This window comes from Cryptomeria japonica, chromosome 5 (assembly GCF_030272615.1).
Source record: "Cryptomeria japonica chromosome 5, Sugi_1.0, whole genome shotgun sequence".
In the NCBI taxonomy this organism is placed as follows: domain Eukaryota; kingdom Viridiplantae; phylum Streptophyta; class Pinopsida; order Cupressales; family Cupressaceae; genus Cryptomeria; species Cryptomeria japonica.
In genome coordinates, this window is record NC_081409.1 from 450,311,529 (window position 1) to 450,599,886 (window position 288,358).

Here is a 288,358-nt window from a genome sequence, read left to right on the forward strand (position 1 = left end):
TACCTCTCCCTCATCACCGGGTGGAGGAGGTGGTGCCTATTGATCGATGTCCTATCTGGGTGTCCTAGCTCCCTCAGATTGAGCCATATACTGAGAATACGACACAACCTGTTGCGCTACTAGGACCGCTACACTATAAGATGCAACGCAATAAGCTGCAAAGCTCATATGATGTAAAACTTCTTGATAAAGGGCATCTCGCTTTGCTTTCATCTCTGCGAGTTGTCGATCTCGCTCTGCCAGTTGCGTTTGCGCCACTATCAATTGTGACTGCAAACCTGTCACCCTCGCCCTCAAAGACCGTACTACGTCTGGCACTGCCTTCTCTCCCAATCTCCCCCTTTCCACCTCCTTGCTCATCCCTCTGTTGCCTAACCTGCCTAGGAGCCGCTCTCTCCTCCTCACCTCCAACCTCTATTGCCCTAGAACCGCCACCCTCAACCCCAACTACTCCTAAGGATCCACCGTCCCCTCTTTGTCGTTGTCAACCTCCTGTTGGTGCCCTGCTTCTACTAGCACCAGGATCACCTCCTATCTGTCTAGGTACATCTGCTCTCCATCCCTGTACCTGCACTCATCCATGTACCTAACCTGGTACCTGTGCCCATGCTAGTGCATCCTCCTCAACCTCATATATAAGAGGTGCATGCTCTCCAGGATCAGTAAATCAAGGAAAAGGGTGTCTCTGAAACCAATCTCTATACTGGGGCAATACCCCCACATCTACCACATCCTCTAGGTACTCCCATCTCTGCGGTTGTAAACCCAACAACTCATGCATGCTCAACGCATATGATAGTCTCGGTGCCCATCCTCATCTCTCCTCCTCCCCATATCTAGCATACGCTGTGAACTCTTGGGATATACTCTAAGGTCTCTCATATTGTCTCTAAACCCTAGTCACTACAAACCGCTCAATAATAGAAGTCAATCTGCTAATGAGAGGTCTAGTCATGAACATATCTCTCCAATGTGCCCTCCAATTGTCCCACAATTCTAGACCCCTACATGGTCTCCATACTACAACTATCAAGTCATCCAACTGCCTCCTCCAAAAATCAGTCTTGCCCAGGTGGGGCTGTGTGACATAACCTGAGTTACAACATACAATAAACTAATGTGCCTCTCTAGAATCATCCACTATAGGTCTGCAAACCAGGATATGCTCCCATGCCCATATCTGCAAAACTAGGACATCTGCTGCCATGCTTTTCCCCTCACGATAGACAATCTCATGTATCTCATGGTACATATGAGAGAGTAAGCATGAACCCCACCCTAATCTAACTGGACGAGTCAACAATCTCTCTAACATTCTGCCCCATCCACATAAAAAATCCTGTTGTCCTTTGTCAGGCATAACGAAACAACCAATCATGGCAACCAAAACACAAGCCAGAGGGTACACTGCACCATACCTGCTCATTAAATTGTGCCAAGTGATAACATGATCAAGGATAGTCTCATCATGGAATATACATCTAAGAGCTAAAATACCCAGTCGTGAAGTAGAATCATAATCTAATGTATCTCCAGCCAAAGGAATTCTCAATATCCTATAAATATCCTCCGAAGTGATCGTCATCTCTCCCACCGACAAATGAAATGTGTTATGCTCATAATGAAAATGATCAACTAATGCGATCAACATACCGTGATTCACACAAATATCGAGCATTTGTAACAAATATCCAAATCCACACAACCCTATGTGACCTCTCTGTCCATCTGATAAATCATGCATTAATCTCATCGTCGACGAAAATGTACACCAAAACTGAATATCAGGCATCTGAATCTGCAAAATCGAACACATAAATCGTCAGTATGTGATCAAATTTTCCCTAAAAATGTGATAAACATGCTAAAGAATCCAAATTTACAACATTCAAAATAAAAAATTTCTCTTTAGACCTTCAAACATACTTGTTTTTTATACGAGTTACCATAGACAAGCAGCAACTCGTATTAGAAAACATGACGATCTGCATGAATAAACAGACCCAAACGACAAATTATAACATGACACACGATTAAATGGTCTCTTGAGAATATTTTTGTATGATACACAGGTAAACACCACACGAGAAACCCTACATTACCATACGATAAAACAAAAAACGCCAGATACTCGTACGAGAAAGAGTATGACACCGAATGATAAAACAACACAACATGACTTCAAACAAATTTCAAAATGAAAAATTCAACAAAAATTCTAAAAATTAGAAATTGAAAAGGCTTAAGATTGATCGCTTACTGTTGGGGCATATTTTCATTTTCAATTATGTCGTCTCTGGTGCTCGAATCGATGCTCTCGAATCAGAATTGCCATTTTTTCTTCACAGGAGGTTTTTCAAATTTTTAAATTTGAGAGGTAAAAATGAATTGACGATGATACATTGAACCCCTTATATAGTCCAAACCCTAATTTTCAAACTTGCTCCGATGGACATAAAATTTGTATGCTTGACTAAATCGACTGTTCTGAGTCCATTTTCGAGATCAAAATCGAAATCTAACGTCAAATCTCACAACGTTGACCTACTTAGAACTTTTATCCTCGAGTCAATTTTTGAATAATTTTGCACTCAATTCAACTCATGTCTCAAATTAATTCTTACATCAATCTTCGTGCTCAAATTATCATCGCTAAATCTTTTTATCTTTTTAAAATTGCCTAAAATCATTATACCCTCGCTATCTTTCGATTTCACTCCTGAGGGGGCATACTCATTACATCTTTTCAATGATTTTTATTATTTTAAAGTCGAGAATTTTTTAAAATCTTCATGTAAAGTCGAGTAGAAATCTTTTCAGTCAAAGAAAATTAATCCTTGTTACTAGGGGCATCTTAACTAAATCACATCATATTAAGTTGAGATTCTTCGATGTCAAATAAACCAATCTCTAGGGGCATAACAATTTTTGTCCTTATCTGAATCAATCTTCAAATCGGTGTTTAATTTCATCACATCAAATCAAGTTGGAAATTCTCTCTTGCTAATCGGTTCTTGTTCAATCAAGTTTAGAATCGGTTTTATCGCTATGCTCAGTCGATTCTTGTTCAATCAAGTTTGGAATCGGTTTTATCTCTCACTCAGTCGATTCTTGTTTAATCAAGTTCGGAATCAGTTTTATCTCTCGCTCAGTCAATTCTTGTTCAATCAAGTTTGGAACCGGTTTTATCATTCGCTCAATCGGTTCTTGTTCAATCAAGTTCGGAATCGGTTTTGTTTCTTCGTTCAATCTAGTTCAATCAAGTTCTAGATCGATGCTCTTTCTCGATCAATCAAGTTCAAGAATGGTATCTCGCTCTGCATTGGTCCTAGTTCAATCAAGTTCAGGATCGGTATCGCTTTAATCAAATTTGTTCAATTTCATCGCTTCAAATCAAGATGAACATCTCATTCTTAATCGGTTTGTGATCCATCAAGTTCAGAACTAATATCTATTTGACATCAACTATTCTTTAAACCAACGCGTTGCTCACACATTAATTCAAACAGGGGCAAATGTAATACCCTAAAAATGGTCACCTAAACCATGGGCCCCTAATCTCGACAACATCACCAAGGTCCTAACCAAAGGCAATTAAATCAAACTTGAGCACCTAATTAATTAATTCTTTAATCATTAATGTTACATGGCAAATAAATCATTCTATATTAATTAAATATTTATTGAATTAATTAAATCATTCCAAGTAAATCATTTTGATCAATTATCCTATTTATTTAATTAAATATCCTAGCATATTTAATTAATAAATAAATTTGCCATTTAATTTACAAAAAGAGGAATTAATTTACAAAAAAATATTAATCACAAAAAGAGGAATTAATTTACAAAAAGAGATTAATCGCAAAAAAAGGAATTAATCTGCAAAAGAAAGAGTTAAATTGAAAACAAAAGAAAAGAATTAAATTGAGAGAAGAAATCAAACTTAAGATATTTCTTTTTCTAAAATTGAGATAACTTGAGAAATTTTAGAAAAGAATTAAATTGAATTAATCATTTTCTCTAAAATTAAAACTCAAAGCTTTTCTTGAGGAAAGAGGTTCAGTTGCATTGAAAAGGCTTTTTCTAAATAAAAATCTTGAGCAAATTAAAGAAAAGTGCATGAAATCACCTATTTTTATCTCAAGTGCATGGAATCAACTAATTTTATCTCCAGTGAAAACTCTCAATCAAGCTATAATTGGAATCTATCTCAAGATTAAATTAATCTGATCTCTCAATTTATTTCAATTAACCTGGATTGTGCTTTTTCTTGAGGAATCTCAACCGCTCATTGTTAATCGATCTTGACTGTTGGTCTCTCTTTTGAGTCTCTATAAATTCAACCTTCATCTCTCATTCAAGACACCTTGGAGATTTATTGTTATTGTGCAGTTTTTTCTCTGGAGTCATTGAAAATACTGTGCTTTGAGATTATTGCATCTTAGTTTAGCTTTTGCATACTTAGTTTAATCGTTATTGCTTGCATTCATCTAGCTTAATCTTTGTTCATCTAGCTTAATATTCATTAATCTATCTTAATCTTGCATACATTTAGCTTATTCTTGTGCTCATATAGATTAAATCCTTCGTCTTGGTGCAGTCTAATTACTGGTATTGCTTAGACAAATCTGAGAGCAAGTCTATACTCGCATCTTTTAAAAGGCAATAGGTTGATTTGTTATGGTTTTTATATTCATGATTATATCTATCTAACCATGCATGCAATGACTTAATTGAAGTGTTGTGTCTTACAGCTTGCAGACTTTACCCACTTTTCACACACACAAGCCTACTGCTATATACTATGATAATTCAAGTGCTATCAACATTTCTAAGAATTTGGTGTTGCATTCAAAGGCTAAGCATATATCAATCAAGTTTCATTTCTTGAGAGAGAAGGTGAATGAGAAGCAAGGCGGATTGGAGTATGTATCTACAAAGGAACAAATTACAGATATCTTCACGAAGCTTTTGCCTAAGGATACTTTTGAGTATCTCAGAGAGAAGCTAGGGGTGATTGCCGCTCCTAATGAGAACTAAGATGCATGAAGTTGCATGAGTTTGGTGGACTTCACAAAGATATCTTGTGATCCAGATTGATGAGTGAGGTTGCTACTCAGGGGGAGTAGTCAGTATGTGATTTAGATGTTCAAATTTGTGATTTTGTTAAAGAGGGAGAGAATCATGATTTGCATATGTGCCTTTTGCATTGATGTTAAAGGGGGAGAAGATCATGTGAAAAACTGCCATATCATGTGCATGATCTTAGGGGGAGATTGTTGAGAGTTATGTGGAGATTGTTGGTTGTTGATTTCTTTCTTTGCATTGATTGTTTTTCACATTCATATGTTGCCATCAATGCCAAAAGGGAAGATTGCTGGATATTGCTAAGAAGTTTATCAGAATGATGTGTTGTCATTGATGTCAACATATTCATGTGTTCCAGTGTTATAGTCAGGTTGGATGAGTTGGGTTGTCCAGTGTGTTGCAGATTAAAGGGTTTTGAGATAAGTATCTCTAGTTGATTTAGCAGAAGTTTCAGTGGTCCGCATGGTGATTTGATCGAGTTATGCCACCCGATATTATGGTTGATATTCAGTTGTTTGTGTTGTTTAGTATTCTGGATTTTGCTCTGTATTGCTCCATAATTGAAATATCTTAGTTTGTGGATTTGGCAGAGTGTTTGGGACGTTCATATGTGTCCTCAATTAAGATGGTTCATGATTTGGAGGTCTGCAAGTGAATCTTTCAGTTTGATAGTCAATTTAGTCGGTGTTCTTGAGGTTCAGTATAATGATAATGAAGATTCTAATAAGTGGTGATGTTGCGGTTGTTGTTGGTGTAATTCATGATGATTTTGGATGTTTCTAGATCATGTTCTATCTGTGTTGATGGTTCACATTGATCGTTGTGCGCATTATTGATGATTTCTCTGATATGTTCGTGTTATGCAGTGTTTTTGGCCGACCAGATGATTGTAGCGTGTTACAGATGTTTGTGGTGTAATTCTTGGAGGTGTTTCATGTTCGAGGTGGTGATTTAGGTCCATACTATGTCTTAGCCAACATTGTTTTGGTCTGCATGTATTATTATAGCGTGTGTGGTTATATTCTTTGTAATGTGTGATGAGTGTTGAATCAACCTTAAAATATAGGTTGATGATTTGTATAAATATATGTAATAGTCATGTGAGAGAGGTATCTATGTGTGAATAATGTTTTGATCTTTCGATCGCAGAGGAGAAGTGTGAAATAGCAGATTTTGTGTTATGTGCTTAACCATAACTGTCACCAGGCATGTGGAGATGTTATTTTATCAGTTCAAGATCCTTCAGATATAATCCAAATGTTTTGTAAGGCAGTGAGCCTTCCTAGGGTTGTAGCCCTTTGTTGTTTTTGAGTAGTGAGCTCTAGGTAGTGTGCCTGAATGCACGTGCATTCCCCATTGTAATATTTCATCCGCTCCTAATAGGGTAATATCTCATTGTGGGTAGGTTTCCACTATGGTTTTTCCCTTAACCAGGTTTTCCATGTCAAAAATATTGGTGTTATGTGTGTTATTGATGTGGAATTGATTTATGCTTTCATTGTTAATTATCAGATCCAAATTTAAGTCTGAGTTAAGTAAAGTTTGTGAGCAAACTGATTCACCCCCTTCCTCTCAGTTTGCTGCGTTATTGCCAACAATGAAATCATCAAGAGCTTCATCCAACATATCAAAGTCATCACTATGAAATGACATACATATCATGTTGATGAGTTTTTGGCAAAAGGATGGTTTATAAGTCGTAGAGGAAGAGATGAAGTCATCAAGATAATCACTACTATACAATTTATCTAAGGCAAGGTCATCATCATCAAATGGGTTATCAAAGCCATGGAAGGTTTGTAAAAAGAGATCTAACATAGTGACTATTGCAATGAAAAGAAATTCTATAAAAATGAAATGAAACAACCTTGTGTAACAAAGCATATAATGTGAACACAATGCATAAAAACAAGATTTTTATTTTTTTATACTTTTTATTATTTTTGAAATGGAATAAAAGTAAACATGTAGGGAGATTGTTTATTTCCAGTATTCATAGGAAGATTGTTTATTTCCAGTATTCATAGGGAGATTTTATTCAAGTAAAATTAGAAAATGCAATATATTAATGTTTGGTGAACTAGCTACCAAAATGAATGTGTTTACAAGTTCATAAACTATATGTTTCAAAAATGATTGCACATATGAATCAATGCAATGCATACAAATCAAATCTAAAAATGAAAATCATAAATTTGCATAAGATATGTCGTGTTCACCAAAATGCAATGGATGGAAATAGGAGCTCACAAGTTTAGCTATGTAAACTAGGAATTAAACCTATTTCACACACATTACATCAAAAGGAGAATGAACTCAATAGGTTCAACCTCAATTCTATTAGGAAGAGGGTTGAATATTAATTGGATTTTATTCCTTTTGATTGAGTTGGAAATGCAATTGAAAGGATGGAAATTGAATGATAGATCTAGGGAAAATGATGGAAAATTGGCATAAAATAACATAAATAATAAGTTATAGATGCAGTATGCAGACACAAAGATAGATCTGACAAGAAAGAATCGATGGGAACTTGTGTCAAAAAATCTGGCCTGAAAGTACAGACCAGGATGCTTATGGTGACCTAGTTCTATGGCTATCATTTGCAAACAAGTAGGAAACTTTCATAATCAGAATGTTGCTCAGAATCTTCTAAAGTTCATTAAAAATTAGTGAAACTGAGATGCTCGAGGTGACTTGGTCCTTCACTTTTTGCTCCTACAATAGTAAGATTTGACGTCATCATCTCCATTTCTAGAATCTTCTTTTGTAGCTTCTAGATCTATCTCTTGCACACGGAAAAAGGGGAAGATGTGTTGTTGATAGGGTTTTGCCTAAGTCAAACCTCATGTTTGGAATTAACCCTTGAATTGAATTGAAAATGATTGAATTGAAATGATTAATTGAATTGATTATACTTTCAGTAGGTGTTGCAATGCTCTTAGGATAAGTCCTCCATGTGTTGATGCAATAACATGATATTGTTGGAGGTTGTTGAGAAATTTGCTGGATTGATGCATTGTCATTGATGTCAACATATTATTCTATGTGTTCCAGTGTTGCATTCAGATTAAATGAATTGGTTTGGCCAATGCATTGCAGATGAGTTATTGTCGATTAAAGGGTTGTGAGATAAGTATCTCTAGTTGATTCAGCTAAAGTTTCAAAGGTTCGCATGGAGATTTGATCGAGTTATGAGATCCGCTATTAAGGTTGGTTTTCCTAATGCTCAGTGTTGATCAGTTTTTTGGATTTTGCTCCACATTCCTCCGCATTGCAATATCTTGGTTTGTGAATTCGATAGTGTGTCTAAGACATTCATATGTGTCCTCAATTCAGATGGTTCGTGATTTGGAGGTCCACAAGTGAATCTTTCAGTTTGACAATTAGTTCAATGAGTGTTCTTGAAGTTCAATATAATGACGATGGAGATTCTAGTAAGTGGTGATGTTGCAATTGTTGATGTGGTAATTCACGTTGCTTGTGGATGTTTCTAAAACGTGTCCTATTTGTTTTGATGGTCCACATTGATCGCTGTGCTCGTTATTGATGATTTCCTCGGTATGTTCGTGTTATGCAATGTTCTTGGTTGACCAGATGATTATAGCATGTTGTGGATGTTCATGGCATGATTGTTGAAGGTGCTACGTGTTCAAGATGTTGATTTAGGTCCATACTATGTCTTAGCCGACATTGTTTTGGTCTGCATGTTATATTATTGCGCGTGTGGTTATATTCTTGTAATTTGTGATGTGTGTTGAGCCAACCTTAAAATATAGGTTGATGATATGTATAAATAAATGTAATAATCATGTGAGAGATGTATCTGCGAGTGTATCTGAATGTGTGTGATCGGATAAGTGTGCGAACAAATGTTTTGATCTTTCAGAAGTGTGAAGAAGTGTGGCAGAGTAGATCAAATTGTGTGCTTAATCGAAACTGTAACCAGACATAAGGAGATGCTATTCTATTAGTTCATGATCTTCAGGATGTAATCAAAATGTTTTGTAAGACAGTGAGTCTTCCCAAGGGTTGTATCCCTTCTTGTTATGTGTTTTGAGCAGTGAGCTCTAGGTAGCATTCCGGAATGCATGTGCATTCCCCATTGTAATTTTTTATATACTTCTAACAGGGTATCATCTCATTGTGGATAGGTTCCCATTATGGTTTTTCCCTTAACCGCATGTCAAAAATCTTGGTGTTATATGTGTTATTGATGTGGTGCTGATTTATGCTTTCACTATTAATTATCAGATCTGAATTTGCGTTTGAGTTGACTAAAGTTTGTGAGCAAATTGATTCACCCCTACCTCTCAGTTTGCTGCATTATTTTGATTAATATGAAAAATAGATTTTAAGGACCCAAAACCTTTAACATAGGAGCATAAGATAATTCATCAAAAAGCATCCAGACCAGCTTTGAAACAACTTACAAAAAGACTGGCAAAAAGGCCAGTAAACTGAACGGACAGCTAAAGAAAGGAACATCAAAGCGGAAAAACCAGAGAAAAGACAAAAATACAAACAACAACTATAAAGACTTAAGAAGATTAGCCGCCTTATTGACCAGCTGGTCATAGTTTGCCAAAGCAACTTTGAGTTCTTCCATATCCTTGTTTGGCTTCTTCTCCTTCTTTTTGCCTCCGGTCCTCATTCTAGGTCCTTGCACTTCTCCCATATCTTCAATGTCAGGTTCCAGCTCTAGGGAATCCTTCTCGTTCTCTAGTTTGCTTATGAGAATTTTGGTATTGTCGGTCGAGGCCTTTAGAATGCTATAGCTTTGTTCAACAATACTTTTGAGGCATTTTTCAATTTTGTTGAATTTGTTGTCAGTTTCCGCCATTCTCTGGTCCGTAGCAATGTCATTGGTTTTTATCTCTATTAGGGCCTTCTCAATTTGCTCAAACCTAGGGTTGAAGGAATCTCTGATCTCTTCGGATCTGGCAACAGTTTACTCAAATCCTCAACATATTCCGCCATTGATCTGCCTTCACCAATACTGATTGTCTCCAAAATTTGGACCCTGTGGCTCAACTTCTTATTATCCTCCACAACTTTCTTGTAACTGTTAATTAACCAATCGATGGTGTCCACAAAACCTTTCAAACCCTCAGTGGGAGGATTTGAAGGGGGGGTTTTCTCACCAGGATTGTCCTGTTCATTTTTGGGGATGTCGCCACTAGTGATCTTATTGACATTTCCACCAACCCTCTGATCAAAACCTTCCCCTGTGATCTCCTCCTCCAATTTCTGGTCGACGTCAGGATCCTTTCTCTGCACTTTATCCTCCAGTTCCATATCATTATCTTCCCGCCTCTTCTGTTTGTTCCTTATCTGAATGGAAGTTTTAGTTTTCTTTTTTCGAGGAGACTGGGGTTCATCCTTCTTAGAATCCTCAGAGACCTCCTCCTCCTCCTCCTCCGAGCGGATCTGGAAAACCTTTTCTTTAGTTTTTTTCTTACCCTTCGAAGAGGAGGGCTTGGTACTTACCTGTTTTCTTTTCTTACCAATTTTAGCTTCAGAGTCTTCCAGAATCTCCTTTGACTCACTCATTGAATCACTTTCAAACTCCTCACCCATAGAAAAACCAAAATCCGACCCTTCCTCCTCAGACTCAAAGATAGAAGGCTGGGGATGAACAATTTGGTTAGCTTTTAGATGGTCATAAATTAACTCCATAAGACCTTGATGCATGGTTGTATCACCCTTAGGGTTCTCTCTATGGGCTTTAATGGTTGCATTCATTGAACACAACATGAAATATGAAATATTAACTTTTTCATCATACCTGAAATGATTAAGCAATACAAAATGATAGCCATACACTTTTGTGAACAGGCATGTCACATCAAATCCATCATGAAATCTTTATATAACATAAATGAAGATGCCTTGATGTAGCTTGTTGCTCCTTGAATCAGATCTGTTCTTGAAGTGTTGCCCTTGAATGAAACTTGCAGATGCAAGAATGTGATAATGATGTGATAATAGTAGATGATGAAATGAATTAAGAGTGATGCCTTATATAGGAATTTCATATAAAATCATCCTTTAGGCTGGCTTAGAATTATTATATTTTCACACAAAGCTATATTCAAATATGATTGGACTGCCTTATTATCCTCCTAGAATTTAGGAGAAAAAGCATTGGATCAGGACGCCCGGGGTGACCTAGTCTCGACAATTTGAACTCGACTTTTTAGGGATGTGAGATAATAGGGTTTTGATTCCAAAAATAGCTTTGCATGAATATATCGAATGTTTAGATGGGGGAAACATGTCTTGAGATTTAAAATGGGGTAGGATCTATGATAAATCAAGATGGTAAAATATAAAGGGCCCAAATGAGAGTGTGATGATGTATTAATTTGAAATGAGACTCGCAATATTGAATTTAATATTAATTTAAATAAAAAAGGTCCTCTAATGCATAGAGAAATGGGGAATACTAAAATATATAGAATTAAGGGCCCAAATGAGAGTGTGATGATGTATTAATTTGAAATGAGACTCACAATATTGAATTTAATATTAATTTAAATAAAAAAGGTCCTCTAATGCATATAGAAATGGGGAATACTAAATTGAGTGCTAGGAGAGTGTGAAATTGTAGACCCTAATTAAAGGTGTACAATTTATGATGCTACAAAAGTAAAAGACAAAGGACCCCTATTCAATGATATTATTAGAAAGGTGTATGACAACTTGATTGTGGCACACAATGGTGTCAATATTGAAATTGCCAATACAAAGCAAGATGAGGTTGCATGGTCGCAAACAAAGCAATAGCTCAAATAAATCATTAAAAGAGGCAAGGACAAAGTTGCAACAGAGAAAATTGTTGTTGATGCTAATGATACTCAATGCATAATATGGAAGGAGAGCATCAAATGGAAAGATACTTTCATCAAACAAAATATCAGGGAACAAGGTAAGATTGTAATTGATTGTTGGTAGACATAACCCAGGAATTCAGAGATGTCAGGTGCCAAATCAAGAAGAAGGATAATGTAGGAGATGTCACCTTGGAGGAGATGAAGAAAACATAATCTACACAATCTTTGATCCAAAGACATTTAATAAAGAAAACTTGAAGAAGCTCACAAGTATAGACTCGACATTGTCATGGTACAAGAGCCACCTAGTAAACTTCTCTGCTAGAGTTGTTGTTGTTTGTGCTAACACATCTTTATGGAGGTTTAGAACTCAAAATGTCCTCATTCCTAAGTAGGAAGGAATCTTGGCAGTTGTACATGCCTTGAAAGACTACAAGACCTATTTAGCAACACAACAATAAGGCCAGGTGGATGAAGCCAACGTGGACTCCCAACAAGTACCACCTCAGCCTTAGCGACCACTTTCTATGTTATAAAATTTTTATGTTTTATAAATTCTCAATATATTTATACTTTATTTAAATGATTCTTTTCAAAGAATCAATTTTAAAAGACTCTGGGCAACTACAAATTAAGACATTATAAATATGTAGTTAAGGGACTATTGAAGGGTCAATTTTTTGATCCTCATTGCATTGTAGTGCAAGAGTGAGACTATGTTTTGCTGTGCTTCTAAGAGATTCTTTGTTTGTGTGCATATAAATTGAATGTTTGCTTAGGCATTTATTTTAAGTCCGCGACCTTAAGCAATTTTTAATATAATTTCTTTTGTGAATATTGATATTCATATAAGTGATGTTCATAAATATCCAAGTTCCAACAAACTTTTAAAATTTGAAGTTTTTCACTTATTCATTAACATTTCAATCTTTTTATTAGGTGTTGGTGGTGATTATTTTCAAAAAGCTTTACGACCTGTGATGTTAAATTTGATATCTTGATATTATTCTATTTGTTTTAATTCCTTTTTGCATTTGTAACATGGCGATGTGCAAGTGTTAATTGTCTTTACTACTTTCTGATTAAAAGTATAGCCCTTTTAAATATTCAAAAAATTAAAATACTTGATCATATGAAGGGAGTTGTACCTTTTCAAAATTTAGAGGGAAACTAATTAATAGTTTACCCAACTGTTAGTTAATAATTTGTCTTCAATTTGGACGAAACAGAGTCATTTTTTTATTATTTCAAGAAAGATAAATCTTTTAACCAACAAAACCCACATTGAATTCTACTTTACACATACTTCCAATTGTCTTAAAAACAACATGTCTCTTTTTGGATTTGAACAATTATCTAAGAATTCAACCACTAAATATATATAACTACTTCCTCAATTTAAAAGTCCCATACATACTAATATTATTAGAAAAGTATAATGAACATACTAATATTATTATTGACAATTTAAATTATGACCTGTGATGTCAAAGTTGATATCTCAAGATTATTCTATTTGTTTCAATTCTTTTTAGCATTTGTAACATGGTGATGTGCAAGTGTTAATTGTCTTTACTACTTTTTGGTTAAAAGTATACCTCTTTTAAATATTGAGAAAATTAAAATACTTGATCATATGAAAGGAGATGTACTTTTTCAAAATTGAGAAAAACTAATTAATGGTTTACTTAAAGGTGAGTTAATAATTTGTCTCCAATATAGACGAAATAGAGTCATTTATTTATTATTTCAAGAAAGACAAATCTATTAACCAACAAAAAACACTTTGATATATAACTACTACCCGCCAATTATATTAAAAACAACACATCTCTTTTTAGATTTGAATGAGTTGTAAAATTTCAATTACCAAACTATATTAAAAAAACATATATAACTACTTCAATATACTAATATTATTATAAAAGTATAATGGACATGCTAATATTATTATTGCCCATATAAAAACATTTCGAGTACATCCACTATAAGGAAAGCGACACACAACAAAAGCGTAGGTATATGCAATTTTGACCATCACAATCAGATTCGAAATTCGTTAAAAGAAAACGATTAAATGAATTGGCTGACAATTAGGCCGCGGGAATCTATGTTTATGATTATGATTATGATTATTATAGTATTCACCTTAAAACAGCTAAATTATGAGTGAATGAAAAGGAGCCAGTCTCCCACCCATAAGGAAGCGAAACAAAGCACGTCTTCCATCCTCTTCCTCTCTTCTGGTAAAATATCTCACCTTGTTGCAATCTCCAATAACAACCAAAATCTCTTGTATTTTTTTCTTTGTCAATACTGAATTATGCTTCATATCTCTAGCATTTCTATCTTTTAAATCAGAAAGGAATAATTTCTAGAGAAAAAAGTTGTATAAAATTGTATGTAGTTTATTTAGTTTATAAATTCTTTTTCCTTATCTGTGGTTTCTGCGTCTCCTCTGATATGTCTTTCTTGTGCTTTATATTTAAGCAAATCCAACTTGACAATAGAAAACGGAGTATGATCCGAAATGAAACAAAATGCATACAGTTTTTCCAGATACTCTTCCTTTCAATCCAATAGATTGTAAAAATCTGTTCTACTTTCTTTTAAATCATCTGTGAGCCCTCAACCAATACCCAAAGGACCCACTTTAGGCAATTTATTTTGGAAGTGGTTCTCAAGAAAAGTTGTGTTATTTAAATGTTAATGTTTTTCCTGTATGCTTAGCACTTATTAGTGTGTATGTTTGTTTTTTTAGCAGCAACAGATCTAAATTTGTACCATAAAAGTGAATTCCAGATTAAGCTGTCTGAATAAGAAACCTCTTTGAAGGCACAATCTCTATTCATTTTTGAGAGTATATCTGGGGTCTGTTATATCCTGGTGTTGACATGGGATGGAGCTGCAGTTGGATCTCATTACCAAAGGAAGTCTCAAATTCCTGTTTCAGGACATTGCCATTGGTATCCTCTCAATCATCTGTGTTGGACTTGCCCCGGGCCACAGTATCCCTTAACAGGTTAAATGGTCTCACATTTGGCAGATTGTTAAGCTTCCATAGTCAAAATGTTGTTGCTAGCACGGCAAAGGTGTCTGCATCTTTGACCCTTGGTGAGAATCTGGGTTCAGAATTAAGAAAAAGTCATACAAGAAATAAAAATAAATTGAATTTTAAGCAAGTTCGGACATTGCTGATTGACAATTATGATAGCTACACTTACAACATTTTTCAGCTATTAGCCGTGGTAAATGGAGGTAAGATGTCTTCCATACTTTAGATTGCACTATTTGATTCATAGCGAAATGGACTATGAGTGAAATTCTGTCATATTTTTGACTTATAGTGTCATTCCCTTGTTGCTATAGGTATATTTATTTATTGCAGAAGATATAAGTATATTCAATTTTTTAGTTTCCAAAATAGAATCTGTATTCGCTAATGATGAGGATATCCGATATGGAAAAACCAGGGGAACATCATTTATGTTGAAAGAAACGTCAGTACATCCACTCTCCCCCACATCGGCTTGGAAATGTCTCCAAGACTGATCCAGGTCTGTGGCCTCTTCGAATCCGTCTCAGATTTACTGGAAGCCTTGGGCTCTTCTAGTTCTTGGAAATGCCAACGGCATCACGAGCACTCTTCGCACTAGGGAGTGAAAAAAACACAAAACTAATAAAATAAAAAGGTGTAATCCATCGAGCCCAATCAACTTCTAACTCCCCAGAACCCCCTCAATTCCTCACTTCCAAACACCCTACACCCTTCTAAATCATAAAACAAACAAATAAAAAACAAAACTTATCCATCGAGCCCAACCAACTTCTAACTCCCTAGAACCCCCTCAATTCCCCACTTCCAAACACCCTACGCCCCCTTCTAAATCCTAAAACAAACAAAAATAAAAAACAAAACTTGTCCTATAATCTATAGGCTTTCCCACTCTTCCTACTACCAAAATTGTCTTTAACTACCTCAAAGAGATCAGTGCTGCTGGCATTACCAAGAGACTTCCAATACTCTTATTTTGTAACCGTGTCTATCTTTTGAACATAAAGTATAAGGCATAACTTGTAAACCTCTGATTTATCAATTATGATTTTTTTTTTTGGTTCTTATGCTCATTATGCACAAAACATCGAGATTATGTTTTGTTCTTATTTATATTTTTATTTGTTTAATATTTGATATATGGATGTTTCTGTCCTCCACAGTATTCAGGCTTCCCCAAAACCTGAGCACATACTGTACCTGTACTTGTAACACATTTGAATTACAGAATTTGAAAATAAAATATCACAATAAAGTCCTTAAACTTTTTTTCTATGTGCAATACGTTTTCAAGATAGGAGATTAGTCATCCAATCTAAATTTCACTTTACAGTATTATATCTTATCTTTTTCACTTGCTAATGTTGGTGGTCAAGATTAGTTGATCTTTAAAAGCGATGGATGTTATGCAGTGTCAGATTGTTTTCTACAGCAAAACACTTATAAAGGTTCATCATAGAGTTTCTTTTACCCCGTACAGTAGTTTGCATGCAAGAATGTTTATCACACATGTATAGATCTAGTGTCTTACTAAATTAAGCATTACTATTGTTCTCTTATTTGTAATGTCCCCTTTTGGGATTGCCCTGAATCTTGCCCTTGTAAATATCAAAGTCTGCTAATTTTCACCCTTATTAATTCTGATATTAGATATTGACCCATTGACTTTCTTGTCTTCGTTGATCTTATGGATGGTTCCTCCAATTCCCCCTTCTCAATTGAATAAATCTCTTCCCCCTTGTCAATTGAATAAATCTCTTCTTTATATCTTCATTTGTGGGAAGTCACACCTTTTCATAAGAAATGACTCCTCAATCTTCATTGCTGCCCTTTGAGAATAATAAATTATTCTTCAAATTGATCTCCCTTGGATGTCCTCCTCAAATGGGACTTTCTCCTTTTTATATCCTCCAATGTGAGGGAGAGGTCACACCTCTTCATCATGTATGTCCCTTTGGCAAGAGACACACCCTTTCCACCATTAGCACCCTTTGAAAGAGTGCAACTCTTCATTATTTCCGCCTTTTGAAAGGAACACAACCTTTCATATTCAGATCTGCACTTCTTATTTATATCAGATCTGCACTTCTGTTTCCCTAAATTATCCCCTGAAATGAGGTTCTCTTCTCCCTTTTATATCTCATGTTTGAGGGAGTTACAACTTTTCATTTCATGTCTTTGACCCTTCATTAACTTAATTAAAATTTAATTATAGTTAATTGTATTCTTTTTTTATTTTAATTTTAATTTTATTATTATCATCTATCATTAAATTGTATTTTAAAGTGGGGACATTACATTATCCTCTGTAGAAGAGCTTATACAATATTGCAAGGCACATTTCTCATGCTGTGGACCAGTTTCCATTAAACACCAATGTGGCATGAACATTATCTGAAACTAGCAAATGGATTATTCAATACGACAATAGTGATCTAATTATGTACCGGTAATCCCATAATCATATCAAGACCATGTAAGCTTTGTTACTAGGTTTTGTAAGAACCTTGGGTGAACCTTGAGCACACTACATCGATTATAGACTTGGCTTGGGTTCGGCCATGGCTCTACCTTGGGCTTGTTGATACCAAAGGCTTGGGGTGGGGCCTTGGGAAACTTGTGGAGAACTTGCTTGGGGCCAAAAAAGAGTTATATTTTTAATGAAAAAAGTCCTCACTCACTCTAAAAGGTGACTTAAGTCATTTACAACACAGTCATATAAAACAAAAGTAAACAAATCATTCGTATTTCTCATTCCTCATCTAAAACTCCATTTCGACTCATTATTCAATTTTCTTTCTGTTCAAGCATTGTGTTATTGCTATTCCTATGCTTTAAGTGGTATTAGATAGGCACTAGGAAGATAGGGAGCTTGCGTCAAGGAGAATCTTCATCCATGGTAAGTTTTTAATTATTTTTCCAAGCTCCATAAAAGCTTAAAAGCTCATCATTGTTTTTAATATTTTGTTCATTTTTTCAACAAGTAATTATAGCTTGGGTTATATTTATTTTTCTCCTTGATATTTGTTTATTTTAGGATGTGTAGGAGATATGTAGAGTCTATAATAGCAGGGAATTTTAGTTTTGTAGACAAAGGGTTGGTTAGGGCTATCAAATTCAAGTACTTTTCACCATTTTAGTGGATAATGATTGAGCAGGTTGTTGGAGATGGGGTTAGCTTTGGTGTTGTAATGAGTTTCAAAATGAGTATAGTAGCTCTTATAGTTGACTAAAAGCCCACTTGTGTGCAACATATGGCAAAGGAATTGGCACTTGTCTTGGATTGACAAAAAATGGGTTGCTAAATGGATCAATTCTTTTTAATATGAAAGGTAAGCGGAAACATAATGCACTTGAGAAATCTAGATGAAAGTCCCATCCTTTTGCCAATTATAAGACCGTCCTTGAGCACTCTGATAGTGGCTACCACACATGGATTTCATGCAATGGTGTCTTTAGAAAAGGACAATAGTCCCTTGCCCCTCTTTCTTGCAAACTATGATGGTCAAAATCAACTCAAGCAACATGTGAATTAGTTGGGACTTTGGACAACACATGCACCGGATCCTTGCTAAGAGCCACTTGCTGAGTCACTCCTATTCTAGTGGAAAAGGCCAATTGAGTGGGGATTGAATTGAGGGCTTGTTCACTTCATGTGGAAATAGAACATCATGGATGGTAGCGGGATTGTTGTTGTGGTCTATTTGGTTTGTTTGATGGGTTTGAATAGGATGGTTGTGGATGGTTTGGCTATTGTTTTCAATGTTAATTTGATGCAATTTAATGGTCAAGTCTTGTGACAAGTGAAGATTGGCATCTTTGATGATGTTCATTTCTTTCCTAGCTTCTATGTAGAAACAATTTATGAGTTGGTTTTGGACTTGAAAGATCCTAGTTATGTCTGTTGGGTTCCTATTTTGCTTGTTTCTTGTTGAATTAGGCCTAGAACTTTTGTTTGCTCCAGGGCTTGTTCTTTGGTTGGAGTCACATGAATAGGAAAAGTCTCCTTGATCTTGTTTAGGCTTGCTTCTATCCAATCTTATTTTACTCTAGGACACATTGAGTGCAAGAGTCAAGTGAGGAGGAAGAGAGATTCAAGAGAGGCAAGTGTATTTTTTGCTTGCAAATTTCTTCATTACCTAGTGGAAGAATCAGGGGCTTATGCTTCTTTTTGTTTTCTAAAGTTTTAATGAGGCTAAATGTATGCATAAATAAACCATTTTATCTTTCTTGAAAATGAACTATTCTATTTGCAATTTTCAAAATAAACAAAATAATCTAATGCAATTTTGTTTTCAATTTTGGTGAGAGTGTTGGGATCTCTTGTTTTCAAGTTTTGAATTTGAAAGCAAAGAATCATTCAAAGGGTATGTTGTGTTGGGATCCAGGGTTTAATGTTACAGGTCTTGTGTTGTGATGAAGGGCTTTTGCAAGAAACTTAACAAAGCAAACCTACTCTATTTAAAATAAATAAATTTAATTCTTTCTAAATAAAATAAAGGTTCCTACTCTAACCAATAAATGGCATCATACAGTTATTGTTCTCAAGTAAGTTTAAATTTTCTAGTTTCTAAATGATTTTTTTTAAAAAATAGATAAAAAACTTGTAATATCAAGACGCTTAACATAAGCTTTTGGTCTTGTTGATACTAGCTTGTGCCTTAGAGAGCCCAACTTCTTTTGGATCCTCCCCTACAACGTTTGGAACTTGTGACGTTTTCACACATCGCCCCATTGCAAATAGGGACCCCCACTTTTTTGCTTAGATTAGGTGCCTTAGTTAGGTGTTTTAGTTTGGTTTTATCTTGGCAGTAGTTTTTAGTTGTTAACCTTGTTTGTGAGAAGAGGTTGGTTTTGTCGGATTGAGTTTGAGGACAAATTGCTAGAGGTTGTAGAAAAATTGTCAAATGTTATGTTGCAAAGTTGTCAGGAAAGATGTCAAGGTGAGAGAAACTTTCAAATTTCCTTCTAGGGGTTGTTTTCCACTCTTGGAGAAAAAATTCCTTCTAGGGGTTATTTTTCCACCCTTTGGAGAGTAGATGAAACCTAGTGTTAGGCGATGGAGTTTGTTTCAAGACAATAAAAAATTGGAAATTTCCTTCTACCTATCGAATTTCCACTCCTGCAAATTGAGAGCTAAGTGAAAGAGAAGTTGGAAATCTTCCTTGTGAAGATCGATTTTCCACTATAAGGGAAATTTGCAAGGCAAAATTTTGATGAAAGGGATAATCTTCCTTGTACCCATCGAATTTCTACTCCTTGTGCTAGCCGTTTTTCTACCCCTTGCAAATAGAGCAAATTATCATGAAGGAAAGGGAAGTGAAGGTGAAAATCTTCCTTCTAGGGGTCAATTTTTCACCCTAGGTGAAAATTTGCTAGTGAATTGGAACAAATAAGGTTGAAAAACAAGGAAAACAAAATCTTCCTTCTACATGTCAAATTTCCACCCTTCCTTCTAAGGGTTGATTTTCCACTTTTAAGCAAATGATGAACAATGCAAGTCAAGAATTGGGACAAAGAAGGTTAAAAAACAAGGAAATCAAATCTTCCTTCTACATTTCAAATTTCCACTCCGTCCTTCTACATGTTGATTTTTTCACTCTTCCTTCTACATGGCGAATTTCCATCCTTGCTATAAGTTGAACGATGAAAAGAAGAATGTGAAATTTTTTAAGGCAACAAAAAACCAATCTTCCTAGCGGAGATCGAACTTCCACTCTTCCTTCTAAATTATGCATTGAGTGAATTTTTGAGGAAGGAAATCTTCCCTCTTCCTTGTGTTTTTCCACCCTCCCTTCTAGGGTGCGAATTTCCACTCCATTTTTTGATGAACTTTTTAAGAGAAAACCTTCCTTCTTCCTTGTGTTTTTCCACTCTTCCTTCTAGGTTGCGTTTTTCCACTCCTCATTTTGGAGATTGAAGGATAATCATAAGATTGAATTTGAAAAGACAAATCTTCCTTTTAAGGTTCGAATTTCCACCTTTCATTTGCAATTCAAAGTTGAACGCTTAATGATTATTTGATTGCAAAATTGCATGGAGATGAAGGATGCTAACTTGATAGGGAAGAATGCAAATTCTATTTGCAAAATAAAAACGTTTTTAAGGCAAAAAGTTGGCTGGATTAAGATTGGAAGAGGTGCGATTCCTTGTTGCAAGGCATATTAAACAAAGGAAGTGTACTATTCATTTTAAAACAAATTCAAATTCTAAAACAGATTCACACCAAGGAAGCAATTCGCAATCAGCCAGCAAAAGGGAATTTGAAATTCAGTCAAGTTTTTTCAAACATTTTAAGGGTGAATTTCAAAGAAAAATCAAATTTTTGGAAAGAAGGGAAGAAGGCTGATAAAAGATCAAAGCCTAAATCGTTTCTTGTCAAGAAAGAAGAGATTTTCCAGTAGATCAGTGAGGGGGATTGATGTTATTTTTATTTATGACTTAAGAATGTGTAGGATGGAATTTTTTTTATCACATGTTTCTTGATTCCTAATGTGTTCTTTTCAGGTTTGATACAAGGATGCAAGGTGACATGAGGACTCAATCACATGGAGGAAGCTTGTGGATTGATAAGGAACAAGGCAAACAATTGAATGAAGGAGAAGGATATCCCACTACTGCAAGGGAAGTAAAGAATCAAGGTCAAGAACAGTTCATGGAAGTAGATGAAAGATTCAATAGTGTGCAAGATGAACATCAAGACATTAGGACAAGGACTCAGGCACTACAACTTCAAGGATACAACCAACACATGGGAGATTGCTCTACAACATTATGATAACATTGAAATGGGAAAATTTTACAATTATCTTGAATTTCCTTTGGAAATCCAAGAATCATTGCTTGTACAAGAAGGAAGAAATATGAGATTCCAAGCTCAAGATTGAAGATATTCAAGGATGTCATTGATGGTACTACATCAAGGAACCAAGGATCGAATTCAGGAGGATGAAAACACAACAAATGATTTCACAACTATTACAAGGCATTCAATCATACTAAGGACGTGTTCCACATATCAGGATCAAACATCGCCAATGAAAGGAGGAAATTTCCCAAACAAGATGGAAGAGTGTTTTTGATCAAGGAAGTAGATCGTTTCAAGAGTTAATCAAAGAAAGAAGATTGGATCATATTAAGATGATACAATTTGGGAATACGATCTATCCCAATCACCATCACAATCAGTCAAAAAGGCTAAGTAATGTTGAGTATCAAGAGATATGCCTAATTCACAAACACCTTGTGAGGATCAATTTGTTGTGCATGTAGAGGTGGCGTCCTACTCATCATCGGCCAATCACATTCTTCCAAGTCAGCACGTCCAGATGCAATGTACTTGATTCATCCAAGAAAGCAGCAAGTGACACATGGCAATTTGTCAATAATTGTTTCACACACCTAACCTCAATTCTCATTGGTCTATATTCAATGAAGGACATGTGTCCGATTCAATGTAATGATCATATTGGTCAAGGAGTCAGTTGGAACAAACCCTAATTAGGGTTTTATTGTTATAACTTGGCCGTTAATTTGAGAATCAATCCGAGCCATTCATTCAAAAGCGACCTCTATATTACGCTCAATGCTCTCATTTGTAAAGTTTAATAGTTAGTAGTAGAAGCAAATAGCAGTAAGATAGCAAGTAGAGAAGAGTAGGAGAAGGCAAAAATTGTTGCCAAGGCATGTAAATAAACATACTTCTCATTAAATTTATGGTGAATAGTGGTGTTTCTTCTACATATTGCATGGTTTCTTGTTATATCCTCAAATTAGATGAAGTTCATTGATTATGATGGAGAAGTGTGATGGTATTTGATGAACCCTTTGGTTCATAACTTCATACCATTTACACCTTGTTGATTGCAAATTGTAGTGCATGTTGGAGTTTGTTAGTCTGGGTTCTGGATTCCTTTTGGGTTTTCAGAAAGCTTCGCAATGAGGGTACATGCATAGCGAGTAATGGAGTTTGTCTGACTTACCATTTTTAGTAAGTGGAGGTAGAAGCAGCCGAGTTCTCTGGGTTTTTCTGGGTTTTCTGAGAGCTCTGCAATGGTATAACATGCAAACCAATCTGAAGACCTTTCCGAGACTTACTATTTTTATTAAGTTCGATAGCTGCTCAGAATGTGGAGAAAATCACTTTGGAAACACTTACTATTTTAGCAGTATGCTATTTATAGTAAGTACCTTTCCGAGACATGCTATTTTTATTAAGTTCGGCAGCTGCTTAGAATGTGGAGAAAATCACTTTGGAAACACTTACTATTTTTAGCAGTATGCTATTTATAGTAAGTACTATTTTTGGCAGTGCTATTTTTAGTAGGGGTCGACAACTCAGCTCAGTGTCTATTTCCGGCAATGCAGTTCAGTATCAATATTTGGAAGAGGAAGTATTTTTTATCCATGGCCTAGGTGAAATTTGTTTATGACTCCTAGGGGTCGATTTGGTGTAAGGGATTAAATTATATGTCAATGCAAATGGGCGATTTCCTAAGTATATTGCCTTAGTTATATTTTTATTTTTGAAGTCATATTTGAGTGCCTACTTAATACATTATTTTATGTCTTATACTTATAAATAATGGTGATTTATGGTGAAAATGAATTGGGCGAACTTGTGCAAGGAAATGCAACACCAAATGTGGATGAAATGGAATGGCATTTGGTGTGGGCGCATTTGGAGGGAGTTGAATTTGAATTTGGGGCTCCAAAAAGTTGTAAATAAGAGTGCTAGGCTCTTGTTTTGGCATCTATGAAAATTTGTATAACGAAGTGTTGTTGGAATGGTGCCAGATTTGTGCTTCGAAGTTGCGAGCTTCCTAGCCTATGTTAGTTTCGTGCTTGAGATATAGCACCTAGCTGTGGAGAGACTATTTCTCACTCAGAGGAATAGATAGAGCCTATTGCGAATGGTTGCATCAGTTGGTTTTCTGTTTTGGTGTGAGTTTGTGTGTTTCCTGGTTGCTGGTTGGCATCATGGCTGAAGTGTATTTTCACTCCTAGTTTTCTGTGCGGGCTCCTGTTGATTTTGGGTATTGAATCTAAAGATTTCTATGCCTCCAATGATGAGATTTGTAAGTTTTTAGCCCCTAGTGTTGAGTTTTCAAATTTTAAATGCAAATCCTACTTTCCAGCCTAGACGTACTTGTTAGGGAGGTGCATTGAGATGCGTGCTGAGTGTTTGGGGTCATATTGCTGCTGTTTTCTTGTTTGTACTGGGTCGTTCAATGCTTATTGTTGGTATGGGTGTGTTGTTGGGTGATTTGAGTGGTGTTGCTGGTTATGCATTTCCAGCTTGCTGTCATAAATATCAGATTTTCAAAAGTTGGAGTTTGGGTGTGATTTTGAGAGTGTGAGTAGATTGGGTGGTTAGATGATGATTGGAGGTCCCGTTGCAGTTGTCAGCTCTTAATCAGCACTTGGTTATCAAATTCTATATTCATTGTAATGCTGGTCAGTAGCACTAACAACAACATTTTGGCTTTCTGCTTTCCCATTGCATAAGTGGAAGAGCTGGCTTAGCTGCCTACCTTAGATTAGCAATATTTCTTATATTCAGAAATCTTTGTAATGAATTGTAAAGCTAGTTAGTAGTACTAACAGCTATCTTTCAGATTTCTTATTTGGTTCCCACTGCATAAGTGGAAGAGGCTGGCTTGGCCGCCTATCTTTAGTTTGTAATACTGTCCTTCCGCTGCATAAGCGGTTGAGTTGATTGTAATGTTGTCCTCCTGCTGAATAAGCGGTGGAGTTGATATTAATTTCCATTTCTAGTCCTTCTGCTGCACAAGCGGTTGAGTGATTGCATTCTCAGTTCTTTGGCTGGTTTACCGCGAGGTGATTGCATTGTTTTCAATATCCTGCTGTATAAGCGAAAGGGGCTGGCTTGCTGCCCGAGCATTGTAATCTGCATTTTCAGTGTTGCATCTAACGATCCCCTGTCACTGTATGCTCTCACCCTCCCAGTTTGGGCTCTCGGTGATCAAAAGGTGGAAGGGTTCCTTTCAGTTGATTTGGATTACATTATTCTAACCCTAATGGGTGATTGGTGTGTTGTAAATCTGTTAAAAAATCAAATTTTTTTTTGGGGATATTACAAGGCTTCAATGCATAAGGGAAAAGGCTCACATAGTCCTATGATGTGCAGAAGAATGCTTTAGGTGGAGGCTGCAATGCAAAAGGCTTTATTCTTTGAGGTGACTCAATATCCTTGTGCTGCAATCAAGGGAAAAAGGAAAGCAAAGCTTCTACCAAGAATCTTGGCAAGATGGAAAAAATCAACCACTTGGACATCATGGGGAGTATTTATAGGGTTGAAGGTTCTCAATCATGGGGAAGTGATTGCGAGAAGATTGAAGATTTGATAGATAGATGTTTGAAAAATTGATTGAGAGTCAAGGGGAGAAGAAAATCAGTTAGGGTAAGAGATGGCTTAGTCAAGATTGGCAAACAACTAGAACTAAAGCTATTATGCATCTTCTAAACATGATAGGGTTGCTTCTTTTGGGGGTCAAGGTCGCTTCTTTTGAGGGTCAAGGTTGCCCCTTTTGCTAGGGCAAGTCATTGGGGCAATCGTATAGTCTCCTAAGAAACCCTTTAGTCAAAGGTCTACAAAAGGTTTTTGGTGTTGCACAAGTACTCAAAACTTAATACACATGCTAAACAAAATGGATAAGAAGTTAGGAAGGACAAGGACATTGTCATCAAGTTCGAAAATGTTGAGAGGATGTATAATTCATGCCATGTGGGTCAAGAGTTGGGCTGCTAAATCATCATTAGATTGCCATGTTGGCTTGTGAAATTTTTAGGCACTTACATATTTGCCTCCTTGGATGTGATAGACTATATAGCAGGTAGGCATCGTTCTCGAAGACTAGCATTGTGGCCCTTTCACATACTTGTACTTACCTTTTTCATTGTCGTGTTTCCCCTTTGCTTGCTTGTAACCTATGAAATTGAGTTTGACAAACTCATTCTAGTGCATACAAATGTTAAGCTCGAAGGTAAGTGGGAAAGGAGGACAAGAATATGTGCCATCAGTGGCATTTTAAATATGTTGTGTTGTTTGTTTTTGATGAAATGCTAGAATGATGAAACAGATGCAAAATGAGGACAAAACCCTGTGATGGCAAAGTTTACCTTGAGGTTTTTAAGAGACCTTCCTTATTTGCTTTGTGATTTTTCACTTGCCCCCTTCCATGAGGAGATTGACATGCTCGTGTGCACTTTTTCCTCCCTTGGAGTAGTTTGTATTCAAGTATTTTAGACACTTAATTTGGCACTTGCTATATGATGACCATGATTGGTTTTGATCCATACATTGTTGTAGTTGATTTCTTTTACTTTGTTTCACTCTTGTGCAGATGGATGGTTATAGAACTTACATTGAATTTATTTATGAATGTTTATGCTTATACATGTATGATAGTATACTCATGGTCTTTTTTTTCTGTTCTTTTGCTATAAATGAGATGAATGCGGTGTGAACACAGCATATATATATATATATATATATATATATATATATATATTGGTGTGTGCGTACACACACACACACACACACTGATATATATAGATATACATGTGTGTGTGTGTACACATATACATATATATATATATATATGTACACACACATATGTGTGTGTGTACTGTGTACACATATACATATATATATGCACACACACACATTAATATATATATATATGTGTGTGTGTGTGTGTGTGTGTGTGTATACACACACACATATATATATACACACACATGTATATCTATATATATATATGTACACACATATGTATATGTGTATATATATGTGTGTGTATAATGGACACCATTTTGTTATGACATGAATTATTGCTTGTTTCTGCATGATTTGCATGTGGAACAAACACTATAATTGCTCTTTAGTAGGACTTTTTGACCTAGGGGATTGTGGGTTTACTAGCATTGGATGACTTACTAAACTTTTGAGATAGAAGTTATCAGGGAATCAAGTGGGAATGAGGAAGATGATGAAACAAAATTTAGTCTAAGATTACAAAAGGCTAAAGTTTGAACCTTATTTAGATTGAACACTTGAGTAGTTGTTGGCACAAACAAGCTATGGAATTTTAGCCATCTAGAGGTAAAGGAATAGCTCCTTAGTAAAATATGGCCCTAGACTTTTGGCTTTACCTAATTTGTCTGCATGTGTTTTGTTTCTTTCTTTTTTCTTTGATGGGATGTTACCCTCATAGTTTTGAGCTTAGACTATTCGAGTATGGACATTGGCAATTTTCTTTTCTTTTTTTGCTTCATTGTATTGCATATATACATTTTGCTTTGCAAATTTTAACCCCCTTCATGAATTTGTCTAAGGGAGTAAGGGGCTAGGTATAATTGACTCATAAGACTTCCCTCTTGTTGAGGACGATTAGGGGATACTTGCTTGTTAGCTTCAATTATATATTGTAGTTTTCAAAACTTGCTTTGTTTAGACTTGATTGAATGACAACTAAAACCAAGATTAGTATAATGAAAGTTTACTTGATTTAGAATTTTTGGGAATGCAAAGGAGAAATGGTAAAATGATTTTGGGGGAATTTGTGGTTTAGTAAAAGGCTACCTACGCTAGCAACTTTTAGAACTCTTTACTAGGATGAAAGTCAAACAAGAGTGAACCATTAACAAATGGATGATGAAACATAATGCAATGCATGTTTTGCTTTTGGAATATATGATTTTCATGGTTCTTTTTTTTGTGTTTTCTATGATTTTAAAACATACTATTTCTTGAGATGGAATGCATTTACTATTTCACTAAATTCCTACCCTTCCATCGTGCACAAGAGATAGGCATCATTGTCAATGTTTTCCTTAACTATGTAAGGATCTATCTTATTTGATCTAAATTTTTGGCCTTCATTAGCTCTCCTGTCAATAAGGTTATTGATTTTGAACATGACTCCAACCTTAAATAGTACGGGACACTTTCTTGTTGTAATATTAGCTTATTCAAATGTAACAAATGAGGACTAGGGTTAAGCCACCATGGGTCACAAACTTGAGGAGTAACTTCTGAAATTGTGGATCGCATGTCATTTGGATATTTTTCATGTTGATCTAAGGTAACAATAGGATATCATCCCTTTGTTGGAGAGAGCTACCAAATGTTAGTCTCAATTGTGCAACTACCTAGGTATCTTGGATAGGAATAGCCTTGATGCTCGTAGGCACACGAGAGCCTATTGAACGAGGATCAAAAGGAAAGATGATAGATTGATCCTCCTTTATTAGTTTAATAGTTTTGGGAATGGTGATCTTTGAGGAAACTATAGCAATTGCGTCAGGACCTTTTTAATGAGTGTCATTTGTTTGAGTTTTAGATTTAGGCTTAGAAAAAGGTTCATAATTATTGATCTCAAATTGTTTTATGCTAGCTCCATTTTGTTCTTTAGAGGGCCCATGGGTTTGATTTGACTCAGCCTTCTTAGTTTGTTCAACTCTATTAACACTAAAAGGATTAAGATCTCCCTTTACAATGTGGACTTGATCAAAGTGTGGAAAGTGGATTTCTTGAAATAAGATAGAAATAATGGCTTTTATCCTATGAATCTAGGGCTGTCCAAGTATCATGTTATGGCTAGTTTCTATGTCTATGAAAAAGAATTCTGAAGGCAAGATTTTAAGACCTAAGGTGATAGAGAGACAAACTTTTCCAATGACAGGAGTCTTAAGATTATCACAACCTTTGAGGATGTTATGATGTGAGTAATACGGGAATCATCATAACCCATCCTTTTGAGTTGGGGAAAAGGGACTATATTGATTGCATACCCATCTTTGATCATGATACTTTAATACAAAAATTGTAAAGTTGACCATTAGGTATAGAGCAGAATCACCGTATTTATCTATGTTATTGTCTGTGGGTAACTTTTTGAAATTGAACGTGAAAACATTGTGCTTTATGTTTGAAGTATGTAATGTCCCCTTCTCGTTGATGACCTCCCAGTGGTCCATTAGCCTATTCCTGAGACCCGTAGGCTAGGTGGAATGAAGAATGAGGGTCCAACATTGATGAGGCGAGAACTTACTATTTTAGTAAGTCAGGGAATGGCTATTTTGGTGATACTGTTTGTTGGTGTCTGTTTTATCATCTACCAAACATTAGGATAGGATACCCGAAGGTATTCTATCCTCTCTTGAAAAATCAATACTGATTCCAAGGTCTATATGTGCGAACAAGCGACTTTAGTGGAATAGCTTCTTGGGTAGTGTATGCTGAAATTTCAAGGGGGACTTGCGTTTGACAAGTATCTTGAACTGCTGGACTTAGATGGATTTAGCAATTTTAGGCTCTTCTTTTTTTGGGGAATTTTCCGAGATTTAGACTTTCAAAAGAAAGGGAAAAAGAGATAGGGTTTAGGAAGGCTAATCTAATCCTACGAATTTCGGAGACGGTATCAACTGGTTGCTCTCGAGAAACCAAACCTTGCTTCGCCACACTAGGGACAACTACACAAGGCCGGTGCAATCTTCAATGGGTTGTGCTTATGATCGAGATGTTGGGATGCACAGGGGATGGGCTCAGACTAACTTTGCACGGTAGAATGAAAATCATCCATTTACCAAAAGTATGAGCAGAGATACACCATCAATTGACACTTATCAAATCCTTCATTCAAATTAACAACAATGAAAGCAAATCTAAATTAATTCTAACTAAGTGTTGAGGCAATTGAAACCATGCAAATCATTCAAATAATAGAGATTACAAAGCAGCGCACATGCAATATATTGTCTGGAAATGACCTTAAGCAACAATACATCAAAAATCTCACTCTTTTCAAATGAGAGGAGGCAACCTTATATAGTTTCTCAAAAATAAATGAAAGGCCGAGATCAAACAGTGATCAAGGGCGAAGATTGAAAGTCCTAAACCCTAATTAGGGTTTCCCGAAATACTATCAGTTCAAGCAAATGAAAGAGTGACAAGTGGCGCAGCTGCTAATTTTACTGAGGTGAGTGGCCACTTTCCTCTTTTAGAGATTCAACGTATCCGGACACAATGAGCTTGACCTCCTCCATGGTGACACTTGGCAAACCGCCAATCTGGAAGTCGATGAGGTCCACATCGTCGGCGCATGTGGCAAGGATGCCTTCCCACTCCACTGCTTGGGTGAGGAAGTTGTCATTGATGGAGAGGAAGTTTGCAATCTTCGAAAGATCGCCTTTGTTAATCATCCCTGAATCTCGGAAGAAGCTCGCCTGAATCCTGGCTCTCAGGTTCTCTGCTTGTAAATGCTTCTCCCTTAGGCTTTCTTTCTTCCAGATCTTTGACGCCACACGGAATACCTTGCCTAGGATCTCTCTAACACTTGCCTCTGTCTCAAAACACTTGGTCTCGGATTTCTTCAGGACCTCAATCCGAGTGACCAGAGCATAGTACCACGTGCCGAAGTCGTAGCTGTCTCCCATCTGTATGATGCCTGCATCCACTAAGCTCCTCTTTGACATGCCTCGGATAACCTTCAGGTGAGGGAGTATTTCATTCTGAATTTCATCCACTTCTTCCCAATTGGATGCTAGATCCTGGATACGATCAATCAACAAAGAAGTTGCCTCATGTGCCGATACTAAGTTTTCTACCAGGGTGTCAGCACGTATCAAAGCGTCTGAAATCCACTCCTTTTCTTGAGTGTACGATCCCTTCATATCATCATAGTCCTTCATTGATCCTTGCTGAAGAGGCTGTGGTGGAGTAGCCGGGACTTCATGGTTGAGCGGGCTGGTAAGATGGAGAACATACTTCTTCCACTGTTGGTTCTCTTCTTCCACTTTCTTCCTCTTTTCCTTTTCATGAGCCAGCCTCGTCTTTAGAACGTTGCAGGAGTCATCAAAATATTGGATCTCTTGGTCCTGGGTAGGCTTACCCATCTCTATGGTGGTAACCTTGTAATCATCTGCGGTGACATTGTCCCTAGTCTTCCCTTCTTTGGGCACCGCTATCTGGACTGTCCTGAATCCGGCACTGTCTCTCTGAATCAGGGAAAACTTCCTGGCTGGTTTGGGCGGTTTAGCTATAGCAGGTTCATTCACCTTCTCCAGGAATGCTGTGGTGACCTCCTCGGTTGAGTGGGCCTCCTTGGGAACCTTGGCCTTTATCCTTGCTCTCAGCCAATCCGGAATGGTTGATTGTTCTACAGTGTTTCGATCAAACTCATCATCTGCCTCTCCTGGGTTCGCTGGTATGCCATCCAAGAAGATTGTAGGGGCTTCAATCTGCCCCCTGTCTGGAGTTCGAAAGACCTTCTCCACCACTTCCTCAACTGGCTGGGAAAGCACTCTTACTTCATCATCAATCACATAGATGTTCATCTCTTGCTCCCCAATTGTACTCTGATCAGGTGCAATGGAAGCAGCACTTAGGATGGAGTGACTTTCGCTGGATTCTCTTCTCTCACCTATAGCCCTTTTCCCTGTGACCTTTGTGGAGCTTCCACCCAACTCCTTCCTCTTTCGAGACCCAACACTTTCTGGATTCCGAGCATCACCGGCAGAGGTACAAGGATTGACGGACAGAGAATCATCTACTCCCATTAATTCATAAGTTAAAGTCACACCTTTGGCCTTCAACTATTTTGTCTTTTCAGACGCCCACCACCTTGAGTACTCAACCACTGACCTCATGAGGTCTGCTAGATCTGATTTCTCTCCCTCTGTCCAATCTATCAAGACTACGGATTCATTCTTCATCTTTTCAAAACCTGGCTGCTGAAGTTCTAGGCTTTCTTCTACCTGAGCGGCAACTCTGAATACTTCCGTTGCTCTCACCATACTCAAAGTAATTCTTGACCAGAACCTCTTCCGGATCTCGAAACTATTGGCTGCATTAGCCCAGTAGTCTTCTAGATCCAGTCTATGCTCAAACGTTGTCCCTTCGATCTTCTTGATCCTATGGAATGGATCGAAATCTTTTCTTGCCTTGTATTGATAGAAGGGATACCAGGCCAGTTCTTTCTCAGCGGTGGCTGCAGCCTGTGATGATGGACATGTTTCCAGCCCATTACCAATTGTAAGTGAGGACGTCCCTGCCTTCTTCTGCTTATCCCTTTGAATCACTATATACTCCTCCAATTGTCTCACAACCTCGAGCAACACCACTCGGTTGGTAGGGTAAGCTGGAAGCTTGTACGGAGGCCCAGAGAATCCCTGAATTTAGAGGTAAGTGAACTTTGGATATTGGATGTACCAACACCCGAACCGACCGATGAAGTCCATAGACTCTTGAGAGAGCCTCTGGTGCAGGCCACCTTGAAGGGTCCGGGCAATGTGCATTAGGAAGGTATCATTCACCCTTTTGAAATGGAACTTCTCCTCCATGTGGAGTTGGGGATAGCAATCATATATTGGAAATTGGTTCTCCTTGTTCCCAACTTCTCCTCTACAAGTAAGACCTCTGTACCTGTAGGTCTTGGCCAAAGAATAGAACAAGTAAGAACTCATGAAGAAATTCCTATTCGCCTCCAGATTCCTTAGCTGGCTGTCTAGGTTGTCGCTGATCATACGGGCCCAGTCTATCATTTTCACTCCATTGATTATTTCATTAATGAAATAATACATCCAGGGTTCGAATGGAGCTCCCTGAGGATTTCCTATTATTCTATTGAACAAGACAATCATGTCCCCAATGTCCTCCTTGAAGTATGCTTGCACTAGGCTCTTTCTCTGGAGTTTGGAGGCGCCCTTCCTCGGCTTGTCTAGCCAGGAATGGTTAACTATGGCATCATATTCCTCCAGGTGGTCGTGGTACAGACTGTCAGCTTCGTCCTTTGTCATATATACTGCGTTGTGGTACTCAGGGATCTTGAAGGCCTCTCTGATGGCCTCATCGCTGACATTCGCCAACACTCTTCCATCAGGTGCAACAATATCCTTACTGATGGGGTTGTAGTGTTTGGCACATTCGACTACTAGTTCATTGCACTGCATGGTGGGGAGGAAGCCGACAACGTGCACGATACCACTCTTCATCATTTTTCGCGCAATGGTGGTAGGCACAAGGTTGTCCAGACCAAACATTCGCTTCTTAAACTCCCTCAGATTGATGTGTCCGAGGTTGGTGTCGTTGATGTTCTTCCACTTTGAAGTCATCCTCGACTCTGGAGGAGCATCTTTGTCTACTTGGAATTTCATAATGTATAAGGCCTGCAGGTAAACAATGGAAATTTTAAAGTTAGAAAAGGATTTGTAAAGTTTTGAAAATAACGGGGCTGCGAAATGGCCAAGTGCTGGAAAATTTTCCCTATTTTATTCTATACTTAGCCATAAAAATCGAATTTTCACCTTAAAACCCCCAGTCTTAAGGCTGGTTGTGGTTACCACCAAGTGTCAAATTTTTCAAAAAATTTCATACTTAGCCAAAAAAATGATTTTCTTCCTCCAAAATTTTCGAAAAAATCATTTACTAAATTCTAGAAAATATTCAGAAAATTCACAATTTTAATTTCACCTCTGACTTGGATAGAAGTAAGCCTAGAATTTTCTCTGAAATATTCAGAAAATTCAGAAAAGTTTGGATGATTCTTCCTCGTACTAGTTGCCTTTCTCCAGAAATCTGTAAACCTTTCGCCAAAAAATATTATCCAACTTCCAGCAATATCTAGAATTTTCTCCAGATGATCTTCAAACTGACATACCTTACTAAGCTCTCCTTAGTAACTTTGAACTTCTTGGTGTAATAATGAAGTTGATAATGAAGTATTTGTAGACAAGGTTAAATCTTCAAGTAAAACCCCTAAAATCATCCAACTCATACTTCTAATTTTAAAAAAAAACTTTCCATTTTGATTTAAGTTTGAAGATATTCATAAATTCTCCAATATTCCCTTTTCAAAAAAAACTTTCCATTTTGAATTAATATCTCAATAATTTTCCAATATTCCTTCAATATTCTTTTCCTCAAAAAAAACTTTCCACTTTGGATTTATTTTGAAGATATTCCCTAGATATTTTCTTCATTTTGGATTTAATTTTGAAATCTCTGTGGATTTTGTGACATCATGTTGACTTTGCTTGACCTTCCATGTGTAGGTGGATTTTTCGAATTTTATCTCCATCTTCTTCAAATTTTGGCGGACTTTGGATACCTCTCCAAGGTATGGCGGACTTCAGACTTGGCTCTTCTATGCCTTTCTTACTCTGGGCGGACTTTGGTGGCCTCTCCCCTTGTGAAAATCTTGGGCGGACTTTGAACACATCTCCAGTATGGCCTAGGGCGGAGTTTAGACATTTATCCCACATGACTTCTCTAGCCTATGGCGGACTTTAGACTTCTCTCCCACCTTGGGCGGACTTTGGTGACCTCTCTCAGGACCCTCCTAGCCTATGGCGGACTTTAGGCATCTCTTCTAGCCTATGGCGGACTTTGGAGGTCCCAACACTTGGCAAGCTTGGGCGGACTTTGTTGTTAGCTCCCACATGACTATGGCGGACTTTGGTGTCTTCTCCATCTTGGGTGGACTTCTAGCGCTTCTCCTCATTGGGCGGACTTTGGTGAGTGCTCCCACATGGCCTCCAAATGCATGGCGGGCTTTGATGAGAGCTCCTTCATGGCCCCCTGAGGTGTGGCGGACTTTAAGGATAGCTCCTCCATCACTTGGGCGGACTTTAGCCTTCCCTCCTCTTGCTTTGGGGGACTTTGGAAGGCTCTCCACATTGACCTCTTAGACCTTGGCGGACTTTGGAGTGAGGACCTTCATGGCCCTTTTACCCTTGGCGGACTTTAGAGTGTGCTCCCATGTGACCTCCCCAAACATGGCGGACTTCAGGGTGAGCACCCACACAGCCCCCTAAGGCATGGCAGACTTCATGCAAGGCTCCTTCATGGCCTCTCTTGCATCGTGGTGGGGTTTGAACCTGCAAAAATACTTCAAAACCCTTGTTAGCCAGACTTAGAATAATTTTCAGAGAAATTTCAAATTTCACAGTTTAGTCTAATTTAATCAGATTAACTTGAAATTTGAAATCCATGCCTAGGTGGATCATCTGAAGCAGCAAAAAGCCTAAAATCTAGGGATTTAGCTTTTTAGGTCGAAACTTGGAATTTTCGAATTTCGGTTGAAGCAGGTCAGTGGTGCAAGTGTAAACCCCAGGTTTGCATCCCGAAAAAGCAAAAAAGCCTAAAATCTAGGGATTTAGCTTTTTTAGGTCAAAACTTGGAATTTTCGAATTCCAGTTGAAGCAGGTCAGCGGTGCAAGTGTGAACCCTAGGTTTGCATCCCGAAAAAGCAAAAAACAGACATCCCTAAAAAATAAGAAAAACTTTCTAAAAGTAGCCATACCGGGGATCGGGCTGAAAAATGCCAAAAACGAAACTTTTAAAAAAATAGGAAAAAGCAAAAAAGCAAACTTTCTAAAAATAGAAAGTTGTCCAAATTCGTCCAAATCAATTGCGATCTTCGTCCTTTGGCCTCTCTAAACACTCTGGTGGTGTTCACACTTCGGAATCACATAACTTGCAAAAACTAACTTTCACTCGTCAGGGCCTGAAATGCTCTGAACTGGACAAGGCTTGGTGAAACTGCAGCAAAAGGTCACAGGACGCTAACAAAACCCTAGAAAGCAGAAAAAAACAAAGGGTCCCCAGTAGCAATGGGGCGATGTGTGAAAAAGGTCACAACACTGTCCTACTGAGCTCTCTATGCTCTGTCACTGGGCGCGAAGATCATGCTTTTCGGAGCAGTAGTTCATGACTTACTCTTATTAGTAAGTGGCAGTATGGCATAATCCTATTTTTGGCAGTGGATAGGGTTCTGATCCTGCAGCAGTTCAGTGGTCTTCCTGGCTTAGCTTCATCCTGGTTTTGACAATAATCAATGCGGGAGTCGTATGTGACATAATTAAATATTATTTCCTTATCCTAAGGTTTAATATTTAATTAATTTGATTAATTACTACTGATTTATTGACTTTGGGAATAATGCCTAATATCTCCTAAGTGCTAGGCGAAATTTATATCTAAGAAGGGGACGTCAAATTATTAAGGGAGATATTATTTTATTTTCATCCCAAGTGTTTGCCAAGTGAAAATCGTGGTCCTTGCTTTTTGGTGTGAGGTTTGACTTGTGGAATGGCGCCACTCTTGGGGTCCACGTGAGATGTAATGAAATGCAAATGGGGAATGATGAATTTGAAGCAATTTGCATTTGAGTTTGGTGGTGTGAGGTTATAAATAAGAGCCTTGAACTCCCATTCTTGATATCTTGAAAATTTGCAATGTTATGCTGCCGGATTGGCGACAGAACTTTTGAGGCTTCGGAGTGCGTCTCCCTAGTGCTTCCTGGTTTCGTACTTGAAACATAGTACCTAGCTGTGTGCTGTAATCTACTATATTCTCAGAGCATGTCTTAGTCATTTTTGGTGTTGGAACGATTTTGGGAACTTGCTGGTTTGCCTGTGACTGAAGTGCATTTTCGATCACACCTTTCTGCTGAAGCGACTGACCGTTATGGGTATTGGCTCTTTCATCCTTCCCAGTACTGGCGATATACACTGTAAGTTTGTGGCATCTTTAGTTGAGCTGTGAATTTTCTAGACAAAATCGAAATTCCTAAGCTAGGCGTGGGTTTCTGAAGTGCATTGGGATGTGTGCAAAATTAATAAGGGAGTTATGGTAGCATGTCTTTGGTTGATTGTCATCGTAGCTAGTCTAGTGTGGGTTTGGGACTGATTTTGGGTGATTTGGATGTGTATTGAGAGAGTTGTGAGATTTTTAGTGTTTCCTTAGGCTGCTGGTTTTGCAATTCCAACCTGCAGATTTGATATTAACAGAATTTCATGTTCTTATTGGGATATTCAACATTACTCTCTTCTCATATCATCTATTTTTTGTAAGGTTAAGTAGTAGTACTACTAACCAATTTTGTTTTGTAATTCTCATCCCGCTGAAAAGTGGAAGAGGCTGGCTTGCCGCTTATTATCAAGCAAATTGTAATTCCAGTCCTCCCACTGCATAAGTGGTAGAGTGATATCTGAGTGTAATGTGTTGGCATTTTTTGATGTTTATGTTGTGTTTGTCATTGATGATGGACACACACTTGCATTGAGATCCTCTTTATATGTATGAGTTAGAGCACAACCAGTACTTGTTCCAACCGGTATGTTGAATTATAGTCTTTAGACTATTGATGTTTTGCAGAATGTGTTTCCTGGTCTGAAGTGGCATGTTGATCCCAAGCGGTACGAAGGACCAAAGCGGCATAACACATTTTTACCAGTCTTCATTTTTGTCAAACCGGCAACCGGCATTTTGTATGAACCGGTAATACTCTGTGATGAGTTACCAACCGACATTTTGTGATGAGTTACCATCCACTGATTGTTTGACGGTGCCGACACATTAACGGTGCTTTTTGTGTCATGGTACCAAGTATGTCCAGGTTCATTGAACCTAGGAAATTGTAATGTAATCCTATTGGACCGACATGAAATCAGATTCCTTTATAAGGACATCATGTCTAGGGTTTTATGTTGTTGATGAGGTCGCAGCAAAAGTATATATTGTTGCTAGGGTTTAAGGTGGTTGAGGAGTTGGAAAGAATATGAATGTGTAGGAGATTGTAGTAATGCAGGAGTGCATTAAGTATGAGCTATCAAGGATCTAACCGAGCAGTCTGTGCTATTAGATAGATCAAACACTTGTTGATTACTCACATCTTTGACAAGTCTGTAGCCCTTAACCGGGTAGGCCCAAAAGCCTTTTTGTAAATCCTCTAACAAGGTGGTTCACATCTGTGGATCTGAAATCCTCTAGCAAGGTAGTCTTTAATCGGACTTATCTCCTAACAGAGATTGAGATTCCTAACAGGATCTGTTCTGGTAAGGAACATTGTAAGACCTTAACTGGTCTGGTTCCTATTCTGCAGATAGTTACTTGTTAGTTCCATCTCACCGTGGTTTTTCCCATTTGGGTTTCCAAGTCAAAATCTATTGTGTTATGGTGTTTGTGCTTTTGTGGGTGAATGCATTATTAGCTATTTGGTTTGCATGTTTGTTAACCGGTTTGTCTGTTAAACTGTTTTACCGGTTTACTGTTAGTTTTGCAAAGTGTTTAAGTGCAGAGATTTTTGGCATACTAATTCACCCCCCCTCTTACTATTCATCATAATGGTCCTCCCTGCATAAGCGGTCGAGTTGAGATTGTTATGTAATTTTAGTCCTCCCGCTGAAATATTGCGGTTGAGTGATTCATATTTTTGTGTATCTCACTTGGCTGGTTCACCGCCAAGTTTTTTTGCTTGCCCGCTAGAAAAGCGGAAGGGGCTGGCTTGCCACCCAAGCATTGCATTGTTTCAGTTAATTAAGCTAATGATCCCCTCAACACCGTATGCTCTCACCTTCCCACATTGGGCACTTGGTGATCAGAAAGTGGAAGGGTTGCTTTTCCAGCATGTTTCAATTTATGATTTCTAACCTTAACGGGTTATCTTCTTGTTGATGACTATTGTTGGCCTTAAAATAAAAATAAAAATAACTGGGATATTACAGTGGTATCACAGCTGGTTTTCCTGCTATCCTGTGAGTTTCAGTGGGTTTAGAAGTCTCTATGAGTGACAGAGACGTCAGATACTACAACAGAGAGCAGAAGAGACAGCAGTTTCAGATTCCAATAGTGCCGGAAGAGGACACATTTTCAGAAGTATTGAGGAACAAAGGGAAGGATTTAGATTCTTCAGACTCAGTGGATTCAATGGCAGATAAGACTATAAAACCGAATGAGGCACCTGATAAGAAGGCTGAGAGACAATTCAATGCCATGATGGACATGATGTCTCTACTGCTGGCCAAGCTTAACCAGAACGTTGTTGGGACCCCTAACCAACCCAACAATGGACCGGAAGCCAACACTTCTAATGCTCCTGTAGGCAATGGAAATGGGAGTAACAACAAGAGTAACAATGGAGGTTCAGCCCCAAGACCTTTACAACCTGTATTTCTGCCAAGAGAAGTACAGCAAGCTGAAACAAAAATACCCACAACTGATGAAATAAGAAACAACTACATGGAGTATGCTTCTCTTCCTGGTGAGATTCGAGATATCCTAACTTTGGATCAGTTTATGAATTAGAAAATGAAGAGAGGAAGGAGGAATGACTATAAGTCTGCTACCCCAAGAGATTATCAACAAGCTCTTGGAAGAGTGACCTTAGCACACTTTGATGGAAGCGCTAAGAGCACAGCTAGAGCATGGGTGCAGAAGTTGGACAATTACTTGTCCTTGAGGCCTAAGGCGGAGGAGGATGCCATCAAGTTTGCTACCTTGCACTTGGATGGAGTGGCCCACGAATGGTGGTACCATGGGTTGGTCACCCTTGGTGATAACTTAATCACCACCTATGTTGATTTCACCAACAAGCTGATTGAGAGATTTGACACCAAGGATCTAGAGGTGAAGTTTAGAGAACTTGCACAACTCAAGCAGCAAGGTTCGTTGGACACTTACGTAACTGAATTCCAAAACCTGTTAGTTATGGTAAGTAGCATCTCGGAGAAGCGGTTGGTTGTCCTTTTCACTGAAGGACTTGAGGAACCTTTGAAAGGTTGGGTCAAAGCTTTTGATCCGCCCACCCTGGCAGAAGCTATTAAGAAATCTCGAAGCATGGAGTTGGCTGCCCCAAGGAATAAAATTCAGTCCAAGCCTTTTCCTTTCAGAAAGGATAAGAAGAAGTTCACAAACCAGACGAAGAGGTCCCCTCCTCGTATGGATGATGAGCTCCGTCAAGAGCTCCGGAGGAAGAATCTTTGTTACTCTTGCAGAGAACCTTGGGCCCCTGGACATAAGTGTCATGGAAAGGGGAATTTGCATCAGATGGAGTGCTATTCTGCAGATGGATCAGATTCTGAAATTTCAGAACAACAGACTGAAGTTGAGGACGAGTATGAAGAGGCTCCTGAAGGGCCTGAATTTGGGTCAGAAGATAGAGGAGTGGTTGCTCAACTCTCGAGCATTCACAAAAATGAGTCCTTTAGAGTTCGGGGTGTGATTGGAGAGCATCGTGTCATTGCTCTCATTGACAAAGGTGCAACACACAACTTCATTGATGAGAGGATTGTTGCAAAAAGGGGACTAGTGGCAGAGGAAGTTGAAGGCTTCAAAGTCATGGTAGCAGATGGCTCCAATGTATCCTGTAACCGAATGATTTCTAACATGTCTCTGAAGTTGGGAAATCATGAAATCAGAGATGATTTCTTTGTGGTGAGTATTGGTGGGACTGATGATGCAGTCCTCGGGATTCAATGGCTGAGATCTCTTGGTGAGATCACACTAAACTTACAAACCATGGAGTTGAAATTCATATTTGAAGGGAAGAAGGTAGTATTGAGAGGAATGTCGCATGGTGGACTTAAAGTGGTATCCTTGAAAATGATGGAAAGGCTGATCCGCCATAATCAAGTGGAGTGGGCAGCAGAGTGTTTGATAATGCCTTCAAATCCATTGGTAGACAAGGGCAGCACATCAGCTGGAATTAACAAAGAATGATGCCATGACAGTAAGGTTGGCTGAGCTGATGGAGCTGGAGGAGGTTAGAAGTCAGGCTATGCATACACTTGAGACTCATCAAGAGAAGGTCAAGAAAGTTTTTGAAAAAAAGGCGACTAATAGGGTCTTCAAAGAGGGAGATCTAGTTCTCAAGTAGGATGCAGATAGAGCCAAAGGTGGGCGACACTCGAAATTTGATGCTATCTGGAGTGGTCCATATGTCATCACTAGTTGCAAGGAGGCCAATGCATTTCATCTCTCTAGGCTTGATGGCGAAGTTCTTCCAATCCCAGTGAATGGGATTCATCTCAAGCCCTGCTTCTAAAGAGGGTGTTGATGACTATGTAAATATTAGACTAGAAGTTGTTTTGCTTTCATAAGTGCTTGTGCACCTGCCGCATTCTCCTTAAGAGGGTGTGCACTCTAGTTTCTAGTTTTCTTCCAAGTGATGGCACATACATGTTTTGGGTCTTTTCAATGACTCAGTGCCCAATGAATGCTCAAGGCTTCTGGACTTCGTGCTGAGCAGGCAAGCATCCCGCAAAAATCGCCAAAAATGTTGTCATTTTATGACACCCTTGGTCCATCAGTAAGAACCGATCAGAGATACGATCCATGGACCAGCGCTGCCCTAGTTGATCAAGTAGAAAAGCAGAAGAATTATGTGAGGTGTTGCCATGGTCGGAGGAAGTTCCTCCCTTAGCCTTTTCTTCCTTCCCTGGAACTCCGAAACCCCGAAGTTTTGAAGTTCCTTCTCTTTGCCTTCTCTTGTTTTTCTTCTCTGGAACTTCGTAACCCCGAGGTTTCGAAGTTCCCTCTTCGTTTTCTTCTCAGTTCCTCAGAACTCCGGAACCCCGAGGTTCTGAAGTTCCTTCCCTTTGTTGCCTCTCCTTTCTTTTCCTGGAAATCCGGAACCCTGAGGTTTCGAAGTTCCTCCCTTTCTTTCCCCTCCTCTTCTGTTCCTCGGAACTCCGGAACACTGAGGTTCGAAGTTCCTTTCTTTTCTTCTTCCCTTTCGGAACCCCGAGGTTTCGAAGTTCCTTTGCTAAGTCTCGCCTTTTCCTTGTCTCCTTCTTAGTTCCTCGGAACTCCGGAACCCCGAGGTTACGAAGTTCCTCGAGGTTCTGAAGTTTCCTCCTAGCCTTTCTTCCTTTCTTCCTCCGGAACTCCGAGGTTCCGAAGTTCCTTCTTTAGCCCTTTTTTCAGTTCCTCGGAACTTCGGAACCGCGAGGTTTTGAAGTTCCTTGTTGCTCTCCTTTCTCCTTCCCGAAACCCCGAGGTTCCGAAGTTCTTTCCTTGTCTTCCCCACTTCGGGAACCCGAGTTTCCGAAGTCCTCAAACTTCTTTCCGTCTGGCAACACTTCTGGATGGCGTGGTCAACACTCAAAGCTTTAATTGCTCCGACGACTTTTGTGACTTGTGCACCTTCTTTTGTGGAGCCACAGGGGTGCATTTAATGATTTTCGCAGGATTTCCATCAAGAGAGGTACATGGCCATGCTTGTTTTGGTAACCTATGTCATGCCTGCATGCTCTGACTTTGGAAGGTCAGTCAATCCACCCTTCTCAGGGTTGCATTTTCAAGGTATGGCTAGGTTGCTTGCATGTACAAAAGTCAAGTGCATGCACTTCCCTGCACTCCCAGACTGACATTTCCCTGCACACACAGGGGTCATGATCACTCTTGTAACCAATTTTCTAGATAAAGGTTGTTAAGCCTCATTGTAAAGGGTTCTCTCCTTGTTGGCTTGAGCTATTCCATGCTCTTTCACTTGTGTTGTATTTTTCTGCATTTTGCAACTGTAAGTTTGGCCATTGACCTTCAAATGAATTGAAATTTCTAGTCTTGCCTTTCTTCAACTTATGTATGCTGTGTATGTTTTCTTACCCTCATCATAGGTGTATGTTTTGTGGCTCTTCTCTCATATATGCTGTGTTAATTTATTTCTGAATGTGACTTGTGGGAAACCTTCTCCCCTCTTGACATTTAGCGAATTTTGACCTCCATACATGCATTGGGGTCACTCATACAACTAAAGTTTGTGCATCTCCTGGGTATTTCAGTTGATTCTTTGTGTCATTTCAGGTAGGGAGAGAAACAATCTTTTCTTGGTGCATCACCTCCTTTTATTTTAAGCATTTCTCTCTTCCCTTTTCTTTTGCAAGATGTTAGGATAGGCTTAGGAGTAAGTTTTGAAGTGTTGAGTTGGTTCAACACCTGCACCTGGATTGAGAAGGAAGCTGGCCTTCTCCGGAGATTCAACCCCCTTGCGCAAGGTCCCACACTTCGGGGTTGTTTCCATGTTTCACAAGGTTGTTGAGTTGATAGCTCAGCAAGGGTGCAAGCTTTTGTGATAACAGTTAGCAAATACATCACCCCTCCCTTGGTATGGGTATTGGTGCACTCAATATGAGTACATGATCCACTTGTACCCAACATTAGGGCAAGCTTTCTACTCTACTAGATATGTTTAGATTGAATAATGTTGTTGTTTGTGGCATATTTGGGTGAAAATTTTTGAAAAGAAAAAATCTTGACCCTAACATTTAAAGCAATGCAACTTTGCATGAGAATGAGGGCCAATCCCATGATATGACATATTGTGGTTATAGTCAATATGGAACCAAGCAAGTCTAGGCGAATGTGTTTAGATGAGCTAATAGTATATCTTAACTTAACATTGTTCTTCGATAACATTTTACAAGAGATATTCATAGTCTAATAAAGAGTGGTCAAAGCATCATATATATCTTCTTTGTTGATTTCTTTTCAACAATGTGAGGAATCAAATTCACAAAATCCAAGAGGATATTCTTTGCCTTGGCTATCTTCTTGTTATGTTCAACCAACTAAATAGGATTAGGTGAATGTGTCAACATGGTTTCCACATAGACCCAATGAACAGCTTCTTCCAGTGGTATTTGCAATCTACACTTCCAAGAAGTAAAATTTAAATCACCCTCTAGGTGGTTACTCTCCAAGATTGAGACTAGTGCTGTTGGAACATGTTGAAACTGAACAAATTAGTTAAAAACAAATTAGATCAGCATCCTGTCATAGGTGTAGATCAATACTCCTGAGTGAGCCAGACATTGCAGCAACTAGGGCATCACACTCTACAACCTATAAGTCTAGGATACTTAAGTTACTGAGGGAAGGCACTGAAATTTTCCGGCAAATCCCTTTTAAAGGCAGCAGCATTTTCCATTCATTAACCTCGAAGATCTCAAAGACAATGCTTTGGTGCCATATTAAAATTCAGCTCATGGCATGCGATTCCACATTTTAGGGTTTGAAACAAATTGTCTAACTTGATTTTCAATCAAACTTGCAATTCTAAGTGCAGTTACCTTCACACACAAACATCTGAAAGTACAAAAAATAAAACTGAAATTAGAATTCTGTTGTTGCTGGATTTGAATTTTCTTTTTGTTTCTGGGAAAATTTGGAGTGCAAAAGATGGACGCCTCAAGGTCTTAAATAACCCATAAACTTGGCACTCCAAATCAGAAGAAAGCACCTTATTTCTGGTTTACTTTTAATCTCGATAAACACTTCTAAAATATGTATGCCAGCCATCCTTAAAAAAGACAATAAAAGGAGTGCCTAAATATAATCTAAAAGCAGCACCTAAAAGAAACTAATATCAGTGCCTTAATATAATCTAATTCTGCTCCTAACACCGGCAGCTTTGACTACCAAAAATAGTTCTCAAATCATTGCTTAATCTGAACTCATAAAATTGCCCAGCTGAGGAGAAAAAGATCTCTTAAAATAAAGTTGGATTTTGCTAATTTGCTGCACCCAGCAACACTGAGTGGCAAAAATCTAACAGTGTAGGCAATAGATATAGAAGTAATCTCTACACCAAATCATGTCATAATTTTCATCTTCGTTAACATTTACATAATCAATGTTATTGAGGGAGGTCGCTTTTGATAGGTTAACCCTATGTAATCTGAGCATTGTTTTGAGGGCTTAGTTCCCTTAAATTCAGTCACATGTAAACATTTATGTGCTGTGACACACCAAAACAGAGACTTGCAAAAGTGTCTTTGTGACTGTTTAATTTGTTCTTCTGGCTATCTCTGGGAAATTCAAATTGCATCTATTCTGACATCTGGGATTCACTACATAAACTTGCTACAGAATGCAAGTTAATTACAGATATTTCTGTTAAAAACTGGAAACTGGTAGCTTTGTAATCCTATAGCATGGAATGTAGCTTATCATGTAACAGTTGCAAAATTCTTGTTTCTGAGAAAAGGTCAATAAATTCTGACTATTTGTCCATTGTAATGAAAACTATAAATTTATCATAGGAGGAGTCAGTTCAAGGAAATTGCCCTAATTGAGTCTAACTGAATTCCCCATGGAAAGTAGTTATAAACTTTCATTTGATTGTAGCTCTTAAATCCTATTCCATAGAAGGTAGCTGATCATGTAATTGATGCAAAATTCTTGTCCCTAAAGAAAGATCAATTAATTCTGACCCTATATGCACTTGTATTCATTGTAAAGAAAGCTGTAAGTTAATCCTAGTAGGAGTCAGTTGAAAGAAATTGCCCTAGTCAATTTAATCAAATTGCCATGGAAAGCAGCCATAAACCTTAAGTTCTTTCTGTTTTCTTTGATGAATCATCTGAATGTGCCAATTTATAGAATTGTTGAAATTTCTAAATGCTTCAAGTTATTAAAATCAAATACCTGCCTAATAATGTGATCTTGTTTCTTTAAGCAAGGAATACTGTATGTGCAAATGTGCATATCATACTTGCCTGAAGCTCAAGTTTTTCTTTCAGAATTTTATATAAAATGGATATAATGTTGCTTGATGGTATCTTATGTCATATTTGTTGATGAATGTTTCCAGTGGCACCTACTGTTATCAAGAATGATCAATTAACATGGGAGTATCTTCACTATCTTCTGTATGAAGAACATGCATTTGATAATATTGTCATTTCACCTGGACCTGGATCACCAACATGTGCTGCAGACATAGGTTGTTTTATAATCTTTGTCCTGAATTTGTGAGTAATTTTCAAGTTTTTTAATTCTAATGGTACTATCTGTTTTTATACGTATCAGCATGTCTTAAAGAATGGAAGAATATTGCCTGATGCTTTTCTGTTTCTGAGAAAGTAATAATGTATTGCTGCCAGGGTTCATAAGGCTTATGAAGCTCATGTCATTGAACATTTTTTCGTTATATTTTTTGGGAGCTATGTTTTTATTAAGCACGTTAGTTCTTCCTAGTTTATATATCAGACTTTCATTGCTGAAGGGAAAAAATTGATGTTCTGTGCAGGAATTTGTAATAGAATATTGTGTGATTGCAAGGACATTCCTATTTTGGGAGTTTGTTTGGGTCATCAGGTTCACATTCTACCACCTTACTGTTAGGCAGTCTCTGCATTTGATTTTCATGTTTACATTTATTTGATTATTTCTCATGTACTCATGTTGACTGACAAAAAGATAATCCTACTGAAAGGAAACTGCAATCGTCAGGCCAACATGAACACACAGTTTTGAAATTAATGAGCATTCCAATCATGCCTAATAAAAATTTATCATCTTCACCATAGCAAGATTTTGCCACACTACTATGATGAGATTCCTATATCAAAAATTATTGTCAGCTGATTTTTCCAGATGTTATATCCTTTAAATTTTCAAGATTCAGTCAAGAATAAAGTATCCATATTGTTTTTTTTTTTCAAAATGAAATATTTTACAAACTTTTAGAATTTCTTATTGTTTGTTTTTTATCTATTTCTCAAAAAACAGCTAGTTAAAAAATAAATTTTGCTTTCTACTAAAAGAAACACACACGAAATGGCTTTTCTATCACTTGTGTTGGAGAAATGAGTGATACTGGAACCATAATAAGGAGCCCACCAAAAAGCTCTGGTAACTCAGTTTTAGAGCACCCCAATATACACACGGGAGGTCCTAGGTTCAAGTCCTAGCTGGTCTCTGGAAAGTAATGTAATGTTCCCACTTTGAAATATAATTTAATAATAAATAATAATAATAAAATTTAAATACAAAAGAAAAAAAAAAAAATTCAAAATATAAAAGAATATAATTAAATATAATTAAAATTTGATTAAAGTTAATGAATGGACAAGAGGCATGAAATGATAAGTTGTGACTTCCCCAAATATGATGTACATAAGGGAGAAGAGAACTCATTGGAAGGGGGGATAATTTGGGAATCAGAAGTGCAGATCTGATTGTGAAAGGTTATGTCCCTTTCAAAGGGTAGAAATAATGAAGACTTGCACTCTTTCAAGGGTGCTAATGATGAAACGGTGTGTCTCTTGCCAAAGGGCATACATGATGAAGAGGTGTGACCTCTCCCTCACATTGAGAGATATAAAGGAAAGGAATCAAAGCATTCAGTGAATCACTATCGATCAGATCAGATCAGACCTGTTATTAAGTTACAGACAGTAACATCTTTGTGCTTGGTGGTACGCATGGGGATGTGCTTAATATGTATGCTTAATATATGAAGCCTGATAATGTTCTTATGCAGAATTTAATAGTAATATTAATAAAGACTGAAATATGTATGACAGTCATGCTTAATTTCATATACATTCATAATACTTGAAAGACCAATATATTAAATGGTCTAGTCCTTGATCTTTTGCTAATACCTTCATGAGGATAGGTTGGTTTGTTTAGGGAGAGGTGGAGTAATTCTGTCACCAGACGGTTAAGTCCCAAGATGGGGTAAGGACATATTTTTAAAGCCTTGAGGGAGAGTCCCGAGATGGGCATGAACAGGTGTTCCTGAAACCTTGAGGGAGCCTACTTGTAGACAGTTTCCAAGCATCCTAGCACAGTAATTCCACCATCCTCCGTTAGGGTTTGGGAAGAATTGAGGGAAAACCCTTAAAATAATTAGTATTAATTTTATTACGAGGAATTAGATGTTTTCTAATCTCGATAACTTAATTTAAGACATAATAATGTTTAATAATTATTGGGAAACAGGTAGCCTTTCGGTAGGGGACATTACAAGTAACATGGTATTAGAGCCAGATTAGAAGCCTCAAGCACCAAAGTGTGGCTCAAGGGAGTGTTAGAGAATTGATCCACTTGTGAACCATAATAAGGAGCCTACCAAAAAGTGCTGGTCACAAAGAGGACTGGTAGCTCAGTGGTAGAGTATCCCAGCATGTACATGAGAGGTCCCAGGTTTGTATCCTAGTTGGTCCATGGAAAATAACAACCTCTACCTATGATGATATACAAAAGTATTGCTTTGTTTCTGATTTAGATCATCGTAAACTTCAAATTTTTTAATATTTTAATGCATATTGTTTATTGTCAAGACTAAAAAAACTTCAATCTAGAACAAGAAAATCAATTTACATAGTTTTGTGACAGTCAAATGAGAAGCTCTATAATATGGGGATATAGAGCCTCTTCTGATGGTTGTTCATATTGTCTTCTCTAGATGCATCTTTCAAAATCATCGTACAAATTACAGAATCATGATTTAGTCTATAATGCCCCACCAAGGAAGCTTCGAGGATATGAGCTAAATAGACATAAGAATGCATGTAATAATTTTTTTTTGAAATATTTAAGTTTAACATATGCATCTCATAGAAGATCAATAGCCCAAACCTCAAATTTACGACAACTTGTTGACATGCGACAACGCACAAGTGGAAGACAAACCATGAAACGTCTACCAAGCAAAGGGAAAGGTCTCCAAACACATTCGACAAGATCAACAAGATGCTACTACACATACAAGACCCTCCAAGAAGTTACTAGACTTGGCAAACGAGACCTTCTCCTAGGTCCTAGGTGTCACAAATGGGCTCCAACAAGCATCAAGTCACACACGAATGCCATCGACACTACTCAAACTCACTCGCAACACAAGGACACCTCAGAGGTTCCCCAAACATCCTAAGCTTTGACCGACAACTTTGGTGAGGTCAAACTGACCCTTCGGGACTCCAAAAACCCTGACGGACAACCTAATTGGATTGAAATGGTAATTGCATGATTAATTATGAAGATGAAAGGATACATATAGGCAATTACAAGATGATATTTCTCTAAGTTACCGGTTCGGGTTCGGATTCGCGGATTCGACAATTTTTTTTCTTCTTCTTGGGTACGGGTACGGGTTCATCCGTACACACACACACACACACACACATATAGATTTTTTAATTATATACTAAGTCACCAGGGTCGGCCGAATTTCATCCTTGAAGTTCGAAATTCGCCGAACTTTAAAACATGCAATAAAAATCGCTGAAATTCGTTGAAGTTCGTTTGGCCAAAATTCGTTTAAAATTCGTAGGAAACAGGCAGAGGTGGTGTTTTTTTGCTGTCGGCAGATAACCAGTTCGCTATTGCTGTCGGGAGGTACGAGGGCTACGAGTCAATGGTCGACGCAATGCTTGCTGTCGGTAGGGTTTTTAGATGGCCGCATCGGGAGAAAGAGGATATAGGTAAATGTTAAAATTAAAGAAACTTCATAAAGTTGCCCGATAAATGTGAACCTTTATTAAACATTTTATAATATTAAACATCTAATATAAGTTGTTGCCGGATGTAATGGTGTTGCCTGATAAAATGTTAAATAATATTAAAATTTAATATAAATGTTAACTAATAATGTTGTTAATATATTAACGTTTAGTATAAAAGTTATCAGATTTAACATTTAATATATTAAAAATTAAATATTTAAAATATTTAATTCAAATTTTTAATTATTCATATATAAAATTTGATAAATTTAAATTAAATATTGTTTATTCTGATATTTTTAAAAACTCAAATTTATATAAAGAGAATTTAATGACGATTTTTTTTTCGAATTTTTGCCTCTTTTCGAATTTCATCCGTGGTGAATTTTTGACAAAAGAACATCTTTGCTCATGAAAGTATATGTTTCCTATGGTTTATATTTTATAAATATGTCATCTTTTTGTAATGATTTCAAATCTATTTATCAATGTTAAACTATTTAGGCAATTTTATAGATATATTACATATGGTGAATTTAATTCGAATTTTATACATTCGAATTTCAAAGCTGTCGAACTTCGAATTCGAATTCGAACCTGGTGACTGAGATTATATATATACACACATATTATATATATGTTCAATATATACAATCCATACAAAAATAAAATATACAATGTGACTTTCCATACAAAAATGATAAATGATAAATGATAAATCCATAATTGCCAATGCCAATAAATATTCATATATCGCAAATGTATTTAGTAAACTAATAACTAAAGTCTAATATCATATTCATAATTTGCAAAAAAGATAATATTCAAGTTTCAAGTTTCAACCGATTCAAGCTTCAAAATGTGAATATGTCATGACACAATAAAAATTCAAATTACAAGCCATCTATGGGATTTAAATTCCATATTCATCTTCATTTGAACCATCCAACCCAAGCCCAAGGTCATCAAGTGGTTCAAATCCAGCATCAATTGAACCACTAGCGAATGGAATGCCACTCCCACTAGCCATGTCTCTCTCAAGTTCCATAGCTGCCTCGTCTTTAGAGACTTGGGCAAGTTGTGCAACTGTAGCATCTAAATCAGCACACTCAGAGGCTAGATCCCAATTCCTTGTTGCACCCACATTATATTCAGGGTCCTTATGTGACAACAAACGAAGGTTGGAGTGTACGTAGACCAAATCCTCAGCTCTCTTTGCACCCAAACGATTACGTTTGACTGAGTGGATGAAGGAGTATGTACTCCAATTCCGCTCAGCTGAAGAAGAACTTGCAACCTGTTAAAAGTTAAAACATAATTAGAAATTTATAAATTATAAAATAAAAATATGATAGCATCAAATGGAATTGGACAACTATAAAAATAAAAAATAAAAAAGATACATACTTGGGAGAGAAGTTTAATTGCAAGAGGCTGCAAGTAAATGGAGCCTTGGCCATGTACATACCACCACTCATCAGCATCCATCCCATATCTAGCATTGAGAGCTACAACATCATGATTTTTTGTGGATACAGATTGGCCAAACTCCTTCATAACAACATTTCTTGTCTCCTCATCTTGATATATCTTTTTAAAGGCAGCTCTATAGCCAGATGCAACCTCTGCATCTCTATATTGCGGTACCCTCCTTGGTGTTGCAAGCATCTCTGCACTATAAAATTTTGGTGTCAAAGCAAATTCTAAGAGATGTAAGGGATTGGTCATCTTGTTCCAACGGTCAACAATAATATTCTGCACAACTTTGAAAAATGTTTCCGTTGGGTCATTTACTTTTCTTTTTATTACTTATCTTATTTTCTCCACCATGCAATCCATGCCATCATAAATCTCACCCAAACATGGGCGATCAATATCAGCATACCTAATCATGCTCATGATGGGCTTAGTGAAATTCAAAACATATTCCACATTATCCCACCATTTCTCATCAAGGATCAATGCTCTTACTTTTAGAGCTCTTTCTGTTTGGGCCTGCTTCCATACACTCCACAATCCATTGGTGACCATAGAACTCAAGGCCTATCGCACCTTCACAAGTCGTCTTAAGACGAGCATGTGAGACGCAAATCGTGTTTTAGCTACCTAACATGACATATAAAAATACACAACATATATCAATTATAAAAAATAAAAAATAAAAACTAAAAAATTAAAAAATAAAATTTAAATTAGTAATTACCTTCAACAACTCCAACTTGGAGAAGGTCCTAAAAATGGCTTGTGACATATGATGATTAGTCATAAACATTTGAATCTCCTCACCCTCGTACAGTTTTTTCACCCAATCAATTTGTGTGCCAATCTTTTGCATGATTAAATTGAGTGAGTGGACTGCACATGGTGTCCAAAAGATGTGACCGTATGTAGCCTCCACTATAGTCCTTGCTGCCCTACAATTTTTAGCATTGTCCGTTATGACTTGGACAACATTTTCAGGCCCCACCATGTCAATGCATTCTATGAGGATATTGGCAATGAAACTTGCATCTTTCACTTGCCCCTCACAATCCACTGCTTTCAAAAACATTGCCCCTTTAGGGCACACTGCTATAACATTGATCAATGGCCTATTTTTACAATCCTTCCATCCATCAGAAACGATGGTCAAACTTGTTTCCGGCCATGTATCTTTGATGACTTTCAACTGTGACTACGGATGCTTTCTCCTTTGCCAATAAGGTGGTTCTCACCTTATCATACCTTGGACAAACATAATTAGAAGGTGTGTTGCAAAGGGTATGTACCATGTCCCGAAAGTAAGGTGATCTAACAAGGTTGAAAGGAAGCCCATTGCCATAAAGGCAACACCCAATGCTCTGATCTGCAATCTCTCTCATTTCATTTTTGAAGGCAGTATCCAATGGGCCTCTTTTCCGTGAAGCCACAACATTTTGATTCTCTAGTGGAGCAATTGGTGGTTTTGGCATGAAAGGATGCGAACCGACTGGTCTTGTGGAGTCAATACTACTAGAAGGCCTTGTAGTCTTCGAGCTTGACTGGACAAGAGGATGATCAGTCTTTGCTTTGCCATTTCTCCTATCAGCTTCCTCTTGTTTTCTAATATATTCCAAAACTAGAGCTTTTGACAGCCCCTTGCCATCTGATCCCTTACAAAATTTTATTCCTTGCCCGGGGATGAAACAAAGGTGGCCTTTCACTCGATAGTATGAGCTGGTATACTCAGTACCACAACGGTTACACTTCCAAACAAAACCTCCACCACCAGACACTTGCTTGATCATTGTTGTATAATGCCAAAGTGGTGAATCATGATCAATTTTAAAGGGGTTATGTTTAGTTCGGGCATGGGCAATTGAACTAGAGCTTGCACTTGCACTTCCACTTTCAGCCATTATGTATGATTATATGAATACTGCATCTAAAATACAAAGAGAAAACACAACATTATTGAAAAAAATTGATAAAATTTCGGCATTATAACCCCATACTATGCATACGAAGTGTAAAAAAATATACAAGACTTAAAAAAATTTAGAAAAACGAAAAAAAACTTGAAAAAATTCTTGAAAACTTGTGAAAAAGTCAGATTCACTCACCTTTGATGGCTAAATCTTCCTTCTCCAGTGATTGCTACGCCTTTTATGCATGTCTCACATCTCCATATTCTCCATCTTTGAAGAAAAATGCAAAAACTAAGAAACCTGACTGTAGAGAAAAAATCTTCAAAAATGCAAATAGAATGAGTTGAATGAATGTTTTGATGCATGAAATGCATCATAAAGGGGCGAATTAGGGTTTTATTATTAAAAAACTATTTAAAAAGTCTTTTTTTAATTGTTTTTTATTGTTTTTTCGACCCGTGGGCCTCGTTTTTGGGAACCCACGGGCCTGGGTTCACGTGGGTCCTCCTGGGTTCCACCCGGGTCCTTCCCAGGTGGTCGGGTTCCCTGTTGGTCCTGTGCGTCGTAGGACCCACAGGGAACCCGACCACCTGGGTCGCAGGACCCACAGGGAACCCGACCACCTGGGAAGGACTCGGGTGGAACCCAGGTCGAACCCGGGCCTAACCAAGATCAGGCACGAACCAGGACCCGGTCCTGGTGCATTTTCAGGAGAAACGATAACTTAGATATTTCTAAATGAAACAATTGTGAAATAAAGATTGAAATAGAAACTAACTAAAACAACTAAATATTACATAATGACAATTAAATAAACGTTAATTACTTTAATACCCTTCCTTAATGGTCATCCTATCAACTACACCAAGTTGCCCCCTAAATTTTACAAACTTGTTTGAGATCAGAGACTTGGTGAGAATGTCGCAGTCTGGTCCACTATTGGAACATATTGCAAGATTATAGTTCCATCTTCAACAAGTTGTCGGATGAAGTGGCAATGAACCTCTACATGTTTGGTTCGTGTTGTGACCTTTTTCACACATCGCCCCATTGCAAATGGGGACCCTTTCTTTCTAGGGTTTTTGTTAGTGCCTGTGGCCTTCCTCTTCAATTTTGCTAAGCCTTGCTCAGTTTTGAACGGTTCGAGTCCTAGAGATTGAAAGTTAGGTTTTGCAAGCCGAGTGATAACATAGTCCAAATACCGTCAAAGTGCCCAGAAAAGGCCGAGGGACGAAGAACGCAATTGATTTGGACGAATTTGAACAACTTTCTATTTTTAGAAAGTTTGCTTTTTTTGCTTTTTCCTATTTTTTAGGAAGTTTTGTTTTTGGCATTTTTAGCCCAATACCCGGTATGGCTATTTTTAGAAAGTTTTCCCTATTTTTTAGGGATGCTTGCTTTTTGCGTTTTTGGAGTGGGGACCTAGGGTTTGCATTGATACCACTGACCTACTTCGATCACGATCAAGAATTTCCAAGTTTTGACCTAAAAAGATAGGTTCCTACATTTTAGGGGTCATGATGCTTCAGATGGTTTGCCTGAGTATGGATTTCAAATTTAATCTGGTTAAAATTGATAAAATTGTGAAATTTTGAAATTTTCCAAATATTTTTTTAAGTTTGGCTAATGAATGATGTTGAGTGTTATGGCAGGTGATGAAAAGTCCGCCCAAGGAGCTAATGATGGAGAGATGCTAAATGTCCGCCTTCCTTCTGTTGGTAAACGGATTTGCCCCTTTTTGAAATCTTAACAATTATTTTCCTTAAGCAAAAATATAACTCTGTTTCGCCCTTTATAAAAGGAGACAAACTACCAACAGTTGGATGAATTAATGAAATTCAACCTCTGCATTAGAGGGCAGCTCCTCGTATGATTTGCAACGAATTTACTACACAAATGATATGCTAATACTTTTTACCAGAAAGCATTGAAAGGCTTCAACATTCATTCATCAACACAAATAAATGCCTTCAAAACTGTAAACATAGAAAATTTTCTGAAAGAATATTTAATGAGAGTTCACAGACTCCGATTTACAAACATGTTCACAATATTATTTCAAAGTATAGCAGAGGCTCAACAATACTGAAGGCTGATCAATACTCTCTCATGCCTCACAGGGCAAGGGGGATCAGGCAAACCAATACGTGCGAGTCTTCTAACAACTAATGATAACCATGAATTAAGGAAAATACAGAGATAACTGATCACAGAAATATATCATGCCCATAACACCTTCTCAAGAAAGATTATTAATTTTCAAACACACAGATTTAAAGATTGCATAACATAGCATTTCATTGATAATCAGCCATTGTATTTCCAAACAATTCATATGAGAACCAAAATATTATCTGTTGCTCCTCAAAATCACAGTTTTTCGGAACCCTTTACAAAGACAAGTTTTTCAGCTTAAATAGCCTCTAGGCTCATAGTTTTTACATAACAAAATTACATTTTACTTTAACCGAAGTTAAAGAAACCGTTTACTAAAACAGGAAAGAAAACTAAATCAACAGCCATTGCAAGGTTGACACCCCGTTCTTGGATTAACTATACTTCCACGGTGGCAGAAGAGGTTGTTGATCTGTCCTGCTTTGCCGCAAAGCCACGCCATTCCAGATGCGCCGCCGAGAAGTTCAAGATGACCTGGAAATAAGGAAGGCCAATGTGCTGAATCCTTTGCTTCCACACCTCCTTATCCATATTCACTTGTGTCACTTTTGCCTTGTGTACTTCCAAATGATCAAAACAGACTATGAGCATTGATTGGATCCTTGCCACCTTTGAGAAGTCATCCGTGGTTAAAGATTTTGTCATCTGAATGGATTGGATTCTTTCTTGAAAAATCTTGGTCATATCCTCAGCTGCCTCAATTGTCTTGGCACCGTCTTTCATGAGCTGAATGTCAATGCACTTGAGATCCTTCTGTATTGTATCGATCAAATCTCTCAATCCTCTGAGCAATTTGGTGGATTCTTCATGACCTTGTTTAATGATCGAGTTGCTCCACTCCACGTTCTTCCTTGATACATAAAATACATTATCATCTAGACTTTCTACTGGTTTTTCGGCCAAGAACTTCATCACCCCGTATTTCTGTATATCATTCATTTGCGCAAGGACTGCCACCCATTTGATTCTTTCTTTCTCCCAAGCCACTGTTTCCAGCTCTAATTCCTTGATGACAGTTTCAGCATCTTTATAAACTTTAACCAGATTAACAATATAATCTGATCCTTGTTGCATAATAAGATCCAACCATTTATTGAACATTTCTGTAACTACTCTGTTCCTTTGAACCTGGTCCAACATCCTCTGATTGGTCGGAGATTTGGGATCAAATGATACCGGTATTTGTGAAAAAGGTTGGGGATTTGGACTGTGGATGGCATTGATATACTCGGCCATCAAAGTAACAACTTGTTTCAATTCTCTTTTGTCCTTTTCGTCCTTCCATGTTCTTGAAATTATTCTTTTTGTGGATGATTCCAAATGCTTAACATCCACAACATGCGAAGCAACTCCCAAATCTATCTTTTCAACGGTAAAATCTTCCTCAGTAGCTTTATCTGCATCCTTCCCTGGAATTGGTTTGGCTATCTCAGCCGTCCAGTGACCTGTTGCTTCATCCACTTCAAGCATTGTCTGCGTCTTGAGTTTCTTTGACTTTGATGCCTTTCCTAAACATCGACTGACCATGTCTTCCATAGGGATTGTAATCGGCACTACACTCCGTTTCTTTCCAACAGCAGCTTCCAACCATCATGGTGTGCCCGTAGGTTCCTGTTGTGACGTTTTCACACATCGCCCCATTGCAAATGGGGACCCTTGCTTTTTTGCTTTTTAGGGTTTGTTCTTTAGTTTTTTTTAGGGTTTTGTTAGTTAGCCTTTGCATTTTGAGTGCTGTCGGGGAGATCAATAGGGTAGCAAGTCCGGCTTGAGTGAGGCCCTGATCCTGAAATTTGGCTAAGTCTGGAATGTCCTAATCCTGAAATTTGACTAAGTCTGGAAACTGAAAAACCTCAAAAAGCTAGATTTTGGAATATAACTCCTGGAGGTCTGAAACCACTCTCAAACATCCTGAAAGTATATATGGAATATAACTTAAAGTATAATCCTTCTATGTTTCTTCTTTCTTATACTTAAATGTTATATTCCATAAAATTTATCCTGATAGAGAGTTCGAAAGGTCAAATTTCGCTCATGTCCTTCACTGAGGATCCAGAGCGAATTTCGCTCCTGTCCCTCACCAAGGGACCAGGGCGATAATACTTATTTGAGCTATTCCTGACCGTGTTTGGACGAATTGAGACATCAAAGGCATGGTGAAGGACGAAATGAGCATGATAGAGCATCCAGACTTGATCAAAAACAATGAAATGATGAAGTTTTTGCCTACAGGGTCAAATTCGCTCCTGTCCCTCACTGAAGGACCAGAGCGAAATTCTTCATAAGGTACGTCCTGAACAAAGATCAAGCAAATTTTACGTTTGAAGGCAAGAAACAAGGTGAATTGAACCTGTTGAAGACAAATTGAAGATTACCAAATGTCAACAAAGGACTCAAATGCCCAAGTTCGCTCCTGTCCCTTAGGAAGGGACCAGAGCGATTTTTGTTTTAGACAAATTTCTTGCTAAGTTACAATCGATTCCAAGGCATGGATGAGTGAAAAGGTACATTTCGAGAACATTGAAGATAATTTTAGAGGTTAACAATGTGGCATGGAGCCTACAAGAGCAGGATCGCTCCTGTCCCTCTCCAAGGGACCAGGGCGATATAATGATTATATTGCCTTTTCCTCCAAGTTCAATCACTCCAAAACATCAAAAATTGCCAAAGATGAAGGATTTGCACCAAGACATCTAATTCGCTCCTGTCCCTCAGGCAGGGACCAGAGCGAAATTCCTATAAAGACCAAGATTTTGAAAGTTTATCAAGTGTTAAGTGATTAAGGAGAATCAAGGGACTTCATTTTACGCATCGAAAGCAATGGCAAGTTGAAGAACGCAGGAACAAGCTCAAAACCTTGAAGTTCGCTCCTGTCCCTCTCCAAGGGACCAGAGCGATGTTTATCATATTGGCCAAATCTCTCAAAAATCACGTGAAGTTAAGGTTTTGCAAGGTGGTAAAAGGTCCAAGGTGTCTTTTGAAGATGATATGCAAAGGTTTTTGACGTCAAAATGTTATCAATTGAGCCAAGGAGCCTATATCGCTCCTGTCCTTTGGACAAGGACCAAAGCGATTTTTATTAAAACACTCATGCTCCTTCAAAACCAAGACAAGGCAAGGATAGCCAAGGTCAAGGACGTCCTTTGAAAGGTAATGAACGAAGAACCAAGGTTGAAAGATGGCGCATTTTGGCTAAAGCTTCAAGTTCGCTCCTGTCCCTCTCCAAGGGACCAGGGCGATAACCCTCCTAACATCAAATACGCCTTGTAGAAATCAAGTGGAACAAGCGTGGAGTAAAGGAACAATGTTATTATTCGCCTTATGATTGAAATTGGAGTTCCAAGATGCAAGATCTAGGAGAAAGCATGGAGATCGCTCCTGTCCCTCTCCAAGGGACCAGGGCGATATCACCACAAAAGGACATTCATTTGCAAGAACAAGTCAATCAAGCTTGAAGGACCTAGTGAAAATGGCAATTCCAACGTAAGGATGAAAACTTTGAACGTCAAAAATGCAAGGATCAAGACCAAGATGATGGATCGCTCCTGTCCCTCAGTCAGGGACCAGGGCGATGAGGTTTGCATTTTTTATCTTTAAAATTTTGGCGCTCAAGCAAATATTTTCGAATTTATTTAAATGCTAAAAATCGATAATTTTTGAAAATTCAATTTAAATGGCATTTAAAATTTGCGCTTGGTATTAATTAATTGTTTTGCCTTGTAAAAAAAATCGAAATTGTTAAATTAAAAAACGTTGGCAAAAGATTAATTAATTAATTTAAAAATTAAATATAGCGCTTGGTATTTTATAGAGGTCGGCCTTTATTATTGATTTAAAAATCCTTTTTAATTGCTTAATTTCACCAAAGTCGGCCTAAGGTCAATATGAAGGTGAGCGCCTATAAAGGAAGGTGTTTATTTCATTTTCATATCATCATTTATCATCTCTCATATGCGACTTGGAGAAGGCAAAAGAGGAGCGAATTTCATACAAAGGAAGGGCGAAATTATCATTCAAGAGGAGGTGCGAATTGTGTTCAAGGTGCGAGTCTTATCAATAGGAAGACACAAGCATTATCAAAGGAGTTCGAGTTTCAAGTTAGGCGAACTTGCCAAGGACATTGAAGAACACATCAAAGACTCCAAGGGTGGCGAATTGATAAAGAGGACGTTCCTTATCCTTGAAGATCACGTTGAAGGCTTCTAACATTAATTTTGCCTAGGCAATCCTTGTTTTGCATTCTAGTGTTAGCTCTCAAGAGAGGTATGGCGATATGGATTTATTGTTTTGATTTTGAACGTTGATCGTCATAGCTTAAATTTTGAATTTTGAAATTTTGAATTCCAGTAGCCCAATCGTTTTTTAGGAAATGATAATTCAAGGACTTATCATGAGGTTTCCTAAAATTAATTTAATCTAGTTATTCATTGCAAAATCATGTTACTAATTTTGAAATGTTGTGTAGGCATCAAATGGAGATCTTATCAAGGAAAATCAAGCCGGGTCAAGGACGGTCTTCGCCGGGACGATCAAGCAAGGACAGGGGCGACCTCATCCAATCTAGCATCGGCAAGGACGACCTTCTTTGGACTAACGTCATCAAGGGCGACTTCTTCCAATCCAGCGTTCCAAGGCGAGGTACATCATCATCCTGCACATCAAGGACACATGGAGTTAGAACAAGGGCTCGTTGAAGAAGCAAAATAGTTCCAGATGAATTAATTAAAGCAAGCTTCTCAACAACATCAAGTTGAATATCTACCAAGTTACAAGTGTCAAATGAGGTGGCGTCCTAGTCATCATTTCTCCAATCAGTGAGGTCCACCTCAGCATGTCCAGATTCAATGTACTTAACTCATGGAAGGTGGCACAAACTCCGATGTACCTACCCCGGCTATCCATTGGTCGATTTTTCTAGAGGGGACATGTGTCCAAGCAATACAATTTTATCATTGGTCAAGCATTAAATATTATGTAATGGTTGTAACAAACCCTAATTAGGGTTTTCATTGTAAAATCTTGGCCATTGATCTCGAATTGATCTAAGCCATCAAATTGTATTGTGGGCACTATATAAGCCCTGGCATTTCATTTTGTAAAGAGAGTTAGAGAAATAAGATAGAAATAGTTGGAAGGAGTTAGTAGATAGAGAGTAGTTAGAAATTAATAGAATAGCAATTAGAGTAGAATAGGAGGACAAGGCAAGAAATTGTTGCCATTGATTGTAAACAAATTCCATTTTCATTGAAGTAATGGTGAAATATGTCGTTTTCTTGCAATTTGCATGGTTTCTTGTTGAGTCTTCAATCTTAGATGGTAGATGATTAGATGAATGGAGGAAATGTGATTGATTGATGGTGGAATTCGTATATCCATACTACTAGCAGTTTGTTGATTGCAGACTTGCCTTGTGTAGTCAACTGGAATCTTTCAGCTTAAGCTCAATTTCAATTTGTCACCTCTTCATTGATATGCATCAACTTGGATGGTATCTATGCCTGCGGTGATGATTTGAACATCATAAAGCTTCCCTTAGAAGATCGCACTAGCCTTGTGGAGATGTTCTATTGATGTTAAAACAAGACCTAGTTAGAGTTTCATCAAAAATCAAATCATTGCTCCTACATTCTTAGTATTAGGATTAGATCCTCTCTTCGCCCTTATCCTTTTTCCATTTTTTTAAATTTAAGTTAGTAAGAGCTTGTGTTCTAGCAAAGCAGATCGGAAGTTCAATTATCAGATGTAAGTCCCCTTGTGATTACAGCAAATCACATCATACCGCTGGAAGCTTGTCCACACGTAGAGACCCTACTAACAGAACCTTGGAGTCTTCCTAACTGATCCTTTATGCGAATCTTCAGCAGTTAGAGACTATTTTCTCAAGAGAGGATAAGATGCCTTTTGGTATTTTATTCTGTGTATGATGGTGTACAAAATACACGTCAACAGTTCCTTAGGTGGAGGAGTAGTCTGTATATTGGGTAAAGTCACAATAACCATGGTGTTCATGGGGTCCTGTTGGCTTTCTTCTTCCTTGCTCGTGTCCATTTCCTGCATTTCAGGTTCATCCAGATTCTGTGAATCCATTGTCTCCTCAACCTCTTCACTAGGGTCTAGGTCTGCAACAATCTGTTTCGATATGGGCTCCTTACTCTTCTTTTTGCTCCTGGAGCGAGTTACCCGAGCACTTGTGAGACGGGAGACCTAATGGTGACCTCTTTGATCTCCTTGGTTAGATTTTCTCAACAATAGGTCTTGAAACACCTGCAACATTAACAATTTCGTTAGTGGAAGAAATGGGAGATTGAGTCACAATGTGTGAATCAATTCTTAGTTCATGCGAGGACATGTGAGGTCCCTCCTTGAACTTTTGGTTTCTCAACCATCTTTCTGTTCTTCTCACAACATTGAAGGTTCTAGTTTGAATACTGTCATCCTCCTTTTTTATTCCAATCAATTTCTGGAATTGGTTTTCCCTGAACCTCTGTGTTGAACTCAGGATCTAGGATATCTTCCCCTGTATCTTCTGATACTCTAGATATATTAATTGGAAGCTTCATGGTAACTATTTGCTGCAAAGTGAACCTTGACCACAGTCTTTTCCTTACCTCATATTCATCACTGCAGTTTTCCCAGTAATCCTCCAATTGAGGCTCATGGCAAAAATGACTATCTACATTTAGGTTTTCCATTGCATAACCCCTACTGTCAAACTTTCGCCTTGCCACATATGGCTGTAGGTTCATCCTTTTGAATTCTAGTTCCAGGTTCAGGGCGTCTGATACAGATTTGCAGCTATAGCATCCGAGTTCAACAGGGAATACAACTCCAGACTCGCCCTTTGTTCCTAATCTTTTATCAATGTAAGCTAGCTGCCTGCTTACCTCTATAAGTACATAATTGTCAAAAGCATACCTAGGAAGCTTGAATGGTTGGCCCTCAAAACCACCTACCCATAGATAAGTAAACCTGAGAAATTGAATAAAGAAGCTACCATATATGCTCACGAATTCTATTGCTTCAACAGACATCCTCTTGCTCACATTCCCCTGAAGCTCAGAAACAAGTCTTCCCGCGAAGACTCCATTCCATCTATCAATCTGCTCAACGTGTCTCTGCTGTTGTAATAGGGGATAAAAATTATACACCCTCATCCCATCTACCCAAGGTTCATTAGGCAGACCAGGCCAATCCCTTGTACAAGCTAGTATGTAGAAAAGATAAGAAGACATATAAAAACCTATCATTCCCACAAAATTACTCAACCCTTCATGAAGTCTCTCTGCAATTACCTGAGACCAATCGAGATACCTGTCACCAGATAACACCACTTGGATGAAAAAGTACATCCAATCTTCCCAATAGAAAGAATGTGAGTTTCCCTTCACCCTGTTTAGAAGTATCACAATATCTCGCACTTCTGTGATGAAGTGCTCTCTAGTCAGGGGTTTTGGCAGCCGTGACCCTCCTTTTTGAACTTTTAGGAGCCAATTCCTAGCAACCACACTCCTGTACTTATTCTTCTTTTCCGAGAAGTAGGCATATGAGTTCCCAATAGTCCAGTCCTCATATTCATCCTTGTGTGGAATTCCCATTGTCGCCATTACTGTTTCTCTGTTGATATTGACCAGCAGCTCACCATTACTAGTTCTGATGCATCTGTTCTCTGTGTCATATCGGTTCATGCAAGCCATCACTAAATCCGGACACGGTGAGACAAGTGGGAACGCAACAGCTTCCACAAGACCGCTTTTCACTATTTTCTCCATCAATGAACTGGTTTGAGGGTTCTTGGCTCTTTCTAGGAAATCCCCTAAATCTACATGAACCAAGGAGGTGTCTTCTAGCTCTGGTAAAATACTCACTAGACATGAGGTCCGACCAAGCTTCGGTAGTATTGGCCTCATACTGCCTATCTATACTTCTAACCAAGAAATTTTAAAACAAGGCAGAATCCTACTCCAACAATTTAGAGATTTTTCTTTCTATACTGATAAATCCTCAGAACTTAAAGAAACACAGCTTAGGAAGAATCTTGAACTTACCCGTTACCACCATGAAAACTGGAAATTCCTTAGGAAATCATAGCTGGTTTTACCTTCGGCGCCTCCAATTTGCTCAAGTATGGCAGCTGCAACCTTCTCAACTGTGGAAATAAATTCATACATTTCCTTCAATCAAATGGGAAAATATCTATAAAGCCACACACACTTCATCATGATTTACCCAAGTGTGCGAAGTAATGGTGAAATGACCAAAATCTGACACCTTCTTAATTATCCATCACTTCCGCACAAGTAGTCCGTTGCACTCATGATTACTTTCCATATTTAGAATTTTAAAACGCTGAAAAATGAGTATTCCTTCTTGTCGCGCCGCTTTCATTTTCATCCAAAAAGCCTTAGAGTTAGTTTTGAAATGAACTCATGAACCTTGAACCATTTGTCAAAAATTTTAACGGTTCAAGTTCATTTAAGAAATATAACAGTGAGTGAACGACACACAACAACATCGGGGAGAAGCGACAACAATGACTATTAAACGTGAACCTTGAACCCTTTGAACCGCTTGAGGTTTGGTTCAAGGTTCAAGACTGCAAATCAACTTAAAACATATGGACCCACGCTCGTTATACAACGATACATTGCCGCGACTCGCAAAAGGCATTTTGAACCTTGAACCATTTAACAAAAAGTTCAACGGGTTCAAAACTTCAAGACGAAAAACAAAAGCGCACTTGTTCACACGACGACAAAGACCACAAATGACTTTCTTCTAAACGCGCTTTGAACCTTGAACCTTTTGAACTTTTTAGAAAGAGTTCAACGGTTCAAATATGAAGGAAAACAAATGACCCGACGAAAGTAAAGGCACAAAAAGGCAACCCGTGAGTATGAACACTCAAAAGAGAAAATTGCGGGGGGACTAACACCTTCTTAAGTCTGAAAGTCCGCCCATGATGAGGTGTCTCCAAAAATCCGCCCTCCTTGGTGTCTCATGAAAGTCCGCCCTTGGAGAAGTCATCAAAGTCCGCCATGTTGGTGGTCATGCCTTCCAAAGTCCGCCATGGAGAGAGCAGAAAAGTCCGCTTGCTTGAGAAGCCTTCAAACCCCACCCTCCAAGCAAGGTTAAGTTGAGAAGGCATCAAACTCCGCCATCCTTGGTGGAAGCCTAAAAGTCCGCCTTCCTTCTTAAGTCTGAAAGTTCGCCCATGATGAGGTGTCTCCAAAACTCCGCCCTTGGTGAAGTCATTCAAAAGTCCGCCATGTTGGAGGGAGCACAAAAGTCTGCCATGCTGGTAGAGATGTCATAAAAGTCCGCCTTGGATGTAGACTAGAACTCCGCCATGCTTGAAGAAGTCATCCAAAAGTCCGCCCTCCAAACAAGTGGCCATGCTTCAAAACTTCGCCCAAGCCATAATGATTGGAGAGGCTAAAACTCTGCCTTGGGGATGCTTCAAAAGTCTGCCTTGGTGAGAGCCTACAAGATGAATATGACAAAGTCCGCCATACTCAAACATGAAGTGGCTAAACTTCCAAAACTCCGCCCAAGCTATGATGGAGGTAGAGGAAAAGTCCGCCCTAGTCTTGGAAATTGAGGCAAAGAAAGTTCACCACCCTTGGAGAAGCCTAAAAACTCTACCCAAGCATCAAGTTGGAAGCTCAAAACTCCGCCCTACTCTTGGAAGTCAAACAAAGTCAACATCAAGTTCAAAATTAGTTAAAATGCGAGTGATGTCATCAAATCTTCATAGAGTTCGAACTGCTAACTGATTTAGAAAGTTGAAAAAAGAGATATTCGAAGATCAATGAGCTGGGAAATCAAAATGGAAACTCGAGTTTGAACCATGAATCAAAATTAGAAAGAGGATATTTGCAGATTGAGGCGATTTTTAGACTGAGTTGCAAATTAGAAACCTTTTGGAAGTTGCCAATCTATAGGCCTAGTTCGAATATGAAGGGGGAAAACAATTTAGAAACTTTCACAAGAATAAGATTTTCGAACTCAAAGAGATGACAGCGCGACTCGAAATCGAATTGGAAACTTTCTCAAGGTTGAAGTCGAATTTAGAAACATGAACTGGATGGTATTTGCGTGTTTCTAATTGTGAAAACCAACTTCATTACAAATACATTCTTCATTTCTTCATTCTCACACAAGAAGTTCAAACTTTCTGAGCAAGCTAAGGAAAACATTGAGAAGTATTTCGCAGATTGAAGGTCATTTGGAAGAAAATTTTGGTATTGCAAGGATATCTCTTGCAGTTTGGGCGAGCTTCTTGAGGAATCCTGATTTATTAGCTTCATTCTTGTCAAGTATCCGCAGATTTTTGGAGTGGAACTAGCTGGTGGAAGGCAGATTCGTCAATTTTTCTGAGTTTTCTTGAGATTCCTTCTATCTTCTAGCCTTATTCTCATCCATTCGAAGGTGAAGTTGGTTTTAAAATGCAGATTTATAGCATTTTCTGAGTTTTTCCAGATTCGTCGGAAGTAATTTTGGTGGACTTATTCAAATTTTTAGTGAGAGAAATCATTTTGTTGACTAAATGGAATGAGAGTTTTGAAGTTATAGAACTTGGCCTTTTGGATTGCAATCATAAATGTCCTTAGGTTGGAGAGTTTACATGTGAAAATTCCATTCTCATGGCTAAGTATGAAAATGAAATAAAAGCTCCAAGCACTTAGCCATTCGCAACCTCGATTTTCTTTAATTCAATATCTGATTTCTAACTTAAGCTTCATGTTTATTTGTAGATTTTAGGCACGATGAAGTTCCAAGTAGACAAGGATGCTCGTCCTGAGTCGAGAATGACCTCGAAATGGAAGAATGTTAGCGACACTAACCTCGGGCATATCAATCTGAGGGAGTTCAAGAAGCGGATGTTCGGTTTAGATAACCTCGTGCCTACCATGACTGTGCGAAAGATGATGAAAAGTGGCATCGTGCATGCTGCCGGTTTTCTCCCTACCATGCAGTGCACTGAGTTGGTAGCTGAGTGTGCTAGGCACTACAACCTTGTCAGTAGGGATATTGTCGCACTAGATGAAAGAGTGTTGGCAAACATCAGTGATGAGGCCATCAGGGAAGCCTTTAGAATTCCAGAAAATCATAATGCTGTGTACGTAACCAAGGATGAAGCTGATCGCATGTATCAGGATCATTTGGAGGAGTATGACGCCATCGTCAATCATTCCTGGCTGGACAAGCCAAGGAAAGGTGCCTCCAAACTACAGAGGAAGAGCTTGGTGAGGGCGTACTTCAAGGAAGATATTGGAGATATGATTGTCCTACTGAATAGGATAATGGGTAATCCCCAAGGCGCCCCATTTGAGCCTTGGATGTTTGGGTTTAGGCATGGTTTTAATGGCATCATAAGTTATATTATAGAGAATTAGTTAGTTATGCTCAATTAATAGCGATAGAAGGTAGTAACATAAATATTGCTCTTGGGAATTGACAGTGTCTAAATAGGGGACATTACAAACCCCCTCACAAGTTCTCCCATACCCCTTATGTAGCCCCCAAAACACCCTATATGTAATAGCCACTCAAAATTACTGCAATCATTTTTGCACTTGCAGTGGTGAACTTGAAGAGAAAGGAAGTATGCATAGTTTATGACTAGTAATGCTTGAACATTCACTTTGTTCACACAAATGAAACTCAAGGCTTGAAGACATGAAATGAAAATACCTTGCACAATTGTAAATATGATGATTTTCTATAAAATCTACTATTGGCCACAAAGGCACCTTAGGAGAGTTGGATACAGTAGTTTGATTGGTATCTTTTGATGATCTCCAAACAATGTACCATTGGGATCATATATTGATACACACTTATTTTTCACCGTGTTCTTAACTTTGGAAACACAGTGTTCCTATGCTCATCAAGAGAACAATTAGAATTGTTGGGTAGTATTCTTCAGTTGTTTAGTTGTACAGAGTAACAAATTGGGCACATCATATGTTCAATGCTTGTATTTCTTCCTGTTAAAATCAGGGGCCATTATAGTTACTAAGTATGGATTCTTTTGTCTCCTTATCTATTTGCTATGAACATACTGTAATTTTGCACATAATATTTTAGATCTTTATGAAATGTATTATTTGAAAAATACTGAAGCTTATATATATATATATATATATATATATTCACTATGAACATACTATGTACTATAGCACTTAATATTTTAGATCTTTATGAAATGTATTATTTGAGAAATAGTGAAGCTTATATATATATATGTAAATATGCAATATAATGCCAGGGTAGAGCTCCTATTACATTAAATTATGAAAAAAGGAGTTAACCTTATGAACAAGGATTTCTTCAATATCCAATCCCTAATCCTCTTGAATAATTTTCCTCCGCCTTATCATTGGTCTTAAGTAGTATAATTCTCAGCTGTATAAGCCATTTTATGAAAACATCAATGCATAGAAGTTGACTTTGGTTTTTTGTAATATTTTATTATATGAATACAAAGGTAGTGTGCACATTTCCATCCCCTTTCCCCCACCTCGCCCGCCCAAGCCCCCCACCCCTCCCTCAAGAGAAAAAAGAAGAGAAAAACTTGTGAGGCTGATGTATTTTGTTATTTAATTGTTGGCTGAAGCCTGAAGGAAGTAAGTAATTTGTTATAAATTATTGTTCCAACAGTTACAATCTGACCGACAAGTAGTGGCTCTTTAAAAATACTTCTATAGTAAGGGAAGCACACTGATTTGTACAGGGTCCTCACTGTATTGCTTTCTTTGTAACTGAACACTACCTTGAAATAAAGTATCAATTATGTATTCTTGTACAATCATTCCTAATTTCCTGGTTTGAATTGTTATTATTTTGTATTGTTGTATGCTAGCATAGAGCTTTAGTGTTGGAAAATAGATAGGTTCAACACCAAAGATTGTGAAGACCAATTTGTATCTAATAAACTAATCAAAGGATGAGATACAAGGGTTGGATAGTGTTTTGACGTATTCACACATCGCCCCATTGCAAATGGGGACCCCTACCTTTTTGCTTGATGGGGTTTGTTTCTAGGTCTTTTAGGGTTTTGTCTATTAGCCTTTGCATGCTGAGTGTTGCCAGAGGGATCACTAAGAAAGCAGGCTCTGTTTTAGCTAAAGGTGAGTTAGTGGATGCTCCGGGTTAGGGTCATCTTTGAAAGTCTTCCTTAGGACAAGGTTTTGCTCTTGTTGCTAATTGTGTCTTGTTTGAGTTTGAGGGGGTCAATGAAGCTTGGTGAGTGAATATCATCTTTGAAGATCTGAGTTAGGTCAAATTGGTGAGTGATGAAGTTTGGAATGTCATCCTGATCTTCAAATGTCCTGAAATTTGGCGCTGTCTGGAATGTCATCCTGATCCTGAAATTTGACAAGTCTGGAAAATTGAAGAATCCTCCAAAAACTAGATTTTGCATTATAACTCCTGGAGGTCCGAAACCACTCTCAAACATCCTGACAGTATATATGGAATATAACTTAAAGTATAAGTTTCTTCTTTCTTATACTTAAATGTTATATTCCATATATGAATCCTGACGGAGAGACCAAAATGTCAAATTTCGCTCCTGACCCTTCCAAAGGGTCCAAAGCGAATTTCAATTTCGCTCTTGACCCTTCCAAAGGGTCTAGAGCGAAATTCTCCATAGACATTCTACTTTGACCCAAACTTAGAACTAACTCATTCCCAGGCATTATTGAGGGCAAAACACTTGTTTGGATGAAGAAATGTGAGAAATGAAGTCAGGATTTGAGCATAAGGAGGAATTTTGCTCCTGACCCTTCCAAAGGGTCCAGAGCGAAATTCATATGAGACCCTTTTTTCTTCACAAAACCTTGAAGTGAATGCTAACTTGGATTGGAGGATGATCAGGAGAGGCCTAATAAGTTATATCTAAGCCAAAGAAGGGAGGAAAAAGGTGAAAATGAGCCTAAAATGAGAATTTCGCTCCTGACCCTTCAAAAGGGTCCAGAGCAAAATTCGCTTTTCCTCTATTTTGCTCTTTGATATGGCCAAGTTTTGGATTTTTGAGGCATGGTTGAGGAGGCTTTGATGCATATTTGCCTTTGAGAAGAGGTTTGAGGCGATGAAGTGGTAGAAATCAACCCAAAAGGAGAATTTCGCTCTTGACCCTTCCAAGGGTCCAGAGCGAAATTCCCTATAGGTCCTGTCCTTGGCCTAGGTCCAGAGCGAAATCCTCAGGTTGACCCCCTATCTTGCCTAAAATGATGAAAACGACCTTGTCTTGAGCTAGTTTGATGGTGGATTCACTTAAATGTGGAGAAAGGAGCTTGAATTTGATCAAGTTATGGAGAATTGGATGAAGGAAGTGGAAAACCAACCAAGAATGTGGATTTCGCTCCTGACCCTTCCAAATGGTTCAGAGGGAAAATCCCCATAGACCTCATTTTCTTCCTTATTTTGGCCAAGTTCTTAGTTTCTAAGGCATGTTGGAGGGTGGATTGACATGTTTTTGCCTTAGGGAGTGACTCAAAGTGAAAATGTGAAGGATTTTAGCTTAAAATAGAAATTTCGCTCCTGACCCTTCCAAGGGGTCCACAGCGAAATTCTTGGAAACTCCTATTTTCTTCTTGGATGAGGTCAAGACAGTGGTTCCTATAGCATAGGTGCAAGTAGAGTGGTGTTTTTTTGCCTTGCAAGGAAGATTGGAGTTGAAAAGATGAAGAGTTAAGCCTAGAATGTGGATTTTGCTCCTGACCCTTCTAGAGGGTCCAGAGCGAAATTCTCCAAAACCTCCCTTTTCCCTCAATTTTGTGCCAAGCCAAGTGTGGGTTAGGGTGAATTAGGATTGGAGATGTCCTTAGGAATGACTTTGAGTTGCTAGTGATCAAAAAATTTGAAGGAATTGAGCAAAAACTAGGATTTCGCTCCCGACCCTTCCAAATGGTCTAGATCGAAATTCCTAAGATCACCTATTTCCCTTGCAAATGAAGTCAAAATTTTGGTTTTTATGGCTTAGGGAAGAATGGAGCAACGTTTCCTTGACCTTTGAGGTGAGTTGAAGTGAGAAACATGATAGAATTTGTCCTAAAATGCAAATTTCGCTCTTGACCCTTCCAAAGGGTCTAGAGCGAAATTCCCAAAATCCCTCTTTTCCTTCCATTTTGTGTCAAGCCAAGTGTGGATCAAGGTAGATTGAGCTTGGAAGGACCCCTAGGCATGCCTTTGAATTGATTGTGGCCACCAATGATCAAGATTTTGAGCTTAAACTAGGATTTTGCTCCTGACCCTTCCAAAGGGTCCATGGCGAAATCCTAAATAGGTCCTGTCCTTGGCCAGGATTCTTAGCGAAATTCTCCTTTCTAGCCATTTTGAGGGTCAAGCAAGTTTTGTCATGTTGAGAGAGGGATCCAAAAATGAAAGTCCAGGTGAAAAGTGAAAAGAGTAGACTTAGGTGAAGGAAAACAAGTAAGTCAAGAATTTCGCTCCTGACCCTTCCAAAGGGTCCAGAGCGAAATTCTCAATTTCACCTAGTTTGCTCATGATGAAGGTCAAGAGATGGATTCCTAGGCCTTGGTGGAGAGGAGACTAGTGTATGCTCACCTTGGAAGATATTTTGTAGTAGAGAAGTGATAGAACTTGAGCCTAAACAAAAATTTCGCTCGTGACCCTTCCAAAGGGTCTAGAGCGAAATTCCTAAGTGGTCTACTATTTTGCCTAGGTCCTTGAACAAAACCTTGTCCTTGGCAATTTTGGAGGTGAATGACTTGATCTTGGTGAAATAATGTTGAAAACGAGGTCTGATTGAGCAACTTTATCAAAATTCGCTCTTGACCCTTCCAAAGGGTCCAGAGCGAAAATCTAATAGGGCCTGTCCTTGGAGAGGATATTGAGCGGAACTTCATTTTAATGTCTTCTTGTTGATGATTTAAGGTAGGAAATGCTATGTTAGAATGAATTCATTATGTGTCCTTAATCACCTTTTGGTTAGTTTTGCAGATGGGAGGAGACAAGGACAAGGACGACCTATTCCAGTCCATCCTCATCAAGGACATTCCAAAGGCACAAAGATGGACTCAAGGTGTTTTGAAATGTTGGAAAACTACAGGTGTTCAAGAAGTTGCCAAAACCTTCGCTTTGCCACACTAATGAACCACAAGATAACAAAGAAAGGCTTTGCCAGCACTTCAGGGTGAGATATGCTACTGGAGAAGGAAGACTTGACAATAAGGAAGCCTGGTCAAGCAAAGGAAGTACATCATTCATCATATCAAAGACAGAGGAGGATCAACCAAGTCACAAGCATTAGGCAAGGTGGAATCCCAGTCATCATTCCTCCGGCCGGATTGGTCCACCTCAACATGTCCAGATTCAATGTACTTGACTCATCGGAGGTGGCACAAACTTCGGTGTACCTACCCCCGCTTCCTATTCATCCTCACTCTTGGAATGTAATTTTCTCATTGGCTAGAGGAAGTTTGTTGTAACAAACCCTAATTAGGCTTTCTATCTTGTAATCCTAGCCATTGATTCTAAGACAATCAGAGCCGTCTGTTTGTAAAGGGTTCTCTATATAAAGCCCTGGCTCCTCATTTGTAAAGGTTAATAGTTAATAGTCAGAGATTAGTTAATAGTTAGGAATTAGCAAAAAGAGATAGAGATAGCATTTTAGAGTAGAATAGAAAGAGAAGGCAAAGATTGTTGCCAAGACATTGTTGCAAAAGACTTGTAAACTTCATTGAAGAAATGGTGAGTTCTATGTGTCAATTCAACAATTTGCATGGTCTCTATACTTCTCAAATTTGATTTTATGTTATTAGGTGAATGGAAGAAATTTGTATAACCAATGGTGAAATTCGTATATCCATACTACTAGCGGTTTGTTGATTGCAGACTTGCCTTGCGTAGTCATCTGGAATCATTCAGCTTAAGCTTAACTTCAATTATCGCTTCTTCATTGATATGCATCAACCTGATGGTGTCCATGCTTGTACCGGTGATCTAAACATCATAAAGCTTTCCTCAGAAGATCGCACTAATCTTGTGGAGATGATCCTAGGATGTCAAAGCAAGACTTAGTTAGAATTTCATCAAAGGTCATTCATTGCTCTTACGTTCTTAGCGTTAGAAATATATCTCGTTCCAACCCTTATCCTTTTTTCCTTTTTTCAAAATCAAGGGCCGGTGAAATTCCATGTTCCAGTGATATCCAAAGTAAATCAGACGCTTAGGTCATCGAAAGTAAGTCCCCTTGTGATTCCAGCAAAATCACATCGTACCGCAAAGAGCTTATCCACACGTAGAGAACCTACATATCAGAACCTTGGAGTTACTCTGATTGATCCTTCGACGAGATCTTCAGTAGTCGGGAAACTTTGTTCAAGAGAGGATAAGGTACCTTTAGGTATTTTATTTTGTGTTTGGTCGTGTACAAAAGACACATCAACAGATAGCTACAACATGAAAATTTGAAACTCATATGCAAATCTGAAAATTAAGTTGCTTAAAGTGGAAAACCAAGATTAGATCCTTCTTCTTTATGATGCCAAAAGTTAGTTTGTTTATCATGTATAATCAACCTATCTTATGTGAACTTTTAACAGCAATAATTAATGATTAACGTCAGCATAAGATAGCAGCAATAAGCCCTAAACCAACAACATAAGATCAACACATAACATAGGATTTACATTGATAAACCCTTGCTGGAAAAAACTCCACCAAGAAGAGAGGTCAAGCTTGCATTATCAACAATAAGTGTGCTTACAAATGGAATCACTTTCATTCTCCTCTTCGCCTCCATCATAGCAGCACCTATGTACATGTGAACAACCTCCTTATGCCTCCCCCTCCTGTCTTTGTTCTTGCAGAAGAAATCTACATTCAATTGTTTCACTGATAATTTTGCACCCTAAAGGTTGAATTTTTTGAATAACAAGAGCTCCAAAGTACCAATAAAGATGTACAAAGAAGCCTTTTTATTCCTCACGACCACAACCCGTGGAAGGTCTCCACGAAACCTGAAAAGACACGGTTTTGGCTCCAATACTTTCCCTCCAACTTTGGCACCCATTCTTGCAAGATAAACATTGCATTAAATGCAATAAAAGATGAAATGCCAAGAGACACCTGTTGCCTCTTCCAAGCTCCCACTTGGAGAAGCCCATAGGTCACTCATTTGTCCACTTCTCAAGTCATTAAATACTTTATTTTAAATGTCCATAAATGAGAAAAACAATATTAAATAATTGTGTTCACAACCCACTTTTATTGCTTCTAGTGGAACCCATCACTCCTTATGAATGTATTACAAACAACAGTGGGAATTAAATATTATAAATTATTTTTCCAATACATCCTAAGTGCGTTAGGACACTTCCAAGGATGTTGGAATCATGTCATAGCATTTACTGAAAAATAAATTGAATGAATGATTCAATAATCGGATAATGTATTCAACAATATATGAGCGTATATATAGAGTTTACAAGACGACGTTCTAAATTAAGAACAAGTCATTTAAAGTGAACTACTAAAAAGCTAAACGCTAAATAAAGCTAATTAACTAAAAAGAAAAAGCTAAATGCTAAATAAAGCTTAAAAGCTAATTAACTAAAAAGCTAAATGACCATTAAACAAGGAACTAAATATAGGTGACTAAAATATAATTAAATATTCTAATACCCTCCCTTAATGGTCATTCTATCTACTAACTACCCTACAAAAGACATTGCAGGTATTTTGATCACAAATGAAAAGAACACTTTGCTGCAGTGGAGACCCTCCCTGGATCTGAAAAGTGTTAATGACCAAGAATACCAGAATCCATCCAACCTAACGTTGGGTAACCAAACTGAAAACTGAAACCATGATTTTGAGGAAAATCGGCAAACCCTTTTGTAGAAGAGTACCAACTCCAAAACCGACTGCAAGATACCACGGTTGCAGATGTTCGCCCTGGCAAGTGCGACCTAAACTGACTGCAACAAAGCTCGACTTTTGAGGAGAAAAATCGATCAAAACCAGAGAACTTCGCGAATCACAAATCCCACGCGAACTTCGCGTATTACAGATGATTTTTGAGGAAAAAATCGTAAAAACCAGCAAACAATTTTTGAAGAAAAAAATGTGAAAACCTAGAAATCCCACACAAGCTTTGCGGATGACAGAGAATTTTTTTAAGGAAAAAATTCTAAACCCTGAAATAAGAACCCTCAAAAAGATTTACGATTTTGAGGAGAAAAACGAAAAACCAAGAAATCTGAGGTTACAAATCATCGCTTTTGTGGAAAAAAATGGTAAAACCCAGATAACTAAAATCTTACGCGAATATCGCGGATTATAGATGAGATAATTTTTAAGGGAAAATTATAAACCTTGCGAACAATTTTTGAGGAAAAAATCGTGAAAACCCTCCCATGATTTTTTGTGAAAAAATCAGAGAACCGACAGACAATTTTTCAGGAAAAAATCGTGAAAACCCTGGGACCTGTAAGACGAGGTCTAGCCTAAATCAATTTGATAAAGGCAACGATATTCAGATATCGTGAACATGCACTGTTTCCAGGTGTTGTGACAATTGTTGAACTTTTGTCTGTGTTCCAACATGATGTTAGTCAAAGATGCCATCACAAAAATGGAGGTTGAACAAGGTCAACCTAGTGAAAGCATGAGACAGAAGAATCTGATTCAAAAATCAGAATAGAAGCAGCGACACAAAAAATCTGAAACCCTGGAGGAGAATTCTGGCACAAATTCCAAGGTGCAAATTTCAAGGTTTGGAAGAAACCTAGAAATTAAAATTTTCTGCATACTTCAAACAGCATAAATGGTGCCCAAAAAACAGCAAAAATCCCAACGTCCACAGAAATAGCAGAAATTGTGAACTATTTTTAAATTCGAAGGCAAATTTGCTGGCACAAAATTTGAGGCATGGAAAACGAGGCACCCCAAAAAATCTGAGACCAACCTAGAAAAGCTCTCGAAAAACCCACCAAGAATCTGAAAATAGAATACAGATCCGACAGCTCAAAAATCGAGGCATGGAAAATGATGCACCCAAAAAAATATGACGATGACCCAGTTGAGGTCTTGAAAACCCACCAAGAATCTGCAAGCAAAATAAAATTTCGACTTGAACTGAAGGGTCAAAACCCTAGTCGAAAATTGCAGAAACCCTAGGAAAATTTTCAATCTGCAAAAAAAACTCTAGGTTGTGTTGTGACGTTTTCACACATCGCCCCATTGCAAATGGGGACCCATGTTTTTTTGCTTTTTAGGGTTTTTTTTTTTTGGTCCTTTAGGGTTTTGTTAGTTAGCCTTTGCATTTTGAGTGTCGCCCAGGTGATCACATGGATAAGCAAGTCCGGCTTGAGTGATGTCTTGATCTTGAAATTTGACTAAGTCTGGAAACTGAGAAACCTCCAAAAACTAGATTTTGCAATATAACTCCTGGAGGTCTGAAACCACTCTCAAACATCCTGAAAGTATATATGGAATATAACTTAAAGTAAATGTCACTTATACTTAAATGTTATATTCCTTAAAATTTATCCTGATAGAGAGTTCGAAAAGTCAAATTTCGCTCCTGTCCTTCACTGAGGATCCAAAGCGAATTTCGCTCCTGTCCCTCCCAGGAGGACCAAAGCGAAGCGCTCTTGTCCCTCGCCAAGGGACCAGGGCGATAATGCTTATTTGAGCCATTCCTGACCGTGTTTCGACGAATTGAGACATCAAAGGCATGGTGAAGGACGAAATGAGCATGATAGAGCATCCAGACTTGATCAAAAACGATGAAATGATGAAGTTTTTGCCTAGTAGGTCAAATTCGCTCTTGTCCCTCACTGAAGGACCAGAGCGATTTTCTTTATATGCACAATTTTAGACCTTTTTTGGACATTAACTTTTATTCATAGCATTAAGTAAGATGATATCTTCCTTAGCCAAGACATTTTTTGATGAAAATTGTAACGATTTGGCCTAGAGAGCAAATTTCGCTCCTGTCCCTCAGTGAAGGACCGGAGCTTAAAGTCAAATATTGCTTTGTCCTTGCAGGATTTTGACGACTTGACGATTTGAAGAGGTCCAAGGAGATGCATTTTATCAAATGAATATAACTTGAAGTACCGTCGTGAAGGAGAATGACCCAAGATGTAAAAATCGCTCCTGTCCCTCAGCCAGGGACCAGGGCGAAGTTCTTTGTAGCTCCCGTCCCTCTCCCAGGGACCAGAGCGAAATCCTTCATAGGGCATGTTCTGGACGAAGATCAAGCAAGTTTTTGGTTTGAAGGCAAGAAAAGATGTGACTTGAGCCCGTTGAAGATAAATTGAAGATTATGAAACGTCAACAAGGGACCTAAATGCCCAAGTTCGCTCCTGTCCCTCAGGCAGGGACCAGAGCGATTTTTGTCTTAGACAAATTTTTTGCCAAGTTTGAAAGCTTTCCAAGGCATGGATGAGTGAAAAGGTACATTACGAATCCGTTGAAGATAAGTTTTGAAGGTGATAAATTGAAATGATGCCTACAGGACCAAGATCGCTCCTGTCCCTCTCCAAGGGACCAGGGCGATATAATGATAATATTGCCTCTTCTTCAAATTCAAGATACTCTAAGACGGAGAACAAGGTGGCAAGGACGTTTCAAAGTGTTCCAATCAAGCACAAAGCATCAAAGGTCGCCAACATTGAAAGATTTGCACTAAAATATCCCAGTTCGCTCCTGTCCCTCAGGAAGGGACTAGAGCGAAATTTGCATAAAGGCATAAGTTTTGAAAGTTTATCACGCATCAAGCGACTAAGAAGGATCAAGGGACTTTATTTTGTACGATGAAAGTAATTGCAAGTTGGCCGAAACAAGGACAAGCTCAAAATGTTGAAGTTCGCTCCTGTCCCTCTCCAAGGGACCAGGGCGAATATTTGCTAAGTCACTTGTTATTCTTCAAAGATTATGACAAAACAAAGTTGCAAAGGGTCTAAAACGCCATTTGGAAGGCAATGAACGAGGAGTTAGAATCAAAAACGATGAATTTCAAGCTAGAAGACAAGGATCGCTCCTGTCCCTCTCCAAGGGACCAGGGCGATATTCCTCTTAACATCAAATATGCCTTGTAAAAATCAAGTGGAACAAGCGTGGAGTAAAGAAACAATGTTATTATTCACCTTATGATGGAAATTTGAGATCGAAGATGCAAGATCAAGGAGAAACTATAGAGATCGCTCCTGTCCCTCTCCAAGGGACCAGGGCGATATTTGCTAAAACACTTGTTATCCTTCAAAGATTATGTCAAAACAAAGTTGCAAAGGGTTTGAGACGTCGTTTGAAAGATAATGAACAAGGAACCAAAATCAAGAACGAAGAATTTCACGTAAAAGAATAGGGATCGCTCCTGTTCCTCTCCAAGGGACCAGGGCGATAATGGTCATAAGATGCATTTATTCACACAAGCAAATCAATCAAGCTCGAATGACCTAACAAAATGCCAAATTCAACGTGGAGATGAAGACTTTGGACGTCAAAATGGCAAGAATCAAGACCAAGTTGATGGATCGCTCCTGTCCCTTAGTCAGGGACCAGGGCGATGAGGTTTGTATTTTTTTTTCATTTTCCCATTTTGGCGCCAAAATAAACAATTGAATTTATTTTAAATGCTAAATTGGATAGGGTTTGAAAATTTAATTAAGTGGCATTTAAAAATAACGCATAACATTTATTAATTAATTTTGCCTATTAAAAATCGAAAGAATTAATTATAAAGGCATAAAGTTAATTAATTATAAAATCAAGTTGAGCGCCTGGGTTTATTTTACAAAAGTCGGCCTTGGTTTTTATTAAAAATGGCTTTTAATTATCTTTGTTTTCACCAAGTCGGCCTAAGGTAATGCATGAGGAAAGTGCTTATAAAAGGAGGTGTTTATTTCATTTTTAAATCATTATTCAAGCATCCTCTTTTATATGCGATTTGGAGTATGCAAAGGAAGTGCGAAATTATCATTCAAGAGGAGGAGCGAATTTCAAGGGGAAAGTGCAAGCATTATCAAAGGAGTTCGAGTTTCAAGTTAGGCGAACTTGCCAAGGACATTGAAGAACACATCAAAGATATACCCAAGGGTGGCGAATTGACAAAGAGGACGTTCCTTATCCTTGAAGATTACGTTGAAGGATTCTAACGTTAATTTTGCCTAGGCGATTTTCTTCATTTTGCATTTTAGAGTTAGCTCTCTACTGAGGTATGGCGATATGGATTTATTGTTTTGATTTTGAACGTTGATCGTCATAGCTTAAATTTTGAATTTTGAAATTTTGAATTCTAATAGCTCAATCGTTTTTTAGGAAATAATAACTCAAGAATTTATTATGAAATTTCCTAAAAATTAATCTAATCTATGTTATATATTGCAAAATCATGTTTCTAATTTTGAAATGTTGTGTAGGCATCAAATGGAGATCTCATCAAGGAAAATCAAGCCGGATCAAGGACGGTCTTCGCCGGGACGATCAAGCCAGGATAGGGGTGACCTCTTTCAATCCAGCGTTCCAAGGTGAGGTACATCATCATCCTGCACATCAAGGACACAAGGAGTTAGAACAAGGGCTCGTTGAAGAAGTAAATAGTTCCAGATGAATTAATTAAAGCAAGCTTCTCAACAACATCAAGTTGAATATCTACCAAGTTACAAGTGTCAAATGAGGTGGCGTCCTAGTCATCATTTCTCCAATCAGTGAGGTCCACCTCAGCATGTCTAGATTCAATGTACTTAACTCATGGAAGGTGGCACAAACTCCGATGTACCTACCCCGGCTATCCATTGGTCGATTTTTCTAGAAGGGACATGTGTCCAAGCAATACAATTTTATCATTGGTCAAGCATTAAATGTTATGTAATGGTTGTAACAAACCCTAATTAGGGTTTTCATTGTTGAATCTTGGCCATTGATCTTGAATTGATCTAAGCCATCAAATTGTATTGTTGGCACTATATAAGCCCAGGCATTTCATTTGTAAAGGCTAATTAGAAATTATTAGAGAGAGTTGTAAATAATAGAAAGCAGTTAGTAGATAGAGAGTAGTTAGAAATTGATAGAATAGTAATTAGAGTAGAATAGGAGGACAAGGCAAGAAATTGTTGCCATTGATTGTAAACAAGCTCCATTTTCATTGAAGTAATGATGAAGTGTGTCGTTTCTTGCAATTTGCATGGTTTCTTGTTGAGTCTTCAATCCTAGATGGTAGATGATTAGATGAATGGAGGAAATGCGATTGATTAATGGTGGAATTCGTATATCCATACTACTAGCAGTTTGTTGATTGCAGACTTGCCTTTTGTAGTCAACTGGAATCATTCAGCTTAAGCTCAATTTCAATTTGTCGCTTCTTCATTGATATGCATCAACTTGATGGTGTCTATGCCTGCGGTGATGATTTGAACATCATAAAGCTTCCCTTAGAAGATCGCACTAGCCTTGTGGAGATGGTCCATTGATGTCAAAACAAGACCTAGTTAGAGTTTCATCAAAAATCAAATCATTGCTCCTACATTCTTAGTATTAGGATTAGATCTTCTCTTCGCCCTCATCCTTTTTCCATTTTTTCAAATCTAAGCCAGTAAGAGCCTGTGTTCCAGCAAAGCAGATCGGAAGTTCAATCATCAGATGTAAGTCCCCTTGTGATTCCAGCAAATCACATCATACCACTGGAGCTTATCCACACGTAGAGACCCTACTAACCAGAACATTGGAGTCATCCTAACTGATCCTTCATGCGAATCTTCAGCAGTTAGAGACTTTATTCAAGAGAGGATAAGATACCCTTAGGTATTTTATTCTGTGTTAGGCTGTGTACAAAAAACACGTCAACAGAATTGGCGCTAGAAGGAGGGCCTGAACAGTTGGACTTCAAAATTTTATCAAGGTACCCTCCTCCACGCTCGACAGAATTGAAGCAAAAGAAAGGTGAGCGAACACGAACTCTTGAATCCAAGGAAGATCAGTGGAAAGCTTTTTCTCAAACACTCGACGGAAGGTGATCGTTGGGTCGTCAGTTGGACTTATGCAAGAAGGAATCAAGCTGGAACCAGTTGAACGTTCAAGTTGAATCCGAGATATTCAAGATCTCTCTTATTCCAGAAAATCCAAAAAAGTGAAAAATAGAAAATCCAAAAAAAAGTGAAAAATAGAAAATCAAAAAAATCAAAAAATCAAAAAATCAAAAAAGAAAGATTTCTCAATGGAGCGACAACAGTTTCACGAGGAGCAACAAGTTGATTTTCCTGAACTTTGGTGGAGATTAGATACGCAACTTTATCCATGAAGATTGTCCGAGTTCGCAAGACCAGGACAGTGTCGAGTTCACGAGACAGAGGAACATGATGAGATGCATTGCTTGAAGTACTTATCAAGGATGGAATTGGCAGCGCAGGGAAAAATCTTCTTTTGGGATGTCCCTAGGCCAGAAATAGAAGAAGGCAACTTCAGTGTCCCAGAAACCAAAGATCCTCTTCTAAGCTTCATGTGGATGATCGAGAGTCAACTCATTTTGGATGGTGAAATACGTTTAGAGAACATATTGTTACCATTGTGGTGTAGAATTCACAACTCACCTCACTCTGAATTTACTTGCTCAATATGTGAAATGGCTATCAATCAAGTCAGAAACCAGTTTGGAATGCCAACTTTGTCCGAGGAAGAATGCATCATGAACGGATCTTGGGGTGCACATCTCGCAGCCGAATTCAGGAGAACCTATGAAAAGGACATTGCTCCAGCATCTGAATGTGAGAAGGATCAATTGTACGTTGACAATACCAGTGCACCTGATGATCAATGTATTACAATAGGTAGCCCGCCATACCTTGCATCTGAAAAGGAATACCATGAGACAAAAGTTGAAGAAGTAATTGAGAATACTCAAACAGTGATAAACGAAGATCCAGGAGTTGAACAAGCAAATAAAGGAGAAGATGACTCATTCCTTAAAGAATTCTCGTTTATGCTACAAAAGGAGATCCTTGAGATTGAATTGCAAGAAGTCTCAAATGGCCTCATTGAAGAAGACAATCAAGTTGAGATGTTGAACAAAGAGATGCAAATCGCCATAAGTGAGACCAGATATGAAGAACAATTCAAAGGGGCGCTTGAAAATTTCATCACCATTATAATATTTGAGGAAGCATTGAAAGAACTTGTAGAGGAAACACAAATGGAATCACTGCCAAAATTTTTTCTAGATAAGCAAGTTACTGTGAGTGATATGATCCATCATCAGCTCCGACCTTCCGAGGCTATTCTTGAAGAAGAAAGGCCACCTGAGATTATCTTTGATCGACTAGAGGAGATGTTTGAAGTTCAATCCCTCAAGGAGACTCTCATTTTTGAGGATATGCTTACAAAATTTCATGAAGATGCCTGGTTTATGCAAGATATCCCAATGAAAATAGAGAATCTTGAGCTATTCGAAGGGGCGCTAAGCTTGTTTCAAGAGGAATTTCCTAATCAAGATCAACATGTTGTGGATACTCGTGGAATGATTCATCATCAATGGCGACCTCCTGAAGCGGCTGGTGACCTCGCTTCCGACACTACAGTGCCGTCTGAGCCTGAAATATGCTAGGTTGTCTCTTTCCTTAATCCTAGCTTTGAAAGTTATTATGATTTTGATTATGGGGATTTTGGGAAAACAACTTGCATCTGGATTGATCATGGTCCTAACGAATTACCCCAGTTGATCATTTTGAGTGAAAACTTGCTTGAGTATGAGAAATGCGTGGTGAGAGTTTGCTTTTCTGTATTTAAGGATGAATTTGCTAGGTTGAGAACCATCACGTTTACCATGCTCCTGTTGCACAACCTGAGAAATCATGTAAAGTCATGTATATATTTTGCTTCTTTGAGTCGTGTCGAGTCTAGGAGTCTTGTATATAGGTTTAGAGTAGGTTTTTTTTTTTTTTTTTTTTTTAATTTTTTATTCTTTTGTGTTTTTAGATTAGAGGTCTTTTGAGCCTTGTTCTTAATTTGCCTTGGGTCATTTGACTCATGATCTAGTGTGGCTCAGGTAGTTTAGTTGTTTGCCTCCTTTAGATAGTTTGCTTTTGGTGTGTGTTTTAGTTTAGTTTGCTTTGAGTTGGTTTGTCGGTCGGTTTGCTTTAGTTTAGGTGTCTTGAGTGGGAGCCTCCATTTTGTGAGAAAGGTGTTTGTGTTATTGCTCACACACTGGCAACATCCTGGATTTTATGTTAGACTCATTTCTTAGATATCTATTCATGAAGTGCTTGGAATCCGAGGTTGTTCCTCTTTAGCTTTATCATCTGATCAGGACCTGTATTTGACTTGGAAGGGAATCATTTTCTGTGTCTTGATGCCGACATCTGTTGATTACTATATCTTCACACATTAATAGACTCCGAGTCATTATGGCTTTCAGGCAAAGCTGTGATTGGTGAAAAATCCAAAATCTAACTTCAGCGCCACCGCAATCCTCAAACCCTAGTAAGCTTCACTGCTTACGAGCCAAAGGAATTGACGGAGTGAAAAAGTAATATCAAAAGAAAAAAATGAGGAAAAAAAATAAAAATGAAATGGAATGAAATGAAATATCAAAATTGGCTAAAGGGAATATGCGAGTAACTCCATCGGGGCTATAGACGCCTGGCTGGCAATGGAGCAATGTTCGTGAGCTTGCGGCGATAACCTCGTCGGGACTATGGACGTCTGACTGGCAGCGAGGCTCTATCCAGGATGCTTTTGAAGTTCAGATAAACTACGTAGCTAATCACAGGGGAACCTGAAGGTTATAATTGTCTTGTCGAGAGGAATGAATACACTTGCACACACCTGGGTAATCAAAGACTAAGTGTCTGGATTTGGTTAAGGGTTTTCCTTCCACTTTGAGTACATTTTCTAATCTCCTGATGAGCTAGGTTGAATTTTCCGGAGGTTCTAGGTGTCGATTGAGGCAGCAATAGATGTAAATGTCTCACACCAAAGGTAGATCAAACAAATCAACCATTCCCATAACAAAAGGGAATATGCCCAAAGCCACAAACCATTTCCTATACATATCCAAATAAGTCCTTAGAACTAGATCCGTAGCTCAAGACCAACAACAAGGAGAACAATGGAAATCCATAAAACCATGCATCTTCTTCTCAACAAGTCCTCAAAATTCATATATTCAAGACTAACTCACATGAGAGGACATGATACAAAGTAAAGAATGCATTTGATAAGTAGGCGGGGAATGCCTCTAAGATCATTCACCTGCCAAGTAGACCAAGAGTGAGAAACATGATTGTCATGATGTTGCCCCCATATTTGGCATACCTAATATTTGAACTTCAAATCTGTCTCAGTGTCGAGTAAAGATCCAATAGGTGTTTATGCGTAAGCAGTGAGCACATGGTCCAAGGTCGTTGTCAGTCAAAATATGAAAAATGGATGAATTTTGGAAATTACCAAGAATTGAGGGAAACCATTTGATAGACATGTCCTTAGCATCATTCTGTGTCATGTGGCCAATTTTCGCTTGAACCCAGTTCATATTCTACTATATATTAAACCTTCAAATTTTGGTGTCCATCGCCTAGAAATGATTAAAATCTCTCATTTTATGATTCGTCATTAGGAGTAAATAATGTTGTTGGCTCGTTTCCCTACCATCAACGTGTGTTTCGAATTTTAGGACTTAACTGCCTATCGTTTGGAAGATATGGTCATTTTTCTCAAGCCTGAGCATTAAATTTAAAATATTTAAATTATTTTTCAAATAAATAATTTAATATTTTAGATTATTTTAATATTTTGGTCATTTGAGGGAAAAAGTTGTCTAAAATGTCATTTTCATCTCTCCTTTATTCTCCTCCGTGGTCGATGGTTTTTGGAGGTCAAGGTCATAGTCTTTGAAAGAAATGGTTAAAGATGCTCCATTTTCGAGCATTTTTAATCCATAATCCTAACCTTTGAGAAAAAAATGGTTAGGAATGCTTCGTTTTCGAGCATTCTTAACCCATATTTATAACCTCTCTCAAAAAGGTTAGGAATGCTCCAAAATGGAGCATCTCTAACCTTATTTCCTAACCTTGTGGGCCCGCTTTGTCAAAAGGGGTAGAAATGCTCCGTTTTGGAGCATTCTTAACCTCCTCCATAAGAGTTATAAAAAATGCTTCAAACAGCAGTATGGACATTTATCAAGGCAGCATTGGAAAACATAATTGTAGATGATGGAATCATAGACATGTCGTGAGTTGTGGATATGAATGCAAAAATGTGGAGTCGTGGAAGTCGCAATCGAATTGCTTAACAAAAGACCTTGAAAAGATGTATCTCATGTAATGCAATCAGCAAGTGTAAGGCCGAATTCCACAAACTGTGCAGGAATCCTTTTAGCCTGTACAAAATGGAAGCATCGACATTGCACGTGAATGGTTTGACATAACGTATATGATGAGTATTTGACAGAGTGCAAGTGCAGTTGATAGATGTAAAGCCAAATTCCAAAACCTTTAAATGGAGATTTATTAAAACATTAAGGATAGAGGAATCGCGTCAGATGTTGTTGTCGCAGCTGCTCTGGTAAACATGCATGCATCGTGGAGCATAAACAAAGCAAGTGAAATGCTTGACAAAATGTCTTAAAGAAATGTGGTCTCATTTAATGCAATGATCGCAGGATATGCACAAAACCAGTCACGACATTTATCAAAGCATTAAAGATAGAGGAATTTCATCAGGTGTTATCGTTGCAACTGCATACACGCATGATAAAGCCGTTAATTGCTTTGTAACGGTGCAATTACTGTGGTGACATGACTGTTTGCAGAATGAAGATTGTGGAAGCATCGCTAATACACATGCATGTGAATTGTTTGTAGAAATGCAGAATATGGAATTATAGACAATGCCCATGAAGTGTTTGACAAAATACGGTGCTGTAGAATGCGGAAGCATAGACAAAGCACATTGAGTTGTTTAACAGAACGCCATGGTTGTGGGAGATGTATCAAAAGTGGGAGCGTAGATTAGGTGCGAACCATTTGTCAGAATGCCTCAACGAACTATCATCCCAGAGAATTATATATATGATTGCAATATGTGCATCATGGTAAACATTACTCCAACCGTGGAAGCATGGAGGAATTACAGGCTGCTCTGTTTGGCTAGTTAGAATCACACTCTGCTGCAAGTTCTTTGTCAATTACCAATCATGGCAGGAGAGCAAGGAATCATGCGAATCGTGGTTAAAATGTATGCAATAGTGGAAGCTTAGACACGGCAAGTGAACCGTTTGACAGGATGCCAAAGGCAAAATATGGAAACATAGACAAGCACGTGAAATGTTTGATAGACATGCCACGTGAGATGCAGATCGTGGAAGGCATAGCCAAGGCAAGTGAACTGGTTGACAGACCGCTTCAAGAATGTGATTACATAGATAATGCATGTGAGTTGTTTGAATTAATGCATGCAAGGTTCAGCAGTTGGTTTGTTCATGTACTCAAACAACGTGGTTTCAGCTACCTTCAAGATATACATGCCACTAACTGTTGTGTGGACATACCTTAACCAAAGCCATAAACCGCTTAACAAAAAAACTCGTTTGCAATGTTGCAGAATATGGAAGCATAGACGATGCATGTAAACTGTCTGACAGAATGCTTCAAAGAAACGTCATCTCATGGAATGCTTGATTGCAGATTTTGCACTAACATGGATTAGTCGAAAAGGATTTGAAAACTTTCGAGAGCAAATGCACATAACAGATGTAATTGGCGGGTACATAGCCCAACTCTTTGTTGATATCCTCTTGGCCCGTGAACAGGAGCTTTTGAATAATATATGGACATCCACCAAATCACGGTATACGGAGATTTTTGTCAGTGCTCTCAAAGTCTGTGTAAAAGATGGATACTGGGGAATAGGCAATGAATGCCTCAAAATAATGCCAGCTAATGGAATGCAATGATTATAGCGAGTGCGCAAAATAGATCCCTTGAAAAGGCTTTAGAAACTTCAAGCAAATGCAAATGATAGAATGCGAGGCACCTTAGAAGCTTGATTGATCGCCCCAAGGAATGTCATCACAAAGAAGGAAATGGAATGTTTGTGTCATACATATTATGAAAAGATAGGGAAAGATAGGTCAAAGTCCAGGTTTTGATATTAATTTATCATTTATCATGGATAACATCTATATATATCATTTCTAAAGCTTTTTGTCTTTGAGATGTTGCAAAGGGTCTATATAAAAAGAGGTTTATCCATTATAGATGACGTGAAGTTGGAATGTTTCATCAAAGGAAAGTTGATGGCGAATGGCTACTTCATTATGCAAATGATCAAAGTAGCAACTTGTGGATGGTTGGATAGTGAGATGGTTACAAGCACCATAAATGAATCAGACGAAGATAGAGAGTACCTCGATATAACTCGCAACTTTGTTTTTCATCAAAGTTATAAAGTTTCAAGTTGTTCTTTTTGTAAATGTGGCTTTTGTGACTCATTGTAACTAAAGGTTAGAAAGTGGACCATATTCACGCAAAAGTGAAGTAGTTTCTAACTAAGCTCTTTTTGCATAAAAATGAGTTAGTTATTAACCTATCCAAAGTTAGTTACTAAGGTGGTTAGTCTGGGAAGCCTATAAAGATAAGGCTTTTGCATTGTAGGGGGGGACTTTTTACAGAGGGGAAAACTTTGCTGGAATTCTAGGAGAAACTTGTAATGACATTTGGATTTGCACTATGTATAGAAAGGATTTTGGACTTGTATATTTCCAAAAGGATAATGAAGAATACGTCTTAGTTCGTGTGTTCTAAACGTATTCATGTGTTATCATTGCTGATTTCTCGTATGTCAGATTGGTAGTCTTTTTATGCATATGTGATTTGTACAATTGATGTGATGATGCACAAGCAACCTTTGGTATCTCAGTTTGAATGTGTTGAAGTATCTTATCTCTCCGTATGTTGAGATTTGTCATTCTTCTTTATCGTCATCTCATGGCTAAGCATATTACCTTATAAACTCCCCTTGTAATTTGTTGCTAATGTTGAAAATTCTCAGTTGATGGTCGTATGTCTATTGTTGGGGTTTCTATCTTTATTTCTTTTTAGTTTTGTGTTTTCTCCTTTATGTACTTTCAGGTTAAAAGTACACAAAAATCCTAAATACCCCTATCATACGAGAGAGCTGCCCCTCTCAAACGCAAAGGAAGATTGTGGTTTCACTTCAATCTCTCCAACTGTTGGAATGTTTGTCACTGCTCATCGGGCAAACAGGGTTAGTTTCAGATAAACGACTGCAGTGACAAATCTGTTTACCAACACATGAGCACACAACACCAATCAATCAAAGTTTACAATAAATGTCAATCTTCTATTCAGGTTCATAATTGATTCACATCCATAACCATGTGTAGGCTCCTTGGTCTTTGTGCTGAAATCCTCATCAAAGAGTAACCATATCAACATATGTTTCCAAAAAAATATGATATCCCATAGCCTCACCTAAGTCTCTCTACTCACCATGGGCATCTACTAATCAATCAATGCTAATTTCAAATGCGACCTTGCAAAATCATGAAGCTCCAAGCAAATAGTTAATACTCAAAACCAAAGAGAACTAGCAACACCTCACTATAATGTCCCCTTTTGTAATGCCCCCTTTTGGGAGGACATTAAATTTTGCCCAATATACCTGTAGAATTATTGCAGGTTGTCTATTTGCAGTCTGTTGTGCTAATTTGGACAGATTTGGTTTGATGTTGTTTCCCTCTTTAAATGCATAGGTCTGCTGTTTATATCAATCTGATCTGCTGCCTATACTTAGATATATATATGTGTGTGTGTATGAGAATCCTTTCTATTCCATCAAGTCTGATTCTCTGGTTATTGATTTAATATTTCCTCTTCTTTTCCTTCGATGCCTGCTTTATTACTGTTCGCAGATTTGTATTTGTGTTCTGATCTCTTTGATAAATGTTCATATCATTCTCCCAGATTTTCTTATAATTCTGACTTCGGTCTGCTCCTAAATCTGCTTCTAATGCTTCATACATTTTTTCCTATTCCATGGATCCCTACTTCTCAATGAAAACTTATCCACTTTATATCCTCCAATGTGAGGGAGAGTCACACCTCTTCATCATGTATGCCCTTTGGCAAGAGACACACCCTTCGCCCTTAGCACCCTTTGAAAGAGTGCGACTCTTTATTGTTTCTGTCCTTTGAAAGGGACACAACCTTTCACAATCAGTTCTGCACTTCTTATTTAAACCAGATCTGCACTTCTGATTCCCAAATTATCCCCCTCAAATGAGGTTCTCTTCTCCCTTTTATATCTCATGTTTGAAGGAGTCACAACTTTTCATTTCATGTCCTTTGCCCATTCATTAACTTAATTAAAATTTAATTACATTTAATTATATTTATATTTTATTATTATTATTTACCATTAAATTCTATTTCAAAGTGGGGACATTACAATCACAATCCCAAGTAAAGTAAGGAATGAAATAGAGATATCATCTACCAATTAGACGTAAAATTGATCATTCCTACTAGGGTTTAGGACATTATCTTAATCCTCATTTTAGTTTACATTATGTGCATGTGGATTCCCTTCAGGATTTTCCCAATAAATCCTCCACATTATGAAGCACTATGGGAGATCATACAAGGTGCCTTGAGCCTATCCATCAAGCCCAAGAGCACGAAATGACACCCACCATTTAGCCTCCCAGCCCCATCCGGGGTTAGCCAACTTGAATGGACCATCATCATCATTAATCATGCGTACATTCTTACATATTTAAATTGGAAGACTTGATAACAATTCAGCAAGACAAGTGTTCTATGCATTATGCGTCATACCAAACACCTATCAAGTCTGTTGACTCTCCTTTGATTAAAATCAGATATCCAATTATGGTTGATTGCCTTTGCTTGATCTCTTAATTGGTTCGATGCCTTCTTCAAATGATGTCTCTTTCACTTTATACCCTTCATGGAGAAAACGGGTCACACCCTTTGGTTAGGAAGAGATACATCTGTTTGGCAACAACTTTTGCCCTTTCACTTCTTATTTAATATTCGCTTATCTGTCACTTCTCAAATTTGTCTTTACTGCTTATCAAATCTGTATATATTCCATTTAAGATCTACATATCTTCTTCTAGATCTGCACATGTTATTTTCTTCTTTCTTTCTCAAATCTTATTTCAAGTCCCTCCATATACTTCTGATCTTAATCTGCTCTAAATCTCCTCTAATTCCACTTCCTTCCCCCCATTCCATTTGATCCTTCTTCCCCTTTATATCTTTCAATGTGAGGGAAAGGTCACACCTCTTCATCATGTCTGCCTTTGGCAAGATTCACAACCTTTCACAATTAGCACCCTTTGAAAGAGTACAACCCTTCATAATTTCTGCCCTTTTGAAAGAGTCACTTTCTTATTTACTTCCCATTCTTTTCTTCTTTCCTTAATCCTTCCTTGATTCACATGCTCCATTCTTTCTTCCTTTCTCCATATCCCCCATTCAAATGAAGTTCTCTTCTCCCTTTTATATCTCATGTTTGAGGGAGACACAACTTTTCAATTCATGCCTTCTGATCATTCATTAAACTTAACTAAATTTTGATTATTAAATTTTATTCTTTAATATTTTAATTTTAATTTTACTTTTATTATTAGCATTTATTATTAAATTCTATTTCAAAATGGGGGACATTACATTCACCAAAGACTCAAGAGTCTTCCATGGCACCAAGATGTCACCATCTCCAAACCACATGAAGATAACCATCCATCATCAAATGATGAATCCCCATTACTGCCAAAGCTCCCACTGAACTGTGTAACCAAGCTATCCAGGCATTATGACAACCATCTCCTAACTGAATCAACGAAGAACTCCCAAAGGGTAGAGTCAAACCATGATCTTGAAACCAAGAAAATACAACTACACATGCTTTGTCAATTGAACCAAAGATGTCAAACTCTTATTGCTATTTGAAGGCAGAATGCAAGAGCTCCACATGACACCAATAGCCATTGCAAAAGATCATCCATTTTCTAATCAAAGATTGTCCATGGCTCACAATACACTGCAACAAAGAAGATATAACACATTGTGTAACTGTATAAAGTTCCCACTAAAAGTGATATCGAGTTATATGTGGCATCATGAACAATATCATTACCAAAACTCCACTAACAACGAACAAAGCTTCTCATGCAACATAATCTATTGCTAAGATTCAAATGAACAACTTTATCAGGTACTCCCAAAAAATCCTTTTCTCATTGCAATCAAAATATCAGTGTAATAATGGTGATCAACAACAAGGCCTATCAAACTAAATCCTCATTAGGTAATTTACAAGATCAACATATATGCAACATCTCAAAGAAGAAATAGATAATTAGTGCTCCAATCTCAAATAACTGAAAGATTCAACCCCACATCAATATCATGCATAACAGAGATAATTAGGCATAACATGTGGATTTCCAAGACTCGAACACCAGAATCAACGTTGGATGTGATTTGCCAAGCAAACCCACATAGGAGTAACTGTTATCAACAAAGCTCGCCCCCTTGCTGAGCCATCAACTCAGCAACCTTGTGAAACATGGAAACAACCCCAAAGTGTGGGACCTTGCGCAAGGGGGTTGAATCTCCGGAGAAGGCCGACTTCCTTCTCAATTTAGGTGCAGGTGTTGAACCAACTCAACACTTCAAAACTTACTCCTAAGGCTATCCTAACAAATTGCAAAGGTAAAGGGAAGATAGAAATGCTTAAAACAAAAGGAGGTGATGCACCAAGAAGAGATTCTTTCTATCCCTACCCGAAATGACACAAAGAATCAACTGAAACACCCAGGAGATGCACAAACTTCAGTTGTATGAGTGACCTCAATGCATGCATGGAAATTAACATTCGCTGAATGTCAAAAGGGGAGAAGGTTTCCCACAAGTCACACTCAGAAATAAATTTAACACAACATATATGAGAGAAGAACCACAAAACATACACCTATGATGAAGGTAAGGAAACATACACAACATACATAAGTTGAAAGAAGGCAAGAATGGCGATTTCAATTAATTATAAGGCCAATGGCCGACTTACAATTGCAAAATACAAAATAATACAAGAGAAGTGAGAGAGCATAGAATAGCTCGAGCCAGCAGGGAGAGAACCCTTTACAATGAGGCTTAACAACCTTTATATAGAAAAAATGGTTACAAGAGTGATCATGACCCCTGTGTGTGCAGGGAAATGTTAGTCTGGGAGTGCAGGGAAGTGCATGCACTTGACTTCTGTACATGCAAGCAACCTAGCCATACCCTGAAAAGGCAATCTTGAGAAGGGTGGATTGACTGACCTCCCAAAGTCAGAGTATGCAGACATGACATAAGTCACCACAACAAGCATGGCTTCATACGTCTCTTGATGGACATCCTGCCAAAAACTTGAAATGCACCCTTGTGGCTCCACAAAAGAAGGTGCACAAGTCACAAAAGTTGTCGGAGCATTTAAAGCTTTGAGTGTTGATCACGCCATCCAAAAGTGTTGCCAGCCGAAAGAAGTCCGAGGACTTCGGAAACTCGGGTTCCCGAAGTGGGGAAGACAAGGAAAGAACTTTGGAACCTCAGGGTTTCGGAGTTTCAGAGAACTGAAAAAGGGGTAAGGAAGGAACTTCAAAACCTCGGGGTTCTGGAGTTCCGGGAAAGAAGGGAAGCAAAGGAAGAGAACTTTGGAACCTTAGGGTTCCGAAGTTCCGGAGAAAGAAAGGAAGAAGGGCTAAGAAGAAACGAAGGCAAGCGAAAGGAACTTTGGAACCACGGGGTTCCAGGGAACGGAAGAGAAGGGGAAAGAAAGAGAGGAACTTCGGAACCTTGAGGTTCTGGAGTTCTGAAGGAAGGGAAGAAAACGAAGAGGGAACTTCGGAACCTCGGGGTTTCGGAGTTCTGGAGAAGGAAAACATGAGAAGGCAAAGAGAAAGAACTTCAGAACCTTGGGGTTCCGGAGTTCCGGGGAAGGAAGAAAAGGCCAAGGAAGGAACTTCTTCTGGACAAGGCAACACCTCACACTTCACGATTCTTCTGCTTTCAACTTGATCAACTAGGGCAGCGCTGCTCCATGGATCGTATCTCTGGTCAGTTTTTACTGATAGACCAAGGGTGTCATAAAATGACAACATTTTAGGTGATTTCTGCGGGATGCTTTCCTGCTAAGCATGAAGTTGTGATGTCCCCGATATAATTAAATAATAAATTTAATTACTTTATTGTAAGGCCCCAAATTTAATAACAAATCTTTTGGGCCCTTTATTATAAAGAGATTAGGCAAGTCTTAGTTTGGTTGTGTCGGCCCATTTGTAACCCTTGGGGAAGTTTCCCCGAGTCCATATATATGGCCGAGTTAGTCTTTGTCATAGGTATGTGAATTTGGTATTGTTCTTTATATGTGTGAATTCCAGTTGGAGTTCAGCTTGTCTGTCATTTCAGAGGTGGGAGATCCTCCCTACTTGGCATCCGCAGTTTCAGTGGGAGTTCCTCCTCACCCTATTCTGCTTCTGTCGGAGTCGGTGTAATTTGTTGTGCGTTCATTATCAATATAATTGCTTTTTACAAGTGCGAATCCACAAGTTATTTCTTCGGCAAGTAAAATCTCGTGTCTGGAATATTTATAATTATTTCCCCTTTCTCTGTGCAACACCGAACTGTCACTTGCATTGAGCGTACGAAAGGAGGGCCGTACCGGGTGTACGGTGTATTGGCCGTACGGTGGACGGTTGGTTGTGTTGTCCATATGGGGTGGTCCGTACGCTGAGGAGGGTGTTGTCCGCACGGGGAGGTTGTCGTACGATTGGGGTGTCAGGGGTCAATTTCAGTGCTCTCTGTTATTGCCTGTACGGGTGGGTTACCGTACGACTGGGGTGCCATCAGGTACATTACAGTGGTATTAGAGCTGGAGACCTTGCCATCTTGTCGTGTAGTGGATGCAAGTGTACACTAGGAGGTACCGTTCGGCTGATCGAATGGGGGAACCACAGGACTCTGCAAGAGAAGTCATGGCACTATTAAGGGAGATAACTAGAAGCCAAGCTCATCTCAACGACACCATAACTAGAGGGGAGCAACGACAACAAATCATGGACTAAACCTTACGACAATTGGCCTTGGGAAAAACGAATGGAGAATAAAATGGGCAAGGCGATGATTCGGTCACTGGAAGGTCAAACATCCAACGCTCACATTCACGACCGTTGATGCTGACTTTTCCTTAGAAATCAAAAGCGCCACACGGGGAGCAAGAACCCACCTTTCAGGAGATGCAAGAACAGTTGAACCAAGATCGGAGGGATGCAAATCTCGAGGGGGACATATCCTTCAAGGATTATATTGAGCTTCGGATGAAATACTTGGGCGATAGAAGTCGGGGCTATTATGGACACTATAACAATGACATCAAGCGGAAGGTTGGCAAGATCAACCTGTCATCCTTTGATGGGACCAGAGCAACCTCTACACGAGCTTGGGTTCAAAAAGCAGATACCTACTTCCAACTCAACCTGATGCCTGAAGATGAAGCTATCAGGTTTGCAGCACTTCACCTGGAAGGAGTCACGCACGAATGGTGGCATCATGGAATGGTCACTCTCGGCCATGACCAGATAACTTCCTATGTCGACTTCACGGAGAAGCTCATAGATCGATTTGATGGGAAGGATCCCGAACTCAATTTCAAGGAGATGGCGCAACTAAAACAGTCGGGACCTGTGGACAATTACATCACGGAGTTCCAGAGACTATCCGTGTTGGGAACAAACATCTCAGAGCGGAGATTGGTGGCCTTGTTCATGGACGGATTGATGGAACCTCTGAAAGGTTGGGTGAAAGGGTTCAACCCCAACACGCTCACGGAAGCAATCAAAAAGTTCCGTAACATGGCAACATCTTCCTCTACTAGAAATTTTGCACATACCAAACCACCTTTCGTTCCGAAGGAGAAGGATAATAAACCCTTTCCGAAGAGGTTATTGCTTGATGAAGCCACAAAACAGAAACTCAGAAGGAAGAAGCTTTGTTTCACTTGCAAGGAGCCTTGGGAACCAGGACACCGATGTTTGGGCAAAGGAAAGATTCACTATATTGAAGTGATGTTCGATGGAGAAGAGGAGCTTGAGGGAAGCGAACCACCAAGGGAAGGGTCTGCCAAAGAAACCAGCCTGGCGGAGAGAATCTCTACTTTGGTACGGAGGGGAGGCGTCATTGCCACACTGGCAGGTACCCCAAGGTGCAGTGTATTTAGGGTATGTGGTACACTCCAAGGGCAACGAGTCCTAGTTATGCTCTACAATGGGGCCTCGCGCAACTTCATAAACTCATCACTCGTCAGCCGAAGGGGTTTGTGTACAAAGGAGCATGAAGGGTTCGATGTTAAGGTGGCAGGAGTTAATCTCCTATCATGCACTCACCTGGTTCCGCAACTGAGCATCACCATGGGAAATTACACGGTGACCGATGATTTCTTTGTAGTAGATCTAGATGACACGGATGTCATATTGGGAATTCAATGGATGGAGACCCTCGACCTGTACATGTAGAGATTCAAAAGGATGGAGTTCTCATTTGAGGTAGATGGCAGGAAGGTGGTTCTCAGAGGAATGTTGAATGGCAGCCCGAGGGAGATTTCCGCCAAACGGATGGAAGCTATCTTTAGACATGATGAAGGAGTTTGGGCAGCACATTGCTTGATCTCGACAAAACCTGTGTAAGAGCAACCGATTTACTACCAGGATGAGGAACTTCAGTCGGTTTTGGATAAGCATAGTTTGGTCTTCGCTGATATTCCACCTGGTATACCCCCACATCGAGGGTTTGAGCACACCATCGAGTTGGAGGAGGAAGCAAAACTTGTTATCACCACACCCTATCGCCACCCGAAGAAGTTCAAAGAAGAGATAGAGAAAACGATTCAAGAACTCCTCGATAAAGGATGGATCCGACCCAGCTCTAGCTCCTTTGCGTCCTCGGTGATACTGGTGAAGAAGGACAAAACTCTCAAAATGTGTGTTGACTACCGTGCACTGAACAAAAAGACTATCAAGAATAGATACCCCATTCCCAGGATCGATGAGTTGCTAGATGAACTACATGGCGCAGTCTATTTTTCCAAAATTGATCTCCGCTCCAGCTACCATCAAATACGTATGAGGGAGCAAGATGTGGAAAAGACAGCCTTCCGTTGCCATTACGGACACTATGAATTCTTGGTCATGCCGTTTGGATTAACCAATGCTCCGACCACTTTCCAGTCTTGCATGAACCACATCTTCAACAAACAACTGCGTAAGTTCCTATTGGTATTCTTCAATGACATACTCATCTACAACAAGACCTGGGAGGAACACTTGGGACATTTGAATGAAGTATTGGGAATTATGAAATCGCAATCATTGTATGCCAAAAAGTCCAAATGTGAATTTGGAATGACCGAGGTCCTATACTTGGGTCACGTCATCAGCGCCCAGGGGGTACAAGTTCACTAGGAGAAGATTCAAGCAAGTTTGGATTGGCCTCCACCCAAGACTCTCTTGGAGTTGCGTGGATTTTTTCGGGTTGTGTAGTTATTATAGAAGGTTTGTGAAAGGATTTTCACAGCCTAGTGCACCACTGACAGATCTGACAAAGAAAGGATCCTTCCATTGGATTGCGCTGGCGCAACACACCTTCGATAAATTAAAAGAAGTTATGAGTACGTGTCTATTCCTGGCACTACCAGACTTTGGTCGCCCTTTCATCCTGGAGTGCGATGCCTTGGGTGAAGGTATTGGAGCGGTGTTGATGCAAGACCATCACCCCATTGCGTTCGAGAGTCGGAAGCTTTCGGGAGCTGAGCGGTTGTACTCCATCTACGACAAGGAGATGCTCGCCATCATGCACGCACTGACGAAGGCCTACCATATGTTCTCTATCCTAGATTTCGATGGATTGGAAGGAACACCTGTTGGTTGAATACTCCAAGAATACTTTTGCCTGCGAACTAATGGATGTTCAAGTGCAGGATGACCGATACAATGTGGTTGACGACATCATTTACTACAAGGACATAATTTATCTGGTACCCAAGTCTAAGATGAAGGAAAAGATTTTAAAGGAAATGCACGACTCTCCCTTGGCCGGACACCCGAGATACTTGAAAACCTACAGACAGATCCGAGAAAGGTTTTCCTGGAAGGGACTTAAGAACGACGTCTTGTAGTATGTGCGGGAATGCGTCACCTGCCAGCAGAACAAATCTGAGCACACCTTACCGGTCGGATTGCTACAACCACTGCCAATGCTCGACCAGAAATGGGATAGCATCTCGATGGATTTCATTACTGGGCTCCCCAAAGTGCAAGGAAAGGATTGCATTTTCGTCATAGTTGACCGCTTGACCAAGTATGCCCCTTTTTTTGCAATCCCCATAGGATACCAAGCAGTTCTAGTGGCCGAGTTGTTCTTCTGTGAGGTATCCCCCTCTTCATGCAAAGTGCAGTTCATGTTTATAGGGCTGGGGGTTTAGGGATCAATGTGGTTTTGGGCAATGGGCTCTGCCCTTATGGTAACATTGGCACCATATCTTGTTCGAAATAGCATGTGCGACCAATCAGAAGACAAGTACCCACCTATCTTGGCAGTGAAGTCTCTAGACAGGCAGATGGCAAAGAAGGCAGGGAGGTTGATGATTGATACGTCTTGCAAGACAGTGCAACTAGGGCATGCATGCAAGGTTCAAATTTTTAACAACTCCAACTGTCTTAATAGAAGGGCCATCCAATTGGACCACCCCTTTAGTCACAGGTTCATATTCTATGCCAAGAAAATTAGCTACCTTCTTGGGCATGATTGAGCTACTAGCTCCTGAGTCTATCATGCAGTTTTCAACTAAGTTTTCTCCTATGATTAAGGAGAGATAGAAAGGGGGAGGCTTGCTGATCTTGCTTGAATCTTCTTCTTCAGTGCCTCGTTCAGCAAACCGCTTTGAGATGGGATGAAAAGGGCTTCCCACATAGTGACGTTGATGTTGGCCTTCTTCATCTGATCAAATATTTTGAAAGGAACACCAGCTGATTTTAGAGGCCCTTTTGAGGCTACAAGGTCTACTTTTTCTCTTTGGACGACTTGGGTCTCCTCCTGCCTCTTGCTCCCTTGCAAGGTATTTTGGCTTGTATTATGCACAACTATATTGGGCGTTGGAGCTTGGGCTGATGTTGAAGGTGAGGCAGCCTCCATGGCTCTCTTGTTTGACCTTGTATATTGCAACATAGACTCACCATTTGTTTGGTTCAAACCGCAGATATTTGCCTCCTGCCAATTGACAAAGGTAGAATCCCCTTGTAAGTAAGCCTGAGTGCTAACACTAGGCTGATTTAGGTTGCTTGCATTGAAACCATTGCTTTTGAGTTGCTTGCAGCTGTGGGGTTCACACTATTCAAAGGCCCGACGCTGCTCCATTGGTTTTGCTCTTGAAAGGGTGGCTATTCTGCTGATAGTTCTGATTTTGTGCCTAATAAGGCCTGCTATGCTGGGCTTGTTGCCTCTTTAGTGTCACCAATGCATTGCTAAAGTTTTGCAATAGAGCCTTGACCTCGTGGAGCTCATTGGAGGATGTAGATGGTGTGGATGATTGTCCTGCGGGCACCATGGGGATAGGAGCCAAGTTGGGTTGTTGAGTAGGAGCTTTTGGGAAGAGAGGCATTGGAGGCCTTGGAGCTATCTTCCCCGCCTGAATCAAACAATTTTCTGCCCTTATGGCTATGTCATATGCGCTCGGTAAAGGGGCTCCACCCATCGATTGGATCATAACAGCTATATCGCTGTTGAGAGCTCTAAGATAATACAAGAAGGCATGATTTGGAGATGGCTTCACTAGAGCAGGAATTGTATTCCATGTCTTATGGAATCTGAAATTGAAATCTCCCATGAACTCGTGGGGTGCCCTCTTGATCGTAGTCAACTGCTCCACAGGTGATAGGTGATCACTTTTGTCTTCGAAATGGTTGCACAACCTCTCCCCCAGTTCATCCCAATTGTGAATGGAGCTAGACGACAACCCTCTATACCACTGTAAAGCTTTGCCTTTCAAAGATGTGGCTAAGAGTCTGACAGTAACATCGTCCTGAGTGATATTATGAATGGAGCAGATGTTTGCAATGTCTTGAATGTGCTCAATGGGCGTAGTAGCTTTTTCACTAGTGAAGTATGGTATACTCTTCAACGCAGCCACTGGTATATCATTCCATTGAGTCAAAATAAGGGGACTCCCCCCATTGAAGGTAACAAAAACTTGATTTCTTGCCATGCGAAACAATGGTCTATTGATATGAGTGGTGGGAGCCCTTGACAGTAACGGTCTTTTAAATGGAGGGGTAGAACGAGACCTGGGAGATGGAGTGTTTAAAACCCTGACTTCCCTAACTGGTGACAATGAAGGTCTATCTCTCCGCCTTCTAGAGCCTGAAGATGAGAGTTCTTCGAATTGGAAACTACCTCTAGAAGACGCCCTTGTATGAATTCTGGGCATGAAATCCAGAATTGCAACAAGTCATGAGCAAGTAGTGGACTTGTTGAGCAGAGACTTCGGAACCTTGGGGTTTCGGGGTTCCAGACTTAAGCACTTCGAAACCTGGGGGTTCCGGACCTCCGGAGTGCAAACTTTGGAACTTGGGGTTCCAGACCTTCGGAGTTGTGAGAGTTGCGATGACTTGCGAACCTGGGGGTTCCGGGGTCTCTGAGTTATGAACTTCGTATGAACAAGAACTGGAGTTTGAGCATAGTCGCGGAGTGCTTGAAAGGTGATTGCCTCTAAAGGCTGAAACACTAAGAATTAGCACTGAATCCTTAGCATGTATGTCGAACTAAGTCCCACCAGGCGTGCCAAAAACTGTTATCACAAAAGCTCGCACCCTTGCTGAGCTATCAACTCAGCAACCTTGTGAAACATGGAAACAACCCCGAAGTGTGGAACCTTGCGCAAGGGGGTTGAATCTTCAGAGAAGGCCAGCTTCCTTCTCAATCATGGTGCAGGTGTTAAACCAACTCAACACTTGAAAACTTACTCCTAAGGCTATCCTAACAAATTGCAGAGGTAAAGGGAAGAGAGAAATGCTTAAAACAAAAGGAGGTGATGCACCAAGAAGAGATTGTTTCTCTCCCTACCTGAAATGACACAAAGAATCAATTGAAACACCCAGGAGATGCACAAACTTTAGTTGTATGAGTGACCCCAATGCATGTATGGAGGTTAGCATTCGTTGAATGTCAAGAGGGGAGAAGGTTTCCCACAAGTCACACTCATAAATAAATTTAACACAGCATATATGAGAGAAGAACCACAAAACATACACCTATGATGAAGGTAAGGAAACATACACAGTATACAAAAGTTGAAATAAGGCAAGAATGGTGATTTCAATTAATTATAAGGCCAATGGCCAACTTACAGTTGCAAAATACAAAATAATACTAGAGAAGTGAGAGAGCATAGAATAGCTCGAGTTAGCAGGGAGAGAACCCTTTACAATGAGGCTTAACAACCTTTATATAGAAAAAATGGTTACAAGAGTGATCATGACCCTTGTGTGTGCAGGGAAATGTTAGTCTGGGAGTGCAGGGAAGTGCATGCACTTGACTTCTGTACATGCAAGCAAGCTAGCCATACCTTGAAAAGGCAATCTTGAGAACGGTGGATTGACTGACCTCCCAAAGTAAGAGTATGCATACATTGCATAAGTCACCACAACAAGCATGGCTCTGTACCTCTCTTGATGGAAATCCTGCCAAAAACATTAAATGCACCCCTGTGGTTCCACAAAAGAAGGTGCACAAGTCACAAAAGTCGTCGGAGCATTTAAAGCTTTGAGTGTTGATCACGGCATCCAGAAGTGTTGCCAGCCGGAAAGAAGTCCGAGGACTTCGGAAACTCAGGTTCCTGAAGTGGGGAAGACGAGGAAAGAAATTCAGAACCTTGGGGTTTCGGGAAGGAGAAAGGAGAGCAGCAGGGAACTTCAGAACCTTGGGGTTCTGGAGAACTGCAAAAGGGGCTAAGGAAGGAACTTTGGAACCTCAGGGTTCCGGAGTTCCGGGAAAGAAGGGAAGCAAAGAAAGAAAACTCTGGAACCTCGGGGTTCCGGAGTTCCGGAGAAAGGAAAGAAGAAGGGCTAAGAGGAAACTTTGAAACCTCAGGGTTCCGGAGTTTCAACGAAAGCAAGGGAAAGGAACTTCGGAACCTCGGGGTTCCGAAGTTTCGGGGAATGGAAGAGAAGGGGAAAGAAAGAGAGGAACTTTGGAACCTCGGGGTTTCCGGGGTTCTGGAGGAAGGGAAGAAACCGAAGAGGGAACTTCGGAACCTCGGGGTTCTAGAGTTCGGGAGAAGGAAAACAGGAGAAGGCAAATAGAAAGAACTTCAGAACCTCGGGGAACTGGGGTTCTGGAGTTCTGGGGAAGGAAGAAAAGGGCAATGAAGGAACTTCCTCCGGACAAGGCAACATATCACACTTCATGATTCTTCTGCTTTCTCCTTGATCAACTAGGGCAGCGCTGGTCCAAGGCAACATATCACACTTCATGATTCTTCTGCTTTCTCCTTGATCAACTAGGGCAGCGCTGGTCCATGGATCGTATCTCTGATCGGTTCTTACTGATAGACCAAGGGTGTCATAAAATGACAACAATAACCATAGATCAATAAGAACCTTTCAAGCAACCATGAAAACTTGTAACTATCTCCATATAGAACACTTTGAATATAGCCTTACGAGAGATCTACATACCACATATTTTAGTTAATATGTAAAACTTGCAAAACCATCTCTGTAAATCTGAAATCCACTTAAACAACCAGACATTCACATTATACATGTCATCTAAACAATGGAATATGCACAGATCTACAAAACCCAACAACTTAAAACATGTGAAAATTGCAACCCAATATGAAAGTCAAATTGTCTAGGAGCTTAAACCATATGAAACATATCAGCTCCACAACTCACGTAGAGGTTAGTGGCTTATTTTCTAGTGCTTGCATGTAACCATGGGCTAAAACCCTGCACCCAACTTAAGCATTCCAATCTATAGTCCAGAGAAGATGATGTTTCTCCACATAACTAGGATGTCAATGCTCACCCAATATGAACACCTTCTCATTGCACATGACAGAAGGTAAAGGAACAAAACCACCAAACAAGAGGATGCACACATATAATCTATGATATTGGGTTCTTCCCTCGAGGCCTAGAATCTAGCTGGGTTCGATTTGGGTCCTGGTGCGAGTTGGGTTTGCCCCTAGGTTTGTCCTGGGTGCGTGAAATCTGACACGTTTATTTCGCTCACGATTAAACAAAAAAAAAATCGATAAATCATTGAAACATGATAAAAATGTGACGGTCAATGATTTATTTTTCAAAATCGTATTTTATATGGAGAAAAAATCAGGGATAATCACGATTTTGACAATTTATTTCCCATGTTTGCTTCTATATTATTATTAATTTATATAAACTACTGTAAAGATTTATGTCCAGGATTAAATCTACTATTTTAAAAACATTATTAATATTGATAGTTAAAAATAAAATCTGAAAACTATTTTTTTTTGTAATCTATAATTTTGTATTTAATTATTATTATGTCGAGAGGCATCTACAATGACATCAAAATGTCTGTAAACAAAAATCCATTCTTGAAACAATTTGACATGCAAATGACAATTAAATGCATGGAATTTGTCATGTTTCAGCTTTTGTGGAGGTGTTATTTTATTACTGCAAATAAAATAGAGCCCTCGCCACTTGTCTCCAGCTAGATTCACAACTTTTTGCATGAAGGGCTTTAATGGATTTGTATTCTTGGTGTTTAGTATTTTAGAAGAACATTTATTTTACAGATGATTCTCTTCTATTATAAGATATCTCTCGGCATATTTTAGATATATTTTTTTAATATAAGTATAGTAGTTATTTTTAATTGAATATATCTTGGAATTTAAAAATTAACAATTAGATTCATACCAAAGATTAAATCTTCCACTTCACAAACATTATTAATATTGAAAGTCAAATATAAAATCTGAGAACTAATTATTTTTTCTTTATAACCTTTTATTTTTTATTTATTATGATTTTATATGGCAATTATGGATTTATGTATGGGAAAGTTACATTGTATGGATTGTAATAATCATAATATTGATGTTTGAACATATATATATATATAATGTAGACATATACATGTGTACGAACGTACCTGTACCCTTACCCAAGGAATTTTTTTTGTTGTACCCGTGAACCCGTACCCATACCTGAATCAGTAACTTAGCATATTATCAAACAAGAGCTCCAAGTTACTAAACCATAACCAACTCCATGAAGATCCATAATCATGAGTTTCAAATGCCCAACATAGATCACATTGACAATATCCATGGCTTTCAATCTCACAAATCTACAAAACAAAGTTAACTCATAGAACCTTCACTGCATCCCCATAAAGCCTTTCAACAACCTTTAATTCCTTCTAATAAATTCCCGCAAGCCTACCAAGCTAAGAAACCAAAAAAGAGGAATACCTAGATACAGTAACCTTTAACTTTGATACCAAATGTTGAGAAATAAACAGGTTCAACAACAAAGATTGTAAAGATCAATCTCTATTTAATAAACTAATCAAGGGATGAGATACAAGGCTTGGATAGCTACAACATGAAAATCTGAAAATTAAGTTGCCTTAATGTAGAAAACCAAGATTAGATCCTTCTTTATGATGCCAAAAATTAGCCTGTTTATCATTCTCAATCAACCTATCTTATGTGAACTTACAACTGCAATAAATAATGATTAACATCAGGATAAGGTACCTGGAATAAGGCATAAATTAGCAACATAAGATCAACACATAACATAGGATTTATGTGGAGAAACCCTTGTAGGGAAAAAAACTCCACCAAGAAGAGAGGTCAAGCTTGCATTATCAACAATAAATGTGCTTACAGTACAATCACTTCCATGCTCCTCTTTGCCTCCACCATAGTAGCACCTGTGTACATGTGAAGAACCTTCTTCTGCCTCTCACATGTCTTTGTTCTTGCAGAAGAAATCTACATTCAATTGTTTCACTCATAATTCTACACTTAAAAGGCTGAATTTATAGAATGGTGAGAGCTCCAAAACCACCAATAAAGATATACAAAGAATCCTTTCCATTCCTCACGACCACAACCCTTGGAATGCTTCCATGGAACTCGAAAAGGCACCGGTTTTGACTCCAATACTTTCTCTCCAACTTTGGTCCCCATTTTTGCAAGATAAACATTACATTAAATACAAAAAAAGATGGAATACCACCTGTTGCCCCTTCCAAGCTCCTACTTGGAGAAACCCATAGGTCACTCATTTGTGCACTTCCCAAGTCATTAAATATCTTATTCTAGACATCCATAAGTGGGGAAAACAATATTAAATAATTGTGTTCTCAACTCCTTTGCTGCTGCTAGGACAACCCATCACCCCTTATGAATGTATTACACATAATAGTGAGAATTAAATATTACAAATTATTTTCTCAATACATCCTAAGTGCCTTAGGACACTTTCCAAGGATGCTGGAACCATGCCATAAAATTTACAAGGTAAATGGCACCTTAATCCTAACATTTAGTAGCATTAGTAAAACTCATGTTGAGGAAGTTTTCTGTTCATTGAAATCTTTGAGCATTTTAAAATTTTTTCAAGTGTGGGTTTGGCAAGGGGTTTCACTTGCAACCATGTGTTTCTTTAGCTTTCGGGAATTTGTTGTCAGCTCTATAAATAATTTCATCACATAGGTCTATGGAAAAGTTTTTAAAACTATGGACACTTTGGTTTAATCCTTTCCATATTAGTTGTATTTTTGTGCATGGTTCCTCCACTTAATTCGTAAATTGATTATTTTTCTTTTTTCTATAGGCATTGGGATATGTTCATGGTGCTCAAGTCATACATGCTCCAGAGCCTGTTCATGGGCGACTTAGGTATGTTGTTCTATATGCTTCTTTGCATGTTCAAATTATATTTGCATTTTGAAAGAGAGGAATACTTTTGGAATCTTATATACCGTTTTTTTGAAATTAATAGCATTATGGCATTCAATGCTGTTGTGTTGCTTTCTTGAGTTATCTTCTGTTTTAGCAGTTTGTAATGTGATATAGTGCCACCTCACTACCGATCCTCAAACTAAATCTATCAATAACAAATATAACGCAAAAAGTTGAAGTGATCAACTCAATTGGATAATCATAAATTCAATATATGGGTGACTGAATATTGGAGGGTACTTCTTGTTAGTGCATACGATATGGATATGGATATACATATGGCATTGACATGTATCATGTACACCTACATATATGCCATATTTATATAGTGAAAACCGTAGGCAAGCCATATCTGGAATGTCTTTAGGCTATATACGGGCCATATTCTATGCTCTTTGATTAGTTTCTGCTTTTGGTCTAAGTTTAGTATTTGCTTTCTTATTGGGGACTCTTGGAGTTAATGTAAATTAACATCCAAGAGAAATATATGGGACACAAAATATATTTGGTTTTCAATAAAATAAGCCTCTACCCGTAGTAGCAAAAATGTTTCTTGGGAATAACTTGGCAAACCAAAAGATAGAAAGTTTGTGAATTTATTGGGATTCAATTACCAAAAACTCAGGATATTAAAAATGCAGAAAAATTCAAAGAAATAGAGGAAAAGCTACCGTCTTTTTTTTTCATGTCAAGAAAATTGCATAGGGACAGAAAATGAAACAAAATGATAGCATACACCATAAATTATGGATTTGTTTATTAGTTGAGGTTGCCATGTTGCTGAATACATTTTTATTTTCTAAGTTACTGGTTCCGGTTCGGATTCAGGTTCGGATTTGGGTACGGATTCGCGGATTCGGCAAAATAAAATTTGGGTACGGGTACGGGTTCGTCTGTACATATATATATATTTTAAATTTTTTTTTAATATATATATATATATATGTTCAAACTTCAAACATCAAAATTATATATGTTCACAGTTCAAACATACAAATATGAAACATACAATGTAACTTTCCCATACAATGATACATAAATGATAACAGATAAATCATAAATCATAAATCCATAATTGCCAATGCCAATAAATATTCTGATATTGGTATATCATAAATCATCAAAAATGCAAGTAGAATAGGTTGAATGCATGTTTTGATGCATGAAATGCATCATAGAGGGGCAGATTAGGGTTTAGATGTAAAAAAACAAATAAAAAAATAGTTTTTTAATTGTTTTTAATTGCTTTCTAACACGTGGGCCCCGTTTTTGGGAACCCACGGGCTTGGGTTCACCCGGGTCCTCTTGGGTTTACCCGGGTCCTCCTGGGTTCGCCCTGGGTCCCACCCGGGTCCTGCCCAGGCGGCTGGGTTCCCTGTGGGTCCTGTCACGCAGGACCCACAGGGAACACAGCCGCCTGGGCAGGACCCGGGTGGGACCCAGGGCGAACCAGGCTGGAACCAGGACAGGGCAGGGACCAGGACCAGGACCCAGCCAGTTTAGGCAAGAACTGGTAACTGAGTTTATTTTGGTGAACCCAAAACTTCTTAAACATCTTTTGTATCACTAGTGCTGTGTTTTGTGATGCTTATGGGCTTCACAACCAAGTCCCTTTATTCTAACAATGTTGTTCGTACAAGCTACTGTAATCTAAACATGTCTTATTCTAGAGGAGCAACTACTCCAATCAAAACAACTCTCAATTTTTCAAACTTTTCTTCTGATCTGAATGTTCCTCCAAAATTTCCTAGTTCACCAACAACTGTGTATCATGATACAGAGCTGGGCTTCGACTGTGAAGCTGCCCTTTGTATGGGATAGCAAGCTGAAATAAGACAACTTGATAAACATCTTTGCCAAATTCCAACCACGTTTCACTAAGTAAAAGGATGTATGTAAAACTGATGGCTCTATCATGGACGCCACGAGGAGCACATTGTGTAATCATCTTGAGGGACTTGAATTTCTCTGATGTACATCCCTTATAGTTCACAGAAAGCCCTTATAGTGAACAATGGTATTCCTACTACAATGGCTACATGTGACTAAAATCAAGACTCCCACTCTCACATCACTCAGTTTCAATGTCTGTGCCTGCACTGAGCATTCACATGGCGAATCCCATGCATGTGGTTATTTCCATCATTTCAGATCCCCCTCCTGGGTTTGACCATAACCCCATACTTTTGTATGAGTTTGTTTCTGCAACTCAACCCTAGGCCTTCAATTTTTCTGTTGTTCAGCTCATTACCTCACAGGCCATCACATCACAACCCATGCTACCACAACCATTGCTTTCATAGCCATTTTCAGTAATCGCCACTACTACCACTACTGCCCTTGCCATGCCATTACACACCACAGACCTTGTTATAACCAGTTTATGCAAAACATGGGCAACTTAGAGTAGTGGCTTGCTTCATTCTATGCTAGCTCACAGCCTATCACCACCACCTACTATTACTGCAGCTCATTATTCTTTGATATCCTAGGTACACCCCTTCTTGTTGGCTTTAAAGTGCCCCATTTTGAGAAAGACAATGGCAAGGGACATTGTAGTTACTTGTTTCAACATTCACTGCCTTGTGTAGTGATTTTCTATTTCAAGACAAGGGATTGGATTGGTTTTGCTCCCTTGTCAATCATTCTTTCCTATCATCCAATCAACCTACTAATCAATTATTAAAACATTTTGAAGCAAGCATTGGCCCACAGGTCATGTTTATTGGCATGGTTCACTGCAAACAGGGTGTCAATGAGAAAGTCACCGATTGTTTTTTGCTATCAGTCATTATTTTCACAGATTCTATATGCACTCTTTGACTCAGATGTGCGGAGGGTTTTAATTCAAAACCTTCAATATCTTATTTGTGATAAGATATTATTCATGCAGTATCAATCATTTCTAGGCTAAATGCGTGGTCCTGCAAGATTATCAGTAGACTGTCAGTCAATTTGAGGCATCCCCTTTTACCTTTTACCTTGCTGGCTCCATAGGAAATGAAATGAGTATCTATTTGGTTGATTTGTCTGGATATTTGCTTATTTAGTTGCAAAGCGCAAAGGATAAACCTTAACACGGGATTAAGAGTGAAAAAATTACCCTATTTCCACTTCTTAACTTATAATAACAACAAATTCAATCCCCAAACAAAAAGAACTATCTCATTGTTATAAGTCACATTGTAGTTCAGTGGTTTATACAGGACATTGCAATGGGAAAGAATCAAGTACAGAACTGCACAAGCATAGAACCCTTGTGTGTGGTGGTGTTGATGGCTTTGGAAGTTTGACCCAAATAATCTTTTGGAAAAAACAAAACTCAAATGTCTTTGAGTTTCCATGATGAAATAAATAAAAAAAGAGTGTTTTCCATAACATAAAGAAGAAGTTGCTACATTGTTTCTATATTTCTAAATTATTCATAAACTGCAGCAACTATCCTGAGAACAGGGACAATGAAGCAAAAACTGCAAACAAATTGCAAACATCTTGGGGTACGGCAATTCAAGTGGCTCAGATCATTAACTTTTTTATAACTCTAGGATGAATTTTGAAGCACAATTTAATCACAAATAAATCATACACCCAAAAACCTATAACTTTTTTTTTTTTTTTTGTCATTTTTCAAGAGTAGATTCTGAGGCAGATTGAGAGTTCAATGAAGCAACATCACATTGGTTTGAATCCAATCGATTAGGGTCTTTGGTATCTTTGTAATTTGCATCCAAGAAAGTTCTTCAACTTTTCTAAATATTGTAAATTTTCAAATCCTAAAAGTGAAAGTTTTTTAATGTTAAATTACACCCTAGGGCCTCACTATTAGGGTTATTAAATTATTTTAAAGTTTAAAACCCTAATGGGTATGCCCTAGGAAGTCAAAGTGTTTTGTTTTCAATTTTAAGTTTTTATTATTATATTTAGAGTTTAATTTAGTGTTTAGGGCCTTTGTACTCTAATATTAAGCATAAACAGAAGCTCTAAACCTGAAATTCATTTAAACCCTAGCATTAAACATAAATGAAAGCCTTAAACCTAAAATTCTAACCTTAAATTATAGTTATTTTAGGGATAAGCATAAATTTTTTTAGGGATAAGCATAATTTATTTTTAGGGATATGCTTAAAATTATACCAAATATATTAACACTAAACTAATTTTTTTACAAAGATTGGTTCGGTGGTCCAACAAACTTATTACCTATGTCGTTCACTCTTGTGACTTGGATGATGTTGGAGTCAATAAGACCTTGAAATTAAATTTTTCGAGTGCAAACATTTCTCCATGTCATGACCAAGTACATGGTGGAACTAACAGAAAGCCTTAAAGTCTCAAGTAGATTGGAGTGTTTATTGGTATCAAGGGGGTGCATAGCCAACAACTGCACCATTTTGTTAGAAAGGAGTTGTTATAGAATAAAAGGAATGAATCGGAGAGTTGTGTGAAATGACAATTTTGTTGTGACCGCACAGTTAAGGCCATCACCAAAGTTAAGGCAAGGTAGTCCCTTCGTTAATGATAGCAGATGTTTCTTTTTTGAAGAAGTTTGCGTTCTGTTTATAATCTTTAGTAAATGATGAAAAGAGCTCAAATGATAACTTTTTTATAAAGGATACTGTATGGCAAGGATACATCTGCACGATATATGCCTATAAAGAAAGACAATACCAGCAGCAGGACTAGGTTACTCCACATAGGCTTGCACATAGTGTACACACATAAAAGACTAAGCTTCACATTGAGACTCAATGGCAATTGAGCACAACTGACAACAAATCATCATGACAAAGAGGTTATGCATATTAATGACAAACACAAGGAGCCACAAACAAAATGGGTCAAGGATCAGAACTCTTCCTAGATGGTAAAAGAACATGCAACAGGGGTGAGAAGAGTATAAATTCATTAATCTAACATTCTAACATAGCTATAAAAGTGTAAACCTCCAAGTTTAAAGCAACTCTTCAGATTCCAACCACTTGTTTTTGGTTTCTCATCAATCCTTTCACTTGAGCACTTCAAGCGAAGAGACTTCATACAGAAAATTAAAGCACTGGAAAATCTTATCTATCTCTTTTCTTTCCACAAAGTTAAATGAATAATTAGAAATGTGATTTGTGGAAGGAGTAAACTGTGACCGGACAAAAATCACAAATGGCTTCAAAACAAATGGGTTAAGGATCAGAACCATTCCTAAATAGTAAAAGAGCATGCAACAGGGATGAGAAGGGTATAAATTAATTAATCTAATGTTCTAGTAGAGCAATAAAAGTGTAAACCTCCAAGTTTAAAGCATCACTTAAGATTTCAACCACTTGTTTTTGGTTTCTCTTCAATCCTTTCACTTGAGCACTTCAAGCAAAGAAAACTCATACAGAAAGTTGAACTGCTAGAAAATCTGATCTCTGTCTTTTTTCTTGCTACAAAGCAAAATGAATAATTAGAAATTTTTTGTGTATGAGACGGATGAAGAGTGATCCAATGTGATGCATGGAAGGTTTTTGCTCCAGCTCACCAAGACATATTGGAAATATTCCAGCTAGTCAATCCCAAGGCTACTATTCCTTCCCTTTGGTCCACTATGAAGTTATTCCAACTATAATGAAGAAATTATAGGTTAATGCACTGATGAAGAGGATGAAGCTTATGTGCCAATGATTTCTTCAAAAAATGGCCCTTGGACTGTCATCCCCAAAACGAATCCCCTGCCATCCTGTCATCTCTGTCCTGGAAACGTTGTGGAACATAGGTTTTAAGATCTTTGTAGTTAGGAGTAAATCTTTTGACTGCCAAATTTATTTCCTTGGTCTGGAAACTAACATATCAGAGCAGTAAATCTGAAATCTCCCAAGGTTTTGATGTATGGAAAGGGTTGTTGCTTGTGTGAGGGTGTTGTTGGAGGGTTTCAGCAGGTGTGATGCCTGAGCTTCAGTGATTGAAGCTGATTTGTGCCTATGAGAGGTTACAAGGACTTATAATAGGTTGTTGTGTGTGATGCCCAGGATTTTTTAGTGATTGAAGAGATGTGGACCTATGAGAGGTTGTAGGGTCAGATGCCTTGAGTGTTCCAGTGCTTAGTGCTGATCCACACCTGTGATAGATTGCTGATTTGAGTTGTTTCTGGCTGATTGGTTTGTTTCTAGTGTGTTCTAGTAGTTGCAAGTGTGATAAGTCTCAGTCTTAGATAATGTGACTCTAACATGCAATTTAAAACTGAGCAAAATAAACTACAACTTTTCAACTTGAAATAGAAAGGAAGGAAACACTAGCAGATTTTTTTTATTTATAACATTAATTAACTGAAAGGAAACTTGAACTTAAAACTGAAATCTTGAATTGATCAGAGATCTAAGCTATGAGCAAAATTTAGTAGATACAATTGAAACTTAAACATTTCAAATTAAATGAAAAGAAAGGTTTAGAAGATACATTATTCCAGATTCCAATATCTTGAACTTTCATAACTTTACCATCAGACCAATGAGAAGGGAAAGTATCATCAGGGTGCTTTTCTGCCCAACCACGGATTTACTGGTCCCCTGTGCCATATCTGATTGGATTGGCTAGACCCTTCATAGGGAGGTAATGGGAAGTTGAACTCATGCCATCTGAGACTTGGTGTATAATCCTACATAGCTTCCTAGTTGGTCATACACTATAGGATACCCCTAACTAGTATGACCTCTGACTAGGGTGTATATCTGCATACCCTTTACCAGTGTATTATTCTGCATACCCTTTACCCGATTACAAGTGTGAATTGTAAAAGTTTCCTCACTTGCAGTCAACCGTCTGAGATCCGATTTCTTTCCCATCGCTGTCAAAGCATATCTACAAAGCATCTTTGAGTCAGTCCAAGCTGCTATATGATAAATACCCATGCAATTTTGATGGGAGTATTGGTTTTCAAATGATTGGTATCATGGAATTGCCTATAGCTGCTGAAGATGTTCTTCCTCTTGTAAGCTTTCATCACAGTGTTGCAGATTCTTGTTCGATGTTAGAAGAGCCGACATCACCTCCGAACAAGAAAATGGAGTATAAGTACGACAAATACCAAAATGAGGTTGGTCCCACTCAGGTGGTCTCTCTCATTGATGAGATCCGAGACACAGAGATCGGACATGTTGATATGTCTGAATTTATGGAAAGAACGAAGTGTTCACCAACCCATGGGATGCAGTTGCTCCTGAATAGCAATATTCATTTAGTGTCTTCATTCCTGGTGGCTGCTTTAGAACTTGAGTTCATCCTGGCATGTGCTGCTCATTTTGATCGAGAAACGAGGACAATCAGGGATGAAGATGGGAATGTTATGATAAGATTGGATCCAGAAACAATTGACAAGATCTTCAAAGTCCCCACAGCTCCTTTGTATGCGGACATCACTATGAAGAGTGCCTTGGATCACTACAATCAAAGAAGGTCAGCTTGCATCAGGCACCTTAATGCTAAGTGGCTGAAGAAACCCCAGACTTGTTTTTTAAGATGGCCTAAGTTATATCGCTGCAACTTCATTGAAGAAGTAGGTGATATGGTCACACTTCTTAGCAGAATAATGGGGTTAAGGCACTCCAATGTGTTTGAAATCTGGATGTACAAATATATTGTGATCATGAAGGAAGGGACAATCTCACATTTTCTGGGGAGAAATCATCAGTGTTAACTTGTGTGAGCAGCTATTACAAGTTCCCACTACCTTCACTTTTTATATGAATTCATACTTGGTGCATATTGCAGCGTCACTCAGACAATTTCTTGGTCTATCTACCAAGGGTGACAGGTTGCTAGTACCAGTGTGGAAGTACTATGATCAGTTGACTTTGAGGCCCAGTAGGTTTCATTGCAAAACAATGCAGGATGCATTCTTTGGTCACTTCATGTGTCTCTTTGACAAGACACTCAAGAACAAAAGAGTTTTTGAGGCAGCATGGAGAAAAGTAAACAAGTATGGGTGTTTGTTCGTGCAGTTCCCAACTTTCACTTACATGGGAGTTGGATGTTTTGAGGGGCAGCCATATATGTTATCCCGATACCCCATTGATAAGATTCTTCTGATGGAGTTGGCAAGACATTTGATGGCAGTTCATGCAATAGAGCTTGCCAATCATAAGTTGGGTATCAATATTTCTTCACATAATCCATTGTAGATTGGTCGATATTCCTTGAACACTTCTGCGAGAGCCAAAGCAATGGAAACTGAACTTCAGGAGATTAAGTTGAAGAAGTTCATAGCAAGGAAGGATTTTGATTACTGAGGGATGAAGGACAAAATCAAGAGGGCCTTCACCCATGTCCATCGTTTGGAGGCTATCTGAATTGATATCCACACTGAAGATGAAATCAGGAGAATGGATTACAGTAGGCTCACCTTGGAGCAAATTGTTGATCTTGATTTAACCAGGATTCCAGAAGACATGGTAGATGATGGAAAGATCCTTGATCTAGAGTACGTCGAGCAAAGAGTGGCAAAACTCCTCTTCCTTCTCCACAATGGTCCAAAAAGGAGTGTGACTCAATCATTGATAGATTTCAGCCCATCCTTGCTAACACTAACACTTGGCTCAAGGATAATAACGTCAAGACAATCAAGGTTAATGTTGAGACAAAATGATTTAGCTGGGCTTGTTGGGCGAAGATCTGAGGTCAGGCTCAAGTCTAAAGAAGCTGCTTCTTCTTCTGGCACAAGGATCAAGTTGAGAGTAAGCAGAGATTTGGTTATCCCTCCTCCAGAAGTGTCATTGAAAGGGAAGGAAAAACCAAAGGTGCAAATATAGGTTATTGATGCTGACAATAATACTCACGAGGAGAATACAACGGGATCACCTCCTTCTATAGGTTTGGAGTCTCCTCATACAACCCTTCCCCAATTATCATTGGATGTACCCATGTCCCCAATTGATACGGATGTGGATTCTTTCTCCACCGTTCATGTGGAACTTGTGGAACCAAGTACATTTGCCTGTACTAGTGTGGAAGTACCTATTGAGACTTCTCACGGTGGCTTGGAGAATGTTTTTGATGTGAATCCCTCATATGCCATCTTGTCCGATGTTTCTCTTCTTGAGATCAATACTTCTGCCATGAGTTTCGATAAGTTCATGACTGAAGCAAGTCATCAATTATCACCTGAGCAAAGGATCGTCGCTGTCCAGACAAAAGATTCTCCTCGAGTCACAACTATGGTATAGGTAGAGCCTGTTTCTTCAGAAATCACAGTTGTTGTCTTTGATGTGAACTCATTAGAACTACCCCCATGGCTGAGTTTAATCACACATAAGAGGAAGAAGCAGGATATTTCTCTTGATATATTTGATTTTCGACAGATTGCGAAACTTAATCCCAGAGCTGTTAAGAAGGCAAAGATAGTCTCGTGGGTGGTAGTAGACAAGAATAGAATGAAATATGCAGAAGTAGCAGAGCCATTGGTTGAGAAACTACCAGCAGAGATGCAACTATTAGATTACAGGTTCACCAGGATAGAACTTGGGAAGCAAACTCATACACGTATCATGCATGATGCCACGAATTCAGTAGCCTCTTTGGTCCAGAATTATGATGAATTACTGGAGAAGAAGAATGAGCTCAAAGAGAGGAATTCACAACTGTAATGTCCCCTTCTCAGTTCTAGACTGATGGATGGAGCCTTAGCCTATTTTGGAAACCCGTAGGCTAACCAAAGACTAAATTAGGGTTTGTCTTCATGAAGGTTTTCAGAGAGGTGTTTGCAGGATTTCTACAGTTTGCTCTCTAGATTCTTTCTGGGTTTTTCGTGAGCTTCAAGATGGTATAACATGCATTCCAATCAGAGAAGATTTCCGAATTTACTAGTTTTAGTAAATTGCGATAGGTTGACGACTGTTTTCTTTATGGGTTTTTTTTGGGTTTATTGAGAGCTCCAACTTGGTTTGACGTGCAAATTCTTTGAAGATGATTTACGGAATTACTATTTTTAGTAAGTTATGATTGCTGCTCAAAATGTGATGAAAATGACTTTTGACACACTATTTTTAGCAGTATGCTATTTATAGTAAGTACTATTTTTAGCAGTGCTATTTTTGGCAGGGGTTTTGCAGCTCAGCTCAGTGGCTATGTAATAACCCAGTAAATTTTTTTTTGAATTTTTAACAATAAGAGATACAAGCAATCACCACAACCCGTCAAGGTTAGAGAAATAATCCAAACTGCTGAAAGGGAACCCTTCCACCTTTTGTTCACTGAGAGCCCAGTCTGGGAGGGTGAGAGCATACGGTGTTCTAGGGATCGTTAGCAACAATAATCAAACTGAAATTACAATGCCTGGGTGGCAAGCCAGCCCCTTCTGCTTATCCAGTAGGATAGAAACCAAACTCTTGGCGGTAAACCGGCCTAGGGAAAAGGACAAGAAACTGAAATTCAATCACTCTACCGCATATTTCAGCGGGAGGACATTACATTAAACTATCACTCTACCGCATATTTCAGCGGGAGGACAATTTCATTAAACTTATCACTCGACCACTCATTCAGTGGGAGGACTGAGTACATAAACTAAATTTCAAAGTAAGAAGGCGGCTAAGCCAGCCTCTTCTACTTATGCAGTGGGAATTACAAAATAAGGTCAGCAAGAATGATTGATCAGTACTACTGAAACAACCTTACAAAATTAGAGATGAAAGGAGAGTAATGCAGATTTCTACAACAAGAATATAGTTTTCTGTTACAATCAATCTGCAAGCTGAAAGTACAAAACAACAGCCCATGGAAACACCCAAATGCTCATAACTCCCTCATTTTTCATCCAATTTGACTCAAACCAGCCCACCGTAATTCACTCACAACAACAACCAATCAAAACCACAACCCAAACAACCCAACAATTATCTGGCACGCATCCAAATGCAAGCACAAAACCCAACGCTAGACCTAGGAAGTTCGATTTTGTCTAGAAAAATCATTGCTGAATTAAACTTGCTAAAAACTTACACAATGTATCGCCATGGCTAGGAAGGAAGGATGAGCCGGTACCTAGAATGATGGAGTCACCTGGTTAAGAGGTGTGAGCAAAATATACTTTCAGCAGTCTCGCGACCAGCAACCAAAAAACACTCAAATCCCACATAGAACACTCCACAATCTGCAACTCATTCACCCACAGCGCTGGGAATACAAGGACACAGCTAGGTACTATCTTGCAAGTACGAAACTGAGACTTAGCTAGGAAGCCATACTTCGAAGCTCAGATTTTCAGTAGCCAAACCGGCAGCATAACGATGCAAATTTCAAGATGTCTCAAATGAGAGCCCAAAGGACACAGCTAGGTACTATCTTGCAAGTACGAAACTGAGACTTAGCTAGGAAGCCATACTTCGAAGCTCATATTTTCAGTAGCCAAACCGGCAGCATAACGATGCAAATTTCAAGATGTCTCAAATGAGAGCCCAAGGCTCTTATTTATAACTCTTCAACAACCAAAATCAAATGCAAATTCCTCCAAATGCCACTCCTTCATTTGCATTTCATTTCACCCAAGTGTAGCGCCACTTTTCATAAGTCAAACCTCACGCCAAAAGGGAAGGGACCTAGGTTAATTACTTGGCAAATAATGGAGATGCAATATAACATAATATTCCTCTAAAATATTTCGCCATCCCATAGTACACATGAGTTTTGCCAAACACTTAGGATAAAATAGGCATTAATCCCAATTTTAATAAATCAGTCGCAAATAATCAGATTAATTAAATATTAAACCTTAGGATAAGGAAATAATATTTAATTATGTCGCACATGACTCCCGTACTGATTATTAACACAACTAGGATGAAACTGGGCCAGGACGACCACAAAATTGCAGCAGAATCAGAACCCTGTCTACTGCCAAAAATAGAATTGTGCCACACTGCCACTTACTAAAAAGAGTAAGTCAAGAACTAATGCTCAGAAAAGCATGATCATCGTGTCCAGAGGCAAAACATAGAGAGATCAATAGGACAGTAACACCAGAATGGCCATTCCCTGACTTACTAAAAATAGTAAGTCCTCGTTTCATCAATGCTAGACCCCTCATTCTTCATTCCACCTAGCCGACGGGTCTCAGGAATAGGCTAATGGACCACTGGAAGCTCATCAGTGAGAAGGGGACATTACAAGCTATGTCTGGCATTGTTATTTTTGGCAAGATCCTGTGTTCGAACTCAGATGACTATTTTCTGCAATGTAGCTCAGTACCTTGGCCTCAACTCATTTAGGTAGTATTCAGTTTTTGGAAGAAATTTTTTTTTTTAATACTTTATTATTCCCCATGGCCTAGGCATAATTTGTGTTGTGACTTCAAGGGGTCGCCATGGTGTTTTTAATTAAATTATAACTTAAGGCAAGCTGGACGATTTCTAAGTAAGATTGCCTAAGTTATATATTATTTATAAGTCATTGTTGAGCTCTCACTTTACACATTATTGGCAATTTTAATAAGGTGACTCTGCTATGATCTTGGACGACTTAGAGAAGAGAAATATTATTTTTATCCTAAGTCTATTTGGCGAAATATTACACCTTCATACTGAGAACACCAAAGTGCAATTTCATCAATATTATTTTTTACGCATTATATTTATCAAGTGGCGATTAAGGTGTTAGTTTTAATTAGGGTGAAGAGCGGATTCCAATTGCCTAAAGGCAACATTGGAATCCACCCTTAAGGGCCTGTCCCCTTTATCTATTCTAAGGATAACGTGTATCCTTTAGGGCTGGGCCCTTCTCACACGCCACTCCCTAATAAGGCCGACCCTATACCTCATGCCACCCTAAGGGAAACGTGTGCCCTCTAATAGGGCCGACCCTATATTACAAAAAACACTTCGCTCAAAAGAAAAAGGATTAAAAGAATTGATGTCAAGCCGACCTTAAATAGGTCCCTCGCCTCATATAAATAAAGAACAACTTGACCTCATTTACACACAACATATTTACTCTCTCATATGCAGATCTACTTTGAAGAATAGCGAACTTAGTCAGTCATCTGCTGTGCATAAAGCGATTCACATCTGCTGTCAAGGGGAAAAATGATAGGTGTGATCATCTCCAGTAAAGGGGCGAACTGCTGTCAAGGGTTAGGCATCAAAAGTGCAGATTAGGTTGCTGTCTGATGGAGCCAAGAGTGCAGATCTGAGGTGCAGACCTGATACTGATCTGTCATCTATATCAGCCCTAAAGTGTGGCCATATCAGACCTCCTAAAGAGATAAGTGTTGTAATCAAAATATTGTCTAAATTCATAATCAGATCTGAGGATCTATTCTTGCTGGGTTTTTCCTCATAAGAGGTTTTCCCAGGGTAATATTGTCTTGTCTCATTTTACATCTATTTTGATTGCTCTCTGTCATTCACTAAGTTGAATAACCTAACCGAAATTAATTCAATTCTAGTTATAAATCTACTTTCTGTTTCTTATTATTAATCTGAAAGTAAAAACTAACACAAGGGTGGATGTGACTTGGGCGATTTGGTGGGGTATTGAAATGAAGTGAAATGAAATGTAAATTAAAGGAAATTTGAATGCCATTGTTTAATCCCATATTGGAAGGGGAAGAAGTTCGATTTGGGGAGAAGGTTATAAATAAGTGCCTTGGTCTTCATTTGGGGGCATCCATGAAGAAATTATAACGAAGTGTTGCCGAAATTTGGAATGAAGCTTCGGGGTATGCATACCTGATGTAGAGTGAATTGTCTCTCACCGGTTTGTGCTACCTTGTCTAGGTATCCCCTCCAAGCTACACAAGAACCATCCAATGATTCTACACCTCACAACCTCTTAAAGTCTGCAAGACTTGCCCTCTTTGACCATCCCAAGGTCCTTAGACTAGAATAAGCACTTGTTATTTTGTGAGTTCCATTTTCTTGGTTAGGAGACCTTGTTTTTCCCACTCCCTTTCACACTCAACCTGAGAGTTCAACCCCTCTACCATAGGATCTTCATAGCCCACACTACACACATATGGATGATTTTGGATGGATTCCCAACCCTATCCCTTGCTCAAGAGCTTTGACCTTTACTGGTTCCAAGTTTTTCAAACAAATTGCACTTTTAGGCCTAACCGAAGACCTAATTTCTAGTAACCCTGTCAATGGGGTAATCTGCATTTATCTGCTAAACTTCATTAACAACCCTATGAACTCTTTTACATTCCAGACACCATTTTGGGGTTTACATACAATATCTCAAAACCGGAGGTGGGTTTTGTCATTAACATATCTAACCCTTACCGGTTAATTAGGCCTAATTGCCCCTTCCTAGGCCTAGAAAGTAGGGATTGGTCAAAACTCCTTCACCAGTTCGATTGCCTGAGTGAATTGATGATAGTTTAGGGTCTATGCTTCCATATGGAATTCCATTCCAATCATACATCACCTCCATCCACCAGATTCACCCAATTAGGGCATGTTATCCATGAGTCCCAAGGCTTGTCAACTCAACGTGCCAAGCCTAGGGTATGGTGGCAAATATTTGATTTGACTTCCCCTGACGCAAAACCAAAAAGAAAACGTTGTATACATAACAACCTAACATTCCACAAGGTTTCAGGGAGGATATCCACCATGGAACGTTAGGTTGGAGCCATTTTGCTCTCAAAACCCTGGTTTTTAGGACCTTTGAACCCACCTGCAACAAAATGAAGTTTATTCACAAACTACAACACTTCAAGACTCCAAATCAAAAACAAAATAAAGTAAGACACTAGTCTAACAATCCATGATCTTGTTTTGGGATTCTCAATCCGTACAGGCCGTACAAGCTTGCAAAGAACAACAAAAACTTGGTAGAACATATCAAATGGGAAACCAAAACTTGTCTATTTGCTTCAGTTCTTCAACCACCTTCAACAACCGATTATCATCGGTCTTCCCAAGCTTTATACTGGCCTTGGAGTAGTTACATATGCTCACAACCGAATGTGTCAACTAACTAGCCATTGTTGTCTGAAAATGTTGCAAAGTTGCTATGAGCAACTTTTGCCACTTTTACAATTTGTTGCATAGGTGAGCAACTTTTCTCAAACCCAAACTTGGTCACCTCCAAGTGACTCATATAACCTTAACAACTTCAAAACAACATCAACCAACCTACACTAACCGAAAAACAACTTATCCTATTAAGTGATCTACCTGGCACCCTTAAGAGCTCACATGCCAACATTGGCCAAACAAAGACTCTTAGGGCCCTTACAATCATTTGAGCACATACTCAATGGCCTCTTGGCCTTATTACAAAACTAAAAACATGATTCCAACATCCTGGAAACAAAGTCAACAAAAATTGCTAAGTGCCCTTGCACCAATACCTCCTAGCAACCGCTTGATTTCTTGCTTGCAATACAACAACTAGTCGAGCTTGTGACCTCTCTTCATTCAAAGGAGTGGATTGAAGAATAATGTTGTAGATTTATGTATCAATTTCAAATGTTTGGAGTGTTTTTGAGTGTTCAGGTTGCTGGTCGCGAAGTGTGCTGAAGTAGATTATTGGTCGCTAGTCTTAGTGTGTTATTCTCCTCGTTCTGGGTATTTCATCTATCTCTCTATTTGGTTTAGGCGATTCATTTTGTGATTTTATAGAGCTTAAAATGGTGTGTTGGATTTTATTTTAGCAAATCGCCCCCTTAGCTAGCCGTACCATTTGGTTGAGTGCTTTGGGATGCGTGCATAATGTTTTGGGATCAGTTTGCCGTAGTTTGTTGTTCTAGGCTTGATCGACTCCTCCCTTGGAGTCATATGCTTTCAGTTTCATGTCATTCAGTTAGGATTTGAGGAAGTTGTGAGTATTTTAGTGGGATTTTGTGTTGCTGGTCTGCATTTCCAGCTTGCTGTTCATTTATATCAGATTCAGAAAATCAATAGTGTGGTGTGTATTTTGGTGTGGATTGTCCATGGGTTTTGGTTGTGCTTAGTTTCAGTTTACAAAGTGGGACAGTGTTCTTCTTTATCTCAAGAATCTCATGCTCTTATTTGTAAAAGCTGTTTAGTAGTACTAACAGCTACCTTTGGATTGTAAAAAGGGAAAAAAGAGACCCACTGAATAAGTGGAAGAGGTTGGCTTGCCACCTACATCTGAAATTTGTAATACTGTCCTCCCGCTGCATAAGCGGTAGAGTTGATTGTTAATTTCATTCCTAGTTCTCCTATTGCATAAGCGGTAGAGTGATTGTTGTTTCAGTTGTTTGGTTTGTTCCTGGCTGGTTTATCGCCAGGAAGTTTCAGAATTTCCATCACCCGTTGTATAAGCAGAAGGGGCTGACTTGCCACCCAAGTATTGTAATAATTTTCAGTATTTTGCAACTAACAATCCCCTTAACACTGTATGCTCTCATCTTTCCAGATTGGCACTTGGTGATCAGAAAGTGGAAGGGTTGCAGTTTTCTGAATTATTGTATTTTCATTGCTGACCCTAATGGGGTCTTGTTGTGTTGTAAATTGCTAAATTTCAAAAAAAATTATGGGGATATTATAATAGCTCATCACAGTAATTCAGAAATAACAAATTCTTCAGAGCAGGTTGATCCATTGACTTCTTCCACATTTGAAGAATCTGTTAGGCGATTGGAGAAGGTTGCTCAGAAGGCCAGGGCAGTCGATTCTTGGGTAGATCGGTTGATTGATCAAGGTACCCAAGTGGTGAAGAAGGCATTGCATGTATTGAACAATGTTAGAGTAACAAAAGTTAAGTTGAACGAGACTTTGGAGGCTTTCAATCAAAGTCTGGGTTCAATCAAAGAAGATTTGAAGATTTGGCACGAGATGGATTAGATCAAATTGGAAATTCTGTGCAACAATATGGTGATACCTGGTAGAGAAAAATATATAGAATTTTATGAACTTTTGACAAACAAATCATTGGTGTTCAAAGAGCTCATCAAAGATGTTCAGGTTACACTTAAAATGATTGAAGAAGTTGAACATGACATACTCTCTAATTTTGACAAAATGTCTTGCAAAATTCAAAGTCATGATGGAGAGATGCTTGCAGCAGATTTGGTAGTCACTGAAATGGTATTAAGTCTTCGCCAGATGCAAGAGTCAGAATAGTTTACTGTGGATTCGATCCATAGGTTTGTAAGTTAACAAGTGTTTTTTGATAAGATGCAAACTGTTCTTGAAGATTACAGGGAGGCAACTGTAAGATATTATGATGTTATCTTTAAAATTGTTGCAGTTGCCGGGAACACATGAGGTCTTGATCTTGATGAGTTGAAAAGATCCATCAGCAATTTCCAGTCTTTCAGGGCGAGAAATGGAAAAGAATAAAAAGGGTCTCATGACACTTACTCTTTAGTTTTTGTATTTTGTTTTTGACAAGTTATATGTAAAAACAAATTTTGTAATTGCAAGTCACTTCCACTTGCACTTTTGTAAAATGTAATTACATGTAAAGCAACTACAAGTTGAGTTGGATTAGGACTGTAGTTGGAATAAGTCATGGTGGTTGAGAGAATTTCTCAAGTTAGATAGGATCCTCCCACATTTTTCTCAAAGCTCCTCTCCTATATATACTGGAGAGGGTCTATTGTAATTTTGATATTTTTTGCAACCAAGTAAACACTACAAATTTTATACTCATAAAGACTTTGAGCTTTATCGCTGTAAATTGTTCTTTTTCAAGTAATATCAAGGAGTTAGAATTTCAGACTTCGTGTTGAAGTCTTTGTAACGTCCCCACTTTGAAATAAAATTTAATAATAAATGATAATAATAAAATTAAAATATTTAAAATTAAATTAAAATATAAAATAATATAATTAAATATGATTAATTAAAAATTAATTAAGTTAATGAAAAGTCAAAAGACATGAAAGGAAAAGTTGTGACTCCCTCAACAATGAGATATAAAAGAGAGAAGAGAACCTCACATGAGAGGGGGGATAATTTGGAAATGAGAATTGTAGATCTAATTTAAATAAAAAGTGCAGATCTGATTATGAGAGGTTGTGTCCCTTTCAAAGGGCAGAAATAATGAAGAGTTGCACTCTATCAAAGGGAATGGTGAAAGGGTGTGTCTCTTGCCAAAGGGCATACATGATGAAGAGGTGTGACCTCTCCCTCACATTGAGAGATATAAAGGAAAGGAATCAAAAGCATCTAGTAGGAGCACCATGGATCAGATCAGATCAGAACTGTTATTAAGTTACACGCAGTAACATCCTTGTTTTTGGTGGTATGCATGGGGATGTGTTTAATAAGTATCCTTAATATTAAATATATGAAACCCAATAATGTTCTTATGTAGAATTAATAGTAATACTAATATGGACTGCAATATGTATGATAGTCATACTTAATTTCATATACGTATTCATAATACATAAGAAATATATATACTTATAGTTCAAATCATGTTATTACTTTCCGTATTTAAGAAGATGGGATTGAGATGTTCCAAAGAGGGGTAGTCTAAATCCAAGCAATAGGTTAAGTCCCAAGATAGGGTGGGGATCAGCGACCAATAAGCCTTGAGGGTATAGACCCAAGATAGGTTAGGGCTTGGATCTGTAAACTTTGAGGGAACCTATTGTAGTTGGTCTCTAAGCGCTTTGGTAACATATGTAAACCCTTCTCCTTTAAAACTGAAGTAGTAGCAGGGTTTGATAGTTATATTAAGAACTATGAATAATGAAATTAATCAGCTAATGAGGAAAATAGACAAGCACTTGTTAATAACTTATTGAAGGAAATCTATCAATTTTAGTATATTTAAATAGATCAGGTAGGGGACATTACAGTCTTACATTGTACCCATTGTGTTCTTGTGTCATATTGGGGCATTACTTTGTGCTTACTTGAAGCTGCTTCACTCTAAATACCTGCAAACTTTGTGCTGCGAATATTGAAGGTTGAATTAGTTTAGTTTGTGATTAGAATTTGAGAAGAGTTGTAGGACTTTGTGCTTGTAGTAATTCCCATCTAAGGTGACTTGAAGGTGTCACATACTTGTAGACTGTGTTGCCATATGCTACATGTTGTTCTTATTGCATCATTCTGAAAAGGGTAGATAGGATTTCAGACATTCAAGACTTTGTGCTTGATTCCTGTTTTCCCGTCTCCGCAGGAGGTGACGAAAGTCTTTGTGCTTTCAGGAAACTTCATTTCCTCTTTTGGTTTTATTTAGAAAGTTGTTGTTATCATTATGTTACAACTATTATTACGTTTCTGTGAAGAGAAAAGAGTATAGTCTTTCCTTAAAAAAGAGGAAAGGTTGTTGTCCTACCCATATTAGATTAAGTTAGTTTTAATTAGTTAGTAGAAAAAAGGGAGACTTCCCTAAATTAGGAGAGTTTTATACTCACTCACTGTGGCTGAAACCCCAATTTTGCACGTCCTCCAGGTGTACAAAATTTTCAACCAACATGGTCAAAATATTTAATACCAATATAATACGATAAAAGATGTGAAATAATATTTTTATTTTTATACATATATATATATATTATATTCGTATTTCTCTATACAAGCACTTATATGTACTTATTCAATAATGTCCAGGATACATACATATATGTACTTATATATATGAGAGTATACGTATAAAACATGTATATATATCAAAGAAACGGGACTCGGACTCGGCTCGGACTTGGCAAGGCCAACTCGGACTCGGACTCGGGACTCGGCGTCAGACTCGGCTCCAGACTCGGCTGGACTCGGGATAGTGAAAAACTCAAGAAATTTAGAGATTTTTAAATATTTAAAACTTGTTTCAGACACCCTTTATTGAATACACCTTAAAGACACAATAACATCATCAAACTCGGCTCATTTGATTACATACACAAGTATACATCAATCACATAAGCATAAACGCAAATTGTAGCTGAAGAAAGTAACAAACATAGGTATATAAATATTGTCAAATGTATACAATATTACAAAACTCATGGAATAAAAAATCCATGTCATCATATGATCATCATCAAATGTTTCATACAAATACCAAAGGTAAATACAACTACAAGTCTATGGCTCAGAGGAGCCTGCACCCTCCGGCCCCAGCCCCCGGCGAAGGCGTCTAAGGTAGGTCCTGGATGATTCAACTGCCATAGCCGCTCCCCGTGACACCATGCCATGCTCACCAACATCAGGAACATCCGTGTCACTATCTGCCTTTGAATCTCCTGTCTGTGCTCGTGCTCTCCGCTCCTCCTCTGCCATGGCTACAGTCTCAACCTCTATATCTACCTGGTCAATCCAATCAACGTCAGACTCGGAGGTTAAATTTTCTCTACTTCTATCGATGCAGTTTCCCCCATATTTTTTGACGGCGGTTTGGGGGCAGCGCCCCCAAGGTGGGGTCAAGGGGCAGCGCCCCTTGCGCGCTCCCTGTCACGATACAGGGCGAGGTCGAGGGGCAGCGCCCCGCGAGGCCAAAAAAACTTATTACAAGTCTGAATTAGGGTTTCTTTGAGAGTCTTCCTTAGGGCTTGGTTTTGCTCTTGTTGCTAATTGGGTCTTGCTTGGTGAGTGAGTATCATTCTTGAAGGTCCAAGCTAGGTCAAGTTGGTGAGTGATAAAGTCTGGAATGTCATCCTGATCTTCAAATGCCCTGAAATTTGGCTAAGTCTGGAATGTCCTGATCCTGAAATTTGACTAAGTCTGGAAAACTGAAGAATCCTCCAAAAACTAGATTTTGCAATATAACTCCTGGAGGCCCGAAACCACTCTCAAACATCCTGACAGTATATATGGAATATAACTTAAAGTATAAGAAAGAAGAAAGATATAAGGAAATGTCACTTATACTTAAATGTTATATTCCATAAAATAATCCTGACGGAGAGACCAAAATGTCAAATTTCGGCCTTCCAAAAAAACTTATTACTTTTTAAAAAAACTTTTTAAAATGTTTTTTTTTTGTCATTTTATTAACCCAGCCAGTAGCCGAGTTTGGGGCTCAGGACTCGCCGAGTCTGGCGATTTTGAGCCAAAATCGCCAACTCGGCGAGTCTGGCGAGTTTACTCTCCAGACTCGGCCGAGTCCGAGTCCGAGCCCCTGGGACTCGTTTGGCCTGACTCGGACTCGGACTCGCCGAGTTTGGGCGATTTCGGGCGAGTCTCGTTTCTCTGATATATATTAATATAAACATGTATAAATTATATTAAGGCATGAGCGATAAATAGATTAAATTTCATAATTAAAAAAATAATAAATTAACTTGGAAACCAATCTACGACTTAAGAGTCGTAAAACCCTAAACTCCTATTAAGACCAAATTAGGGTTACCTGACACAACAGGCTGACGAAAGACATGTTCGACAAGAGATGACTTGAATCAACTTACGGTTAGGGTTTCCAGATGGCATGAGTTCTCTTTCCTTACCTCCCGACCTGATGATACTTCCCCTCCCTTCTTGGAGGACGACGAACTCTTGCACACACTTGGCTAGTTTAAACAGTTAGCCTGAAATCTTGTCATAACTCTGACATTTCAAAAATATTATCAACAAAAGTAAACATCTTAAATATCATCATGTGAAATATCAAAACATCAATTTAACAGTTGTAAGTCATCATTTCACTGTACTAAGCACAAATACCATCATCCAATTATAACATGAAACATCTAGGGCATCATCATTCAATTAAAACATGAAATGTCTAGGGCATGATCATAATCTCGTAATTATAGCAGAGAACAACTAGGGCACATATAACATGGCATATTGTAGCATAAAAACAACTAGGGCACAAGTGGGATGTAACAATGACTGCCTAGAGGGCACTTCCATCTTTACACCTTGGAAGTGTGGAGAGGAGGATGATCTAAGGAGTTTTATGGAGACGAATATTGGAGCTCTTATTGATCCAGTTCAGTTGGCTGAACATAAGAAAAAGCTGGTCAATAGGAAGAAGATTCATTGAAGGACCATTTGATCCCTCACTTTGTAGAGAAGAAAACAACAAAGGAGATGTATGATGCCTTGATTGCTTTCTACCAAACCGTGAATATTTCCCACAAGATGCTACTAAAGAACAAATAAGCTCAATACCACACACTTGAGTGATATAGGCATCATGGCTAGTTACCTCATGAAGATTGTTTAGCTTCGAGATCAACTCTTTTCTATTGGAATGAATGCGGAGGATGCTGAGTCATTGCTTATAACTATAAATGGGTTCTCTCCATCTTGGGATCCATTTGTTTGGGTTGTTTGTACATGTGAGAAGCTTCCCACTTTTAAGAAGCTTTGGGATGATTTCATCTAGGAGGAGACCGAAGTGTAGATTGTTTCAGATACAACAAAAGAAAGTTAGAACCTAGCCTTCATTAGGAAGACGAGGAAAGCTGATAAGGAGAACCCAAGAAAGGTTAGAAGGGCAAAGAGGAAGAGTCATATTCTTTGGATGAGGGGAAGAATTTGAGTCACATGAAGTGCTTCAAGTGCCACAAGATGGGCCACTATGCATCTTAGTCCCCCTAGAGGAAGAAAGCTAAGCAGCAACAATAGGGTGGGAAGTGCAAAAAATTAACTTAGAGTGAATGAGTTATCATCTAGACCCAAGACAACTTTCTTCATGGTGTGTGCCTATTCAGTAAAATTGTTTTTGGTGTAGGTTGGTAGGTGGACAGTGGAGCATCTAGACATGTGAAATTCAACAAAAGGTGTTCAACAAATTTCAAGAACAACAGGATGTCATAAAGATGTAGTTGGGTGATGATGCCACTTTTCTATTTATGGGATTGAGCTATTTCTCCTTCTACATGCTTTTAGGTGATGATCTTCTGTTAGATGATGTCTAGTATGTACTTGGTTTAATGAAGTCTTCTTTCAGTTTCTTGCATGACATCTAGAATGTATCACTGAGTTTGATGGTCAGCAAGTGATCATTAGAAAATGCAACCTTGAACTTGGTCAAGTTTTTTCTAGAGGAGTTTGAGATGGTGGCCTTTATTGGTTACTCTCTGATCTAGTTGAGTGGGCATGGTAAAATGCCATGATAGAGGAGTGTCCTTCCAACTTTGTTAAGGAAGTTTCTAAATCTATCAGTTAATCACTGATTAATACCATGCATACAATTGACAAGAGGATTGAAAAGTACCAGGACAAATTTATTGCTAAAGTATTCTCTTAGCAAGAAGAAGTTGACCTTGATGTTGACTATTAGTCTAGCTGCCAAATATTCTCTTATAAAAAGCAACTGTTAAGAGTTTTCACCTTGAGTTGCTCAATCAATGTTCTCACAGTGATAACATAGTAGTGACATCAATAGAACTAGACATGTGTGTAGATGACAGATCAACATGGAGAGGATGTAGTTATTTAAGAGAGTAATGCCCATCTGCAGTGTCTTCTTTGATATTAGGGCCCAATTTAACTGCTTGAGACTTGAATGTTTTGTGGAGGTAACTTAATTTCAACCATAGTTTGCAAACTCAAACTTGACTTAGATTTGGGAGACCAATCGGCAAAACTTGGCAACATAAAAAACACTAAATTTTTTGTAAAAACATATATTTTATGCAAAATACAGTTGCAAAGTTTATGATTTTTTAGTTGATGGAAAGTGTTGTTGCATGTTTGAGGGAGTTTTTGGAGGGTTTTAGTGGGTGTGATGCCCAAATGAAGACCTTCATAATGCATAGTTGTACACCATAATTTTTTAAAAGGCAAAAAACAATGCTTATAAAGCCATAAAAGGAACTTTTTGGGATTGTTTAATCCATCATTTTTTTGTATTTTTGACACGATGCTAGCATGGAGCGAGTCGATCTGTTGGACTTGTTGAGTACTTGCCCAAAAACAGAGTTCTATCGAAAAATTGCCAAAAAAAATCAGGTATTCAAAGTTCAAAAGACTTGTGGGGAAAACATTTTGGTGAGTACTCAGCGACTTGCTTAGTCTGCGAACTATGGTTTCAACTACCTTGATTAGGTGTTATTTGTTGTTAGATTAGGTCGATTGATTAATCATACTAGTTGATTGTTTAGTCAAACTGAGTGTTACTCCAATGAGTTGTAAACTTAACTTGGAGCTATACTTTGCACCTCATCTAGTTTGTCTTCATTAGATTCACAAGATTCGTCCATTTAAAGGGCACATATTCTAATTTTAGTCATGATGCATAGAGTCTTTTTTCTTTTAAGTTTAAAAGAAGATGGATAAATTTGATATTTAGAGTTAAGATCTATGGATTTCACTATTAATATTTTCAGCAGTATTTGACAATTTGTTTGTAGATAAGTGTACTCATAGCTATTATTTGATTGGAGGTTTTCATCTAAAGCTCTTTGCAGTTAGGAATAAATTTTCTAAGTGCAATATTTGCTTACCATGGTCTGAAAATGAATATTGTCACCACACTTGTTAGTAATGTGTGTCCTCGGATGTTGAAATGAGTAGTTAGATAAGGACATATTAGAAAAATAAGTTTTTGTTGTTGGAGTAATTTATTTCTTGTATCCTTGCTTGTTGGGATTCTTAAACTAGATTAAAAGATGTGATTTAATTTGGGCTAGAAATTATCACCAAGCAATTAGAGGCAAGTTCCACTCTAGAATGCTGCAAAAATTCAAATCACAAAAATATAGAGAAAATAGATTTTTGGATATCTGTTTGAAATTTGCACTTCGATGACTCAATTTTTTTTGGCGATCAATCAATTAGTTTTTTTGTTTCACAATATTTCGGGGATGGGGATGGTGGGATGGTGGGATGGTAGGGGACATGTTTTGGGGACAGCAGTCTAGGGGCCATTTTTTGGGGGATGACAAGAGGATGAGAGTATAAAATAAATAAATAAATGTGTGTGTGTGGGTGCATGTTTGTGTGCGTGTGCTTGCATGCACGTGCATGTGTGTGTGTGGGTGTGCATGTGTGTGTAGTTACCTTTACTCTTGAGACTAAATTTAACTCATCTATCTCCAAAGATAGGAATAAAGCTCACAATTCAATGGAGACAACACCTTGAGATTTCATGAAGGAAGCAAACATTTTCTAGTCACATTGAATTTACGATTGTGCTCAAATTTATGTGTGTGTGTGCATGTGTGTTACCTTTATTCTTGAGGCTAAATTTAACTCATCTCTCCAAAGATTAGAATAAAGATCACAATTCAATGAAGTAGACAACACCTTTAGATTTTGTGAAGGAAGAAAACATTTTCGAGTCACATTGAATTTGAGATTGTGCTCAAATTTGTCTATATAGAGGATATACATATGTTGGAGGAGAGAGAAATTCAACAGTTAAATTGTAGACAATTTATTGAATTAACAGAATGTCTCATGTAAGAGGAAAGCACCTGTAGACAGAAAGAAAGGAATTATTAATGTCAACGGACGGCCAAAAGTAGGTCAATAGGACTCAAGAAAACAATAGTATATAATAGAGAGTGCTAGGAAGAGAAACCTAGAAAGCTCTTAGCAAGGGGAAGAACAAAAGTAAAAATATAAAACAATAGGGAACCACCAAAACAAGTGGTCAAGAATGTAAATGATGTTCAATTCACATTCAATATGCAAGTTATATTCTATTAACTTAATCTTGTTGTATATATTATTGACTTAATGTATGAATCTGACTAACTTCTTGTTTGTGGTAGATGAGAGGAGCATTTTATATTTTCTATGTCCTATCTCATGAATGCCACTTAATATAAGTATATAACAAATGGGGCACGGTCAAGCAATGCCTTGATCGGTCATGACCGATCAAGACATTACTTGATCGTGCCTTTTTGTTTATACTAAACAAATGCATGTTCAACGTAAATGCCAATCAGTGTGGGAGGAGTATTACAACCGATGTCTATCGGTGTTCGCTTAATGCTAACAGCCGATAGTTATCGATGTGTTAGCCTTAACAACCGATAACTATCGGTGCAGACTAACACCCGATAACTATCGGCGACCTTTGTTATATTGCCACCTGATATCATATGCATCCCGATATATTATATGCAATCCGATATATTATATGCAACTCGATATATTAGATGCAACCCGATATATATTAATCGGTGTTTTCATTAATCATTTAGTTATCATTATTTATGTTAATCGATATACATCTAAATACAAGATTTATTAGATCGATGAACATAAACAAAATACATAGTATGATTATCAATAGGTTGTTTATATTCAAATGTAGAATGGCTATCAAAGAGGAATTAATTGCTTGAAGGTTTTATCATAGTTATCGATATGATAAATGATTGAATGAGAGACTTCATTTATTTCTCATTCAATCATTTATCTTACCGAAGCTATCATGCATTAACACTCCCTCTTAGCTAGGTAAGATGAATGTAGACAATATATTCAAGCATCACAATTCAGTTGATAGTAATCATTTTAGACATTCATGGGAAATCATACCACCTAATCATTTGGTATGAAGTATCACCTAAACACGTGATACTGAAGTCCATCACATCAATCTTGTGATTGACAGGATATCACTTAAGCATGTGATATCAGTATTGCCTAAACACGCAATACTTAAGGATAATCATATGAGAAAGATTTAAATTCTCATCTTAGAAAATCATATCACCTAATCACATGATATGAAGTATCACCTAAACACGTGATACGAATGTCCATCACGTCAATCTTGTGATGATAGGATATCACCTAAGCATGTGATATCAGTATTGCCTAAACACGCAATACTTAAGGATAATCATATGAGAAAGATTAAATTCTCATCTTATCCAAGTTGTGGTATGTGCACAAAACACTTTATACAAATGTTTTACCACAGCACAATCATGGTACATCCATGACACACCAGAGATCCAACATGATAACTGGTTTGGACATTATAAGATCGTCACCTTACAATGTCTACATACAAGTGTTCATTATCTTGAGAGATCGTCACCTCTTAGATATGAACCTAGGGGATAAAATCCAAAATGTCCTTTCATGACAAAGAAGTTTACACATTAAACATCTTATTGATATGCAAATACAGATTACAAAGAAAATTACCTTTCTATCATACCTGAACCTTTTCTGAAGTGATCAACCTTCACTCTGGAAAGAGGTTGGGTTAGAATATCTGCAGTTTGATCTCCAAGGGAAAACCCTCCTACTCAAGGGAGAAAAACCCAGCATAACGTGTCTTCTTTATATATCAGATATGTCTAGCAATAATGCAAGATACAGGCCCAATATATGTTGCTTCACTCCTTGAAGCAAATTTCACAAGAACAAATCTGATTGGCCTTCTTCACAGGATCGATCTGCTCTAACTAATATATAAACTGCTCTTCATATAAATTGAATGGATCAGAGAATGAGTTTGCATCTTCTATATATATATGAGGGAGGCACCCTTTCACAAGGGGTCAGTCCTCAATGACACCATATGTCTCTTCACAAGGGTGGCCACTACAACATCAACACTCCCTCTTAGCTAGGGAGGAATCTTTGTTAATAATATAGTCATGAAATGACATCCACCATGGCTACTCCTAGAGAGTGGAACACGATTCATCACGGTACACAACATGATGACATCCATCATGGCTACTCCCATGTATGAGAATGCATATGAACATAATAGAATATTAAAATAATGTTAATTTTAGTATTAATGCTCAATAGTGTATATTCTATTTTAGTCAGATCGTCTTCGATCTTCTCAACAGTTTCTTATTAGAAACTTGCTATTCTTGTAAATATCCTTGTATTATTTATGAGCGTCTTGCTCATTGTGATAAATGAATCAATTCTTTGAAATCCATTGCGTGTCTCGCATTGTTTTATGGTATCAGAGCTATAGGAGAAATTTTTTCGAAAATTTTTTAATCCTAATTTCTAATTAGTGGAAATTTTCGAAATTATTTTCTGAAAAAATTCATCGAAATTTTTTTGCCTAGGTTCTGGGGTTGGATCGTTGCGGTTTTTTTCGCGTGACCTGCAGGGTAGTCGCGGTTTTTCCCGCGACCTGTGTTCTCGACCTGCAGGGCCGTCGCGTTTTGTCGCGACTTGTGTTCGCGCGACCTGCAGTGTCGTCGCCTCCCGTCGTTTCGACCTGCACCCTTCCCTCGGCGCCTGCAATCTCCTGCACTGTTCCGCGACCTGCACTCTTCCCTCGGCGTCGCGACCTCTTCCCTCAGCGTCGCGACTTCAACCCTCGGCGTCTCTGTCTCCGGCGGTGACCGTGGCTCGTTTTTTTGTGTTCCGCGTGAGGCCATCTTTACTGGTGGCGCGACTGTGTCTTCCTCCCCGAGCCACGTCTTCTTCGGCCTGCAAACTTTCTGTGACATCCATGGCTCCCACGAACTTCGAAATTTTTTTAGATTAAGGTGTTTACCTTCTGTTTTTCATCGAAAATAATTTTTTCTTGCAGAATCTTGCTGGGTTTTTCGAAACCTAATCTAGGTAGTTGTCCATTTTTTCTGGGTTCCTCGATTTTCGTGCCTCGATTTTCGAGCCCACGGATTCAAATTCTGATAGCAGATTCCTTTTGGGTTTTTCGCACAAATTTGTGGGTTGTCTTTGGATTTTTCTAGGTCAGCCGGAATTTTTTTTGGGAAACGTGCAAATGGCTTCTCTCACCAATCTGATGTTAGAAGGCAATCAACGCTTTAATGGTCACAATTACAACATCTGGAAACAGCGTATGTTGACCATTTTTGAATATAGGCGTCTTGACCAGCTTGTGTTGGGAAAAGAGCTCAGTCCTGGTACACCTGGTGCAGATCAAGATAAGTTTAATGAACGCAATCGAGAGGCAGTTATGCTTCTCAAACTCTCAGTGACTGATGATCAGTTACCGCATATTCCTTCCGGCAAGACAGCTTCCGACATCTGGAAGCATCTGAAGGAGTTGCATGAGACATCCGACAAGAGCCGAGCATTCTTTCTAAAGAATCAGCTGTTCTCCATTATGATGGACGAACGTATGTCCTTACAGGAACACCTCACGAGGATTAAGGACATTCGAGATCAGCTCGAAGCTAGTGGTCGGACTATGGAGGAAGAAGACATGGTAGTAATCACTCTGATCTTCCGAAATCGTATGAACACTTCATTGAGACCCTCAATATTACTTCCACTAATGTTGATCTAAAGTTTTCAGAATTGTGCACCAAACTTCTACAGCAGGATCGCTGGAAACAACAGTTTGGTAGCGGTACTACATCAGCCTCCTCGGAAAATGCCTTCACAGCTCAATCCTTTCAGAAGGATAAAGGCAAATTTCAGTCCTCTCAGTCTTCTCAGCAGAAAGGCTCTTCTCAGACACAGGATGGAGCTAAGAAGAAGAATGTGCAGTGCAATTATTGTCACAAGTACGGCCATATGAAGAAAGATTGCCGTCAGAGGCTCGCTTCTGAACAAAAGAAGCAGGGAGGGTCACACCAGAAGGCGCATGTTGCTGAACATTCCGAGCAGAAGGAGTCTGCCTTTTATGCCTTTATGGCTAAGAGGTCTTCAGATCATGCTAGGTCTTCTGCTTGGTACATCGACTCTGGTGCATCACGTCACTTTTCTCATCGGCGTGACTGGTTTACAGACTTCTCCCCTTTAAGTGATTCCGTTGTATTTGGCGGAGGTGAGGAGTATACAGTTGTTGGCAGAGGCATTGTTCATATACAGTCTGGTGGCAGGACTCTCCTTTTTCTGAATGTATATTATGTTCCTGGAATGGAACTTAATCTGCTCTCTGTCAGCCAGATTATGAGGAATTCTCCTCAACTAGATGTGGTGTTCAGTGCTCACAAGTGCTCCATCATTGATCGGGAGACTCGTCTTACTGTTGCTGTTGGTCTAGAGGATCATGGCCTATATAGGCTTCTTGACACTGGTGATTCTCCTGAAGTGGCTCTGGCAGCTCGTGTTTCTCCTCTTAGCACTTTGTGGCATCAGAGATATGGACATCTCAACATTCAGTATCTCTCTCAGCTATCTCGGGAGGGACTTGTTTCAGGGTTACCTGATATTCAGACTCAGCATCTTGGAGTATGTGGTGCCTGTGAAGCTGGCAAACAGCATCGGACTTCATTCACCCATGGAAAGTCTTGGCGCGCATCTAAGGTACTTCAATTACTTCATGCTGATATTTGTGGTCCTATGAATACATCTTCTGTTACTGCTTGCAAATACTTTTTGCTTATTGTAGATGATTTTAGTAGAAAGATGTGGGTGTACTTTCTTAAACATAAATCAGATGTATTTAGTATCTTTAAGAAGTTTAAGTCCTTTGTTGAAAAAGAATCTGGACATAGTATCATTACTCTTAGGACAGATAACGGGGGGGAATTTTGTTCTTCTGCATTCTCCAACTTCTGTGATACCCATGGCATCAAACGCCAGTTGACTACACCCTACACTCCTCAACAAAACAGTGTTGTCGAGCGTCGCAATCGTACGGTTGTTGAGATGGCTCGCTCTATGTTACAACACAGGAGTGTTCCGAATAAGTATTGGGCTGAAGCAGTATTTACTGCTGTCTACCTTCTTAACCGCTCTCCTACTCAGGCTATTAAGGGGAAGACTCCAGAAGAGGTTTGGTCTGGTCGGAAGCCTCGGATCAGCCACCTGAAGGTTTTTGGCTCTGTTGCCTATGTTTGGATTCCAGATGCTAAGCGCTCCAAGTTGGATTCCAAAAGTCAGAAACTCATGATGACAGGATACAGTGATCACCATAAGGCCTACAGACTGATAGATATAGACACTGAACGTCTTATCTTCAGTCGTGATGTTGTATTTGATGAAGACAGAGGATTCTTTCAGTCCTCTTCTTCTGAGCAGAGTTCTGAGGATCAGCCTCACAGTGTTCTTATTCCATTAGGTTCGCCTGATGGGAGGGATGATGCAGAATCTATTTTCAATGATGCATTACCTGAGTTCCCTCCGGAAAATAATCCTCCCCTTGCTGCTCCTGTTCTTGTTCCTGATCCTCAGCCTCTTCTAGCTCCTCCAGATGTTAGCACTTCTACTCTCCGGCCTAAATGGTGGGCCAAGACCATTGGTGATCTCAGGGATACTGAGCTCATTGAGGGTAGAACCTCCCGTAATAAGAGCAAACAACAGCATACAGTCAATTTTGCTCTCATGGCTAACATACACAGTGTTTTTGAGCCTCAGACATACTCAGAGGCTAAAGGTATACCTGAGTGGGAACAGGCTATGGAAGTTGAGTTCCAGAGTCTTCAGAAGAATCACACTTGGGCCCTTTCTGATCTTCCTTCAGGGAAGAAGCCCATTAGCTGCAAATGGGTGTACAAAGTAAAATACAAAGCTGATGGAACCCTAGACAAGTATAAGGCTCATCTTGTTGCTCGTGGGTTCTCACAGAAAGAAGGCATTGACTACGAGGAGACTTTTGCTCCTACAGCCAAAATGAGTACCATACGGCTCGTTCTTGCCTTGGCAGCCCAGTTCAGTTGGAAATTCCATCAGATGGACGCCAAGAGTGCCTTTTTGAATGGTGACTTACAGGAAGAAGTCTACATGACGCAACCCCCAGGATTCAAGGTTGCTGGTCAAGAACAAAAGGTCTGTAGACTAGTCAAAGCACTCTATGGTCTGAAACAAGCTCCTCGGGCTTGGTACATGAAAATTGATAAGTACCTGACAGATCATAACTTTCAGCGGAGTCCATCTGATGCAAACTTGTATATCAAGCATTGTAGTAATGATATTCTGTTTGTGGTTGTCTATGTGGATGACTTAATCATTACTGGCAGTTCAACACATTTGATCACTGGGATCAAACAGGATTTGTGCTGCACCTTTGATATGACAGATTTGGGACTTCTACATTACTGCTTAGGAGTTGAAGTCTGGCAGACTGAGAACAATATCTTTCTCTCTAAGTCCAAGTATGCCAGAAGTCTTGTGGACAGGTTCAGAATGCAGGATTGCAAACCTGCCTGTACTCCTATGGAACCCGGGCTCAAACTTTCAGCTCAGTCATCTTCACTAGTTGTGGATGAATCTCTGTTCAGGCAACTAGTGGGCAGCCTCATCTATCTTACTGCCACTAGACCTGACATCAGTTTTTCAGTGAGCTACATTTCACGCTTCATGACAGCTCCCAAGGCTGATCATTGGATAGCAGCGAAGCGTGTGCTGCGTTATGTGAGTGGCACTCCTGATTATGGACTTCTGTACACTCGGAGTTCTGATCCTATACTTAGTGGTTACACAGATTCTGACTGGGCAGGTTCGGTTGATGACCGAAAGTCTACAGCAGGGTATGTGTTTAGTTTGGGATCTGGTGCTGTCACATGGACTAGTAAGAAGCAGCAGGCAGTGGCTCTCTCCTCGACAGAAGCAGAGTATCGGGGAGCAGTTAAGGCATCTTGTGAGGCGGTTTGGCTTCGACGAATGCTTGCGGATATGCATGTCTCCCAAGCAGGTCCTACTCCCTTGTTCTGTGATAATCAGGGAGTGCTCAAACTCGCCAAGAATCCAGTCTTCCATGAAAGAACCAAGCATGTGGAAACACATTGTCACTATATTCGACAGCTGGTTGAAGACGGATCCATCCAGTTGCTGTATGTTCCTACCTCAGAGCAGCCAGCAGACATCTTCACCAAGCCCCTTGGTCCTGATAAATTTGTAAAATTCAGGGGGTCTATAGGTGTAGTTAATAGATTGAGCATTAAGGGAGGGTAATAGAATATTAAAATAATGTTAATTTTAGTATTAATGCTCAATAGTGTATATTCTATTTTAGTCAGATCGTCTTTGATCTTCTCAGCAGTTTCTTATTAGAAACTTGCTATTCTTGTAAATATCCTTGTATTATTTATGAGCGTCTTGCTCATTCTGATAATTGAATCAATTCTTTGAAATCCATTGCGTGTCTCGCATTGTTTTAGAACACAAGTGCTCATCACAAAGTTGCTCAATGTGATGTTTTCATCTCATCATGACGTTCACCATGACTACTCCCAGAGGGTGGAACAAGGGCCTTCACCTCAAACTTCTCCCTCACAGAGAAGAGTGTATTAACAAGGGCTTGCTCCTCAAACTTCTCTCTCACAGGGAAGAATGCATTAAGCATAACTTCATGATGGTGTGGCTCCCTCTGAATCTGATATCAACCTTCTGACCTCCTTGTCTAAGGCTGCTTCTGATGAAATGTTAGACTCCCTCTGAATCTGATATCAACCATCTGACCTCCTCTTCGAAGAACCAGATCGCAAGGACAAACTGTATGGGTTCTTCTTCTTCGATAAATTCTTTACCGCCATCAACTCAGTCCTATGACTGCAAGCATCGAGTTCTTTCTCCCTTGAATGAAATCTCTTATGCTTCTTGGTCTATCCTTTCTTTATCTCGAAAGATCACCTGCAAAACATGACTTATAGAACTCTGGCATGTATTTAGCAAATTCACCACTAGTAGCTTAAATAAGAGCCTCTATGGTCAACATTGCTTCCTCATGGACTGTTGCACTTCTGCAGGCAAATACTTGTTTATAGAATGGAAATGCGAAATCTCAGAATCTCCACTAAAGTCCCCTCCATATTCTTCCTGAATTCTTCATCACAAATAGTACTTTAAAACTCTATAGCCTAAAGAGCAATAAGCTCTTCATCACTTTTAACTGCTTTTGTTGTGATTCTAAAGATGTCCTGCATGTAAGGGGCAAGTTTCTCATAGTATGTTGAAAAAATTGAAACAAGATATTCAAATGCAGCTTGTCGTGTGCAGACACCTACTGACAATGTTGATTCACAAATAACACGCATAATGTAATTGCATGAATTAATAACTACATATGAAATTTATGACCATTAATCAAGCATGGATTACTTATCTCTTTGTTTATTAGTTTTCCTCGCAATCCAACAATTGTTCATTCCTGATGCTTTGCACTTGAAGATTTAGATCTCATTTGATGGTTGCTCTTTGATACACATACTTTTAGTTGTTGTGTTCATCTGACATAACTAGGATCTGTGAGATGTTGAGCCCATATGCCATGCACAGGACACTCAGTAGTATCACTGTGGCATCGATCTTCCTTAATAATCTTCCTAGCCATGCATTCAAATGAAGACCCTTCTCTGCAAATCTGTGCATGCTTATGGAAATAGAGCATCGAATTGGTTTTGTCTATAGTAAGACCGTCGCTTCTCATGTCGCTCTCTGACTGGCAAATATATGACTATAGTTTCCAATGTTGTGGCGCTAGCGCCAAACAACATTAAAGATAAACCTTAATGCCCAATTCAATAGATGGAACTACCAATCACAAAAACTTGCTAAGTGATTCGATACACAGACAATCCATCAGATTTATGTTAGATCGAGATCTTGCCGCCTCCCTTGAACTTTCGTTGTTGATCAATTTTTTTTTTAATTTTTTTTTTTAATTTTTTTATTACTTCGGCAATTTGCTCTACTTTCATAAAGACATTTGTGACTGCATCTTGTCTACATGTAATTGCATCGTCCAGAGGTGTCTGTTTTCGGTCATCTTGAACGTCTACTTTAGCTCCCTTCTCAAAAGCAAATGAAATGTTTTTGTGTGACCCTGCCGAGAAAACAAGATGAGGAGAAGTCTCTCCATCTTCATATTTGTTTGGAGTATTTATCAACTGTTTTCCTCAATCGCATTCCTCCAGCAAAAAATCCTACAACTTTTATAATAGCATCATCTTCAATACACCTTACAACATCTAGGGTTGTGTTGACGTGTATTTTGTACACAACCAAACACAGAATAAAATACCCAAATGGTACCTTATCCTCTCTTGAATAAAGCCTCTGAATGCTGAAGATATTGCAAAAAAGGATCATTCAGGATGACTTCAAGGTTCTTCGTTGTAGGATCTCTACGTGTGGATAAGCACCAGTGGTCGTTGTATATGCTGTTTCTTCAAGGGGCCTTACATACTTTCTGAGAAAGCTTGTCCGTGTTACTCTCTTTCGATTGCAGGAACAGGATTTTCCTAATACTAACAGATTTTCAAAAAATAGCAAAAGATAAGGGTTTCAAGAGATGAATGCTAATCTAATCCTAAGAATGACTCAATGTAGGCTAGACTTGGTAAGATTCTACCAATTTCAGTATCGCCAAGGAATTACAACTCTACTGGAATTGATGCGATCTTCTAAGGTGATTCAGTAGTTTTCAAATCATCAAGGATATAGATACTATCATAGAGATACATATCAATATTTCAACAATGATTGAATTTTCAAGCAATCTCAATATCTCCAGTTGACCACACAAGGCGTCCTTACAATCAGTAAGAAGCTAGTGGTTTGGAACATGAATCTCACCAAAGATCAAGCACAACACTTAGTCCTTCAAACTTAAACTTAAATACTACTTCGACTGAGAATGATTCAAGAAGATAAACAATCATGAAGATAGCCACAAGTATTGCAATAAAACACCATAACTTCAATATTTTATTGATCTCAAAGCCAAATAGACAACAATTGTTCAAAATTCTTTCTTCACTACTCAATCTTGCTACACAATAACTTTCTTCTCTCTAAGCTCTCTCTCTTCTCTAACTTCTAACTATTATCAAAATGAAAATGAGTGAGGGTATATATAGCATCCTCAAATACAATGAACGGTCCAGTTCGAAAGAAGATCAATGGCCAAGATTTTGACACCTAAACCCTAATTAGGGTTTGTTACAAAAAAGGTCCCCATTTAGATAAACATCATTAAATGCATAGCCAATATTTAATTGGCACAAATATCGAGGAAACATAGACCAAAAGGAATTAAGCTGCCACATCATCCTATAACAACTTTTCATCTAGAATTTTGTTCCCTTTCCTATGCTCTTTTTTAGCATATCCAACGAATCTAGACACAATTCCCTCGATCTCAGCAATGGAAATCCTAGGAAGATTCTTCATTCGTTCTTCCAAGTGAAGGACTTGATCAAAAGCAGTGAGAAGAGCTGTCTCCCATCCAGGTTCAAGTTCTTTGATCTTCTCAATCAGGAACATGGTAGTGAACATCAGATCTCGTTGCTCATCTGTGATGACGTTCTCTTCTTTGCAAAAGATGACCTTGACTCTCTCCTCCAACTCTTGGATGTCCACATCTGTCTCAATCTCGATCCGCCTGCCAAGAATGGTACACAACACTTCAAACACCTTATCTTGAATAGGATGGATGACACCTTCAACTTGACTGCATTTGGTGTTGATGTCTTCAAAAAGGACCTCTTTCATCTGGAGCAGAGCTGACCACTGTAGGAGGTTATGAGTTCCTCCATCCATTATCTTTTCTTGTGCCAGGATCCGTCTTGGTGTTTGCCTTGTCACTTGTAGGATAGGAATGATAACATCTCTAGTGTGAGTGAAAGCGGCTACAGTTATCATTAGACTATGGATAACCTCAAGGACCTGGATAGCTCGATGAATTGTCTTCATCATTCTAGTTGCAAATTCAACGGCTACCGTGTGGGATTTATCAATCCAAGAGCTCATAAGCTGAACCAAGCTCTTGACCCTTTCTGCTTCGCCAACTGATTCAAGAGGAAGTGCTTGTAAAGGAGATAATGCTGGATGCTGACGTCTTAAGGGCTGATTGAGATGACTAAAATAGCCTCTCCAAGCACCGACCTCTCTCTCAAGATTCTTATTCCTTTCCATTTCTTCCTTAAGTTTGTCTTTAAGTGCTTCAAATGAATCGGTTGCCTCTTCCATCGCTTGTTCGGTAGTAAGTGGACCAAGCTCAAATGTTTCTATGTCATACTCATCTGCAAGAATCTCACCCTCATACTTGTCCACTACTGGTGTAGCTATTTGCAATTTCCTGGATCTTGTCTCATCCCTTATTACCTTGGACATCTTTGTGGCCTTCTTCTTTTCCATTACCTCTTGAGAATTTCCTATAAGGCTTTCTAAATCAAATACATCTTCTTCCTCTTCAACCACAACTACCCTTGTCAGTCTCTCTTTTAAACAATCCGGAATGGCGGATCTTGTTTCCTTTACTTGTATTTCTTTAAGCAGTGGTCCATCCTCTTGGAAAGGAGATGTTGCTTCATCATCATTCTTCTCTTCATGTAGCTCATTAGCATCAACTTGGGGAGATTGACTCGATGAATGTTGAGGTGTCTGTCCCTTTTCTGGCTTGTCATTTTGTACCATGGATTCCATAGATTCATCAATTTCAGGTACCATCTTCCCTTGACCTTCCCCTTGGCTTGCCTTCTTTTCATGTCGAGAAGATGTGCTTGATGGGTGACCAAGATTGGCTTCTTGCTTCTTCTTGGAAGGTTCCCTTTTCTCAGGTCTTTCTTTCCTCTTTGTACCTCTGGGATGAGAGGTGTTTTCACTCACGCTTGCTTCTCCTTCTGGTCTTGCCTCCAAAGTAAAAGTCATTGATACGTTTTGCTCCCTCAATTTCTGATGCTGTACATCCACCCATCTGCGAGTACATGATAAAACAGGAGCCATCAAAACTCTCAAGTCTAAAACCTCGGGCTCATTCCAATCTATCTTCACTCCTTTGTCCTCTTTCTCATAGGATGACTGGAGGTGCCTACCATTATCCTGGGCTTGATCAGCTACTGTATAAACTTTGCATTTCCTGATGAGATCTAAGGGTAGCCTGGAATGCATCTTTCTTTTAACTTCTAAATCACTTGGGAGATTCATCCAAAAGTCATCTACCTGAAACTCATGCTTGTACTTCTTACCGATTGTCTCCTCCATATAATCGTGAGGATCAAAATTCTCCCGCGAGGCAAAGAATGAGAATGAGTATAAAGATAATTCCTTCTCTGCATCCTCCGAGGCTTGAGTGTTAGGACACACCTCAACTAAATTCCCCAATATGATGGGCACGGGAATTCCATTTCCATGCTTGTGTCTGGATGCCTTCGCATAAGCTGCCAACTGTCTAGTCACCTCAAGTAGCACTATCCTGTCTGTTGGATATCTTGGCAACATGTAAGGAGGTGAAGGACACCCATGAACTCTAATGTATGTAAACTTTGGAAACTGGATGAACCATGCACCATACTTCTTCACAAGCTCTTGTGCATCCAGAGATAGTCGATTATGAATCCCACCTTGCAATATCCTAGTAATGTTCATCATGAAGGTGTCATTGACGAACTTGTAGTCACTTCTAGGCGGATGATGCAGATGAACATAAGAATCACAAACTCTCATTTCCCCAGGTCCTCTTCCGATCACTCCTCTGTGAGGTAGCCCTGCATACTCGAAACTCCTGATTAAGGCATATATAACATATGAGCTCATGTGGAATGATTTGGTGGGTCTTAGCCTTCTCAACTGCACATCCAGACAATTGCTAATAATTCTGGCCCAATGAAGCAATCCTTTTCCTTGGACTATCATTTGAATGAAGAAGAACATCGACTTTTCGAAGTATTAAGCTTGAGGAGCCCCTGTAACTCGATTGAGCAAAGTTATCAAATCTCTGTATTCCTCCTGGAAGTCGATCCTATGCGGTGTATTGGGAATCTTGTTCAGGCGAGGCCAACTTTTGAGCAACCAATTCTTATTGATGAGGTTCAGACAAGTATCGGGATCATCTTCATAGATCGACCTCGCTTCTTCTAGGGTTTCGTAAATCATATCCTTATGTTCTGGAAGATGAAGAGCTTCACTTATAGCTTCCTCTGAAAGGTAAGCTAAGATGTTTCCTTCCTTGGATACGATCGTCCTTGATTGTGAGTCATAATGGCGGGCACACTCGATCATCAGCTCATGACACTTGACTGCGGGAGGGAAACTTGCAGCCTTGATGATGCCACTTTCAATTATCCTCTTCGCAACAGGTGATGGCTTGCCAATGTAGGGGACCTCTCGAAACTTCTTCACATTGAAGTTTCCTAAGTTGGTGTCTCCGATATTACTCCATTTGGACACGATCCTGGTTTCCAATTCGTCATTCTTCTGATCCTCTTTGATGAGAGCCGGGCGACTAGTAGATACTCCAGCCTTTGGAGTCGCCATCTTGACACCTACACAACATTTCAAAATTAGTCCTTGAACATTAACGGGTAGAAAATAAGACTCAAAAAGAGGATTTAAGATATTAATTAGGAAATTTCATGATAAATCTAGAATTATCATTTCCTAATTAATTAATCAACACTTCTCAAGTTTTAGACGCTTTCAAAAAAAAGAATGCTATTAAAACAAGCCTTGACAAGGAATATCAAAATGAGTCCATACCTTCTCTTGAGTACTAAACTCTAAGACCTTTGAAAATGATGCAAGAAAAATGGATTTTGCTAGGCAAGGTTTAAATCATAGCCCTCTCTTGGATGAATTACGCCTCCCTTAGCCTCCAAAAGAGCTTCACCCCACTTAGCCTTCAACACTTAGCAAAATTTCTCCTTCAATCTGCTGGATTTCGCTCCTCAATTTACTCTTCAATTTCGCACTTAGAAGGATTGAATGAATGATTTAAAATGTGAAGCAACACTCCTCCATTATATAGAGCGCTCACCTACTCCCTTCAAGGCCGACTTGGCAAAAAAGGGGTAAAAAATAAATAAAATCTCTAAAAAAAGGGTGTTCGACTTGCCTATAAAGGCAAAACAATTCCCTTGAGCGCTCATTTTAAATTTTAAAAAAATTAATTTTAATCCTCCAAGGTAAAATTTTGATTATTTCAAGGCTTAAAATTAATTTATTAAATGCAAAATGCTTTTAAATTAATACGAATTTAAATTTAATTTTCCAAATGTCTCAAATTTAGCAATTTTGGTGATTTAGTGCAAACTGGAGAATATTAATTTTTTGATCAAGGTCTCAATGAAGCTTGCTAATGATTTCGCCCTGGACCCTCTCCAAGGGTCAGGAGCGATTTTCCAAATTTAGCCTTGAATATTTCATACCTTGACTCTAAAATCTCTTGGAGGGTGAATTCATATCCAGTTAAGGTCTTGCATTTCAAATTCTGCATGAGGAATTTAGGTGGAAATGTAGATTTCGCCCTGGACCCTCTCCAAGGGTCAGGAGCGATTTTCTCATTTTAGGTTATAATCCACCGTAGCTTGATTGTTGAACTCTCAACTCAATTTCCAAGATCCATTTCCTTGCACCACCTAGTTACTTCATCAAAAATCTTGAAGGAAATAATGCTTTTAGAGGAGTTTTGCCCTGGACCCTCTCCAAGGGTCAGGAGCGATTTTCATAATTTGGCTCAAAATTGACATTTTTCAAAGTTCAAAATCTCTTCAAAGCATCTCAAATAGGTCTTCTCACTGAATTCCAGACTTAGTTCTATCCAACTTAGGAGAAAAAGTGTGATTTTGGTGTTTTTCGCCCTGGACCCTCTCCAAGGGTCAGGAGCGAACTTTTCTCCTTAGGCTTACTCCTTCATCAACTTCTCCTGAATCTTTCATTCATCACTAGGTAATGTCCTTCCTCATCCACTCATTCAAGCTTGTTTTGTTTCTGTAGGGCAAAGTGGAGGTTTTTCAAATTTTCGCCCTGGGCCTTCTGCAAGGGTCAAGAGCGACTTTTCTTCTCTTGGCCTAGAATCATCAAGTTTTGAAGCAAACCACTACTCATCATGATCTTAAAGGGCATCTTTACCTTAGTGCATCCTTGCCTTAGCAAAATCTTCAAAAGAAATACATAGTTTTTGTGATTTTCGCCCTGGGCCTTCTGCAAGGGTCAGGAGCGACTTTTGAATTTTAAGCATATTCCTTCATTCTTTTGACTTCAAATCACCTCTAAGGCATAACACATCACGTCCCTCTCCTATCCAAGGAAGATATAGCAAGATTTTGTCTTAATTCTACAAAAAAAGGAGAGAACCTTGGAAATTCACTATGGACCCTCTCCAAGGGTCAGGAGCGATTTTGATAATTGCCTTCAAAACTTTCATTCTCAACAATCCTTCTTCACTTCAAGGCAATTCAAACATCATTTCAAACTCATGCCTAGGCTTAGCTTTGCTCAAACTTTGGAGGAAAAAATAGGCTTTAGAATTTTCGCCCTGGACCCTCTCCAAGGGTCAGGAGCGATTTTTCCCTTTTTGGGCTTGGTTGCTTCTTGTTGGCCATCCAAATTATCTTCAAAGGGTAAAACATGCCTTTTCACATCCACTCCAACCATAAAAATCATTTTGACCTTGCAAGAAAAAGGTGTTTTTGAGAATTTCGCCTTGGACCTCCTGAGAGCGTCAGGAGCGAATTTTGTAATATTGACCAAAATGCTTCACTTTTCACCTTAAAACTTCTTTGCCAAGTAAGATTTCATCCTGTACTGTGCTATGAATAGGTTTTTATGTCCAAGAAAGGTAAAATAATGTGTTTATAAAGAATTTCGCCCTGGACCCTCAGCAAGGGTCAGGAGCGAAATTGCCTTTCCTGGGCAAAACTCCTTCATCTTTTGATCTTCAAACAAGTTAGGGGGTTTGTTGACGTGTATTTTGTACACCATCATACACAGAATAAAATACCTAAAGGCATCTTATCCTCTCTTGAATAAAGTCTCTAACTGCTGAAGATTCGCATGAAGGATCAGTTAGGATGACTCCAATGTTCTGGTTAGTAGGGTCTCTACGTGTGGATAAGCACCAGCGGTATGATGTGATTTGCTGTATCCTCAAGGGGTCTTACGCTCCAAAAGCCTGAAATTTTACTAAACTAAGAAGCTTTTCAAAAAATAACAAAAGGATAGGGTTTTGCAAGAAGTCTAATCTAGTCTAACCCTAAGAACGACTTCATGTGGACAAGACTTGGCAAGATTCTACCAACTTCAATTTCGCCATAAAACAACAACTTAATAGAAATTGGTGCGATCTTCTAAGGTAACGAAATGATTTTCAATGCATCAAAGATCAAAGACACTACCACGAAGGTACATATCCAAGATACAATAATGATTGAAGGCTAAGTGATTCAAATATCTCCAGTTGACCACGCAAGGCGTTCCTACAATCAGCAAGAAGCTAGTGGTATGGAAAGTGAATCCTACCAAAGATCAAGTTTCACACTATGTCCTTCAAATTAACACACTACTTTGATTGAGCATGATACAAGTAAATTGAACAACCATGAAGATAACCAAGAAAGTTGCAACAAAACACCATAACTTCAATATTTCATTGATTTCAAAGTCATCATGTACAACAATTGCTTGAATTCCTTTCCTCAAACTCAATCTTGCTACAAAAACAAATTGCTTCTAAACTCTAATCTCTCTAATCTCTTGACTATCTCTATTCTCTATTACATTCTATTACAAATGAAATGAAAATGAGGGTATAAATAGCATCCTCAATTACATTGTATGGTCCAGATTGAAAGTAGATCAACGGTCAAGATCATGACACCTAAACCCTAATTAGGGTTTGTTACAAATGGCCTCCTTTTTACTGAACAATATTAAATGCATAGCCAAATATTAAATTTGGCACAAAAATCTAGGAGACATAAACCAATGACAATTAAGATGCCATGTCATCTATAACAACCTATCATCTAGAATCTTATTCCCTTTCCAATTCTCTTTTTTAGCATATGCAATGAATCTTGATACGATTCCTTCGATCTCTGCAATTGGAATCTCGGGAAGATTCTTCATACTTTCTTCTAAGTGAATGACCTGATCGAATGCATCTAGAAGAGCTGCGTCCCATGAAGTTTCAAGTTCCTTTGTTCTTTCAATCAGGAGCATGGTGGCAAACATCTGATCATATTGCTCGTCTGTAACATTAGCGTCCTTACAAAAGATGACTTTGATTCTATTCTCTAATTCCTGCATATCCACATCTGTCTCGACCTCGATCCTTCTGCCAAGAATGGTACGTAGTATCTCAAATACTCTGTCCTGGATCGGATTGATCACCTCCTCCACTTGGCTACATCTAGTACTGATGTCCTCAAAGAAAACACTCTTCATATGGAGTAAGGTTGACCACTGAAGCAAACTGTGAGGTCCTCCATCCATGATCTTTTCTTGTGCTAAGACCTTCCTTGATGTGTGTCTAATTACTTTCAAGACAGGAATGATAACATCTTTGGTATGAGCAAATGCGGCTACTGTTATCATCAAATTGTGGATTATCTCAAGAACCTGGATAGCTTGATGAATAGTCTTCATCATCCTTGTTACAAATTCTACGGCAACTGTATGAGATTTATCCATCCAAGTACTCGTACGCTGGACCATATTCCTGAATCTTTCTGCCTCATTAATTGATTGAAGGGGAAGTGCCTGCACTGGTGATCTAGCTGGATCCTGACGTCCCAAAGGTTCATTGAGATGACTGAAATATGTCCTCCATGCACCGACCTCTCTCTCAAGCTTTCTACTCTTCTCCATTTCTTCTCTAAGCTTGTCCTTCAATGCCTCAAAGGAATCTGTGGCATCATCTAGTGTCTGCTCAGCTGTGGATGGACCTAGCTCAAATGTCTCTACATCATATTCCTCTGCTAAGATCTCACCTTCATACTTGTCTACTGCCGGTGTAGCTATCTGTAATTTTCTGGATCCAGTCTCATCTCTAATCATCTTGGACATCTTGGTAGCCTTTCTCTTCTCTGTCACTTCCTGGGAATGTCCAACAAGACTCTCTAAATCAATCACATTGTCCTCGTCCTCTATCACGATCACCTTCGTTAATCTTTCCTTCAACCAATCCGGGATGGCCGATCTTGTCTCTTGAACCTGAATTTCCTTATGCACTACTTCTTCTTCTCTAGGAGGAGATGTTACTTCGTTATCTTCTTTGTCTTCATCTAGCTCATAATCCTGAAGAGATCCACTTGGTGACCTTTGCGGTGGCTGTCCTTCTTCCTGCCTATCGTTCTGTACCATCGACTCCATGGATTCTTCCACCTGAAATGTTCTCTTCTCTGGTCTAGAAGAAGTACCGGATGAACGATCTCTGTTGGCCTCTTGCTTCTTCTTGGAAGATTCCCTCTTTCCAGGTCTCTCTTTCCTCTTTGAACCTCTTGGATGGAGATCGCCTTCACTTGCACTTCGAAGGTTACCTTCACCTGAATTTCTAGGATTAGGATTGCCTTCGCTTACACTAGCTCCACCTTCGGCTGGTTTCTCTTCCAAAGTGAAAGTCATAGTTATGCCTTGCTCTCTCAACTTCTGATGTTGTATGTCAACCCATCTGCGAGTACAAGACAAGACTGGAGCCATCAAAGCATCCAAATCCACAACCTCGGGCTCATTCCAATCTAACCTTACTGACTTACTCTCTCGATCATAGGATGACTGGATATGTCTGCCACTGTCCTGAGCTTGGTCGGCCACTCTGTAAATCTTGCATTTCTTGATGAAATCCAAAGGCAATCTAGAATGCATTTTTCGTTTCACTTCAAGATCATCTAAGAGATTCATCATAAAATCTTCTATCTGAAACTCATGCTTAAACTTTCTACCGACTGTCTCCTCTAAATGTCCATGTGGATCAAAGCTTTCTCTCAAAGCAAAGGATGAAAAAGAATACAAGGCTAACTCCTTCTCTGCGTCATCCATGGCTAAAGCATTAGGACATACCTTAACTGAATTGCCCAATATAATAGGTACCGGAACTCCATTTCCATGTCTGTGTCTGAATGCCTTCGCATAAGCTGCCAACTGTCTTGTTACCTCAAGTAACACAATTCTGTCTGTCGGATATCTCGGCAACATGTATGGAGGTAAAGGACATCCATGTACTCTGATATAAGTAAACTTCGGAAATTGAATAAACCAAGCACCATACCTCTTTATTAATTTCTGTGCATCTTGAGATAATCTGTTGTAAATCCCACCTTGCAACGTCCTTGTGATGTTCATAGTGAAGGTATCATTAACTAACTTGTAGTTGCTTCCTGGCGGATGATGCAAGTGGACATAGGAATCACAAACTCTGACCTCGCCGGGTCCTCTTCCAATCACTCCTCTGTGAGGTAGTCCTGCGTACTCGAAGCTCCTGATCAAGGCATAGATGACGTATGAACTCATGTGGAAGGACTTGGTAGCTTTGAGTCTCCTCAACTATACGTCCAAGCAATGGCTAATTATTCTAGCCCAATGAATTGTTCCTTTACCCTGAACTATCACCTGAATGAAGTAGAACATCCACTTTTCAATGTAAAAAGCTTGAGGTGCACCTGTGACTCGGTTGAGCATTGTAATCAAATCTCTGTACTCCTCCTGGAAATCAATCCTGTGTGGTGTGTTCGGTACCTTACTCAGGCGAGGACGACTCTGGAGTAACCAGTTCTTGTTGATGATGCTTAGGCAAGAATCTGGATCATCTTCGTACATTGACCTGGCTCCCTCTATGCTCTTGTATATCATATCTCTGTGTTCTGGAAGATGGAAAGCTTCACTTATAGCTTCCTCTGAAAGGTACGCCAAAGTGTTTCCTTCATTGGACATGATCGTTTTGGATTGAGGATCATAATGACGAGCACACTCGATCATCAACTCATGACACTGTACTGCTGGAGGGAAGCCGGCCGCCTTAATGATGCCACTTTCAATTATCCTCCAGGCGACAGGTGATGGCTTACCAATGTAAGGGACATCTCGAAACTTCTTCGTGCTGAAGTTGCCCAAGTTAGTATCTCCAATGTTGCTCCACTTTGACACGATCTTGGTCTCCACTTCTTCGGTCTTCTGATCTTCTTTCATGAGAGCTGGACGACTGGTGGATGCTCCCGCCCTAGGGGTCGCCATACCTACACAACATTTCACAATAAGTAACTGGATATCGCAATATATATCATAGATTAGATTAATTTTAGGAAACTTCATGATAAGTCTTTGAGTTATCATTTCCTAAAAAAAAAAAATGATTGAGCTAGGGGAATTCAAAATTCAAAAATCAAAATTTGAGCTATGACGATCAATGCTTCAAAATCAAAACAATAAAACCATATCGCCATACCTCACTAGAGAACTAACTCTAGAATGCAAAATAGAGGAATTCGCCTAGGCAAAATTGATATTAGATGGCCTCAACGTGATTTCTCTTCAAAATAGCAACTTTGTCACCCTTGGAGTCTTTGACGTGATCTTCAATGTCCTTGGCAAGTTCGCTCAAATGGAAACTAAGGTTCGCACGTACTCTCCTTTGATAATGTTTCGCATCACCTTGCTTGAAATGAAATTCGCACCACCTTGAATACAATTCGCACTTCCTTTGTCTTCCTCAAATCGCATATGAAATGATAAAATGATAATGTGAAAATGAAATCTTTCACCTCCCTTTTATAAGCGCTCACACCTCAATTACCACTAGGCCGACCTTGTTAAAACAAGGCAATTAAAAAAATGATTTTTTAAATAAAAAACAAGGCCGACTTCCATAAACCAATTAATATCAAGCGCTCCATTTGATTTTTAATTAATCAATAATTAATTATTAAATGCCTTTGTTTATTAATAAATTCGGTTTTCTTTTACAAGGCAATAATTAATTAATGATATCAAGCTCAAATTTTAAATGCTTTTAATTAAATATCGATTTTCCTAGCATTTAAATAAATTCAAAATGTTTGTTTAGCGCCAAAATTTTAAAAATGGAGAAATGCAAACCTCATCGCCCTGGTCCCTGACTGAGGGACAGGAGCGAACTTGGGCATTTGGATCCCTTGTTGGTGTTTGGTAATCTTCAATTTGTCTTCAACGGGTTCAATTCACCTCCTTTCTTTCCTTCAAACGTAAAACTTGCTTGATCTTTGCCCAGTACATGCCCTATGAGGAATTTCGCTCTGGTCCCTGGGAGAGGGACGGGAGCTACAATGGATTTCGCCCTGGTCCCTGACTGAGGGACAGGAGCGAGTTTGCAATTAGGTCCAATTTTCTTCATGTTTGTGCCTTCAAATTATATTCAACGGGTAAAATGTACTTCTTTGGACCTCTTCAAATCGTCAAGTTGTTAAAATCCTGCAAGGACAAAGCAATATTTGATTTTAAGCTCCGGTCCTTCACTGAGGGACAGGAGCGATTTTGACCCCTGGGGCATTTCCGTGTTCGTGAAAATCTTCAATTTATATTCAACGGAAAGATCACGCCTTTCTTTACCACTTCTACTTCGAAATTCATCTTGACCCTGCAAGGACAGTAAGATTTTTGAAAACGAGCTCCGGTCCTTCACTGAGGGACAGGAGCGATTTTGCTCCTACAGGCCAAAATATCAAGATTTCACAAGTTTAATCACTTCATAAGGCAAAAACAAATCATTCCTAATGCCCAGGATCAAAAATCAAAAAACTCGAAATTTAGTCAAAAATAACCAATTGGACAAAATTCACATTTCATCATCAACACTTAGACAAATTAAGACTCTGCATTCAAAATTCCAATTGAAAATAGACCACTCTGGCGAATTCGTTCCATTCAAAATTGCATCCTACAAAAGGAAGCTCAAAAAAACTCTCAAAACTGACTGGACTCTGGCCTGAAAAGACAGTAATGGAAACCCTAAGGCTTGACCCTAAATCCAGACAACTGACAAACTACCAAAACCCTAAAAAGCAAAGCGAAAGGCGAGCAAAAACGAGCAAAAAGAGGGGGTCCCCATTTGCAATGGGGCGATGTGTGAAATGGTCACAACAGGGTTCTATTATGTTCACTTCACCATTGATCACGCCTCTGACATCTCAATTTGACCAAACAAGGCCAGAGATGACTCCAATGGAAATTTTCGCCCTGGACCCTCAGCAAGGGTCAGGAGCAAATTTGCCCTTTTTTGCCCAAAATTCATCATTTTTCATGTTTTCAAACCCTCAATTACATCAAGTGACGTCCAATCTTCCTTCCGGGAGACCCTGCACAAAGCAAGTTAGCCAAAATCAGTGACAAATAAACTTAAACAACATTTTCGCCCTGGACCCTTAGCAAGGGTTAGGAGCGAAATCCTCATTTTAGGCTAAACTGCTCAAATTTTAAGTCTCAAACCACTTCACAAGTCAAAGTCAGGTCATTTTCAAGGCCAGGAACCAGTTAGCAAATCCATCCAAAAACAAGAAATTGTGTTTAGAATGAAGTTCGCCCTGGACCCTCAACAAGGGTCAGGAGGGAATTTTCTATTTCAGGCATCATCTTGCTCTCCAAAAATCGATCAAAAACCTCTCCAGGCAAGAACACACAATTTCGCCTTCAAACATGTCAAAACTTAGTCAAAATTGTGAAGGAAATTCAGTTTACAAGGAATCTCGCCCTGGACCCTCAGCAAGGGTCAGGAGCGAATTTGACATTATTAGGCTCTTGATCCATTTCATTCCCTATTTAACTTGGCCGACTAGATTCCCTTTCTTCACTGACTATGCTTAGTTAACTCAGACTTAGAAACAAACTGGATCCTACCCAAAAAACCCCTATTCAATCTAGATTTGACCTGAGGCCTGTCCTATCCCTGACCTAACCAATTTGACTCTCCCGAAAGGTATACCTCATTCTGACAATCTTGAATCCTCAGGTGCACTAACAATTTTCCAAAATTTGACTGGACTTAGCTTGAACGACACCAAAAAGAACCCCTAAGGATTAGCCCTAATCCAGCTAGATCAGACAGACTACTCACTCACCTAAAATCCTAAAAGCAGAGAGAAAAACAAGCAAACCAAAAAAAAACCAAAAAAGACAAAGGAGGGGGTCCCCGTTCTAATGGGGCGATGTGTGAAATGGTCACAACAGGTTGTCAATGCATTATCTATTAAATAGACTGATCCAACCCGAGCTCCGTAATCTAATAAACTCATTACTGCCAATATAACATGTCCTGCCTTCTTTTCCAATCGAGTAGGAGCATGGCCACTGGCTACAACGATTAGAAGCTTGTTTAGAAGATCATAATTTCCGATCTGGTTGTTGCTCTTCCACATTGCATTGCTTTGCAGTGTTTGCTTGGAACATGGAAGATCATCTCTCCCGCATTTTGACGCTACATACTCTATCATCTTTGTAGCACAACTGTATCCGTAACTGTGTTCACGGGGTGTGTGTACTATGTCATCGCCTCTGCAAAAACAGCCTGCGATAATATCCATCAACTTATGTTTCATTACTCTATGAATGTGATAGACCTCTTCATGCGGCATGTTCGAACCAATCCTCGTACAGAAAGGCACTTGACAAGATAATCTTGTCTCATGGTAGGAATGCCCGACAATTGATCATACAGTCGTTGTTGTTTGATGATAACAAGGCACTGCGAACAAGTGTTCATCCAGAGTGCACTGGTTACTCCTTTGATCTTATGGATAGTTAGAGACACATATCCGCCATCAAACTTTGACTCGCAATCTTCCTTATTGCCTTGTTCGATTCACAGAGAATCGCTCCCTGGTGATTCCACAAAGAACTTGGCTCTTAATGTGCAAACTGTAGTTGATTTCCTGAGAATAGAGTTGATCTCCTTTAATATCCAGATTGCATTAGAATAGGCAATCGGGATATCCAAATCACCATGCTCAAAGAAGTTCAAAGCTAGACGAGGAGTTGTCTGATTGCTTCAACAAATCTGATAGGATCTTCAAATCTGATGGCGCTACCCATTAGAAGAATTTTGATGTTGAATATATGCTTGTTTGAATTTTCCACAAAATTGAACAGCCTCAGGTTCGATTTAACTTGGCTCTGATACCATGTAAATGATGTTCAATTCACATTCAATATGCAAGTTATATTCTATTAACTTAATCTTGTTGTATATATTATTGACTTAATGTATGAATCTGACTAACTTCTTGTTTGTGGTAGGTGAGAGGAGCATTTTATATTTTCTATGTCCTATCTCATGAATTCCACTTAATATAAGTATATAACAAATGGGGCACGGTCAAGCAATGCCTTGATCAGTCATGACCGATCAAGACATTACTTGATCGTGCCTCTTTGTTTATACTAAACAAATGCATGTTCAACATAAATGCCAATCGGTGTGGGAGGAGTATTACAAACGATGTCTATCGGTGTTCGCTTAATGCTAACAGCCGATAGTTATCGGTGTGTTATGACCGATCAAGGCATTACTTGATTGTGCCTCTTTGTTTATACTAAACAAATGCATGTTCAACATAAATGCCAATCAGTGTGGGAGGAGTATTACAACCGATGTCTATCGGTGTTCGCTTAATGCTAACAGCCGATAGTTATCGGTGTGTTAGCCTTAACAACCGATAACTACCGGTGCAGACTAACACCCGATAACTATCGGTGACCTTTGTTATATTGCCACCCGATATCATATGCATCCCGATATATTATATGCAACTCGATATATTATATGCAACCCGATATATATTAATCGGTGTTTTCATTAATCATTAAGTTATCGTTATTTATGTTAATCGATATACATATAAATACAAGATTTATTAGATCGATGAACATAAACAAAATACATAGTATGATTATCAATAGGTTGTTTATATGCAAATGTAGAATGGCTATCAAAGAGGAATTAATTGCTTGAAGGTTTTATCACAGTTATCGATATGATAAATGATTGAATGAGAGACTTCATTTATCTCTCATTCAATCATTTATCTTACCGAAGCTATCATGCATTAACAAAGAAATAGGTACAAATACCCATGAAAAGGGAACAAGAATCCTGAAGAGTAAAGAGCAACTGCAAAGGAAAATTGGAGATCATCAAGTATCTTTGTCTAGACTAGAAAGGGTGAAGGTGCTAGTGCGATTATTGATCATTGTGAAGGGACCGATACAAGATCTGATAATGCTCAATGGGGAGTGTCTAGGGTAAGGACGAATACTGCCACTAGGATCACATCTAACATCCAAGGCCAAAGAAATCCCTGTTAGTGAACTAGACTGTAATTTTTTTTGAGTGGGGAGCGAAAGAGCAATCATCATCTTATTTGAGCATCATGAAAAGGCCAATATAGAGTCTAAGAATGTGACTGGGTAACTGACTTGGGTTTGGATGGTCAGCTCGATCAATTTTAAGAGATGTTTTTATTGCAGGAACTTCTAACTATGAAAGTGGACCTCTTTGACTTAAATCTGTTGACTGGAAACAGCATGGTAATATGAGCCACTACATCTATAAACTAGATGGTAATTACAAAACAACACAACAGACAGTCAATAGGACAGAAGGAAAAATAAATAAGTAAGCCTTAAGGATTTAATAGATGAATCCTCTTTCACAACAAAAATGGATGAGAATGTTTTTGTTTTCCATTTGAGATGCCTGGATGTCCATAGGGTGGTTAAGGGACATCTCAGACATTCCTAGCCATCTTGGGGATGGTTAAATGTCTTACAGATGCCCGATGATGTCTCATGCTGTTTTCAGATTTTGAAAAAAAATTGGGATGATGAAGCAATGCCCTCTGCCCTCGTACGGTCTCAAAAATGCTGTTGGGAAGAGGGATGCCAGTTTTAGAGCCGGTAATGTGTCCCAATGGAACATAGATTTTTTAGCAAATTTTCCAGTAAATTTAGTTTCTAGTTTTTTCTGTTTTCTACAAAGCATGGGTTGTCACCCTCATGATATGCTCATGTTGGGTATTCTCTTACTTGTAAAGTGGTGCAAGAAAGCTCATGACATGTTACTTTCAATGATGTTTCAATTACTAAACAACAATGTGAGCACTGTAAAAATTGGGTTAATCAAGGGTTCATAATTCCATAGTTAGAAAACCCATAATGTTATTTACTGTTGAAAATCTCTTGATGCAAGTGACACAATTTGATGTTCTCGCTTTGGTTTTATTTTTTGTTGCCACATAGTATCTGATGCTTGTCAACTCAAACACATGCTGAAAATAAAGTAAAACACCCTATCTGTTTTTAAATTTATAAATCCATTAAATACAGATGTATGCAATAAATATTTAATTTTAAAATGATCAATTACTTGACTGTAAAACAAATTAAACATGACTAGCAATTCAAGCCATAATTAACATCCATATTGCATGCCCCTATGTAAATGTCATATGTATTCGTCTTGATCATCATCAAGTACAATTTTGTAACCAAGTAAGACATCATATAGATCAAAATATATACAGCTTAGTCCAACAAAATGGCTAAACCTTAGGCTCCACCAGGTGGGGTGCAAAGTCAGGTCTTTGGTAACTGGATGTTTGTCAGTATGCTTCTGACTTGTTACTTGATTAATGATTTAGGTTCATTCGATGGATATAGTTTTTATAACATGGAGAAATATGACAGTATCATTTGTTTTAACCTGGAATAATTGCATTGTATTTGATACTTAATAATTACATATCTTTGTATTTAGTGAAATCATCTCTTCCCTTGTTGCAGTGAGATTGAGCATACTGGGTGCCAACTTTTTCATGATATTCCTTCTGGAGCAGGTTCTGGATTTAGGGTGAGTGTTGCTAGAATGGAATTATCTCATTTGTTATTTAGACACCGTACAGTTTATTGGGTCCAATTACTTGACGTGTATGTCTAACATGATAACGACTGAGTTATAATAGATCAATTGGTTTTAGTTTCAAATAAACCCCTGCAACCTTCATATATGACCGTGACGGCTATATGGCTAATGCACTGTGAAATGGCAGGTTGTAAGATACCATTCACTGGCACTTGACACAAGCTCTCTTCCCAAGGATCTGATTCCCATTGCCTGGACATCACATTCTGATGCATTGAATCATGTTTCTGACATGCATAGCAGTCAGGTACTAAAAAATACAAATCCAAGTGCTTTGAATGGAAAGCAACACAAATTTGTTGATGAGATAGCAATGTCATCGACTGACAGTGTAAGCTCTGGTGCCTCTCAAAATGCTGATGCTGTGAAAGATGCAAAAGTGCTTATGGGTGTCATGCATTGCAGTAGTCCACATTATGGGGTTCAGGTAAAGAGTTCCTTTGATTTGTAGTTCTTACCTTCATTATCTAGCTATGATATACATGAGCAGAGCTTCCTTGAACCTTGTTTGGTATTTTGAGCTTTATGTTGGTTTCTATCATAGTTTCATCCAGAAAGCATTGCAACATGTTATGGGAGGAAGATATTCGAAAACTTTCGAGATATAACAATAAATCATTGGCACAACTTGTCAACATGCCCAAGAAATACAGTAAGTTTTATTTGCTTCTTAGACTGCTGAAATTTTTCTCAAAATGGATGACTTAACTATATTATCATTTCTATTTTGGAGTTAGATTGTCTCATTTGACCATGCAAAAGCATTTTAGTACTCTTGCCTATGTGTTAATTATATCTAAGGGTTTAGCATGAAACCTCAGTAATATATTAAAACATGTAATATGCTATTCTTTCCTCATTTTGGCATATTTCATTTCATACTGTGGTATTATATGACACTGTTGGCAGGTGTAATGAAATATTTTTGATGCTTTTTCAATTCAATGACTAGTAAGTTTGGGTCAACATGCTACAGGTATTAATTCAAATTCCTTTGCAACGAAATTTTGAAGGGCCAGAGCCCAATGCTTTCTTGGACTTGACAAGTAGGATAGGGAGAGGGTTGGATGCATCCAACAAACCTGTTCAAATTGCAAATCTCAGCAATAACATTGAAAAGGGATCTGTTACAGCCTTGAGGTTATGCTGGAAGAAGTTGAAGGGAATTGCTGCAAAAGCTGGGGGATCGGAAAATATTTTCTGTTCACTGTTTGGCAATTACCTGGCAGAAGACACATTCTGGTTGGACAGCTCTACGAAAGATCATGTGAGTCTTTATCTAATCAATTCAAACTGAACTGGCCATTCTTGCTGGACAGCTCTACATGGTGGAAAACTTTTGGATGCATCTATTTTTTTTAAAAGTCTTAAATAACAGATTATTTGTAATTTTTTAATGAACCTTTTGGGGTGTTGGTGTGTAATGTCCCCTTACTTTATAGCTTATGCACTAGGGACATTTATCTTGCAAAGATCAATTTCAAGAGACTTTTTCCCCAAAAGTCTCGAATAATGCTTAATTAAATATATGCAAGGTGATCTTGATTAATATATACAAGTCTTTTTGCAACTTATAAGATGCTTTGATGCTGTAGTCCCTGATCTAAATTGAAGGAATATGCAATGAGATATCCAATTCACAGAACTGAAGAGAGAATGCTTCTCTATCTGATGTGTGACTATGTAATGTATGCTTTGAATCTCCTTCCTTGGGTTATAGCAATAATGTTATTTAAACTGTGTCTGGTCTGGCAACGGACTCATGCTGATAACTTTCCCCTTCGCCTATGTTGAAGAAAGATGAATTGCTATCTTTGATCTATTCCTGAGAAATATTCAGTGCCTTAGTGTTATATCTGATGTGGAATTTGTAATATGCAACCTGTTATGCCAAAGGTAGTAATGCTTGATTGGGCACATCTAAATAGGATACAATTGACAGACAGTAGTATTCGATGATGTTTAGAGAATGGTTTTGATACCCATTATATATCTTGCAAACGTGAAAGGTAACATCCTTTGGATGTGAAAAGGCACCTCCCTTACTTGATCGTGTCCTTTGATGAACAGGGATTAGTGTCTTAATTGTATTGTTCCATTATATATGCAGATCGGTTGTTATGTAAATTGTATCTCTTAATAATTGTTTGTTATCTCTTAATCGCTGTCATCCATAATTATTGTTAAGCCATATCACCCTCAGATCAATATAGATTGGTTTATGATGCTAATCGAACCTTTCCAATTTAATAATTATTTGTTATTTCTTTGACTAATTGCTGAGTGATTAATCTGCTACTACTCTGTCTTCTATTGTGGCGAGGATATATTAATTCTATATCATTGAGTATGACAATGATCGGTGCATATAGGAATTCCTTGTGTTTGGAATCATGAATATCGGTTATGAGATAGATGTTTACGTCTGCATATAAGTGTTGTCTCATTTGTAATTTCGTCTCTTTTTAGAGACTTCACGAAATTGAAGAATGGTGTCAATTCAGTCATGTGTTGACAAGGGTGGGGGCATCACAGTCTCCCCCTCTTGAACTTGCTTGTCCTCAAGAAAAATCACAATCTTGTGATGAAGACCATAACCTTGTAAAATAGATGTTTTGTGATGAACCCTTGCTGGTTCAATTCTTCAACCTGCTGTAATTGTGTAATTCTTTTTATATTTTTGATTATTAAAGATGGTCTTTCAGAAATAGACAGAAGTTGCTGAAGGGGTTTCTTAATTTTCAACACATATTGAAAATATACATGAAATAATCAGCTGAAACAATAAATTGGAGATTTTAGAAGCATACCCTTAGGTCCTTAGCCAATTTATTGAAATGAAAAGATTAAATCAGCAACTTACAAAGTTCGGATTTTTATTCAGGAAACAATTCAGATCTGCTCTTATTTTAATAATAAGACGCCCAAAACAGTAGAAGATGGCGCCAATTTAATGAGCAAGCTGTGTGTTTGGGAAAGGAGGCCTCTAAACCACAAAAAATTGACAACAATAACAGTAAATAAGAAAACCTACAAAAGATCTGCCCTCTAAGAAGCCAAATTTGCCTGCAATCATCACCAATTTGACTTCTGAATGAAGCCAACCACAATTGCAACAATTGAACTGATCTTTCATAGTCTCACCATTACCATGCACTGAAGAATAATCGTTCTCCAATGAAGAATCCAGTCTGAAACCCTCAAGCTTCAAAACCCAGAGAGGAAGAGATATCAAATGATCAACAAATTAATTAGTTTGATTTCTCAAGGGGGCGGCTTTATGCAAAAACCCACGATTTTTAATTAGGGTTGCTTTGAGGGTTTGAAAAATATCATTAAGTGTTTAAACACTTTTAATATGGGCGCCCAACTATGGAGAAAAATAATAAGTCACTTAAATAAATTTAAGTGAAATATTTTATTAAAAAGTCAATGTGACTTTATAATAAATGTCATTAATTAAATATTGCCTACAATTCACTGAAAACTTAATAACTCTCTCAATATGACTCCAAAAGATGAACCGTCAGAAGTTGGAGATAAAGCTCCCAAAACCCATGTGACTCGGGGCCTGTCTAAAAATAACCAACTTCCCATCTATAAATAGCGCAAATGCTATAAATAGCAAATCCCTCAAATGGAGTCTGAAATTGCTCAAATGAAGCCTGAACTGAACCTGACCCTGAACTAAAGAACATCATCCTCCATCTGTTGTCCCCATGGCCCTCTGTCCATACCCTATTAGCCTACGAGGGTCCATAAAATAAGCTAACTCATCAACTCTAAAACCCTGACTAGGATGGGGACATCATAGCCCCCCCTCCCTGAATTTGCTTGTCTTCAAGCAAACTCAATACTGGATGTTGTAAAATGCTATGACTCTCCCAAGTAGCATCCTCTATCAGTAGGTCCTTCAATTTAATAAAAAATTCCCTGATGACACTTCTTCGCAAATGACTCTCTCTGAACTCCAGAATAGCCTCAGGTACTAGCACTAACTTCCCCTCATCATCCAGGGGTGGTAGAACTGTTGAAGGAACTATATGTTGTCCCAATGCCTTCTTAAGGCATGACACATGGAACACATTATGAACCTTACTATCTACTGGTAAATCTAACTCATAAGCCACCTCACCAACACGCCCGACAATCATGAATGGTCCATAGTAGCGTGGCTTGAGTTTCTCTGCACCCTTCTGCCTCAGAGTGGACTGCTTGTAGGGCTGAAGCATCAGATATACCATATCACCAATGTCGAATGCTCGCTCAACCCTCTTTTGATCAGCATACTGTTTCTGCTGATTCTGAGCTTTCTGGATGTTCTCACGAAGAGCTCTCATAATGTCCTGGTTCTCTTGTAACAAATCCCCAGCACTAGGCACTCTGCCATCGCTCAACAATAAATCTAGGAAACTCGGTGCATCATAACCATACAAAGCTCTAAAAGGTGTCATCTGATTAGACATGTGGTGAGTGGAATTATAACAATACTCGCACAAGTGTAACCAATTCATCCAAGCCTTTTGCTGCCCTGAAATGTAGTTCCGTTGGTATCCTTCCACCCATTTGTTGACAATCTCTGTCTGTCCATCAGTCTGGGGGTGGTAACTGGTACTCGGAGTGAGCTCTGTCCCGCAAACTCTGAATAACTCCTGCCATAAGTGACCCATGAACTTGCTATCCCTATCAGTGACAATACTCCGAGGTAAACCATGCAATCTGAATACCTCATGAAAGAAAATATTGGCCACCTGAGCAGCTGAATAAGTAGTCGTGATCGGGAAGAAATGTGCATACTTAGTCAACCGATCAACCACCACATAAATGATATCACTACCTTGGGCTTTAGGCAAGCCCATGATGAAGTCCATAGACAAGCATTCCCACTTCCTGTCAAGAATAGGAAGCGACTGAAGTAACCCTGCAGGAAAGCTGTGCTCCTGCTTGTTCTGCTAGCAAACAAAACACTCTTTGACGTACCGAAGAACATCAGACTTGAGACCCTTCCAAGAGAATCTCTCCTGTACTCGCCTATAGGTCTTATAGTAACCAAGATGTCCAGCCATAGGTGAATCATGGAAACTCCTCAATACTATGCACTTCACCTCAAAACCTGGGACTAAAAAATCCTAGCTTTGTAAATGATGAGATCATTCGCAATAGAGTACCTGTTGTCCTGTACTGTCCCATCAATAATACCAGAGGCCCATGGATTCTTCACATACTTTGCTATAATCAAGTGTTTCCAATCCTCAGAAACAACTGCCAAGGAGCTCAAATGGAGATGGCGAGATAAGGCATCGAGAACAATGTTCTGAGTCCCTTTGACATATGAGATGTCAAAATCATAAGACTGTAACTTGCTGACCCACTTCTGCTGACGTTCATTTAGATCCTGCTGTCCAAGGAAATGCTTCAAGCTATTATGATCAGTTTTGAGTCTTGACACAAAACTTGTTGCCAACTAAATATTGCCTGTAGTTAGCCATTGCATGCATGATGGCCAACATTTCCTTCATAAATGCTATAGTTCCTCTCCGGACCCCTAAGCTTACTGCTCTCATTAGCTATAGGATGACGTTCTTGCATAATCACTACACCAATACCCTCTCCACATGCATCACAATGAAGCTCAAAAGGTTTGGTGAAATGGGGTAAAGCAAGAACTGGACATGTAGTCATCAATTGCTTGAACTTCTCAAAACACTCCTGTGCTAGAGGTGTCCAAACACATGCACCCTTCTTTGTCAAATCAGTAAGTGGGGCTGCATGTCGTGAAAAACTAGTAACAAACCGATGGTAGAAGGCACAAAAACCAACAAATCCCCTGAGCTGAGTCAAGGTCTCAGGCGTAGGCCACTCAACAATGGCACGAATCTTATCAGGATCCATGCGAACTCCCTCTTTGCTGATTATGTGACCCAAATACAAAAGTTCTGCCATTCCCCATGCACACTTGGACTCCTTGGCATAAAAGGACTCCCTGCCAAGTATGCCTAAAACAGTATCCAAGTGAACCAGGTGCTCCTCCCAAGTTCTACTATAAACCAAAATGTCATCAAAGAAAACCAGAACAAATCTCCTCATCTAAGACTGGAAGAGCTTGTTCATAGTGGACTGAAAGGTTGCTGGTGCGTTGGTTAACCCAAAAGGTATAACCAAAAACTCATAGTGTCCACAATGACATCTGAAACCAGCCTTCTCAATGTCCTGCTCCCTGACACTGATATGATGATAACTTGTCCTCAAGTCAATCTTAGAGAAATAACAAGCTCCATGAAGCTCATCTAACAACTCATCGATGTGAGGAATGGGATACCTGTTCTTTATAGTCCTTCTATGCAGCATACAGTAATCAATGCACATTCTAAGTGTGCCATCTTTCTTCTTCACCAAAACAACTGATGAAGCAAAAGGAGACTTACTCGGCCTTATGTGTCCCATTGCTAGAAGTTCTTTGATGGTTTTCTCAATTTCATCTTTCAACCGCTTGGGGTGCCGGTAAGGTGTAATCATGATGGGCTTGGTGCCCTCTTCCAGCTTAATAATGTGCTCTATGCCTCTACCAGGAGGCCTACTAAGAGGTATGTCACTAAACACCTTTGTATGCTTAATTCTAAGCTCTTGAATATCTGAATGGTAAGGTGTTTTATGCTGTTCTTCATAAGTAGGCATTAGTTTACATTTTGCTGCCCAATCCACCATGTCATGTCTGATAAGTCTCTCCATTCTTTTAAGAGTGATGAGTTTTAAGTTGCTGGCCTTGATAGCTTTAAGAACATGATTAATCCCGTCAACCTTGAATTTCATCTCCATATCTCTAAGGTTGAGTGTAAATTCACCTATTGCATGAAGCCACGTCATGCCAAGGACCACATCCATGTTTCCCATGTTAACCACATAAAAGTCATCTTTGAATTCATAATTATTGAGTTTCATGGGTAAGTCTGAAATCATTCTATCACAAGTCAGCACATTACCATCAGCAAATTTCACCCTTATGCCTTCAAACTCTTGAGTTTGAATCCCACGTTTCTCCACCAACCGTGCATCTATGAAATTATGAGTTGCACCTATATCAAGTAGAGAGATGACTCTTTGACCAGCCAAGAGTCCATGCAACCTAAAAGATCCCTCTCCTTGCATGCTAGACATATGAGCCTCCCGTAGATCAAATTCTCCTTCACTTTGAACTCCCTTCTCCGAATTTTCAGTCTCTGAATCATCTTGATCAACTTGCTAGCTTGTGTTATTAGTCATATTTTCTCCCTTATAAAACCACTCCATATTCCTATTTTGACCCTTAGGCTTGAGGGGACAATCATGGTTTTGATCATAAGGGCCCTTACAATGAAAACATAGCTTCCTTCTATGCAAATCATTAAGTATTTCTTTGTCCAAAGGTGCTGCAAACTTCTTCCCTTTATCCACATTCTCTGATTTCTTTGGATCAGACTTGCTGTCATTAAGTGATGAGGACGGTTTGGAGTTGTTCGGAGTGAACTTACTACGAGGAGTGGTAAGTTCCATGCTACGTGCCTTCCTCATGGCTTCTTGCAATGTAAGGGGATCAAAAGCCTTAATCCAACCCTTCATAGGCTCATAAAGACCTTCAACGAAAAAAATGACCAGCCTTCTCTCTGAGATATTAGTTACCATAACTGAAAGCTTCTGAAATTCACTAATGTAAGATTCCAAGCTGCCCATTTGTTTCAGCTGGGTTAGATCCTTGAAATACAACTCTGGATCTCTTTTGTCAAAACGCTCAACCAATCTATCAGTGAATTCTTGGTATGTAGTAATAAGGTCGTGATGCAAACTCACCATTCCATGGTGCCACCAATCATGGGCTACTCCATCCAAATGCAAAGTCGCAAACTTAATAGCATCTTCTTCTGACATAGGACGTAGGTTCAATAAAGTATCCAACTTGCTAATCCAAGCTCTGGCTGTAACTCTACCGCTGCAATCAAAAGTTGATAGTGTGAGCTTGTTGATTGCATATTTGAGATCATTAGTTTTGTTCCAAGGTTTTTGATTATTCCAATTCCTGTTATGATCTCTCTTCTGACTAATATACTTGTGAAAGCTAAGGTGATCCTGAACTCTCTGCGGTAATCTATCCCACTCATCATACATTGCCAAGATATTGTCACCAAAACCCTTGTCATCTCCAGCTTCGGAGTCAACCTCATCTTCAGGTTAAGGTCTGACAAAAGTGGGGTGTGTGGGTCTGTCATATGTGCGTGTGTTAGTCACACGAGCTCTAGAATGACCAGCAATACTGCCATTCTCTTCTTGATTTAGATCATTAGCTTTAGGTATTGAAAGTTGTTCTATGGCGGTGGTCAGCTGTTGCAACACAATTGCTACCTGTTGTTGTCCAGATGCTATACCTCTCATGACCTCCCTTGCCTCGTTGTCATCATTCTATGTAGTGTTTCTGGTGGCTTCTTCATTCCTATCACCCATAATTTCAATTTGGTTCTGACCAAAATGAAATTGGTTTCTTTGAGAACCGAATCTCCTGCGGGTATAAAACCCGTGATGCCCAAACTGTTGGTGATGCATATAAAATCCCCTAACCCTCTAGGATGGCAGGATGAAAGCTCTGATACCATTGTGATGAACCCTTGCTGGTTCAATTCTTCAACCCGCTGTAATTTTGTAATTCTTTTTGTATTTTTGATTATTAAAGATGGTCTTTCAGAAATAGACAGAAGTTGTAGAAGGGTTTTCTTAATTTTCAATACATATTGAAAAGAATACATGAAATAATCAGCTGAAACAATAAATTGGAGATTTTAGAAGCATACCCGTAAGTCCTTAGCCAATTTATTGAAATGAAAAGATTAAATCAGCAACTTACAAAGTTCTGATTTTTATTCGGGAAACAATTCAAATCTGCTCTTATTTTAATAATAAGACGCCAAAATAGTAGAAGATGGCGCCAATTTAATGAGCAAGCTGCGTGTTTGGGAAAGGAGGCCTCCAAACCACAAAACATTAACATCAATAATAGTAAATAAGAAAACCTACAAAAGATCTGCCCTGTAAGAAGCCAAATCTGCCTGCAATCATCACCAATTTGACTTCAGAATGAAGCCAACCACAGCTGCAACAATTCAACTGATCTTTCACGGTCTCACCATTACCATGCACTGAAGAATAGACGTTCTCCAATGAAGAATCCAGTCTGAAACCCTCAAGCTCCAAAACCCAGAGAGGAGGAGATATCAAAAGATCAACAAATTAATTAGTTTGATTTCTCAAGGGGGCGGCTTTATGCAAGAACCCACATTTTTTAATTAGGGTTGCTTTTAGGGTTTGAAAAATATTATTAAGTGTTAAAACACTTTTAATATGGGTGCCCAATTATGGAGAAAAATAATAAGTCACTTAAATAAATTTAAGTGAAATATTTTATTAAAAAGTCAATGTGACTTTATAATGAACATCATTAATTAATATTGCTTGTAATTCACTGAAATATTAATCTCTCTCTCAATATGACTCCAAAAGATGAATTGTTAGAAGCTGGAGATAAAGCTCCCAAAACCCATGTGACCAGGGGCATGTCTTAAAATAACCAACTTCCCATCTATAAAGAACCCAAATGCTATAAATAGCAAATCCTTCAAATGGAGTTTGAAACTGCTCAAATGAAGCCTGAACTGAAGAACATCATCCTCCATCCACTGTCCCCATGACCCTCTGTACATACGCTGTTAGCCTACGAGGGTCCAGAAAATAAGCTAGCTCATCAACTCTAAAACCTTGACTAGGATGGGGACATCACATGTTTCCTCCCTGATGAGTGCAAGAGGCCCTTTTTCTAGATTGATCTTTTTGTAATGTTTCTTTTAGGAGGGTTACTTTTCGCCATATAAATATCTCTTTAGTACTACAGTCTTGGTTTTGAATCAAAACAATATCTTCTAAGTAGATCCTACACAATATAAGAAAATATACAAAGACACGTAGATGCATATTTATCTTAGGGTTAGGCAAAGAAATACTAATCAAATGCTAAGCCAATATCAATTTAATACTATGTTCGAATTTCTACTTCTTCAATCTGTTCGTATGGTTCCTCCCTCCTTGTCTTCTTTCTTGGATGAACCTGCACTTAGATTAGTAGTACCAAAAGTATAATTGTATAAATCAAAGTAATGATAAATGTTAGAAAAGTTACTGCTTAGTTTCCATTGCATCTATTGCAACTTGGAGGTGTTGATGTGTTTTTAAGACACATGCAAACACAAAATAAAATACCTAAAGTATCTTATCCTCTCTTGAATAAAATCTCTCAAATGCTGAAGATTAGCTTAAGGATCACTTGAGAAGACTCCAAGGTTCATGAATGTAGGGTCACTACGTGTGGATAAGCTTTGTTGGTTGTTGTGATTGTTGTTTCATCAAGGGGCATTTTGGGTTACAAAAGATTTCATGATGTATTTTGCAGATGATATGCAATGAGGTTCTTTCCTAATACTACTGAATGATTATCAAAAATGGCAAAAGATAAGGGTTTAGAGAGGTTCCAATCTATCCTAAGAATGAATGGATGAAGAATGACACAAGTGAAACTCTACTAGTTTTAGCATAGCCATACAAGAACAACTTCATTAGAACTAGTGCAATCTTCTAAAGACATTTGGAGGTTTTCAAATCATTACTAAGCATAGACACCATTACTTGAATGCATATCAATGATTGAGCAACAATCGAACTTAAACAATTTCAAAGGTTCCAGTTGACCGCACAAGGCACACTTACAATCAGTAAGAGGTTAGTGGTATGTATAATGAGTTTCACAATATATCAAGTGCAACATTCCATCATTTAATCTAAATACTCAAACTAATATCAAAGATTGACTTGAGAGGATAAAGAACCATGCAATAGGATTCAAAGATTGAATAGAAACACCATAACTTCAATGTTTTATTAATCCAATGGCCAAACAACAACAATTCTTCAAGTCCTTCTCTCATCACTCTTGACTTCTAATCAAAATCTCTATTTCTCTATTCACTATTCTAGCACTATTCACTGTTCTATTAACCTTTACAAATGAAATGAGTGGAGTTTATATAGGACTCCCAAATACAATGAAGGGTCGAGATTGAATGAAGATCAAGGGCCAAGATTTAGCCACCTAAACCCTAATTAGGGTTTGGCACAAATGAAACCCTATCTAGATAAACATCATCAAAATATTAGCCAATGAGAAAACAACATGTGTTGACACAAAATTTGAGGAAGCATCTTCCAATGAGAAAACAAACTGCCAAGTAGGATCATAACAAACTGTCTTCCAGAACTTTGTTTCCTTTTCCTTTAATGTCTCCAATTTTTCAGATTCTCTAGCAAGCTTTAGTAGGTGACATTCTGGGTTCACATCAGCTTGTTTAGATGAGTAATCTGATATTTCCGATGAGCTCAGCTGGTTTATTGGAGTTATACACCACTTTCCGAAGTGATTTCTGGCATCTGGATTGGTCCCCAAGAATCTTGGAGAAGCGGTCTGTCGCCCGATCGGCTTCATTTGCTACTATTCGTCATCAGGATCATTCCGGTGCGATCGGAATTTGATTCCGATATGTTCCGACAAGGTTTCGCAAATTTGGTGCATTAATGAGTTATTTTAATTATTTTACTAAGGTTGCTTAAATTTAATCAAAATATTTAATTCCAATCTTAGTGTTATAGCTCGTTGGAACTGGGGCGAGAAGTTTTAAATCTCGGGCGCATAAAACAATGACCTAAGTGCCAAAATATTATTATATTATTGAAAGAGTCATTTTCAAGGAAAAAAAGGAGTTTAAATTAATAAAGTGACTATTAAATTTAAGTACATTCAGTTATAAAGTCACTTTATTTTTGAAAGATACATTTTATTCTCTTAAGTGAGAAGTGATATTTTAAAAAGAAGTTATTTATCCCACATTCTTGGTCTAGGTTGTCGGTTCGGGTTCGGGCACTGGTTCGGGTTCGAAGAACCAGTACGCTGGTATGACAAAATTTTGAAAAGGGGTTTGGGTTCGTTTGGGTTCGTTAGCACAAAAACAATAGAAAAATTATATATATGTATATAATATTATATATTATATAATAATATAATATAATATCTAATAATATATATTATTATATTATATTATATTATATTATATTATATTTATTATATAATATAATATAATATAATATAATATATATAATAATTCATTATATAATATAATATATTAAATATAGTAACATATATTATTAACATGGCTATAAAATTATAAATCAGTGAATTAAGAATTTATAGAAAAGCTTTTTAAGTGTAAAATTAATAAACGGAAAGCCAATGAATTATCGAAGGCTTCACTGTTCGTAGCCCTTCCTTCATCGATGGCATGTATCCCTCCGTCGACAGCAACTGTTTCTCTCCCTCCATTGACATCATCTGCAAACAGGTGTCGGCAACTGTATTCCTCCATCAACGACAACTGCAAATGGGTGATTTCATTGACGACAACCTACAAACAGGTGTTTTCATCGACGACAACCTGCAAACAAGTGTTTTCATCGACGACAACTGCAACGGGTGTTTTGACTTTACTGACTGCTATTTCGAACCGAACTAGACACGAACTGAACTCGAACCAGGACCCTACTTGAATTCAGACCAGTATTTGGGCTTTTGAGTGCTGAACCCGGTAACTCAGTTCTTGGTGCATTGGGATTTGAGCTCAAGCGAGGTCATAAATAAGGGCACTGAATGCTGGAAAAGACATCTTAGAAATGGTTTTTTCTTGAAATTCGAATTTCTGGAGAAATCTGGAATTCTTCTTGGCTTTTGGGGACGAACACCCTCATTGGCAACATTTCCCACGTTTGTGCAAGATCAAATCTAGGAGATATGGCTTTAATTGAAAGATTGGATTGTTGCATTGGAAGCAACGAACAGTGGAATGCATAGCTGGGTAAGTTCGATGGACATTAATGTTGAATGAATTCTCTTTTCCAACGTTTAGTATCTTTGATGAGAGCTGTTTGAACTCAGCATTAAATATCTAGATTAAGCATAGCAAAGGGAACAACCAGCAGGGGTATCATCAAGTGTAGTCAGAACATTTCTGTGAATGATAATCTCAAGTCCCAATGCAGTTCACCAATTTGGTAGAGCGTGGTGGAAAGAACCTTGCTGGGGGTAGTCGCTATAAAGTATCACAGACATTATATTGTGCTGGGCATGGCAAGTAGCAACCTTGCTGGTGGTAGTCGCAGTGTAGATACGCTGGAAATATTATTGGAAACCATTGTTTATCAGCATTGGTAATCAGTGGAGGAAAGAAGTTATTGGCCACAGTAAAGGTGTGGGTGTTCAACAACATTGAAATCAACTGGTCATTAAGCGCAAAACAACATCAACAGTGGCGTTGTATTCAGTCGTAGAGAGCTAGCTGGCCGGTCCTTGGTAGATGGGACATGAAGTGAAGGGAGTCGTTGGATGGTGACACTAGCAAAACACAGGTCCACAAATCTTTCACTTTCAGCCCATCTCCATCAATAAATACTGGTTCATAGTTTTGGATGGTTAAGAAATTACTATTGAGCTGAATATTAATGAGACTCTAGAAACTAATAGTGCAGTGATTATTTAAAAAAGAAAATGATATTACATCTATGAATTTCTATTCTGTGAGTTAGTAGTTTGCAAAGATTATTGAGCGTTTGTAAGTTGAATGAATGTTAATAAACCAAACTCTTAAGCACTAAGCATCAACAAACTTAGACCCCTGCATTAAGAAGGAAACAAATCAGACTACAGGTTGAATGTATGACAACTGTTTGACAATATTACTCAATTTGGGAAAGTGAAAAATTAGTGCAGAACAGGGGAAGTACATTACAGTGGTATCGGAGTAGGTGTATCCTTCCATCTTGAAGGGTTAATCAAAAAGATGAAGTTTTATGAAGAGTTACTAGAAGATCTCCAGTACTTGCATGAGCATCCTGGTTGGTTTAGATCCATCTTTAAAACGAAATCAGAAATAAATGAAAAGGACTTCTTTAGTGACCAAATACAGAAAGCTAGCAAAAATGAAGAAAGGTGAAAAGACACGTTGAAGGATGTACTAATTACTTCAGAATGTGATCAGGAGTTAGGGAAGAGGGTGTCTATTGCATGAGAAAAGTTGGGTCACTTATCTCTATCAAAAGAAGATCTTCTCAGCTCATTGGAGGAAATGGCAGAGTGTTTGCAAGAGGTGAAATAGTCACCCTCTCAGCTGATTCGAAATGGAATAGCTCCGACAGTGAACTTTTTGGGAGAACATAGATTGCTGAGATACCCGAAAAAGGAGGTAAGACTAGTTGTTTCTAATTGCCTAAGTGAAATTATAAGAATTACTGCTCCTGAAATTCCTTACAAAGATGATATGATGAAAGAAGTCTTACAGCTGATTGTGGAGAGTCTTCATGGGTTGCATGATGACAAAGCCCCCACTTTTAATAGAAGGACAAAAATTTTAGACATTATGGCAAGGACTAGGTCATTTGTCCTTATGTTGGACCTTCATTGTGATGAGTTGATTCTACAAATGTTTCAATGTTTCATTGCTGAAATCAGGAAACATCACCCTAACAAGGTGAAGACAGATATGTTCGACATCTTGTCCATGATCTTGGATGAGAATGATACTGTTTGTGAGCAGCTACGGTCTGACTTGCTAGACATTTGGAGAACAGAGTTGCATGTTTCAGCTACAGCCTATGACTTTGCAAGAAGTTTGATTGAGTTGAAGATTGAGAAGTTCAGGGAACAACTGACTTCAGAAGAATTGGTCATGTGGGGTTTACAGGTATCACATCCTCTTCAGGTGAGAGACAATCCAGATGTTGATGGGAATGTTTCAGCTATGATTACACCTATTACCTTGCTTGAGGAAAACAATAAGGATAATGATTGCCGTACAGTTAAGGAGGATTTTATGGAGTTAGAGTCATTCACCGCAGGTGAGGGGTTCACGAATCTCTTCATTGGTGATGTGCAGATTTTCATTGATAAAACAGTGGAAGGGAAAGACTTCCTTGAGGAGTCTACTTGTGATCACACTACTACTCCAGTAGAATTGCATGATGAGAACATACCATCTTCTACTGAATCAGCTAAGTTGGAAGTTGAGTGTATGGAGTGAACGAGACTTCCTTGTAACGAGACTCTTAATTTGGGCATTGGGAAAATTTCTTCAGGTGGAATTAGTGTTGATCTGATTCCAGAGCATAATGTGTGCATATAGGACATTGCAAAAGAAGAAATTCAGTCACAGTCAGATGCTTCACACAGTCTGCACAGTTTGTGGAATCAGCTGAAGGTAAATGAGGATGGGATTGTGGCAGCCTTATCCCATCATGATGAGATGCATAAACTGGTTGAGAATTACTTTTGGATGATTCAGTTAGAGAGGAGACAAAAGGGAATTGAAGTTGAGTCTTCTCTTGATGGTTTGTAGAGGATCAAAGAAGGTATGGGAACAATGAAGACAAACTATTTACACCTTCTTTCAGACCGTGATCACCTTCTCAACTTGGTTGAGATCTATTCAGATGCCTCAAGAAGAAAAGAGGAAGAAATTGATGAACTTTGTCTACAGTTGAGCATGGCTATTCTCCCTTACACAAAGTGGAGGAAATCACTACTGACCCTTCGGTGTTCCAGGAGTATGATGCAAGAACAATGTAGATCAAACAAGTTATCGAGGGGATTGAGGAAATCTGTAAGGAAGAAATGATACAACAGGACTTTAACACCTTTCCAATTGATTTCAGTTTACAGATTGGAGAGGAGCATGTTGGTTACAGCTTTCCAGCACCTCCCTCGTGGGTTTTACCACCTATTTCATTGATTGATGGTTGTCCGACGTTGCTGATCAGAATTTGGACAGGTTACTCTTTAAGGGCAGCGGCTATTGAATTGGATAGGAGAGATTGGAACTGCCTAATTGGAGTTAGAGGATGGGTGAATGATGAGTTCTTACCTTCCTGGGGTGGTAGAGATACATGTTTCTTCATTTTGGATTTGGTTTATTGGTTGCATGGTGCTGTTCTGATCTATGTCAACAGCTTGACAGGAGTTGGAATTTGTTTTTATGCACCTTGGTTGGTTGTGATCCATATTTGCAGGAGACCACTATGGGTGGGATGGACAGTTGATGACTCAGACACTACAGACTTGGTCACACACTCAGGTGTCTTTGGAGGTTTGGATGATTCTCATGTTGATATTGTTGATGGAGTAGATCTTTTTGCATTGAATGGTGAGCCGAATTTTGTTGTTGGGAATTACACATGGTCACCCGGACATTTCATTGGGGCAAACAAGAATGTTTCATCTCGACTGCATATTGAGGTGTGTTCACCAGTTTACCTTTAGCTCACATATATAGGATTTGACTATGTCATTGATGGCAAGGAAAGTTGATTTGTATATGGATTATGGGGGTCTGTCCTGGTATAACATGTTTCTAATGACAGGTGATGAGACCAAGTTTGGCAAGTCTCACACTTTGTTTTCACTAGCTAGTTGCCTACAAAATCAGGAGAATGAGATTTGGTTTGATTGGACTGTAGAGGTTATCAGAGTGGTGCAGCGTCAACGTGGTGGACTTGCTCTTTATGTCAGGGACTCACAGTGTGGTTGTAATGCTATTACCACTCCCTACTACAGAATCTTTAGGAGACCGTTACAGTTGTTGCAGGTGGATTGGAGGGAAATTTTGGCTAGTACTTGGCTTTTGGTCAATTTGATGTTGTAGTTTGTAGTTTTGGTCTTGCTTACTTTTTTGAGCATTTCCAATCATATTTGAATGTGAAGGGCCGGATTTGATGGTTCTTGCAACATCTTTCCCTTATCTTGCCTATCACTCCTGTCATTCTGTATCGTAGACTCCTGTTGATGTGTATTTTGTACACTATCAAACACAGAATAAAATACTCAAGGGTACCTTATCCTCTCTTGAGTGAAGCCTCTGAATGCTGAAGATATCGCGAGAAAGGATCAATCAGGGTGACTTCAAGGTTCTTCGTTGTAGGATCTCTACGTGTGGATAAGCACCAGTGGTATGATGTGATTTTCTGGAATCACAAGGGGACTTACACTTGATGACTGAACTTCTAATTTGCTTTGAATATTTGCTGGAACATAGGATTTTACTAGCTTTGACTTGAAAAAAGGAAAAAAGATGAGGGCGAGGAAAGGATCTAATCCTAACACTAAGAATGTAAGAGCAATGAATGATCTTTGATGAAATTCTAACTAAGTCTTGTTTTGACATCACAGGACCATCTCCACAAGGTTAGTGCGATCTTCGAAGGAAAGCTTTATGATGTTCAAATCATCACTGCAGGCATAGACACCATCAGGTTGATGCATATCAATGAAGAAGCGACAATTGAAGTTAAGCTTAAGCTGAATGATTCCAGTTGACTACACAAGGCAAGTCTGCAATCAACAAACTGCTAGTAGTATGAATATACGAATTTCACCATCAATCAAGCACATTTCTTCCACTCATCTAATAACATGAAATCAAATATGAGAAGTATAGAGACCATGCAAATTGTCGAATCGACCCATAAATTTCACCATTTCTTCAATGAAGTTACAAGTCTCTTACAACAACATCTTGGCAACAATCTTTGCCTTCTCTCTCTACTCTACTCTAATTGCTATTCTATCAACTGGCTAACTACTCTCTATTCACTAACTCCTTTCTAACTGCTTCCAACTTACTGCCTTTACAAAATGAAGAGTCAGGGCTTATATAGTGCCCATAATACAATTCGATGGCTTAGATCAATTCGAGATCAATGGCCAAGATTTTACAATGAAAACCCTAATTAGGGTTTGTTACAACCATTACATAACATTTAATGCTCGACCAATGAAATAATTGTATCTATTGGACACATGTCTTCTCTGGAAAAATCGACCAATGGATAGCTGGGGTAGGTACATCGGAGTTTGTGCCATCTCCCATGAGTTAGGTACATTGAATCTGGACATGCTGAGGTGGACCACACTGACTGGAGAAGTGATGACTGGGATGCCAACTCGTCTGACACTTGTAACTTGGTAGATATTCAACTTGATGTTGTTGAGAAGCTAGCTTTAATTAATTCATCTGGAACTATCTGCTTCTTCAACGAACCCTTTGCTCTGACTTCTTGTGTCTTTGATGTGCAGGATGTTGATGTACCTCGCCTTGTAATGCTGGACTGGAAGAGGTTGCCCTTATCCTGATGATGCTGGATCGAAGAAGGTCGTCCTTGTCGATGCTAAACTGGAGGAGGTCGCCCTTGTCCTTTCTTGATCTAAGAAAGCCATCCTTGCCGATGCTAGACTGGAGGAGGTTGCCCTTATCCTTGCTTGATCTTCCAACTCCGGGATTTCCATTTGGTGCCTACACAAAATATTAAAGTTAATCTTTTGAGCATCAAACCTCAAAGCATGAAATTTAAGACCTTTCAAAGGTAAAACTTAAGATATTAATTTGAAAAAAGTCATGCTAAATCAAGAATTACACATTTTCAAATTAATAATGAATAGAATTTGGATCTTCAAGACTTAGACTTTACAAAATTGCAATGGGATCACAATAAGTCTTGAATAAGAACTTCAAAAAAGTAATTCTTCATACCTTCCCTTGAGTATTTAAGTACAAAACCTTGAAAAATGAAGGAAGAGGACCGGATTTTGTTGGGCAAGATTTATAGCCCTCCCTTGGATGAAGTACGCCTCCTTTAGCCTTCAAAAGAGCTTCACCTTCCACTAGCTTCTCCAAAATCTGGAAATTCACCTTCAAACTTGCCGTTACAAATTGAATTTCGCCCTCCTTAGTCTCCATACTTAGTAGAAATTTGCTCTACTCCAGCTAGATTTCGCACCTTCAATTAGCTCTCCAAATTCGCACTTGAAAGGATGATTGAATGATTTGAATTGTGAAAAAACACCTCCAATATATAGAGCGCTCACCTTCCACTTACCCATGAGGCCGACCTTGCAAATAAAAGGTGAAATAATAAATAAAACCTCAAAAGGAGTAGGCCGACTTGTCAAATAAAGGCAAAATAATGCCTTGTGCGCTCCACATTTAATTTTAATTTAATAAAAATTAATTTTAAATGCCTCCAAGGGAATTTTTATTAATTTCAAGGCTTAAAAATTAATTTATTAAATTAAAAATGCCTTAATTTAATGCGAATTTGATTCAATATCTCCAAAGGCCTCAAAGTTAAAATATCAACGCTCAAATGATGTGAAAATGAAGGACATCACCAATTTTGCCCTGGACCCTTGGTGAGGGACAGGAGCGACTTTTCACTTTTGCTCTCAATCCTTCGTCCTTTTAATTGCCAATTCTCAATGTGGGGTAAGTGATGATCTCTTTCATCCATTCCATGCATGCTCAATTTGTTTTTGCAAGGCAAAATAGGTGTTCCAAAGCTTTTCGCCCTGGTCCTCCAGTGAAGGACAGGAGCGACTTTGCATTTTAGCTTAGGATTAGCAAATTTTGAAGTCAAATCTTTGTTCACCATGTTTTAGAAGACCTTTCATCCTCGCACAATCTTGCCTTAACGCAGTCTTGGAGTGAAGTTATTGATTTTGTAATAATTGCCCTGGTGCTTCAGTGAGGGACAGGAGCGCTCTTGAGTTCTTTGCATAAATTCTTGATCACGTCAATCTTCAAATTACTCCAAAGCGTAGAACATCATTCCTCGTTCCCTTTTGAGTCTTGGAAACAAAAAAGTTATCTCGAAATGCAAGGTAAATGGGCACACTTAGAAATTTCGCCCTGGACCCTTGGAGAGGGACAGGAGCGATTTTGCAAATTGTCATTAAAATTTGTAATCTTTGGATCTCAATTCCACCTCAAGGCATTTTAAACCTCATTTCAAACTTATGTCAAGGCTTAGATTTGTCCAAACTTGAAGAGAAAGGGTGGATATTAGGTTTTTCGCCCTGGTCCCTTAGAGAGGGACAGGAGCGATTTTGCAAATCCAAGCTTATCCGTCCTTTGTTAGGCTTCCAAATTATCTTCAACGGGCTAAACATGCCTTCTTTCATTCATTTCAATCACAAAACTTGTTTTGTCCTTGCAAGAAAATTGCACTTTTAGAAAATCGCTCTGGACCTTCAGCAAGGGACAGGAGCGCCTTTTGCCATCTTGGTATATTTCTTTGTTTGTGGACCACTCAAATTATATTCAACGCACAAATCATGTTTTCCTTGATCTCTTCAAATCATAAAATCGTTTTGATCTTGCAAAAATAGTGCAAATTTGAAATTCAAGCTCCGGACCTTCAGTGAGGGACAGAAGCAAATTTTGCCTTCTAGGCCAAAATGCTTCACTTTTCACCATGAAATGCCCTTGCTAGGGAAGATTTCATCTTGTTACATGCCATGAATAAGAGTTCAAGTCCAAGAAAGGTCTAAAAATGTGTATATAAAGAAAATCGCTCTGGTCCTTCAGTGAGGGACAGGAGCGAAATTACCCTTCTAGGCAAAAACTCCATCATTTCATTGTCTTTAATCAAATCTGGATGCTTTATCACGTTCATTTCGTCCTCCACCATGCCTTTGATGTTTCAATTTAACCAAACAAGGTCAGGAATGACTCAAATAAGCCTTTTCGCCCTGGACCCTTGGTGAGGGACAGGAGCGATTCACCTTGGACCTCCTGAGAGGGTCAGGAGCGAAATTCGCTCTGGATCCTCAGTGAAGGACAGGAGCGAAATTTGACTTTTTGAACTCTCTATTAGGATAATTTTTATGGAATATAACATTAAAGTATAAGTGACATTTCCTTCTATCTTTCTTCTTTCTTATACTTTAAGTTATATTCCATATATACTTTCAGGATGTTTGAGAGTGGTTTCAGACCTCCAGGAGTTATATTGCAAAATCTAGTTTTTGGAGGTTTTTCAGTTTCCAGACTTAGTCAAATTTCAAGATCAGGACATTCCAGACTTAGCCAAATTTCAGGACCAGGACTTTCAGACTTAGCCAAATTTCAGGATCAGGACATTCCAGACTTAGCCAAATTTCAGGATCAGGACTTCACTCAAGCCAGACTTGCTATCCATGTGATCCCCTGGGCGACACTCAAAATGCAAAGGTTAACGGACAAAACCCTAAAAGACCTAAAGAAACAAACCCTAAAAAACAAAAAGCAGGGGTCCCCATTTGCAATGGGGCGATGTGTGAAAACGTCACAACAACTCCATGGACTCATCCACCTCATGGACCATTTTTCATTAATTCTTTGATCCTTTTCTTGATTTATCTCTTTCTCATGTCTGGAAGAAGCACTAGGAGGATGATCAGAATCTGTTTTTTTCTACTTCTTGGATGACTCTTTCTTTCCATGTTCATTCTTCCTCTTTGATCCTTTAGAATGAGAAGTGTTCCCACTTACTCTTGCCTCTTCTTCTTCCTCTGTCCTCATCTCCAAATTGTATGTCATTGTTACATTTTGTTCCTTCAACTTATGATGCTGGATATCCACTCATCTGTGTGTGCAACTTAAGACTTGCTTCATTAATTCTCTCAAATCTGTGACTTCCTCTTCATTCCATTTGGTCTTTACTTCTTTATCTTCCTTCTCATAAGTAGATTGAAGATATCTACCACTATCTTGTGCTTGATCAGCCACTCTATAGACTTTGCATTTCTTGATGAGATGAAGAGGTTTCTGGGAGTGCATCTTCTTCTCTATCTCCATGTCATTTTGAGCGTTCATCCAAAAGTCCTCTACTTGAAACACATGTTTGTACTTTCTTCCAGCCATTCCCTCTATGTTACCATAGGGAACAAAGTTATCTCTAGAAGCAAATGGTGTGAGTGAGTAGAGAGATAACTCCTTCTCGACTCTTTCAACTGCTTGAAAGGAAGGACAAACTTCTAGGGAATTTCCTAGTGAAATGGGAATAGGGTTGCCATTTCCATGTTTGTACCTTAGTGATTTAGCACATGCTGACAATTGTCTTGCCACCTCAAGTAGTATTATCCTATCTGTTGGATAACGTGGCAACATATAAGGAGGAGAAGGGCATCCTTGAATGTAATGTCCCCTTCTCAGTGATGTGCATTCAGTGGTCCATTGGCCTATTCCGGAGACTTGTAGGCTATTTGGAAAGGAGAATTAGGGTTTCCTATTTTATAGGAGGATTCTTTTGTGTTTTCAGGGCATATATGTGGGAGTTTGACAGTTTGGATTCTGGATTCCTTCTGGGTTTTCAAAGAGCTTCAAGATGGTTCGACATGCATCTGCATCGAGTGACCTTTTCCTGACTTACTATTTTTAGTAAGTGCGACGGCTGCTCAGAATGTGGTTAAAATCACTTTGGAAACACTTACTATTTTTAGCAGGATGCTATTTTTAGTAAGTACTATTTTTAGCAGGATGTCAGCTGGCCTGTTCAGATGGCTATTTTTGGCAGGTCAGTTTGAGCAGTTGGTCTTCCAGCATTTTTTGGTGCTATTCTTGGCAGGGATTCTACAGCTCATCTCAGATGACTATTTTTGGCAGTTCAGTTCAGAGCCCCAACTCAGTTCAGTTTTGGTGATTTCCAGCACTTCAGTCTCCGGCTCAATTTGGCAATAATCAATATTTGAGGAGAAGGCATTTTAATATATATTATACCTTAGGCATGAGGTATTAATAATTGATTATTTTATGGATGGACGACTTAGGAAGGGAGAAAATATTAATTTTATCCTAAGTCTATTTGGGCGAAAATTGCATATGACTTCAAGGGGGTCGTCATGGTGTTAATAAGTAAATTATAACTCAAGGCAAATGGGCGATTTTCTAAGTATATTGCCTTAGTAATATTTTCTATTTGGAAGTCATAGTTGGGCGCCCACTTTACACTTTATTTTATGACACTTATATTTATTAAAAAGGGCGAACTTGTGCAAGGAAATGAAATGAAATGGAATGCTAAATGTGGATGAAATAGAATTGCATTTGGTTTGGGCGTATTTGGAGTGCATTTGAATTTGAATTTGGTTGGCAAAAAGTTATAAATAAGTGACTTGGGCTCTCATTTTGGTATCTTGAAAATCTGTAATGTTATGCTGCCGGATTGGCGACAGAACTTGAGGCTTCGGAGTGCGTCTCCCTAGTGCTACCCAGTTTCGTACTTGAAATACAGTACCTAGCTGTGCCTTGTATTCTTCTACATTCTCAGAGTTTTGCCATAGACATCTTGGTGTTGAAGTGATTCTGGAACTTGCTGGTTTCGCCTGTGGCTGAAGCACATTTTTGCTCACACCTCTCTGCTGGAGCGACTGATAGTTATGGGTATCATTCCTATCTTCCTTCCCAGCACTGGCAATAAACTTTGTAAGTTTATAGCATGTTTGTTTGAGTTTTAAATTTATTATGCTAAATCGAAATCTCTAGGCTAGGCGTGGGTTTTCTGCCTTGCATTGGGATGCGTGCAAATTAAATAAGGGTCTTTTTCGGGTGTTGTTTTGATTGGTTACCATTGCATATGATGTACGGTGGGTTTGGGACTGGTTTGAGCTGATTTGGATGTAAAATGAGGGAGTTATGAGTATTTTGGCATTTCTTTAGACTGCTGGTCTGTGTTTCCAGCCTGCAGATTGGTTGTAACAGAAATTTATATCTTTATTGTAGAAATCTGCATTACTCTCCTTCTATCATTTCTATTATTGTAAGGTTAGGTAGTAGTACTACTAACCAGTTCTATCTTTGTAATTCTCATCCCGCTGAATAAGTGGAAGAAGCTGGCTTGCCGCCTGATATGCAACAATTTGTAATTTTCAGTCCTCCCGCTGAATAAGTGGTCGAGTGATAAGTTCAATGCTTTGGTCCTCCCGTTAAAATATGCGGTAGAGTGATTGTTTAATATAATGTCCTCTCGCTGAAATACGCGGTAGAGTGATTGAACTTCAATTTCTTGTAATTTTCCCTTGGTCGGTTTACCGCCAAGATGTTCAGTTTCTATCTTGCTGGATAAGCAGAAGGGGCTGGCTTGCCGCCCATGCATTGTAATTTTCAGTTTGTTTATTGATGCTGACGATCCCCGGAACACCGTATGCTCTCACCCTCCCAGTCTGGGCTCTCGGTGAACAAAAGGTGGAAGGGTTCCCTTTCAGTTGTTTTGCTTATTCCTCTAACCTTAACGGGTTATTTGTTGTGGATGAATTGTTATTGGCCTGAAAATCAAAAAAAAAAATTAGTGGGATATTACATTGAATCCTTATGTATGTGAATTTGGGAAATTGAATAAACCATGCACCATATTGTTTGACAAGTTCTTGTGCCTCCGGAGACAATCACTGATGGATTCCACCTTGTAGAGTCCTAGTGATATGCATGGTGAAAGTATCATTGACTGTTTTGTAGTGCTATTTAGGTGGGTGATGCAATAGTTCATAGGAATCACAAACCCTTATCTCTTCGGGCCTTCTCCCAACTACGCCTCTATGTGGTAATCCCACATATTCACAACTCCTTGCTAGAGAATATATGACATATGAGCTCATGTGGAATGACTTAGTGGGAACTAACCTTCTCAATTGTACATCTAGGCTATTACTAATGATCCTTGCCCAATTGATTATTCCTTTCCCTTGGATGATCAGTTGTATGAAGAAGAACATCCATTTATCAAAATAAAAAGCTTGAGAGGCACCTATGATTCGGCTGAGCATGGTGATCAAATCCCTGAATTCATCTTGAAAGTCAATTCGGTGTGGCCCATTGGGTACCTTCTTTACGCGAGGTCTACTCTTTTACAACCAATCTTTGTTGATGATTGCTAAACATGCATCCGGATCATCTTCATAGATTGATTTAGTTCCTTCTAAGCTTCTATAAATCATATTTCTTTGTTCTGGTAGGCGGAAAGCTTCGCTGATAGCTTCCTCTGACAGGTAAGCAAGAACGGTTCCATCCTTGGCCACTATTGTTCTTGAGTGTGAATCGTAGTGTTTGGCACACTCAATCATTAGTTCATGGCATCTAACTGCAGGAGGGAAGCCAGCTGCCTTGATGAACCCACTTTCTATTATCCTCTTGGCTATAGGTGATGGTTTACCAATGTATGGTGCCTCACGATACTTTTTCACATTGAATTTTCCAAGTTTTGTATCTCCAATGCTGCTCCAACAGGACGTGAGTTTAGTCTCCAAATCATCGTTCCTTTGATCTTCTTTGATGAGAGTCTGTCGAGAGATAGATCCACTTGCCTTGGGTGCTGCCATCATTCACCTAAGAGAGATGTTCAAGTTAGGGTTTTATGAAAATTATTGACTTCAAACAGATAAAACTTTAGGAATGATAATAAAATGTTGATTCAAACCAGCCCTATACTTTAATGAATCTAATCAAATGTTCAATAAGACTGATCTTGATCTATTTCTGTATATGCACCCTTGATAAAGAGACCTAACTTGAATGAATTAAGGGTTTCAGCTTCTAATCAGACCTGATTTGATCTTAAATTACATTCCTCACCACTAATTTTTTTTTTTTTGATGATTTTCTCCTAAATATCAAAGGACTGATAATAATCAATGAATTCGCTGTGTGGAAGGTAAATCTAATGCCCTAGGGCAAATCTGGGCTGTCTAATGATCAAATTTGTCTTCCTTGATCATCAGGTCTGTACCTTCAATGTCTGATTTTGCCCTTGTGCTGCAGCAACTCACCTCTATTTTGATGAAATTCGCTCATGTATTGATTAAATTCACTGCCTTGTTGAAGAAATTGATTCTTATACTGAGTAAATTCGGTAATTCTGCTCTCAAATTCGCACTTGGAGAGAAGGATATGTTTGAATTGATGGTTGAAATGAATGTTTTGACCCTTCATTTATAGGCGCATTAGGGTAAAAGAGGTGTCTTTTCCCATAAGGCCGACTTGTCTTGAATGAAATAAAAATTGAAATCGCTTTTCAAATAGGGCCAACTTAACACAAACTTTTCATCTCCCTTGCAATTCGAATTTTGAATTCATGTTGGCGCCAGAATACTTGAATTAGAGAAATTTGTTCAAAATAGGGAGCAAGGTACATGATTTTACCAATTTCGCTCTTGACCTTGGGCAAGGTACATGATCTTGACAGATTTCACTTCAACTTGTGAGTGACGTACATGTCCTCAAGGTGAATTTGCTCAATTTGGAGGGCAAGGTACATGCCTTTAGAGAATTTTGTTCCTAGCTTGGGATAAGGTACATGATCTTGACAAATTTCGCTTCAACTTGTGAGTGAGGTACATGTCCTCAAGGTGAATTTGCTCAATATGGAGGGCAAGGTACATGCCTTTAGGGAATTTTGCTCCTAGCTTGGGGTAAGGTACATGGTCTTAATGAGAATTTCGCTCCAAACTTGGGGTAAGGTACATGGAAATTTTGCTTCAAATCAAGAGCAAGGTACATGGAAATTTTGCTTCAAATCAAGAGCAAGGTACATGGTTTGGAGAAATTCGCTCCAATCTTGGAGCAAGGTACATGGTTTCATATAAACTCTTTATTCGACCTTTTTACTTGCCCTTACTTCACTCGCTCAAACCTCAAGTCTTTTAGTCACTCCAATGCTAAATTAACCTTCAAAGGAAGCCTTAGGAGGAATTTCGCTCCAAATTGGGAGCAAGGTACATGGTTTGGAAAAAATCGCTCTAAATAGGCTGCAAGGTACATGGTTTGGAAAATTTCTCTCCATGTCCTTAGCAAGGTACATGATGCAAAGGACATGATTTCAATAAAAGTGCTCAAATTTAAGAGCAAAGGACGTTCACTTAAGCAAGTTCGCTGTTATCTCTTCTCCACTCCGTGATGCACTTGCTCATTTCCATGATCATCTAAGGGATTAAAGGTGCTAAATTCGGTCTTCATCCTTCCAAACATCTTAAAGGAATCCATATCGCTCCAAAATGATGGCAAAGGACAGCCACTAAGAAATTCGCTCAAAATTTTGAGCAAGGGACAGGATCTTAGCAAATTCGCTCCGAATTGGGAGCAAAGTACATGTCCTTGTGCAAATTTCGTTTAGACTTTGGGGTGTGGTACATGACCTTGATGTTGCCCTTTAGCTCAATTTGTTCACCCTTCTCTTACCTTATTGATTTTAGCCTTAAGTTTTCAAATCTTTTCACATGAAAGCATCACCAATTTGACCCTTAAGAGTACCTATGGAGGAAATTCGCTTGAATTCTTGAGCAAGGGACAGGAACTTAGCAAATTCACTCCAAATATGGAGCAAGGTACATGACCTTAGGGAAGACTCTTCACTAACCCTTCTTACCTGACTTTGCTTTCATCAATGAATCACTCTTCAAAAACATGCTTGCTGACTTACCTCACTCCACTCACTAAAACAGCATAGAGAAACTAAGCTCAGAGAAGGCAAGACCTAAAAAAAAGGGGGGTCCCCATTTTGATGGGGCGATGTGTGATATGGTCACAACAGGAGGGACTGGCTTCCTTGAGCGCTTTACCCAAACTTGGGATGGACTGGCTTCCTTGAGCCATTTTTGTCCAATTTGAGAGAGATTGGCTTCCTTGAGCCATCTCTGTCCAACTTGGTAGGGACTAACTTCTTTGAGCCATTGCCCAACTTGAGAGGGACCAACTTCCTTGAGCCATTCTGTCCACTTGAGGGAGACTGGCTTCCTTAAGCCATCTCTATCCAACTTGGGGGGTGTTGTGACCATTTCACACATCGCCCCATTAGAATGGGGACCCCCTCTTTTGCTTTTGGTTTTGCTTTTTCTCTGCTTTTAGGTTTTTTGGCGTGAGTGGTCTGTCTGGGTTGACTGGATTAGGGCTCAACCTTGGAAGCTCGTTTTGGGTTTCTTTCAAGCTAAGTCTAGTCAAATTTTGGAAAATTGTTAATCGTCTGCCTGAAGATTCAAGATTGCCAGAATGAAACATGCCTTTCAAGAGAGTCAAATTGGTTAGGTCAGGGGCAGGATGAATAGGTCTCAGGTCAGGTCTAGATTGAAAGAAGGTTTTTTTGGTGAGGTCCTGTTTGTTTCTGAGTCTGAGTCAGCTAAGCATAGTCAGTGAAGAAAGGGAGTTGATTTGGTTAAGTTAAATGGAGAATGAAATGAATCAAGGGCCTGAAAATGTCAATTTCGCTCCTGACCCTTCCAGAGGGTCCAGAGTGAAAATCTTTGTAGACAGGATTTCCTTCACAATTTTGGCTAAGTTTTGACATGTTTGAAGATGAATTTATGTGTTCTCGCATAGAGAGGGATTTGATCGATTTTGGAGAGCAAGATGATGCCTGAAAGAGGATTTTCGCTCCTGACCCTTGTAGAGGGTCCAGAGCGAATTTCATTCTAAACACAATTTCTTGCTTTGAGTAGACTTGCAATCTGGTTCCTGGCCTTGAAAATGATCTGACCTTGCCTTGTGAAATGGTTTTGAAACTTAAAAATTGAGCAATTTGGCTTAGAAAAGTGAATTCGCTCCTGACCCTTCCAGAGGGTCCAGGGCGAAAATTTTATTTGAGCTTATTTTTCACTGACTTTGGCTAAATTGTGATGTGCAGGGCATCTTGGAGGAAAGATTGGACGTCATTTGATACATTTGAAGATTTGGAAGCGTGCAAAATGAAGAATTTTGGACAAGTAAGGTAATTTTCGCTCCTGACCCTTCCAGAGGGTCCTGAGCGAAATTTTGAATAGCTCTCATCTTGCAATGAAAAGGGTCAAGTTTTGGGCATGAATGAAACAAGGACAACTCCCTTTTGCCTCCTGAGAAAGTTTCAACTTAAAAGAATGAAGGATTTTGCTTAAAACCTAATTTTCGCTCTTGACCCTTCTAGAGGGTCCAGGGCGAAAATCTTTATGAGAGACATTTCTTGCTCAGTTTGGTCAAATTGGAATATTAAAGGCATGATGAAAGGTGGAAAGAGCATGTTGAAACCTTTAGGTATGTTTGGAGATGAAGAAAATGAAGGATTCTGCCCAGGAAAGGCAATTTCGCTCCTGACCCTTCCAGAGGGTCCAGAGCGAAATTCCTCATAATCACATTTTTTGGCCTTCCTTGGACATGAGACTTTATTCCTAGCACAGTGGAAGGTGAAATCATACTTAGCAAAGAAGCTTCAAGGTGAAAAAATGAAGGATTTTGGTCAAAATAGTGAAAATCGCTCCTGGCCCTTCCAGAGGGCCTAGAGCGAATTTTCGCAAAAACACCTTTTTGCTATCAAATTTGGCTAAATGAAGTGGGGGATAAGATGAAACTCAGAAGGAATTGCCCCTGAGAGTATGTTAAGGTTGGAAGAAATTATCAAAGGTGGAAGAATTGAGCCCAATTGTGAATTTCGCTCCTGACCCTTCCAAAGGGTCTAGAGCGAAATTCCTAAAATCACCTTTTTCTTGCAAAGTCAAAACAATTTTTGGTTTTTTATGTTTGAATGAATGTGAGGAAGTATCTTTTGTCCTTTGAAGAAAATTGGGATAGTCAAGAAGAAGCAACCAAGCCTAGAAAAGGAAATTCGCTCCTGACCCTTCCAGAGGGTCCAGGGCGAAAATCCTAAAACCTGTCTTTTCCTCCAAAGTTTGAGCAAAGCTAAGCCTAGGCATGGGTTTAAAACGATGTTTGGATTGCCTTGAAGTGAAGTGGGATTGTTAAAAGTGAAAATTTTGAAGCCAAGAAGGAAATTCGCTCCTGACCCTTCCAGAGGGTCGAGAGCGAAGTTTCCAAGTTCTCCCCTTTTCTTGCAAAATTAAGACAAGATCTTGCTATTCATGATTTGGATGGGAGAGAGGCATGATGTTCTTTACCTTAGAAGTGATTTGAAGTTAAAAGCATGAAGGAATATGCCTAAAACTCAAAATTCGCTCCTGACCCTTCCAGAGGGTCCAGGGCGAAAATCATAAAATCAACATATTCCTTTTAAGTTTTTGCTAAGGCAAGGATGCACTAAGGTAGAAATGACCTTTAAGACCATTAATGAGTAATTGTTTGCTTCAAAACTTGATGATTCTAGGTCAGAGAGGGAAAATCGCTCCTGACCCTTCCAGAGGGTCCAGGGTGAAAATTTGAAAAACCCCTATTTTACCTTGCAAGATCAAGTCAAACTTGGGTGGATTGAATGAGGAAGAACATTGCGTAGCTATGAGTGAAAGATTCGACAAAAGTTGATGAAGGAGTAAGCCTAAGGAGGAAAAATCGCTCCTGACCCTTCCAGAGGGTCCAGGGCGAAAAACCCTAAAATCACCTTTTTCCTCCTAAGTTGAATGAAACTAAGCCTGGAATTCAGTGAAAGAACCTATTTGGAATGCCTTGAAGAGGTTTTGAACTTTAGAAAATGAAAATTTTGAGCCCAATTATGAATTTCACTCCTGACCCTTCCAGAGGGTCCAGAGCGAAATTCCCCTAAATGCACTATTTCCTTCAAAATTTTGATGAGCCAACTCAGTGATACAAGGAAATGGACCCTGGAGATTTCCTTGGAAGAGTTCAATGATCAAGCTAAGGTGGATTATGGCCTAGAATAAAAAAATCGCTCCTGACCCTTCCAGAGGGCCCAGGGCGAAATCCACATTTTCACCTAATTTTCTCATGTGAAATACCAAAAGTTGAAATGCAAGACTTTAATTAGTAATAAATTCACCCTCCAGGAGATTTTGGAGTCAAGGAATGAGATATTCGGGACTAAATTGAGAAAATCGCTCCTAACCCTTCCAGAGGGTCCAGGGCGAAATCATTAGGAAGCTTCATTAAGCATTGATCAAACCTTGATATTCCCTAATTTGCACTAAATTACCCAAATTCAAGACATTTGGGAGGTTGAATTAAATTCGCATTAATTAAGGCATTGGCAATATAATAAATTAATTTTTAGGCCTTGAAATAATTAAAAAATTCACCTTGGAGGCATTAAAATTAATTTTTAAAATTAAAAAATACAAAATGAGCGCTCAAAAATCATTATTATGCCTTTATAGGCAAGTGGGCCACCTTTTCAAGGAATTTTTATTTATTTTTAGCCCTTATTTGCCAAGTTGGCCTTGAAGGGATTAGGGTGAGTGCCCTATATAGAGGGGGAGTGTTGTTTCAAATTTCAAATCATTCATTCATTCCTTCTAGGTGCGATTTTGAGGAGCAAATTGAGGAGCGAAATCCAGCAGATTGGAGGAGAATTTTTGCTAAGTGTTGGAAGCTAAAGAAGGTGAAGCTCTTTTGAAGGCTAATGGAGGCGTAATTCATCCAAAGGAAGACTATAATTTAACCCTTATCCAGCAAAATCCGGTCTTCTTTCATCATTTTCCAAGGTTTTATAGTTAAGCACTCAAGGGAAGGTATGGGGAATCATTTTGATGTTCTCATTCAAGGCTTGTTTTAATTTCATAGCATTTTTTTAGAAAAAGGTCTAAGTCTTGAAAGTTTGATTCCATTCATAATTAATTGAGAAATGAGGAATTCTAGATTTATCATTAATATCTTAAATCTTCCCTTTGAGGAGTCTTAATTTCTATGCTTTAAGGTATGATGCTTAAAGACTAATTTTGAAATTTTTGTGTAGGCATCAAATGGCGACCCCCAAAGCCGGAGGATCTACTAGTCGGTAGGCTCTCATTAAGGAAGATCAGAGGGGTGACGAGTTGGAGACCAGGATCGTGTCCAAGTGGAGTAATATCGGAGACACCAACTTAGGAAACTTCAATGTGAAGAAGTTTCGAGAGGTCCCCTACATTGGCAAGCCATCACCTGTTGCGAGGAAGATAATTGAAAGTGGCATCATCAAGGCTGCAGGTTTCCCTCCCGCCGTCAAATGTCATGAGCTGATGATTGAGTGTGCTCACCACTATGACTCACAATCAAGGACGATCGTAACCAAAGACGGGAACATCTTAGCTTACCTTTCGGAGGAAGCTATAAGCGAAGCTCTTCATCTTCTAGACCATAAAGATATGATTTACAAAAGCTTAGAAGGAGCGAGGTCGATCTATGAAGATGATCCTGAGACTTGTTTGAATCTCATCAATAAGAATTGGTTGCTCAAAAGTCGGCCTCGCCTGAACAAGATTCCCAATACACCGCATAGGATCGACTTCCAAGAGGAATACAGAGATTTGATAACTTTGCTCAATCGAGTTACAGGGGCTCCTCAAGCCTTCTTCTTCGAATAGTGGATGTTCTTCTTCATTCAAATGATAGTCCAAGGAAAAGGAATGCTTCATTGGGCTAGAATTATTAGCAATTGTCTGGATGTGCAATTGAGAAGGCTAAGACCCACCAAATCATTCCACATGAGCTCATATGTTATATATACCTTAATCAGGAGTTTCGAGTATGCAGGGCTACCTCACAGAGGAGTGATCGGAAGAGGACCCGGAGAAATGAGAGTTTGTGATTCTTATGTTCATCTGCATCATCCGCCTAGAAGTGACTACAAGTTAGTCAATGACACCTTCACGATGAACATTACCAGGATATTGCAAGGTGGGATTCACAATCGACTATCTCTGGATGTGCAGGAGCTTGTGAAGAAATATGGTGCATGGTTCATCCAGTTTCAAAAGTTCACATACATCAGAGTTCATGGGTGTCCTTCACCTCCCTATATGTTGCCAAGGTATCCAACAGACAGAATAATACTACTTGAGGTGACTAGGCAGTTGGCAGCTTATGCGAAGGCATCCAAACACAAGCATGGAAATGGAATTCCCGTGCCCATCATACTAGGGAATTCAATTGAAGTATGTCCTAATACTCAAGCCACTGAAGATGCAGGAAGGGAATTATCTTTATACTCATTCTCATTCTTTGCCTCGCGGGAGAATTTTGATCCTCATGGTTATATGGAGGAGACAGTCGGCAGGAAGTACAAGCATGAGTTTTAGGTAGAGGACTTTTGGATGAATCTCCCAGGTGATTTAGAGGTTAAAAGAAAGATGCATTCCAGGCTACCCTTAGATCTCATCAGGAAATGCAAAGTTTATAGAGTAGCTGATCAAGCCTAGAATAATGGTAGATACCTCCAGTCATCCTATGAGAAAGAAGACAAAGAAGTGAAGATAGATTGGATTGAGCCCGAGGTTTTAGACTTGAGAGCTTTGATGGCTCCCGTTTTATCATGCACTCGCAGATGGGTGGATGTACAGCATCAAAAGTTGAAAGAGCAGAATGTATCAATGACATTTACTTTGGAGGCAAGACCAGAAGAAGGAGAAGCAAGTGTGAGTGAGAATACTTCTCATTCCAAAGGCTCAAAGAGGAAAGAAAGACTTGAAAAAGGGGAACCTTCCAAGAAGAAACAGAAAACAAACCTTGATCACCCACCAAGCAATTCTTCTCGACATGAAAAGAAAGCAAATCAAGGAGAAGATCAGGGGAAGATGGTATATGAAATTGATGAATCTATGGAATCCATGGTACAAAATGACAAGCAAGAAAAGGGACAGACGCCTCAACATTCATCAAGTCAATCTCCCCAAGTTGATGCTAATGAGCTACATGAAGAGAAGAATGATGATCGAGCGACATCTCCTTTCCGAGAGGATAGACAACTGCTTAAGGAAATACAAGTAAGGGAAACAAGATCCGCCATTCCAGATTGGTTAAAAGAGAGACTGACAAGGGTAGTTGTGGTTGAAGAGGAAGAAGATGTATTTGATCTAGAAATGCTTATAGGAAATTCTCAAGAGGTAATGGAAAAGAAGAAGGCCACAAAGATCTCCAAGGTAATTAGAGATGAGACAGGATCCAGGAAATTGCAAGTAGCTACACCAGGAGTGGACAAATATGAGGGTGAGATTCTTGCTGATGAGTATGACTTAGAAACATTTGAGCTTGGTCCACTTACCTCCGAACAAGCAATGGAAGAGGCAACCGATTCATTTGAAGCACTTAAAGACAAACTTAAAGAGGAAATGGAAAAGAATAAGAAGCTTGAGAGGGAGGTTAGTGCTTGGAGAAGCTATTTTAGTCATCTCAATCGGCCCTTGAGACGTCAGGATCCAGCAGTATCCCCTTTACAAGCACTCCCTCTTGAATCAGTGGGTGAGGCAGAAAGAGTCAAGAGCTTGGTTCAGCTTATGAGCTCTTGGATTGATAAATCCCACACGGTAGTCGTTGAATTTGCAGCAAGAATGATGAAGACAGTTCATCGAGCTATCCAGGTTCTTGAGATTATCCATAATCTAATGATAACTGTAGCTGCATTCACTCACACTAGAGATGTTATCATTCCTGTCTTACAAGTGATAAGACAAACACCAAGACGGATTCTGGCACAAGAAAAGATAATGGATGGAGGAACCCATAACCTCCTACAATGGTCAGCTCTGCTCCAGATGAAAGAGGTCCTTTTTGAAGACAGCAACACCAAATGCAGTCAAGTTGAAGGTATCATTCATCCAATTCAAGATAAGGTGTTTGAGGTGTTGTGTACCATTCTTGACAGGCAGATCGAGATTGAGATAGACGTGGACATCCAAGAGTTGGAGGAGAGAGTCAAGGTCATCTTTTGCAAAGAGGAGAACGTCATCACAGATAAGCAACGAGATCAGATGTACACTACTATGTTCCTGATTGAGAAGACCAAAGAACTTGAACCTGGATGGGAGACAACTCTTCTCACTGCTTTTGATCAAGTCCTTCACTTGGAAGAACAAATGAAGAATCTTCCTAAGATTCCCATTGCTGAGATTGAGGGAATTGTGTCCAGATTCATTGAATATGCTAAGAAAGAGCATAGGAAAGGGAACAAAATTCTAGATGAAAAGTTGTTATAGGATGATGTGGTAGCTTAATTCCTATTGGTCTATGTTTCCTCGATATTTGTGCCAGTTAATTATTGGCTATGCATTTAATGATGTTTATCTAAATGGGGACCTTTTTGTAACAAACCCTAATTAGGGTTTAGGTGTCAAAATCTCAGCCGTCGATATTCTTTCGATCTGGGCCATTCATTGTATTTGAGGATGCTATATATACCCTCACTCATTTTCATTTTATATAGTTAGAAGTTAGAAAAAAGGAGAGAGAGCTTAGAGAGGAGAAAGTAACTGTGTAGCAAGCTTGAGTAGTGAAGAAAGAATTTTGAACAATTGTTGTCCATTTGGCTTTGAGATCAATAAAATATTGAAGTTATGGTGTTTTATTGCAATACTTGTGGCTATCTTCATGATTGTTTATTTTCTTGAATCACTCTCTGTTGAAGTAGTATTTAAGTTTAAGTTTGAAGGACTAAGTGTTGTGCTTGATCTTTGGTGAGATTCACGTTCCAAACCACTAGCTTCTTACTGATTGTAAGGACGCCTTGTGTGGTCAACTAGAAATATTTAGATTGCTTAAAAATTCAATCATTTTTGGAAGTATTGATATGTATCTCTATGATAGTATCTATATCCTTGATGATTTGAAAGCTACTGAATCACCTTAGAAGATCGCATCAATTCTAGTAGAGTTGTAATTTCTTGGCGATACTGAAATTGGTAGAATCTTACCAAGTCTAGCCTTCGTTGAGTCATTCTTAGGATTAGATTAGTATTCCTTCCTTGAAACCCTTATCCTTTGACATTTTTTGAAAATCTGTTAGTGTTAGGAAAATCCTGTTCCTGCAGTCGAAAAGAGAGTAACATGGACAAGCTTTCTCTGAAAGTACGTAAGGCCCCTTGAAGAAACAGCATATACAACGACCACTGGTGCTTATCCACACGTAGAGATCCTACATACAAAGAACCTTGAAGTCATCCCGATTGATCCTTTTCGCGACATCTTCAGCATTCGGAGACTTTATTCAAGAGAGGATAAGGTACCTTTAGGTATTTTATCCTGTGTTCGCATGTGCATAAAAAACACATCAACAGGGGGGACTAGCTTTCTTTGAGCCATTGCCCAACTTGAGAGGGACTGGCTTCCTTGAGCCATTCTGTCCACTTGAGGGGGGCTAGCTTCCTTGAGCTAGTTTACCCAATCTTGAGAGGAATTGCCTTCTTTGTGCCATAATTCCTCTACATTTCTTTATGCTTGGAAGGAATGGGGACTTCCCTTGAGCTATTTCTACACCAAGCCTAAGAGACTTACTTGCTCTGCTTGGTGGCTCAGGTTAGCCTTTGTGCCATTCTCATCCTCTATTTGGGAGGGAGGGAGAGCCTATCGGAGCCATTTCTACACCAAGCCTAAGAGAGGTTGTTCTCTACAGCCTTCTTACTCGACTTGGTGGCCCTTATTTGCTCTCCACATCCTTGAAAAAATATATGTCCTATGACATATAATCATTCCTAAAGAAATGTGATTGTTTTAAAAGAATTAATAACAACAAAAGGTCCAAGTTAATAGTAAGAGTCAACACATGGTTTAGAGGGTGCGATACTCTGTGAAGGCTAGGACCATAATAAAAATGTGGCGATCTGACTAAATTAGAAAGCACTTAACAAATTGTTGTGAAAGGTGATTGATATTTACAAAACAAAAGGGGTGCTGTTTGAATGAAAGACTATTTGTTAGTAGGAGTCGCCTCTCTTGAGAAAGGAGTATCTCTTATGAAACATGATGTCCCTTAATAAGAGATGCATTCGTTGAGAAGAATATGGAGATATATGTAGTAATTAGAAATGGATCTTGTAGGGGAGGTATGGAACAGCATTGAGGATCTATATTGAAGAAAAGAAGATGAATTAGATCACTTACACCTAGGAATGAAGGTTAAGTATTAAGAAGGTCAGTGGAAGATCTATAAATAATTTTGGAGCAGACTTGAAGCATTTATAGAAGATTTATAAAGAAGAATGTATGCAGATTGGAGTATAGCAGAATTTGTCAAAGCCATCAAGATAAGTTCTATTCTCGGAACTAGTCTTAGACTTTTAAGTTAAAATTTAAAATGAAATGTCTTCAGATTTAATGAAACTATATATTACAATTCTCATTTTGAATTGGAATTGTTGTCTCGGGACTAAATGTGGTGAATCCAAAAGGAAGAAGATATTAAAACATTCAAGGAAAAACAAAAGTAACTCACACATGAATGAATAGTACCCTATACAGGTCAACATTATTCAAGATCATAAGTGGCATCAATATAAGGATGTATATGATTTAATACATCCATTTCTAGGGTCAAAGGAGAAATACACTTATAGCACATAGATCTAAATGATCACATGGGTGCAATCATAACGAGGATGGGGATAGGAGAGACATGACGAGGTGCCCTAATTCTCTCCGGCCCTCGGCCCAAGATCAGAAACACTATCCCCCTTGGCCTCTTGTGGTCCTTAATCATGCTCATGAGGTGGCGTACCTAGCGGAGTCTATATGTTGTTCCCCTCCATCACTCTGTACTTCTCCCCTCTTATGATTTAGGATCTCCTCAACAATTGATCAATATGGAGATAGTAGGGGAGCTGCAATAGATTGCCTTTGATCCTCAATCCTAGGCTCAAGGTTAGGACCTTAGCCTCCTTGACCTCATGTGGTCCTTAACCATCATCATGAGGTGGCCTCGTCGTCCTTAACTATCCTTTTGAGGCACCATACCTAGTGAGGAATCTTTCACCGTTTACCCTCGCACTTCCTCTACTTCCCCAATAGTATCGAATATTGTAGGTATATTATGTTATCAAGTGTATAGATTTAATTATATATATTCACTCTCAATTAATCTTTTAAACACATAGATATATTGATAAATGAATTCTGCACAGTCAGATATAGACATATATGTGTTTACACCTGTATGAATAATCTATCTTTGCCTTCATACCACAATGGTATAGATGCTATTGCACAATCATGAACATCATATTACTAAACATTAATCATTCGTTAGCAGAAGTGAATAATTTTTATTATGCCAAGTATAGGGAAACTCATACCAAACCCCTAGTGTAATCGAACTGTTTGTGCATTCAGTTTATTATCCGTCTGATCTCTTCTGCTTTTTGTCTTATTCTGATGATCGATAGATTCTTGCTTCAATGTGGGTGAAGCCCTATTATATCCTTCCACCAGCTTGTGGAACGACGTCTTTCCTTTAAGGACATGTCCATGGGAGAGATCATATCCCATCTATTGCTCGTTGCACCCTTTCAGCATTTAATCATCTCCTCTAACTAGTGTTTGTTAATCATTTAATCCTTCTATTGGTTAATGTTGGGTTATTTATCAATTAGCATTTGATCATTCAGATTGCTGTTCACAAACAAGAGAGAAGGCGATCCTTAAGGCAGCTTGCTTGCTATGGTTCTGATTGTTCATGGTGGTGATCGGGGTCTGCTGTAGACAGTCCAGTGATTAGGAAATTGTGAAGTCTCACTACCATGAGACAATTTCCTATCAGATCTTGCTAAAGTGGGTCAGGACACTGACACAATTGGATTATATACTGAATCTGGGAATGAAAATTTTAATAATCTGGGAATGAAAATTTGTATTAAAATGGTTTCTCATCCTCTTTTTACACATGTTTGCCTATTGATATTTGTGGAAATATAGTATTTTCAGTTCTAAATAGTATTATTGTTTACAATCTGAGAAGATGATGAGATTGTTGAGAAGTTTTGCATTTTGGGTTTTGATTTGTTAGAAAAGTCAGTATTTGTATCCTGTTCTTTTTTGCATTCAAGTAGTCAACAAAAGAATTGCATCCTTTATAAGATTGTAACTGTGCTACTATGAAGCGGGTTTATTTATATTCATTCTTTCCAGATTCAATATACTTGATAGCATCTTGAACTTTGTGGTTTTTAATGGTGCTGGGCTTGCATTAACTTGAGTACTATGCTTATTGCTAGATTTCTGAAATTGGTATCCTATGTATTTCTAGGTGAGGGCACAATTTTCGTTTATGGGTGGTAAAGGTGGATTGCTTTGGCGACGTATTGCATTTAAACTGTCTGATCAAAGGTGGAGTATAAAATATTAACAGTGGCATGATAATGGAATTCCAGCTGTCAATATATATTTTTGAGCCTTTATTCTTTAGATTGTTTAAAACTTACTTTAGAATGCTATTCCTTATCAAACAAAGAGAACCAACACACCTTTGAGTTATTTTCCTTCAGTGATGAAACGGGCCAAGGTGGTGGATATCTGTCAGTTGAAGATGAAAATGGCTCTGTCAAACAAAAATTTCTGAAAAGTGGACTATTTGATTTTCTAAGTAAGGTAAGATTTAATTAATGATTATATGAATCTATATTTTTTCTATGGATTTACTATAATTAGGAAATTGCATTTTTTATTTGATTATTCTTTAATTTGACTATGCCAATATGTTTTCTATGAGAACTTTATGAAAATTATAACTCTGTCATAAGATATTTTTAATTTTTTTTTTCATATTTTGATGGAGATCCTCAGAAACATGACTTTTTAAATAAATTGCAATCATAGTTATTTTCAATTATGTGCAATTAAGTTTTATTAATGTTGTCTATGTTGTGAAATGAAAATAAATCATCAATAAGATTTGATATTTTTCCTGAAATTGATGTGATTAGGTTCTAGAGGTGGTAGTTATGTGAATGAAAGATTACTTCAATTGTGACATGAGAGCCTGCTATTTTTGGATTCTGGTCCTTCCAATGGATCAGAAATTTCAATGATTTTTGTAAGGTTTACCTCAATCTGTCTGTACTCATGATCAGCAGATTTTGAAAGGTTATTGTAATCGACTATAATGACTTAATGTGGACACAAAAAGGTAATTAAGATCCTAAAGATGCTATATGCTGCTCATAGCATCATCATTTGCAAAAAAATCCAAGTGATTTGAGAGCATGGCATATAAATAAGTAACAAATGACCAAATTTGCCAGGCCTGATCAAACTAACCATGACTCACCAAAAATAATTGAAACTCACAAGTTTCTAAGACTCTCCAAAACTTGTCTTAAGACTTTGCTGCAACACAAAACCCTTTAAAAATCCCTTTTAAATTCATTTTTCTCTATCAAATCAAATCATTCTTTAGATCTGTTTTTTCTGCTCTTAAGGTTTGTTACATTTCAAGTGTTTCAAGTGTCGATTAGAATTTCTATCTTCTTTGAAAGGAGAGATTCAAAATGGACAATTTATGGACTTTGTTTTCTTCAAGCATTTAGATCTTGCAATTGCAGTGTTATTTATATTGCCTTTGCAATCTATAGCTTGGATTCGGTGTTAGGTTGGAGCATTTTTGAAGAATTTGGTACACATTTTGGACAAAATTGGACTCTTGTGGGCTGACTAACCATTTGAAGAGCATCAAAAGCATATTAAAACAAGGTATTTCAAGTTTCTTTTAACTTTCTTTGGCATTTGGTGAAAATGCCTTGGCAGTTTTTCTTCCATTTTAAACCTTAAAAGGTTAAAAATGGTGAAGGGATGGGATATTGTTTATACAGATTGCAAGGACCTTGAAGATGTAGGGTCCAATGAAGTTTATGTAATAAATAACCAACTGGGCGAGTGGACTTTCTAAACTACTACCTCTATTAAATTGCTTAAAAAGCATAAATACACAATAAAATACCAATTGATGCTAGAGAAAAGCAAAACCGACTGGGAGTTCATTTAGAATTTTAAACCTCCTAATTCAAGGAACAAAAATATGAGAGTTGTCATCGAGGATAGTAAAACTTAAAGATCAATTATTAGAATTTGGAACTAATGAGAGTACACTAACTGTCATTCAAAGTTGCCTCTTGCAATAAGTTTTTTCAGCATGATTCATTTTACATATCCTACATGGTTATCAACAAATCCTGGAATATCCTAAATGGAGAAATATTATTGATTTTTAAGTGTACAAAAACAGAAGCACCTCTTTCGTTAATTAGACTTGGTTATTGTTGTGACGTATTCACACATCGCCCCATTGCAAATGGGGACCCCTGCTTTTTTTTGCTTTCTAAGGTTTGTTTTTTAGGTCTTTTAGGGTTTTGTCTGTTAGCCTTTAGCTTTCGAGTGTCGCCAGGGGGATCACCTGGATAGCAGGTTTTGCTTGAGTTAGGTCAAGTTGGTGAGTGATGAAGTCTGGAATGTCTTGATCCTGAAATTTGGCTAAGTCTGGAATGTCCTGATCCTGAAATTTGGCTAAGTCTGGAATGTCCTGATCCTGAAATTTGACTAAGTCTGGAAAACTGAAGAATCCTCCAAAAACTAGATTTTGCAATATAACTCCTGGAGGTCTGAAACCACTCTCAAACATCTTGAAAGTATATATGGAATATAACTTAAAGTATAAGTCACTTATACTTAAATGTTATATTCCATAAAATGATCCTGACGGAGAGTCTAAAAATGTCAAATTTCGCTCCTGACCCTTCCAGAGGGTCCAAAGCGAATTTCGCTCCTGACCCTTCCAAAGGGTCCAGAGCGAAAATCTCCATAAGACATTCTAGTTTGACCCAAACTTAGAACCAACTCGTTCCTAGGCATCTTTGAGGGCAAAACACTTGTTTGGATGGAAAAATGTGAAAATGAAGTCAGGATTTTGGCCAAGATTAGGAATTTCACTCCTGACCCTTCCAAAGGGTCCAGGGCGAAAATCATAAAATCAACATATTCCTTCTAGGTTTTTGCTAAGGCAGGGATAGACCAAGGTTGAAAAGGCCTTTGAGACCACTTGTGAGTAGGTGCTTGTTTCAAAAAATGATGATTCTAGGCCAAGGAGGACAAATCGCTCTTGAACCTTCCAGAGGGTCCAGGGCGAAAATTTGAAAAACCCCTATTTTACCTTGCAGAAACAAGCCAAACTTGGGTGGAGGGAATAAGGAAGAACATTGCCTAGCTAAGAGTGAAAGATTCAACGAAAGATGATGAAAGAGTTAGCCTAAGGAGGAAAAATCGCTCCTGACCCTTCCAGAGGGTCCAAGGCGAAAAACCCTAAAAACACACTTTTTCTCCTGAGTTGAATAAAACTAAGTCTGGAATGAAATGAAAGAGCCTATTTGGAACGCCTTGAAGAGGTTTTTGAACTTTGAAAATGAAAATTTTGAGCCCAATTGGGAATTTTGCTCCTGACCCTTCCAGAGGGTCTAGAGCGAAATCCCCCTAAATGCACTATTTCCTTCAAAATTTTGGTGAGATAACTCAGTGGTGCAAGGAAATGGATCCTGGAGATCGATTTGGAAGAGTTTTATGATCAAGCCAAGGTGGATTATGACCTAGGATAAAAAATTCGCTCCTGACCCTTCCAAAGGGTCTAGGGCGAAATCATGAAGAAGCTTCACTAAGCCTCAATCCAACCTTGATATTCCCCAATTTGCACTAAATTACCTAAATTCAAGACATTTGGGAGGCTGAATTAAATTCGCATTTATTAAGGCATTGGCAATTTAATAAATTAATTTTTAGGCCTTAAAATAATTAAAAAATTCACCTTGGAGGGATTAAAGTTAATTTTAAAAATTAAAAAATGCAAAATGGGCGCTCAAAAATCATTATTATGCCTTTATAGGAAAGTCGGCCACCTTTTCAAGGATTTTTTATTTATTTTTACCCCTTATTTGCCAAGTCGGCCTTGAAGGGATTAGGGTGAGCGCCCTATATAAAGGGGGAGTGTTGTTTCAAATTTCAAATCATTCATTCATTCCTTCTAAGTGCGATTTTGAGGAGCATATTTGGAGGTGCGAAATTGAGCAAGTTGGAGGATAATTTCCAGATTTTGGAAGGTATTTGAAGGCGAATTTCCAGATTTTGGAGAAGCTAGTGGAAGGTGAGGCCTTTTGGAGGCTAATGGAGGCATAATTCATCCAAAGGAAGACCACAATTCAACCCTTGTCCAGCAAAATCCGATCTTCTTTCATCATTTTCCAAGGTTTTATAGTTAGGCTTTCAAAGGAGAAGGTATGAAGAATCATTTTGAAGTCCTTATTCAAGATTTATTTTGATTTCATTGCCATTAATTTGAAAAATTAGAATTCTGGATTTATCATGTCATTTCCAAATTAATATCTTAAATCATTCTCTTGGAAGGTCCTAAATTCTATGCTTTAAGGTTTGATGCTCAAATAACTTTAATCTTTTGTGTAGGCATCAAATGGCGACCCCGGAGTCGGAAGATCAACTACTTGGCGGACCCTCATCAAAGAAGATCAAGTCAGGACAAGGACGATCTCCTCCAGTCTAGCATCATTAAGGACGACCTTCTCCATCTATCTTCCAGTCCAGCATTTGAAGGAAAGCATCACCAAATTGAGAATCAACCAAGTGTTAGACAAGGTGGCGTCCCAGTCATCACTCCTCCATTCGGGTTGGTCCACCTCAGCATGTCCAGATTCAATGTACCTGACTCATTAAAGGTGGCACAAACTTCGATGTACCTACCCCAGCTATCCATTGGTCGAATATTCCAGAGAAGACATGTGTCCAATTAATACAATTATTTCATTGGTCGGAATTAAGTTTGTTGCAACAAACCCTAATTAGGGTTTTCATTGTAGAATCTTGGCCATTGATCTCAAATTGATCTTAGCCATTGAATTGTATTAAGGGCACTATATAAGCCTCGGCTCTTCATTTGTAAAGGCTAATAGAAAGCTAATAGTTAGTGAATAGGAGTCAGCAATAGTTAGTCAGTAGTTAGAAGGTGAATAGTTAGCTAATAGTGGATAGTCAGTTGATAGAATAGCACTTAGAATAGAATAGAGAGAGAAGGCAAAGATTGTTGCCAAGATGTTGTAAAAGACTTGTAAAACTTCATTGAAGAAATGGTGAAATCTATGGGTCGATTCAACAATTTGCATGGTCTCTATACTTCTCAGATTTGATTTCATGTTATTAGATGAGTGGAAGAAATGTGTTTGATTGATGGTGAAATTTGTATTTCCATACTACTAGCAGTTTGTTGATTGCAGACTTGCCTTGTGTAGTCAACTGGAATCATTCAGCTTAAGCTCAACTTCATTTGTTGCTTCTTCACTGATATGCATCAGCTTGATGGTGTCTATGCCTGTAGTGATGATCTGAACATCATAAAGCTTTCCTCCGAAGATCGCACTAACCTTGTGGAGATGGTCCTGCGATGTCAAAACAAGACTTAGTTAGAATTTCATCAAAGATCAATCATTGCTCCTACGTTTCTTAGTATCAGAATTAGATCCTTTCCTCGACCTCGTCCTTTTTCCTTTTTTTTTCAAATCTAAGCCAGTAAAATCTTGTGATTCCAGCAAATCATACGTTTAGGTCATCAAGTGTAAGTCCCCTTGTGATTCCAGCAAAATCACATCATAACACAGAGAGCTTATCCACACGTAGAGATCCTACAACAAAGAACCTTGAAGTCATCCCGATTGATCCTTTTCGCGACATCTTCAGCATTCAGAGACTTTATTCAAGAGAGGATAAGGTACCTTTAGGTATTTTATTCTGTGTTTGGTCGTGTACAAAATACACATCAACAGTTATAAACTTGCTACATCTTCAAAATTCTAGTCTATGATGGATGTTGTTAGTGGTGTGGCCTGAGGTTCAATGCTTCTTCTTTTTCATAGTTGGAAGGATAGTATTTTGTAAGTTATTATGGATGATTTAGGAAAATGGTAGTTGAGAACCTTGCCTCAGAAAAAATAAGGTGCCGTTTTGTGCCTAATTGTAATGTCCCTAGTTTTTAGAGATCATTAACCTGCAAAACAGATGGTTATAACACCACAAACATATATATACATATGTAAGTAATCGAAATTTACAACCTAACTTCAATGCTCAATTAACATAATCATAATTTTAATCTAATAAAAAGGATACGAATGCCATACGAATGTATGTCCTTAGGCGGCTATGAGGCTTGCCTTCTTGGAACCCCTTGGTTCCAAGCCCTCTAGGAAATCGAAGATGAATTCGAATCCTGTCTTGGGTGTAACCTCTTACACCCAAGCCCTCCAAGGAAGACCCTTGCCTTTCCTTGCCTTGGATGATGCCTTCATCATCCAAGTCTTCAGAAGGGATCGGCCTGACCTTTGAGTCCTGTCTTGAGTATAACCTCTTATACCCAAGCTAGCCAAGGAAGACCCTTGCCTTTCCTTGCCCTGGACGATGCCTTCATCATCCAAGTCCTCAAAGGGGATTGACTCGATCCTTCCCTTCTTGGTTAAGTTTGACCCAACCAATCCTTGTATTTACATAACATTTTTGTTCATAAATATTCCTTTATGTTAACATGAACTCTTAATGCATTATATAATTAACTTATAGATATATATATCAACATTACTTTTCATCTTTCATATTTGCAATATGTTTCTTAAAATACCTTGTATTCCTAAGTCCCTCTTGATATGCAACTTATGTGTATATTATTTACAAGATTACCTTTTTCCTATTTATATCTAGTGAATGCTACACCCTACAATGTGTATACATTCTTACTAGACAATTATGAACATGACTTATCAATGGACTTACCCATTTCCCATTGTTCATTAATTCATACTAATTAATATTATTGAGCCTTCACCCTTAATCCTACTTATTAATATTAATAATAAGGAAACCCTTCATATATTTCACCTTAATTAATATAGGACAGGGTTCTTACCTTGCTGTCCGCTGACCTCTCTCCCTTTTTCCCTGCAGTCCGCTCCCTTCCTTTTTCCCCCGTAGTCTGCTGCTTTCCTCCCCTTCCTCCCTCTTGCCGCTGCTCCTTATGTATCCCGTGAGGGGTTGTGTCCCCCTACGGTCCCCTTCCGCATGAAGGGGTGCGGGGGTAATCGCAGCTTAGGTTGCGGTTACCCACGCACCACTTCATGCGGGAGTAACCAGTCTATTTAGGAGTCAGCGGTAAGTCATGCATGGTTTGTATATATTTAATTATATTAAATATTACCTTTAATTAAATATATTTAAATATTAAATAACATTTCATTTAAATATATTAATTATTAAATATCATTTCTTTTTTTAAATATATTAAATGTTAAGAATCATTTCATTTAAATATATTAATTACTAAATAACATTTCCTTTATTAAAATGAATTAAATATATTTCCTTATTTAAATATTACCTTTAATTTCATTTTAAATATATTTAAATATTAAATAACATTTCATTTAAATATATTAATTAAATATATTTCCTTATTTTTTTTTATAGATTACTTAATTTTAACCATTTATTTACACTAGCCTAATTCAATTAATCCATATATTAACATTATTAAGTATTTTACATCCGGTGTAAATTCTCTTAGAGTGCCCTATATGTCCTTAATCATGATCGTTGACTATACGATTAGTTTCTTAAATGGTGGTTCTTGCTAAGCACAATCCTTGAACCTATCTATAATAATGTTCTTTTGATTACATTTGCAATTTTGTCTCTTTTAGAGACTCCACAAAATTGAGGACCACTAGCGATGTAATGTCCGAATACATGTTAATGTCAATTAGTCTAAATACTATTCTTGTTTGTTGGAGAAAAAGCATGTGATTACTTTGTATATATTCTTTTCACCCATCCTTAAGTATGTATTCTTTTCACCCATCTTTATCGTTTAAGGAATATTATTAGTTATAACTATTAATAAGTGTTAATTAAATAATAATATTTAATAAATAAATAAATTTCAAATATTCCTTCGTTGGTAATTATTATATAAAATAATAATTTCTTCTTTTAGGGCCTCTCTCTCTTTCTCTTCGTATATGTATAACGATCCAGAAGGGGACATGACACTAATAGATAGAGTTATGGGAACAATAGAACCAATATGAATTTCATTGTGATTCAAATTTGGTATCTGACTTAGATTGAGATGTTGTAGAACAATTCTGAGTTGTCTAATATTGTGCGTGTTATTATGGAATGTTCACAATAGATATAGAAGAAAAATAATTGCAAGCATATGCTTAGTGTTTTTCAGAGTGATGCTTATGGCTAATTTGAAAGCTGGGTTAGTGTTGTTTTCCACATACCGGTAAACGATTAAATGCAGAAAGTAAATGCATAGAACATAATGGAAATATATTAAAGAACCAGTTTCTGTATTAATTCAACAGTCCATGTACATCAAGTGCTTATAACATTACACCCATATACGACTATGATGATGCTACTTCGAAGGAAAGGTATGCAATATATAATACCTGAAGGGGTGCGACCAACCGTCGCGTCCAACTGCCCTTCGGGACGACTAACTGACTTCCGAAAGTCATAATTACCAACGACAACATAACATAATACGACAACATGACATAATGATTATCCCCGGCAACATCATCCCCCCCAAGAAAAAAAGTCGTCTCCGGACGACTTAATACAAAATAGAGATGACATTAAAGAGAACCAAGGTAGAGAACTGCAGGAACTGTTGACGCCAGTCGAGCCCAGAACTCATACACCTGCTGCGTCCTCGCCTGAAAACCTTTTTGTGCTACCATCCGATGCTCAAGTGCGGATGTCACCATTATTGCTTCCGTAAGGAGTTTTTTTTTCCTTGACATCACAGTCCTCTTGTGCCTAAACCAAACTTGTCTGCAAAACACGCTTTTTAGTCTCAGCCTCCACCAACTGCTACTCAAATGATACTGTCTCCCTAGCCATTTTGTCCTCGATAGCCACCCGCGCTGCCCTCTCGGCATCCAGCTTCTGGGTACGCTGAGCTGAGTCTCATGCTACTACTGCCTCCAACCTGGTGGTCAGCTCCTCCCAAGCCCTTTGTGCATCCACCAAGGCAACCTCACATCCAGTCGAGACATACTCCGAGTTCCTCAAACCGTACCATTCATGCTTGGAAGTGGCCACAACCTTCTGGCACAAAGGCTAGGAGATGCCTCAAATCCTCCATCACACTCCCCAAAGGCTGATAATTTGTCTCCCTCTACGGCTTGTGGCTTCCCCGCCAATGCTTAGCTTCAGGCTTCTTTCTCACAGTACGGAACAACCCCAACACTTACCGTGACTTCTCTGATGCCTTCGCCCAACTTAAAAAGTGTATTGTAGCTCAAAAATAAACTAGGGTCTGGGGGCAGTGCCCCCAGCGGGGTCAAGGGGTAGCGCCCCTGCCGCCAACACCAATTTAACACCTTCAGAACCACACAGAAGTCCATGCCGCACATCATTTTTGTGATATTTTAAGATGCAAAAAAAAACCTTCTTCAGCATCCTGCATCCAGACTCCATCGAATGATTTTTCAATTTGGTCGTCGTTTTTTTTTTTTTTCACGTGCCATCACCACCTTTATCCCTGCCGTGTTGTGGTATTTTTTCCTTTCACCCTCTTTTAAATCGCCGTTGCCGTCGCCGTGCAATGTCTCGAGCGAGTACAGAGGTTATTTGCCGTACGATGGAGTAGTCTATCGTACGGTGGCTGGGGTCACTCGAAGCTTGGTGTCGTATGGTGATTGGTCTCTTGTACGGTGGCTGGGAAGGTCGTATGGTGGATGTTGTTTGGCCATACGGTTGATGAACACCCTTCGAGGCCGGTGACCTCCGTCGACGGTGGTCCACTGTACGGTGTCCCACCGCACGGCGGTGCTCCGTACGATGTCGTGCATCGTATGGTGTCCCACCGCACGGTGGGACAACCACACTTTTTTTTTTTTTTTTTATTATTTGTTTAATTTTTTTTTTCTATTTTTTTTCCTAATCTAATTGTCGAGAGTCTTCGGCTTGGGTCCCGTGCCTCTGGGATCGCCCTTCATCCTTCTCGGTTTGCCTCGCCTGAGAGTCTCCCGCTTTGGTCTTGTGTCTCACAAGTCGCTTGCTCGGCCTCTCGGGTCCCCTTCCATCATCTCGGGTCCCCCCCGGACTCTCGGGTGTCCTTGCGGCCTCTCGGGTCCCTTGCGTGCTTCTCGTGGTAGGGTTTCAATTTGGACCCGTTGATGGCAAGTCTATTTTCAATGGCGATCTGAAGACTTGGAACCATAAATTCTACAGGAACTACGGTCTCCTTCCCGTACACAAGAAGAAGAAGAATAAAGATTTTGAAGGCTGCGACCTTCCACACAGGGTTCCAATCGTTGCTGACACGAGTGATCTTGGGATTATCTACGTCATCAAGGTTTGTCTCCTTCAATTTTACCTCTTGATACTTGATGGGTTCTTCCTTCGGGAACTGGTGTGCGGTGGTGTCACTCACATGAGCGTCTCCCTTCCAATGTTCCGGTAGGTACACCTCCTCTGTTACTTGCTCCGGTTCCTCTACTTCAAGCCTGTAGCTCTAGAACATTTTGTAATCCTCCATCTGCCAGTGGAAGAGCCCGTTCAATGACCCCGTCTCATCCTCGGAGCACTCTCCTAGTTTGAGAACCCCTTCGTCGTTGGGCTCCCTGCAGCCCCGTCCTTCGTTCCTTGGGTCGCCTTCTCCTTCACCCTCCGATTCCGAAGATGATGCCAACTCCTCACTAACCAACTGCGTCCCAAGGTCTATGATAAACTTCCTTCCTCCATTCTCCATATATAGAGTGTTTTTCTTCCAGGTGTGGGTGGCCTTGGCTGCCACCAACCACCCTCTCCCTAGATTGCATCATACCCTTTTTTCTTTAGTGGGATGATGACGAAGTCCAGTATGAAGGGTTGTGTCCCGATGGTAACTTGTTGGCCCATCAGTGTCCCGATGGGTTTGATTCCATGCTGATCTGCTCCCAACAGATTGAATGTAGATGGCCACAGCGTCGGCTTCCCCAACTTCTGCCACGTTTCTTCTGGAAGAACATTCACTACTGATCCACCATTGATGATGATATCGGTTAGAATGGTGCCAAGGATACCCATCTCCACAATGGGCGGGTTCCTTCTAGTGTTAACTGCCAGCAGCCTGGGGTCTATTGCAGATCCCCCAGGAACATCTGTGCGGTGGTTGGTATTGGTGCATGGTTGGGAGAGATTATTCAACAACGCCGTTCGTAATTGAGGCATCGTCTGGAGGAGGTCGTGTACCTTCATAGTTACCTCCAGTTTTAAAATTTGATTTAGTATAGCCTCCTCCGCCTCCGGTTGGCTGGAAGTACCCGCTGTACCCTTTGCCTTTGCCCCCTCTCGTATCTCTTTCTCAATTTCTTCCCGTGCTTCCTGTACCCTTCGCTTCTCCGTCTCTGGGTCTGGGCACATTGCTTGTCTGGTTGGGCGCGGGTTACGGGCAACACTTCCTCTTCTTTGGTTTCCTCGATATTGAGCAAGTTGACGCCGGACTTCGAGTAGGTGGCGTCTTCGTGGTCTCCCGGTCCGCACCATTTGCACAAATATTGTGTGGCCTCTCCCTTCGGGCAGTCTCGAGCGAAGTGCCCCCACTAGCTGCACGCTCTGCATTGTATCATCGGTAGGCCTTTGGAGTCGTATTCGATCCGGCTCCTTGTATTGTTCTTGTTGTTTCGTCCTCCCCACCGGCTATCTCAGTAGCCTCCCGATGTTGCATTGTTGTTCACCTGGGAGCTGCCGGTACCGCCCGATGTAGTTGGTTGTTCCTGCATAAGCAATACTTGTTGGTTTCGTGTTTTCATGTTGTATGGGCACTCCTTGATGGAGTGTCCCATCACTTGGCAAATCTCGCAAAAGGCCTTCTTCGGACAAGTACCCTTCGTATGTCCTTCCTCTTTGCACTCCGTGCACCATACATCCCCTTCGGTCCGACGTGTGCTTCTTATTGCTTTAAAATCTCTCCTCATTCGCTCCATGTCTTTCTGGAGCGCTTGCACCTTTTTGCTAGACTAGCCATCGTTGCTGCTTCCCTCAGAAGAGTCATCATCCTCGGACGAGCTATCCTTTTTCTTTTTCTTCTTGGATGTCTTGGTCTCGCTCTCGAGATCCATCGCTCTATTATATGCATCTTTGTACGAGGTTGGTGGAACAATTTTCATCTTCTTCCGGATGGAGTGTTTTAGTCCCTCTACGAACCATCTCTTTTTCAACCCTCTTCTTCCGGATGGAGTGTTTCAGTCTCTAGAAAATGACAAAGATGCTCGGATTGAGAGGAAGTTTGACACCATGTTGGACATGATGTCAAGATTGTTGGGTCAGATGGAGCAGCAGTCCAACAACAATTCCAATTACCAAAGAAATGAAGCTGAGCACAGCGGGAGCAATGAAAACATCAGAAATGTTGAAGGAGATAGGTCTATCCAAAGGACTACTACTAGAGGATCAGCCTCTAGACCACTCTTCCCCACCTTCACGCCAAGGGAAGACCCTCTTGCAGTTGCTGCTACGACATTTAGAGACGAAGCAAGGCAAGCTTACCAAGATTATACTGCATTACCTGCTGATTTGAAGGACCAGTGGACCTTTGATCAATACATGAATCAAAGGAATAGAAGAGGAGGAGCTAGGAATGATCACGACAATCCACCAAGGAATGATTATCAGCAGACACTTGGTAAGATACCTATGCCTTATTTTGATGGCAGCAATAAATGTACAACAAGGTCTTGGGTGCAAAAGCTTGATAATTACCTTTCCTTAAGACCTATGCCGGAGGAAGATGCAATTAAGTTTGCCACCTTGCATTTGGAAGGGGCTGCCCATGAGTGGTGGTACCACTGGTTAGTTACCCTTGGTCATAACTTAATCACCACATATGCTGAGTTCACTGAGAAGCTAATTGACAGATTTGATGTGAAGGACCCTGAGGTAAGCTTTCATGAGCTAGCTCAATTTAAGCAACATGGCTCCCTTGAATCATACATCACTAAATTCCAGCAATTGTCAGTCACCGTTCCCAGCATCAGCGAAAGAGGATTGGTAGTCCTGTTCACTGAAGGACTACTGGAACCTCTCAAAGGCTGGTTGAAAGCCTCTGACCCTCCCTCTCTACAGGAAGCAATGAAAAAAGCAAGAGGGATGGAATTTGCAGCACCTACCGAGAAGTTTCCTTCGAAAGGATCTTCTTCCTATCGTGATAATAAGAAGTTTCAGAAGAAGGATGACAGAGCTAAGGAGAAGTCCACTTTTCCTCTTGATCGTGAGACATTGAATGATTTGAGGAAGAAGAAATTATGCTTCTATTGTAAGGGGCCTTATGATGTTAATCATGATTGTCCCTTAAGGCCTAAGGGAAAAGCAAACAGAGCTATGTGGACACTATCTGAAGGATCAGATTTTGACCAGCAAACTGATGATGAATATTTCGAGTCAGAGAAGTCAGAACAAGGAGAAGTTGAACCTGAGGTGAAACTCAAGGAGGCTCGCCTCACTAGCATTCATCGTGAGGGCTCTTTCGGGATGAGAGGTGTTCTTGCTAGGCAGAAAGTCATCACACTTCTTGACACTGGTGCGACCCATAATTTCATTGATGCAAGACTTGTGGAAAGACGAGGCATACACACTGAGGATTTTGAGGGAATAAGAGTGAAGGTTGCTGATGGTTACACTCTGAAGTGTGACAGGATGATACCTAACTTGCCTATGCGCTTGAATAATTTTGAATTCAAGGCAGGTTTCTATGTTGTGAATATTGGTGACACCGATATGGTTCTAGGCATGACATGGCTGCATGATGTTGACATATTTATTTTCAACCTCCGTGAGATGGAAATGAAGTTTGAGATGGATGGAAAGACACGTGTTGAAGACACTCCAGGACACCAGCTGCAGGTGTATTTTAATTCAGGAGGATGGAATGTCTCTTGCGTCATGACATGGTCGAGTGGGCAGCAGGATGTGTTTTGAAACCTATGCAAGAGGAACAACAAAAGCCTATCTATCCACCTGACATCCAGGTGCTGAGGATTAAGCATGACAAGGTCTTCAGTGAGATTCCACCTTAGAGCACCTCCTGATAGAGGAATTGAACACATCATTGAGTTAGAGGAAGGGGCTAAGCCAGTGATAATCACTCCCTAAAGACATCGCAAATAGCTCAAGGATGAGATAGAGAAAACCATCAAGGAGCTGTTAGCTATGGGACATATCCGACCTAGGAAGTCACCTTTTGCTTCGTCTGTAGTTTTGGTCAAAAAGGAAGATGGAACATTGCGTATGTGCATAGACTACAGATTGCTGAATAGGAAGACCATCAAGAATAGGTATCCAATTCCTAGAATTGATGAGTTTCTGTAATATCCCACTAATTTTTTTTTTTGATTTTTAGACCAATAACAATTCATCCACAACAATTAACCCGTTAAGGTTAGAGGAATAAACCAAAACAACTGAAAGGGAACCCTTCCACCTTTTGTTCACCGAGAGCCCAGACTGGGAGGGTGAGAGCATACGGTGTTCCGGGGATCGTCAGCAACAATAATCAAACTGAAAATTACAATGCATGGGCGGCAAGCCAGCCCCTTCTGCTTATCCAGTAGGATAGAAACCAAACTCTTGGCGGTAAACCGACGAAGGAGAAACCACAAGGAATTGAAGTACAATCACTCTACCGCGTATTTCAGCGGGAGGACATTACATTAAACAATCACTCTATCGCATATTTCAGCGGGAGGACATTACATTAAACAATCACTCCATCGCATATTTCAGCGGGAGGACCATAGCATTAACTTATCACTCGACCACTTATTCAGTGGGAGGACTGAAAATTACAAATTTGCTGAATACTAGGCGGCAAGCCAGCCTCTTCCACTTATTCAGTGGGATGAGAATTACAAAGATAGAACTGGTTAGTAGTACTACTACCTAACCTTACAGTAATAGAGATGAAAGAAGGAGAGTAATGCAGATTTCTACAATAAGGATATAAATTTCTGTTACAACCAATCTGCAGGCTGAAAGTACAAACTAGTAGCCTATAGACTTACCAAAATACTCATAACTCCCTCATTTTACATCCAAATCAACTCAAACCAGTCCCAAATCCACCGTACATCATAAGCAATGACAACCAATCAAAACCACACCCCAAACAAACCCTTATTTATTTTGCACGCATCCCAATGCAACACAAAAAACCCATGCCTAGCCTAAGAATTTCGATTTGGCATAATAAATTCAAAACTCAAACAAACGTGCTATAAACTTACAAAGTTTATCGCCAGTGCTGGGAAGGAAGATAGAGCTGATACCCATAACCGTCAGTCGCTTCAGCAGAGAGATGTGATCGAAAATATACTTCAGCCACAGGGAAAACCAGCGAGTCTCCAGAATCACTTCAACACCAAAAATGTCTATGGTAAACTTTGAGAATGTAGGAGAATACAATGCACAGCTAGGTACTGTATTTCAAGTACGAAACCGGGTAGCACTAGGGAGACGCACTCCGAAGCCTCAAGTTCTGTTGCCAAACCGGCAGCATAACATTACAAATTTTCAAGATACCAAAATGAGAGCCCAAGTCACTTATTTATAACTTTTTGCCAACCAAATTCAAATTCAAATGCACTCCAAATATGCCTAAACCAAATGCCATTCCATTTCATCCACATTTAGCATTGCATTTCATTTCATTTCCTTGCACAAGTTCGCCCTTTTTAATAAATATAAGTGTCATAAAATAAAGTGTAAAGTGGGTGCCCAACTATGACTTCCAAATAAAAAATATTACTAAGGCAATATACTTAGAAAATCGCCCATTTGCCTTGAGTTATAATTTACTTATTAACACCATGATGACCCCCTTGAAGTCATATGCAATTTTCGCCCAAATAGACTTAGGATAAAATTAATATTTTCTCCCTTCCTAAGTCATCCATCCATAAAATAATCAAATATTAATACCTCATGCCTAAGGTATAATATATTAAAATGCCTTCTCCTCAAATATTGATTATTGCCAAATTGAGCCAGAGACTGAAGTGCTGGAAATCACCAAAACTGAACTGAGTTGGGGCTTTGAACTGAACTGCCAAAAATAGTCATCTGAGCTGAGCTGCAGAATCCTTGCCAAGAATAGCACCAAAAAATGCTAGAAGACCAACTGCTCAAACTGACCTGCCGGAAATAGCCATCTGAATAGGCCAGCTGACATCCTGCTAAAAATAGAACTGCTAAAAATAGTACTTACTAAAAATAGCATACTGCTAAAAATAGTAAATGTTTCCAAAGTGATTTTAACCACATTCTGAGCAGCCGTCGCACTTACTAAAAATAGTAAGTCAGGAAAAAGTCACTCGATGCAAATGCATGTCGAACCATCTTGAAGCTCTCTGAAAACCCAGAAGGAATCCGGAATCCAAACTGTCAAACTCCCACATATGCACCCTGAGTCTCCAGAATAGGCCAATGGACCACTGAATGCACATCACTGAGAAGGGGACATTACAGCTTCATGGTGCACAATATTTTTCTAAGATCGACTTAAGGTCGGGCTATCACCAGATACGAGTTAGGGAGCAAGACATTGAGAAGACATCATTCCGATGTCATTGTGGTCATTTTAAGTTTGTGGTTATGCCATTTGGGCTAACCAATGCACCTACCACTTTCTAGTCCACAATGAACAGGGTATTTCATTCTCAATTGCGAAAATTTGTGCTAGTCTTCTTTGATGACATTTTGGTGTACAACAGGACTTGGGCAGAACACATTGCACATCTAGATACTGTTTTGGGTATTCTTGGCAAGGAGACTCTTTATGCCAAGGAATCCAAGTGTGACTTGGGCATGACAGAGCTTCTTTATTTGGGTCACATCATCAGTGTAGAGGGTGTATGCATGGATCTCGATAAGGTCAAGGCGATTGTAGAATGGCCTACACCTGAGAATTTGACACAACTTAGAGGGTTTTTGGGCTTATGCGGTTTCTATCGTAGGTTTGTTAATGGGTACTCCTGACATGCAGCTTCGCTCACTGATTTGACCAAGAAGGGAGGCTTTGTTCGGTTACCCGAAGCACAGGATTGCTTTGAGATGTTCAAACGAATTATGACCACTTGTCCAGTACTTGCATTGCCAGACTTCAGTAAACCCTTTGAGTTGCAGTGTGATGCTTCAGATGAAGGGATTGGGGCTGTCCTTATGCAGGACAAACATCCGATTGCATTTGAGAGCAGGAAGTTGAGAGGTCTTGAGAGGAGCTATAGCATTTATGACAAGGAAATGTTGGCCATCATGCATGCCTTGGCCAAATCCAGGCAGTATTTGGTAGACAACAAATTTACAGTGAAAACAGACCATAACAGCTTGAGACATTTCCTTGGGCAACGGGATCTTAATGATAGACAGCACAAATGGGTGAGTAAGCTGCAATCATATGATTTTGACATTTCTTTTGTCAAAGGGTCACAGAATGTAGTGGCTGATGCACTATCTCGCCGCACTCATTTGAGCTCCATGGCACAAATTTCAGAGGATTGGAAGCACATGATTGTGGCAAAATATGCCAAGGACTCTTGGGCTTCAGGTTTCATTGAGGGGTCAATTCATGATGATAGATATACCATTGTGAATGATTTAATCATTTACAAGGAAGGATTTTTTTGACCCCGAGATCGAATGTAAAGAACATAGTGATGAGAACCTTTCATGACACACCCATGGCAGGCCATCCCGGTTACTACAAGACATATAAACCGGTGCGAGAGAGATTCACATGGAAAGGTTTGAAATCAGATGTTCTTCATTATGTTAGAGAGTGTCCTGTTTGTTAGCAGAATAAGCAGGACCACACATACCCTGCAGGTTTACTTCAGCCACTTCCGATTCCTGATAGGAAGTGGGAATGCATTTCCATGGACTTCATTATGGGTTTACCCAAGGTGCAGAGTAAGGATTGTATCTATGTAGTGGTTGACCGTTTGACTAAATATGCCCCATTTCTTTCCAATCACCACTACACATTCATCTACACAGGTAGCAGAGTTGTTCTTCAGAGAGATATTCAGGTTGCATGGTTTACCTCAGAGTATAGTGAGTGACAGAGATAGCGGGTTTATGAGCCAGTTCTGGCAAGATCTTTTTAGACTTTGTGGGACCTAGCTCACTCCGAGCACCAGCTACCACCCACAGACAGACAGACAGACAAAAATAGTGAATAAATGGGTGGAGGGATATCTCAGGAATTACATTGCGGGCCAGCAGAAGGGTTGGGTCAAGTGGATATATCTTTGTGAGTATTGTTATAATACCACTTACCACCTTTCTATTCAGATGACACCATTTATGGCATTGTATGGGTATGAGGCACCTAGTTTTATTGATCTGTTGTTCAGTGATAGTAGAGTGCCTAGTGCTGGAGATATGCTATAGGAAAATTAGGATATCATGAGAGCCCTTCGAGAGAATCTTCAGAAGGCATAGAACCAGCAAAAACAGTACGGAAATAAGAAGAGAGTAGAGAGAACTTTTGAGGTGGGTGATATGGTATATTTGATGCTACAACCGTATAAACAGTCTACTCTCAAGAGGAGTGGTGACGAGAAACTTAAGCCACGATACTATGGACCTTATAGGATTATTAGGCGTGTGGGAGAGGTGGCTTATGAGCTTGAGCTACTAGCAGATAGTAGAGTGCATAATGTCTTCCATGTTTCACGCCTCAAGAAGGCGTTAGGGCATCATGTGACTCCTTCCATGACTTTGCCACCCTTGGATGATGAGGGTAAGCTGATTTTAGTACCTGAAGCTATCTTGGACGTTAGGGAGAAGCGGTTGAAGAAGAGAGCTATAAGGGAATATTTGATTAAATGGAAGGATTTGCCAGTTGAGGATGCTACTCGGGAAGGTGAGGAGATCCTACAACATCTTGCGTTGAGATTGCTTGAGGACAAGCAATTTTAGGAAGAGCGGACTGTAATGTCTCCTCCTCCTTAGCATGTGCACTTGTGTCGAGGTTGGCCTATATTTGACCCTCGTAGGCCAAGGAGTTGTTTAGGGGGTCGACATGGCGGTGATTGGTGACTTCACACCTCTTTATTATTTGATATTTTGATGTTATAAGGAGATAACACGTATCAGGAGACGTGTGAATTTTATTTTATTAATAAATTAAAAGTACATTAAAATAACATGTTTAATTAAATAATATAAAGTGTACCTAACCTTATCTTCTAGAAGGTGATTGTGACGTATTATGTAATGAATAAATAGAAGAGGGGAAACACATGTTGAGCATCAGTTGTTTATGTTATCTCTTGTTGAGTTGTGGAGACACAGGTTGTCCGCAGAAGATCTTTGGGAACGACACCTCCCTATTGGTCAGCATAACTGAGGGGGTGAAAGATCCTCCGAAGGGTTGCTAAGAGAGTGGGAAGCATTCAGCTTTCCATATTGAGCATAAGGAGTTTTTGATGTCAGATTATAGTAGTGCTTCAGACTTGCAGATCTGAGGATTCACTTTGTGTGGTGGTGAAGGCATCCTTTGGGCACTATTAGACAGCAATTACCTTTGGGTATCTTGGCGATATTAATCATCATTTGTTGGTGGCAAATCAAAGTACACAAAGCTGCTATCTTTGCTGTTGCAGAACCTCATACCCACGATTTTGTTTATACCTCCATCAAGGTGCTTCGATTTTGTCATTTGATGATTCCATAATTAATAGGAGAGCAAGGCGATATCTTTTGGATAGTTTGCAAGGCTTTTTGGTGTCAATTTGGCTCACACTGTGAGTCTGATCTGAGGCAGATCTGTGGCCTCCATGACCTTCGATTTTACTATTAGATGCATATGATAACTTGGGAAACCCCTGGAAGTAAAGCGCAAGGGTTCGATCAGTTGGAAGGAGTAATAAGACCATAGACTGCTGATTTGCAGACCTTCATCAGCAGCAGCAGGGACGGCACATAATTGGACTTGAACATGCACATTGGAGCCATCTTCATTGGGGGTTTATTTGCATCTTACGTCGTCTACCTTGGCGATTACATACTAGGTTTCTAGCCTCTCATTCCTTGTTTTATCAGTTATAATTGTGTGGGTAGTTCTCAGTCCTTAGTCCTCAGAATTCTGAGACTTGGTCCTTGTAATCAGTCCATATAATGGTACTTTAATAGCATGTTGTAAAGGTTCTCAATGAGGATTGAATTAGTTTAAGGACTGCATCTTATTTGGACAGTATTCTGAAGATGTATGCCAAATATTTGATTAAATGACAGCAAGAGTTGTGACTGATATATGAGTCCTATTTGTCCTTAATTCACTGGGGTAGCTGTTTCAAATCTTTCCTATGATATTCTATCATTATTGAAACTCATCTTGCATGAAAAATTTGCTTAGAATGTCCTTGAAGTCTAACTGAAACTGAGAACAGCATGATAAACCATGACAGCCAAGTGTTTGTTGAAATGTCTAAGTAAAAGATATTAGGATTTCATATCAGAAATTAGCAGGGACATTACATGGAAGGGGCTGGCTTGCCGCCCAGTTTGTACTTTGCATTGTAATTTCCAGCAGATCATTTAGCTAACGATCTCCTTAGCACCATATCCTCTCACCTTCCCACATTGGGCTGTTGGTGATTAGAAAGTGGAAGGGTTACTTTCAGTACTGTTTCAGATTTTCATTTACTAATCCTAACGAGTGCTTGTGGTGTTGTAATTGGAAAAATTTGAAAAAAAATTAAGGGGAATATTTCAGTGGTATCAGAGCTGGTTTTCCTGCCAACCTGTGTATTCAGTTGATCAGAGCACAAGTTCTCTCTGCCATCCTGTTGGGTCGTGGTTTTTTTTTGGTTGCATTTCAGAGTTTGGAAGAATGTCTACCACAAATAAGTCTATGTGTGAGTTAATGGAAGGATTGATTAATTTGATGAAGATCTAGATATTAGAAGGGGGTTGGTAAAGGTTCTTGCAAAATCCAAACATAAGGAAGAGTCTGAAAATAATATTGTTAACACAAAGACAAATGATGGAGTTGGTGCTTTGACACACAACTTTGAGACAGTGCTTCATGAAGACTCTTTGGCGATGCATGGAACTATTGTTGATGAGGTTGTCATTCAAGAAGAAAAAAAATCAGTAGCTGAGGTTGTGCATGATGAGTTCCTTAATGTTTCTTATGGAACTAGTGACGGTGTTGAATGCACTCATGTGCTTCTAGAGGAAGAGAAGATGAAGATTAAAGAAGTTGCTATAGAACCAGCTATTATAGATCAACCACGAGGAGGTGTGAATTCTTTTGGTTCCCCTCAAATTGAGTATAGCGTTGTTTCATCACCTTCACCTCATCCTAGCAAGGAGTCAAACCATAGTTTGGGATTTGTTGAGTATGATGATGTTCACCAATTATCTAAAAATGATGATGAGACAAGCTTTGAAGAGGAGGTACATGAGACTTGAGGCAGCCATGGAGTCGCTGCTGAAAGGTATGACAAAGATTCTAATTTTGGTATTGACTAATTGATGATTGGGATGCCACCTCAGCTTGCCTTGCAAATTTGACTCCCCATAGGCAATATCTCTTGATACTCAACATTGTTCCAATTGCATCATGTGATGAAGCATACTTTGAAATGATTAACACTTCTGAAACTCCCTACCTTGGACTTGGAAGGTCGATGTAGAGCCTTTCATCTTTGGATGACTTAATCTTTTTGAATGTCTTGATGAAATATAAATCCTTCTTCTTTATTCCTTTCATCCTTTGATTCCACCTTGAAGCACGAATGTTGTTCTTCCATTGTCTTTTCAACTAGCTCCTTGTTCTTTATTCCTTTCATCCTTTGATTCCACCTTGAAGCACAAATGTTGTTCTTCCATTGTCTTTTCAACTAGCTCCTTGTTACATCGGCACCTTCCTGGAAACCTCTTCCTTGAGTTGACCTCAAGTACTTGAAAATATGAACAATTTCTAAGTTAAAGAAAATAAGCTTGATGTTATCTTGACAAATTTTGAAGGAATAACCCTGATTTTCTGATTAAACTTTGAAAATTAGACTCAGAATCAGACTGAGTATGGTCTAAGAAACAAAAATCAGAGCTAAATTGACTGAGAATATATGAAATTTGTGTCTAATTTTCAACTTTGAATCGAAAATCAGGCCTAGGAATGCTTTGGAAACTTGAAATCAGACTCAGAAAACTATGAAGATCTTGAAATTTAGTCTGATTTGAGACTCTAGAGGTGGAAATCAGACTAATGGAGATTCTGAAAATCAAAATCAGACCTCATAAACACCCTGGAAATCAAAATTAGACTCAGAAAATTCTAAAATTAGGTCTGATCAGACCTAGAAAAAGGTCCCAGAACTTGAAATCGGCCCTTGTAAACATTCTGAAACTCCAAATTCAGACTCATAAAATTTGAAATTTAAAGAACAGAGCCTGATTTTTGGGAATTTTTTGAGATGAAAGTTAGATTAGGCAATCAAATTCAGACTTAGAAATCATAACTTTGTAAAAATTAAGTCTGATTTAGGTCATCCCTGCATCAAAATCACAAAAAGCACCCCTATCCTTCTGATGAAATTTGAAACTAAGGTGTGGAACAGCCAAGCAGTAATCTGATTATGAGAATTTAGACAGAAGACGGAGTTTGTAAGGCACAATCTGAGAATTTTTGCCCTAAAAGTGGTTAAGACCTGCAAGAAAAAGAGAAATTTCTCAAAGCATGCTGATGGTTGTCCCTTGAATGTCTTGAATTCTTCTTGAAACCTACAATAAAACACCTAAATTGCCTAAGAAGAAACTTGGAGAGACTTAGAAAGTTTGAATTCCTAGAAAGAAATGTAAATAATGAGAGGCCAAGGCCTATACTTATAGAAAATTGGAATTCTTTCCTTGGATTGTTTTTTGTTTTTTTTTGAATTTTTTAAAAGTTCTTTTAATTTCCAATTCTCATCCTTCTAGAAACCTCCTTCATGGGCGAATTTCTCCAAATGGCAAGTTCTATGCTTTAATCCACAAACTTTCTTCTCTTCAACTTGTGCGAATTTTGCTTTATTTGACTTTGCATTTGTAATCCAATCATATTAATTCTTTTCCCTGGGAGTATGTGGCTTATTTCCAGCTTTCATGGCTTTTCTTTGACCTTGCAATCAATCCCTTCATCCTCTTCCTTAGGCGAATTTCCTTGCTTTAATTCTTTGCAAAGGTTTTTTTAAAAAAAAATAAAAAAAAATAAAATTCCTCCTAACTTGGTGAATTACACGTGTTGTTTTCTTTTTGGTTTTATTCCAAATTTCCTTTCAAGCCAAGTGAACTGCTTTACTTTTCTATTGTTTAAGCAAAATCTTTTTTTTTTTTGGATTTGGATTTGAATTGCTTTGCCCTCTTGCAACACTTTCCAGCCAATGGCAGACTTCATGATAGGATCGGTAAGTTTTCCACTTGCCTTGGGTGGACTTTTCTTGCACCCAAGGAAGTTTTCCATGGAAACTTGAAATTCTTCCAAGGAAACAAGGAACTTTGGATTTTTTCCAAGGATTTTTGGAATTTTTCCTAGGAATTTCTCAAGGAATTTAGGAATTTTTTTCAAACCAAGTTCCAAGCTTATTCAATTTCTTGTGATCTTCAATCAACTTTTTAGAAATTATCCTCTGGATTCGAAAGTCATTTCATACTTGGTTTGTTTTTGATGAATTTTCTTGACTTGACACATCTTCTAAACTTGAAACCATCCAAAACCTCAAAAAAAGCAAAAAACAACTTTCTATTTTTGGAAAAAAGCAGGCCGAAAAGGTAGGTTACCAAATTGGCCCCAAAATGCCAAAAACAAAACTTTCCAAATTTAGAAAAAATGCAAAAAGCAAATGTCCTAAAAAAAAGCAAGTTGTCAGTTTTGACACCAAGAAATTGCAATTGTACTCCTTTGACCTATCTGAGACCATCCATAGCATTAAAACATTCATTCGACCATTCCTTCACTTTTTAACTCTGATGACTCCTCCAAATTTCACAAAACTTGATCGATTTCTAAGACTTAGAGATCGGAGACCAAAACCCTAAACTAAAAGAAAAACAAAAAAGAGGTGGGGCCCATTTGCAATGGGGCGATGTGTGTTTACGTTACAACAAGTAGCCTTCAATGCTCTAGAAGGACAAGGATTTCTTGAAAGTTGTTGTCTAAGAGGTAAATATGTGTAGGTTGTTGAAGCTTTTTTAGGATTGTAATCCATACAGGGTTTATGGATTGTACTAGGAATATGTGAAGTGGATGTAGACATTGAATGCCTTCTATTAAGTTTGTACAAAGATTTTCTAGTTGGCTCAGCATTAGTTGGTTACTCAAGAATAGTTTTTTAAGGATCAGTTATCATGTCTATTACATATAATATTATAATCGTCTTCTTCGGACACATGGATTGCTGGACAAAACAGAATGGATAGGCACATCTAGATTGTGAAATTTTGGCTCATTATGCTAAATCAATTTCTCAATGATGGGGAATCCTACATCAAATCCAGTATGGTCAACATGTCTTCCATAATCTATCAATTTTGAATTTCCTTCTGGATGAGAGACTCCTGAAGCAAATTTTGAATGAGGAAAACTTTTGTTTAATAGTCTATAAATACATCTACCTCCTACTATGCAATAAATAGACCTTGGTTGTAAATCAACTCCTTTAACTTGAAGTAATAAGCAAAAGGCAGAACATGTGTTTATTGTAACAGCCAAAAAAATTCTAAAATAGAAAATGAATTAACTTTTTCTAAATCTAAGAAAATAAATTCATATATTACATGTTCAGCTGAATTTGAAACCATTAAAAACTAAGATAACTGTAATTAACTAACCATTTCAGCACAAAGGAAACATTAACTAATATCTTTCAATTTCATAACTTAAATTAAAGAGAGAGAGGGTTAAAGAGTTTATAGAGTTTAATCTTTCTGGTGGCAGAAGCTTTCCACATTACATTAGGGAGAGAGAGAGCATCATTAAGGGCTTTTCCGCCCAACCACGAACCTAAGTCCCCCGTGCCGCTTCCTACTAGAAGGGCCCAACCCTTCATGAGGGAAGCAAATAGAAGATGGAACAAATGCTAATGAGCCTCTGAGCTTGGTGTTTAGAATCTACACTTAGTAACCGGTCATACACTATAGGTACCTCCTAACTTGCATGACACTTTGGCTAGTAGTGCATCTGGCTCTTATGATCTGACGGATGCATGCAAACTGTTGTGCCACCTTGGCCAAGTTTTTCATGATTAGCATGATGAATGTTGTCCATGTTCACCACCCTTACTCAGCTTACTTAGAAAAGGTTGCATACTTGCAACTAACTCGTGGGTTTCAATGACCATCAGAAGACTTACTGCAAATGGTTTTGGTTTAAACTCTGAATATGGAGAGCCTATCCAATGCTCTTCTTAGCATGGTGATATCTTAATCATACTAGAGTTGGATTTCTGTCGAATATAATAACTACTCAAGATACTTATAACTGATCTAAGTTTGACTTACTACCACAGGCGTTACATGGATTAACTTGGAAGTGTTAACCTAAGAAATGGTTTGACCACATTCACCAAGAATTAACAGAAATAGCTCAATCAATACACGGTTTGGCCCAGTATAAAATCAATCAAGGAAATGATAACTCAGATCAACAAGAAATACACTTTTGTTAAATGAGCTCAACCAAGAGTTACAAAATAGATAGATCAAGATACATGGTCTGTTTGAGCTCCATAATAACAAGTAAACAGATGCATAAACTTCATAGCTCGGTTATCAAGTACGTAGGTCTTCCTAATGGCGATGCTATTAATTAGCAGGCTGATAGGAATTCCCTGCCATTACAATGCTAAATAGCAATATTTCACAACAGCAATATACATATCGGAAGTATTCAACAAATTTGATTCATCAAAAGCTATGCATAAACAACATGCATCCTTATTCCATTTATATCGATCACGGAATAATAGCAATAATATTTTTCAGATCATTCAAGAATAGAGACAAAGTAATATATTTCATGCCTGAGGATCAGCAGAGGAGTGAGCGCTCCAAGACTCTCATCAAGCTTGACTCAATCGGCTTGACTCAATCGACTTGACAATATGCAAACATCAAGCTACCCAGAAATACTTCTCGCACAATCAAGAAATGATAATGCCACCCAATAACTCCAATCTCCCAACCACGCGATACTGAAAGCACAAAAGATTTATGCAGAGCACAATACAATATTGCATATGAACAAGATGACAATAACCATCAAAACGTATTCGAATGCCATATCAATAATCATAATACTTGCTATCGAAGTGCTATCTCGGTGAGCTAGCACCAACATCTTCAACATAACATCCAACAGTTACAGGAAAGCCTCCACCACCAAGATGGTGGCCACGACGACCAAGGCCGGTGGTCTTTAAACATAGTGCAAGATAATAATGCGACACTTCGCATAATACTCACATCTAACACAAAATGGATATATTCATATCCATACACGTACATTATTTGCATACGTGTGTGGGTATGAATACATCTCTAAATAAATAAATCCATAAAAATACCTTCGAAGGCAATCAAGAATAATATAACAATATATATATATATATATATATATTGTTATATTATTCTTGATTGCCTTTATATATATATATATAGATAGATAGATAGATAGATAGATAGATATGCGTGTACATAAAAATATACATATGTATACGTGTATATATATATATATATATTAATCTATGTCGCATGGGTACGTGAACCCAGCCCCCTAGGACGCGAACCAAAGACCGGGTCACGACTTTCGCACCGGAGACTCGTTGGGAGACGTCTCTGCACATAAGAGACTCCATGTCAACGAATCCTCCCGTCTCCCGCCATGCCTTGCAAACGTAGGCTTAAAAAACCCTAAAAAACAAGTGCGAAAGTCAAAGTTTGACGCGGTCGGAAAAAAACACTAAACGCAGTCAATAAACATTGAGGCAATGCACGGGCATAACCAAAAACCGCTGATGCAACCATAGTAAATCACAACACAGAGAGGAGATAAAATCGCGACGTGATGCACAAGCAGAAGATAAAATCGCGGACGCACAGGTAGAAGATAAAATTGTGGATGCATAGGCAAAAGAGAAAATTGCAATCGCACAGGTTGGTTTGCAAATGTCCATTTTGGATTTCGTATAGTTTCAAAATTCCGACCATAGTTTATTTAAAATTTTAATCACAACCCAAATCGGTTTTTTCCTATAGTATTAAGTTTTAACATTAACGTGACTATCCTCTATTTATTAGTTTGTTTGTATAATATTAACATATTATTATGATAGTCATGATAATATTATACAAACAAACTAAATATGACTATAATATTAGTTAGTTTAATAATAGTCAGCTTGTTAAGTTTGTTCATATGACTGTGTTAATATGAGATACTATTAAGTTTAACATCAGATATTAATTCTGATATTAACATCAAAATACTAATATTAACATCAGATATTAATTCTGATATTAGTATCAGAATATTAATATTTTAATCACTGTAGTATCATTGTAATTTAAATTAATATTTGATATTAATACTATAATCAGTAATACTGTTAGTGTTTTGATTTTTTTAATAAGTGAACTTTTCATCATTTTTATACAATATACAGTGACTGTATAAAAATGATGCAAAGTTCACTTACTAAAAACCAAACTAACAACAAAGTGCAAACCAATGAAAAGTTGAAAACTGAAACATTAAAATTAAAAATATTGATGCGACATTATTTGAATTTTAATATATAGAAATTCAAATTAGAATACAGTGAAGAATGTGATAGTAAAGGATTCAAAATACAGTCTAAATGATTTCATGTCAAATTTTGATTTTTTTTTACTTTTCCACGTAGAATGTCGGGTGTATGAAAGCAAGGCTTGTACCCACTATGGAAGTATGTTGACCGAGTTCTGGGGTCGAAAGGATTAGGTGGAACAACCACTATCCATTGTAAACTTTGTCCAATGCATTGGAAAGGCACCTACACTAGGGTGAAGGCTCATTTCCTTCACCTACCAGGAAATGGTGTTGAAGGTTGTTCAAATGAGTCCGAACGATATGATGCTGTGAGGGAACAAGAAAGTGCTAATGGTAAAGTTTCTATTTGAAGCTCTCATGCTTCAACAACAGAGGCAACTACTGCAACTGAAAGTTATTATGTCATGCCCAACTTTTGGGCACAAAAACGGAACAACAAATTTTTTTTGACGTCATGAACTCGCAACATATCCTACAATATAATAACTTTATTGGAGGTTTGTCTTATCTAGGGTGTAAATAAATTTACTTACAAAGGTTGGGTTAATTAACCAACTCAAACGAGCGACTTGTTTGGAGGGAAATAATTAGCATCACGGATTAGTTAGCTAGCTCAATTTCCTAAATCAAGTTGTCGCTAATTAAAACAGGGGTTAATTGGTTATCTTAATGTATTAAATCATTCCCAAACATATAATGATGATGCTATTAATTTATTGATGCACATGTAAATCTATTATTTAAATCCAACCGATGAGGGTTCGAATTTCTATAATGTTATTTGCTCACTAAAACCGATAATAAGCTAAAGCCAATTCTAATCTTCCCTAAACCCCTTAGTTTTGATGATTTAGTTTCGATCCGGCCAAAATCGGACTCAAGGGCTTAAGGTTCATTAATTTACAAATTCCTCCTTTTAAATTTTCCTAACGTCCAAATATATTGGGGGAAAGTCTATTGATTAATTAAATATATATTAATGAATTTAACGTATAGTTTACCCAACTATATTAATCCTTTATTTTTAACCCCTTGAGTTAACTATATTAAAATTTAAATTTTCTAAAGAATAAAAAGACATATAATAATTCAATTATTAAATTAACCCCAAATATATATTAAAATCAAATTTTAAAATTCCAATTTAAATTTCCCATCCCTAATTTAAAATTCTTTTTAAATAAAGAATTTCCCCTTTTCCTAAAATGCTAACCCTAATTAAAAACTACATTTTAATGCTCCCATATATATATATATATAAAATTCCTAAAATGCTAACCCTAACCCGAAATTGGGTTAGGGTTGCATTTCTATATATTACCACTTGTTTTATTTTCTTATTATTTTATGCCCTAACCCGAAATGGGTTAGGGTTTATTAAAAACCCCTTATTTTTTTAATTGTTTTTGGAGTGTGAGATTGCAGGTACGGCAGAGGGTTTCGAAGTGGGAAGAGGCGGGGAGTTTGGCGCGGGGTTCACCCGGGTGCCGCTGTGCGTACACACAGTGGCGGACGGCGTAACCGCCGCCCACTGTGTATACACACAGTGGTGGGCGCCGCTCACTGTGTGTAGCACAGTGGCGGCCGCGTCCGCTCCACTGTGTTACACACAGTGCGGTGCCCTTCGGCGCAGCCCACTGTGTGTAGCACAGTGGCTCGGCCGTGAGCCGTCCACTGTGTTAACACACAGTGGCCCGCGGCTCGGTGCCCGCGATTTCCCCTTTTTTTTTTTTTTAAATATTTTAATATTTCGCTGCTTTTTTGTTTTTAAAAGAACTTTTAAGTATGTAAATATAAATATATGTATATATATATATTTATATATATATATATATATTTATATTTATATATATATATATATCCATTATCATGTTCAGATTCTATACGAATATCTCCTTTTTTTTGTATCTCTGGAGTATGTTTTCGGATGCAGGGATGGATATGTTTATATATATATATACAGGATTAGGAAGTTTATTTGAAATTAATTTTAACACAGCAGCATGCAATGCTCTATATATTTTGTAACAGGGATACACAAGTTCAGAATATATCTCTTTTTGTTATTGCAGGGGTATGCACATATAGTAGTTTATATATATATTTATATATATATAGGTATATATTTTTCAATATATATACTTATATATTTATAGATATATATAATTAAATGTTAAAATAATAGGGCTGAAAACCCTTATATTGTTTTGAGATTCTAACATCTAAACATTCTGATCTTAGTCTTTTAACAACATTATGAATGAACCTTATTTTTCTTTCCTTTCCTTTCTTTTTTTTTAACAATCATAAAATAACAGTAATTTAAACTATGCAAGTAATAATGAAACCTAGTGCATTTCTTTTTTTTTTTTTTATATTGCAGTAAATAAACAAGTTTACAGACCAGATTTAGATGTAGTCTACAGCAACATAATAGACATCAAAATTTAAATAAAAATTACATTGCTTCCAGAATAATAAGTTACAATAGCCCATATATAAAAATGGGTGAATAATCTAACCAGTCTTCTCATTCTTAATCTTTATAAAGAGAATAAAAGAAATCAACCTAAAACTCCTTATTCACATATATTTATTTTGCTACAATTCATAAAATTACATTTTCTTTTTGCTTTTCTGCATTTAAATAGGAAATCTGTATCTGATTAAAAATCTGCAACCAAACAAATCTGCAACTCCTAGTCTCTTTTCCAAGCAACCTGCATGTAAAATTTTAGGGCTGTGACCATGGGATGCTCACCTCCCAGCCTAGGCTTACCAGAAGCCACCCCCGAGCTAGGAGAATCAAAACCTAGACAGGGTTACAGCCAAGCAATACAACAAACAAGGGGAAAAAAAATAACACAACAGAGACACCCTTTCCCAAGCTGAAACTCCATCACAAAATATGATGCCTTACTAGGGTGGAAGTGGACCAAGTACCCTAGGGGAGAAATCTGCTAAATAAAACTTACAGCCAACTCATGGCACCCATGAATGCATAACCAGAATTCATCCTTAATCCCTACACCCTTATGACCCCCAAAAAGGCAACCATGCCATATTTGCACCCCTTATGACCCCCAAGTAGAAATAACACAAAAGAAAGCAGCAAGGGTCTCATGGACAGACCCTTGAGATCACTCTCAAAATGAGAGCCTCTCACCCTAAGGGCTGTCAAGCTCCTTCCACCCCCAAGACCAATCTTTCCTCCCAAGGAAAGGATGGTCTTGAACACTCCCCAAACACAACATTACATAAAACAGAAATAACAAGAACACATAAATTTTACAATACAACACAAATAAAGAGTTACAGCAATTTCCATTCCAACATTCTATAACATTTTTATATTTACATAAGAGGGTAAAAATAACACCAACCTTGACCTGCCAAAGGAAATCTAAGGGAAAGCTTGATGAAGAGCTGCCCAATCCTCTAATTCTTTTCTGCAATTCCTTTTTCCCCCAAATCTGCTATCCTAAGACTGATTTTCCTCCAAAATTTTCCAAAAATCTCCAAGGATGGAGAGTGGGTGATTAGCTCACTAAGCTTCCATTCTTAGCCTAAGAAGGCCTCTCTCACTCCTTCCAACCTCTTGGATAGAGTGAGGGATCCCCCATTGGATTGGTCTTCCCTAGGTCTTACACACTCCCTAACCTAGGTACCTAGAGAAGGGGAATGGAATGGGGAAGAGGGATTACTCCCTTCAAGAAGGTTATCCTACCAAGGAGGGCACTCCTATAGATGGAATTCGTCCATCTTGGGAAAACCACTTTTTTGGGTGGTTAAACAAGTGCTAAGGGAAAGACACATGGCCAATTTTGGCCTTCACCCATAGGTACCCCATGAGGCCTAATAGGAATGCTCTAAAATTGACTCTAGGAGTTGATTTGACCCTCAGAAAGTCCACCTGAAGTTAACCTACGGGTCAACTCTGAGTTGACCCTCCTTGTGGCTCACTAACCTAGATTTCTTGGTTCCTTCAAGGATAATTAGGAGATATAACAATTAACAAAAATAAAACTTTCCAAAAAGGTGACAAGACAATTTGCCAACACAACATACTACATAGGTGTCAAGTGACACTACAACATAATTCCACATCACAATTACATACATGGCAATTGTCCCTAAAACAATTTAAACAATTCAATAAATACAATTTACACTCATGCAACATTTTACATTTACGAATAAAATACAATACATACGGGGTGTTGTCTCTCCAAATAGACAACCCCTGGTTTTACTAACGCACATAGGCCTAGGCTCGATTCTCCATAATATTTCCATGGTCACATGGATAATCTCCTGCACAACTCAATTTAAACATTAGTACTTCCCAATAGCCTCATATAATATAAAATACATAATCAGAATACAATACATCCATTCTGCAAAGACTTGTCATTATAAAATACGATTGTCACAAATCAACGCAATTCATCTTAATCCTCAAAATTTGATCCATCTACAAGATATGCAAACGTATTTCTAACATTCTAACAAATCCTGAAATTCAGATAATAACATACATCATCACAATATTACCCTAATCTGGAATCATATAATATTCTATAATCCACAAGGCATAGAAATGGAGCATCAAATATATATCAATATTACCAAAAATCGTAGGATCGTAAAAAGTTCTATATCCATAGTGTGTCAAAACTAGCATCCAAAATAGTTCTAACATGAAAATAACTGAAGAGATAGGATAGGTCGGGGTAGGGCCTCACATATTATAGAGACTCAAAGGTTGATATGACTTCTAGAGATGGAACAAGTGAACATGCTTGCTAAAAATCACACATTGGCAGCTCTAACCTCATTGGAAGATTGTTTGATGTTCAAGGTTAAGAAGAAGTTGATGTAGCGATTGCACGATTCTTCTATGCAAATGGAATACCATTTAATGTCGCTTGCTCACCTTTCTATGGAGAGATGGTCCAAGTGACAACAATGCACCAACAAGCTATAAACCACTTGGATATACAAAGCTAGTATTGTGATGGATGGGTGGATGAATGCTAGGAATCATCCACTACTTAATATCATGGTAACATGCAACAAAGAGCCTTATTTTTTGAAGGCAATAGATTGTTCAGGGGAAGAAAAAAATTCAGAATTTCTTCATAACCAGCTATGTGACAACATTGAGGAGGTGGGGGCATCACATGTAGTCCAAGTTGTTATTGATGCTGCCCCTGTTTGTAAAGCAGCGGGCATGTTGGTGCAAAAAAGGTATAGATAGATATTTTGGACATCATGTTGTGTGCATTCATTGAATAATGCACTCAAAGATATTGGCAAGTTCTAATGGATTTTAGATCTCATAGAGAAGGGCAGAAAAATACAAATGTTCATATGTAACCATCACCACACAAGCCATTTATCGTAAATTTGCCAAGGTGGAACTTCTCAAACCTGTTGATACATGTTTTGCATCTTACTTCATTCTTCTTGACCGCCTTTGTGAAGTCAAAGGAGCTTTGTGTTCCACGGTTGTTAGTGATGCATGGGCAACTTGGAAGCAATCTACATCAGATATTGCAGTTGGGTGAGAGCTATGGTCCTTGATGAGCATTTTTGGGTTGATTAAGTTTGTTGTGGACTTTATTAAGCCCATATGTGAGGTGATCAGATTTGCAAATTCAGACAAGGCATGTTTGGGAGAGGTTTATGAAGCAATAGATTCCATGTGTGAAAGAGTCAAGAAGATAACAGATGCAAAAGATATTTCTCTATACCCTTTGATAGAGGAAAAGTTACATGGAAGATGGAACAAACTTAACACACCTCTTCATTGTGTTGCTTATGCCCTTATTCCTAAATGGTATGATATAGAAATGACCATAAAGAGAGCTCTACATTAGGATAGAGAGGTAATGAAGGGATTTTGGGCAGCAGTTAAAAAGATTTATGGCCAAGGTGAGGATGCTTCAGTTTTGAGGACTCAATGGAATAAGTTTTCCTGTGGGTGAGATAATTTTGGTTCCGTGGAAAGACACTATAGAGTGGTGGTGGAACCATGGAAGTGAAGCTCTCGAATTGCAATCATTTGCAATACGATTGCTCTCACAAGTAGCCAGCTCTTCATCTTGTGAGAGAAACTGGAGTACTTATGAGTTCATTCATTCACTAAAGAGGAACCGATTAGGATCAAAGAAAGTAGAGAACCTAGTGTACATTCATAGCTCACTTTGTCTTCTCTCTCGTGTAGATCCTGGATACAATTAGGATCCTTCAACAAAATGGGATCAAATATCACTTGATGGAGAAGTTTTAGCCATCGTGGATGAAGTGGTTGAAGCAGATGGACTAATTGTTTTACCCCTTGTTATTCTACCATCCGAGGAACCTGAATTTGAGAGTGATGACTTTCTGGAGAGCCTCATAGCTGAGGACCTTGATATGGGTGATCATGGCATAGAAGAGTAGATGATAGATATAAGATTTCTGATTTTTGTTTCCAGTTTTTTGTTTGCGTATCAGCTTGCTACTTATCAAGCTATTTTCAATATGTAATTTGTTTGAAACTTTGACACAATGATTGTATGACATTTTGATTTGACTCATTTGACATTTGTGTATTTAGACTTCAAAGTTAATGTTAATTCTTGTTTTGAAAGTTCAATGTGATTATATTTTCAAATTTTCTATAAATTATTAAATTATATTGAAAAAAAAAATTGGCGTCTCCAAGTACGTCATCTCCTATTTTGAAAAAATAGTAGTACCAGTACCAATACCAATACCAGTCTTTAGCATCTCCAAGTACCCCCGTACCCATGCAACCTTGATATTAATCCATTCATACTGAATATAAATATACAAACGTGTGTGTTTTTGTGTGCGTATATATATATATATATACTCATCAACCACAATCAAATAAGAGAAAGAGAGACATTAACAAGATAACCACCACATCAAGAGAATAAACTTAGACTAAGGATATCCGTCTACCTGACAGTACAAGGGTGACAAACTGACTCATGGTCAACATCAGTAGGGTGACATGGACCTTACTCTACCAAGGCTGAGATGCTGAAAGTGTACGTCTGATTAACCAGACCCAGGACTCATTGGCAATGCTCATTTCTAATATCTGCAACCCTCTCCTTGATGATACTCTCCCTCCCTTCTGAGGGTAGTGTGTATCCTGCATCCACTTGGTTGCATGTATAGAAATCAGTTAGTGAGATCTTAACTATAATAACTTTTAAAGATGAAATATCAATTTCCAAAATTACTTCCTCAAACAATTCCTACTCATTAAGAGTTTCATCCACATGAGAAAATAAATATTAAACCTTGATTAACTAATCACAATAACATAATAAGCATAATTCCAAAGTCAGGAAAGAGGGATGTAACATTTATGATCTAGAGAAATAGTAAAGTTTGGCCTAGCAGCAAAAACTCCATCTCTTTCCAGGGTCTAGAATTCCTAAGATATGAGCTACAACTGCCTAATCTCAAATACAACATCTAGTATCTAACGAAGTTGCAAAATATTCAGCACCTATATTATAATTAAATTGAGGATGGACAATACTATCTATGTAACAAAAATGGACATGGAAATATCCTTTTTCTTTCCATCGCTGAATATCTTTTGGGATGACAGAAGACAAATAAATGGGATGAATACCAATTCTTTGGACTTGAAGATTAAGTTCAGTGTGTCTAACTGAAGTCATAAAACGAGCTTTGATTCCTTTCTCAAGATATAAATCTGAAATACTAATATCAGGAAACTTAAAATTACCATGCTCATCAAATTTAACTTCATTATATTTAACAATATTGTGAATAGGAATGGTTCCAGAATTACTAGCATTCATGCTTTTGCGTGTTGCCATTCTGAGCAAATATTACTGAGAAAAGTTTTAAATCTGACTTGAAATTTCTGCTCCAAGTTTGCTGCTACAATTTCTCCTACAGCTGCCCTTAACAATGCTTCCCTGATTAAAAAATGGGTCTTACTTTTGCGAGGTCCACAGCTACTGAGAAGCTTACCCTCAATCTTTCAGACTTTACACTCCGAAATTTGAACAAAATAACAGACAACACATAACATCAATACTCCAGGTTTGATACCAATTCATTGTGAAGAATGAAAGATAGAGTCTTCCCTCAATTCACAATGGAAGCACAACATAATAAGACAACATAGTTAACTCTCTCTTAACACTATGTTAAGAAAAGGCCTTCATACAGCTATAACAGTCCTCCTACTAAATCTCTGATTAAAGGGATTCCATATTGTAGTAGTACCATACAGACCTGTGACAGCATCAATAAGGTAAGGACTAAGAAATCAGCATCCTAATATTATCTTTTGATGTGTTCCTCCTCCTTACAACAGCCTGCAAACCTGTCATATAAAAAATAATGTATGTATTAATTTTACATTTGATACTGAAGGTTGATGGTTCATCCCAGCTGTGTGGAGTCAAGAATTGACTGAAAACATGCCTGGGTCGCAGGAGTTGGCTAGCTATTTCCAGGTTGTTCCCTAGATGCCCCCCGATTTACCCAGGTGTTTCCTAAAAATAAATTGCAAGTGCCTGCAATGTTTCCTATTTTTCTGCAAATTTGGGGAGTAGGGGACGGGGTCAAATTTGGCAAGAGATGCATCCCCCGGGAGCATAGTTAAAAAGTGATTCTTATCCTTTATTCAGTGTTTTGTTATAATAATGTTTCTATACATATTTTTTCTGTTATTGCATGTTGTATGGAGCATTTCAAGATTATGCTAACTTTCACCCCATTTATTGGCCTAGATGATCTGTGTTTTGGGTGCTAATCCATTCCTGTGGAATTGCAAGGGTGTGCTCAAAATGCTTGTAATCTTTTATGAATTTTGGGATGCTTACAACTACAAGGATAAGTAGGATTGAAATTTAATTACTTGGAATTGATTATATCAGGAACTTCAATCCTTTACTTGTCGAAAGGAAGATTACGAAGGGCTGCCTTTTGATTTTTGTGGAGGATATGTTGGTTATATTGGGTATGTATGTGTATGTTTTTAACTTCACTTATAATAATCTTCATTTTTGGTTGGCTTGGTTTTTTCCTGTCAAGGTCATTTCTTGTAGAGTAAGCATTTTCCAAATATTTCATTTCTTCTCATGTACTGGAGACTATTTTATGATATGTGCACATTAAAAGTTGTATGTGCTAATTAATATATCTGAACAGTTATGAACTGAAGACAGAGTGTGGAATGAAGTACAACCGCCATGCATCACAGGACCCTGATGCATGTTTCTTCTTGGCGGACCGCCTTGTTGCGATTGATCACCAGACTGATGATGTTTATATTCTATCAGTGTTTCCAAGTACTGAATCCAATGATAAATTGAATGAGCAAAATTTCCAAGAGAGAAAGGACTCAGTAAGAGATCACAGCTATGACTCACCGAATAAATTCCACGAGTTTAGACAAAACGCTGTTGAGTCTGTTCAAAACTATGGTAATATTTCTTCTAAATCTTATTCCGGTAATAATTACTCTGCAAAGTCTAAAATAGTAGATTCAGTAGCATGGTTGGAAGCTACAGAGATGAAACTATTACAGTTAATCAGAACATCTGCCACAGCAGTAGCGGAAAGGAGAAAATTGCCTTGTTTATCCACCATTTCTGAAGATGTTGATGATCAAAAAGTTTTCAGATTGCAAAAGTCAAAAGATGAGTATATGGAAGATGTCAATAGATGCCTTCAGTATATTAAAGATGGTGAAAGCTATGAATTATGCCTCACAACACAGATTCGGAAGAGAGTTAACATAAAAGATGCCCTTTGTCTCTATCTTAATTTGAGAGACAAAAACCCTGCTCCTTATGCAGCATGGCTTCACTTTGGAAAGGAGGATGTATGCATTTGTTCATCTTCACCAGAGAGGTTCTTACGTTTGGACCGCAATGGCATATTGGAAGCCAAACCTATAAAAGGAACAATTCCTCGAGGAATTTCTCAGATAGAAGATGAGAAATTACGTTCCCAGCTGCAAAAAAGGTACATCTATTTCTTTCTCTGCAAATAGCTAAATGAATGGTCAATTTGTGTTTTTTAATACTAAATGTGTTTGTTATCTATGAATTTGCAGCGAGAAGGATCAAGCTGAAAACTTAATGATTGTGGACCTCTTAAGAAATGATCTGGGCTGTGTGTGTGAACCGGGAACTGTGCATGTACCCAGTCTTATGGACGTGGAATCCTATGCAACAGTGCATACATTGGTGAGCACAATTAGAGGGAGGAAAAGAAATGAAGTCAGCCCTGTAGAATGTGTGAGAGCTGCATTTCCAGGAGGTTCAATGACAGGAGCACCAAAATTAAGAGCAATGGAGATCCTTGACTCTATTGAGAATACTTCAAGAGGAGTTTATTCTGGGGCTATAGGATTTTTCTCTTTCAATCAAACTTTTGATTTGAATGTTGTTATCAGAACTATTGTAGTAAATAGAGAAGAAGCTTCAATAGGAGCAGGAGGAGCTATTGTTGCTCTTTCAGATCCAGAGGATGAGTATGAAGAGATGGTATTAAAAGCAAGGGCTCCCATGAATGCTGTAACCGAATTTGAAAACTGCTCAAATTTTTATCACAGTAGCTCCAAATCTACACAAAATTAATGCAGGTTGACTCTGTTATTTGAATTGGGGTACATTGCCCTCATTATTATCACATTTTAATCTGATTCATATTCATCTTCTAAATAATTAAGATTGGTCAAACCTCTCGGCTTGCAAAAGTTTTCCTGGGCAAATGAGCAGCCATATGATCAATGGAATTTTTTATTTCACCATAACATGATAATCTGAGTGGATAGTTGGGGTTTTGGCCAAGGGAATTAGTGTCACTGTCAAGTCTCTTTTCTATTGTAATTCAAGCAACTCTCATATTTGTTTTGAATTATTTTTTATAGTACCATCACCAGGCACCTGATTCTTTTACACCCAGTAAAAATATTGGAAATATTTTTTTTCACATCTTTTTCTTAAGCTATTAAGAATTGTTGCTTAGAAATATCAAAGTTAGCTGATTTCAATTACCAATGTTCTGAATAATAAAATTTGCACTATGAAATGTACATTTTTACTTAATGCTTTGACTGTATATTTCATATGTGCTTGAGTGTGTAGATTACAGGTGAATCAAGATATAAAAGAATAACTACTGCGGAACCACTAATTTTTTTCTAATTGTAAAATATCAACTCTAACTGTTGTGCAAACCCCATATGATAAGTTGGCCACAGGGTGGTTAGATCGATATCCCCTTACCATCAATAACCTGAAAATGTGGTAAATGTGATTTATTTTGGGATACCTTAAGTGCTATGTATTAATTTGTGAACCTATGTTACCACCCTTGTGTAAATGCCTCGCAGTTTTGTATAGCCAATGTGTGGGCTTTTGTGCTGGTATAGTCAAATGTTTATTTTAATTGAAGGGGTTCAACAAATGTTTGGAAACCAAGGAATTGAGTATGCATTATTCATATGAAAAATAAATGTTTTGCCAACGGTTTTAAAAAGTGAGTTTGTTGAGAAGGTGGTGAGCCTTTAACGTGTCTGCCAGTTTTGCCATTACAAGAATTTATGGATTGTCTTTGATGAAAGTTGGGGGTGTCAAGAAGTGGCGTAAGGCAAGGGGTTGCCTTATAATTGACCTAAGGGTTTTTAGGGGAAAAAGGAGGTATGGTTGAGTGCATGCAAATGAGAATTTGTGGAGAGCATTAGGACAGCCATTAATAGTATTTTTTGCGGGGTAGGTGAGGGGAAAGAGGGTTGTAGGTTTTGGGAAAAGAGGAAAGAGACCTTTGATAGGAAACTATGGAGAAATAGATAAGGAATAGATTGAGAGTTTGTTGCAAAAGCAAAGACCTTCAAGTTTGTGCGTTTGTGCGAGAGAAAGAGCTATGGGTTTGGGCATTGAAAAGAAAATAGGTATGACATAATAGTATGATGTTGGAAAGATTTGGGTGTCTCATGTGAATGACATTGGTAAGAAAATAGTTGTAGGCTAAATTTTAAGGCAAAATATATGTTTAATTTCTTTTTATTAAAGATTGGGGCTCATGCAAAATTATTCATTGCGTTAAACTTTTGAATGGGCTATCTATATGTTGGTTGGGAAAGCATTCCTTGTAAATGGTATCCTTGACCATTTTGAAAGCATGTTACTTTGGGTAGATTACTATAAATAACCTCAAATTTAATTATTTCTTGAACAAAGAAAATTTTAGTGTTGAATAATTGCCAATTGGCAAATATTTGGTATCGGACATTTCAAAAATGGCGAATAGGTTGGACTGATTGAGGTGGTTGGATCGCCCCAACTTTATAAATTTTCGGTCAAATGCATTTCAATTTGCCTTCATTTTCTTTAATTATTTGTAACAATTTAAATATTTCACCAATAGAGTCTACGTTTTCACAACGATCTATTTAATATTTTCGCCTGAATTTTTGGAAGTGTCTTAATGCACCGGCCTAATTCGCCAATAGCCGTCAATAGTTCAATTTTTATGAGGACCCAATTCGCCTAACATTTTCGGAAGTGTCTTAATCCTCCCCAATATTCGTCAATACCATTAATCGTTTAATGTTGTGGGAGGATTGATTTCACCAATTCTATTATAAGTTCATCCAAATGGACGGTCCATAATTACCTAGTAAATTACAACGTATATGTTTTGTCGATGTTTCATTTGCCTTATGTTTCCATAAGACGTGTTAGAATTAAGTGAGATTCGCCAAATTTTTTGTATACCATTTAAAATTCTCACAATATTCGCCAAATATGGATTGGTATAAGATTGTATGAAAGATCAAATTTATTTTTACACAATTTGGTCGGTTCTCGGTTCAGAGCTCTCAGATCGGATCAATAGCCATTAGCTAAGTTACAAACATGAACAATTATTGTTGCATTGTCGTCTACTAGTGCTTTGTGCTACTCTTTGAGAATCTAAAAGTGATCATTTCTTTGAAGTGTTATAATATTATTCATCTCGATCTATTAGGAATTTTTAGATCATTCTTATTGAGTGGGGAGACCTCAGACATTTAGATTCTAGGCCCTAGGGGCAATGAATCTTATAGTCTATTATTGCTTCTAAAACAAGTAGATAGTTTTTTTGTAGCCTTTATTTAGCCGGAGATGTCGAACAGGAAGAAGGGTAAGACTCTTGAATGTGGTGAAGGCTAAGAGAGGGCAGCAAAACACAAAACCTTAAATTCATACTTTAGCAATGTTTGTGGTAAAAAAGATGATCTTGAAGGTACATCATCACAACTACCACAACCACATTCACAACTTACACCGAATATTGAAGAAGGTGGTGAATGCAATATCTCAGATGACAATGAAGAAGAAGATCTAGTACATAACCAGGTTAGTGGGAATGTGATAATCGACTTGGTTGACAATGTCGTAGATGATGATGATGCAGGAAAGGGGAAAAGAAAATCCAAATAAAAAACGGGTGAGGAGTGGGATATGGCAAGACATTTTTAAATTGATTGGGTGTCAAAGTATCCATTCATTGAACCAGTGAAGAATCCAAACAAAGGTGACCCTCCAATACAATGTAGGTCTAAGATTTGTAGTTGGAAATATAAAAAGGAGAAGAGGTTGTAGCTGAAGCTTGACACCATTGAAAAGCATACCAACAAAGTTTTCGAAAAACAAATTATAGATGGAATTGAAAAAATTAGTGATAAGATGGAAAACAAAGGAGCAATGTTAGCATGTTAAGTGTGCCTTAGACTATGATGCACATTTGAAAAGACAAACAAAGCTCGTTGAATGTGGAGGTTCTCTTGAAGCTATTTTTGGAAAGGTAATGGCAGTAGCACAACTGAGGAAAACTGTTTAGTTAAGTGTTGTTTTTCATATTTTGACCAGAGGGCATCCTATGACAGACTTCCCAGAAATTAGTACTTCATTATATTTTTTGGGCGTTCCTAACTTTCCTAATAGTCACTGGTCAGTAAACAGTGGTTGGAAATGGGCAAGTTGTTTTGCTGAGGTTGAAAAACAAGATATAAAGGAAATAATTAGAGATTCAAACTTTATTGCATTGTCTTTGGAAGAAGTTACAACAATAGATAATATGTCTTGGGTATGTATGCATGTTTATTTCGTAAATAATCATGTCCAACAACCTCATCTACTATGTGTTTCTAAATTGAAGGAGAGTGCAAGGGAAACTCTATTTCAACTAGTTAAGAATTCATTAATTGAATATGGAGGTATGGATGACTTGACAATTGCAAAAAAGTTGCTATGTGTAGGAGTGGATGGAGCTTCAGTAATGCAAGGTCATAAGAACAGTTTTTGCATAAAGCTTCAAGCTTCTTGTTTGCCCTACATAATTGTCATTCACTATATGGCCCACAAAATGAATCTAGCTTTTAAAATTGTGAGCAAGTATCTTATAGTAACAAATGTTGAAGATTTAATCAAAGAGCTCTACTCATACTTCTGTCGAAGTCTCAAATGGTTTTTGGAATTTCAATTGTTTTTTGATGGAATAACCAATGGGAACAAGCTTTTTAAGGATGTCGATACCAGATGGATCTCCTTGCATGGTCCAACGCATCAAGTTTATTTAAAATATCGATCCTTGATTGGAGTAATATACGAAAATCGCCACATAGTAGACAAAGCTCCTGACCTACTCCATAGGTTATATGATATAGAGACAATCCTAACTTTAGCAGGTCTTCTCCCCATGCTAGAAGAAATGAACCATCTTGTGAAAAAAAAGCCCAAGAAAGAGCTATGTATATTGTAGAACATGCTAAGCTATATAAAATGATATGCATGACCCTCAATAATCTCTATCAATCAAACAAACATTTGTAGATGTAAAAATTGCTAGCTGGCAGACATTGATAGATTTGAACAAACCTAACAATTTTTTTCAGTTTAATGCAAATAGGGAGTTATGTGTCAGTGTACGTGGATTTGAGATACCAGAGCACCACCTTGCCATGATTACAGAACTAGGAAAGCGCTATAAGAAGCAAGAAGTGTCACAAAGGAAGATTTAAGCAAGATTGTTGATTCTATGACTGCTAGTCTGAAGAAAACCGCCTCTTCCATTTTCTCAGAAATTAGAAAACGATTTCCTCATGATGATTTACTTGAAGCCATGTCTATTGTGTTTCTTCAATATTGGGAACTCAATAATCCAACTGATTTTCATCGTAGGATAATGACTTTGATAAACCATTTTTTTAAAATTGTAGAAATCAATGGACAAACTATAGAAGGAATTTTAAATGAAACAATTCTTAGAGAGCAATCGACCCGTTTTGCATTAACTATGAGGTATCATTTTGATGAATCGAAAAAAGCGAAGAACCCCTTGGAAGAGATATCAGTAACAAAGGTTTGGACAAAGATAAGTCAGAGCATACAATTCGCTGATTCATTATCAGAGTATCTCAAACTTATCGATTTATGTCAAAACATGATAATGGGTTTGGTGGAGGATGAGAGAGTTTTTAGTGCTTTGGGGTTCTTAAAATCAAAGTTAAGGAACAAACAAGACAAGAATTTTGAAAATTACTTACAGTTGTATACATCGAGGTATAATGTCCAGAGTTTTGCTTATGAAAGGGCACTGGGAACCTGGAAGTCCAAAACTGAAAGAAGAGGGTTGGGCAACACTACAAACCAAAGTGGGACAATTGACAGTGACATAATGGATGCCAGTGACACAAGTGCTACTAGTTTTGAGATGCGATCAAGCAGAGGTATGTAGAGTGAAGAAAACATAGGCAATAATCAAGGAAGCTCTCGATTTGATGATTAGGATGATGAGATGATTTGGCAAATTTAAAAGATTTAGCACTAGCAGTTACTACGTGTTTATTAAACTTTTGGTTGCATATTGCATAATGTATTTCATCTGTCACATTAAAAAATTATAATTGTGCTTGATGATATTTTATGTTTCTATCAATGTCATTTAATTTTGATATGTAATTGCATTTTTCAAATTTCTATTTACAAGTTAATAAATTAACGTACTACTATTTTTCAGTGTTCAAGAATAAGGTTGCATTAGTAATTATTTATTTGATAATTTTGATTCAACATTCAAGTATCAAAAAAGTGTAATGTTGCATTAGTAATTACATCATGATCATGGAGACTGCTAATTGCATTGGTATCAAAAAATATGATTAATATTTGATATTGACCATAGCATCAGATGAATTTCCCAATTGCAACTTACTACTTGTTCTCTACATAGAATCGCTTTTAATAGAGTAAGCAATTTTAATCTTCTACTTTAGAGGAAGTTGAAAGTCATTCAAACTCAACAACATTGTGTAGACATATGAACCTCAAACAAAAAAATCTTAATTTCATTGATTCATATAAGATTCTGGATAACAACTGTGGACTTTTTGTATATTATTCACCCTTGGTGAATTAGTATATTTGCTTCTATTGGACTTTTTTAGTAAATGTAGAAATCGAAGGAGGAGAGGGAAAAACAAGGCCTTGACATCCTCTTATAGAAAAATTGAGGATGCAACAAGCTTTGGGCCTTTTACAATATCAAAATTTGAAAACTAAGGAAAAGAGAGAAAAAATGATCAAAAGTGATCAAATCCATGCTACTTGAACTGTTGAAGCCTCTTGACGTGCTCTTGGCAGCCTCCATTTTCAATTTCTGTTTTTGCCAAATACAAATTTGAAAATTCAAAATTTCAAAATTTTCAAGAACTGCGAATGGAACATGACACAGGATAACAATATTGCACCAGAAAACATATGAACACTGTTGTATGTTGTTTACCCTTAGTAAATGACAATACAATAGCCTCAAAATATATGAACTGTATTTTTCTCAAGGAAGAAGATTTTTAAATAAGGTCTTGAATATCCTCTTACAGAAAACTTGAGGATGCAACAAGCTTTGGGCCTTTTACAAAATCAAAATCTAGGTGACTGACTGATAGGAAAAAGACAAAAAACTTTTGAGCCTTTTGACAAAACATATATTCTTTTCTGCTCCTCTATGTTGGCCTAGTTTGTTGTTGCATCAAAAGACCAATCTATCAACATCTGATACAAACTGTAGAGATATGGATCACATGGGAGGCGATTAGTCCCTTGTCACGAGTCCCAAGGGAAGCGCTGACCATTTTGCCAACAATCTCCCCCTCAGCGTTACCCAAGGGGATTCAAACCTACGACCCAATGCTTTGATACCATTGTTAGCCCAGTTTGTGGTTGTGTCAAAAGACCGATCTATCAACGTCCGATACAAACTGTAGAGATATGGATTGCATGGGAGGCAGTTAGTCCCTTGTCACCTTATCTCGAGGGGAGTGCTGATCATTTTGCCAACACTTTGCAGGTGGTAGTTGTTGAAGATAACTTGAGATGATCTGGAGTCTTCCTTTTCTTCATTTAAAAATTCAAAATTTTAAAACTAGAAGAAACATAGAAAAGAGAGGAAAAAGGATTAGAAGTCTTCAAATCCATATTGTTTGAGGTCATGAAGAGCCTTGAGATGCTGCTGATAGTTGTCATCTTCAATTTCTAGCCTGATCACCTCTATTCTGGTCATACCACTGTTGAACCTTGAGAGTGCATCCATGCATGATTCTAACTTCTTAATGAACTATGTATCATCTAAAGTTATATCTGATAACATCTGATCTTGAATTGTTTTGATATTAGTCTTGCAATCTGCTTTGGATCTTAGGACCTTTTCTCATTTTGTTCCGCTTCTTTCTCTATCAAACAGAGTAGGCATGTGGTTGGTGACTAAACACTGAAAGCCTCTGAGTTCACCACTAATTTTCCGTGTATACATCATGTGAATAATAAAGAGATTCTTTAACATCTCAAACCTGGTTTTAAAACTTTCGATCATGTCATGTAAGAAACTTGGGAGAGGCTTAATCATTGAAATCTCCAACATTGCAATTGTCTTGCTCATATGAGATAATGAGTAGGCCATGAAACATTGCCATCTCAAATGTTCTTGAGAAAACCTCAACAACTCTCTATGCTCATCCCATGTTGCATCAGCATGGTCCAAATTTCATTGATATTTGATTCCAATAGTGATTTTGTCATGTCTATCTTTATTCTTCTCTCCATCTACAAAGCATCCATCTTTAGCACATCCCTTTCATTGCTCAAACTAACTATCTCCAATCTAGCTTGAGCCAGATCATTCCTTAATCCCATATCTTCATCAGATGTATGCTCAATCCTGCCCAAAGGTGTGTATGTTGGTCCCGCTCTCAACTATTCTTCCAAAGCAATCACCTTCTCTCTCAAAATTGTGACCTCTTCCTTTGTCTTCAAAGCCACCTTATGAGTATATTTTGCAACATTTAGATTGAGGCATGTTGCCTCTGTAATGGAGCTGCCAGCCACTCTTTTGACTGACCCCCAAATAATTGATCAACTCCATAGCTCATACTAGGCCTTTTTGTGACTTTGTGAAGACACCAAATAACTAGTTGGTCAAGATGATCATCAAATAGTGCTCCTGAAAGTACTTCCTCTCTCTGCACTAGATCCATTGAGTCTAGATTGTAATGTCTCCTTCTTAATTCATCAAAAATAATAGAAAAAGAGATGTCCCATCCTTCCAAAAGGAGTACCCCGCTCCTCTTTACAATCTACCTTCCTATCTTTGGGTTCATAGCAACAAATTGTTCCTTTGCAGCTCTTGGGACCTCATCTTTCATTCTCAATCTTTCTTCATTCCCAAAATTATCAAATTTAATACATCTGCCCTTTTCCATTTCACGTGTCAAATTTCTTATAACAAAATGCTTGAATTCTCTAGTATTTATGAAATCATCATTGCTCATGAATTGTTCACAAGAATTCAATCTCGCATATTCACTGAGATCTCCCCCAAGTTTAAAAGCATCAAGGGCCCACTCCTTAGGAGGATTTTGAATGGTAGCCCCTGTCCTTGTATCAAATCTGCGAGGAGGTAAGGGCTCATCCCCTTGGAATTCAAAACCTTGATATGACTGGAAAGGGATTTCTCTTCCCAGAGACAATATATGCAAGGGAGTGACAACCCTAGGGCTCTTTGGGAATTGAAAAAACAAAACCACTTGAAGATGGTGCACTCATGGGCCCCTTCATGGTAGCTTCTGCAAGCAATCTTTGTGAGGGGGAAGGGTGTGATGATTCTGGATCAAGAGCAGATGTGGATGGAGGTTCTTGAGGGCTCAGGGGAGGGGAAGCAGGGCCAATTGGAGAGCCAATTGACTGAGGGGATTTTGGCCTTTCCTCTTCTACTACCTACACTGGGAGTATAACATCCAAGTGGGGTCTCTCATGAGCCAGGGGCATTCTATCAACATCTACATAAGTAGCAAAAAATTCTCTCATCCTTTCTTTTGGGATTAGTTGCATATCCCATGTTGGGGAGTAAGAATTGTCCTCCTTCTTTCTTCTATTTTCCTCATATTGGATTTTATACCACCTTTCCTTTCTTTTCAATACTTCCTTATAGTTTTTTGCATTCCTTATGAGGTCTTAATCATCTTCCTCATCCAATTGATGCTCTGGTGTTTTAGCCTTCCCAAGCTTTTTGACAAACCATTCAGAGTCATAAAAATTACATCTAGCTCGGGGAAGTCTATAGTTTTTCAACATAAAATCCATAATATCATATGCTTTCCTATTTAAAAAGTGATACATCCCAATCACAACTTGTGATGGGATCATTGATCCTTTCTTGTGTGGCCCTCCCATCAAAGACTTATCAACCTCATTTAATTGATGCATGATTTCTACCTATCCTGAACAGTAATAGGCAAAATTCTAGGAATAACAAGACTACCAAAAACCCTTATGATTGTGTGGTCCTTAAAGCAGAACCAATATCCTCAATTGTGGATGATACCTAACTCAGGCTTAAGGGCTTTGGGTTTGAGAAATTCCTTAGCCATTGGGCTTAGACCCCACCTCACTTCCTTCTGCAAAATACTCAAAAGCTTTTTCACAAAGAAATGTTCAAAAACCAAATAGTTTGACTCATTCATATGTGAGTCCCAGATATAGGTCCATTCCTGAACTGAAAGCTTCTCTCCTTTAGCCATGGTCACAATATGCAAATTAGGATGCCATACCTTGAGACCTTTGTAGAAAAGTATATGCATCAGGAGAGAGTAATACCTGAAAGTTTTTTATTTGCCCATTTTGAAATTACACAAGGCATCATGCAAACCTTGAGCTACCACATAAGCATAGTCAAAAGGCCTATTGATATCCCTTCTTTGGATATCCAGACAAATCATCAACATCTAGTTTGGAATCAGGTCCCTTGCATCTGCAACACAGACTTGACATAAAGCATAGTATGTATATCAAAAGTAATTGATAAATAGGTTTGTGTTGTAAGGGACAGTCTGCTTTGATGTCAACTTTCTATCATCTCCCTTTATGTGTGGAGGCCTGAATGATGCAAATCTTCTTCTATACGAGAGCTTATTTTTCTTATAGTCCATATCTAGCTCTTGTGGATCAATAACCAAATCTATGTTAGGGTTGAGAATGAACAATTCGTTGATAACATCTCTGGTGATCTTTGTTAACCCGCCACATTCACTGGTCACTATCTCTCTAGTATTAGGCTTGTAATCTGCAACAATTGCAACAATCAATTCAGTATTCACATAAACATTTGGCACCACAAGTTTTGCTAGATTGCAATTCCATATGTTGGACACTGAAACTCTCCCCTTCTTGTTGTAGCCTCTCCTCCAGAGACTGAAACCTAATGGTGGAATCAACACATCCTTGATTCCAACAAAGCGATCAATGATGAATTCATCTGGTCAGGACCTAGGCTTGGATCTCTTTTGTGTCTCCGACGATCCAGGGAGTTGTGCAATTATTTCTTCAGAGAACTTTCTCTTCCCCAAATCAAAAAACTACCATTCCTAAGGTTAGGGCTCTACAGACTAATAGAAATGAGAAGCTTATATAATTCGACTCCAATTAAATCCTACGACATTCAAACATCAATTATAACTTTGGAATTATGCATAGGAGGTCAAAAGCTAGCAGGAGTGTAATGAAAGTGCATGCAACAATCACTTCTTAGAAACCCTAACTATGATAGCAAAAAGCACAAAACAATTTTTAGAATATGCAGAGCACTGTAAATACGAATTAGACGGAGATCGGTGTTAATATAGAAAAAAAATTCAGATCATAACAGGCAAAATGGATTCATTAACTGCGGGCACGTATGTAGGTGTGATGGCCGGAGGTAATGGTTGTAATTCATATTTGAACGTTGGGGCACGTAGTAGATTTAATATTTTTTATTTCACCATTAACTCTTAATCATCCTCGACATTACAAAGTTATCTTGGTCGTGCACCTTTTCCCAATCATGCAATTGCACGAAAAATCTTAGTCGTGGATCTCCTGTGAAAGTGTATCCCTTTATCGCACTTAGAAAACAGGGGTATAGGTCCCACACTCTTATTGCGTGGCTTAGTTGTCCATATGTTATTGTCTTATTGGTCAAGACATTTACCGTCAACCTTCATGGGTCCCACATGCCACATCTACAACGTGGCTAGGATATGTGGTTTAGGGTTTTAGGCTTAAACATTTTAAAACACATAAGATAAACCCTAAACTATATGGCAATTTTTTTTTAAAATGTCCTAACACAAAGGTTTGCCTTCCACTCTGATTTAGATATAAGGACATTTCTAGAATTAAAACAGAGTTAATTCAAGCCATGACAAATTACAATATTCTTGGAATTATAAACAAAGTAAATCAAAAAGCCTGAATGTATTTGGGAATACAAATTCTAAAATATATATTATGAAAGCATTGTATGAGCTTCTGTAGCATGCTCCACTCTCTATCTGATGGAACTCCAAATTGTTCTAACATATAGTAAGTGACTTGCAAATTTGTCAGCAATTCATAATTGGAAGTGGAAGTTGACATCAATGTTTCATCCAAAGCTGCATTCAAGGTTATCAATGGTTTTGCCATGGCCAAAAAGTTAGCCTCATTTGTGTCCCTAGGAAACAGGTTCAAATCAAGTTTCATTTTCTCCTTCATCTTACTTTTGAAAGAATCATCTCCAATGTATTGTTGTGTTGTATCAAAACTCATCGACATACCAAGTTCTGTCAATCTCTGCACCTTTCCATGCAACTTCTTCATCTTTTTTGCAGCCTTATCCAAACATTCCTATGATTCTTGTAGTTTCTTACATTTTTGAATGATAGATGAAGCCTTTACTGAGGCATCAATGCAGTCATGAATTCCCTTGGATGCCAAATATTTGTCATTGGATTTGTAGACTGTTTGCAAAATTTGATTTGCAATTTTCTTTCTTGAAATCAACTTTTTGTTCTGAGCAATGTATTCAATCAGTTTCACATAATGTACACTAAGATTTCCAATCAATTTAAACAACTGACACAATTGGCCAGCCTTCTGCATTATTTTCTCCCAAATCTTTTGTTTTATAAACCTCATTGGTTGTTTCCAAGATCCGCTCAATTTGTCTTTGAGAGAGTTAATATCAATGTATGCCTTTTGCAGCTCTTGTGCCAGTCTTTCATTGTTTTTTCTTTCTTCATCTACTTTTTCTTCCCACTGATTCGCTCTTTTCTTATCTCTGTTCAATTAGTCTTGTAATTTTTTTGTTGAGGCAACGACGTTCTCTAGATTTTTGTATAATTGTATTGAAGAGGCTCTTTCACTTTCAAATTTTTCAATGCTTTCAGCTAAGCTTTTCTTCAGTTCATTTAGTTCCACCTCTAACTGTTCGTTCTCTGCACTTGTAGATGTAGAGGCAGATTTTTTTATCCTTTTTTGTAATTCAATTCTATTGTTCTCTACAACTTTCCTCTTTGCTTTCTCATTTTCTAGGTCTCTCTGTAACTTTTGTATTTGTCTCTCCAACTTATTTCTCTCTGTCTCTCTTGCTTGAGCAATGATGTGTACACCACTTCCTTGGTATTTCTTGACACATTAATTTTTTCCACATTCTTAACTCCTAAGAAATCCATTTGGATGGTGCTAACGTGAAATTGGGAGGGAACAATTTGATTCTTTGGTTTATTTTGATTTGGAATTGGGGCATAACAACCATATACTTCATAATTTCTTTATTTGGGTCATATGTGGGAAATATCATGTTCATTGTAGGTTGTTTGTAATAACCCACTTAACTTAAACCAAAAACTCAACTGATTTTTTTTTTAATATATAAAAATATTAATTTCTTATTATTACTTATTCTTATTTATTTTTTATTCAATCACATACTCAGGTACATCTATCCAAATGAGATAGGCATCCATCCAACCGGGATGGGCATCTAACCATACATGTTAGGCATCTATCCATACGGGATTAGGCATCTAACCATACGGGTTAGGCATCTGTCCATATGGGACAAGAGGTTTCATCTATCCAATCCAGGATAGGCATCTAACCAAATGGGGTAGGCATCTATTCATAAGAATAGGATATGCTCTGGCCAAAGACTTTAGACTCATCGGGACCATCCGGGTTCTGAGCCACTCTCTAAAGAATACACTCCCCTACTAGGAGTGCACCGAGGTCACCGTCCTTAGGAGTATAAAAGTAATTACATAAACAAGCTTGAGTTCTGCCTCGAAATTTGGCCTAAAGCCTCAGGAAGTCAAGCGAATCCATACAAGATTCCTTCTGAGTATGCATTGAATTAATTTTAACTTTTCAATTAATATTTGCACCATTTGATTACAAGACCAAGGAGCTTCAAAAAAAAAAACTACTCACAAAATCCTAATCCCCATCCCCGAACGCCTAAGTACAAGGGACAACTTCATCCCTAGACTGCCTACATACCTGTTTCGGCACGGGATCAAGGTGTAAAGTATGTAGTTCTGGTTTCTAACTATGGTTTAATGTAAACTGTTTGGTGGGTATGCAACCCTTTCAAGGGTCAATGTCCCAGACAGTTCCTCTACGGTTGCTACCCACGATGGTAGCTCTATAGAAAAAAGGCTCAAGGTGGCCTTCCACTTGTGACCTAAAATAATTAAGTCCTAATTCCTATTAAAAACGTTACCCTTAAATCATTATCATCCTCTGAAAATCATCAAGATATATAAATTCCAAATCATCACACACCACCAAGCCCTGATGGGGTTTTCTAAGGTTTAACTAAGCGGATGTAAATTCATTTTAAAAGATTATCTTTTTAGATTATCGATCCAAGGGGAATTACCCGCCCCTTGGATTTTTAACTTCCATATGACCCTTATTTCTCCCCGACGATTTATAGGGACGATGCCACAAACGTCGTTATTATAGCTTTATTAGGCGTTAAGTGCAGTAGTTCAACACGACGATATTACCCGTAAGCGTGACCCAGAGGCACCATAGATACCGAACACTGCTAAGGTTTTGGTTTCGTCTCCTCTTGTTTAGTTCTAACTAAGAATTCTAATTTTGAAATCATGAATCTTATGTAAAGCAATATACTAATACAATCATGAAAAAGAACTATAGTATACAAAGAATTTTTTCTTGAAAACTTGTAAAATTATAACTTATGAAAAACCTCTTGGAAGGTACTAAATTGCTTAAAGAAAATCCAATGCCTAGGTAGAAGGCCTTAGAAATGAATTTTAACACTTACTTGATTGAAGGAAAAACTTAATATTAATAAGCTTGAAAGTAACTGCATTATTGATCACCATCTAATTCTTCCACTTGAAGCAACATAAACTCTATCTTTAATTATTTCCCACAAATGATAACCTTACTTTAAATATGAATCTTAATGCTTGAAAGGCACTAATTTGCTTAACGAAGATTAAATTATCTAATAATAATACTTTGAAAATAAATTTAATATTCACTTGTTTGAAGGAAAAAGAAAAAAACTATTAACGATAAGCTTTAATAACCGCAATATTTCAATCACTAATTGTTTGAAAATAAGATTAGAAGAGAGTCTAATACTTGCTAATCAACTAACATAAAATAGAGACCCTAAGAAAATTCGAATCAATCTTCTTCCAGTTGCTTTACAACCAATGTCAATTCCTTTGCAATATTATAAGAGATAACTAACTAGTTCTTCCACTTGAAGTAACGTTTTACCCTTAGATATTTTCTACAAAAATAATAACCATATAATTTTCAATTTCTTTACTTCAATTTAATTCTCTAAGTGGTCATAGGATAGATTTCTTGAAACTCATATTAAGATGGGAATCCAATTATAACTTACTTCATCATCAAGGATAAGTTTCATTAAACATTCACAAAGGATGAGTACTAAGATTAAGATTACTCAAGATAACATCTCGTGAAAAGACATACAATTTTTTTTTTCTATTTTTCATTGCTAAATTTTTATTTATTTATTTATTATTATTTTTCTTTACATCCTAATTAATACAAAGTTCATCTAAAATAGATTTTACCCCTCCTAAGTTGTATGAAGAAATTCACATCTAATTTCTAAACTTTAATTTAATTCATCTATAATTACTTGTAATATAAATGTGCCTTCTCTTTTTCTATTCCTAAGGTTCTTTGTAGCTAGAAGGTACTGTTTTAGCCTTGTATACTATATTTTAAAATCTAATAAAGAACAATCAAATATTCAACTACATGAATTGAGGGAGAACTATTAACTAAACATTATTTTCTATTTTTCAGACCACAAATAAAAGGGTAATTATTAGTCCAAACACACTTACATGGTAGGTAAATCTTTAACCTTTGACGTTTCCACCAATTTGAAATATACAAGCCATTTTAAAATTTTTTTATAACTCATAAGTAAGAGACTTAAATTGACATGTATTGATTATCTTGAAGGAATCTATTTACCAAAATTTATCCGAGGTTAGCTAGTGATTCTTAATGAAGAGAAATCAATTCCATTAACTAGGGCAAAGCTTCCCAAGGTGTATCACAAATGCTTTTGTTTTCATAATTCAAAATATTTTATTCAATAGAAGTTTTATAATATATTAGGGTAAAAGGTTGCATTAGTGGACTATTCGCCTCTTGCAAAATTTACTCTTTTGAAACCCAAAGGGCTCTTTTACCCAACGTTAGGAAGATAATAATTTCAAAAAATAAAAAAAATAAAAAAATAAAGGTATTGATTGAAGAATTTACGACTTAGTCCCTTATTTAAAATTCCAATGAGGGTCCCTTAACATGAGCTAGGTTCTTTATAATTTTCCCTAAAGGGTTAATTACCACTTCATTTAAAACTTAATTACTATATACGAAGGGGTCAATCGCTTTTAATATTAATTTATTAACTTTAAATTATAATTACATAATAAGCTTCCACTAATAAATTTATTTATTCCAAATAAATTTTAAATGTCAAAAATACAAATTAATTTAAGATAAGATCTAAGTCATTACAACTATTAAAAATAGTACAAATTCTAAATTACAACTCAAAGAAATATATTTTAAATAAAATAGTTAATAATTAACAACCCAAAATCTAAATTATTTGTCAACAAATAAATTTTAACACATTAATATTAAACAACTTTTCAAATAATAATAAATCTTCAATTATAAACTAATTTAAATAAATCAAATTTTCAATAATTCATTTTAATAAATAAAAATAAATAAAAAATCAAAGTTTACTAAATGACATTGTTTGTTTTTAAGCCACTTTAAATGCAGTGGCATAGTGGATTATGGGAAAGTGGGCCCGCCACCCCACTACCTTCTACAATATATAGCAATAGATTAAAAGAAACAACTTCTTTAAGATTTTTAGTTGATTTTCTTTCCTTTTAAAAAATAACATTATATATATATATATTGTTTGAGAAAGTTTTTGAAAGATTAAATCTTCACGATATGTTTGGGATGAAGGCAAAGAAGGTTTTCTCAGGAAGAAATCAACTAAATATATATTGTCATCTTCAGAGGGGGAGAAAATTTGTTTTATTCAACTCACAGGGAATAATGAATAAAAATGAAATGCTTTCTCAAAAGAGCAGTATACATTCACATGAAGGTAAGACTGATCATAGAGGGGAATGATCTAGGGATTTAAGATTTAATCAAATCTACATTCAGAGAGGAGAAATGAATTTATTTATAGGAAAAATAATTAAGGAAAAATAACTTCGATCCACAGGTGAAAAACAAAGAGAGATGAGATTTTCATAGAGTAGTAAGATTGATTTCCTTTTTTTTTTGAAAGCAAAAAGACAACAAGAATCCGATTTTTATCTTTTTCTTCTTTTTTAAGAAAATTAAGGAAAGCAATAGAAGAGAACCTGGATTGACAAAGCTTGATGTTGAAACCTCTCCAAATCTCCAAGCTAGTCTTCCTTGATCCTTCCTTGCAACTTGGTGAAAATTCTTCAAAACAACTACTTAACAATTCTACAAATGAAATGTGACTACAAAAGAAATCCTACTACTTTCTACAAGAAACTTGAGAAATTTTTCTTCAGAAAATAAATCAACTCCCTTTTTCAAAAAATTGTATACATTATATAGAAAAGATCCCTCAATTCCACTATCAAGAGAATTAATTGAAAGAAATGATTCTTTTTCCTAAATTATCTTCATGCAAAATTGATTGATCACTAAATGGAGGAGTTACATGCAAGAAAATGGAGAGTGAAGATTCCCTCTAGAAGCTTCCAATTTCTCCTACGACATGTGCTTATATGAAATTGAGCAATTAAATAATTCCTTTTTAAATTATTATTTTATGTGTGTATGTGTGTGTTCATTATTATAATAACTTTTCCAACCATATTCCTTACAACTTGTCATAGTGGCGGTTACATTTGACCATGCATTTTGAATTTGAAATTCCCTTCTAGAATGCTCTTATTTCTCCAACACCATGTGCTCAATTTAGAATATTGAGAGAATAAATAATTTCCCAAATAATTTATGACCTCACATGCGAGTCACCACTTATTAATTCTTCTATTTCAAAATAATTCCATACTTATTCAATTTTTCATCTCTAACTAACATTACTCATAAGATTAATAATAATAAAGATTATAATAATAATAATAATAATAATAATAATAATAATAATAATAATAATAATAATAACAACAACAACAAGAAGAAGAAGAAGTCCAATCAAGATTAAAAAAAGAGGGTTATGACATTGTTCCTCTACAATTGTAGTACTTGCAACCATCATTATTAGCTTCCTTTTTTTTTTTTTTTTTTCTTCTTCTCTCTCTAAATTGATTAACGAAATTATTGTAATTAAAATCTGGGGTTTCTGACATAATTTAATGTTTGAATGGTGAAATAGCACTTGTAGTGATGTAGGCACCTCCACCTATGACTATGGCTTTAACCAATTCATTGTGAGGTCTAGCAAAAGATGCAAAACCCATTCCTAATCCTATCCCACTCTGACTTATAGTTGGGGTTATCAAACTTGTTTGAGGCCCAGAGGCTTGTTTTGGAGCTGGAAACAATACCTTCATGGTGGAACTTGATGTAGTTGGATTTGTACTGATACTCGTCATTGTTGTCATAAGCTTTTGCTTCTTCAACATGCCTTGATCATTGGGATTTTGTATATTATCTTCTATTGTAGGCCTCTTCTGAGTGTCTTTTTGTCCTTGCACTTGTTGACCACAACTAGTACTAGTACCCATACCATCCCCACCAGTGACAGTAGCACTTGATTCTCCACCACGTTCTGGATGTGATTAAATTTGAGTGTCGAGATTTGAAGTTGTAACAAAACGAGGTTGCAGGTTTATAATTATCACCTTTCCCTGTTGATTCAACTACAATTCCTCGATGATATGCACCTTTTCCTAGTAACTTTACCTCTAGTGGTATCCAAGGGGATTTTCCTTTGGACCCCAGACCACCACCTTGATAACCCAATTTTTCCATTATGGATGCCCCTGAAGAATATTTTTCTAACACGGTCTCACTGAAAATAGATGTTTTTGCATATTCTATAACAATTATTGGAGTTTGACCTGAGGGTATCTCATTATCACTATCATGATCTCTATCATTATCACTATCATCATATGCTTCAAAAGGATTCTCTATATTCCACAATTTTCTAAACTCAGAATCCTCTGGGATATCTTCAAAATCTTCACTAGTCTTTGGTTCACCTAGATCTTCCTCATAGGCCAAAAATATTTGTTTTTGTTTCATGTCCGGTTTGCCTCTAAATATGCCTTTGATAGAGATTCTAGGATACTAATTTATAGCAATGGAGCATTAGCTCTTTTGTAAAAATTGTTGGACCTCCTAGTTTGGATCTCTTGCTTTGTTGTTCTCTATGGGTGCAATGCCCTAATTTGTGTTGACAATTGTTCTAGAGAAATACTTTTCTTAGTAGCAGTTTCCTCCATTATTTGTTTTACCTCATCCCAAGAATCCTTGTTTTTGAATATTTCTAACAAGGGTTTACTTTCATGTTGGATTTTACTTGCAGAGTTCTTATTTGCCACAACCATTTCTTTAATGATATTGTATGGATCATACTGCTAGTAACTGTCAACATCAAAATTAATTTTTTTCTAATTTTCATATACCACACTAAATGCCTTTCTCTCAAATGTGTACCCTCCACATGAAAAAGGTAATGAAGTAAATATGCTCTTCTTTTATTGACCATAAAAGTAGAGCTTATTTGTACTCTCCATCTGTCGTACATATTCTAATGCAAAAACCCTCTCTATCACATGTATTGTAAGTTTGTAGGGTTCTACTTCTGATCCATAAAACCTTAACACAATATATTTTTCCATGAGGTACCAGTTAGCCAATTATATTTCAGGTCCCAGTTGAATGCAATCTCTACAAGACTTGGGCAATCTAGGCATTGGAGTGTTGTAATTGCATGAAATATTGGAGCCAAAAAGAAGTCTTATCATGAATCCTTATCTTAGTGGTCCATTCATATATTTGATGCATTTTTCTCGCCTCATCATCCTTATACACTTGAATCTGAATCTTGTTGGACTCGAACATTCCACTATATTTCACTAGAAGAAGATGGCACAAGTAGGTAGTAAACCTAAATTTGTTAGAGGAACCTCTTTTAATCTTTACAAATTGTTCATGCATAGATTGAACAACGTGCTCAACAAAATTATAACTAATAGGTTGATTAACACAATGGATATTAAATACCATTTCAAGGAGGCTTGAACCCACTTACATATTATTTTCCAATCCCATTCAAAATGTTAGCATGACAATAGTATCCTGAACCCATGACAAAAAAATATCTCCTTTATAAGGAGGTTTATGATTTTGATCCAATTGTTTACCATCCATTGTTATCACTTTTAGATAATTATTTCTTCCCTCTTCATCAATTGCTTCATAATCACGGGCAAACATTTCTAGATCAATGTGGACGTTTGAGTGTTCAAAATCTCTTGCTCCAAGCCTTGAGTCCAACAAACTTTTAAATTCTTCCTCGGTAATGGATAAAATTTCCTTTTGAATATTTTTATTAACAATTGCTTGTTTATTTTCATCATAATTTTGGGAGCAGACCATGACAATTTTTGGGCAAGGGAATACCTTAGGTAGCATCATGCGTCCCAATCCAACATCCCACGTTGTAGTTTTATTTATGTTTTGGATTAATATTTTATTATACACAATCTTTCGCGCCTTTCGGGCATGCCCCCTATGACCTTATTCTCACATGAAAATCTAAGTTGTGTGGTTAGCCTACCATGGATTGTAGGATCATAAATATCATGGAATTTATCAGTGAAACCTAGGGTTTTAATCAATTGGGAATAGTCTATTTTTTGTATCTCTTTGGCTTTCCCCATCACTGATACTGATGGTAGACAAACTTGAAAGTGTAAACCTTCAGTGCTCACCGCCCGGTTCCCTAATTCTATAATCTAAACTGCAAGATTGAAAAAATTAAAAATGTGGGATGTAGGTGTTTTGTATTTCTCTCTGGAACTTGCCCAAAAATTTGAATTTGAAGCAATGAAGAAATAGACTGGTGCAGACAGAATTTGCTGCATTCCTGAATCTGAATTCTAATTTCTGAATCTGCCTGGTTAACCGGTTACTCCAAGTCCAATCACCCTAAATTTCAAGAGTAGCAGAGATTCCTCAAAGGGAAAAACCATGGTTAAAAATCGTTTCTTTTTCTTTCTTTCTTTTATTAAAAACATTCAATCATTCATTTATTAAAACCTTTCATTCCTGACAGTGCTCACACATGTCTCTATTCCAACTACTCTTTGAAGAAACTTGTTTCCTTCACAACTTCGGCCCGAAATAGAGCTTATGCCATTGATCTGCGATCATTCAACGATCATTAAATTGATTAAAATTAATTAAGTATAGACTTAGAGTTAATTAAGTATATAATTTATAAAATTTAATTAGACAATGCTCACACGTGTGTGTATTCCATAGACTTTTTGAAGAAACCTTTGTCCTTTAGACTTTTGGCCCGAAATTGAGCTTATAATGTTCATCCGTGATCATCCAACGATCATTAAATTGATTGATGAATTAACTATAGACTTATAGTTAACTGGAACTTGCACTTTGCCGATAGTAAATTAAAGATAAAATTTAATGTACTTTATAAACAAGTGAATAAATTAATCTAATATTTAAATCTAAGTAATGAATAAATTTATAAACAATAAAATATAATAAAAATTAAAAGTAACGACTTTCATATTTTATCACTTCAATTTATAAATTGTAATAAAAAACTTTAACTATATTTGAAAGTTGAGATATGAGCAAGATATCACTAGTTTTATCTGATAAAAATTCAAGAATGCATCATTCACATTGTACAGGCAAATTTAATAAATTATTAAAAAAATTGAAATATACCAAAAATTGAAAAAGAAAATTATAAAGATAAAATTTAAATGTAGTTTAATATTACAAAATTAACATATATATGTGAATGAATTAACCTAATATTTAAATTTAAATAATGAATAAATTTATAAACAATTAAATATAATAAAAATTAAATTCATAATTTATTGGCGAATTTAGGATTGAGGATTTTAGGCAACTTGCCTTAGAAGAACTTTAAGATTTTTTAGATGCATAATCACTAACACATTTGGAGTCGTTTTTTGATGAAATATCGTCATAATTGCAAAATATTAATGTCGTAGATCTAACGAAACGACGAAAAGATTTTCGTCGCTCAAATTTCGTCAGGTTATTCCATAGACAAATTTTCGTCGGAATATTGATGCCTTCTTTTGTCGGAAGTTGACACATAATGTGGTAGTCTATTCGTTGGAATTCTGATGAAGTCACCATTCCTTTGATGAACCATGCACTAAGGTTTTCATCATAATTCCAATGAAAAAGGGCATTATGGTCCAATAGGAATGGTGCACCTGCAATGAAATTTTCCGTCGCAGGTACAACATTCTTGTCGGAGCATATTGTCCTTTTTCGTTGGAATTTCGACGACAAATGCAAGGAAGATCCGACGAGAGTGATGTACCTACGACGGAATTTTTGTCATAGGTATAGTACTCTCGTCGGGGCCTATGTTAGGCATGTCCGTTGGAATTCTGACGAACAAGCTATATTTTTAAAATACAAAATAAAATAATTGTCATCAGGGAATATAAAGCATTGCAAATATGGAATAAAGATAATCAACAATCCCATATATTGTAACAATATACAAACACAACCAAGAGGGACTATTTGGGTAATGAAGACCTTGATAAAGCATGGATATGAGAGTGAGGAAAATGATAGAAGTAACATGCAAAGCCCTGATGAAGATAGGTAGCCATTATGCATTCTACTACCGTACAATGACTAGTTATAGGTCAAAGATGATGTACAAGGTCATGAAGGGTTAAAGGATGCAGAGATTGCAATCATAGCAACACACTAAGATTATAAAGATCTCAAACCACAAAGGGACCTCTCACAATCCATAAGCAAAGATGTTCATATATAGGGATTGGATCAGAAAAAATTGTAGCAAGTTAATGACAGAGAGTATAAAATAGAATGCCTAGAGTACAAAAGAAAAAAAGTAATATGGAGTGATGTCAATATTTTGTCATAATAGGTATTTAATGCACAATCAATATAACAATGAAGCCGTCAAGAGTCATCACCATAAATCTAATAGGAGCTCTCAAATGAAAAGGCAACAAACAATGTTTATTTTCATTGTCAAAAACACAATCCATAGACCCAAGACAATAAAAAATTGTCTCCGTAGTGAGAAAAGATGAATAGAAGGTCCAATGACTAGCTAAAGTGATATTCAATAAATCATAATAAAAAAATAGTCCCAAACATCAAAGAGTTGATAGTAGAGACAATGATGTGTTAAGGAAAAATGAAGAATCCATAATAAGTTGCAATGAATTCAAAAGTTTGTACTACTCAAAGGACATAGATGAAGTAAAAAATAAGAATAGTAAAAGAAGTTAACAAATTTACCCAAGTAAGGATTTGATCCAATGCCAAAAGGGCCAAAGGCAGTTACAATGATTTAGGGTTAAAGGGGTATAAGGTTTAGATGAATGAGAACATGATAGTATCGCAATAGCAACATGAATAAATCTTTGATAGTCCCAAAGTCTCATAGACCTACAATACATAGTCAAAATAGTAACATTATTTAAACAAAAGGACAATTCACAGTTATATAGACTATCAAGAGTATTGGTCACAACAAAATGCAACCATTGTCACAAAATGTCACCTTTACCCAAAGTGGTAACTCAAAGCATACACCTGATGGACCAATACACATTACTGCTATAACTAATGACAAACCCACATGTAGGGTTCTTATTGATCCACAACGTATGGTTAATATGAATACAAAATAATATCTTTTCACATATGCATTATATCGAGACAATTATGATAAATCCGAAGTCTTGATTAAGTGCATGATGGTTTTATTGTCCCACCATTTTTTCCATCACCCTCAAGTTAAAGTTGAATTTAAAAGCTTAGATGTTCATTTTACCATTATTTCTACCTTAGAGCAATTTCATGTGAAGTCAGCTCATTTTTTAAGGCAGTGCCCTATGTAGTCCATTAAAATGTTGAAGTTCTCAGTTCAAGGACAAGTGTAAACTATATTTCATAGTGGGTTCTAGCCCTTGCTTAGACGTGGAAAACTTACACTTGACTAATTTTGGCCTCAACAACCTCATGAGGACACCTTGTTCCTTTCCTACCAAAAGTTTAAATCCAAGAGAATAGTTTAGTTATCCTTAGGTAGTTATATGGGACTCACTTTGACTTCTACCCCTATGGACCCTTCGACATTGGTGGATACAAAAGTAACTCTTCTTTCCCCATAGGTAATGATTGAATTACACCCCAAACTGAGAATCCTCCTTCCTAGAATTTATAGTGTATATGCTACAATTTTACCTCTGATATCCTTTGAAAGACAATGAGGAATACACTCGACACCGTCTTGATCTCTTCCTATCTCTCAATCTTTAGAGATTCCTTTTATTCCTAGAGTTTCAAATTGATGTTGAGTGATACCAAATATTCTTCTAAAAAAGCTTCAAATCATAACCAATGAAATTATAGTGCAAGAGAACAACAATGGAGACATGCTAAGGCTCGTGAGCTTGTTGCAAGAAGTGAATCTTTCCCTAAGTAGGTAAATTTTTAAATTTGACACTACCTCCTCAACCTTCCTTACCTTCACTATCCCTAGAGATGATTCTTACCTTACCCAACCTCATCAAAAGTTGAGGTTGACAATTCTAAAGGGATTACCCTTCCCAAACTTCAAGAGCCCTCACAAGGCCACTAGGTAGTCACAAGGTTTACACATCCCAAAAATGCACTCATGCTTATGAAACCTCATCCAACCATTAATACACATTATTTTAGGCTTACTCAACTTTCCCAAGGCCAACTTGAGGCTCTCCACTTCCTAATTCACACCAAACCCCGAAATCCTACTCACACAAGGATACCTCCTAAAGGACTCCTAATTGCTTATAGAAACAAATTCCAATGCCAAGTAGGCACACACAAACCCAAGGGTCTTCATAAAAACATCAAGGAGAATCCTCCACATTTACAAAACACCATTCTTTACCCTCCCTTCCACCCAAAAGTCTCAAAAAGACCTACTGCTGCAATTTTGCCTTTCTATGAAAGTCATACACATTTAGGACAGTCATAAGGAACTGAGCCATTTCCTCATTCTAATGTCTCTAGACACTTTCAAACACTTCTCAAAACATCCACACACCTTTCCAAATTATAAACTGATCATCAAACCCATTCAATACATCATACTCACAAAATCTCAATCAAACAACTCTCTTGGCTAGCTACATCCCTGCTTTAGGACAGTCATAGAATGATGAGTTTCTTGGCCATCCAAGGGCCACAATGAATTCTCTTGGGTCTTCACTAACCCCAAACATACTCCCAAACACTCATTGACCCTTGGAGATTCATCTTTTGCAAATTCACCACTCTAACACATCAATTGCAACTCCTCGGTGTACCCTCGGTGACCGCCCTTTTAAAAACATAAATGAATATTTGCCTATGTAATCAACAATATGAATATAAACAAAAAATCTATTTTTTATAATCAGCAATATGAATATAAACAACAAAATCTTAGTCAAGGACCTTACCTTTGATGGTCTCCACTAAGTAATTTCTTGTGTTGTTGTTTATGTTGGCTCTGTTGGACCCTGCAATTCAAATTCAATGCATATTATTCAATAAGATTAACAGTGGAGCATAATGAAATATAGAGAAGTGCGTTACCTTATTGAGATTCTCTTTGTTTTAAGAATAGTTTAATATTCTCTACTTAACAGGGCCAACCACGTGAAGGTGGAAGCTCATTTGGCCCCTCCTCCCCCCCCCCCCCTTTAACATCACTCTAAATTCCCCGTTAACATATAACATTCATTCATTCTTTCATTCATTAATAAAATATAACATTCATTAACACATAATATTCATTAACACATATCATTCATTAACATTCATTAACACATAAAATTCATTCATTAACAAATAATACGATTACAATCATTTATTTTTTAAATTTTTTTTGAAGCTAAGTAAAGACTAAGTGTTGCATCGTTTTCTTCATCACTTTTCCCCTCTTCAGTTGTTGTGCCCTCTGCTCATGATCTTAATGTATGCCTAGTCATGTACTCACGACGAGGACGCCTAGGCAAAGGGGGGTCCGCTACAATAACAAAGAAATGGGTTGAATTCATAATATTTTTTATTATTGTTACAAGTATTTTATTAATTAAAAGAACATTACAGGGGTGCTCTTTACCTGATGAGGCCACATCATCTTCCTGATCATTTTTTCTAGCCTCATCCTCAAAATGTTGAACACCCTTTAAATCCTCTAGAGTTGAAACACGAAAGGTTACATTAATCAATACACCAATTGCAATTAAATTCATTTAAAGGAATAATAGTAGTCCTCTTTACCTGATGGGGGCACATCATGTTCCTGATGTTGTCTACCCTGGTCATGCTCCACTTGTTCACCACACTATACATGCTCTAAAATAAAAACAAAAAAGGTTACATTAATTACTACACCAATTTAAATTAACGATGTTTAATTGTATTAATAATTACATAAAAAAAATTGTAAAACACATGAATACCTCTAGTATCGGGATGCACACCATGACCTTCATCATGTGTAGGTTGTGTTCCACCCTTAGTAGTCTGCATTCCAATGTCATGTGCATTGTTATCATTATTAAAACAAATATAGTCACTTTATGTTGGAAATTAACATCGAATAGATTATTGCTCAAGTATTCAATTTTAAATAATTTTCATTTAGCTTATTTACCTATGTGACAGATGCATCGGAATCTTGTGTGTGCCCACTCATTTGTCTTAGGCATTTAGCCACCACTCCATAGCCTTGCTGGAAGGCAATTTTCATGTCATCTTCTATGGGCGCTCTATTGAATTCAGAGCCTTGCATTTTTGCTTAATATCATGAATTTTGCTTCTATTGTTTGTTTTAAAAAAATTGTTTGCAATTTATTATTTCAATGCGATATTTCATTGATTGATACTGACAATTCATGCGACAACTTTTATATAACCACCAGAGCCAAGTTTGTGTTGCCCGTGCTTTTCTAGTCTTGCCTTAGTTGTCTTCTATGTGTCGGGAAACCTATGAAAAGTTTGAAATATGTTAGATTATGTAAATATGAAGAGTAATTAGTACATAATTATATTAATAGTATCACATACTTTCCTTCATCCAGTGGTGTATGTCCTTTTCTCTTTTCAACTTTCTCCTTTCCATCTGAAACTAGGTCCTTCCACTCCCTCTCTGGAATCATGGGGGGACACTTGTACTTTTTGTTCTTCTCTAAATGTGTCCTAAATTGGTCCCTCACATACTTTAGATATGTGCCATCTTTCTGAAGGACCTTGGTTTTGTTGAATGTGTCATTTCCAAACAACATAACCGAACGATTTATGAGTTCATCTTTTAATTGTTGATTTTGGGCATTCGACCGCAGGGAAAACTTTAAGAAATCCCCCCCTTGGACAAGGTGTAAAAGCCTGGCGAAAGCTGTATAATTCCCAAGGAAAATTTTAATTTTACTAGCAAATTTTTGCGGTTTACGGAGAAAAAATAATAATCTCCATTGGCGAATTAGCTGTGATTGCTCAAAGTTTGTGAAAAATCCTAGCAAATTGTAATGTTTTTAAAACCAGAAAAATATTTGCATGGGCGAGTTGTAATGTTTTTAAAACCAGAAAAATATTTGCATTGGCTATTTCAAGCTATTTTCAAACCATTAAAAAAAATATTGGCAATTTCAACCTATTTTCAAACCATAAAAATAAGATATTGGTGATTTCAAGCTATTTTCAAACCATAAAAAAAATATATTGGCAATTTCAAGATATTAAGTCATTAAAACACGTGGCAAAACTTTTACAGAACCCGACAAACAAGTCCACGTGTCAATCCCCATCTTTAATCGCACACTCACAACCAATTATAACAATTTGGAAAGTAACCGACGAGTTACCGACAATGCTACCAAGTCCTCTTAATCACAAGCTCACAACCCCTTTTACGAATCCTCAAAGAATCGCGCGAGTGAGCGAAAGCCGTTGATCTTCATCAAGCCCTTCAGTCGCAACCTCGCAAGCGCATTTGTGATATTCTTTCTTTACCTGTGAGCTAGTGACCACTACAAATCTAACAAAACAACTTATTTCATCGCAAGCTCGCAACTCAAAACTTAACTTGACTTAAACCCTTGCGATCTCGCGACAACAAGACACTTAACCGCCATCGCATGCTCGCAACACTTTTTGACTTAAGACTTACAAACCCGCGAGCATGCGATGACCACAAAATCAGACCAAAACTTACCTGTTGCCAGATCACAACATAAAATGCTAAACAACTTCAAAACCTGTGAGCAAGCGATGAAACTAACTAAGCTGCGATACCAACCACATCGCATGATCGCAGATTAAAATGACTTAACCACGAATACCTCACGACCTTGCGATAACATTAAATCACACCCAGTCGCAACCTCGCAACATAAAATGGTCAAGTACAAAACATCTTGTGAGGCAGCGACAACTAAAATCTCCTAGTACTCGCAAGCTAGCGACTTAAACTGACTTGATGATAAAGGACCCGCGAGCTAGTGATAACCATAAAATCTCAAAACTATTTATCTCTTGACCGCAGTGACCCAGCGAGTACCAACAAAAATCGATGTTTTATGTTAATTAGTATTACCTTCATAAACAGACATGAGTAGTGGCACACAGACCATTAATGACTTACTCGCTAACTCTCGTGGCTATAAAGCATGACATCAAACCAATTCGAGACCTCGCGACCAAAGTAATTTCATTAACAATCTCCAGCTCGCTAACATAAATTGCTAACACCCAAAAAACTAGAGACCTCGCGATTTAAACCCAAACCAACACTCGCTAACTCGCCACAAAAATTGTTAAACATGAAATTTATCTACGAGTTAGAGATGAAACATTAAACATGTCTCATTGTCTGACCAACCATTTGACCACACTTGACGTTGACATGGACAAATAAAGAGAGGACAACTTGGATTTTCAACGCACGACAACTTCGGTTTACTAGCCAACTAAGACAAAAAAGAAACACAAAACCCTAATCACCATGAACATCATGTTAAGAATTTAATGTAGAATGGTAGAAAGGTTCTAACAGTTATGCAATATGAATAATTTTATGGATCTTGTGACACAAATTGTTGCATTACATGTTCAACATAATGTGGAATCAATTTAGTAATAAATCAATTGTTTACTAATAATTCAAAAAATAAATTCTAATTGTTTACTAATAATTTAAATTCACAATTAAAAATATGAAATAAGTATCCATTCTGATTGACAAATTCAAGGAATACAATATCAAAAATCATCAATGACAACTATAGTATTGCAAATTGTAATATGACTCAAGAACTGTAGTATAAATACCCATAAACTGACTGCTAATTCACTTCAGTGACTCAGTCTGAGGCTTCTATATCCTTAATGGACTCAAGATCTGAAAACTGACTAGTACTAACAGGTTCATCTTCATTCTCAGTCGGGTATTCAAGATTGCAGGATTGTAACTATGGCCCTCCGCCCTACAACGAACTTCGACGTTCCAACTTAAATTGCAGAATGCGAATCGAGAGCTCCCAAATTTACTAATGAGACATGAACAGATTGTAAGAAAGAGTCTTTTTGTATCAATCCATGATTGCATTTTTGGCAAATTACGCGGGCGTTTCAAAATGCATCTTGATTTAAGCGGGGCGAAATGGGTCCTCAAATGCTTATAATATTTTAATTGATAGTGGCAAATTTATTATTTGGCCGACGCGTGCAATGAACACTTAATTTACTGTTGGCGAATTAGGTCCTGGGTACGTGGTTGTTTTACTATTTCTGGCGAATAATGAAGGTGATCTAATACCCACGTCCAAGTGATTCCAGGTGAATATTACAACCATGCACGTCAAACAATGTGTGGTCAATGGTGAAGCCAGAATATAGTGTACCATTAACCCCAACATCCTTGGCGATTTGACCACTATTTTGCCCCAAACTATTCGCCATTTCCTAAAAAAAAAATGCAGAATTTGCCAATTGGCGAAGATTCGCCACTAAAAATCTCTTTGTTCCACCGTGTACGTATGGTGGGACTGAAGATCTCCAATGTAATATCATTTAGATGTTTATAAAAAATATCATTGCCTGCAAAAAAATCATGGGATTATTAGTCCAAAATGAGTGATCAATAAGTAAATTACAATTGGACAATATATAATAATAATTTTAAAGTACCTAGAACCTTCTCTATCTTTATGGGAACAAGATCATCGAATGTGACCGATAACATTCTCGTACTAGTAATACAGGAAGATCTAGGAAATACTGCTAAAATATCACCACTAGTGGCCTCTTCATCCCTAGGTACATGTCTTGTGGCATAGGTCGATGCAATACTCGATGCCTTCATGCTGCATGTTGCCGACATTGTTGTTGATAATATAGGTGTGGATGATGGGGTCAGATGAGGTGGTGTATGCACAAGAACATGGACAACACCTGAAGATTAATACATTAAATATACAATACATTAAATATATGAGCAATAATATATTAACGGAAGGACAGGAACATGTAAAAATATGAGTTGGTGTATGCACAAAACATGGTCATCACCTGAACTACCTGGAGTACCCTGATCATGGCCACCAACTTCATGAGGATGCAAAAATTCCTATAAAAACAACATGTACATATTTTAGTTCATGACATAAAAGAGTATAAATATAAACCATGAATGAACTTATGTTATAATTCAAGATTTTCATGACTTCTTACTTGCAAGTTTTGTACTCTCTCTGTCAATTGTTTCAGTACCCTCTCTTGTATCTCATTAGTTTGAGGGACTATGAGTAACAATTTAAGAATTTCTTTATTAATTTTTTTTTTGCGTCTTTACATACATACATATATATGTGTATACATATATATGACAAAAAATAAATATAAAAAAACATTTATGAAATGAAACCAATAGACTTACCAAAAAAACTTCATAATAAAATGGTATATTGGAGTCATTAATTGGAGGTTGGTTTAAATGGTATATAGTACGTACCACCCCCATGATAGTAACTTTGTTTATATCTATGCGATTCAAATTGTAATCGAGTAGTAGCTCTTCCCCTGCACTTATTGATTTTATCGCACATATGAATACATAGTTTCCCTCGTGCGCCTCAAATATGCAATTGGGTTGCCTATTAGTTGACCCAAGTCATGTATTGTTTATAAAACCTGCAATATTTCCCATTTCTTTTGGCCTTCCATCAATGCACATAGCCACTCTTTTACTTTGATCATTATCTTTTAGTTGTATATAATTTGTTGACAGTGTATACCTATGCATACTTCATGTATATCGAACCAGCTGCATCCAATTTTTGTAATTATAATAGAGTTTGATATACTCTATCAATTCAACAACTGTGTTGTAACAGACCTTTATGTCGTCCATGGAAAATAGGCATAAACCATGTAATGATGATGGTGCTATGTGATATATCCCCTCGTTAACACAAAAAATAGTGTTTATTGGAGGAAGTTCCTTGGGTACCCCTTGTTTCTGTAGATGTTTTTACCTCAAGGGCACCTCGTTGTTGCCTATGATCTCATCATCATAAGAACATGACCCCCCTTGAGCAAGAAAGAATTCCATGTGTTTATGGATTTTTCTTCTAATCTTTTGACCTCTAGTTTATCTCCCTCTTTTAGACCTACTACATGTCTTGCTTTCCTCTTCTCTTCCTGAATTTCCCTCGCTTAAGGAAGACACATCTGACAAATACCTATTTGGTGGTACCTACACTCCATCAAATGAGAGAGATAGTTGGGAGAGGGTTGATTGTTATTGTGAGAGGAAATAAATTTTAGGATTCCATGGAGGGAGACGACAAGAAGTTGTAATAGATGGTTAATCATATCTTGTTGATTTTTTGCAAATGCTGCAAATAGATTTTAGGGTGGGTTGTCAAAGGTCCATTGCATGGATTGATAAGAATGGCTCATTCTTTTTCCCTGAATTCATCATTGAGGGTAATATTGATGAAGAAGTCGGCCCTAAAGTTGATGTTGAGATTTAAATTCAAATAAGGTCAACTGGGGCCTCAAGTGCTGATAATTGTATTAGAGTTGCTGCTAATGTGGAGGTTTCAAAAAGTGAGCAAGTTTGTTTTCTTGGTAATTTTGGAGTTTCAAAAACTCAGAAAAATAGTTTTCCTTGTCACTTAAATCATATAGGAGGGCCGAGAAAGTGGAATGAGCTATACCATGTGGATGTCAAGGTGGTTTAGGTGAGAAAAAGAATCAGTTTTGACAAAATATAGTTGCTAAAACCTGGCTTATTATTAAACCACTCCAAGATGGGTGTAAAGAGAAAGCAAGCAAATAATAAATGGTTTCTATAGGGTGTATTGACTTATAGATGCCGATCCATGAGAAGAATCATCGCCTTGCCTTTATGTAGACTGTGTAGGATTCTTGTCAAAGGGGTTCAGGTTCCTGCATGTGTAATTCATTTATCTTATGTTAGCTTACATCTTATATGAAGGTCAATCATAATCAGATTTAGATGTCACATGATACGTATGCCAAAAATTACATAGTAGACAACACAAATAGATTTATTTCTTGTTACAATATGTAGTCATCATAGTTTATATAAATACTAGAATGAATGGTAAAGAGTATTCTTTAGGACTGTAAAAAATCAATCATTTAATCACACTACACAATACACAATTAGGGGTAGGTAAAAGTAACTTATTTATTGATTATAATCAGGTACATACAACTAAATACATGTTTGTCTTAGGCATTTTATCAAATGGTTCACTACCTTGCATAGACAAGGCAGTGAACTGTTTAAAAAAATGTCTCAAAGAAATGTGTTCTCATGGTGATGGAATGCCATGACAATTCATAGTAATTTGACTGCCATGGCATTCCATCACCATGAGACCGCATTTCTTTAAGGCATTTTTTCTGACAGTTCACTGCCTTGTCTATGTTACCACATTTTTTATATATTGCTTATATTGGTCAAATAGTGCAAAACATATATTCGACGTAGCTTGGCAATGTTCATTTGAATCACAAATTCTCTAATTACATATACAAATGTTTAATATCCCATAGGTCAATTTTTATTTTTACGTATAATTACATATAGAAATGTATAATATCCCATACATTGGCAATGTTTACTTATAATTTCATATGAAAATGTTTAATATCCCATAGGCCAATTTTAATTTCGTCCCAGGTACAACATTCTCGTCGGGGCCTATGTTAGGCATTATATGGGATATTATAATTAAATCTCATATTATATCCCATTTAATTATAATTACCATACAAAGCGAAAGTCATGTCTATGTAATTGAAATATCCCATTTACATATAATTATAATATCCCATAGGTCAATTTGAATTTCAAATTACTCTGCAAAGCAAAAGACTTCGAAAAACTTCATTCCTGCAAGGCAAAGCAGAAGACCATTGGCGCGCACAGGAGAGGAGATTTGTAGGGTTAGAGACAGTGGCAAATGAAGACCTCATTCGTGTGTGCGGGAGGAGGAAATTAGTTTACAGGTGAGCAATCACTTAGCTCCATCTTATTTGCATTTCAAACATAATCAGATTTATTTGTTTCCCTTTTGCTAAAAAATACCCCATCCAATCGGATAATCTAAACCTAAAACCCTATAGATGGTAGGGAACATATGTCTATAAAATTGAAATATCCCATTTACATATAATTATAATATCCCATATAATTACATGTAGAAATGTATAATTATAATATATGGAATATTATATGGGATATTTAAATTTCATAAACATATGTAAATGGGATATTATATGGGATATTATAATTATAAGTAAATGGGATATTATAATTATACATGTAAATGGGATATTTCAAAACACAAGAAGATCTTTTACTTTGTATAGTAATTATAAGCAAATGGGATATTATAATTATATGTAAATGAGATATTTCAATTTTAACATATAATTATAATATCCCATATAATAGTTCTAAATATAAATAGCACCCTTTTGAAAGAGTGAAACTCTTCATTATTTCTACCATTTGAAAGGGACATAAACTTTCATAATCAGGTCTGCACTTCTTATTTAAATCAGATGTGCACTTCTCATTTCCAAATTATGCCCCCCTCAAATGAAGTTTTGTGTTTTGAAGTAACCGAGACCAAAAGTTAACTGACAAATGATAAAAGTGAAAGCCATTTCAAAGTGATGCAACTTCTAGGACAATCATACAATATGCAAGGGAAATCATACCCTTCGAAATGTTTGAAACAAATAAATCTGATTATGTTTGAAATGCACATAAGATGAAGCTAAGTGATTGCTCACCTGCAAACTGATTAGATAAGTGATTGATCCTGAGGTAGCAAATATAAGTTCCTTATACATTGTCAACAGGTAGCCACTGTCATTTGTAGGATAGTCAAAGGTCTTTGCTTTTGGGGCATCATGAATTGTCCATACAAGCATTGCATGGAATTGAAATTGTCTTTGTCTTATTGGTCTAGAGAAGTCATAAATAGTGACACCATTCCATAACTCTAGCAACTCATCGATAAGAGGCTTGATATATACATTCATATCTTTAACTTGGTACTTACCTAGTTGAATGAATAAAAATATTACATAATTATTATAACCATTTGACTGCAATATATATAATTTAATGTACATGACTATTAAATGAAAAAAATACCTGGAACAATCATTGCCAACATTATGTGCTCCCTCTTTAGTGACATCCATGGAAGAATGTTGTTGTTGATAACAAAAACATGCCACACCGAGTAAATAGATCTCAGCTCTCCAAATGGATTGACACCATCCGATGCCAATGAAAGCCTTAGATTATGAGGTTATTCTTTAAAGTGTGGCCATTTTCCCCCTATGTTTGTAAATGCAAAACCATCCGCAGGCATTCGAAGAATGTCATCTCGACTTTTGTTGCATGCATGGTAATCCATAAATTGCGCCAAGCTTTCACACCTAAATAATCGTTGCAAACGTGTAATAATGGGAATATAACGAAGAACCTTGCGAGGCACCTTTTTTGTTAGTTGATTTGTTTGATATCTACTTATATGACATTCAGGGCATTCTGTTGCAAATTCATATTGTTTATGATATATAATATGATCATTGGGACATGCATATATTGCTTGATACTCCATTCCAATATCTTTCATAATGGCAGATAATTCTCGATATGAGTGAGGTATAATATTTGATGGTGGTAACAAAAAATCACCTATCAATCTAGAACAAAAAAAATAATTTGTTAATATAAAGAATCTTAATGGTACATATTTCACGTTTTATTTACTAGTGATGAAATAACAACACAAATAGATGAAAAAGATGAAATATATGACATACCTTAACATATGGGAGACCGTTATGTTGGATAAACCATTCATAACCTTCAAGTTCACCAACAAGAATATAGCAGAGAGAAGAGTTGTTTGGGAGCCTTCGTAAAGGGGCTCATATGCCTTCTCAAGTACAAGTAAATTATGAACAACATCAAACTCATCTTGATCATCATGATTAGCTATGTCAGTACTAAATGTATCATGGATCAATGTATTTGTATCATCATCTTCAACTATGTTTTCTAGTGCATGATCATCTTCTTCCATAGGATCATTATCTTCAGCTTCGATATTCACACCTCCATGTTCCTCCACTTGGAAAACCACATTCTTTGAGTTGTGGTAGTCATATCATGTGCCCTAGGGTGCCCCACCTATATAAAAATGATCAAAATAAATAAACCATGATCATGATCTCATTAACAAGTGATTTTTTAAGTATATAAATTGTTAAAACGATATAAACATTTACAAAAGCAATCAATATAAACACATATAATGAACAACTTACCAATGGATGATAATCATGCCCCCCTTCAATATGACCATGCTGCCTACAATGTTTCTCAACAGTTGTGATTAAAAGTCTTCTAGTCTTTAAGCCCTTACAATTTTTGTAGGGACAATAACATTTCCCATCAACTTTTCTTTTCAAGCTAGACCACAATCTAGCAATTGTCTCCTTATTTTGTTCTTCACTAATATTATCTAACATGATTTTTATTCACAGGTAAAAATATCAGGCTATGGAAAATTTGGTCTATAACCTTCACAAACCAAGCAAAACGATGTTGCAAGTATGGAAAACACTGTCTGCGCGATTTTTTATATTATTTACTTGACTAACCCTTAGGATTTTTATTTTTTTTACTTTTTCACTTTTCCGTTTTTCATTGGAATTATGATGAATGTCAAGCAAGATTCTGATGCCAGTTGGTTTCGTCAGAATTCTGACGAACGTTGGACAAGATTTAAAAAAAACAAATTTGACTCAAATTGCCTCCTAAGATCCGACAAAATGAAAGAAATTTCGTAGTGTGTCGGAAATTTTTGTCGAAAAATGCACCCAAATGAGTTAGTGAATAAAGATTTTTTGAGGTATTCATTACTAGTGCATATTAAGTGAAATGACAGATGAGGTGATGTGATATTTGGTGACAGGGTATTGAGAGCTTGTAATGGCATTTATGACCATTTTTGCAGTGGATGAATGTTTCTTTTAATGCTATTGCTTGTCCTTCCTCCCCAAGACTTCTTCAATTTGTTTTGTGGTAATTAAAAGTTGAGTTTGTGAAGTAGGGAAATGTCATGATGGTGAAGCTTCAAATTGAGGTACAGGGTGGTGAAACTGTGGATGCAGTAAAGCAATTGAGGCTAACTTTACCTTGTGGACAAGAAAATAATTGTGTCCCTTTTTACGATGAGGTAATTGAAAGAAGACTGAGGGGAATGTTCCTCTTCAATGATGAGTGCTTGGTGAGATGTGTGCTCCTCATTCTAGGAAATACATTTGACTTGGTGAAACATAGATACAAAACAAGAATGGACATTTATTCTCTGATCATGGCGTGGGGATTGTATTTGGGGGTGCCAAAAGATATAGTGAGGTGAGTTATGGAGGCGATTGTTCATAAGGATTTTTTGGAGGGAATGGATTCCTTCCTTGAATGGGCAGTTCTCTGTGAAGGATTTGACATTTGAGAAGGCTTGAAAGATGGTGAGCAAGGAAGAGGTGGGAATTTAATCCCTTTTGTCTGGTGACCGCAAGGGTTGTGTCAAGTTCATCATAGAGTCAAAGCCAAGCATGACCGGGAGGCCTTAAAAATCTTGGTGCAGATTAAGGAATTGGAGGTAGTAATTGAATTGGCAAAGGATGAAGTAGAAGGGGTGGGGCATAGGGTGTTACGATTGAGGAAGAGGAAAGCTTCCGAGATGCAAGAGGATGGCAACAAAATGGACACCTCTCATTGGAAATAGATAATTTCTGTTGCAGACTCAATTTATTTAGTTTGTTGTTCTTTGCATATGCGAGGTTTATCCCTGTATTTGAAACTTGTCATTTTTTGTATGGTACTAGTTGATGAGATAGTTTTTATGGGTTAAATCAATGATGATACTACGAGCGATTTTTTTGCAATAGCTTGATAATGGTATATAGGGTGTTTTCATATGTAGTGGTATTGTTGTTGTTGGGTGGATGTTTGGTTTAGTTTTTTGGGTGTTTTTGGGACTTTATGGACTCTTCTAGAAAATTTACTTCTTTTGAGATGTTTTTCTCTTTGAATATGAATAAAATAACATATTATTACCGAGCAAAAAAAAATTCTTTCAATTTCTAAAACAAATGTAAGTGATTTTATAATAAAAAGTTAATATAACTTGATTGTCCTCAATGATATTATTTATTTATATTTTATAAATTACTATTAAAATATAAAAATATATTAAATTTCAAATATTACAGCACAACACTAGACAAATATTGTTAAAAATTAAATTAGTTAAAAATATTCAAAATATTCAAAAGTAGAAATATTATAAATAGATCATTGCCTGACTGCGCAGTTAGATCAAGATGCGCATTCACCTTAACTCCACAGCCCCAACTAAACACATGGTACATGGGCCCTGTTGACGTCAGTCTCTTATTAAGTGGACCAATAAGATTTTGCATGCTAGAGGTCAAAGGACACATTGAGAAGGGTTGGACCAATCTATCCTCGTAAGACACTATTGAACGGTCACCTCCTGTTTATTTGACAACCCAAATCATTGCACAGTTGCACAATTAATCAAAGTTGTTCACCAAAACTAACTTTACAACTCCACCAGCATGGGACCTACCTATAGTGACGACATACACTTGGAACACTAAATGAATGACATGTGGAAAGCCAGGTAACATGGCTAGGATGTGGGTCTAGCATGTTCGTCTCCTAAGTGTGATAATGTGTGATTGTCTTTTGTAAGATCAATGGCCAAGATCTTCCTGTGATTGTGGAGTTAGTCGGAAGTGCTCGATGAAGCTAACTCCGTAGTGATGAAGGTTTTCATAAACTATGACAAATAAAAAATAATAAAATTAAAGAAATTAAACTAGTACATGTGCATGTAATTTGGATTTACCATTGTAAGGGTTTATGCTCTAGGGTTTTCTGTGTGGGCTATAGTTGCATTTGTTACATTAATCATTGATTTCTCTGTGTCTTTCAATTTCATGAGCCTAATTGATCATATAAAATAATATAGTTGCAAAGTGAATCATTTTAAGTTTTATTTTGAAACCCTAGCTATAACCTGTATTAGTTTAACAATGCAGTAGAGAAAAAGTCAATAACAAAACCAAAATTGAAACCCATCTCATACAAATACAACTTCACCAACTTCCAAAATGAAGCAAACTAGACATCAAAATTTCTAGAAATGATATTATCATGAAATAACTTGCATATGATAGGTTAATAGCTAGGTAGGGTCAACACCCATTATATTAGGATAACATTAAAATAAAGATACAATAGTATTTGGCTTGTAGCCAAAAATATATTTCCGGTAGCATTTCCAATGATCACACTACATTGTATGTCCAGTAGTGACAAAAATGATGGCACAAGTAATTAATAAAAAAACTTAACAACCCATAACCCACAATACAAAATTCAAAACAAAATGAAGTAGATGCATCATACTTTAGGACTAGGAGACATTTTGAGCCTGAGTTGCTGCTTCACATTCCTCCTTCATTCTGTCCTACTTGACTTTCTTGGCTTGTAAGATGAGTGGGCAATCCTGTTTGCAGTTAGCATGAGCTTCACCTACTGCAATTTCTTCCACAACGCGTCTGTCATCTTCAATCCATTCCTCTCTGCTCCCCAGCTACAACACCCCTACAATCTCATCCGCATTTGCCTCATCATTTTTAGCTTCATCTAGTAACCCTTCAGTGGTCAGGTAGTCCCAATGCCAATCGTCCTCTTCAAGTTCCTTGATTTTGGCTACATACAGGAGGAAGTTGATACTACATAGTATATCACTCCTTCGTCCCAATAGGAACTGGGCATCTTGTGTTTTCACAATCAAAAATTTAGAAACCCCCCAATGTAATATTTATGTGAGAGAGGGATGACGAGGTTCTCATCCACATTGTCGATTACCGCATCAATGTCGCGCAAATATGCATGCTCGAAAAACATCTAGGTGATTTTATTCGCCCACTCCTTGGAAACCCTCATATATAACACCATAGCAAGAAAAAGGCTGGAATGTCCGAACTGACCCTATGTGTAGAACCCCTCCTCGATCAAGCTCTGGTTAACCTAGTTTGACCATGGTTGACCTTATTAATAGTTTGCATGGATGATTGGTATAATATGTAAAAGTGCTATGATGGATTATGTTAGATGGATAAATTAGTAAATCTTGACCCCTTGGGGGATAATTATACATAATTTGCTTGTGTATCATATATATGTCAGGGGTTGGGGTCCTCTCCCGAACCCATCATAAGAACACCTTTCATTTCTGTCCTGGACTTATCTTTCAACATAGAACCTTGATACATAATGATCATGAGATCCCTTTTGGCATAGGATCCTCATGAGACTAGTGGATAAGATGTAATTTCACATTATGATTGATTTCAATGCTTAGATTGATGGTGTTGTAGTTCATTGTGCATGCCTAACTGGAAATTGTTTTATATGATTACATTGGTGTGGTAAATGAGTATATGATCGCATGAGAATTATTGGGAAGAGTAATTGAACCATGTTATGGAATCATTTTACGTTGCAGTGCACCTTTTAATGCATCATGGATTTAGATTCTATATGATCCAGTGATTGGATAACATTGATATGATGTATGTCATTTATTTCTGATTTGCAGTACTTCATTTATGATGTTAGAAAACATGGATGCAAGCCTTACAAATGATTGAATTCATGATGATTATGATGATGATGCCATTGAGTAGATTATTTCATGTGAATTCTATTGGATAATTGATAAATTGATTGTTATGAGTTAAATTGTATGCAAAGTGCCTGATTTGTATTCTTTCTATTTATTAATATTGCATGTGACTATTTGAAATTACTAATGTTTGAAATAAGATGTGCAAGAAAACTAATCCATGTGACCATGGAAACTATTCGAAGAATCAAGTTAAACCTATGTGCGTTTGTGAAGCTAAGGGTTGTCTATTTGGAGAGACAACACCTCGTATGTAATGTGTTTATATTTGTAAATGTGAATTCTTGAATGTGTGTTAATTTGTATTTGATAAATTTGTTAATTCCAAAAAGGGACATTGCCATCCGTATTAAAGTATTGTGTATTTTTGTGGTGTCACTTTACACTTGTGTTGTGAAGTGAGTTGGCAATGACATGTCCCTTGGAGGAATTTGTATAACCAATGCAATATTCAAAATATCTTAGTGTGGTCCTAATAGAGTCTTGGTTAGAGAGCCATTAGAATGGTCAACTCAAGTTTGACCCGTAGGTAAACTTTAGGTGAGTTTCTAGAGGGTCAAACTAACTCCTAAGATTAGGTTTAGGGCATTTTTGAAGGCCCATATGTTATACCTATGGGTAAAGGTCAATTTTAACGATGCGACCACTCACATGTGACTGTCAAGTCACCTCAAAAGTTGAGTTTTCCAAGATGGACGAAATTCAACTTGTGAGGATTTCTCCTTGGTTATACAACCTTCCATTTGAGTGATAGTTGCTCTTCCTCACTTTCTCTTACCTTTTTCAGTTTCCATTTTTAGAAACCATGTAAGAAGTTGGGAAGAGCAACCTATGAGATCTCACATCTTTTCCAAGAGGTTGGAAAGTGTGAGAAGAGCCTACTTAGGGAAGGGATTCAAACTTAGAATTTTGATCACCCACTCTCCAATCTTGGAGACTTAGAGTTATTGTTGGAAATTTGGATTTAGAAGTTGGATTTTAAGTTTTGGGAAGAAAAGACTAGTCAATTGGGCAGCTCTCCTTCAACCATTCCTCATACCATTTGCAGGATCAAAGGTTGGTAGTGTTGTTCCATGCATATTGAATACCATTGTTAATGTGGAGGAAGAATTGTTGTGTATTTAGCTTTTGTTGTTTAGGTGATATGTGAAGTTGAATGTTGAAGTTATTTCTTTGTATTTGTTTTTATGAGTTGTATGATTATATGTGCTATGGGTCAAGTATCTAACTTGAGTTTGTTATATTTTGGTAGCCTTGTGAAGGCATTTGTTCCTCTTTCTTGCAGATCTCCTCTAGGTACTTGGTCCACCTTCACCCCACAAAGTTAGTCACATAGTGACAATGTAAATCCTTGGGTTGGGATTTCATGTGTTGTTTGAGTTCTTCTTGCTTTTGTGGTTGAGTTTGTTTGTAACCCGTTTAACCTTGGTTCTCCTAGCTCGAGGGTGGCTTCTTGTAAGCCTAGGTTGGGAGGTGAGCCTCCATGGTCACAACCTATCAGATTTATTTGTAGGTTTTTATTTGGGATAAAGGATGGAGAAAATCGAAGTTCATGTGCAAGTCTCCTATTTGATTCATTTGGAAATTTTGAAAATATGTATTTTAACAAGCCCTCATTCTCGTAGAAATGTAAGAGGTTGTAAATTGTAATCTTGTTACTATTGTAAAGTGGATTAAAAAAAAGAATGAAATATTTGTATTTATTAGGAAGTATTCAAAAGACTATGAGTAAAAGAATGTATTAAGCTAGGAAGTTTATTATTTTTGTAGCATGAAAAGAATTATATAAGCATTATGTTTCTGCTGTAATCTTCTTTAAGAGAAAGGAATAAAGTTGGGAAGTTTATTTCTTAAATTAAATTAAGTTGTAGAGTTTCAGATTTAAGATATTGTCAAATAAATATTCTTGAAAGCTTTAAACTTTATATGCATCTTATTTTAAATCTGTCTAAACTATTTAGTAGATTCATTCAAAATAATATCCATTTGCAAAAGTAGGATTAAAAAGAAATAAATATGTATTTACAGTTGCATTATTTCTTTATGAAAGAAAATAGAGTTCATGGAAAGGAATTAGATAGTTAAACCCCTTTGCTTATATTATGTTTTAGCATTTAAATCTGGATATTACCTAGTTTAGAGTTCACTTATTTAATCACTGCATTAGCATTCATTTAAACTCATGGAACTATTAAATTCCTAAATCTGATAGTAAAAGTTTATTGTAGCATTCTATTAATCTCTACATTTAGTAAATATGGAAAATTACAATGAGTTTTGACAATATAATTATTTTAACTGATTCATTTCTGCATAGTTATATATCTATATATATACATATATAAACATGTATATAAATAAATATATATAGCTAATAAAAGAAAAAATGCATTACATGTAAATAAACATAATGCGGTTGTAGCATGCTAATCTGAAAAAATATATATAAAAAAAGAGAGAGATATACTAATTCTGCTATTAAACATCATTCTGGAAATGACACAGTGAAGGAATATATATATATATATATATATATATATATATATATATATATATATATATATATATATATATATATATATATATATATATATATATATATATATATATATATATATATATATATATATATATATATATATATGTTGTTAGGTCCCGGAGACAACTGAGAGGGGGGGGGGGTGAATCAGTTGTCAAATAAATTTAAACCAAAAACAATTTAACCAACTTAATGCTTAATACCGGTAAACCAATTCAACATGCTGGTAGACAGTTTTAACAGTTAATTGCTATACCGGTAAGGATTAGTGTATGAAACATAAACACAAAGTCATCCACAACACATAACACCAACATTTGTACGTGGAAACCCTGTAAGGGGAAACACCACAGTGGGAAACCTTACCCACAATCAGATGATACTACTGCAGATAGTAAGTGTACATAAATGGGGTCTGCACATGCAGAAAGGCCAATAGCCTAGAGCTTACTGCTCAATCACAAAATGGGAGTCACACTGACTAGAGTTGGATGGTTAAATCCAACAAGACTGTACTGCACAAAATAGCATCTTCATATGTTGGATTCAGTACTGGTGTAATGTTGATATGCTTTCACAAAACCTAGCTTCACCTTCAAATGATGTCTTCATGTATAGCTTTGCTTAATCTCACATATACCTTCACACAATCCTTTTTCGCATTCCACACTTGATCTTACAAATAAGATCTTACATTTATACCATAACCTAAGACCAATTTTAGTAGGTCGGCTCTACAAGATATTACAGTAAATTTTTTTTACAAACAATATAATATCTGATGCAATAACTGATTGAACATGTCGTCTTAACACATTTACAACAATAATTAATCATCTCCATAGCGTGCCATGTTGATCTGGAAAAGATAAACGTGCCGGTGTAACCCTAGACCTATTTGCTGGTAACAACAAATATGCAATTATGAATATACCAATGAACAAAACTCCAGGACAAGATGTCCAAACGATGTCTTCAACATGACCATGTGTCTCCCATATCATTCCAAGTGTCGGTGATCATTATATCTTGTCGGTGTACCAGATACGAGTAACAGTGCAATAGTTACTTGCTTGTCAATGAATGCTGTTGGATCTCCAAAGTGCTAGTGTTTTAGTAGGTGTTGACATCAATGACAAAACCATACCAAAATACCAACAATCTCCCCCTTTGGCATTGATGGCAACACAAGATGGAAAAACCATCAAAGTGCCAAAGTAGAAATGCCAAGTACCAAAAACCAATAATCTCCAAAAAGATTATAACCAGAAAGTAATAATCTCTCCCCCTGGGAGCAACATGTGTTTTCCTTGTGTTTCTAAAAGTTTTTCCATACCAATCTCTCCCCAAAAGATAATAAAGATAATGTGTTTTTCCATAGATATCTCTCCCCCTTTGACATCAAATGCCAAAGTTACAATAAAACCAAGTTCATATACAAAATACCAATCAATTCAGTATACCAACTACTCCCCCTGAGAAGTAGCTTCCCATCAAAGACCGGAATAAAGATTTCTCTGTTAATTCTGCTGATTGATGACAATCATCAACTGTCTAAGTCTCTACCGGTGGTGGTATGACTCCAAGCTGATCTCTGAGATATTCAAAAGTCTCCTTAGGAAAAGGCTTAGTGAAAATATCTGCAATCTGCTCTTTAGTATTCACATAAACCAGTTTTATCTCCTTTGCTTCAACTTTTTCCCTTAGAAAATTCAGTTTGATAGAAACATGTATAGTTTTAGAATGTAATACTAGATTCTTAGATATATCAATTGCTGCAGTGTTATCACAATAGATAGTAATAGGTTCCTTGCATTTTACCTTTATGTCTTTCAACATTTGCTTAAGCCATAGTACTTGTGTACAGTTAGTTGCTGCTGCAACATATTCTGATTCTGCTGTTGATAAAGATGTACAACTTTGTTTCTTACTCAACCAAGAAACTAATATGTTTCCAAGAAAGAATGCTCCGCTGGTGGTGCTTTTTCTATCATCCACATCTCCTACCCAATTTGCATCTGTGTATGCACATAATTCAAAGTTTTCATCTCTAGGATACCATAATCCAAGATTTATAGTGCCTTGTAAGTACCGAAAAATCCTTTTTACTGCTGATTCATGATTTTCTCTAGGATTACTTTGAAATATTGAAACAATACATACTGCATTCATAATATCAGGTCTGGTTTGTGTCAAATACAGTAAACCTCCTATCATAGATTTGTATCTAGTTGGATTAACAGGTGTAGATTCATCCCTTTGTGATAATTTGTTATTTATTGTCATAGGTGTGCTTACCGGTTTAGAGTTCTCCATCCCAAATTTCTTTAGTAACTCTTTTAAGTATTTGGATTGACTCAAGAATATACCTTTATCAGTCTGTGAAATCTGCAATCCTAAAAAGAATTTTATTTCTCCAATCATAGACATTACAAATTCTTGCTGCATTTTAATAGAAAATTCCTTACATAATCCATCTTCTCCTCCAAAGATTATATCATCAACAAATACTTCTATAATCAAGATGTCATCATTAGTTACTTTATAATATAAATTGCTGTCTGCATTTCCTTTAGTAAAACCAATCTTTAAAAGATACTTATCCAATCTTGCATACCAAGCTCTTGGAGCTTGTTTTAGTCCATGCAGAGCTTTTCTTAACCTGCAAACCATAACATTGTCATCTATCAAAGAAAATCCATCAGGTTGTTCAATGTATACTTCTTCTTCAAGATCTCCATTAAAAAATGCACATTTAATATCCATTTGATAAACTTTGTAGTTCTTGTGTGTTGCAAAAGCCAAAAATAATTTGACTACCTCAATTCTAGCTACCGATGCAAAGGTTTCATTGTAATCAACTCATTCTTTTTGAGAATATCCCTTACACACTAGTCTTGCTTTATTTCTGACAACCTTACCATCTTCATTAAGTTTGTTTCTAAATACCCATTTGGTTCCAATTACATTTTTATCTTTAGGCCGAGGAACTAATGTCCATTAAGTGTTATTTTTCTCAATTTGTTCTAATTCTTCTTCCATAGCTTTAATCCAAAATTTATCTTCACATGCCTCATTAACAGATGATGGTTCAATTTGAGAAATAAGACATACCTCTTCATTTACCAATCTTCCTCTTGTCATAACTCCTTTAAACTTGTTTCCAATTATCTAATCTTCAAAATGATTCAGTCTTACATACTGGGGTGTCTTAGTTTGCTATTGTTCCTCAATTACTATGGAATCCTCAGATGATACCGGGGTAACTGGATCTTCACTCTATACTGGTGGATTTAGAGTAGGTTCATTTGTCAAAATTTCTGTTGCCGGTTCAGAGTCTATATACCTTGAAGTTCCTCTGAATTGTTCATCAATCTTTACATTTGTACTCTCAACAATTTTTTGCAATCTCTTGTTAAAACATCTATATGCTTTGCTCTTAGATGAATAACCAAGAAATATTCCTTCATCACTTCTAGGATCAAATTTGCCAATATACTCATCTCTTCTGATTTAACATTTACTTCCAAAAATTCAGAAATACTTAAGAGAAGGAGTATTACCAAACCACAGTTCATGAGGGGTCTTATCGGTTTCACCTTTGATGTGAACTTTGTTAAATGTATAGATCGTTGTGCTGACTGCTTCTCTCCAATATACATGTGGTAGGTTTGCTTCTGATAACATACTTCTTGCTGCATCCAAGATAGTTCTATTTTTCCTTTCAACAACTCCATTTTGCTGTGGTGTCCGAGGTGCTGATAGTCATCTTCTGATTCCATTCACTTCACAGAATGTATTAAATTCCTTAGATGTAAATTCACCTTCTTGATCTGATCTTAAACATTTTATTTTCTTACTGGTTTCAATTTCTACCATTGCTTTGAATAGTTTGAACTTTCCAAGTGCTTCTGATTTTTCTCTGAGAAAAGTAACCCAACACATTCTAGAATAGTCATCAATGATTAGCATGAAATATCTATCACCTTGTAAGCTTTTAGTTCTAGCTGGACCACATAAATCAGTGTGAATCAAATCAAGAGCATTATTTGATTTTTCTGGAATACTTTTGAAACTAGCTCTAACTTGTTTTCCAAATTGACATTCCTTACATACTGTATCCTGAGGTTTGACAATTTTAGGTAAATCTCTAACTGCCTTAGTAGTACTGATCTTTACCATGCAATCAAAGTTTACATGACAGAGTCTCTTATGCCATAACCAACTTTCATCTATATGTGCAATTAAGAATGTCTTTTCATTGTTATTCAAATGAAAGATATTATCTCTAGTCTGATTACCGGTTGCAATTTCCAAACCAGTTCTATTCATGATTTTGCATCTTCCATTTTTAAATTGTAACTGAAATCTTTTCTCAACTAGTTGACCAACACTCAAAAGATTATGCTTTAATCCTTCAACATAGTAGACATTGTCCGTGTTATGCTTACCATCAAGAGATATTGTACCCTTACCTTTGATTGAATAAGCTTTGTCATCTCCAAATCTCACTAAGCCTCCATTGTATTCTTGAAAGTTCAAGAATTTACCTTTGTCTCCTATCATATGATGTGAGCATCGTAAATCAATGATCCATTCATCCTTTACTTCAACTTTAGCTGCCAGGGCTTGTACTACCGGTTGAGCAGTAGGTGCCAGTTGATCTTCTATTATAGCAACAAAAACCCATCCATTGTCTGCTGGATCCTCATCAGAATCATCAGTCACACCTTCATCAGCAATGTAACAAAATTTGTCTTTATTCTTCTTAAATCTGTATCTCTTATATTCAGGGTTAGGCTTGTATGTTATTCTATCTTCTTCTCTTAGTCTAGCATGTCTATCAGGGCATATTGAAGCCACATGACCAATCTTATTGTAGTTAAAACATTTAAAGGGTGCTTTACTTTCATACTTACTTCCAACTGGACCTTTAGGCATTTTCCTTGCAAATAGTGCTTCAAGTTCTTCAAGTTCTTCATTTTCTTTCCTACTTTCTTCAAGTTCTCTTGCATAAAAGGCTTTCCAATCAGATTTGTCAAATGATTGAGCAGATGATGTTGATGCTTTAAAGGCCAAATCTGTCTTTATAGTAGCAACAAGACCAAATTCTTCAATTTCAAAAGCTGAAAGTTTCCCAATCAATGTATCCCTAGTAACTGATGTATTAGGCATTGTTCTTAACTCATTTATAGCAGTGACTTTCATTTTATATGCCGGTGGCAATCCTCTTAAAACTTTTGAAACAATTTCATCCTCACTTAAGGTTCCTCCACAACATTTAATACCCAAAACAATTTCATTTACTCTTTCCATAAAAGCAGAAATCCTTTCATCTTCTTCCATTTTCAGATGTTCATACCTGACTTGAAAGCTTTCAAGTTTTGCAATTTTGACTATGGAATCTCCTTAATTCAGTGTTTCCAAATGACCCCAAATAGCTTTAGCAATAGACCTATCTGATAGTCCCATGATTTGTTGATCTGATAATGCGCTCAAAAGTGCTTCTCTTGCTTTGCAATCATTTTCCTCATCTTTTGTTAAGTTAGCTGGACTAGGCTAACCTTGTACAACAGCAGTATAACCATTCTTTGTAACTTCCCAGATGTCTTTTCCAATGCAATTCAGATGTGTCTCCATTTTGATCTTCCATATGCCATAGTTGGTTCCATCAAGTTTAGGATTGTCCTTCCTGAAATAATTAGTAGACATTGGATCTCCTCAAGCTATTAAACTTCTGCAAAAGAGGACTAAGCTGTGATACCAATTGTTAGGTCCCAGAGACAACTATTGGGGGGGGGGGGGGGTGAATCAATTGTCAAATAAATTTAAACCAAAAACAATTTAACCAACTTAATGCTTAATACCGGTAAACCAATTCAACATGCCGATAGATAGTTTTAACAGTTAATTGCTATACCGGTAAGGATTAGTGCATGAAACATAAACACAAAGTCATCCACAACACATAACACCAATATTTGTACGTGGAAACCCTGTAAGGGGAAAACCCACAGTGGGAAACCTTACCCACAATCAGATGATACTACTACAGATAGCAAGTGTACATAAATGGGGTCTGTACATGTAGAAAGACCAACAGCCTAGAGCTGACTGCTCAATCACAAAATGGGAGTCACATTGACTAGAGTTGGATGGTTAAATCCAATAAGAATGTACTCCACAAAATAGCATCTTCATATGCTAGATTCAGTACTGGTGTAATGCTGATATGCTTTCACAAAACCTAGCTTCACCTTCAAATGATGTCTTCGTGTATAGCTCTACTTAATCTCGCATATACCTTCACACAATCCTTTTTCGCATTTCACACTTGATCTTACAAATAAGATCTTACATTTATACCATAACCTAAAACCAATTTTAGTAGGTCGTCTCTACAAGATATTACAATAAAAACATTTTACAAACAATATAATATCCGATGCAATAACCGATTGAACATGCCGGCTTAATGCATTTACAACAATAATTAATCATCTCCATAGCGTTCCATGTTGATCTGGAACAGATAAACCTGTCGGTATAACCCTATACCTATTTGCTGGTAACAACAAATATGTAACTATGAATATACCAATGAACAAAACTCTAGGACAAGATGTCCAAATGATGTGTTCGACATAACCATGCGTCTTCCATATCATTCCAAGTGCCAGTGATCATTATATCTTGCCGGTGTACCAGATTCCAGTAACTGTGCAATAGTTACTTGCTTGTCGGTGAATGCTGCTGGATCTCCAAAGTGCTAGTGTTTTAGTAGGTGTTGACATCAATGACAAAACCATACCAAAACACCAACATATGCATCATTTAATAAAATATTGTTATATTTTTCTACATTAGAAATAGATATATGTTTCTTGTTGTGTATACATCTATATATTTATTGAAACTGAATCATGAAAACAATAAAATAAAAAAAATAAAATATGAATTTTTCCGCGGGGAATGGGGGAGCCGAGAGCTCCAGCCCACCCCTGCCACCGAGTGGATTCCCCACAGTGGAGGCTCGGCCACCACTGTGGGTATCCATAGTGAGAGGCGTGGGTGCCATTGTGAGTATCCACAGTGAACGATACTTCCACCACTATGGGTAACTATAGTGAGTGGCGCAGTCCGCCACTATGGGTATTCACAGTGGGGCTCGACCGCACTATGAGTATCCACAATGAGATGACTCGGCCTCCGCTTCTCCCCTGTCGTTCGCCTTGGCCTGCAGACCCCGCCGCCAATCCCTCGACCGCCATGAACAAATCCAGTCCCTACACTAGAAGTATAAAGTTTGAAATGAATACCCTAACCCTAATTTGAGTTAGGGATTAAGAAGAAGAAAGAAGAATAATAAGAAACAAATAGATAGTATGTTTAAAAAGAAAAAAACAAGAGAAACCCTAAAAACGGCATAAAAGAATTAAATAATAAGAGGGGTTGTTTTTAAAAATTGAAAATAAGGTGAATGGGGATGGTCCCATTTTAATAGAGTTAAAATTATAAAAGTTATAGGGGTCATTTAAACTTCTTAGGGAATTTGTTTTCATAGAATATTTGTTTTAAATGGAATATTTTAATGAAGATTATTAGATGGTTATTTTACTAAAGAGGGTCTTTTAATATAATTGATTATATATATCCCTAAGGGGGTATTGTTAATTATAACTGATTATATGAATTCTTAGGGGTGTATTTTTAAAGTATAAATGTTTAATTAAATCTTTAATGTGTTCTTTTATTTAAGGGGTCATATGTTTTAATATGGAATATTTTATCGAAGATTGTTAGTTGGTTATTTTATTTTGTTAAGGAGGGTTATTTAATTTTATATGATTATTTTATATTTAAATGAGATTGATTTAATTATAAATGCTTGTCTATAGAAAGATTTATTTTCTAAATCAACTTTTTAATGTTAATTTGATGACGTTGGAGACATTTCAAATTATGCCTCTTTAATTATATTAATACAATGAGTTACATTAATGTTAATTTAGTGGAATTTGGAGTTATTTAAATATTGCATGGGATTAGTAATAACTCATAATGTAATTAAAATAGGAGGATTTTAATAGAGAGAATCAATTAACTAATAAAGTTGTGATGACTTTATAGGGTTAAATAATTCAGTTTAAGTAATGGTAATTATTGTAATTGTTAAGTAAGTTAAAATCTAAATTGTTTATTAAATCGCTTAGGAGTTTGAGATAAGACTTAAGTGTCCTAATTAGATTAAATAAATTATCGCTCACTTTAGAAACCCATTCTTAATGTCAATTAAGATCTCTTTTATGTGAAACTTAATAAGTTGTCACATCTAATTAAACATAGGTCATCAAGTAATTAAGTGTTTAAAATAAAAAAATTGTTGTTGTATTTTTGCCCAAAAGTTTGGGCATGACATTTTGGTATCAAAGCCCTAGGTTCATACACTGGAGAACATGGGCTACACTCATAACTTAGTCGATCTGAATTATGACTTCATAATATAACACCTAGATGAAAACTTGTGAAATAACGAAGTGAGGCATAAGTGAAATTCTTTTTAACCAAATGATCAACATATATCAATTCAGGGGGTTCCAAGGGTCACCAAAAGCCCTGAGATTCAAAACTCATTAGTCATAATGGTTATGGCATAATGAGACCCCAAAGACTACATAAATTTCAAAATTTATGTATATGAAAATATTCCCAATGTTTCATAATGGAATTTAGATCACTAGTACACACGAGGTTGCCATTAAATTGGAACCTAAATGCAACAATTGTACCTAGTCAAATCGAGTATGAGGAGTTAATTCTACAATAGAATACTCCTAATAATAACTAAGGCAATATCATTTGTCAGGATATGTTCTTGATGTGGCAAGTCAAGCAAGCTAGATAGACATGAGATGAAGATGTAGTAAACAAGTCAATTGAGACAGAGACAGTTCTAGTTAACATTTAAAAATTATGCGAAATTGGGCTGGGTTGAAAACCATGACCGCCATTTGAAGCACCAGTGAAGAACGAGTTAAGAGGTACCCTTATAAATCTTGGGAAGAAGCATTATCCTATCCTAATGGATAGGTACCTTAGGCATGTGGTCGTACTAGGTTACTCTTATTGAGATCATTTGTTAGAGAATTCTCATATCAATGCAAAGAAGCTAGTGATGGATAACTTTAAGGATGAGGGCTGAAATGGTGAATGACAATCTCCTTGATAAATGAACCCTAGCAATACTATAGATAAATTGAGATGAGAAGAAAGGAGACTTGAACCTCTTTGGATTAAATCATGTAATTGCAAATGAATCCTAAGTCCTTTCGTAGTTATGTCCAATAATTGGAGATCAAGCAAAGTAGAGTCACAACTAGTTCCTTTATGAGAAAATAATCTTGAGAGGACTGAGTAAATGGTTAAGAGAGTAGAGATGGTTTGGGAATCACACAGAATACCTACTAAAGTACAAGAAGTGTAGATGAATTAGGTTTAGATAATTAGGAAATGAGTAACTTATATACATTCAGAACCTAAAGAGAACGTGCGACCCAATCATGACTAGTAAGTAGATACAGATCAGATTGGAACATTTTTACTAATTGGGCACAACCGAAGGAGGATTGAAAAATAATGGCACTTGAGTGTGAAAGTTTGAGGAACATTAAGTATGGACAAGTCAACATACAAATTGGATAAGGCATATGGAAGGATAGAATAGTAGTATTATTAGTACCAACATTTTAATGAGAATTAGTTGGCAGTGTAATATGTTGTTCAAATGCAAGGATTTATGAGTACAATGCTAAGAATCCTATTTATGTGGTTAGCTAAGGGATAACTTGAAAATTATGAGAGTCTTAAGACATTGGTAATTATTGTACACCTTTATGTTATGCAGTAATGGGGTAACTTGATATTACGATAATAAGGTGATTTTATTGGCTTGAAGATAATCGAAAAATGATTGTGTCATGGTAAGCTAGCAAGTAGATATACAAGAAGCAAGATGGAAAATGATAATTTCTTTTAGTCAAAATTTAATTAAAAGGAGGGTGTTAATTTCTATGCTTGTCACTTCTTGAGCGCGCACCCCCTTGTTCTCTGATAGTTTTGATAATTAATGTAAGTACAGATCCAATAGCCAACAAGATGAGAGGGGGGGGGTGAATCATACAAACTTAATCATCAATAAAAACATCAGATTCAACCTCGGTAACATATATCAGTCATATAACCAAAACTGTCAAACATGCAAACTTAAAAGCATATGAACAATATAAACCTCATAACACCAGATTTAACGTGGAAACCCAAATAGGGAAAAACCATTGTGGGATTTCGGACCCACTAAGAAATATACTCTTCTAGAGTATGCTCGGTCAAAAGCAAATCTTGTTAAAGATTACAAACACATTGCTAGATGTGACCCGGTTAAGGGATTTCCCTCAGATCTGTTAGGATCTTCACTTTGTTAGAAGTGACCTTGTTAAAGGATTTCAAACACTCAATAAGAATGTTACGTTGCTAGAGAATTTTACAAATAAGACTGTTAAGTCCACTCGGTTAAGAGATTTTCTGCTACTTCTCAAAATAACAGTAATAAAGATATGTCTGCAACTTCACATCTAAAAATGCTAAAGCAGATTCTTATTTGTTCAATACAATCAATTCATAGGACTTATCTTGTCCCTCTGCTGGGCTCTATACTCTGTTATCAAAATAGGTCTTCAAGCTTCTGTGCTCGGTAATCACTATGTAGCATACCTGTGCATACACTTGCCCGCATACCTTGTTTATCAACAGTTTCCTATTTATAAATAATTAGGTAACCGCTTAATCTCCTTGATCACATTTCCCATGATCAATCATAGCCATCAGATCTTCAATCTTGTCCAGGTTCAATGTATTCTTCGATCTAAACATGTTTTACCCCGCCTTGGAACTTGCATTTTCACCTTGGAACTTGTGTTAGGGTATTGCGGTTTAATCTGAGCTGTAGATCTTCCTACCGACCTTTCTTTACCATAGATTCTTTAACAATATTCATACACGACTTACCAGTCATTTAATTCGCTCCAGCTCATCAACTTTCTTCATTAAATATCACATGTAAACATTTAATGCATTCTATTATAGCTCGGTTGTAACTTGGTAAATACTAAACTTCACTTGGTAGACATTCTGCCTTCATTAACTGATAGCGATAACCTTAGGGTTTACCGACTAGGTTCCTTAGGGTTTACCGACTAGGTTCCTTGCTCGGTAACATAGTATAGTATTAACCTTTCAAACAATAGCATATGTAGGATATCAAAACAATCTAAACATCATGATCTCATCATTGTCTAACTCGGTAATAGTTGCCCATTGAATAACTTATCCCCTTATTCATCATATTCTTTCTGTGTCTTTTACCGACATCTTTATACTCATTAAATCATACTTCTTAAGATATGGCAACATCATACTAAATTAGAAAATCAATTTCTTGACATCAATGACAAAATAATAATATTAAGATAGTAATCATCCTTAATCAGTTATATCCATAGTCATCAACAACCTTCTCAATATCCTTATTGAAATGCCAACAATCTCTCATTGTAATTGGAATGCCAACCTTCTTCTTGTCTGTTATAATGCCAACAGTTCTCATAGTTGCATAAGTAGAGTAGGTGAGAATAAGTCAAATCTCCACGTCATTAGAGAAGAATTATATTATGTGTGGGCTAGGAATTATTTGTCAAGCATTATTGATTGTACTTGACAATTATTCCACCCTTGGTTGTTCTTAACCATAATTGTTAGTAATTTGGCATCATGCTCCTACTTGATGGGAACAAATCAATAAATAGATATGAAGATGTAAGGAGCTAGTGAAAGGTGCTATGAAACAAAGATGTCAGTAGTAAATTATATGATTGCATTATACAATCCTAAGTGGTTCTAAGTATACAAGTATCGATTTTGTACCCAACTATCAATCCCATTAGTAAGTGAGACATTAAATTGTCAATGTATGAGTTACCATGTATCATGGAACCAAAGATTTAGCATATTGTGATAATTAATGGAAATCCAAGAAGAATGGGTGAAGGATGGTAGAATTAGTGCATCCATCTGTTAGAAAATAACTATGGTTGTTGATGATCCTAAGTGGATAGCAGTTTTCATTGGAAAGTGTTGCTTGTAATAGTAATCACGTGAATGTTAATGGAACATGACCTATATAATGATTGTAATCTATTGTGTAATAGATATTTAATGATAATAACAAATTTAAATAATCTAATAACCTTAAGAGTCTAATAATCACTCCCTAACACACTCAGGACATGTGATCTTGGGCTATGTATTGCGGTTACTCCCTATAGTGTGGCTAAAATGGTCACCTTGTTTTGAGTTTTGATTTTGATGGTGTTTCGACTGTCTTTTGAATAGTGTATTGTGACCTTGGGGATAGTAATTTCTTTTATATTTGTTATGATGGAAGGACCACTAAATTTCTGTTTCTTTTCATTTGAGCTTTGACACTTGCCATGTTGCTAATTTTAACATTTTTCAATTGCCGGCATTATTCTTCTTCCTTATTGGACTTGGCAAATTTAACTTTTACTTCTATCTTTTAAGGTGTCAAGTGGTCATTTTGAATGTTTGATTTAGCTAGGCCTACTAATGTGATCAATGTAATCTCTATCATGTTCATTGAACCACTGATAGTGTGTCAAGGGAGAATACCACAAAGAGTGAAATTAGGCACAAGGAATAAAT

At 37.7% G+C, this 288,358-nt stretch overlaps 1 protein-coding gene across 5 annotated transcripts; it reads left to right on the forward strand.

Moving 5' to 3' along the window:
• Positions 1-14,085: 14,085 nt before the first annotated feature.
• On the forward strand, positions 14,086-233,407 carry LOC131060787 (aminodeoxychorismate synthase, chloroplastic). 5 transcript variants are annotated; one of them, XM_057994192.1, is made up of 14 exons: positions 14,087-14,173; positions 14,689-15,185; positions 45,381-45,512; positions 45,819-45,886; positions 103,540-103,604; positions 155,840-155,906; positions 156,106-156,405; positions 156,523-156,630; positions 156,955-157,245; positions 194,796-194,875; positions 195,034-195,136; positions 231,377-231,459; positions 231,651-232,469; positions 232,561-233,407. In XM_057994192.1, exons 2-14 carry the CDS (start codon positions 14,822-14,824, stop codon positions 233,084-233,086), a joined length of 3,006 nt encoding a protein of 1,001 aa, XP_057850175.1. In that variant the 5' UTR covers positions 14,087-14,173; positions 14,689-14,821; the 3' UTR covers positions 233,087-233,407. The 5 variants fall into 5 exon arrangements, with proteins under 5 accessions (XP_057850199.1, XP_057850175.1, XP_057850179.1 ...); XM_057994196.1 differs by having other exon boundaries at positions 14,092-14,173; positions 14,692-15,185; XM_057994182.2 differs by lacking the exon at positions 14,087-14,173 and adding an exon at positions 14,222-14,326.
• Positions 233,408-288,358: the final 54,951 nt, after the last annotated feature.

What these genes read in the sequence shown, in the direction of transcription:
- LOC131060787 (XM_057994192.1), top strand. Translation starts at nt 14,822, where the DNA reads ATGGGATGGAGCTGCAGTTGGATCTCATTACCAAAGGAAGTCTCAAAT. An exon ending in CAACATGCCCAAGAAATACA is followed by an intron (nt 156,631 to 156,954) that starts GTAAGTTTTATT and finishes AACATGCTACAG; the next exon opens with GTATTAATTCAAATTCCTTT. An exon ending in CGTTCCCAGCTGCAAAAAAG is followed by an intron (nt 232,470 to 232,560) that starts GTACATCTATTT and finishes ATGAATTTGCAG; the next exon opens with CGAGAAGGATCAAGCTGAAA.